General features: G+C 44.5%; 2 protein-coding genes, 3 long non-coding RNA genes and 1 other non-coding gene across 31 annotated transcripts; 3 read left to right on the top strand and 3 right to left on the bottom strand.

The window, feature by feature from the left end:
* Nucleotides 1-15494: 15494 nt before the first annotated feature.
* On the bottom strand, nucleotides 15495-36040 carry Nfu1 (NFU1 iron-sulfur cluster scaffold). Of its 4 annotated transcripts, none has more exons than NM_001106606.2 (8): nucleotides 35967-36027; nucleotides 32743-32843; nucleotides 30104-30239; nucleotides 26718-26784; nucleotides 25061-25175; nucleotides 22576-22636; nucleotides 18022-18196; nucleotides 15495-15887 (listed from the first exon to the last, which is right to left on the bottom strand). In NM_001106606.2, exons 1-8 carry the CDS (start codon nucleotides 36023-36025, stop codon nucleotides 15840-15842), a joined length of 762 nt encoding a protein of 253 aa, NP_001100076.2. In that variant the 5' UTR covers nucleotides 36026-36027; the 3' UTR covers nucleotides 15495-15839. The 4 variants fall into 4 exon arrangements, 3 of the variants coding, with proteins under 3 accessions (NP_001100076.2, XP_087512844.1, XP_087512845.1); XR_015685450.1 differs by having other exon boundaries at nucleotides 15739-15887; nucleotides 18022-18240; nucleotides 35967-36040; XM_087656718.1 differs by having other exon boundaries at nucleotides 15739-15887; nucleotides 35664-36040.
* A 7232-nt stretch (nucleotides 36041-43272) lies between these two features.
* Aak1 (AP2 associated kinase 1) lies at nucleotides 43273-193992 on the bottom strand. Of its 23 annotated transcripts, none has more exons than XM_087658776.1 (22): nucleotides 193815-193992; nucleotides 193059-193444; nucleotides 120878-120996; nucleotides 112091-112199; nucleotides 110712-110854; nucleotides 103244-103365; nucleotides 101524-101605; nucleotides 100734-100866; nucleotides 98102-98205; nucleotides 96922-97001; nucleotides 92572-92726; nucleotides 91292-91599; nucleotides 87835-88080; nucleotides 82834-83066; nucleotides 81636-81793; nucleotides 79904-80008; nucleotides 76709-76804; nucleotides 64066-64167; nucleotides 62880-62981; nucleotides 61500-61610; nucleotides 59684-59794; nucleotides 43273-50320 (listed from the first exon to the last, which is right to left on the bottom strand). In XM_087658776.1, exons 2-22 carry the CDS (start codon nucleotides 193219-193221, stop codon nucleotides 49197-49199), a joined length of 3906 nt encoding a protein of 1301 aa, XP_087514902.1. In that variant the 5' UTR covers nucleotides 193222-193444; nucleotides 193815-193992; the 3' UTR covers nucleotides 43273-49196.
* LOC148006315 (uncharacterized) lies at nucleotides 177505-182944 on the bottom strand. Its single transcript, XR_015686776.1, has 2 exons — nucleotides 179436-182944; nucleotides 177505-177547 (listed from the first exon to the last, which is right to left on the bottom strand). It is a non-coding gene; the product is annotated as an uncharacterized LOC148006315 (long non-coding RNA).
* On the top strand, nucleotides 193840-194863 carry LOC147994945 (uncharacterized). The gene is made up of 2 exons (XR_015686775.1): nucleotides 193840-194530; nucleotides 194651-194863. It is a non-coding gene; the product is annotated as an uncharacterized LOC147994945 (long non-coding RNA).
* Nucleotides 194864-218043: 23180 nt separating this feature from the next.
* On the top strand, nucleotides 218044-230412 carry LOC134486606 (uncharacterized). The gene is made up of 2 exons (XR_015686771.1): nucleotides 218044-218364; nucleotides 230265-230412. It is a non-coding gene; the product is annotated as an uncharacterized LOC134486606 (long non-coding RNA).
* Trnaa-agc (transfer RNA alanine (anticodon AGC)) lies at nucleotides 227884-227965 on the top strand. The gene has a single exon. It is a non-coding gene; the product is annotated as a tRNA-Ala (tRNA).
* Nucleotides 230413-236239: the final 5827 nt, after the last annotated feature.

Below are 236239 nucleotides of genomic sequence, written 5' to 3'. Positions count from 1 at the left end.
AAGGAAAAAGGCCATCTGAGTCTAATTTGAACATCTGAGAACACAGGAAAGGTTTTTTTTCTCCTAACCAGTAACACTGAACACATTTACGAAAGGAGGGTCTCGGGCTGGAGAGATGGCTCAGTGGTTAAGAACACCGACTACCCTTCCAGAGGTCCTGAGTTCAAATCACAGCAACCACATGGTGGCTCACAACCATCTGTAATGGAGTCTGACACCCTCTCCCAGTGTGTCTTAAGACAAAGACAGCGAACAGTGTACTTACATAAAAACAAATCTTTAAAAAAAAAAAAAAAAGAAAGGAGGGTCTCTGTTTTAATTAGGGTTTCTATTGCTCCAACAAAATACCATAACCAAAAAGCAAGCTGCCTACATGTATGTCTATGCTTAGGGATGGCATTGAATCCCCAGAAGCCGGAACTAAGATAGTTGGGAGCCACCAAGCAGGTTCAAGGAATCGAAGCTAGAGTACTTAGCCACTGAGCCTTCAACCCATAACTCTGCTCTTGAGAAATATCTTTTCACCTCCTACTGGGATCACTCACAGGCCCCTAAGCACACAATTCTTTCCCGAACATGAACCAGGTGTCCCCTGGCTCACTGAGCTGTGATGTCTGGCAAGTATGACAGCACTTCGTTGTCCCATGAAATCAGACTCAAGCAGCCCCATCAGCACAAAGTCACATGAAGAAGTAGGCTGTACACTTATGTCGTCCCCAGTAGAACTGCACCACCTTCTCTCACTCAGCCTGAACCTACCATAGGGGAAGTAGACTGAGCAAATGAAGAAGACTGGCTTACACTTGGTTCCTTCTAACAAGCAAACCCCACCCCCAAGAAGATAACCCAGCAAGACAAACCCTTCCTGATGTGCCCCGGAAGAACAGTGGTCAAGAGAAATTCTCCCAGGAAGCAGTACTTGGGGCCTTTCATGGGCTACAGTCAATGGTTTGGCTAGATGTCTGTGGTCATGGAAGAAAAAGGATTGGAAATTTGGGGCAAGGAAATCTGGAGACAAAGAACTTGGACAGACCTTGGAGATGGGCCACAAAATGTAAAGACGTGCCCCATGTGGTGGATCCTGTAGTCTTAGCCTGGGACAACTCTCATAAAGTGAGGGAAGATGACATACTCTGTAGACAGGAGGCAGCCTAGTTCCCAAACACTCCGTCAATGCCAGATGGGCTCATGTGCAAAATGAATGTGGTAGCATGAACAGGAACTACTATGGCCTCAGAAACACAGACCACTGCCCTTTGTGGCTGACCTAGCTGCAGACTCTCTGGGTGTCCTTTAGAGGCACCAGTTCTTGCAGTGGGGTGGTCTGATACTGCTTGTATTCTGATGCTAAATACTGGCTCTCAGGATCTGGTTGCCCCATAAGCAGATCCTCTTGTACACCAAGCTATGCTCTGGAAACCTTGCTCCCTAATTTAACTGGTCAATAAAAGGCTAGAGCCAGTGATGGGGCAGTGGAGGGAGAAAGTCGGAACTTGAGAGTGGCGAGGGGGTTGCAGGTAGAGAGAGGGGAAGAAGAAAGGAGGCAGAGATGGAGGAAGCTGCCAAGAGAGATGGACCGTGAGCCAGGAAAAACAGCAAGAAGGAGCTTCATAGCTAGGGGATAAATTACAATGGCTCCAAGTTTGCCCAATCGAGGCTTATGGGTTGTAAACAAAACACTTTTTGCCGGCTAGGTAGAATTACAAATAAATACTACAGGCACTTTCATCACAGACATCATCGTGTCTTATTACCGGAGTCAATACTCCAGATGAGCATTTGCCTTCCCCAAATACAACATGTGACAATTTACAACCCCAGATTACACACCCAGCAGCACTTTGTTCAGGAAACTCACGTCACAGCTGAAGGGCAACAGTGGGCCTGGCTCGTTGACTTCACTGAGCCATGCTCCCACCTGAAGCAGCTGGCTTGACAGAAGAGTGAAGTCACCTTTGAAGACTTAGTTACAGCACCAGAAGAGAGTTCCTTGCTATGTGAAAGCAAGGGGCCTTGAAAACTGTCTGTCCCTCATATGTGACACCTTCTACCTTAGCCAAGGCTTAAATGTCCAGAAAATGTTCTCCATTTGGAGGTGATTAGTCACTGCTCTCCTTAGTGACTCACAAGAAAAGTTTTGCTTCCTTATGCTTTGTTAGTCTAGAGGTCTTAGAAAGGCAAATCTGTGTCCACAGTACAGCAGTGACTGTACTGACCCAGAGGTGACTGCCACCCTGCTGCTCTGGGCTCCGAATGCCTCTAAAGCAGTAGGCAGGAGAGGCAAAGAAGGGAGTTATGGTGTCAGGTAGAGGGAAAGATCCTACCACGTAGGAGTTGGACTACTGTGGCACAAAACTGAAAAGGAAGGCACCCAGAAGGAGGACATACTCTCATCTCCATGTCCTATGATTGATGTCAACGGGGAGATTACAACAACGCAATCCAGGCAGGACCCACAGTGGGGCATGCCTTCAAGGAAGAAAGTTGGGGTTTCCTCACTAGGTCAGGACCACGCCTAGCTGAGTTCTTTGCTGAAGGCAAAGGACGTATAACCTGTGTAGTGAGATTAAATATCAGCCACAAGCATGTGACCAGTTACAGATAACCTAACTGTCCTGTTTCTTCCTTATGTGTATATTCGTGTGTGCGTAATGCAAGTATATGTGTGTGTGTATGTGTGTGTGTATGTGTGTGTGTGTGTAGATAGGTGTATATATAAATGTGTGTATATGTGTATACACATGTATTTATATGCAGAGAAGTTTTCTTCCCTCATATCTCCTACAGGTATCATAAGGTACATTAGTATAAATTTTTGTTAACTTTACAATATAGCTCTCGAGCTACATATTATTTTTTTGGGGGGGGTTCTTTTTTTCGGAGCTGGGGACCGAACCCAGGGCCTTGTGCTTCCTAGGTAAGCGCTCTACCACTGTCGAGCTACATATTATTAAGGAAGGATTTGGCATCCTCTTCTGGGCCTGGGTTTCACCTGTGCATACCAAGTTAGGTGGAAGTATGACTCTGCTATGACCCTATTTAGAGGTTATGGTTTAGTGAGATTCATAATGGTCCTGAGTGGACAAGGGGTGGACTTGAAATGGTTAATTGTATGCATCAACCTAGCTTGGCCACTGTAAAGAGATATTTAGTCAAATATCCTAGATGATTCTGGAAGGAGGTTTTGGATGATATGAACATTTTGTTCAGTGGACTTAGAGCAGGCAGCTGGGCATAGACTTCATCCGATCAGTTGAAGGTCCCACTAGAACAAAAGACCCATCTTCCTAAGCAAGACCTTGGGAGCAGCAAGGCTTCAGAACCCTGAGCCTCTCAATTGCCCATCCTTCAGATTTTGGATTCACCAGACTCCATAGCTGTATGTGTGTGGACATGATCTTTCTCTGCATAGTTTACATATTTACACATGCACGCTTTGGAAAACCAATAACTTTATTGGTTTCCCCAAAATTAAACTTTTTTTTATTTTTTAAAGATTTATTTATTTATTTATTTATTTATTTATTTATTTATTTATTATATGTAAGTACACTGTAGCTGTCTTCAGACACACCAGATCTCATTATAGATGGTTTTTTGAGCCACCATGTGGTTGCTGGGAATTGAACTCATGACCTCTGGAAGAACAGTCGGAGCTCTTAACCACTGAGCCATTTCTCCAGCCCTTTTTTTACTTTTTTTTTTTTTTTTTTTTTTTTTTTAGTTCTTTTTTTCGGAGCTGGGGACCGAACCCAGGGCCTTACGCTTCCTAGGTAAGCGCTCTACCACTGAGCTAAATCCCCAGCCCCCCTTTTTTTACTTTTTAAATGACAACAGAAACCCATCTAAATTAGAGGAAAGAAGGATTTATTAGCTAACACTAAGTATGAAAGGAAGGGACACAACGTGTTGTATCTATATTGAAACCACAGACATTGCTGTAGGACTCTGTCTCCTCTAATCTTAAGGACAAGGAAATGACTTCAGACAATTCTAGAAGCACATCTGTAGCTGCCACTCCAAGACTGAGGCTCCTCCATCCTCACTTCCTGCCTTCCAGGTGAGGGTTCAAGGCCAGTATGAGACAGGTGAAAATGAGGGTTGGGAAATAGGGATGGATAGTTTAGGTTTCCAAAGGAAAGGGGACAATGTTGCTAAAAAGAATGAGAAAAGCTGGTTGTGGTGGCGCATGCTGGTAGGATTTGCTGAAGGAGGCAGAGGCAGAAGGATTAAGAGTTCGAGCCCAGCCTGGGCTACATATTTTTTTTTAAAGGGCTGGAGAGATGGCTCATGGTTTAAGAGCACCGAGTGCTCTTCCAAAGGTCCTGAGTTCAATTCCAAGAAACCATATGGAGGCTCACAACCATCTGAAATGGGATCTGATTCCCTCTTCTGGAGCGTCTGAAGAGAGCGACAGTGTGGTCATGTATAATCAATAAATAAATAAATAAATCTTTTAGAAAGAAAAGTCAATAAAGAATGAGAAAAAAACAGGGAGAGAGAGCTGAACACCCAGAAGTGTGGGCAATCCTGAGACACAGGGCAGGACAGACTGCCACTTCTGCCCACCTTTGTCCACATCCCTGGCCCAAGAGGAAACTGCATAGTGCCTCTGGACACAGGAATATAGGAGCAGTCAGCTGCAGGAGCCCCCCGGTCCAGGTCTGCACTCAGATCTGAATTGAACCTTTCAAACAGCTCCCTGCACCCAAAATCCCGTGGTGGGGAGAGCTAGACCCTCAGAAGTGCCTACACTTCTGAAAAATCAGAGGAGACTACTCTCTGCCCACATTCCCAACTCAAGAGGAAAACTCCTAGGGCCATTTGTGCCCCCTGAGCACAGGGACCTAGGAGCAGCAGGGGAGGACCCTTCCAGCTGCTACCCTCTCAGAGAGCTGAAAGCCAGCCACCAGGAGCAACTACACGCCTGAGAGTAGAACACTCTGTTCCCATAAGTGACAGAAAGAAAACAGAAAAACAGGTCTACAGGAGTGCTGACACAAGCCCACAGGAGGATCAAACCACCATCAGAAACAGCAAGACAAGCTAACACCAGAGACAACCTGATGATGAGAGGCAAGCACAGGAACCCAAGCAACAGTAACCAAGACTACTTGGCATCATCAGAGCCCAGTTCTCCCACCAAAGCCAACATGGGATATCCAAATACACCGGAAAAGCAAGACTTAGATTTAAAATCACATTTTATCATGATGGTGGAGGACTTTAAGAAGGTCATAAGGGGTTGGAGATTTAGGTCAGTGGTAGAGCGCTTGCCTAGCAAGCGCAAGGCCCTGGGTTCGGTCCCCAGCTCCAAAAAAAAGAAAAGAAAAAAAAAAAAAAAAGAAGGTCATAAATAACTCCCTTAAGGAAATGCAGGACAACACAAGTAAACAAATAGAAGCCCTTAAAGTGGAAACACAAAAATCCCTTAAAGAATTACAGGAAAACACAAACAAACACGAGAAGGAAATGAACAAAACCATCTAGGAGTTAAAAATGGAAATAGAAACAATAAAGAAAGCACAAAGGGAGACAATCCTGGAGATAGAAAACCTAGGGAAGAGATCGGGAGTCATAGATACAAGCATCACCAACAGGATACAAGAGATAGAAGAGAGAATCTCAGGAGCAGAAGATTCCATAGAAATCATCGACACAACTGTCAAAGATAATGTAAAACAGAAAAAGCTCCTAACCAAAACATCCAGGAAATCCAGGACTCAATGAGAAGACCAAACCTAAGGATAATAGGTATAGAAGAGAGTGAAGATTCCCAACGTAAAGGGCCAGTAAATATCTTCAACAAAAACATGGAAGAAAACTCCCCTAACCTAAAGAGAGAGATGCCCATAAACATACAAGAAGCCTACAGAACTCCAAATAGATTGACCAGAAAAGAAACTCCTCCCCTCACATAATAGTCAAAACACCAAATGCACAAAACAAAGAAAGAATATTAAAAGCAGAAAGGGAGGGGTTGGGGGTTTACCTCAGTGGTAGAGCGCTTGCCTAGCAAGCACAAGGCCCTGGGTTCGGTCCCCAGCTCCGGGGGAAAAAAAAAAAAAAGGCAGAAAGGGAAAAAGGTCAAGTAACATATAAAGGCAGACCTATCAGAATCACACCAGACTTCTTACCAGAGACTATGAAAGCCAGAAGATCCTGGACAGATGTCATATAGACCCTAAGAGAACACAAATGCCAGCCCAGGCTACTATATCCAACAAAACTACCAATCAGCATTGAGGAAGAAACCAAGATATCCCATGACAAAATCAAATTTACACAATATCTTTCTATGAACCCAGCCCTACGAAGGTTAATAAATGGAAAAGCCCAACACAAGGAGGGAAACAACATCCTAAAAAAAAGCAAGAAAGTAATATCCTTGCAACAAAACCAAAAGGAGAGAAGCAAACAAACATAATTCCACCTCTAAATACGAAAATAACAGGAACCAACAATCACTATTCCTTAATATCTCTCAACATCAATGGACTCAATTCCCCAATAAAAAGGCACAGATTAACAGACTGGATATATGAAGAGGACACAGCATTTTGCTGCCTACAGAAAACACACCTCAGAGACAGACAGACACTACCTCAGAGTAAAAGACTGGAAAACCACTTTCCAATCAAATAATCCAAAGAAGCAAGCTGGAGTAGCCATTCTAATATCGAATAAAATCGACTTTCCACCAAAGTCATCAAAAAAGATAAGGAAGGACACTTCATATCCATCAAAGAAAAAATTCACCAAGATGAACTCTCAATCCTCAATATCTATGCTCCAAATACAAGAGCACCTACATCCATAAAAGAAAACTTACTAACGCTCAAAACACACATTGCACCTCACACAATAATAGTAGGAGATTTCAACACCCCACTCTCATCAATGGACAGATCATGGAAACAGAAATTAAACAGAGATGTAGACAAACTAAGAGAAGTCATGAACCAAATGAACTTAACAGATATTTATAGAACATTCTATCCTAAAGCAAAAGGATATACATTCTTCTCACCACCTCATGGTACTTTCTCCAAAATTGACCATATAATCGGTCATAAAACAGGCCTCAACAGGTACAGAAAGATAGAAATAATCCCATGTGTCCTATCAGACCACCACGGATTAAGATTGGTCTTCAATAACAACAATAAGGAAAGAAAGCCCAAATATTCATGGAAGTTGAACAATGCTCTACTCAATGATAACTTGGTCAAGGAAGAAATAAAGAAAGAATTTAAAGACTTCTAAGAATTTAATGAAAATGAAGGTACAACATGCTCAAACTTATGGGACACAATGAAAGCTGTGCTAAGAGGAAAACTCATAGCTCTGAGTACCTGCAGAAAGAAACAGGAGAGAGCATATTTCAGCAGCTTGACAGCACACCTAAAAGCTCTAGAACAAAAAGAAGCAAATGCACCCAGGAGGAGTACAAGGCAGGAAATAATCAAACTCAGAGCTGAAATCAACCAAGTAGAAACAAAAAGGACTATACAAAGAATCAACAGAATCAAAAGCTAGTTCTTTGAGAAAGTCAACAATATAGATAAACCCTTAGCCAGACTAACCACCGTGCACAGAGAGTTTGTCCAAATTAACAAAATCAGAAATGAAAAGGGAGACATAACAACAGAGTCTGAGGAAATTAAAAAAAATCATCAGATCCTACTACAAAAGCCTATATTAAACAAAACTGGAAAATCTGGAGGAAATGGACAATTTTCTAGACAAATACCAAGTACCAAAGTTAAATCAGGAACAGATAAGCCATCTAAACAACCCCATAACTCCTAAAGAAATAGAAGCAGTTATTAAAAGTCTCCCAATCAGAAAGAGCCCAGGACCAGATGGGTTTAGTGCAGAATTCTATCAGCCCTTCACAGAAGACCTCATACCAATACTGTCCAAACTATTCCACAAAATAGAAACAGACAGAGTGCTACCGAATTCCTTCTATGAAGCCACAGTTCCTCTTATACCTAAACCACACAAAGACCCAACAAAGAAAGAGAACTTCAGATCAATTTCCTTTATGAATATCGATGCAAAAATACTCAATAAAATTCTTGCAAATCAAATCCAAGAACACATCAAAACAATCATCCATCATGATCAAGTAGGCTTTATCCCAGGTATACAGGGATGGTTCAATAAACGGAAAATCCATCAATGTAATCCACCATATAAACAAACTCAAAGATAAAAAGCACATGATCATTTCATTAGATGCTGAGAAAGCATTTGATAAAATTCATCATCCCTTCATGATAAAAGTCCTGAAAAGAACAGGAATTCAAGGCCCATACCTAAACATAGTAAAAGCCATATACAGCAAACCAGTAACTAACATTAAACTAAATGGAGAGAAACTTGAAGCAATCCCACTAAAATCAGGGACTAGACAAGGCTGCCCACTCTCTCCCTACTTATTCAATATAGTTCTTGATGTTCTAGCCAGAGCAATCAGACAACAAAACGAGGTCAAAGGGATACAAATTGGAAAAGAAGAAGTCAAAATATCACTATTTGCAGATGATATAGTATACTTAAGTGACCCCAAAAGTTCCACCAGAAAACTACTAAGCCTGATAAAAACTTCAGCAAAGTGGCTGGGTATAAAATTAACTCAAACAAATCAGCAGCCTTCCTCTACTCAAAGGATAAACAGGCTGAGAAAGAAATCAGGGAAATGACACCCTTCATAATAGTTCTAAATCATATAAAATAGCTTGGTGTGACTTTAACCAAACAAGTGAAAGATCTGTATGATAAGAACTTCAAGTCTCTGAAGAAAGAAATTGAAGATCTCAGAAGACAGAAAGATCTCCCATGCTCATGGATTGGCAGGATTAAAATAGTAAAAATGGCCATTTTGCCAAAAGCAATCTACAGATTCAATGCAATCCCCATCAAAATTCCTACTCAATTCTTTATAGAGATAGAAAGAGCAATTTGCAAATACATTTGGAATAACAAAAAACCCAGGATAGTGAAAACTATACTCAACAATAAAAGAACTTCTGGGGGAATCACCATCCCTGACTTCAAGCAGTATTACAGAGCAATAGTCATAAAAACTGTATGGTATTGGTACAGAGACAGGCAGATAGACCAGTGGAATAGAATTGAAGACCCAGAAATGAACCCACACACCTATGGTCACTTGATTTTTGACAAAGGAGCCAAAACCATCCAATGGAAAAAAGATAGTATTTTCAACAAATGGTGCTGGTTCAACTGGGGGTCAGCATATAGAAGAATGCAAATCGATCCATTCTTACAGACCTGTACAAAGTTTAAGTCCAAGGGGATCAAGGACCTCCATATCAAACCAGATACACTCAAACAAATAGAAGAAAAAGTGGGGAAGAGTCTCGAACACATGGGCATAGGGAAAATTTCCTGAACAGAACACCAATGGTTTATGCTCTAAGAGTCCATAGACAAATGGGACCTCATAAAACTGCATAGCTTCTGTAAGGCAAAGGACACTGTCATTAGGACAAAATGGCAAACAACAGATTGGGAAAAGACCTTTACCAACCCTAAATCTGATAGAGGGCTAATACCCAAAATATACAAAGAACTCACGAAGTTAGACCCCAGAGAGCCAAATAACCCTCTTAAAAAATGGGGTACAGAGCTAAACAAATTCTCAGCTGAGGAATATCGAATGGCCAAAAAGCACCTAAAAAAATGTTTAAAATCCTTAGTCATCAGGGAAATATGCAAATCAAAACAAACCTGAGATTCCACCTCACACCAGTCAGAATGACAAAGATCAAAAACTCAGGAGACTGCAGATGCTGGCGAGGATGTGGAAAAGAGGAACACTCCTCCATTGTTGGTGTTGGTGGGATTGCAGACTGGAACAACTACTCTGGAAATCAGTCTGGAGGTTCCTCAGAAAATTGAACATTGCACTACCTGAGGACCCAGCTATACCTCTCCTGGGCATATACCCAAGAGATGCTCCAACAAATAACAAAGACACATACTCCACTATGTTCATAGAAGCCTTATTTATAATAGCCAGAAGCTGGAAAGAAGCCAGATGCCCTTCAACAGAGGAATGGATACAGAAAATGTGGTACATCTACACAATGGAATATTACTCAGCTATCAAAAACAATGACTTCATCAAATTCATAGGCAAATGGATGGAAATAGAAAATATCACCCTGAGTGAGGTAACCCAATCACAGAAAAACACACATGGTATGCACTCATTGATAAGTGGATATTAGCCCAAATGCTCGAATTACCCAAGATGCAATGCATGGACCACATGAAACTCAAGAAGGATGACCAAAGTGTGGATGCTTCACTCCTTCTTTAAAAGGGGAACAAATATATCCATAGGAGGGAATAGGGAGACAAAGTTTAGAGCAGAGACTGAAGGAACGGCCATTCAGAGCCTGTCCCATATGTGGCCCATATATATATACAGCCACCAAAACTAGATAAGATGGATGAAACTAAGAAGTGCAGGCTGACAGGAACTGGATATAGATCTCTCCTGAGAGACACAGCCAGAACATGTCAAACACAGAGGCGAATGCTAGCTGCAAACCACTGAACCGAGAACAGGACCCCTGTTGGAGGAATTAGAGAAAGGACTTAAAGAGCTGAAGGGGCTTGAGACCCCATATGAACAACAATGCCAACCAATCAGAGCTTTCAGGGACTAAGCCACTACCCAAAGACTGTACATGGACTGACCCTGGGCTCCAACTGCATATGTAGCAGTGAATAGCCTTGTTGGGGCACCAGTGGAAAGGGAAGCCATTGGTCCTGCCAAGGTTGGAACCCCAGTGTAGGGGATTGTTGGGTCGGGGATAATGGGGGGTGGATAGGAAGGGGAACACCCATATAGAAGGGGAGGGGGAGGAGCTAGGGAGCTGATAGATAGGAAACCAGGAAAGGGAATAACATTTGAAATGTAAATAAGAAATGCCCAATTTAATAAAAACGGAAAAAATAAAATTAAAAAAATTAAACTAAAAAAAAAATGAGAAAAAACAAAGCAAGTCCATAAATGCTGTCAGCTTACCTTAAATGGGCATGGCCTGACTCCTCTTTCTTCTAAGACAATAGATACTCACTCCTAAGTACAAGTAGAATTCACTTCCAGGAGAAGAATCTAAATTCAAAACATGACTGCTCTGGCAAGAGATCAAATCCAAAGCTCTTCTAGGTCTGTGTGACTTAGCTGGAATACAGACATTCCTTTAGTCCCAGGAGTCAGAGGCAAACAGGTCTGAGATCAAGGTCAGCCTGGTATACAGAAGTCAGAGGCAAACAAGTCTGAGTTCAAGGTCAGCCTGGTATACAGAAAGTTCCAGATAAAGAAAGGCTTACATCCAGATGTGGGGGGTGTATGCCTTTAATCCCAGCACTCAGGAGACAGAGGCATGCAGATCTCTGAATGCAAGTCAGTTCTGTTTGGTGAGTTCATTTGTGCCAGTGAGGCAGGCACTGGAGTTGAGCTCATGGAATTTAGAGGCAGTTTTATTGGGACAGTTAAGAGTGAGGCAGGTTGCAGAGGCAGAACAAGCTAGACACAGGTGAAGACAGAACAAATCAGAGAATGAGAAGGAGCCGGAAGATTAGAACATATTGCCAAAATTAGTATGAGGCCATGAAGAGCAATTCAGGAGAGGCAGAGAGAAGCCAGATTGAATCAGTCAGCCCAGAAAACATTCTAGGCCTAGACGAGACTGTACAGAGGCTAGAAGCTTCCAAGACTAGCCCTAAGTTTTCGGATTGAGGCTGTAAGTCTCAGAGACAACAATTACTTTAGGAGAATAAAAGTTACTTTTACAATTTTCATTTTCTCCTCCAGAAAGCAGAGGCTACAAGAGAGCTTTCTAGTTTTGCTGTGAAGGAACTTAAATACTCAGAAAACATGAGAGTAACTGTTAGTGTGTTAGCATTTCTTCTAGGATTTGCCCAACAATTACCTAGCAACAGCCATGTAGGCTAGAAAAGGGGCTGTTTGGCCTCTTCTTCACCCTTTTCTTTCTCTCTTACCCCTTTCCCCTCTCTTTCTCTTCCCCTCCCCCCTTCTCCTGGCCACTTCTTCCTCTCTCTTTCCCTCTCTCCCTCCTTCCCTCTATCCTTCTCTGTCCCTTCTTTCCCTGCCTCTACTCCTTTCTCAATGCCCACTTCCCATGCCTTTTACCTCAGGGCGGAGGGATGCCTCAGCATGGGCCGCTAAGGCACCCCCTCCCACCACACTATACCATGCTCTACGAAACATTACTAGTTGGTCCTACTTTTACTCTGCCATTTCTGTCTTACTGCATGTGTTAGAGCTAGAATGAGGGGGCGGACTATTTGTGGAGCTGCGGAGAGCTGAAAGACCTCCTGAAAGCTTTAAAGAATATAAAAGTTGTCTGTGGATAGCCGGTGAACCTGTGAGCTATCACTGCTCACTTTGATGTAGAGTATAAAGATACAGACTCCCACCGGGCTGCAGAGTAGGAACTTCATATCTCATGGTAAAAAAGGCAGGAAAGATCCTCATCCACCAACTAGTATTAGAGTCTCCTCCCTCCGTGATGAGGGTGCAGGTCCCCTAAAGCAGACCAGGGCGGGAGCTGTGCACATGGCGGTGCAGTTGGGAGTGTGGGGTGTATATTCTAGGCTTTTCCACTTAAAAGCACGGCACCTCCATCATCACACCTATTAAAACAGGGGTGTGGTGTGAATATGCTTGGCCCAGGGAGTGGCACTATTAGGTGGTGTGGCCTTACTGGAGGAAGTGGCTGCATGTTGGCCTCAAAGCCTGGATGCCAGAGTGCCACAGGTCGGCCGCTCAGGAGGACAGGATGCAATCCAAGGATCCTTAACTAGGACTCTGGCCTGGGTGGAACAGCCAAAGTGCTACCGGGAAGCCTGGACAGATCATCTCTCCTGCTACCAACCATCGCAGCGGAGCCGGAGCCGGAGCCGGAGCCACTATGGGAGAGTGTTGGGATGTGGGCTATATTGCACAGCAAATGGCAGCTTTAGCGAAGCAGATGTTTTGGCGGGAGCTGCAGCCCGGCCTGCTGGGTGGAGCCCACCAGTGAATGCTTCAAGTGAGAAAGCCCTTCCTTCCCTAGAGCTTTACAGCTCGTTAAGACAGCCACCCTCGACAAGACTCAGTCTTGCACTTTATGCCATGTGGACACCTTATACACTTGAGGAGTAGGGTGGGATCCAGGGCTCACCCCATGGCTCAGTCTGAGATGCTAGGGACAGTTTATTTGCATGGGGAAGGACTTCCAGTGTTGTTCCTATGTTACTGGTTGTCATGGCCCCCTTAGTGGGTATTGTAGTTATGAGTTCCAAGATAGGTAGAACCTGGCAGGGAGCTGGTTCCAATACCTGCTGTTCTCAATTATGAGAATTCCTGGGGTTTTTGAACCTGCTTCAGTATTCCCAGGTTTTCTGTCTGGTGGCACTGTCTACTTGTCCCATAAGCATGTCACTGTGAATATGTCACAAGCATGTATGTCACTTTGGGACCTTCTTTCTAGCTACATGGGAGCCAGTCTTCTGTTTGACTTTAGAACAAAATGTAGAACTCTCAGCTCCTCCAGCTCGGTGCCTGCCTGGATGCTGCCATGCTTCCTGCCTTGATGGCAGTGGACTGAACCTCTAAACCTGTAAGCCATCCCCGATTACATGTTCTCTGTAAGAGTTGCCTTGGTCATGATGTCTCTTCATAGCAATGGGAACCCTACCTAAGACAAAGGGCAACTGTAACTTTAATTTTTCCAAGCCTATTTTTAATGATGGATCTTAAACACTTTAACCCAGCAGAGGTAGTGGAAAAGAAAGGATACGGGGGAGGTGGACCTGCTTTGAAATTGTTCTTTGGAGCAAATCCCATCTATGTTGTCAAAATAGCAGCAGTCCAGTTCACAGGTCAGCAGAGGCAGCTCGATCCACTCGCAAACACTTCATGAATGTACCATGCTCAACAACAGGGGTAAGGCGAATGAATACTTGTGTGTCATTAGCAAAGAGCCCTTCATCATGAGTCCTTTCACGTGCTTGCTTTAGCAGAACATCCTTTCACCTGTGTCCGCTTTAGAACAACACTTCTTCACGTGTTTGCCCCAGGAGAACACCATCCAACACAACTGACTTTCCAAAAAGCCCTTGCATTTCCACTTCAGGCCATAGTCACCCACCTGATGGGATTTAGATTTATAACTGTAAGGTGCTGTTGCTGTTAACCATCAGTGGCAACGTAATATTTTTCCGTAATTACTGTCATATGACCTTATATATAGACCCTTGGGCCAGCATCTCACGTTAAACAGCTAGTGAAGGGCCTGACCGAGCAGTCTATGGAGCTTTACCCTATACGGTTAGCAAGGGATCTCAGAGCCTATCTTGCTATTAACCAAGATCACAGTTTCAAATACCTACTAAATTGTCCTATCTACTGTTTTTGTTTTGTTTCTGTGCTGGGGAAATCAAACCCAGGGATATATGTGTATATATACATATAGATGTGTGTGTGTGTGGCAAACATCCTAACAGTGCAATACCTCAGTATCTTACGCTTGCTCTCCCCTAGTCCCCCTCTCCGTCTTTCTCCCTTTGATTTTTTTGAGTCATGACCTTGCCTCTCACCTGGCTTTTAGGAGGAATTTTCAATAATATTTATGTAACAATAGCTTATACATTTCTGGGAAATTTTGTTTCCATTTTTTATTTTAGCTAAACACAACTAATAATGAGTTGTCACCATTGTTTTGGTTTCTTTGAGACAGGGTTTATGTAGCCCACCCTAACCTGAGCCCACCCCTGGATGCTGGGACAATAGGCATTCATCACGCCAGGCTCAACAACAAAAACTGTCACCTGATTAAATTATATCTTATAAGTCAATCACTAACAAAACCAATGCTTCAACCCGTTGATTTATTTTCTAGATCCAAATAATCGAAAAATACATGTCAACTTATTTCATTTCAAGGCTGACATTTGGCAGCCTGCCACAAATCACAAACCAATAAAACTGCCGCCCAGGCCCTCGGATCTGTCAGGATGAAGTCATTTGCATCCTCCTAAGAGGCCCTGACCGGGAGGCAGAGCCTGAGGACTGAGCTCTCTTGGTGCAGCCTGCTCTCCTTCCCATGGCGGCGCTCAGGGCACTGCTCTTTCTGCTTCTCACTGCCTCCATGGCTCCCTTGCCCAGCTACTCCTCAGCTACCATTTTAAACCAGAATTATTTAATGCTTTGTTTGTTTTTTGTTTTTAGAGACAAGGTTTCTCTGGGTAGCCATGGCTGTCCTGGAACTCACTCTGTAGAACAGGCTGCTCTTGAACTCACAGAGACCCAGCTACCTTTGCCTCCTATGTGCTGGGATTAAGGTGTGTGCCACCACCACCCAGCTTTTTTTTTTATAAACTAAAAACTGCAGTAAAAAAAAATCATTGTGGATATCTTATTGGAAAAACTAAGTCATTTTAGGATATTTTAAATGCATTTATTCTGTTTATTTCTGTATAAAAAAAGCAAATGGGTTAAATGGGAAATGTATTTTAAAATGCTTCTCCCAGCATGAAAGAAAGTGTGGGGATAAGGCTCAGGGCAGCATAAATGATTAAGACCCAAGAGGGTGGGTGACTCAGGGTGGCACCTCAGGATGGTGTAAATAATTTGCGAGGGGAAGCAAATATAAATATATATATTTATACTTATATATCATCTCATTCTGGAGAAAGGAAACCTTTTATTAATAAACTTACACAGCAGTAATACAGGCTCAGTAAAGATAAGTCCAACGGTTGTGGCCAAAGAAAATGCAGATTATTTAAGGTGAATTTGCTTCTTTTTCATCTGATTCCTCATCATCCATCACCTAAAGCCAGAAAACAAAGAGAATTCGAGAGTTAAGAAAAAGGTTGGAAAGTGTTATTTTCCCAGCATGAACATCACCTCCCTGCCTGACATAATCTATGGTAATGCACAGCATGGAATAACCCAGCAGTAGTCCAGAGCCCAAGGTTCAGTCAGAACTGGGGTCCTAAGATAACAGAGCAAATCAAATGCATAAAAAGGAACTGGGAACCGCTTTCTTGTCTCGGAAAGAGGCCCTTGGCAGCAGCATCTTAGCTGGGCAGGCTAAATCCTGTCAGGATAGGGCATGCCTGTAATCACAGAATCAAGAGTTCAAGGCCACTCAACAAGCCCTAGGGCCAGTCTAGACCGCTTGAGACTCTGCCTCAGAAAACCAACAGACTGAGGGGGGGGGGGGGGGGGGAGGGCCTGTTGGGGATTTAGCTCAGTGGTAGAGCGCTTGCCTAGGAAGCGCAAGGCCCTGGGTTCGGTCCCCAGCTCCGAAAAAAAAAAAAAAACCAACAGACAGGTGGTTCAGGGGAGAGAGGCCCTGCAGCTGGGCCAGAGATCTGAGCCCCATGCTGGACCTTTGCAGATCAGTCTAACTTCAGGGCTCCTCCTGTGCATCATGGTCTGTGTGCACACGTATGTGATATGTAAAATGCAACTAAGCTTTTTTAAAAGTAGGGCATGGAGACACATGCCTTTATTTCTAGCACCCAGGAGGCAGAAGCAGGCAAATCTCTTGTGAGTTCCAGGCCAGAGTGAGTTCCAGGGCTTCATATTAAGAAAGAAAAGAATATTTTTTAAAAGGGACTCCCCTCACCCCCAATCTCCTAAAATAGTAAAAGAAAAAAATACTACAAATTATTTTGATTTTATTCAAATAAAAATATTTTAAACCTAAAGAAGTGTGAAGATTTTCAGGGAAGAAAATACTTAAGGAAAGAAGAAAAGGCTAGTCCTTCTGTGGGCTGATACGATATTGGATAATAAAGGCCAACACCTCTGAAAACAAAGTTATAGAAAGTTCTGTTTCCTTGCCACATCCACTACAATTATGTGGCAACTGGAGCTTGTCACCAGTCAATTCTGCACCCGCCCCGGACATGTGAGTAACAATGTTACTCTTTGTCAACCTTTTGGCCTCAACCAATGCTATATTTTTCAAAAGGCCTTGGGTGAGGGAAAAGGGAAGTAACAAGGTACAGGCATCCCGATGGGAGGGCACAGCTGCAGGCAGAGAAGGCCGGGAGCCTTGGAGGTTGGGGTAGAAAAGTGACTCTAGCCCAGGAAAGAGTGTAAGACCAGCCAGGCAGCAAAGCAAAACTTCACAAAACTTAAAACAAACACCACCAAAAACTGAAATGGACCCTGGGATCTGGATGGGTTCTGATGAGATACTTAGCAGAGTTCTCTCCTAGTTTTTCTTTGAGGTTGACTAAAAACAGTTATTTTACTCTAAGAATAAAATATTTCCAATCTCAATATATCTAATCCAAAGAATTTTGTAAATCAACTCCTACTTAGGCAGAAGCATTCTGAAATTTGGAGTAAGACTCCCAAGAACTTTTTCAATGTCAATGTGCAAACGACGCTTTGAGACCCATCAGAGCTGCTGCTGAAAAAGACAAAGGAGGAGACCCAGCCTCGGGTCTTCCAGGAGGCCCATGCATATACAGTGCTCCCAAGGCTGATATCCTGAGCTCTGTCCCTGGAATCTACATAAAGTGGAAGGAGACAGCCAGTCCCACAAGGTACCTTCTGATCACACACACACACACACACACACACACACACACACACACGCACACATGTACACCCACATACACAAACTCACATGCATGTAATAAAATTTTAATAAAGGCCAAGTGTGGTAGCACGTATCTACAATCTCAGCACTTGGGAGGCAGGAGTTCGAGGTCACCCTGGGCCACATGAACTCTATCTTAACAAATGGTGGTAGAGATGGAGCAGGGAGGGGTAGGAATGGGCAGATCACGTGAGCATATATAGTCGTGGTGCACAGTGCTTTGACTCCCTCTGTGACATCTGCAGTTAGAACTCAATCACCCATGGCGCTTTCCCAAGTAAAGACAGGTTATCTACTTGGTCCCCTTGTACTGTGACACCCAGCCTGTAGCCGTGCTGCCCACCTGCTCCACGCCTTCCACTTCTGGAATATAAAACTGCAGCATGTTCTGAATCCCGCTCTTCAGGGTGATGATAGAGCTGGGGCAGCTGGTGCAGGAGCCCTGGAGCTTCAGCCGCACGATGCCATCTTCAAAGCCTCTGTAGATCACGTCACCCCCATCCTCCTGCACAGTCGGCCTGCGGCCACAGGACATGCAGAACACATTTAAAACAACAGATGCCTTCAAGGAAAAAGATTAAGACAGCTCACTGTTTTGTGCGTGTGTTTCCGTGTGCATGTGTTTCCGTGTGCGTGTGTGTGTATGTGTCCACGTATGTGCGTGTGTGTGCGTGCGTGCGTGTGCGTGTGTGCATGCGTGCGTGTTTCTTCTCCATGTAGGTTCTGAGAATGGAACTCAGGTTAGCAGCAGGACAGCAGCAAGTGGCTTTCCCTACCCAGCATCCTCACTGGCCTGAGGTCTAGTTTTAAACCACTCATGTTTATCAGCTTCTTTTCCTCTCTGGATGACTTATTTGCTGAGTATAAGCTGAGCCATTCGTCTCATAGCTGCACAGTGTGGCACTGCACTAATGTGGCAGAGAGGATCACCTTCCTGATGGAGATGGGTATTTTCCTTGCACACACAGGGCAGCAGTAGAGACCCACTGTGCATCTTTGGGTTTGGGTAGAATTACGACTGGGCATATACTTGAGGTCAGACTTCCTGCAGCAGGAGTGGAGGCTCATGCCTGAAATGCTAACACAGACAGGAGTCCGAGGCTGGACGGGGCTGCCAACTCAGTTCCAAGCCAGCCCAAATTACAGATGAGAACCTGCCTCAACAAAAGTATAACTATTGAGATTTGGTGGACAACGCCAAACGCTTTCCTACGATTACACACCCTGACATGCCCCCAGAAAAAGGTGAGTACACCACTGCTTCCTATTCTCACCACCACTGGTGTCAATCAGAACGGTGAACTGTCTGCTGGCTGTGAGTTTATGGAGGTTTGACTGCATACTCGTGATGAGTCTGACGGCACACTCTGCACTCGTTCATGGCTAGTGGCTTCTGCTTACTGCCTTTGGCCATGTTCTAGCTCCAGCCTCTATTTGATTTTTTTCCTTGTCAATTTGTAGTTCTTATGTATTTCATAAAATCAATATCTTTAAAAAAAAACTTTAAAAAAGATACTTATTTTATGTGGAACTGTGAATACCCGAATATGAGCAAAACTGCAGGAGCCCCTAGAGGTCAGCAGAGGGCACCTCACAGTGTAGCCCTAGATCCCCTGGAACAGGTGGGTGTGAGCTACCACAAGGACACTGGGAACTGAATCTGGATCCTGGAGAAGAGCAGTAAATGCTCTTAAGCACTGAGCTATCTCCTCGGCCCCATTGATTTTTTACATTTGTTTTGTGTATGTGTGTACACTTGCACATGCGTGTACACTTGCACACGTGCACCACACACGGTATGCATGCAATGTGGACGGTGAGGATGACTTGTGGGAGTCGGCTCTCTCCTTCCTCCATGTGGACAGGATAGAACTTGGGTTGTCAACCTTAGCAGGAGGTGTCTTTACCCACTAGGACATCTTGTCATCCCTAAATACTATAAAATCGATTACCCTGCTTCCCACAAGAAAGGCAGAATTTTACTATCATCTAATCTGTCTTTTCCTTGATTCTCCTGACTTTCTTGTGTTCTTGTGAATAAAAACTTGCCTAGCCAGGGTCATACAGATATTAATTTGATGTATTGTATTTATTTGTTTCAGGGGTATGCACATGCTGCTGTGATAGCCATAGGACAACTTTTAGGACTCAGTATTCTCATTCTATCATGTGAGTCTCAGAGATGAAACTGGGTCACCAGACTTGGCAACAAGTGACAACCCAGTGAGCCACCTCCCTGGACCCGTACTATCTCATTGTACGAATCCACCACGATTTCTTTGTTGACCTGGATTAATATTGACACCCCACTCTGCCCCGCCCCCACCTTTGGTATTCTTGACAAACACTTCACCCCTGAAACTACATCCCCAGCCTAACCATAAGCCATTTTGAGGAGCCCTCAGTTCCTCTGAGTCAGGAAACTGTATTCTCAGGCTGGAGATGGGGCTCAGAGAGAGTACATGCCTATGCTCACAGGCCTGGGTTTAATCCCCATCACCAACAGCAAAGCCCAATATTCTCAGTGAATTTAACTCTGAAGCTAGATAAGGGCTGCTGTATAAACAAGCATACAAGCAGCTCTAGTGAGTGACCCGTGTGCACATGAAAATAATGTGCCATTCCTGCCGAGTGCATTACACATGTCAACATTCAGTCAACGGTTAAATCACGTGTTCAAAACTCTATTGTAGCCTGGGGATGGTGATTTCTACCTTTAGTCCAGTCACCAGGGGGCTGGAGAAATGGTTGAGCGGTTAAGAGCACTGGCTGCTCTTCCAGAGGTCCTGAGTTCAATTCCCAGCAACCACATGGTGGCTCACAACCATCTGTAATGGGATCCAATGCCCTCTTCTGGTGTCTGAAGACAGCTACAGTGTGCTCATATATAATAAATAAATAAATCTTTAAAAAAAAAATCCAGTCACCAGAAGACAGAGACAGTTTTCTGTGAATAGAGATCAACTAGGTGTATGTATATACAGCAAGTTTCAGGGCAGCCAGGGCTACATAGTAAAACCTTGTGTAAATAATACAAAATAAAAATAATAAAATTTAGGGGCTGGGGATTTAGCTCAGTGGTTAGAGTGCTTACCTAGGAAGCGCAAGGCCCTGGGTTCGGTCCCCAGCTCCGAAAAAAAAGAACCAAAAAAAAAATAATAATAATAATAAAATTTAAAACTTTCTCCTGGTTTTTTTTTTTTTTTTTTGTTCTTTTTTTCGGAGCTGGGGACCGAACCCAGGGCCTTGCGCTTCCTAGGCAAGTGCTCTACCACTGAGCTAAATCCCCAACCTCTCCTGGTTATTTTTTATGCTTTGTTAGACAGAGGTGTTAGTTTTCTCTCACACCTGTGAGCTATTTGTATCTCTTTTCGTCTGTCAAACATTATTTATTTCGAATCTGTGCTATTATAAGATGGTTGGACTACATTCCTGGTAGCAAATACCCTCACTGTGTGAGCATCCACAGCTGTCGGTCAGCACCCTGTGCTCTGGTGTCTGCGCAGCTTCAGCTCTCAGTACGAGGTCTGAATGCTGTACATTTATTTCTCCAGCTCCTTTTCAGTGTTTCTGTCCTTGTATTTAAGTTGTGCATCCCTGATAAGAAACGTGGAGTTGGGTTCCCATATTCTAGCCATTCTATGCACCATTAAATCACCTGCTAAGTCCTGCACAATGTTTACGCTTCCAATCCGTTTCCCTTTGCACTGAATAAGGACTCTTTGTCTTCTGGCCTTCTACATGGCTGTTTGCTGTGTAACATTTGACTGATCTCCTTCACTGCCAGCCGACCTGTTTTTACCTCTCAAACAAGGCTGACTCAGAACACATCCACTCACACCCCCCTTCCATTTACGACACGTATCTTACTTCTGTGCCTTGAACCTCCCAGGACACTGATGTCTTGTGCTTTTTTCTATCCCCAATTCCTCCTTTCGGTGTGCTTCGATATGGGTTCTTTACTACTGCTCTATATTCTCCTGAGTCCAGTCTTCAGTATGTCACGTCTCACTGAAATTAATCTAATGAGTTGATTGATTACATTTGTGTACCATAAATACTCTTCTTAGATTCCTGTTCTTGCAGGAATTCATCTTTTCATTATTAATCTAATATTTTGTTTTGTTTTTCAAGATAGGTTTTCTCTGTGTAGTCCTGGCTGTCCTGGAACTTGCTCTGTAGACCAGACTGGCCTTGAACTCACTGAGATCCACATGCCTCTGCCTCCCTAGTGCTGGGATTAAAGGTGTGTGCCACCACCTGGCCACTTAGCCAGCCTCTTAATAACAAATATCTAAGGTTTTCTTAAAAATAACTAAAGAAGAATACATTTTCTTTAAAAACTCTAAACTTAAGGGCTGGAGAGATGGCTGAGCAGTTAAGAGCGCTGGCTGCTCTTCCAGAGGTCCTGAGTTCAAATCCCAGCAACCACATGGTAGCTCACAACCATCTGTAATTGGATCCGATGCCCTCTTCTGATATGTCTGAGGACAGCTCAGTGTTCACGTAGGTCTCACTGTGTGTACCCCAAGCTAATCTCGAAACTCACAGAGCTCCTCCTACCTGTTTCCCTAGGAACTGAAGACCAGTGTCACCAAGCCTGGCTTTGTCTATACTCTTTTTGTGGTGCTACTCTCCTAACAAACGCAAAGTGTAGTCCCGTTCCTGAGCACTGTGTGTGAGTGGAAAGGTGTGACTGAATACCGAGGCACGGGCTCTCTTTATGTTTAACTGCAATGATGGCTTATGGTGGTTTACACTGATTATTGATCCGGAGCCCTGCTCCAACCTCCTGATGAAAGCTTGCTGCGTTAATGAGAACCATCTCCACAGCACTAGACTGCAGGGCATGTGGGGGAGGGGATGGTGTGGGGACACCGGGAGTGCTCATACACACCGTATTCTAGTATCTAACAGTTCTTTAATCATTGCCACAACTTCGTCATCTTCCTCAGAACCTAAAAAAAAAGAAAAAAAAAAAAAAAAGAAAACCAAGGATAATAATTTTGAAGTCCTAGAAGCATTAAAAACAGGATTTTCATCTAAAAGCATAGTCAAACATATGGCACTCAAGTAGATACAGAAAGATCACAGTTCAGGGCCAGCCTGGTCTACATAAAGTTCCAGGCTAGGTAGATTGAGCAAGATCTTGTTACAAAATTCAAAACAAGACAAACATAGAAAAATACAACTTTACAGCAATCCTTCAGCCTCTGCCTCCCACGGGTTAAAATGACAGGAAGACACCTCCATGGCGGGGACAGCCTCTCCTATACACTGCATGGAAGGGCTTACAGGTGTGTCCCTTTCGACTGTCGGTTGCTGTGCCTGGGAGAGAGCTAACTGCTGACAGGATGTTTGGTATCGTCCTCTCAGCAGCCTGTTACCAGCTTTCCTTCCTCACCTGCCCAAAAGACCGTTCTCTGAGCTTATCGTGTGAAAACGCAAGCTGCCAGTCATGGAGCCCTCATCTCTGGGGAAGGACGGGAGCTGTCCTGCTCTGGTCAGTTCAGACTGGACTGTGGCTTTTTGAAACATATAGAGTTGGCAGCTGAGCTGGGGCGAGACAGACAGAGCAGGTGAGAGGAGACAGCGCTGAGGGAACAGAGCTGGGAGGTGAAGAGATGGAGCAGCACAGAGGGCTGCAGTGGCAGGAAGCTGGGTAGCTACATTGTAACTCAGAGTCAGCAAAAGGCCCGCAGCCTTACACTACACAAATACACTGTGTCATTCTTATTAAACCTCAAGCTGGTTAACCCCACAAAACCTGCAATATACTACACCCAGTTTTGTGTCCTTGATACTTCCTTTAAAAAATGGGTCTAACAACCATAGAAGAATTAACACTTTGTTTCTCAACACCTTTCTCTAGAAAATGTTAACATCTGTTAAATCTAAGTGGAAGCAACTTTGTGCCTTATGTATGGTGTTTCTGAATTCTCAAAATTTTTCATAATTAAAAATTCTAGTTTTGTGTAATATATTCAATGTTTGCACAAATTTTAAAATTGGAGAAAACAATATATATGAAGTTCTATATGAAATTTTGTCTCAGGTAGAATTGGTTCCAGAGCCAAATACAGTCAATGGTAAAAGTGAACCCACTGCTCTTGGTTGTCCCCAGAACCAGACAGTAAGCTCCTCCTGCTGAAGACAGCACGTGCTCTGGCCACAGGACACAGAACAGAAGGCTGACTGAAGTCCTTGCCTGCTCAGTGTCAGAAGGGCTGTGTAGGCAGCTGGGAGAGAACTGGGTCAACCCTCTTACTCAGCTGTGGCCCCATGTGCCACATGTCTGACCAGGCTGGGAAAACACTGTTCACTGACTGCTGTAAGAGTGGCAAGCTCCATGGGGGTAACCCAGTGCTTTCTGATTGGAACTGAGGCCAGCGCTACTGGAGAGAAGTCATATCTGGTATTGTAACCTGGTCAAAAACTTGTGGCAGGGAGGTCATAGACACTTATGGGAAAGTTACAACTGTTTCCCTAAACAGACAGGATGTGCTCACCATGATGGGTTTCTTTCTAAATGACCGTGTTCGTGCTCACAGATTAGTACTGCTATCTGGTTTGGTCACAGCAGCTCTTCATGCAGTAGGTAGAGGTAACCACAAAGACTCATAACCTGTCAAACGCTGAGATTAAGTGACTTCTGAATGCTCAGCCCTAAGTGGGACATCCTTACCTGCAAGACTCAGAGGCCATCATGGAGTGTTGGGGGAGGGGCAGAAGGAATGTAAGAGCTGGACGAGGGGCCAGAGAGCTGTGGAATACTATCTGGCTGTTTTCCCAGAGGACCTGGGTTTGGTTCCCAGCACCCACATGGTGGCTCACAACCATCTGTAACTCTAGTTTCAGGGGATCTGATGCCCCCTCCTGGCCTCTTAATGCCACCAGACACACGCATGGTGCACACACACAGATACAAGTGAAACACCCTTGAACGTGGAAGGGGGGGTCTCATGAGGCTCCACCCTCCTCAAGGACCTAGACAAAGTTATTGCTGGGGAGGAAGGATATTATCTATGGTGGTGTCTCCATTGGTAAGGCGCCGGGGCTCCAGGAGGTGACCTACCTGTGCTTCTGTAAGCAACACTAATGGGCCTCATTTAAGCCTCTTACGAGATCAAACAGCATGAGAGTGGAGGTGGGAAGAGGAGGGGGATCATCAAGAATGAGTGAGACAAGAAAGCAACAGAGGGTGACTTTGATCAAAATACATTACATACAAGGCCATAAATGATGTATAATTAATATGTAGATAATTCTATTAGAAGCATTTTAAAAGTCTGTATTCTGTCACTTGGAATCCAGGTGAGTAGGACTGAGGTAGGAAGTTCAATAAAGACTGAACAAGCACTGACAGACCAACGCAGCACTACCTGCTTCTCCTGGAGGCGTCTCCTCAGTCACTAGAGGTAAGCCAGATGCAAAGAAGTCCATAATTGTTGCATAAATGTCTGGTTTCAGTAAATTCCAGTCTAATTCTTCATTCTCCTATAATCACATTGAGAAAACATGCTGTATTTCCAGCCGGGTGCAAGACAAACCCAGACTCCCACCTTTTTTCCCTTCTTTTTCATTTTGAGACAGGGGTTCACTGTGCAGCTCTGACTGGCCTGGAACTCACTGTATACACCAGACTGACAATCAACTTGTAGAGAGAGGTCCATGCTCCTGCCTCCTGAGTGCTGGGATTAGAGGTGTGCACCACCACATCGAGGTCACAGTGTTACTGCACGACAGTGAACTATGCAAATACACGCGTGTATGTGAGACTCGTCATATGCGCACATGTCAAGAGAATGACTAAGTACACCTCGCTTCAGAGAGGGCGTGTGCACTGTGACAGAGCACACAGGCAATTTGTTTATGTTTCCTTGATTCCTTTTTTTAATCTATCAACTTACAGAAAGAATTAGTACAAATACCACTTGGGGCAGGCAGGATGGCTCAGTGGGTAAAAGCACTTGCTACCAAGTCTGGCCACCTGAGTTCAATGCCCGGAGCCCACATGGTGGAAGGAGAGAGCTGCCTCTTGTAAGTTGCCCTCTGATCTATAGTACCTGAATACAAACACACACAAAATACATGGAATTAAAACATTTAGATTTTTAAAAATTTTATAAAAAAAAAAAAAAGTAAATTTTACTCCAGTAACCTGGAAGCTGAAGTTCTAGTCCTGCCAAGGTTGTGTCCTGTCATGGGCTGGCCATGTATTCCTGGGCACTGCGTCGAATCTGCTGAGGCCCGAGTGTTTCATCGGAGTGGAGGAGGCTCCTGGACTATAGTTATACTGGAGCATAATAACCGCAGCTAGAAAGGCCTCTGTTAACTTGACAGATGAAGCAGGCATCACCTCAGGGTTTTGTCTTTGTTTTTTGTTCCTTTTTTTTTTTTTTTTTTTAGATCTATTTATTTATTTCATAAGTACACTGTTGCTCTTTTCAGACAAACCAAAAGAGGGCATCGGATCTCCATACAGATGGTTGTGAGCCAACCATGTGGTTGCTGGGAATTGAACTCAGGACCTCTGGAAGAGCAGTCAGTGCTCTTAACCACTGAGCCATCTCTCCAGCCCCTACCTGAGGTTTTTAATGTGCTTATTTATTTTATATGCATGAACGCTTTGTCTGCATGTACGTCTATGTACCATGCATGTGGCTGACATCATAACAGGACATTGGATCCTCTGGATCCGGAGGCATAGATGGTGGTGAGTTGCCACTTGGTGCTACACTGGGTTATCTGCTCTTAACTGCTGAGCTGTTTCTCCAGCCCCTGACCTGAGATTTTTTAATACCACAGGTCATTAAAAAAACCTAGCATGTTAAGAATGAAAATTCTAAGTTGGTTTGGTGATATTTTTGTAATGCCAGCCACAGGGGCCAGGGAAGGAAGGCCACAGGTTTCAGGCCAGCCTGGATTACATGGCAAGACTACGGAAAACCAAGCAACAATAAAGATTCTATATGGGGCACTGAACTCAGAAAAAGCTAATGGCTGGCTAGTCTTGCTTTTACACTCTGAGGATTGTACCTTTGTGACTGTAATGAAATCTGGCCCAAAGAAGACACTTTTCACACCTTCAATCCTGAATAACTGCCTGGGAACACAAAAATAGAAAAAACATCTCATGAGAGAAGAGAAACAGATGCAAAAGGAGAAAAACATTACGGAACTGTCACAAACTGTCCCCAAACTGTCTCTGGTTAAAAAGCTATCAACTCCAGACAGCTGTGTCCCTTCTTACCCTACAGTCACCTGCCTTGCTCCAGGTACTTGCCCAAGAGCAACAGCACAATTGCTCCTCAAAGATTCACGTGAATCCGAAAGGAGGTTTTTTTATTGCTCCTCCACCCCCAACCTGAACATGTCCATCGCCCCAGCAATCAGTAAAGAGGCTGTGGTACACGCAAAAAGTGCAGTACGGTGTCACAAGAAAAAAGACGGCATCACCACAGCACCAGCTACAAAGACAACTGTGAGAGCCTTCCTGAGGTAAGGTATATTCATGTCCATTCACTCAACAGACAGCTGACATCTCTAAGTGCCAGGTCCTGGGAAGGCAGGAGACAGACTGGCCTCTGGTCAGGAGCTTACAGCAAAAACATTCCCTAAAACACCTCAGGGACTACAACAACGAAAGGATCAGTGAACTCCACAAATAAAAAAAACAGGATTTTTTTCCCCTTCCTTTTTGTGGTAGTAAGAAACTGAACTCAGTGCCTAATCAATGGAGCTCTGTCATATAGCTCCCTATATCCCTAGTGAAGTTGTTTCATTTTTGTTTGTGTTTGTGTATGTTAAGGCATGGTCTCTCTAGGTGTAGCTCAGGCTAGCCTCAAACTCCTAGTCCTCCTTTGCCACGTAGGTACTGGGCTTGTGTCACTACACTGGACTACATTAACTCATTTTTGATGTAAACATTTCAACAATACTTAAAAGATTAAAGACAGGTCTCACAGCATAGCCTCTAATCCTATAGAGGCAAAAGGATCAGTAGTTCAAGGCTAGCCTGAGCTATCTGAGAACCCATCTCAAAAGAGCAAAAACACTAAAAACTTACAATCACATTAAGAAGTTTGTTCTGGTGTACGTTTCTCCAGAAACCATCATGGAGGCATTTGCTCTCTTTATTTAGGTGGAGGGTTATACAAATATCATCACATTGTACCACTGTTCTGCAACTTGCATGCCCAAGGCCGTACATTCAACCCCAGTACTGCACACAGAGACACAAACACAGACAGACACAGAGGACACGTGTGATAATAGATAATAGATCTTAGTTTTGTATTTCTGCATTTTACGTGTGCTTTGCTTGCTCATGTGCACGCATGCATGTGTGTGCAACTACACTATTACACATCCCTAGCCAACCTTGTTTGCCTGTGTGGCTGTTTCCTAAAGTTATATTCTTGTTTTTAAAGAAAACTTGTATGGAGCTGTGAAATCAACTACATAATGATAAGGAATTTGTTATGTTTAACAAAATAACACTAAATAACAAGAGAATTGTTAAAAGATGAGGATGGGGGCTGGAGAGATGGCTCAGCGGTTAAGAGCACCCGACTACTCTTCCAGAGGTCCTGAGTTCAATTCCCAGCAACCACATGGTGGCTCACAACCATCTGTAATGAGATCTGATGCCCTCTTCTGGTGTATCTGAAGACAGCTAACATGTACTCATATATAATAAGTAAATAAATCTTAAAAAAAAATGAGAACTGCCTATTACCTAATTATTTTTAAAATGATTATTTTATTTACTTACTGGCTGAGTTTTTTGTTTGGGATTTTTGTTTGTTTTTATTTGTTTTTTGAGGCAGGTTATCTCTTTATAGACCTGGCTGTCCTGGAACTCTCTCATTAGACCAGACTGGCCTTAAATTCAGAGCTCCACCTGCCTCTGCCTCCTGAGTGCTGGGATTAAAATTGTGCTCCACCGTGTCCAGCTTTATGTTATTTTTTTTATTTATGTGTATGCCCGTCTGTGTGTACGCCTGTCGGTGTGTACGCACATCTATGTCTATGCACATGCAGTGTCTGAAGAGGCCAGAAGAGGGCACTGGACACCCTGGGAGCTGGAGTGAGTGATGGAAACCTGAACTAGAATCCTCTGCAAGAGCACAGCCAGTGCTCGTAAGCAACCCTGCTATTACCTAGTACAAGTGCAAAGGGTGGACGTACCCACTGGACACTTGTTTTATGCACATGCACACAGGTGTGAGCACTGAGTCATAGCATACATATTTCTTACTGTTTGTATCAAAAGCATGAAAAATAAACGCTCTACAATGCATTCTGAGAAACGGCGTGTTTAAGTCAGAAACACTGTACACATTTATGAACTAGAAATCTGAGAAACAATCTGTGAGCTTCACTTTCTCCTGCCCTCCATCATGTACGGGAGGTTACCTATGTGCTGGACAAGCAGTATTTCACTGGTGTTAGGGCAGGACCGGCAGCAGAACTCATACTTAGCACCAGGCCCTGCAGTCAGTCACTCTCTGTACACACCAAGGAAATGAAGGTGAAACGAGAGGAAAGGCAGGGCGAGGAGCAGGCGGGGTGGCAAGCAGCAGCTCCCTGGCACCGACTCCAGTGCATCCCTGTGAATGACAGCCTCCAGGCCTTACCACTCTGGCGTATGACTGGCTCTCAGGAACTTAGAAACCGTCCTCATTGACTTTAAAAGGCCACCTCACATCTAACCACTGGAATAATTTATGATTCTGAATGAAAATCACATCTGTAATCCCAACTCCTAGGAAATGGAGGCAAAAGGAGTTCAAGGCCAACTTAATCACAGTTTGTGGCCAGCCTAGAGAAGTGCTGGAGAAAATGTCTCAGTGGATAAAGTACATGGCACACAAGCGTGAGGACCCGTGTTCAGATCCCTAGTAGACTTGTCTAAATAAGACAGAGAGTGATAAAAGATTCTCAAGGTCAGGCCTGGCCTCTGTGTGTGCACACACTCACACGAACTCATACTGCACACTCACACATTCACACAAACTCACACTGTGCACATATACAATCACACTCACACTGTGCACATACACATTCACACAAACTCACACTGTGCATATATTCACACATTCACACAAACTCACGCTGTGCACACATACATACATGTACAATTTTTTACCATTTAGAGTTTTAAAGGTTTGGATCAGAAGTTTATCATAACTGCCCATTTGGTGAAGTTTCTTAAGTTAAAATATAATAATATATATATATAATAAAAATTTAAGTATTCATACTACAGAACTGTCAAATACACTCCTGAGGAGGAAGCTTGTAACTTCAACTCAATTCTTCTGAAATCACACAAATGCACCAGCTCTGCAAGGCTGCATCAGGCACAGAGGGCTGCAGCGCTCTCTGGTGGAAGCCAGCAGACACAGCAGACACAGTACCTGGCCAGAGGGGAACGGAAAGCCGCAGCTGGTGTGGGGAAATCCATGGTCCTCGTCTCAAGAACCGGCTTTCCTGGTATAAACTTTAAGCTGTTGGGATTTGGGGTGTCTTGTGTTTGAATAAACATGAATCGTACTGAAAAAGAGAAAGAGTGTTATGCTAGAAAAAAAAGGTTTAAGTTATGGTCAACGAAGTGCTTTTTTCAAAAAGATTTACTTTTATTTTTTGTTTTATATGTCTGAATGTCTTGCCTACATCCGTGCATGTGTACCATGTGCCAGCGGCATTGAGGAAGCCATCGGAGCCTCTAGAACGCAGTCATGGTGGCTGCAGGCTACCACAAGGATGCTTCGAGTCACGCCTAGCCCTTCTGCAAGAGGAGCAAGCGCTCTCTCTACCGAGAAGCCTCTCTAGTTCCCAGAAGTGCCCGATTTTTAGAGAAACAGAAGTAAGAAACACTGGGAAAAGTGACCTCACAGGCTTTTTCTCCCAGGCTGACCAGACATCCTGAGCGGTTAAACGCTTGCATTCTATTAGGACGCCTGTGCCTCCAACCAAGGCAAGTCTGCTCTACGGAGAACAGAAAAAAAAAAGCTTAAAGGGAAGACTGTCACTACTTTCTATTCAGAACCAGTCATTTTCTGTAGGTTGGTCTGTCTGTCTGTCTGTCTATCTGAGACAAGGTCTCCTATCTAGTCTTGGCTAGCCTGGAACTTACTACGTAGACCAGGCTGGCCTCATACTCATAGGGATCTGCCTACAGAGTGTTGGGATTGACAGTGTGCTACCAAGCATGGCTTTGTATTTTGTTGTCTTAATTTCCTGTAACTAAGATCACTGTGCTCACTGGGCATCTCGCTGAATCTGAAGGACTAAATCTGGCTTTACCCTACTCAATACACTGAGAAATCCAGGTCCACAGAAAAAGGGGTTTAAAGAAGTACCAGAGGGTATAAGTATAAATGTAAAACCAAAGAGGTCAGAACGAAATCTCGTTTGAAAGCTAGAATCCGGCAGACACAGTAGCCCAGGGCCTGCGAGGCTGAGGCTTAGAGGAGGAGCCTGAGTTCATGCCAGGCTCAGCAGTGTGCAGCAGGCTGCAGGCCAGCCTAGGGCAGTTAGCAAGAGCCTCTTAAAAACCCACAAAACAAAACAGAAACCAAACCAAACAGCCCACACCATCTATTACACTGGGGGAGAAAAATTAAGGAAAATACTGGATCACCACATGCTTTTCTCTCTCAACATCAGTAAGCTGCCTCAAAGACTAATCTGAAGAGATATTTCGCCACATCATTCCAACTATATTCTAAATCCAGTTTAATTAGGTATTTTAAAAATACCTAATTAAACGACTCCACACACATACAAGTCACATTGTATGAACTTAACAGGTTATATTTAGGAATTTATACGTGAATACACATACTCGAACTATAACAACTCCTGAAAATGGGGCCATGAATTTGAAGGAGAGTGGGGAGAGGTAAAGGAGGGTTTATAGAGAAGAAAGGGAAAGGAGAAACATTGTTATTAAAGTACAATCTCAAAAGACAAAAATCAATCACCTCCTAGCTCTAACATCCAGCCAGAAAGTGTCCTGCATTAGGGCAGGGTAGGAGAGAGTGAAGTGTTTTCCCTTTGGGAGTGATACAATACTGGTCCCTTAGTAGACAAACACCGGCTCCTGCACAACACAACAAAAACTGAAAGTCACTGTCAAAGACTGAAATCAGTGGGTATCCAACTGGAAAAGACTAGAACACCACAAACTGCAGTTCCACAAAAGTTAACCAGTTAAAGTGGGCTGACCTACTGAGTTCAGTATTTACATCCAAGGCATTTTGTGATTCCAGGAAACATTTCCCACCTCCAGTCTGCAGAAGAGATAAGATTTCTTCCAGATTTAGTCATGCCCCTACCACCCTCTATCTCACCCTACAACATGGCCACAGGAAGGTGCACGAGGCAGCAGGAGGAAAAGGTTAATCCATGACCACATCAAGCCAAGCGCACCCACACCTCTCCAAGCTCCCCCAATGCTGCAATGACCACATTCAAATTACATTCAAAATCAGATGCTAGAAGGTTTGATTAAAGGCAGGAATTCACTGCTGTACAGACAATTCCTATAGAAACAGAGAAAGCAATACTTTAAAAGACACATGATTCTCTCAAACAAAAATCCACTTGTAACTTCTTTCTTATAATATTTCATTTTAGACATTATTTATTGAGCAACTCATGGTCTAGAAAATGTGTTTACAAGACATGGAGATTTCACAAGTCTACAGATAATGTCCTCTGACTAATAATAGTAAAGTATGGTTTTACCACAGGGAGGGGGTGGGGATGGACAGGAAATCACTGGATCCTTTTTCTAAGCTTCTGAATTGAAAATTGACAAATTCTTGGGCTGTTGAGATGACTCAGGGGGTAAGAGTGCTTGCTACCAAGGCAGAGGCCTGAGCTCAATCCCAGAACCCACATGGTAGAAGGAGAGATCCAGCTTAAGCAACCTGTCCTCTGACCTCCACACATGCAGTACAACACACACAGACACACACACACACACACACAGTTTTAAAGGAAAACGTTAACATTTTGTATTTTATGACCATCAGCTCTAGCACTGTACCTGTGTTATACAAGGGCGTGCGCAGAGGGAAGAGTGGTCTCTGTACATATTGGTGCAGAGGCTGTTTCTTAAAGGCGTGTGGAGTCGCCACATGACAGAGCCTACATTTGAAACAAAGAGTGACATAGTAAGGAATCTGATCTGTTTTGTTGTTTTGAAATGAGTCTCACTCTATAACCCAGATGGCCTCATGGACATGTGACACTCTTGCCTCTGCTTCCCTAGTACTGGAATCACAGACATGAGCGCCACACCCAGCAAGCAGTATGATCTTTATCACTAACTTATACTTCTCATATATATATATATGTATATGTATATATATATGCACATATATGTATATATATGTATGTATATATATATACACACACATATATTTAAACATACAAGTAATAAAAATAGAGAGTTAATTTTCCATTTTCTATCTGCAACATCATTTCAGCAAATGATACAACCATAACCAGAGGTAACGGGCCCAGAGGGAGGGGCCGACAGCTAAGTGCACTTGTTCTTGTAGAGGGTCTGGGTTTGGCTCCCAGCACCTTCATGGTAGCTCATAAGGGTCTGCAACTCCAGTTCCAAGGGCATCAGGCATGCTCATGGCACATATACATACATTCAGGCAAAACACTGATATGCATAAAGTAAAAAGGCTGGTGAAACCACATGGGGACCCATTTGGTTGGTAACTGAAAGTACACACTAACATCCAGCCATCGGAATCAGAAATATACCGACAAAGTAACTGAGATCTGCAGCCCAGACCCTGGGCCACACAATGGCTTTGTACTTCCTCTTCCTTCCTTTCTTTTTTTTCCTGGTTTTTCCAGACAGGGTTTCTCTGTGTAGCCTTGGTGTTTCTGGAACTCCCTTGTAGATCAGGCTAGCTTCATAACTCAACGATCTGCCCTGCCTCTGCCTGCCTCTGCCTGCCTAGTGCTGGGACTAAAGACAGGTGCCACTACCACCCAGCTTACTTTTCCTTTTAAAAGTTTAAAAACTAGGTAATAGCATCACGTGCCTGAAAACAGCTAAGGAGATCGATCTCTCTCTCTCTCTCTTTCTCTCTCTCTCTCTCATCTTTCTCTCTCTCTATCATCTCTCTCTCATCTATCTATCTATCTATCTATCTATCTATCTATCTCTATCTATATCACACATATTTGTGTGTGTGTGTGTGTGTGTGTGTGTGTGTGTGTGTGTCTGTGTGTGTCTTCAATGAAAGCTTTCCCTTGTCTGTCTCACATCTGTTACCTGGAGAGCATGAGCCCATGGGTCTCCTGGAGTAAGAGGAGTAAGAGCTGGGAGTGCAGCTCATGGGGCAGTGCTTGTCTAGCATTTGCAAAGCCCTTGGTTTGAGAGTCCCAGATTTGGGAAGAAAAAGTAGACAATGAGCATCCCTGAGCAAAAACCTGAAATGTTCTAAGCTTCAACCCATCTCCTGCCTGACCCCACGTAAGGCTTTCTGCTGAAAGTCCACCAGCAATAGTTTCCATAGTGGATAAGGTACACGTGGGTTCTATCCCAGCAGTATCTCACTGAGTTCAAATGTCCCAACATTTAGAGTCAGACACTCCACTGAATATTTAGGATAAAGGACACTCACTTCATTCCAACATTTCAAAGTCTAAAGTCTAACAGAACACAAGCAAACGCCAAGAGCAGCCAACATTCTATATGCTTGATGGGAGGCATTAAGTCAGCGTCCGACCTTCATTTCACTCTGACAGAAAAGCATGGACTGGCTAATCACAAAGTTTCATCAAATTAAAAAGAAAGGGAGCTCTGAAAATAACTCCTGCTAATAAGCGAAATCAAAGGACATTTCAGTAATGAAAACATTAAAGATCTGACTTGAGGTCCTTTGTTGGTTTTTGTTGTTGTTGTTGTTCTTCTTCTTCTTCTTCTTCCAATTTTGAGACAGTGTCTCACTGTGTAGACCAGGCTAGCCTTGAACACCCACCTGCCTTAAGTGATTACTTAAAATTGTCCTCCAAGACCCTTGAGACCAGAAGGAGTAAACTGTTGGAGTAAAACCATCCCTGAACACAGCTGGGAAGTAAATCATTCCCAGGCACCCACCCAAAATACAAGACTCAGCTACTGTTTAAATTCCATGATATAAAAATGCCTATGACAGAAATGGCTAATTAAATGTCATACCCAGAAGACCCCTTGCCAACCAGAGTTCCCAGCTTGGTGACTGGGGTTTCCCCAGCCTGTTCTGCTAGATGGCCTGCCTGCTTTCATGCTCCACCCGCTGGCTGCTTGCCCTCTCATGCTTGTACTAATTGCTGAACCCTTAATAAATGCACTCATTTGAAACAAAAGGCATGCAGGGCTTTGTAGATCATTCTCCCTAAGGATGTCCCTTAGGGAGTCAGGGACATACCAGGCCACACAGTGAGTGCTCAGAAACTGTAGCTGTTATCGCTATGTAGTAACTAGTAACTACCCATTAACTGAATGGAGTGAATACTCCAGAATTTGGAAACACTCTAATATTCCAGTATTGCTGTTCCTTCACCCCTGGGGAAAAGGCGGGAAGTGTGGATAAATCAGAAGTGTATTCTGGCAGGAAGGTTTGAAGTCTAACCGATCCTGGACAAAGTAACTGAAGGAAAGTCATCGAAAACAGGGGGGAAAGGAGCAACCCACAAAATCCTTCTGTTACTCTGCTATTTTTATAAGACGCATTTAGGAGTTTTAAAACGGGGGACGGGGAGTGGGGTTAGTCTCATAAATAGTCCAGGCTGGCCTTGAACTCCTGGTCTTCCGGCTTTCACCTCTCAAGTACTGGGATGACAGGTGTGGGCTTCCATGCCCGTCTGATGAAATGCTTTTGAAACTTCAGGGTAGCCATCAGCAAGCATTCTGTCATGCCCTTTTCTACTGGAGTCACACGCGGGTCCAACAGATACCTGAGGAAGTGGAACTAGAAGTGCGTCTGGAAGAGGAACAAGACGCACTCGCACAGGCCTGGGCGGTGGATTCCCTCGAATCGCTTCTCTCCAAGCCGTGACCTCCCGGGGAAATGGAACAACCGACACGACCCCGGGGCCGCTCTTCCCTTCCGAGTCACATTCCCTTGGGATTTACAAGGGACGTCCGTGGAAGGTGGCTGGCCTCGGGCTCTGGAGCCAGGACAAGCTCCTTCAGACGCCAGCTCCCGCCCCGTGAGAAGGCGGCGACAAGGATCTGCTGGCTCGGGAGCCGACACCTACCGCCTGCACAGCCGGGCTACACCGACAGCTGCTCCCCACGCCCGCTCGGCCGCCGCCATCACTTCAGTGCCAGTGCGCTTGCGCGGACCCGCCTCCTTCAAGTCTCCAAGTCCTACGCAGACTCAGGCCCCGCAGACAGGGCGGTCCCGGGAAGCCGGTTCCTTACAGGTCGAGGGCGGTGCTGCAGGTGCCCCCCACCGCGCCCCCTTTTACTGAAAGTAGATTTTTTTTTCCTTTTCTCACATAATATATTCAGATTACAGTTTCCCTTCCTTCGACTTCTCCCAGTTTTCCCACACCTCCCCTCCGAATTCACCCCCTTTTCTGTCTCTCATTAGAAAACAAACAGGCTTCTAAGGGAATATATGATAGATATGATATGATATGATATGATATGATATGATATGATATGATATGATATGATATGATATGATATGATAACAAAAACTAATCAGAATAGGCCAAAACAAACATAAGGAAAAGGCACAAGAAATACATAGAAATGCAGAGACACATTTATTCACATACTCAAGAATCCCGTGAAAATTACAAAACTGGAAGCCATGATATATATGCAAGGGACCCACAGGGCGAAAGGGGGGAGGGAGGGATGAAGGGAGGGAAGAGAAAAATTTTAAAACATACCTATAAGCAATATAAAAACAAAACTGTAATATAAACAACAAAAACAGGTAATTAAATAAATACACGAATCAATGTCCTGGCTTAACATTATGAAACAAGGGACCTCAAAAGATGACACTGGGGGTTGGGGATTTATCTCAGTGGTAGAGTGCTTGCCTAGCAAGCGCAAGGCCCTGGGTTCGATCCCCAGCTCCGGAAAAAAAAAAAAAAAAAAAAAAGATGCCACTGAGTTAGTTCTCTGTTGGCCGTTCTACAGCTGGACATGTGTCCTCCCCCTCCCCCCTCCCCCACCCTGTGAGATTCCCTTGCAGAGAACTAGATTGTCATTTGCAAGGAGTTATCTACTAGAGACCGCTTAGAAACAGACATGGCCTGCTTTCTTCTTTCAGCTCTAGGCCCCATCTAACACTGGCCTCCCGTGTTTTCTTGTTGTCCTCCATCTCCTCTGGTTCTTACACTCATCCTGCCTTGCAGGTTCCCTGAGCCTTGAGAGGAAGGAGCGGACGGAGTGATATTATCTAGGGCTGAGTGTTTCGAGGTCTGTCACTCTCTGCATATTGTTTGGCTGTTAGTGGAATGTTTCGAGTCCTTTTCATTGCTACCTTCTTTTAGTTCCATAGTAGTTCTTGGTCTTACCCTAGGTCCCTGGGATCTCTAGTCTTAGAGTCTTAGTTACCTAAGCACAATCAGGTAGTGGCTTGGTCTTCTGGGATAGGCCTTCAGTCGGTCAGATGTCGGTCGGTCACGCCCACAAGTTTTGTGCCACCACTGCACTAGCATAGCTTGCAGGCCGACACCACTATAGGTCAAAGGCTTTGTGACTGGATAGGTATCTTCTTATACGGAAGATGCTACCCTGTAGGGATGAAGGCTCTAGGTAAGCACCAGCTGTGTGGATGTTGTCTTCAGTAGGGCCTTCTCCGCAATCTGTGAAGAACATTCAAGCCTATAGTCTTGGCGACGCCTGGGTTGTTTGTGAGTTCCCACGGGACCCCTTTGGCCAAAAATTTAATCAGATGTAGCCTGTTTTGAGTACTGGATACTTCACTTGGTGAAAAGATATCCAGCCGCGACTCTGTCTTTCCCTTAATTTGGTGATTTCATTTAGATCTATGTATGTATTTTAGGAAGCTTCTACTGTATAAGGTTTCCATACAAGCTCAAATAGCCCTTAATTTTAGCTCTCTCTCTCCCCGTATTCCCTCCCTGGTTCCCCTCTCACCACCCCCTACACACACACACACACACACACACACACACACACACACACACACACACACACACCTTGATTCTCCTGTTCCAGAAATCCACCTGCCTCTGCCTCCCTAGTGCTGGGGCCAATGGAGTGTGTCACCATGCTTTGTAAGAGTATTGATATTTATATTTAGTATTTACAATGTGTCACATGTATTTTACTACTCAAATTATTCTAGCTTTAAGCTGGGAAGTTCTTTCAGGGAAGATTTTGAGTCCCTCTTTGTTACTGTTTGGCACTAGTGGAAGATGCTTCTCTGGCCATCTTGGGTCTACTTCAGGAATCCACGCGTCTCCTGAGACCTGACTCCCTTGAGAATGGTGGCTAGAAACCAAGACCTGGGAGTTGGAGAGTTGGGACAGTGCCTGCCACAAGAAGGACCTGAGATTGGATCCCCAGCGACCTTGTCAAAATTCAGCTCACCTGTAAGCCCAGTGCTGAAGGAAGTAGAGGTAAGAGGAGTTTGCTGAATTAGTGACTTTCAGGTTCAGGGAGAGATTTGGTTTCCAAGTCTCAAAAACTATGGTGACGGGGTTGGGGATTTGGCTCAGTGGTAGAGCGCTTGCCTAGCAACCGCAAGGCCCTGGGTTCGGTCCCCAGCTCCGAAAAAAAGAAAAAAAAAAAAAAAAAAAAAAAAAACTATGGTGACAAATTCTAGAGGAAGGCCCCTGTGATGGCTATTCCCAGTGTCAACTTGACTATATCTGGAATGAACCACCATCCAGAAATGGAGGGTATGACTGTGATCTGGATCGTGAGGCTTAGTGGCCATAAGTATCTTAGGCCCAGGCAAGGTGGCACATGCCTTTAATCCCAGGAAACAGAGGCAAGCAGATCTCTGAGTTCAAGGCCTGCCAGGGACAGAGATCAAAGAAAAGTTTAGGTCCAGGCATTGTGGTGCACACCTTTAGTCTGGACCATACCTTCTGCTGGAAACCTCCATAGGGACAATGGAAAAAGGAAAGGATCTTTCTTCTTCGACTGCTTGCACTTACTTGCCAGCACATTGTTGGAGCCTACTTCCTGAGGAGTCCAGCCTGTACAGAAGACCAAAACCCAGCCTCGTGGGACTGAGCAGTAGGTTCTTGGATTTCCCACTTAGCTGCCCATTGTTGGGTTAGTTGTAACTGCAGACTGTAAGTCATTCCAATGATTTCCTTTAATATATACAGGATTCCATAAGTTCTGTGACTCTAGAGAACCCTGATTAAGACAACACCCTACACTGACCGATACCCTCCAAACGCAAGCACATCTGTGCACATGACACCCAAGAACACACAAGTGAAAGCCAGACCAAGAGCTGCATGCCTGTGCACTCTTTGTCCGCTCCCTCCATCCCATCCTACATGCTCCCTGCAAATGAGAGCGCAGATCCCCAAAGGCCATGTAAATGCCATGGGGTGAGGCAGCCAGCAGTCTGTGGAGACAGAGATCAGCTGGCTCTGATTTAATTGACAGACCTTGCCACAATGAACAAAGCAATGTCGGGGTCGGAAAATCAAAAGCAAGCCCAGCAGGCAGAAGAGTCCAGCAAAGCAGATTTTTATTTGAATTAGGCAGGAAAGACTGACCAGTCAGGAACAACCACACAGACTAGGGAGCTGACTGAGTCTTTGAACGTTCATCTTAGTATTTAAGCAAATGACAAAAATGTTTGGGTACTCAGGCCCCTATTGACCAATCAGGGTCACAGAACTCAGGAGTTGAATTGCAACCCCAAGCCAGAATGTTCACAGTTTGAAAGTTTCAAAACCACAAACATCTGGGCCAAGTTATCTCACCAATTAGGAATTAGGGATAGGGGACTTCCTTAGGAACATGTCTTTGTGGTACACTTATCCTGTTTCCATTGGTTGGGTTATTCAACTGTGGAAGGGTGTCTTGCCTAACATAACTGACAACCAGGAAGTCAGTAACCCACGTACATACATGTTTCTGCCAAGCAGAATGTCAGTTACCCAGGGGGGTCTTGGGAACTTAAATTTTATTTGACCCCTATTCAAAATGGAGGTTTTATTTAAAATGGCTTCAGTTTGGTTCCTTCTTACAGTAGAAGAGCATCCAGGGGTTCTCTATACACAAGTACACACACACACACACACACACACACACACACACACACACACACACACGGGGAGGAAGGGCGAATCCTCATCTTATCTGGTAAGTGCTTTAGCACATGCAGTAACATTCCCCATCCCCAGGGTTTTTTATTTTGCATAATGTGTATAGGTGTTTTCTCTTCATGGGTGCCAGTGTGCCAATGCAAGCAGTGACCAAGGAGGCTGGAGGCTGGTAGGAGACACTGTCCCTGTCTTAGTCAGGATTTCTATTCTTGCACAAACATCATGACCAAGAAGCAAGCTGGGGAGGAAAGGGTTTATTCAGCTTACACTTCCACATTGCTGTTTATCACCAAAGGCAGGCAGGACTGGAACTCAAGCAGGTCAGGAAGCAGGAGCTGATGCAGAAGCCATGGAGGGATGTTACTTACTGGCTTGCTTCCCCTGGCTTGCTCAGCTTGCTCTCTTATAGAACCCAAGCCCCGGGGGCCCCTGATCCACCTCACAGCTGGATCCCATGGAGGCATTTCCACAACTGAAGCTCCTTTCTCTGTGATAACTCCAGCTTGTGCCCAGTTGACACACAAGACCAGCCAGTACAGTCTGCCATGATGGTGGAGTTATGGATGTTTGGGGGCCACCCTGTTGGCGCTGTACACTGAGCCCATGCCCTCTTCGAGAACGGTTAGTGCTCAACTGCCGAGTCATCTCTCTAGCCCCCACAACATGTTCTAAGGATTAGGACACTAACATGTGGGTAACCATGAAGCAACTCCTTTAAGCTAATTTAAATCTTAATCCCTTTCCCATAGAATGTTTGGCTTCCACCATTTTCTTTGAGACATTATTTCCTATATTCTGTAGAGACAACAGTCAACTTTTGATTCACTGCAAATTTTATAAATGATGGGGCAGAACACATTCCTAATCCTAGAACAAAGTAGGTTGAGACAAGAAGATAGCCGGAGTATTTAAGGCCAGGTAGGGGTACAGTGTGAGATCCTGTCTCAAAAAACGTCTTGTTTTAACATTGCCTACTTCCACTGCGTTCTTTTGTACCAGATATCTTTTTTTTCTTTTTGGATTTTTTTAAAAGATTTATTCATTTATTATATATAAGTACACTGTAGCTGTCTTCAGACACACCAGAAGAGGGCATCAGATCTCTTTACAGATGGTTGTGAGCCACCATGTGGTTGTTGGGAATTGAACTCAGGACCTCTGGAAGAGCAGTTGGGGCTCTTAACCGCTGAACCATCTCTCCCGCCCTTCTTTTTGGATTTTTGAGAAAGTTTCTTTGTGGGGCCTGAGCTATCCTGGAACTCTATTTGTAGACCAGGCTGGCTTCAAACTCAGAGATCCATCTGCCTCTGCCTCTTGAGTGCTGGTATTAAGGCATGTGCTACCATGCCTGGCATGTACCACCCCCATACTTAATAAATTCAAATATCCCAAGTCAATATTTATATTTAAATTTTATCAGGCTTTCACTCTTCCATCATTTTCTTATGTATAGTTTTGGCTATTTTGGTACTAACTTATTTCTACTAACATTCACTATAATCCAAATAAAAGCTAATGGCATCTACTTAATTTTTGCTTACTTTGTAAGAAAACTGTGAACCTTTTCCTCAGATAACGTTTTCTCATTTCTCTTGAGTGAAATATGTCCTTAGGATAAAAAAAGCCAGTCTCCAAACAAGATGAGACATGGGGTGTGATACTTAGATTTGGTAGAAGTGTGGGTTCCACCAGCTCTGACTTCTGATGTGGGTCACTAGAGACTGGTGCTCTCTGTACTGAAGACTGTGGGCTGCCTCTGGGCTAAGTTTAATGAAGGTACCTCCAGGAGCCACGTTCTCTCCTTCCACAAGCTACCTGCAAACTTGTTAGTGGGCATTTTTACTAAGTATTCATTGCAGTTTTCCTCTTAACCCTGCTGGCTACCAAACACTTAAGACTGGACTATTACATGTACTTAACAAGCTTTAAGGCAGAACTGAGTGTATTACTCTGTTTTAATACTCTAAGCTAATCTGGCTACCTTCCAGCCAAAATCTCTGTGATACTTTCAATAATGATATGGTTCTCTGGGCTCCAGGTGGTTTCTCATGGTGTCTCTAGGACTCTCTTGCCAGGGCAAACCCCACCCCTTTCTTTCTCCCCTTCCTTCCTCCCCTGGCTTGGAGGAAGTCTAGCCCTATTCTCCCCTATTCGGTCATTGGGTAATCAGCTTCTTTATTGACCAATCAGAGAATAATTGGGAGCAAAATCTTGCAACCAAAAGAGGGAGCACAGAAATCAGCATGTGAAAAATACAAGGATAATCTTTACACAGAGCACAATATTTATGCCCACACAAACTGCAGCCCAGATTCCACAAATCAAATCTAAGGTGAACTCAAGGAAAAACATAAGGAAAGACAAGAATCTAGAGAGACAAATCTCAGCCATCTGGTAGTGTGGTTTTTACTGGCTTTTCCCACTGGGAGTTCTGTTCTTCATAGAAAGTTCAGGAGGAATCTTTCACCCAGAGCATCTGCAGAGTCTCAAGTAAGAAGGTAGTTTTGTCTGGGGCTGCAACCTTGAAACACAGAACACTTAAGAACTTTGCTGTTTTTGTTTTGTTTTGTCTTTTTTTTCACCTCCAAACAAGATTTCTCTATGTATGGCCTTGGCTGTCCTGGAACTCGTTCCGTAGATCAAGCTGGCCTGGAACTCAAGAGATCTGTCTCTGCCTTCCCAAGGGCTGAGATCAAAGGCATACATTCCAGGTAACACTGAAGAACGTTTAAATCACAGAAGTAGCCAGGTGTGGTGGATGACACATGGCTTTAGTCTCAGGCAAAGTAGAGAGATCTCTGTGAGTTTGGAGCCAGCTTCATTTACATAGGGAAACCCTGTCTCCAAAAAATACAATAGTAAAAACAAAACACAGAACCAGGTGGAGGTTTATATTTAGATGGTAAGTAAACTGGGAAAACGTGGGCCACTTTGCTTTCACTCGTGCACATGACACCAGGACTCCTCTGGGCCCCGAGTCTGCCAATACGATCTCTATGAACACAGCACATTGCCAGTTCTCCTGGAATCCTGCTAAGTCAAGCTCAAGAAAGTTCAAATACCACCCTGACTGTCTGCTTCAAATCTGGAACTAGATAGGCAGGTTCTCCCTCATGACAGGGGGTTCGAAATGTCCTAGGTTCTTGTGGGCCGCTCAGTGTCAACACTGGCTTCTGTTCTGGAGGATTAGAATCTGTCCCAGGCTCTGTGCTGGTGACGCGGGTGCCTAGGGACCCTATACTCCCCAGAGGATGCCACTTAAGAAAAAACACACAACTTAGTCTCTTAATTAGGTTCATTTTAATAGAGTATAGGAGTTTACAGCCCAAACGACTATCCATAAAACTATCAGATACATAAGCTAAATCACACCGAGAGAACACAGATCCAACAGCCTGCAATGAGAGGTATTACAGTAACTGCTAGGAATGACCTTCTGGTTTCCCCTCAAGATTGTTTGCATGCTAGGAATTCCTGAGGCCTGCAGACCTCAGAGCACTCCTTCCAGGCTGCTTAGAGCTCCTCACTCAATCAACTCCAAATACTGCCAGCAGAGGGCGCTCATCTTCCCTCCTTGAAATACGAATGGTCCTTGGCCTCTGTTATTTGGTTTCTGTTCCCTAAAAATGACTATCAAATGTTCCATTCAAATGACGTCTTGCAGGCTCTGTGGTGCAGGTCACCACTGTCCTCCCAGTGCCACCCACAAGAAGGTGCTTACTTGGGAAGGAGGCTGAAGCAATGGCTAGTCAGTTCCCTCACCACAGATGCAAACAACTCCATTTCTAACTTTGGAGGTTTTGGCAAAGGGAACCGAGTTGCTTGTGCCAGCTGCCGGTGGTCCCTTCTTAGCCCTCTTTAAATGATTAACTGGAAGGGCTGGAGTTAACGCCACGAAGCTTCGAAGCAGGAGGGATGCAGGTCTGCACACACAGATGCCGAGAACCTCTTCACAAGAATCTTTGGTAGACTTGCAGAACACAGCAGGCTCACCATGTCTGAAGGTCTCGAGGTGAAGGTGCTGGAGACTGGGCCAGGTCCTCACATAGTCGAAGCATGTGGGATCAGCCAACCCTGACCTGTCCTTGACTGATGTTTAAAAATCCATTCTGAAATTCCCTGACAAAAGGAATCTACGCCCTTTGATGCAGATGTGCACGGTTCTGCACAAGGCAGCACAGGCCATGCTCACTGTTCCCAGCAAGTGAGAACTATGGTGCACTTGCTGAAGCCAGAGGCTACTTAAACACACCCGACAAAACCTATGAACTTACAACTTAGAGACTTTGGCCTGAGCCACATGCAGTTAATATTTAGCCTTTGTGCGTGTGCAGGTGTTGAGACAAGGTCTTGTTATGGCCCAGGCAGGCCTTGAATGCAGATCGATCCTCTTGCCCCACTTCAGCACTTAGCTATTTTTGCTATTCTAAGGCACTCATTCTAGAGTCATGTAGGATGGGGGAAGGGCTCCTCTCCATCTCCAGAGGAGGGCTGGGTCCTGCAGACCCTTCTCTGTTCCTCTGTCCTTTATTCCACTTCACCATTAGATTGTCAAGGTTGGCCTGAGTCCTAACCAGACATTTTACAGTAGTAGCAGAGGAACAGCCATGAGTCTGACTGCTGAGCGCCCACTGACGGGTCTGTCAGAACAGGAGAGTGTGGAGGGAACAATTAAGGGAGAGCAGAAACAGGAGAGGGAGCACGGAGATCTCCAGGGACAGAGCAAAAACCACCTACAACTGGACACTACTTTTTAAACATTTTGAAACCTTTTCTTTAATGAAGTTTTTACTAAGTTTTCAAGTGTTCTGGTGGTTAAAACAAATATTGACAAAGGCTATGATTCAAAAACTGAAAACTCAAAATGACACGATTCTGCTTATGCCCAGAGTCTATTGTTTTAGGCAAGCACTGGAGGGCAGGGAACCAGGTGGCCGTGGAAAGTGTCAAGGTGCTCCGGCCTCCTGCCACTGGACTCCTGAAAACACCTTTCATCAAAGTGACTTTGATGCTGATGAAAATGCTGTGACTAGCAGCCATCTTGGAGTCGACCGGATATATTCTGAAGTTTGAATGCAAAGCCACCAAAGAGGGCAACATCTCTACATCTGAGGGCCCCAAGAGGACTCCACTGGGAGCTGCCCACTTCCTGCTGCTGAGGGCACTGCCACTCCTGGTCCCTGGTTTCCCACTTTAAGTTTCCTATTTGAAGCAACGCATGTATATCATACAATCTGATACATGTTTTGATTAATCTCATTTACAGAATAAAAATATGGAATTTCTTATCAGATCACTCTAATACTTCCCGCGCCAGTGAAGACTAGCTGGAAACACTGACAAGCACAGATTCCAACACATAAATACACAACAGGCTGCTAAGGCAGCATTTTCTTGACCATTTCGAAGAACTCAATTGCCAGATGGAACTGAGACATACCATGCATTAGTGAGAACACTGTTAGCGCTCTCGCTCTCGCTCTCTCTCTCTCTCACACACACACACACACACATGCACACACACACACACGCACACACGTTGGGGCATGTGACAGTACATAGGTCTTCAACTCCACAAGTGGGCCAGGACAGAACAGTCTGTGTGAACTGAAATCTGCTTTCAGCACCGACTTCTGTCCACTTTCACTGGTGGGCCACTCACCACCACATGACAGAAGCATCTTGTACTGTTCCCCAGACCAGAGTTAAAGAAACCCAGATCTTGCTAAGCTGCCTGGGCTAGCACTGATTTGAATTCACAAACCTTTTGCCTCCCATGCCACAGAGGTTCATTTCATTATCTCATTTCATTTGCTTTGACTCTAATCATGAATTGGGTGCTAAAAGGCTGTTCTAAGCCTAAGAAATTGGGAAGCGTTTTTCATCACACATAAGTTAACTGTGTTAGCAGTGCTCATTAGTCAGTTAATAGGGCTGAACCTAGGGCCTCGCTTGTGCCTGGCTCCATCTCGAGCTATGCTCCCAGCCCAGCGCAAGAAGTTCATTAGTACATGGTGGGCATGAGGCGATGCCTAAGAGCATTCTGGCTTATCTCCGTCTACTGAGTCAAAAGTCCCAAATCTCTGGTGTTTCCTACGAAATATACAAAATGACAAACACACAGCAGAAACTGAAACACGGAAAGCGCCGTACTTTGTTGACGATGTTTCCTCTTCCTTATTATTACAGTATGGCCACTGGGAACTTGCTACTGATTCACAGTCTTTAGGTATTTATAATTCCCTGTAAAACAACATCTCTGGATTTCCACTCAGGATGGCCTCCCACAAGATCTGTAAATTACAGATTCTTCCCAGTACCTCCTTCAGAACTCATCTGTTGGGTTATCATGTGTCAGATTTCCTTGACGAATCACTATGTAAGAAAAGAAGAGTCTGCATGTGGTCTCGTTCATTCTCTATTCAAAGATGGTAGACAGACTCTCCACTCAGTAGATCGCCAGCAAGAATAAAAAGAGGCCCTACGCCCACACTTCACAAATGATTAAACTATATAAGATAAAGAATCCATGATTTTATTCTAATTTGGACCTCTTGAGTTAAAATGACTGATTAGATGGAGCAATCCAGTAATCAAAGGAAGAACAGTTTGCAGCGCTGTTACCGAGGCGATGTTGACCTTGCATTTGAAGTTTCTCATCAAGAGACGGGTCCTTCTGTGTTGCCTAGGCTGGCCATGAGATCCTGGGCTCAAGCTGTCCTCTGCCCAGCCTCCTAAGCAGCTGGACTACAGGTATGTGCTGCAACCTGGGAGGAGCTGTGACATCAAGTAAGGGCTCTCTGAACATCCCCATCCTTTCTGCATGTACCTTGGAGGACTTCATCTGACAATAAGTGTGAGAGGTTTGGCTGCAAAGTTCCATGTGCATTAGTCAAACCACTTATTTAATAGAAAGACAATTTTATATCCACGATTATACAGGAAATTAAACAATAATATCTGCGAGAAAGCAAATTCCTAGAGAAAATATTTAGCCTTTACCGACGTGAAAGGCAGCTTTCTGGTGGGGTAGAGTCCCCAGACAGCACTGCTACGGGACCCAACACACTGCCTGTTATTTAAACAGGTGGAGAATGCTAAGAAGAAAAAGTAGTGAAAAATAGCCCCTTTCCCTCCCTAAAGACAGGGTTTCACTCACTGGCTGGCCTGGAACTAATGTGGACAGGCTGGCCTCAAACTTGAGATCCACCTGCCCTTTGCCTCACAAATTCTGGGGTTAAAGGTGCCTGGCATCACAAAGAGTAGCCATTCCTATGTTACCATCAGGACTTCTAGATTCCACTGTATTGCTTCTGTGTGCTGACGATACTGTGTGTGCTAAGTCTATCTTCTTCTGCTGAGTTCTGCACCCAAACCCTGACTTTCAAATTTAAAGGCTATCACAACTAATTGACTGCAAGCACAGCCTGGCACTCAGGCTTTAGTCCTGGATGGACTTTCAGTAATTCTTCTTTTCTTTTCTGGGACAGTGTGTCGTGTAGTCTAGCCTGCCCTTGGATTCCTTCCTCCTGTACCACCTGATTGCAGTAGTATGCTACCGTGCCTAGCTTCTAGCAATTTTTACAGCACTAATTTTAGAGTGGTACACAGCTCTCCACACCTCCCCAGGCAGGTGGAGGAAGTGTCTGAGGGCAGCAGTGAGAGTGCACCCGGGTCTGGTGCCGACTCTTTCCTCAGTGGACGCCCCCATGGAGTCAGGGCTTATTTTAAGGCAATAAGAATGAAGGGCATGAAAAACACTAGGCATGAGTCAGAGCCGTCCAGACATAAAAACACACTTCTGAATGCGCAGCCAGCCAGGCACCTGTCTGCTCTACTTTAACGCCCGAAAGGAACAGACCACTTAAGAGATTTGCAAGGACGATGGACCAGCTCTTTCCATTCTCACTTTACTTCCAGGGCAGGCCTGTACCCACAAAGAGGCAGTAGAAATGGGATGGAAAGGGCTGGAGGAAAAAACAGGCAAACAGGTTTGGGCTCCTGATTAAACAATGGTACCCAGGCAGAATTCCCAGGGGCTGGACCTCTGAAGATTCTCTTCCCCTGCTGCCAGAGAAACACAAGGACCGATGCCATTTTTGGCTGGGAGATGAGGGTATTGAGGTTTGGTGACCTGGAATTCAGTACAAAGCCCCGGCTAGTCTCTAACTTGTGGCAATCTTCCTGCCTCAGCTTCCCAAGTGCTAGAATTACAGTCATGAGGTACCTACCATGCCCAGTTTCAGGAAATTGATTTTTCAAAACCAGGTAAACGGAATTTAAAAATTTACTCTGACACCTCAGTTCCAGCAGGATTGCCCCAAACTGTCCGACAGCTTCATTTCTACCATGAGAAGAAAAAAAAAAAAATCTAAAAAAAGCCAAGGATCAAGTCAGGTCAACAGGTAAATGCAAGAAAACGAGTGATTTGATAATGGAGGTAGGCATGGTGGCTTCACTCAAAGGACAAAGGTTTCCTATATGCAGGAGCACACAAGGGTCCGCACTAGTCTAAAAAGTGGACTGTGTGTGTGGGAGGCGGTGTGCTTCCCCCACCTGTGTGCTCCTTTACTCGACAGAGAATCTGACCCACAGTATGCACCCAGACACTTGTGCACAGGGCCAACTTGGCTCCTACAGACTCAGTGGCAGATCCCAGAGTACTCTGAGAACTGCTGGTTCCATAGGAATGACTGATGAGTCGCCAGAAGATTAACGTCTCCAGATGTGCAGGAGGTTTGTATTGCTCTTCTTTCTAGAAAGCTCTCTGTTCCAAGAGTATTGAGTCCTGAAGGGATCAATCTTAATTCTTCAATGCAATTGACTCCGACAGGAGCTGTAGGAATTCAAAGTCATGGTATAACGTAGCCCCTGTTAACTAGGGGGAAAATATTCCTGAATTAAACAGGTTTCTGGGCAGAAAAACCATCAGAGTTCTGAGTGCAGTGGAAGGCCTCTAAGAAGGTGACACAAATGCCTACAAGTCTGGGAATGGATATAAACAAAAGCTGTGAGTGTAACTTAAGGAGCTTCGGCCGGGTCTTACGGCAATTTGGCTGGTTGCCTTGAAGTGACTCTGCTCTGAGGCAGGGGACTGCAAGGTCACAGTGGATGGGATATGCTCCCTGATAGGCCAGCCAGGAGTGATGTGATCGGTGCTGGTGGGGTGGGTGGAGGCAAGCCTCAGGCTATTCTCTGCTCCTAGGGTTTCTGTTTGCTAGCTTTTGAAGGAAAGGGAGCTAAAGCAAAAGGATCAGCAGTGGCCAGCTCTGTAGTCCTGGAGGACAGGGATGTGACAGACACAGAGCCAGCTAGCAACTGCTTATTGCTTTGTGAAACAATCTTGTAGGCAGCAATGGGCTGGGCTTCTGGACTTGGCTCATCTTCTGGGCTATAGTGTCGAGAATATTTGGATAAAGCCTGGGGGCGGAATGGCTTGCCAGCCGCTGGCCCTGAGAAGGCTTCTTTCTGGGGCTGCAGTCCTCTGTTTCTGTCATTAGGATGGCCCCCAGAGTTCATGGGAGACCCTCTGGGAGAGTTGCTGTCAAAATGGTCTGCTACCTGGACAGAGTGGGAGGGGAGACCAGCCTGCAGGGCAAAGCCAGTCACCGGATGCTGTGCCTGTGCAGGGGTGTACATGGCTCTATCACGGCCTGCAAGCAGGAGCCCTTCACTGGGCTGACTGAGGTTGGCCTGCATCAGCAAATCCTGTGAGGAACCCTGCACAGCCAGGAACTCTTCCACACTCTTCTTCTTGGTAAAAGGAGCTCTGGAGAACACATCCACTTCCTCTGCCTGGGAAGGAGCTACACTGCCCTTGGAAACAAAAGGGGCTTTGGAGAAAATGTCCACATCGGCTGCTGGAGCCAGCGAGCTCCTGAAAGGCGCTATGGCAAAGACGTCAGGCTCCCCGGGATCCTCTGAGGCCTGCTGGTTGACTGGCAAGAACCGGCTCTTTTTCCCGCTTTGCCCCCTTTCTTCTGGCTCAACAGACACTGCAGATTGAGAGAACAGGGTGGCTTCTCCCAGCTTCTCCTGGAGAGGCCTGCAGCTCTCATCCTCCTCTTCAGACTCCAGAAGAGGCCGAGACCCACTGCAGTCTAACATGTCCGCCTCCAGGTCAGTCCCTTCCTCCTCGCTGCTGTGGAAGGAGCTGTTGCTGGAAGGACCCTCTCGGGCCAGAGAATCAGACTCTAAGGCGTTCAAAGTCTTTGTGCCAGGAGCTCTGCAGGGATCTGGATAGAGGGGGAGGCCTTTGGTGCCCACGGCTTCTTTAAAGCGCTCTACAGTAATTACAGGACAAGGATTGGGCTCTCTCTGGAGACCTAGAAAAGCAGAAAATTTAGAATTAATTTGGATGCTGGTTCAGAGCTTTTGGGAACATTTAATGTTCAACTGAGCAGACACATCGTGGAACCAAAGGATGGATGTTGACAATGGAAAAACAGAAAAATAAAAAAGTCAAGCAAGGTAAATGCACACAGACTGAAGAGCAAGCAACCACCTCACACTGTGGATCATGATAGACACAATGGGCAGTAAAGGTGAACAAGTTAGGCACACTGACACTCAGGGCAACGAGGCAACACTCCTACTCGCAGGCCAGGCACGGACACCTGCTCTACCTGGCTCAAAGGCAAATGAAAGCAGCCCAGTCATTCTCCACACACACCAGACAGACTTGGGCTATGGAGAACCACTGCCTGGGGAGGAGCTTAACTTGGCATCTGGTATTGGCTCCACATGCAGAGGGACAGACCCTCTGACAAGCAGAGTTCGGCTGTCGGTAAGTGCGCGCTTACTTGATGGCGTACTGTAAATGGCACTCACAGAGCAAGTGATGCCCAATGCAAACACTGAGGGTACTTTCTGAGTCGTGCTAGATGATACCGACTTTGGCTGGAGTTGCCCTATGATTTTTGTTTTCAGAGTCCCCGGTTAGCAATGTTCTCTTTAATGAACCCACCATTGAATTCTTTAAGCAGAACTATGAGCAAACTCCAGATACTAGCGCAAGTGCTTCTGTAGGTAGAGGTGCCTCTGGGTGCACTGACTTTTAAAATCAAATAGACAATTATCAGAATGCAACAGAGCTTACCTTCCAAGAAATATTAGCAGGTTAGAAGTATGTCATTGGGCACATGTTAGCAGGAGGGTAGGAAAAAGGCATATGTAACTAAGCAAGAAGAATCCAGAGAAAGGGTAGTTGGGGTGGGGGGTGAGGACAAAATATATTTCTTTATGGGCTCAAAAGAGAAATACCACCAGACTGTCCCAACCCACTAGGATCTTCTCTACTGGCTATTCCCTCCCTATCTGGGCCCTCTCCCGCCACCCTCCTCCATCCCCAAACAATACCTAGCCAGATAGAAATGTCTCCTATACTCTGCTGGCTGCTAACATTCTTGCTTGAACTAAGCACACAGAGCACGGGGGGGGGGGGGGGACTGAACATTTTATAAAAAAAAAAAACACTATATAAAAGTATTGGTTTTTTCAAATCCTTTAACTTTGTAAAAGCAGTGCTTCATTTTAAGCAGTTGGCAAAAATAAGTTTCAGGTCCCCCCCCCCCATTTTAGTTTCTTTTAAAAAAAATGATTTATTTATTTATTATATATGAGCACACTGTAGCTGTCTTCAGACACCAGAAGAGGGCATCAGATCTCATTACAGATGGTTGTGAGCCACCACGTGGTTGCTGGGAATTGAACTCAGGACCTCTGGAAGAGCAGTCAGTGCTCTTAACCACTGAGCCATCTCTCCAGCCCCCCCATTTTTATTTCAAAACTCAAAATTTAAGTTCAATTCTATATGGTACAGTGTGGCTTTTGGAGTAATATTTGAAAGATGTGGTTTTGAAGAGAATGATCGTTTCCTTGCTCCGTGACTCTGCTGAGTACAGAGAAGTGCTGACACAGAAACCAGTCGGAGGCAGGACTTCCTGTAGCCTCACAGTGTACATGGACACAATTCTAAGTTTTCAGGCAAGAGAACCGAAGTCAGAATTTATCTCAGAGATACCCAGGTGACAAATTGTGAGGGAACTAAAATGACAGGGGGTAGGTGGAACTACTAACTTTCAAAATAAAAATCACCAAGAGGGGTTAGGAGCACTCTCTTACACGTCAGCCTCAGTTGACAAGAAAGGGTGCACTTCCTCTCCTTTCCAAAACTACCTGAACGCTGGTGCCTCTAAGCTGGCTACGCAGCAGAACAAAGTATCCTTTAGCACAGAGAGACAGAAGGTTGGGTCAAGCCAGTGACTGACCCTGGTATTGTATGGACTGATCATCAAATGACAGTTTTTACTGCAGTCAGTGACTTAAGGGAACTGAAATTAGATTCATTCAAACCAAGTTATGAACAGATTGTGAAAGGCAGTTGTCAACCTGGAAACCCAGGGCCTGATGCTGTCAATGAGATTCAGAGGCTTATGGGGCAGCAAGGAAAACTCCCTCATCCATAATGGGATACGCCCATGAAGAACATACCCAGCCCATGCAAACTACTCTGTTCTGAGTCAAGAACCCAGGAGAAAACCCATCTTCTTTGGCTTTTGAAGTGAATAGTAAGATATTTTATATTTAAAATACCAACAGCTTTAAAAGTTCAAAATCAGCGGAGTGTGTAGTGATTCATTCCTTTAATCGCAGCACTTGGAATGTCAAGGCAGATGGATATCTGAGTTCAAGACTAGCCTGATCTACACAGCAAGTTCCAGGCCAGCCCAGGCTACACAGCGAGAACCTGGCATGTCTGTAACTCCAGAGAATTCTGGTGGTGGTAACACGGCAAACAAGAGTTCAGGGGAGAGGCATATAAAATCCTATTGACAGCTAACAGCTTTACTGTTGTTCACGTTTTTAGTGAATGCGCTCTTACAAGTACTTTTAGGGTGAATACCCTTGGCAGTGGAAACGGCCTTGAACCAATGGTGGACTATCTCTCATGGAACCTGCCTTCTAGGGAGGAAGGTTTCACCCAACTTACCCTCATGCCATGGTCAAGTTCTTTTGGTTACCAATGACAGTCACAGCAGATACCTTGCAACCAAAGGACAAAATCAAAACACAACAAAAATTCTCACCTGTTCTCCTAGTCCAGGACCTGGCCTTAAAGGGTATGAGGCCTTTAGTTTATCATAAGGCATTCTCTTATAACTCCCTCAAGCTGGGTCCTTTCTCTTTTTGTTTTAAAAACTTCTAGAAATAATCCCACCCAGTTTCTATACAGTTTGAGGCCATAACATGAGCTCACACATCTTCACCACTGCCTGCACTCTCCCAGGGACCAGTGTGGCACTCCTGGGGATGGCTGACCCCAGGAATGCTATCTGATTGGCAGTAAAGTCATTAGCATGCTCCCTAAAGGAACAAATTCAAAGATAAAAAAATGTATTACTGAGGACACATCCAGGCATGTGCTGAAGTGCTTAAGTAGCTGTCACAGGACAGTTTGCTACCTCCACCCCACAGACTCTAACTCGGGTCGTCAGGCTTGGCACAGGCGCTTTTATCCAATGGGTCATCTGGCTGGCCCCAAAGCTGAGATTTAAATTTTAGGCTGGCTACTCTGTAGGGTGTGTTAGAACTTTACTTGTTGCTATACTCTAACTAACTAAAGTGATGGTGACAGGGAATCTGTCAGGGAACATCAACAACAAAGTCTTGCCAAGGTCTGAGGTAATGGCTTGGGTATCAAGATTAAGAAGCAAAACACCCCAAGGAGATGTATGGGCTCAGCTGAAACTCCGTGTCTTAGAATGCGAGCAGAGCAGCCTGAGATCGCTGTAACCTTTGGGGTCCATCTAACTCCAGCACTTGATACTCCCTTATGCTAGGTAAATGTGAAAAAGTCCACAGCCGGATGCTGGGTGCAATTAAAAGAGAACTATTGCTCCCTGGGCATATCTTGCCATCCTAGTGTTTAACTCATTTGCCTGGGTGTATTAAAGACTAAAGTAGAGGAGAGCAGCTGCTAATTAGTGCCATCTTGTCACCTAAGTATGGGCCTGGCTTACATGTGCTGGTAGGTCTCTCATTCTTGACCATGATGGGCTTCATTCCCTAGGGTGGTCATAACTCACTAAACCTCAGGATGGCTTGCACAGCTGCTCACACTTCTCCTGTCCACTGGTATTTACAGCTGTTAAATAATGTGCTCGAGTCCTTCCGTAGGAGTAGGGCAGCTACCTTAAGCTATTTACACATCTAAACATCATGCACTTGTTTGAACAGATAAAAGCTTTATTCCTCTGTATGTTTACATAAGAAATTTGTTTACAGACTTATTTTATACAATACTTGCGAAGCAGTATTCATTTTTCACATTTTACTGCACAAGATAGCTTCATTACATCACTTTGCTTAGCTTCCCTGGGGAAGACAAGTTAGACTAAGGTAAGAATCCATCCATGTGATAAAGGCATGTACAACAGGGCAGAGGAAAATACCCACAGAGAGTGAATCTGGGACACTGCATCGAAGTGAGAAGCAACGAAGGACTTCCCTCCCACCAACCGTTGTAATCCTTTGAGAACTCTGCATAAGGTAGCATTACCCAGGCAGCCAACAGGCCTCAACCCTCCCCCTTAGAGAAAGGAAACCCAGGGGAAATATATAGGATATCTTGTTAAAGACTTTGAAATGGAGGCCAACTGGGACCCATTCAGTCCACAAAGCCAAGTACATCTAACTTGGGGAACATTATCATCACGGAAAGGAAAGGTCTAATTTTGCACTGGTAAAATGAGTCTCTAGAGAGGGCTATGAATCAGCTAGCAGTATCTGAAGTGTCTCACTCAACAACCCCACTGTAACCCTTACGCCAGCAGCCTCTCATTTGCTGAAGTGTCTGTCATCCCCTAGACTCCAGTCAGTGGCAACAGACTGTGGACCACCTTACAGAGCAGGAAGGTAAAGACCGTCAGAAGCCAGAGAGGCCTTGTCATGGGGACTTTAGCTTGGTCCAAGATGTCCACAGCATTTGGTTGTTCAGCTAAGCATGGACCCCCAGCCCCATCTCCTCACTCCCACAGCACTGCTGAAGACAGAACTAATCACCTGGTGGAAGGCTATGTTGGTTTGAATCAAAACAAACACTTATCAGGAAAAGCATAGGAAATGAGAATTGTAAACCATAAAAAATATTGAATCTTCAATTATCAGTGATCCAAGTTCTAGAATTCTGACCTGATCAGAAAGAGCCAAGTCCAACATGGAATGTGAGTAAATGACAGCCTCCTTTAGGGGTTGTCTTTAAATACCCTAAAGACCAGGGACTGCAAACTGTCCCTTACATAAAGTGAGGGTGTGATCCCTCTTGGCTATGAAGGCTTCTCTAGAAATTGCCCGTGGCTGTCACATGTCTTCAATGGTAACTGCTCTTCATCTCGCCCAGTAGTTCTGCCTTTTGGAATAGCTCAATCTTACTCGAAGGCAGAGGCGTGGGAGAAACACATAAGAAAGAATATGCTGGGAGCGAGGCTACTAGGAAAATGCAACCACGTCCTTGCTATTTTATCTGGTGATGTTATATCTAAAAACGAGAGTTTAAACAACTCAGATGCCACTGGCCTGCCAAGGGTCACCATTCACTTCCCAAGCAAAATCAGATGGTTCTGGAGGGAACATTCAGTTACATGATTTATTTCTGATATGTCTACTTCAGAAATCATTGTAACGATTAAGCTACTTAGAGGTGAACATTTTAAAATATCTCCTCTTGAGGACCATATTTTCAGAAACTTTGGGAATTAGGTTTGGTTTTCTACAGGGAATACCAATTTGTGATATTTTCTGGTACAGTAATTACTTCTATTCATCAGAGAGAAGATCAAATAAAAAATGTGCATATGGTATTTGTCCATATTTTAACAACAAATCCCTGATTATATGATTAAAATAATAGAAACCTCTGGATTCTGTTTTACTGCAACAGGTAAGGTTGTGTGTACCCAATATTACAGTAGGAAAATCTATCTTCAAGCTTTTGATGATGTGGGCTTTTATTCAGGTAACTAGCAAGTAGCAATAAGGTTATAACTGCTCATTCTAAGTCTGAGTAAATGCTGAGGAAAGCTGTAGGAATGGTAGGAGCACAGAAGCTACCTGAAGGACATCTGGATTGTACCATCCTTCATAGTCCTTCTAAACCAGTAGCACAATGTTGCTAGGCTTCTGCTGTCTCACAGAGCACCTATCCAGATTAATTCTGTGTAAACAGCCAACAGCAGCTCTGAGGAGTAAAATGACTGTTCAAGGTCTTAACTGTTAAGGTCTGGATGAGGTCCCAGAAGCCTGAGCTGCCCCAGCCCCTTCTCTTACCATCCTGCCTTTGCCAGCTCTGAGGCATACCAGTGAGACAAAGTAAACGGGCTAGCGAACAGGCGTGCAGCCCTCTTACAGTTCAGGCTTGTTCCACGCATCTCCAGTTACCACACACAATGCTCTTCTCAGGTCACTCCCTCAGCTTAGGCTGATACTGATCTAAGGAAGGCTGCACTGACCAAGTCACTAGAAAGTATTCCTCAACAGAAAAGCAGCTCTGCCCACAGAAGGCTTATTCTTGAAGACCAGCCCAGTCTCTGCTGTCTCACCCAGGCTTCAACCATCTTCCTTGGTAAAAGTCTGTGAGTTTTCATTAGTGTCTCTATTAAGCCTTTTTGAGCCAAATGACTACACAATATATCTCAATATAATTATGCTTGACACACGGAAGAAAGGTTTAGAGACACTTAACCTAATTTCTAGACTGCACTCTTCATAGCTGCAATTAAACTGGGAAAGTAGACATTTCATTATATTGCTAACGTTTGTATGAGAAAAAAAAACAAATATGAAACACAGACCTAAAACATCCTTATTTAAAAATAAACATTTCCTTCATTAGTTTATACATTCTTTCTATGTCCAGGAAAGAGGACACAATCATTTCCTGTCCACCAAGGGGTTAACCAAGTCCTGCTTCCCTCAGCCCTCGTGTGGAGAGCTCCTCCGTGATATCCCCATCCTCGCTGCACACCGCGTCTTGCTTACTTGTGGAAACATCTCTTCTATCAGAGGCCTTTCCTCAGCTCATCTAGGTTCAGCTGGCACAGGAAGTATTTAAAGTCAGAAGGAAGACTGAGTGTCCACTCTTCCTGCTGTCACATTGATGGAGACAACGGTGGCCCTCCAGAGGGCAGTGTTTGCAGGCTCGTGCTGCTGGTGGTTCCCCGCCACTTAAAGTGCAATGTGAGCAAGAAAGAACAGCATCATGTAGAGAACACCATGGGGTTTGGGATTGTACAGCCCTGATGAACTGAGAGTCCCCGTCCAACCCTGGAGGATGGCACTGGAGGAAGGGAGCTCCCTGTGCCTGCTCCTCTTCTAACGGGTGATTTTTACCAAAGTGCTCTCCACACACCTTGATGTAAGTACACAGGGGTGACCAGGAGGCATGTTGTAGAGCAAGTGCAGAGCCTCTATTTAACTCTATAACAACAGTCTAAGGTTAGTGAAGAACTATTCTTTGTTTGGTCTTTGAAATCTAGGAAGCCAAGGAAAGCCAGCCGCACATATTTCATCAGCTTCAGCCTTCGACTTAAACACCAGAGAGAAGGTAAGCAGCCAGCCGAACTGTGCCCGGCACACTTATTTCTGATGATCTGAAAATAAACAACATGCCCGGGTATACAGAGACAGAGGCTGCTGAAAGCTTCCAGCAAGACATAACTCCACCACTCTAGGACTGCTATATGGTTATACACAGGAAAGAGCAAAACCCTGTACAGACATCTGATGTCAGACTTGAAATGCCAAGTGGAAACAGAACTATTCAGCATCTTCATTTATACACAATTTACAATATTTGATTCAAAATAAAAAAATCACAAGAAAAATACATCTGTTTCTGCTACAATTCCTTCCCTTCCCCTCCACCCCCCATGAAAAGTCTTCTAGTAAAAGGTATCATGTTCCCACCACTGTCTTGTTTTGGTCTGATTCTGAGATCCCAGCTTGGGCCAGGTAACATGGAAGGATGGCAATGCTTGGTGTTTATATCACATACACATTTATTCAAGGATCACAAACACTTGCAGTCACACCTCCAGATTTGAGAAACCACGATTCAATGGAAGCCAGATAGCTAGACAAATGCCAAGAAGGCTGCACATGGGGTGTAAGATCCCTTGGCTCAAACAAGGTCAAAGTTGGCTGGCTAGAGCTGAGCTCACTTTCTCTTCACAAACACATCCTACTGGGTCTGCCCTGTTGAAACTGCATGGCCTTCTCCAGACTTCTGCCTGGGGTGAGACCAGCCATAGCTGCCCTGTCCTCATGAGTGCATCAGGATAAAAAGCAGGATGGACACACATTCATCAGCATCTGGGAGACGGGCTACAGGACTGACACGGGGCCATTCCTAGCAAGAATGAGACAAAAAGTGTTCAGCACAGGCTCAGTGACAGCCAAGCTTCTGTGAGTGGATTCCAGCAGAGGTGAAGCTCAGGGCGGTTAGCGCTTGAGTTAAGATAATGCTATTGAAGATGGGGAATGAGAAAACACAGCACACTAACGAGAGGAGCTGGCCAAGGGATGGATCTGGAGGGGCAGAGATTTTTCTTTCCTTATCATTTCTATAGGAGAAGGAAAGGGGTAGGAGAAAGGAGCTTGAGGGCCCCTTATTTGCAGATTTAAAAAAAAAATCATTTTTCTCATAACTCCGTAATGAAAATGTATATTACGGCATGAAGGTTACAGAACTGTGTCTGCTCCTGGCTCACGGCTACAGGTCTATGAGCTGATCCACCAGCAGCAAAGACCTGGCTAGGTTGGGAAGACTGGTCTCAGAGCTCCCACTGCTGTTCCTAGAGTGCCCACCTGGAAGCGGAAAGACAGGATTCAGTACAAAACAGAGGGTTAGGGTTAGATGTGCAGAGCAAGCGAAGGAGAAAAAGGAAAACAAAGAAACTCAGAGAAACAATATCTCATATTTAAAACGTCTTACATGTTGATTTCTAAACCTAGCCACCGCACCACCACCTCCCACCAACATCTTCCTCCATGCCCACCGCAGTAGAGGCAGCATACCACAGAGATGCTGCTGGCTCCAAACGACATGTCTGCCCGTAAGTTCTGGCTGCCATGCTAGCCTCCTGCCAACAGACAGCCATCTCTCACAGGGTAAACACTAGTTTATGTTGGGGAAATCAGCTATCAGGGTATTGTGATATGAACATGCTTTCCAAAGTAAGTAAGTGGTGCGTTTGGTGTTTTGTGCATGCTCTCATGGCTCAACCTAAGGAAGGAAAGACATGTTCCATAATGTCCACAGAGGCAGAAGATACCAAAATGCCACCAATAGCTCTCTGGGCAGAATCTGTGTCTATCACATATTTTCTGATTATGATAAAAATGCTCAACACTTCTGACATAGGCCTCAGGCTTCTACCAACCAGAGAGACTTTCTTTTTGGCTTGACATTTCATAAAAACTAAGCCTTCTCTAAATAAATCCAAGTCAGTGAGGTTTAAGCTACAGAGCAGCATCTCTACCTGCCTCACATGCTGGTCCAGCCTACACTGACTGCCATCATCCAGGGTCTTTCAGCAAATGGTGATGCTCCGGTTCACCATGCAGGCTAGGGCATTGCTTTGCTGAGAATGGACGTCAAGCTCTTCTCTTCTCTCCAGCCTCTTTCTTACCTTGTGTGTTTTTGGTTATCAGTACAGGAATAGGGTCAAACTCATCTTCTGCCACCTTTTCGGAGCCCTCAGCGACACCAAACCCTGAGATGAGATTACTATCTTCTGCAGCTTAATATAGAATACAAGCACACAAGCAAACAACAGAGGAAGAGATTAGCAAATGAGAGAACAGAAGGAGGCACCAAGCCTAAAGCCATGAACAACCACTATTCTTAAAGGTGAAAGCTCTTATTTTTGTGAATTGAAATAAAAGTTGGAAACAGGAAAACACAGGTGTATAAAAGTAAAACTTTAGAATTTACAACGTTAAAATTTCATACATAACTAAGAATTCTCCATTGTGTAGAGATCAAATGGTTGTGATGTGTCTCTGCAATGTTGATATCTTTATTGAGTCAATAGAGGCCTGGCTAACAACACTTGAAACACTCAAAGGAGAAACTGTAGAGGCCGAGGTATGGTTCCGTGGCAGTGTGTGTGCTAGCAAGTGCAAGGTCCTGTGTTAGGTTCCAGGACCCAAAACCAACAATGGAAGAGAAGTAGCCAATCTGTACAAGGCAAGCAAAGGCTCAGAGTCCCTGTTCTGTGAAAAAAAGACTTTTCCATAATTCTGAATGCTGGGTCACAAAAGCACACACATTGAGACCACCAGCACAAGTTTCTTAGACTATCCCCTTCTCCATTTTTGGGTTTGCTTTTTGTTTTGGATTTTGTGTTTTGTTTGTTGTTGTTGTTTGAGACAAGTCTTACTCTGTAGGCCTAGTTGTCTTGAATTTACGGAAATCAGCCTGTCTCTATCTCTTGGCCTGGGATGAAAGGCAGGTGCCACCATGCCCAGCATGTTCTCCACTCTAACTAAAGCCGGCCCCAGCAACGCTGCCCGAGCACCGTGTGGCAGGCAGTGCTTCTCTGTGGTTACACATTGCTACCGCACATCCCTTCCAGCCATCAAAGTCCACACAGGTAACTTCCTGTGCCAACCCTAAAACAAAACCAGCCATCATCCCTGTGACCCATGAGCTCTGTTTTCAGTTAGCTCTGGGCTTTCTTCTTGAATTTCCTTTAGGAGGAGCTTAACTTGTTCATTTTCCAATACTTCTCCAACACAGAAATAAAGCTTGCTATGGGCAAGCAAGCTATAACCACAACAGACCTCAGAACTTAATCCAAGCTAGGCTGCCTGCAAAATCTCAAACCAGATGAAGCCAAAACTAAGAAGTGAAAATGGTGGACCAGAGAGAGAAACCCAGTAATCAATTATGACTCAAAGGTGAAATAATATTAAAATGTTCACAGCTCAATTTTTGAGGAATGATTTTTTTTGAGGATATTGTTTCTTTACACTTAAAAACCTTGAATCAGATTTGATAAAATGATTTTACTTTTTTTCTTTTTGTTTCGTTTTTCAAGGCAGAGTTTTGGAACTAGCGCTATAGTTCAGGCTGGCCTTGAACTCACAGAGATCTGCCTGCTTCTCTGCCTCTACCTTCTAAGTATGGCTATGACTTTACTTTCTAAGGCTAATCAGTTGGCCCACCTATCCACCTATGTGGTTGGTCCTTAAGACACGCGCTCCCAAGGGTAACATGGAATGTATGTATCCCAGTCCTTGTCAGAAAGCCATCCTTGCACCTGTCTGCAGTTGCTAATTAACTACTGTGAGAGGACCGTAAAAGACTACAAACCCATCTTTTCTACAGAAATGGACAGTTTGAACACTTTACTAACAAAGACTTTTGATAAGGGAAGTCCCCAGGAGCTGTTCAACTCTTCTGCTCAGGGATACATGTGGGTCCAAAAAGAAAGACTTTACCTTTATGAGTGGAAGCAGAGAGTGCTATGGGGGCAAACTCGTCCAGAAGGTCAGCAGTAGGGTTAGAAAGCAGAGAACAGTCAAGGAGAGAGTCTTCCCCCGTGAGAGAGTCTGAGTCCAGTTACCAGCATTCCAGGCAACGATGGCATTAAACAGCACACAACAATATTGTGAGGTTAGAGCTTGACTTTCAAATTATTGCATTTACAGGCCATATATACAAGCCAAGATACAGAAAGAAAATCAAAAGAAACATGTTAAGTTCTCTGGACTTTTAAGCACAAAAACATGTATGTATCCTAGATTCCATTTGGCAGTAACACATACGTATAGATTTTTAGCTTAGAAACTGTTCGTTAAACAATAAACGAGTCTGTGATTCAAACACACTTCTCGGTAGACACTGTTTGGAGAAAGGACTTTGAGGCTAGAGTCTCACTTAACTTTTCCACTCAGGAATCACACTGACGTGCTAACACTGGTTCCCCTTTGAAATGCCTCTTGCTACTTTCTTTCAGTAAAGAGTTGGGGAAAACCCAGAGATAAAACATTGGAGTGTTTCCTGGAGAAACATCCAAGTGAGGAACAGGAGAGGCCCAGCTTTGATTACCATCACATAAGGGGCACCAGCAGACAGTCTTATATCAAAGCATGAGGACTCAGACAAGACTGAAAGACTCAAAGCAATACTGGGTCCAAGGATGATTTCAATGTTTCCTGCAAGCTAAAGAAGAGTCACCTCTAGAGGATGAAGCTCTGATGTGGGAAAGAATTGTCAACAGGAAGGGCTGAGCTCCACAGAACCAATGCTGAGGACATGCCGAGGCAGCCATTTGTCTGCGCAGACTCCTGCTAAGAAGGCAGAGGAACCTGCTCCCAGTGGAGACAGTCTTTTTTCCCCTTTCTGGTACTGAGGATTGACTAGACCTAGGACTCTGTGCATGCTCTGCAAGCACTCTGTCACTGAGCTATATCCTCAGCTCTGGGCAAAGGGTAATGAATAGCAAATTCTGTAATCAGGGAGTCATTCTAAAGAAAAATATGGCTCCAGCTCTCTTGCTTTCTTGCTCTTAATCTGTCCTTTCGTCTCCCCCCCCTGCCCCTCCCTCTCCTATCCTCTCAACTCCCTTCCCCATGCCCCGAATAGACTCTATTCCATACAAAAGAAAGAAAGAAAAAAAGAAAAACATGGCTCCAAAAAGTATTCAGTTCATAAGCACAAGGATATACTCTATATCCAGAAGCAAGACTGTAAGAATAATTCATAACATCCACTATAAAACCAACGAGAATGCAAATAAACAGAGGCTCATCTGCCACAGGTGGGAAGCCCTGCTCTGAGGCTCCTGCACTGACCAGCTCTGCAGCTCCCTGACTGACCTGTGCGGTTTGAAGTCACAGATTCCGTGTGAGATGGGAGGCGCTGGGCAACAGGTGGCTCCAGCCCAGGTATGAGACTCTCAACAGCAGCATCAGCTTTTTCTTTTGTACCAGGGCATGAACAGTGGAGAGGAAGGGATGAGAGAAGGAAGAAGTCAGAGGCTGCTCAGGAAAACCTGGGAAGGCTCACTTCCACAAGTCTCGGGCCAGATGCAAAGCACAGCCTGTGCACCTATTCCTGCTGCATTTGGTTTCGATGGCTGAGCATGCGTGCACAAGGTTAACCATCAGGAGTGTACGCTGATCACTGGCCCCTACAAATAACTTTGGGATACAAGCTACTTTCAAGCAACACGTTCTTCCATGTCAGAAAAGACTGGCTTCAAGACAGGCAATAGTGACTCACACCTGTACCAATAACTATGGAGGCTGAGACAGGAGGATTGCCATGAGTTTGAGGCCAGCCTGGCTATATACAGTTGGCTTCAAAAAGCCAACAACAATCAAAACAGCTTCATTCATCATTAGTTTCAGCAATCCCCCCCCCCCCCCACTCCTTGAGCCAAACCTGGAATAAACATCCTCTAATCTAATGCACAGTTCTCAAATTTCCCCCACTTGACCCTATGATGTAGGAGGGAAGGGCTCTGCATATCACAATGCAGAGATGAAGACAACTTTCTGTGAGGTAATGGCATTCCTAAGTGCTAGCACTAAAGTCTAAGGGCTAAGTCCTTCAAGAGTTCAGGTTTAGGTAACTGAGTAAGCAGGCCAGGCAACTGCCCTGTTTATCAGACATCCTGGTATGGGTAGTGTTCCAAGCTTTGGCCTTCTAAAGACGAATCAGCTCAAGTCTATTAAATCGGTGAAGTTCCAAAGACCAGTTAGAAATCAACTGTTTCACAAAGGTTTTCTTCCACAGATTCTTCCTTACTCATGAAATTTACTGGAGAAATCACAGAACATCAGTGATGACCAGAGATACAGGTTGTGTGCATGGAAAACGGGAAAAGTCACTTCTTTTGGAGTAGCAGGAAGGGAGTTAACAGTCTGGACTGCTGTATTCCCACTATGCACAAAGGCTACAGAGGTCTTGGTCACCTCTGCCCTCCACCCCCAATCCCCATGCCAGAGCTTCTCCCAACCCCCATAGCAGGCATGACTGAAGAAATAGACCGTGTTTTACCAATCACAGCATCGGAAGTGCTGCCAAAAGGATCTGTCATAGGCAAGAGGTCAGGGAGCAGAAGAGAAGTGTCAGGAGATTTGAGTCCCTCGATTAGTTTTTCTGGGTTGGGAGAGAGGTAAAGAAAAGGGGAAATGCAATGAGATTATAGAGCAACCGCAACGTTTACTGCTTTCCATGACAACGGCTTAGGGGCCCGCACTTTAAACATTCACCATAAAAACAAAGACCATCAGGATCTTGTTAACAGTATGCTTTTCAAGGGGCAGCAAGCTTGGTTCAGTGGGTAAAGGTGTTTGCCACCATGCATGAAAAACTGAGTTCAATTCCAGGGACCTCACCAGTGCAAGAAGAGAACAAATTCCTATAAGCGATTCTCTGACTTCCACACATGTACTCACACACATACAACACAAAATAAATGTTAACCAATAAATGTAATTTTCAAAATTGTGTATCCTTCAAAAGACTTTCCAAAATGAGAAGGTAAAAAAGTTACTTCCCCAGGTAAACTTGAACTCAAGGTGAGGTCATTGGGTCTGTTTATCCCTTGTTTTCATTTGAGGCATAATTTACATGATAACCATAACCAATTTTAAATGTGTAGAACATGGTGAATGTTGACAAGCTTATACGTTCAAGTAATCACCATTAAAGCGATGATACGGACTGTTTTCAACATTTTCAAACTCCTGTACCCCATACAATAAATGCTTCCTTTTTATCACAGGCACTAGCAATATAGGCCTGGGTTTTATCTATTTAGTTTTGCCTTTTTTAGATTCCCAACACTGATCCCTTTTAAAAAATACATGTAGGCAATAATGACACTGACCTTCTAATGCTCCTGCCTCCACCTCCTTAGTGCTGGGACGACAGGCATTATATGTTGCTGAAGACTGAACCCAGAACCTTGAATGTGCTAAGTAAACATTCTACCAAGCAAGCTAAATTCTAAACTCCAGATTCTCATTTTATTTTTTGTTACTGTATTGTTGTTTTTTTATTTGCTTGTTTGTCTTTGTTTAAAGAAACAGTCTTACCAGGGTTACGTAGTTCTCTGGCAGAACTTTTGGGGTCACTTAAGTATACTATCATATCATCTGCAAATCGTGATATTTTGATTTTTTTTCCCTTCCAGTCTGTACCACTTTGAACTCCTTTCGCTGTCTGATTGCTCTGGCTAGGACTTCAAGAACTATATTGAGTAAGTAGGAAGAGAGTGGGCAGCCTTGTCTAGTCCCTGATTTTAGTGGGATTGCTTCAAGTTTCTCTCCATTTAGTTTAATGTTAGCTACTGGTTTGCTGTATACGGCTTTTACTATGTTTAGGTATGGGCCTTGAATTCCTGTTCTTTCCAGGACTTTTATCATGAAGGGGTGATGAATTTTGTCAAATGCTTTCTCAGCATCTAATGAAATGATCATGTGCTTTTTATCTTTGAGTTTGTTTATATGGTGGATTACATTGATGGACTTTCCATTTATTAAACCATCCCTGCATACCTGGGATGAAGCCTATTTGATTATGATGGATGATCGTTTTGACGTTTTCTTGGATTCAGTTTGCAAGAATTTTTTGAGTATCTTTGCGTCGATATTCATAAGGGAAATTGGTCTAGAGTTCTCTTTCTTTGTTGGGTCTTTGTGTGGTTTTGGTATAAGAGTAATTGTGGCTTCATAGAAGGAATTCAGTAGTGCTCTGTCTGTTTCTATTGTGTGGAATAGTTTGGACAGTATTGGTATGAGGTCTTCTGTGAAGGCTGATAGAATTCTGCACTGAACCGATCTGGTCCTGGGTTCTTTTTGGTTGGGACACTTTTAAAAACTGCTTCTATTTCTTTAGGAGTTATGGGGTTGTTTAGATGGTTTATTTGTTCCTGATTTAACTTTGGTACCTGGTATCTGTCTAGAAAATTGTCCATTTCCTCCAGATTTTCCAGTTTTGTTGAATATAGGCTTTTGTAGTAGGATCTGATGTTTTTTTAATTTCTTCAGAACTACTTAACCTGATAAACAACTTCAGCAAAGTGTCGGGGTATAAAATTAACTCAAACAAATGAGTAACCTCCTCTACTCAAAGGATAAACAGGCTGAGAAGGACATTATGGAAATGACACCCTTCACAATAGTCCCAAATAATATAAAATATCTTGGTGTGACTTTAACCAAGCAAGTGAAAGATCTGTATGACTAGAACTTCAAGTCTCTGAAGAAAGAAATTGATGAAGATTTCAGAAGATGGAAAGATCTTCCATGCTCATGGATTGGCAGGATTAATATAGTAAAGATGGCCATTTTGCCAAAAGCAATCTACAGATTCAATGCAATCCTCATCAAAATTCCTACTCAATTCTTTATAGAGATAGAAAGAGCAATTTGCAAATACATTGGGAATAACCAAAATCCCAGGATAGCAAAAACTATACTCAACAATAAAAGAACTTCTGGGGGAATCAGCATCCCTGACCGCAAGTAGTATTACAGAGCAATAGTCATAAAAACTGTATGGTATTGGTACAGAGACAGGCAGATAGATCAGTGGAACAGAATTTAAGACCCAGAAATGGGGTTGGGGATTTAGCTCAGTGGTAGAGCGCTTGCCTAGGAAGCGCAAGGCCCTGGGTTCGGTCCCCAGCTCCGGAAAAAAAAAAAAAAAAAAAAAAAGACCCAGAAATGAACCCACACACCTATGGTCACTTGATCTTTGACAAAGGAGCTAAAACCATCCAATGGAAAAAAGATAGCATTTTCAGCAAATGGTGCTGGTTCAACTGGAGGTCAGCATGTAGAAGAATGCAGATCAATCAAGTGGATCAAGGACATCCACATCAAACCAGATACATTCAAACTAATAGAAGAAAAAGTGGGGAAGAATCTTGAACACATGGGCACTGGAGAAAATTTCCTGAACAAAACACCAATGGCTTATACTCTGAGATCAAGAATGGACAAATGGGACCTCATAAAACTGCAAAGCTTCTGTAAGGCAAAAGACACTGTCGTTAGGACAAAATGGCAACCAGCAACAGATTGGGAAAAGACCTTTACCAATCCTACATCTGATAGAGGGCTAATATCCAAAATATACAAAGAACTAAAGAAGTTAGACTCCAGAGAGCCAAATATCCTATTAACAAATGGGGTACAGAGCTAAACAAAGAATTCTCAGCTGAGGAATGCCGAATAGCCAAAAAAGCACTTGAAGAAATGTTCAAAATCCTTAGTCATCAGGGAAATGCAACTCAAAACAACCCTGAGATTCCACCTCACACCAGTCAGAATGGCTAAGATCAAAAACTCAGGAGACAGCAGATGCTGGCGAGGATGTGGAGAAAGAGGAACGCTCCTCCATTGTTGGTGGGATTGCAGACTGGTACAACCATTCTGGAAATCAGTCTGGAGGTTCCTCAGAAAATTGGACATTGCACTTCCTGAGGACCCAGCTATACCTCTCCTGGGCATATACCCAAAAGATGTTCCAACATACAACAAAGACACATGCTCCACTATGTTCATAGCAGCCTTATTTATAATAGCCAGAAGCTGGAAAGAAACCAGATGCCTTCAACAGAGGAATGGATTCAAAAGGTGTGGTACATCTACACAATGGAGTACTACTCAGCTATCAAAAACAATGACTTCATGAAATGCATAGGCAAATGGAATGAACTAGAAAATATCATCCTGAGTGAGGTAACTCAATCACAGAAAAACACACATGGTATGCACTCATTGATAAGTGGATATTAGCCCAAAAGCTCAAATTACCCAAGATGCAATCCACAGACCACAGGAAGCTCAAGAAGAAGGATGACCAAAATGTGGATGCTCCCACTCCTTCTTAAAAGGGGAAAAAAATATCCATAGGAGGGGATATGGAAGCAAAGTTTAGAGCAGCGACTGAAGGAATGGCCATTCATAGCCTGCCCCACATGTGGCCCATATATATACAGCCACCGAAACTAGATTAAGATTGATGAAGCTAAAAAGTGCATGCTGAAAGGGACTGGACATAGATCTCTCCTGAGAGACACATCCAGAGCATGTCCAATACAGAGGTCAACACTAGCAGCAAACCACCGAACTGAGAACAGGACTCCCTTGGGGGGAATTAGAGAAAGAACTGAAAGAGCTTGAAGGGGCTTGAGACCCCATAAGAACAACAATGCCAACAATCAGAGCTTCCAGGGACTAAACCGCTACCTAAAGACTATACATGGACTGACCCTGGGCTCCAACTGCATATGTAGCAGAGAATAGCCTTGTTGGGGCACCAGTGGAAGGGGAAGCCCTTGGTCCTGCCAAGATTGGACCCCCAGTGCAGGGAATGTCCGGGGTGGTGGTAAGGAGGATAGATGGGGGGAACACCCATATGGAGGAGGGGGAGGGGGGCTTATGGATAGGAAACCAGGAAAGGGAGTAACATTTGAAATGTAAGAAATATATCTAATAAAAAAAGAAAAAGAAGAAGAAAGAAACAGTCTTTTAGGGCTGGAGAGAGGGCTCAGCAGATAAGAACTCTGGCTGCTCTTCTAGAGGTCCAGAATTCAATTCCCAGCAACCAGATGGTGGCTCATAACCATCTGTAATGGGATCTTGCCCTATTCTGGCATTCAGATACATGCAGATAGAGCACTCATATACATAAAATAAATAAATCATTTTTAAAAAATGGGTTGGAGAGATGACTCAGAGGCTAGGAGCACTAACTCTGTAGCTTTTACCGAGTCCTGTTCAAATCAATAAAAAACCTCTACATTTGATGTCCTGACCTGCAGTTCCTGTGGATTTCAGAAACAGAGATCACCTCATACTGAGATCACTTCTAAATGGGAACCAACACCATAACGGAGTGTGTCCTTCTCCTCACCTCAGCAGCAATGACCACCTCACTGGAACCAGATTGTATCCCAACTACAAGAGACAGTGAGCAGCCAGACTGCAGTCTGGCCAAGCCTTCTAGCGAGGCTCATTTTTACCCCACTCCAGTGTTTCCTGGGTCTGGACCTAAGGCTCATGTCAATGTTGTGAAGTTGGGCTGAGAAACCCAACCTCTACCTTCCCAGCAAGGCCTCAGTTCTATTACTGGAAGATAAACTAAAATTAAAATGTTTGTTTGAGAAAAAGGAATCTGCTTGAAGTCCAGGTACTCCTATTTTTACTGGGTTCACATTAAAGGCCTTTGGAAATAGAAAGAAGCAATAACAGACAGACAGACATTTACTACAGACAGGAATGAACTCCAGACGCTGTGATTGAGGTGCTAACCCTGCTCCCATCAGGCAGAAGAATCCATGTCACAGCAAGATGATGAAAACACGGCAGGAAAAATGTCACAGCAAGATGATGAAAACACGGCAGGAAAATGCTAAACAGTATGTGTGGATGTGCCATAACTCATACCTCTGAGTTATGTGACGATGTATTATATTTCTCATTTGTACCTATTTAAAGAATGAACTGTGAGCTTCTGACAGTAACGGATGTGAAAAAAACAAAACAGAAAACTAGCAAAGATCAAAGGCACCATCATCAGTCTTGTACTATACAAGGTATTTTATTTTAGAAAATGACATTGAAAATATCTTTTATAATACTGGTTAAAAGATATGGTTTTCAGAAAAAAGTGAACACTCTTTTATCCTGAACAGTAGTTTGGTGCTTATTCTCACCACACACACATACCCCCCCAACCAAAGCCTTCCATTTAAAAAAAATGTAATGTGGGTCAGTGAGATGGCTGAGCAGGTAAAGGCACCTGCCTTCATGTGTGAGGACACCAAAGGGTGGAAGGGGAGAGCTCCTTTAAGTTGTCCTCTGTCCTGTACGAATGTATGTACCAGGGGTAATGTGCTCCCACCCCTACCCACACTCCAAAACAGTTTATTTGAAGGTAAAAATGCACGTATGGCTGGGCAGTGGTGGTGCACGCTTTTGATCCCAGCACTCCAGAGGCAGAGGCAGGTGGATCTCTGTGAGTTAAGGCCAGCCTGGTCTATAGAGAGTTCCAGGACAGCCATGAGAAACCAAACCAAAACAAACCTTGCCTTGAAAACCAAACCAAACCAAAGCCCCCCTCCAAAGTGTGTATTTGGGTTTTCTGATGAAACAGAAGGGAAGGATGGGGCAAACTGCTAATTTTAGGAAGGCTTGTTTCTGACCAAACCTGAAAATGCAGGCCATTCACAGCTACTTGGATGTTAGAAATGTGGGAGTCGGGCTGGAGAGATAGCTCAGTGGTTAAGAGCACTGACTGCTCTTCCAGAGGTCCTGAGTTCAAACCCCAGCAACCACATGGTGGCTCACAACCATCTGTAATGAGACTGGATGCCCTCTTCTGGTGTGTCTGAAGATAGTTACAGTGTTCTCATAATAAATAAATGAATAAATAAATAAATAAATCTTTAAAAAAAAGAAAAGAAATGTGGGAGTTGGGCAGAAGAGCAGATGTGAGCCCACAGACCACCTTCTGCCCGAGGTAGTGGTGTGTACAGAGGGCAGCTGCACTCCCGGGACCTTCACTATGAGAAGGTCCTCACTCAGGCAACTGGTGCCCTCACAATACAAGAAGGCAATAAACACATCACAAAGCAATCCGAGTTATATAACTGAAATGGCTCTCTGACATGAAGTTGGATTATTCTATGCTTTCTGATTTTTTTTCTTTTTTAAAAAAAATCAAAAGAAAGCTGATGTGGTAGTACACACCTATGACCCTCACACTTGGGGAAGTAGAGGCTAAGGCATTTTAAGTTTAAGGCCAGTGTGGTTTTAAAGAGCTCCAAGCCAGGCAGAGCTACATGTCAAAGATTTTGACTTTTGCGATATAAACCTGATGATCAGAACATACCTACAAAAGACAATTTGTTATGAGCCTCAATTATAAACAAATGATGTGGCTGCCATGGTGTGATGGTCTGGCTGAGTTGTCCCCATAGTCTCCAGTATTTGCACACTTGGCCCAGTTGGCAGCTGTTTGGGCACGCTTAGGAAAGGTGGCCTTGCTGGAGGTAAAGTCACTGGGGATGGGCTTGGCCATGTTGAGTTCTCCCTCTGTGCTTCCCATCCGTGGTTTCAAATATGAGTCCCCAGCTCTCAGCTTCTGGCCCTAGTTGCCATGGCTGCCTGCTGCCTGCTGCCTGCTGCCTGCTGCCATGCTTCCCCACCTTTACAGAGATCACTCCTATCTGAGCTCTTTCGTCTACATGTTGCTTTGGTCATGATGTTTATCACAGCAACAAGGAAGCAATTAATACAATAGCTTTGTAGCTTTTGAAATGTGTGACTTGTCAAACATGGGGCAAACAAAACTGTAAGACTTATAATGAGAAATGCTGTTTTTAAGTTTTAGTTACTCTGAGTGAAAGAAGCACCAATCATTACACACTACTGTACAAGTAACCCAAAACACCATACTTTATGAACCCTGCAGATAAATGTGATTACCATCGTCAAGTAAGACTAAAAAATAGAGCCAGGCCTGATGATGCATGCCTGTAGGCCCAGGCAGAGGCAGGCGGATCAAAAATTCAAGGCCAGGGGCTGGGGATTTAGCTCAGTGGTAGAGCGCTTGCCTAGGAAGCGCAAGGCCCTGGGTTCGGTCCCCAGCTCCGAAAAAAAGAACCAAAAAAAAAAATTCAAGGCCAGGTTAGGTTAAAGAAAATCTTTGTTTCAAAAAAAAAAAAAAAAAAAAAAAAAAGGTCTAATAGAAAATAGAAAACAAAGCCTGGTCACTCTAAATAGTTCCTCAGAGAGCAGACAGTAAACTGTCGACATCACCTTCAAGTTAGAACCAAAGCAAGAACCATGCCCCAATTCTAATTCTATGTTAGAGAATTACAACTATAGGAAGACATGTTTCTAATAAGACACTTATGATGATCAATATTACAAGGTAGGAGCAGGAGATGAAGACGATGTCAGGCCAAAAGGAGAGAGGACTGTCCACTCTGACATCCAGCTCCTCTTGCTGTCTTTTCAAGAGATGCTGGAAGGCCATACAGCCATGAAGGACTTTCAAAAGCCCTCCAAGTCTATGAAGTAGCACTTGTGGGGCAGTTAACATGTGCTCCTCCTCTAGTCTTGCAGAACTCTGATATCAAGAGCTCAGAGTTGAAGAGGTATTATAAGAATTGTTTTCCCAAACCCTTGTGCACTGCAAGAATGTAGGTAAAAAGAAAGGCATGGTCTCTTTGAAAAACAGTTTCTCCCTAGCCAAAAGAAAAAAGCACATGACAAAGACATTCACACCATGTTCATAGCCCGAGTGTCCATTAAAGGAAAACTGGACAAGTAGCACGTGCTCTTCCACACGGGGAAAGATTAATAAAAATGTTTAATTTATGCACAAAATGAAGCGAAATCTTAATGTATGTATAAAAACAAAAGAAATTCTCACATACACAATACAGCTGAACTGTGATTATGCAAAGTTCAAATATTGTGGGGTTCTCCTTATATGGAGTTCCTGGAGCAGTCAAAAAAAAAAAATCCATAAACAGAAAGAAGTGGTGTGTGCAGGGCTAAAGCACTGCTCACTGGTCACAGGCTCTTAGTCTTCACGTGAAAAAATTGTTAGGGGACAGTCAAGACGTGGAAATGTACCTAATGTCACTAACTGCACACCAAAGGCTGAACATTTTACATCAATTTATATGAAAAACTAGTTAAAAATCTGTCCTCCTATTCTAAGGAAACACCTTTTGTCTACTCTATGGTACTTTAAGTGCTGGGCTCCTCTCCCTGCAGACAGCAGGATGAAGACCAGTGGTGCGGAGCATCCGTGAAGCGCCGTCACACCCACTAGTCACATAACGGTTGGGGACTCACAAGTGACTGACTCCTTAATATTCCAACTTCCCTAAAACTTGTTTTATGATGCTTTGAAGAAAAAGGAAAGTCCTACAGCAAGCAAACCACAATTCTTCAATGCCCTTTCACCCACAATCCGTAACCAGGATATCTATTTCAATGGCTCTCATTTGAGTGAAAGTTAAAGGTTATATAAGAAAGCCAGAGAAAAATATGACGTCACAACTAGGCTTGACCTGTTGGGAACACAGACCTAGAACTCAGATTAGCATAGCATCTCCTATCTTTATGGTGAGCTAAAGTTACACAGCAATTCCAAACACAGTTTCAACAGATGTTCCTTCCTATTTCGGAAGCAAAGTGTTACTGTTTCTGGTTTCCAGAATGAGAACCCTGAGTTCAAGATCAGATCAGTGACTACACAGCCACAGTGATACCCCAGGCTTCCTAAGCTCAAATCTACTTTTACACCTCCCTAACGGGCTTCTCCAGTCAAAGGCTTTACCAATCAAAGCTACAAAACCCTAAAGCAATGCTTATGACTTGGGGATTGGTAAGGAAGAAGGCCTCCCTTGATGACTCCCAGGTAAGAACCTGACTTGCCATCACAACCGCCCACCACTCAGCTCTGTAAGATTGGGAGGATTACAGATCCATGTTGAAGCCTTTCCTCAGAGCCACTGACTGTGGAGGATGAGCACCCTCCTAGCTGGCCTGCCACCTAATGTGGCCTCAGCTGTGGCTGAGTGAACACCTGCAGTTGGTTCAGGTGCCAGACATTGACCGTGAGCGCTTAGTTCACTGTGCGCTTCAGATGCTAACGGAGGGCCTGGAGGAAGAATAAGGTTACTGGAGGCACAAAGGGCAGGAGGAGCTGAGGGTCTGCTAAGCCTCGCCCTTTCTTTCACCAGGGTATGGCAACTTGCTGGCTCCATGAGCTTCGTCATCTTGATTCACTTTCAGCATGGGTGGACAGTCAGATTTGGGTTATTCCATGCCCAGGGCAGGGCAGGCTGAGAACAACAGTCTAGTGTCTAGAAGGTAGGAGAAGGAGTGGAAGCCAATAGCCTCAGGTTTCTTTCATCTATTCATCTGATCTGCCAAATGTTTAGAGTGTCACTCACTGTAAAAGACAGTGACCCTGCCACTGACAATGAAATGCTGAAGCCAACAGACCATGGGCAAAGAAAACCAGACATTCTTACAAGTGTCGTGAGGGTAAAAGCCATGAGGTCCGACTGAGACCACGATGAGCTTCTATGACAACACAGCACATAAGCTCAGGCACAGCAACAGCTGAAGGAGAAGCTCTTCAGGCACTAACAGGACACTGGCATGTGCTACGGCCCTAATGTGGAAGAGTTTAACCTGTGGAAAGACCAGACTTAGAGGGAGAGTGCTGTGAGTGGTGGTAGTGGGGAAGCTCAAGGGTCAGTTGGGCCTTGATCTAGGTGACACGGAAATCCATTTTACATTTTTAGTAGATGAGGTTGGCCAAACAGATTAAAAAAAAAAAAAAAAAAAAAACAAAAAAAAACCTGACATTCTCTATTAAAATGTCTCACACAAATAGATTTTCAACTGAAGCCAAGAGAGATCATAGCTTACTTGGGGTGGCTTACTTGAATGAAAATGGCCCCCACAGGCCACAGAAAGTGGCACCATTAGGAGGTATAGTCTTGTTGGAGTAGGCATGAACTTGTTGGAGGACGTATGTCACTAGGGGTGGGCTTTGAGGTTTCAGAAGCCCAAGCCAAGCCAAGCATAGCTCTCTCTTCCCGCTGCCTGCTGGCATGGATATGGGATCATGGCCACCTCCTCAGCACCACGTCTGCCTGTGTGGCCATGCTTCCTGCTATGACGATGAGAGAATAAACGTCAACCGTAAGCCAGTTCCAATGAACGCTCTCTTCATAACAGTGGTCAGGATGTCTCCTCACAGCAATAACAACCCTGAGAGATTTGGTGTGAGCGTCTATAGCGCTAAACTCTTCCAGGATTCTTCTAGAATGAAAATAAGTATGAAAAATGAGGAAATAGGGATGATCAAAACCTTCAAGAATTTCTTCCCACACGGCCGCTGTGTGTTCCTGGCTCTGCAATCCTAATCTAAAGGGCTCCTGTGGTAGCTGTGGAGGTTAGCCACAGTCAGAACCCTCACTCTCTGCTCTGGCCAAAGAGCAAAATTCTGTAGGCCCTAAGTTTCCAAAGCAACCAGAATGCAAAAGCCCGATGTATACTAGGTGAAGGAAATCTCTATAAACTTCGCCCTTGCCTCATGCCATGCCAACCACAGCCAAAAAGAAAAGCCCACATTTTCCAACCTGCTCAAAATGGATAGATACATCTGGGCATTGCGAGGCACACTGAAAGAGAACAGAAGAGATCTAGCTGATCCCTTTCATTAGCCAACTTTTACAGAATCATTCTCTGTGACTTGTGATACATCTGAGTTGCATCTAGGCCAGCCAAGTACTGCTACTACCCATACCACCTGATGTGGCCAAGCGGAGGCCAACTGAGCACTAAAGAACGAAAGTTGTCTCTGTGCTGTACCCTGGCTGTATCTGTGCAGTAAGGAAATGATGGCAACCGAATGGCTCAATTTCTTCCAATCTCAGTTATTATCATCCATACAGATGTCTAGGAGCATACCCCGCACATGTGAGTGCCCGTGAGGCCAGAAGATGGTATTGGACTCTGGGCAGTTGTAAGCTGCCAGACACGGGCGCTGGGGTCCTCTGGAGCAGCAGCATGTGCATTTAGCCACAAAGCCATCTCTCCAGCCCTTCCCTCCCAATCTTGAAGCGGCCAATCAAAGATCTTTAGCTGCTGATTCTGTCAGCTCGTCAAGGTCTAGACTTGGAAGGCATAAGAACTGGGGGAAGAAGAAGAGAAATATCTGCCAGATGCTTCTAAGGAGTGGGATTTAGTGCCACAAAAGGAGACCACATTATCCACAACCCTGCCCCACAAAAAGATACAGGGAGGGGAACAGGAAGCAGTCTTCAGCATCACTAACCCGAGGGCCTCTCCCAATATCCCAAAAGCCTGAGGCCCACCCAGCCTTACTTTCTAGCTACCTCCTAAGCCTCAGTAGCAGGGTGTACACCAAAGACACAGAGCTCCAGCAGGGCAGACACCCGTCTGAGTCTGGCCCAGAGGGTGCAGATAGAGGCAGAACTTGGAAGCGACCCTAGGCCTCCTGACTCACATTCCCTATCAACTCTCATGATGTATTATTATATTATAAAGTAATGAGGTGCCTACAGCAAATAGGAACCAGATGGGTCACCCACAGTTCTGTCATCACACCTGGCCACTATGTACACCTACTCTCTTTATCACACACTATGGCTTCTGTTACCATATTACAATCATATTGGACTCTCCAATCATTCATAAACATACTGAGGAATGAAAAGTAAAACAGACCTGGTGGCAGATGCCGGTAATTTGGGAGGTAAAGGCAGGAAGATCAATAGTTAACGTCATTCTTGGCTATACAGCAAGAAAGAGGCCAACTTGGTCTCAATGAAACCTTGTCCCCCTCTCCCCACATACTAACAATTTTACTAAGCAGGGTAAAAAATTAGAACACTGGTAAGATTCAGAGCACATGTGGTACAACCTGGAGTGATTTTATTCTTTTTAAAGTTAAGTTTGCCTGTTTTATAAAAAAATTAAAATATACAACAGCATCCAATTGTCAGGAATTGGAATTCAGATCCTTGTCATCAAAAACGTAAAGCAGAGCTCTCCAGAGGCCTTGGAAGCCCTGGGATATAAGAATCAGACTGCTAACCGCAAAATGAGTCCTATGTACCTACCTGGAGCATCAGGTACCTGAAGAGGAATGAAAGGATCAGACACACTTAGAAGTGGGATGCCAGAATCCACAGCCTGTCCCCCCTTTCTCTTCTCAGCTGGAGTCAGTTGGAGAGGGAAGATCAGGAGAGAAAGGAGAGGATACCCAGTAAATACTGCTGAACCTTCCTGTGTGCCCTAGCCCTGCGTGTCTCGCACGCGCTGTCTTACCACCATGATGTCTAACAGAGTGCTGGGCAGTGCTATGAGATAGGTGGGTCCCAGCTCCCAGTCTTACCTGATGCAACTGCTATCCATGCTCTCTACTTGGCAAACTACAGAGATCTAGAAACCAAGTTTCTTAAATGAGTCAGGAGACCCAGGATCGCTTTAGGTTCTGCCTCTAGCTGAACCCGCCCAGCCAGGACTTGAGAGCCCTGGAAATTTCTATTACTATTTTCTTAATTTTTTTCAGCAAAGAAAACAAAGACCCAAACTGAGAGACTAACCAGTGCTCTGTTTGCAAACAAGCATCAGAACCTGGGTCTTTTGGTTTCTACTTTAACATTTTTTTACATTTCAGTTTAGTACTCTGTTTGGTTTTTAATTAAAATTTCATTTTGATTTTTATTTGATTTTTTTTTGAAAGTCAGGTATGGTGATATACATTATACTCTTGCACTCTAGAAGCTAAAGCAGATAGACCAGGAGTTTGAGGCCAGCCTGGTCTATCTCCAAAACTGAACCAAACCAAAAAGCTGAACAGATTGACAGTAGTTGCTGCAGGCAGTTTGAGCCCTGCACCCAGCTTCTAACAAACACACTTTCCATAACAGCAGCACAGCACCGCCCACGACTGGACGTGGTAGCACCACTGGCCCGGCCCTGGACTGAGTGAAAAGGAGACTGAGCTGCACACCAGCGCCCCTGTAGATGCTGCGGCAACTGCGAAGCGAGTGTGCTTCTTCTTAAAGGTTTGGTTACTTTGATTTATTTTGTGCATATGCACATGCATATGGACGTGTGAGGGTCAGGACATTGGCAGGAGATGGTTCTCTGCTTTCATCCTATGGGTTCTAGGGGTCAAATTCAGGTATTACATTTGGTAGCAAGTGCCCTTACCTACTAAGCCATCTTGCTATATAGGCCCTCCCCCTTGCATATTTTTCTTTTATTTATTATGATGTATGTACAGTGGGGTGGGGTATGTGTTTCTCTCTGTGTGTGATGTGTCTATGCAGGCATGTGTGTCAGTGTATGTATATGTGATATGTCTGTGTAGGCATGCATGTATAGTATATGTGCATGATCTGTGGGGGGGGCAGGGAGAGAGAGAGAGAGAGAGAGAGAGAGAGAGAGAGAGAGAGAGAGAGAGAGAGATATGTATGTGCAGACATTTGTGTACAATGTATGTATGTATGGGGTCCTCTCCTTTCATCCCGAGGTTCCAGGGATGGAACTCAGCTTTCCAGGCTTGCGTGCGTGGAAAGTACCTGTAAGTGCTAAGTTCTCTCCCCAGCCACAGGACATACTTTGTGCCCTTACTCTGTCCACCCTGAATCTTGTTTCTTTTGACAGCAGTTGACCTGACCTGGCTCTTCCTTCCCTCCAAGAGCTTGGTCCCTCTGCTTCTTGCCTTCTCCCCTTTTTCAGGATCCTATGTTCCTTTGACAGATTGCATCACTGTCATAATAGCCAGACCTCTGTCCTACCCAGTGCCAGCTCCTTGGAGGCAACAAGGTCTAGTCTGTGACACAGAGTAACATGAAAGGCAATGATGGCATCATTGAGGAACTAGCAACACCCTGTTTCGTGGACCTGGCTGCCTGTGGTTTGAAAACAGCTGGTGCCTACATCTACTGCAAAGACCACCAAAGTGAAGGAATCCAGATTTTAAGCCTGGGTATGTGAGCAGGGGCATATCTGGCCCTTCCTTAGGCCTGCAGGGCCCCATCCTGGTAAGGCTAGATCCACAGGAGGGAGTGGCAACAGAGAAAGTCTGGGGTAGGGAGGCCCTGAAGTGACAGAAAGTACAGGGAGCTGCAGTGAGGGTGAGGGAACCTGGGAGGTACCACCACCCTGTGGGTTCTGGACTCAAACTCACGGTTACACTTGGTGTTAAGGGCCTTTATCTACTGGGCCATCTCACTAGCCCATGCCAAATTTATTAAAGTGGAAACAATAACATCCTCATCATCATCAAAAATAACAACAGGTTATAAAATAAAAAGATAGACGTCACAATCTTAAATGAAAACGTAAAACTGTACAAAATTGTGGTCCCATGTATTTTGGTGAGGAAGAGCTATAAATTTCATTAGGTTCACAAAGATATCTGTGGCCATAAAAATGTTAAGTGCAGATTGCACATTATGGAGGTTTGTATGAGAGTGGTCCGCACAGGCTCATATATATGAATGCCTGGTCCCCAGTTAGTGGAACAGTTTGAGAAGGATTAAGAAGTGTGGCCTTTTTGGAGAGGTGTGTCATCAGCCACTGGTGGACTTTGAAGTTTCAAAAGCCTGTGACAGGCTCAGTGTCTGTCTCTCTCTCCCTCCCTCGGCCTGCTGCCTGCAGATTAGGATGTAAAGCGCTCAGCTACTGCTCCAGCACCATGTCTGCTTCCTGCCATGGTGACCGTAGACCCACCCTCTAAAACTGTAAGCAAGCCTCCAATTAAATGTCTTTACTTTTTTTAATAAGAATTGTCTCTTCACAGCAACCAAGACAGACATCAAGATGGTGGCACTCTGCTATGTGTAGGTGATGAGAGCATGGGTGATTTAAGCTTGTTTCTACACAGATCTATAACTTTTATATAGTAAGTATGGATAATATTTACTAATAATGGGGAAAACAAGTCTCTTATTGCCTTGATTTTTTAAAAAAAAAATGCCCAGTATATATTAGTAGAATATCAAATACAAGACAGTATCTAATTCTTAGAATCTTTGGTCATTCTAAAGGCCCCAGAGCAATGGCAAACCTTGCCAGAGCAGTGATCCATCCTGTACTAGAAAGAACAACTCATGTATGTTCTCCAGAATATTTAAGATGGTCCTTAGATGTTTTCTGACTTGACACCTACTGAATGAATGAAAAGAAAATGAGTTACTACCAGAAACCGGGTTCTTTGTTTGCTAGAGCTAGCTAGCCACGAAGGGAAACCTGAAGGTAACAACAGCAAGCCTCGTGTCTCAGGCATGGGTCACACTCACCGGTTCCAGCAGAAAAGGAGGAAGTGGCAAAGGCATCTCCTTGTGTTGCCTGGAAACCTGGGATCAAACTCTCTGCAGAGCCTCCAAGCTTCTCAGGAAGCTTTCCTAGAGGGACAAAACACCGCTTTGCTCATTTTTGCAGAATCCCGGGGTACAGACACCCCTCATTTGACTCCTTACCACATTTATGGCAACATTTTTACCACTAAAAAGTCTTTGTTGTGTCAATGCACAAAGACTGCTTTCCAAGCTGGACTGGCAGAGAGGGAAGTGGTAAGGTCCTGTGAAGGACAGGTACTTCCCACAGCAGCGCTACTGAACACTGACAGCGGAACAACGGTGATACGGACTAGAAATCACATAGACGCGAAGGTTTAACAGCTCCCTGGACTGGAGAGATGAGATGGTGCATCCTGTTGTGCTTCCAAATTTCAGTTCCCAGCACCTGCATCAGGCAGCTCACAGCTGCGTGTAACTCAAGCTCCAGGGGATCTGCAGTCTCTGCTTTCCACAGTCTGCAACTCATATGCATATAGCCACATATGGATACACACGTACACATAACTTAAAAATAAAATCTCAAGTAAACATACTAATTTCAATACTGCAGGAAAAAACTTCTGTTTACACAACAGAGTAAGAAGTGGCAGAGATAACAATGAAAATGACTTGTTAAAGAAAGTCAAATCCTGTGCCCTGTCTTCTATTTTAAAAAGCTGAACTAGCCAGCCCAGCATGGTCTACAACTTTAATCCCAGCACTTGGAAGGCAGAGAGACAAGTGGATCTCTGTGTATTTAAAGCCAGCCTGGTCTACACAGAAGTTCCAGACCAGCCAGGGCTGCACAGTGAGATTCTGTCTCAGAATGAAATAAAATAAAACACTGCTGTAAGGCAGTGTTCTCAACTTTCCTAATGCTGCCACCCTTTAATACAGCTGAGCATGTTGTGGTGGTGACCCCCAACCAAAAAATTAGCTTCATTGCTATGTCATAACTGTAATTTTTATGCTCTTATGAGCCATAGCATAAATATCTGATATATACAACTCACGTGGAAGGGTTGTTTGAGCCCCACAGGGCTGAGAAGCGCCGCTGTTAGTTAGGTAAAGCAGTTCCTGTATTCACTGGTTCTCACCACTCTTTTGCTTTGTGTTTTGATACATGAAGGCTGCCTTCCATCTGAACAATGGAGAGCTTGCAGGTGTCTGTGTGGTATGTGTACATTCAGCTAGGTCTGCGTGGACATCTGCATGGCTGGCCTTCCAAATTAGGTTATGGATATTTTGGATAGAACTTCATTTTTTCTTGGAAGAATCTCCTTTCTATGTTCAGTCAACAACAACACGGACCTGTGATCAGGACCCACATCCTGTGAGGCACACCCTCCTCAACCATTATTTCTAGAGCAAGCCCTTGAGGATGAGGGAGACATTCACCCTTCTCCAAGCAATCCATTACTTAGCTTAACACAATTATCCCAGTTTATGCTACTAAATCTTTCCAAAGGTTTTCCTTCTATGATTGCACACTCCCCGCTGACTCTCACAGTTGGTCAGCATTTAAGTAAAAAAAAAAAAAAAATAAATAATAATAATAATAATCAGTGCTCTGGCAAAAATGAAAATCAGTCAGTGCTGACCTTTCCAAGCATATCCCTCTACAGCTAAGACACAGACACAGTCAAGTTCATCCTTAGCTGACTTACAGCCACAAAGCACTCAGCTTGCTCACCTTCCCCAAGCTTCGCGAAATCCTTGTTCAGCAGCTCTTCAGCCGTGAGTTTGGAGAAGTTGTCATCATCAAAAGGATTCCATGTGGAGCCTTCGGAAGCATTAGAGACATTCTGCTGGGAAGTCCGTGGAGAGCCTGAAGGAGTGGTGGTTGCAGACCTGGGAAGGTTGGAATGCCAAGGGTTAAGGGAAAGAAAGTTAAACAAAGCAGCAGGGCCCATAAGACTTTCTCTTCATTATGCTATCAGTTCTTTTCTCAGTCAAACCATCATCTTCCAGAGTTTGCCTAAAGGACTTCCCAAAGAAACTGCAAAGTTTAGTCTTTATGAATGCCGTCCCCTTCACTCCAGCTCTCGGGAAATTTTGCAGCTTGCCTGACCTTTGGATCTACAGCACCCTAGGCTGAGGCCTGTGTGTCAAACATAACCAACCTCCCTTTCTTGGCTGTCTCTGATCTTTCAGGACCCAGGTTGCTCTAAGCTATCATTGCACTTTCAGAACACTGTTTAATGGCAGAATCATTCTATCATAATAAATAAACAAACAAACAAACCCCACCACTTTATGTCTTTAGATCACCACCTTTTCTTTCAGGCTCTCTTGACTTAAATATGATCAACTATAAACGGCATGGTTTCAAGGAAGCTAAAATCACACTGACTTCACAATGGTCAATAAGACTGACTGCACGTGAAGCAGAGAACCAGCAATCTATCAGGTTCGTGAATGTTGGCCAAACACACAAATAATTCATGATCGAACAGTGTGATTTATGCTTTTAAGAAGAAAGTCCCTGGACAAAGTACTGCATGAGAGGACAGAGCAACGCCTCATACGGATCTAAGGAGTCAAAGTTTGCTCCCTCTGGGAGAGGGAAGCAGCAGCTCCAAAGGTGACAATGAGCCAAGTCACCTGTGCAGACAATGCCTGCTGAGGTAGCTACCTTCCCAGTGTTGGGTGTCCAAAGCATAACTGTCAGTCAGGCCGAATTCAGACAGACAGAGCCCAGAACAGACGGAAGAACGGGCGCTGAAAGTCTTCTATCTGTACAGGACACACACTGTGGACAAGCTCATGACCTCTTACTAAACACAGGCATGTACCAGCACGTGCATATTATCACAACTGCACAGCTTATGCAAACAATCAGACAGCAGCAGCCCAGAGCAGACCCGCCCACACGGTAAGAAGAAACTTACTTAGATTTACTGAGACTGGCCTCAGCTGCAGCCGCGTGGAGCAGCTGGGTTGACTTGCTGGCAGGAACCCCGAAGACTGCACTGTGGGTTACATCACTGAGAATCCGCCTGTGCCCAGCACGTTGGGTTTTCGGAGATGATGGAGGAGTGAGAGAGCCAACTTTCTGTCCCTGGATGGTTGGAGGTGGAGTGGTCTGAACTTTTGGCTGTTGTCTTGCTGGGGCTTGAATCTGCTAGGGAGGGAGAAATGCAGAGCTTCATTATGGGGGGGAAAAGAGGAGGAGGAAATGGGAAAGAAACACAAATCAACACCCATGTATAATAACACTTCATTTGCTCATATGAGATTTGAATGGCTAAAGTTATCAAAGCCAGAAAGAAGACCAAGGCAACAGCCATCTGAGCTGCAGTGAGACTGATACCACCCAGGCCCTGCCTGGTTCTTATACTCAGTTTCCATTAGCTTCAATATACACATCATTCAGATGTGATGTAGCTGCCAGCCCAAGACCACAGAGGCCATTCCCAAGCCTAAAGACCTAGAACAAGGGGTTGGGGATTTAGCTCAGTGGTAGAGCACTTGCCTAGCAAGCGCAACGCCCTGGGTTCAGTCCCCAGCTCCGAAAAAAAAAAAAAAAAGACCTAGAACAAACAGCCCCTCAGCAGGGATGCTCACAGGACAGGCAGTAGACTGCCTCCCGCTGCAGCTAGAAGGGAAGACATGCCCCAGCAAAAGGCTTGGAGCACAGCAGTCTCTGCCGAGAGTTTGGACTCCTACACTGAATAGAGAGAGAGTCAGACAATCTCAGAGCAACTGAAACATGGCAGCTGAAGTTCTTCAGGTCTTCACTTCACTGGTGGGATGATTCCACAAGAAACTATTTTGTTTCAACCCCCCGGCAAAAGTGCAACACTGGTTTAGTGGAATTTGCCTGCTCAAATCGTCACTGAGAAATGGCACTGAAGATCAGCAGAAAATACAGTGAGATAGAAAAAACCTTGATGATGCCTGAGCGAACTGAAGGACTCTTGAGAAGTGGCCCATAGAACAGTAAACAAGTAGCAATGTAGCTGTGGCCACATAAGTGGTCCTTAGCATAAGCCACCTGAGCCCTTTCCTTAGCTCTGACAATCTGGGAATAAAATGGGCAGACAGTGAGTACCAGGGATTTAACTACCCCTTCCTCCAATCCCTGCACTCATGTGAGAGCTGCCTCTCTACACTGAAGCTCAGTTCCTATGCTATGTCGCTGAAGCAGACAGAGAATTTAAGAAACCAGAACATGGTCTTAAAGAGTCGGGGTGCTTACAGCTGGGGAGACTGAACTCCTGCTGTCCTCAGGAGCTGGGGTGGTTTTTGAAGCACACTATCTACCCATTCTGTGCCAACCACCACCAAGATAAATGACAGCAGACTTATAAGGCTCTACTGTCAACCAAACTTTAGGTCAGGAAGGGTAGCACAGACCGCTGGGGAGCAGAGAGCTCTGTGAAGGTCAGAGCCCTGACACCTTGTATTCTTTTGGAGCCCAGAGCTGCACCAGAAAAGCTATCTGAATGCCAGTATCCACAGGGGTCAGCTGTGGGCTGGTTCGTCTCATCGGAAAGGGTGCATCACAGCTCTGATGGACTCTGAAGAAGTAGCCACAATATTCAGAGAACACTGTCATTTCTCTACCTATCCTTCGTGTGCAGCACACATAACAGAACCTCTAGCAAGAGGAGTCTTCCTCTGACAGATTTGACAGATGAGCAAAGAACAACTGAGCCACGTCTCCAAGACAACAAGAGCTGATCACCTCCAATCTGAAACCCTGAAACCCTTATGCCTCCAAAAATGGACACTTTTGAACACTGACTTGAAACCACATGTGAAAAATTCATGTAGCAGGTTACTGCCAAAAGGCAAGATATAATATTCAATTATTTCACTGCACAAGTACCTATGAAATAAATTAATTCTGTGTGTAGATTTGGATTTCACTCTCAAAATATCTCCTTAGGATACAAGGATGTCAAACTCTAAGGTACTTGTTTTGGTCCTACACATTTTGGCCAAGGAACCCTCAGCCAGTAATAGACAGCGGCTCCATCTACCAGCTGCTCCTGTAGCAACCCCTCAGGGCAGGTTTTATGGACACTGGGAATCAGAGAAAACAAGTGGCAATGGACCCTGCAGAACAAATTCCAGCACTCTCACTCAGGAGAGAGAAGAGGATTTTCAGTCCACTGAGGTTGACAGGCCAACCGAAGTCATGAGACCACTTGGAAATAGAACCTGACATGTCTCCTCCTCCAGCCAGAATTAGAAATGGGCAGAAGAGTCAAGAAATCATGCAGGTGACATACACCTTTAGTCTGTGCTTGGGAGACAGAGACAGGCAGATCTTTGTAAATTCAAAGCCAAACTGGTCTACATATAGAGTTCCAGGCCAGCCTGGGCTACACAGTGAGACCTATTCTCAAAATTAAGAAATTAAATTAAAAATTTTTAAAGGGGCAGTAAATAGGAGTATACCATAGGACAAAGTAGAATGATAGAGTCCATTTGTTAAAAGCTGTTTTTTTTTTTTTTATTTTTTTTAAAGACTTTATTACAGATGGTTGTGAGCCACCATGTGGTTGCTGGGACTTGAACTCAGGACCTCTGGAAGAGCAGTCAGTGATCTTAACCACTGAGCCATCTCTCCAGCCCCCTAAAAGCTGTTTTTAAAAAATTATTTTTGTGTATGCACACACACATGCATGTATTTGTGCATGTATGTGTGCGTGTGTACCTGTATATGAATGCGGGTACCTGAGGAAACCAGAGGCATGAGATCCTTTTGGAGCTGAAGTTTTAGACAGCTTCCCAACACAGGTGGCAGGGAACTGAAGCTGAGGGTTCTGCAGAAGCAGCAAGCTGTGTCAACACTACCTTGTGGGCATGTTTTTGCATGCCTGTACAGGTCACCAAGGGAGGACAGTTTTCCTTGCCAAACCTGCTTCTTTAGACACTGGGAAAATAGAGAAGAACCTCTTAAGAACTGTCTTCCTCGGCTGGAGAGATGGCTCAGTGGTTAAGAGCACTGACTGCTCTTCCAGAGGACCTGAGTTCAATTCCCAGCAACCACATGATGGCTCACAACCATCTGTAATGGGATCTGATGCCCTCTTCTGATGTGTCTAAAGACAGCTACGGTGTACTCAGATAAATAAAATAAATCTGAAAAGAAAAAAGTGTCTTGCATGGTGATGGAGCATCTCACTACCCTAGAAAGCATCTGCTGCCCCCATTCCCAAACACAGATCAGAGTTGATCCTTGCCCCAGCTCGAGTATTCTGTGCATCTTAGGTACTGACTACTTTTAAGTTTAGGTCCCAGGTTCTAATTGCACAATAAGGAGAGTGAACTAAATATTTAAGATTCCCTCTAGATATTTCATATAATAGTTTTCAAAACTTTTTCCATTATCGATTTTAGGTCAAAAGTACAAATAATGGCTGTCTACCATATTCTTATAGAAGACTGAGTTGTTTCAGAAACAAACACATTAAGACACAAAGCACAACACTGAGAAGACACTGAAAGAAGACAATCTACAGCCCGGTTTCCTTCTGAAGGAGCACAGGTTTTCTGGTCCAGGATGGGCAGATTCACTTCTCCGCTAGAAATGAATCCTCAGAGAGATGGTTTCTTATTTCCCTTCATTGGTTTAGTTGTTGGGCCTCCTTGAGAATGAGAATAGCTAGATATACAAACACCATTGTCCAGGCACTCAAACTGCCTTTTGATGAGAACAGAAAAGTTTTTATGACTCTCATTCAGAAAAGTGAGTATAGAAGACAGGGAACTTACTAAAGACCAGGGAGAATGCCTGAGGTTTGCTGAAACTAGAGGAAACAGTTGGAGTAGGGTCTGTTACCACATTCAGTCCGTATCTGAAAATAGACCCAATCTCTAAACTGAAAGATGACTTCAGTCTGAGGATGCTCTAAAGAACAGCCATTATCCCATGGTAAATGGTCCCCCGAAAGCAGGCCTTTGAACATTACTCCATGGCAAACTCAAACCATGTGCCTAGCAAGGTCATTTAGGATGAAGGACAAGCAAAATGGTGTCAGAATTTCAGGGTAAAGGTGAGGCCACCTGTGGTGGTTTCAATGAGCATGGCCTCCATGGGCTCATATATTTGAATGCTTGGTCATTAGGGAGTGGCCTGTTTGAGAGAGATTAGGAAGGATGGCCTTGTTAGAGCAGGTGTGGCCTTGTTGAAGGAAGTGTGTCACTGGGAGCAGGCTTTGAAGTTTCAAAAGCCCAAGCCAGGCCCAGGGTCTCCCTCTTCTTGCTGCCTGTGGATCCAGATGTAAAATTCCCAGTTACCTTTCCAGCACCACATCCGCTTGTGTGCCTCCATGCTCTCTACTATGGTGATAATGGACTAAACCCCTGAACTGTAAGCCAGCCCCAATTAGATGGCTTTCTTTTGTAAGAGTTGATATGCTGTCTCCTCACTGCAATAGAACACTGACTAAGTCACCACCCGAACCTCCAGACACAGGATGGGCACAACGAACCAAACTGGCACTGAAGAAGGAACAGCTCTGCCCTCAAGTTCCTGTCTATTTAGCAGCGACACTGATTAAGACAAGGAACCACGGGGTTGGGGATTTAGCTCAGTGGTAGAGCGCTTGCCTAGGAAGCGCAAGGCCCTGGGTTCGGTCCCCAGCTCCGAAAAAAAAGAACCAAAAAAAAAAAAAAAAAAAAAAAAAAAAAAAAGACAAGGAACCACTTTTTTCCACCCAACTAACTTCTGTGTGAAAAACAAGAGGGTTCCTCCTCATAACTAGTGTAAAAATATTCTTTCAATCTCTGCTCTCTACAGAATACTTTTACACTTGGATCTGCCGAGAAAAAATGAAACCCTCTAACCCCTAGGGAAGGAGAACAAATACCCTAGCTCAGAGCCCCTGTGGCTATCTCTTCCCTTGCCTTCCCAGCATCCCCAGCACCCCTCTTACCGCAGGCTCCTGGGCAGCAGCTGCCTGTGGGGCTGTGGCTGGCTGTGCCTGAGGCTGTGGTACTACCACAGCAGTCTTCTGCTGCAGGGCGGCCTGCTGAGCCATCAGCTGTTGCTGCTGCTGCTGTTGCTGCTGCTGCTGCTGCTGGTAGAAGTTCTGCATCAGCTGTTGCTGAGAGCCTCCCTGGGACACCACAGGGAACTGAGCAGTGACTGATTGCTGGGCTGCTGGATGCACTGCCTGAAACTGCACAGGAGAGTGGCAAGAAATGAGGTGAATACAAGCCTACCACAGAGCCACATTCACAAAAGACTCCTGCCTCAGTAACTACAAAGATGGTGCTGAAGCCAAAGGGAAGGCCCAGCAAAAGCACAGAACCTGGGCCAAGGAGTTCAGGACAGGACTCGAGGCACAGGAATTATCCCAGCAAGATCTGCACTGCAGGCCTTTCCTTCTATACCAGACGGCTTTCGAGGCACAGGCCCAGGGAAGTTACCAGATTTAACTCAAGTGATCCAAGACCAGGGGTAAACAGAAGTAGGTGAGAGGATCTCCCATGCAGAAGAAATCCGTCTTACAAAGGATTCTGAAGCAGCCAAGAATCAGATGCTTCCCAGCATGACTAGAATGCCTCAGAGATGACGCTTAAAAGAGCACTAAAATGTTAACCATGAGTCTCCTATCCAAACCTTTCCAAAGTTACGCCCCAACATATCTACCTTTATGAAATTCCGCCACCTTCAAATACTCTATTACTCTGTGAACCACTTCTTCTTCATGCTTTATGTGGAGTCTCACTACATTGCCAAGGTTTGTTCCAAAAACCTATGGACACAAGCAATTCTGCTGACTTAGCTTCCTAAGTGGCTGGGGCTTAAAAGGCACCCTATATGCATCTTTCTAGCATTTCTTTTATGTCTTTCTAATGCACACTGTTTGGAAGTACATGCTAGGTACACTAAGAAAGCTCAAAACAAGGATATGCTAATAAATAAAGTGAAGATAATGTCTTATAAAATTCCCAAAGCCCACTGAGTTAAGGATGCGCCTGGATACCATGTGTCTACTAGGGTAAAATGAAAAGGTCAGCAAAACCAATATGTACAAGTATATAACTGCCTGCTTACAACATCAGTAGCACAGACCCACCCACAAGAAAAAGGCAATGAGGAGTATATCTTCCCAAGAATAAGAGGACAGAATTTGGTAGATCTAACTTTAAAACTAATTATTTTACACATTTGTAAACAAAACTGATCCGAAATGTAGAAAGCAAAATTAAAATGAAGTCAATAGTCTGTGTATCCAATTGGCAGCTAAACCCCACAGAAAATAATGTGCTTAATAGTCAAAGGTTGCCAGAAATGATGGTGCATGCTTACAGTCCTCAGGCTCAGAAGACTGAGGCAGGATGACCACCAAGAGTTCAAGGTCAGCTGGGGCTGCCTTGTTCCAAAGGCAGCAAGAAGAGAGACACTGAGCTGGGCTTGGGCTTTTGAAATTTCAAAACTAACAACAAAAAGACCTTTAGATGATAGAAACAATAAAATTCAAGAAGTTAAACAAAAATCTTGTAATTATGAGCTTGAATTAAGATACATAAATCTGAACTCATTTATGTTTTCTAATTAAAAAAAAACACATTTTCAAGTATCTACTAAAAAGGCCTAGAAACAATTACCAATAGTGACAATTAGCAAGTAATTATTTCTAGGGCCAACTAAGTTTCTAAATATCACTCCCATTAAAAACAATCTGATCTTTAGAGAAATGGAGGACTCTAAGTTAAGAGCAGAATGATCATGGACAGTCATTGCTCTCAATGGCAGAGAAATCATTAATCGTGAGTTACATCCCAGAGAACCAGAAGCCAATTTGACTAAAATTAGGGAGAATCTGAGTATGTTTAAAAATGGTGACATGTATAAATCCATAAACTTACATAATACAATGCAAAACACTCTTACCTCTGAATGAACACTGGTGAACAAGGAAAAGACCTAACATCTTTCTCACCCTTTTCTGTACAAGCAGGACCTCAGGGTAACTACACTAAGACGACAGAAACAACTCTGCATAGGCTGGTAGGACGGCTCAGTGGGCAAAGGCACCTGCCACCAAGAAGGCTGACAAGGTGAGTTTAGTACCCAGGCCCACTTGAGAGAGTATGATTTTGCTACCCAAGTAGGTTTAAGGACTTGGGGAAATAGCAATAATTGGTAAACTAAAGAGGAAAACTAAAAACCAACAAACAAACAAGCAAAAACCAAATTAAACAGACGATAGCTAAGCACACTGATGGTGAAAGACAGCACTGGCCACCCATCAGAATGAACAGGAAGAGCAGGGAACTCCAGACTGAACTGACGCTGAGCATGTCTCCGGAAAGCCCAGTTTAAGTCTGCTGACAGAGCTCAGCAACGCAGGGCATTTGTGGCCAAGTCTGACAACCTGCGTTCTAGCCCCAGAGCCCACACGGTAGACAAAGAGAACTGACTCCTGAAAGTTGTCCTTTGACCTTTAGATGCACACCATAGTGCATGGGCTCTCTCTCTCTCGCGCGAGCGCGCGCGCGCGCGCGCACACACACACACACACACACACAGTGGAATATACCAAATGACAAAGAGTAACCAAGTCAAGTTCATAATAAGAAGAGTTTCCAAGAACAAGGAATTCACTTTCTTTAAATAAATAAAAATGGCAAAGGAGATAAAAGGAGGTAAAGACTATCGATCTCTCTCCCTGTGGCTAGAGAGTTGGCTCTGTGGATAGGGGTGCTTGCTGGAGTTCAGATCCCAGCACACATGTAACAATCCGGGTGTCCTGCAAATGTCTGTAATTCTAAATTCCATTTAGAGTCGATCCATTGCTCCTCTTGCCTTTTGAGTGTTCACAGGTGTATTTGCCCAAATATATATGTATGTACACACACACACACACACACACACACACACACACACACACACACACACACACTACTTTTAAAAAAGAAATCAATCATTATAAAATATATATGTTCAAAGTTAAATAAATATGTAAAAAATGGAAATTAATATATCCCAACTAAATAGAGTACATGAACCTTGTTTGACTCCTGATCCAACCAAGCAAACTTAAACTCTCCAACAACCGAAACAGCTTGAAACTACTGGATTCTGTGTGTTACCAGGACATCATTGTTATTTCTCCCTGTGTCTATCTCTTTAGAAAGTAGTTCCATCAGTACCAGTGCTGAGTTGGGGTAAATTCCCAAGGCTTGAAGACAACACTGAAAGCTCTGAGAGTTATTAACTACACCTAGATGCTTCAGTTTCTACATCTGTGAGAAGTGACGATGCATTGATCAGTGGCTCTTGGCCATCCCAGCACATCCCAAGGAAGACACCTGCACCTAGCAGGCCTTTCAATACTAATACTCCACTGTACAAAGCAATGGTCATCTAGAGCTCCTCACCTGCTGAGTCTGAGCCTGCTGCTGCTGGGGCTGCTGCTGCTGGTAAAAGGTGCCTGATGGCTGTGGTGGTGCTGTTGGCTGCTGTGGCTGTTGCTGCTGCTGCTGCTGCTTGAGGAGGAGCTGCTGCTGGTGCTGAGGAGTAGCCTGGGCCTGGGTGGGCAGACCCTGGGTCTGGGGAGCAGGCGTCTGCTGTGGGGTGGGTGGAGCTTGTGGCTGCTTGGGTTGAGATGACTGAAGAGGTTGACTGGGCGTGGCTTGGGCTTTAGGCTGGGAAACACTGGCTAGAAGGCTAGGCTGATTGCTGGGTCCTGTAATGAAAAACTCCATGTCAGGGCACAAAACTCTACCAGACAAAAATGGCTTTCTGAAGCCTGGCAGTGGTGGTGCACACCTTTAATCCCAGCACTTGGGAGAGGAAGGTGGAGTTTGAGGACAGACAGGCTACATAGACAACCCTTATGAAAAAAGACTTTGTGATTTGCTACACAAGAAATGGCAGAAGTAGGCAGACTGCCCCAAGCTTTGCCTGTTCCTCACCATTTTGCCATCTGTGATGCTCTACTTGGAACAGCTTTCCACTCTTGCCAAAAGCCAGGTGAACTGCAGACTTCAGTACCTGCCTCTTGCACAGGGTTTCCCTCATCCCCCATCTCACCCAGTCACCCAGCCCTGCAGTCAGCACCTCTAGTTCCCCTCACACAGCCAACATTTGACACTAAACAGTCTGTGTACCAGCCTGTCTACCGCGGCAAAAGCATTCTTTGATATTTTATGAGTAGCTTATACAACTAGCATCTGAATGCCTGGCTCTATATAGATGGCCACTGAATTTATCAGAAATTGTTCCTGGTAAGACATGTGATAGATGTGGTCTGTGACTTGTTATTTTGGATCAATCCCCTTTATAAAACAAAGCTCGCTCCTCTTGTTATAACAGAATGCTAGAACACAAAGGATGATGTGTACTAATAAACACAGCATTAATAAAATAATATTCTTCTGTGGTTACAAAAAATAAGTAAGTCTGGTTTCTTTAAAAGCAAGGAGAAATACGTAAGGTAAATAAGGTGGAGTGGATGGACCAGATGTCCAGTAAGAAAATAAATGCACACAACAGGCTTCAGGGGTCTTGAGACTCATCTGAGTACAGAAAGAAGTTCCTCCTTGTGCAGCCACTGGCCATAGACATTCACAAGCAGCTCAGGGCATGATTCTTTAGGCTGTGCCTTCCGACACTACCACCATCAAGCACTGGAACAAGCTGCAAACTAGTTACTGACCTGTAGCCTGAGGTAGGGGCTGAACAGTGGCCCTCTTACGAGGAGTCAGGGCTGGCTGAATGGGAAGGATTCCGGGGTTTGGCTGAGTCTGCCCAGCTTTAGGCCTCTGGCGGGGTGCAATTGAAGTCTCTGTGGTGGGAATGGGATCTGTCAGTCTAGAAAAGGAAAAACAAAACTGCTGTTAAAATGTGGGAAAACAGAGGGGATATGCAGAACACAAGATGTTTTACCCTTAACACTCCTTCAAAACATTCAGACTGGCTTAATCAACACTTCTTCAAATGCCAATTCACCTACAAAGGCAAACACATCAAAATAACTTATCTGTCATCAGCAACCTTAAAGCCAAGAGAGCACAGAATGATACATTTCAAACCCTGAGAATACATAACCCCCAACCAAAATCACCATATTCAGCACTCTTGAAAAGCGATGGAGATTCAAGGTCATTTATGAGGGAGACGTGCAAGTGTCATGATGCACATGTGGAGGTCAGAGGACAACTTTAGGTGTTGATTCTCATCTTAGTCAACACTGCATGCACCAGGCTAGCCGGTCTGTCAACTCCCTGCAATTCTCCTACGTGTGCCTCTTATCTCCTGGTTGGGGAATGCTAGGATTACAAACACATGCCCTACTGCATGCAGCTTTACCAGTTCTAGCAAGTAATAATTACCCACCAGGTCATCTCCCCAGCCCCAAGTAAGGACATTTTAAGGCAAGCACAAACTACGGGAGCTCATGAACACTAACCCTGAGATTTGCAACAGTGACCTCCCTGTACAAACGTTGTGGGAGTGACTAACCACTCTCTGATTGGATTTTACTCCATGAGATGGAACCCATGCCTGACACTGCTCTGCTCAGAGAACCAAGAACCTAGGAGTGATAGGCCATGGCCTAGCGGAAAGCCAAGTACTATTGTTCTATTAAAGGAACACAGCTATAAATTGACTTCTAGTGACATTTTCTGCTATGTCCATAGACCAGTGTCTCGCTCAGCCAGCATCAGAGAAGCTGCCGCTTGAAGCTGTCAATGGGTACTAATATTGAGACCCACAACTGGACAATGTGTAGAGAGTGAAACTCTGGGACACTCAGCCATAAATGGGATCTCCATCAACCCCTAACCTCAGGGCTAATGGAGGAGAGGAGGTGGAAAGACTCTAAGAGCCAGAAGGGATGGAGACCAAGGACATGTGTCTTCCAGATACGACAGGACTAACAGATCTCCCATCCCTAACTGAGACAACATCTCCAACTAACAACCACCTGCTAAGGAAAAGCAGTTTTCACTGAGCGCATAACCACACCCATGGGTAGGCACCATGTCCAGAAGATGACATCACAAAATGAAGTCAGTGGTGTCTTTCTAGATTCTTTTGGTTTCATATTGCTTTGTTTAGGCATACATTGTTAAATCTTACTGGTTTTTGCTTATATATTAATTATATTTTTATTATCAACTAACTATATATAATTAATTATATATCAATATTTTAATGAATTCAATTTCAATAAAAATATATAATTAATTATATATTATGGTTTCTAATTTGTGTTAGGTTTTTTTTGTGTCTATGTGTATATATGTTTCTTGTGTTTTCTCTTTTTTTAACTTGCCAATTTTTTTTCAACAGAAACAGGCAGACAGAAACACAGAGAGAGAGAGAGAGAGAGAGAGAGAGAGAGAGAGAGAGAGAGAGAGAGAGAGAGAGGAGGGGAGGGGGAGGGAGGGAGAGAGAGAGAGAAGTTGTGGAGTTGAATGGTGGAGAAGATCAAGAAGGAGGTGGGGAGGGCACACTGTAACCAGAATATATTCCATGGATTTTCAATAAAAAGTAATCGAAAACAATAATAATTGCGCCCCCTCCCCAGTCCCGGGTCCCTGAATAACACACTCTGGGATGATAGTAAGTTCACTGGAGAAGTCAGGGGGGAAATGGGAAACCTTTTTTCTTAGTAATGATTCTTTTATACTCAGTAAAAATGTTACTATCTCCAATAAAAAGATTAAAAAGCTGCTTAGTGGTTAAATAAGTTCTAGACAGACCGCCAACGTCTATAAACAGACGATTTCTGTTCATTGTCCACCTGTGAGTGACTGCTGATGAGACAGACTCCTGTATAGCAAATACTTCCTCAAACTGACTCCAGCTGGATATTTTTTCACCAAACACAGGATTTCCAAAATATAATCTGGGTAATGGTTGGGGCAGTGGTTTTTCACTCACAGATAGAACTTAAACTTAGTTGAAACTAGCTGTTATAATGACTCTGTAGGAGCTGGAGAGAAGGCTCAGTAGTTAAGAATGCTTGCTACTTGTCCAAATGACCTTGAGTTCAGTTGCCAGCATCTTCACAGAGTAACTTACAAGAGCCTATAACTCCAGCTCCAGGGGATCTAATAACATCTTCAGACCTCTGTAGGCACCTGCAATCACATGGACATACCACCACATAGACATACGTAAAGAGAAATAAATCTTTATAAAAGGTAAGGGAGCTCTTTTTTTGTTTTTTTGTTTGTTTGTTTGTTTGTTTGTTTGTTTTTTTGGAGCTGGGGACTGAACCCAGGGCCTTGCACTTGCTAGACAAGCGCTCTACTGATGAGCTAAATCCCTAACCCCATAAGGGAGCTCTTTATAGTAAATATCATGCTGATGAGTGAACTGAACAGGACAAATTGAAGAAATAAGCAGATCAGAGCGTATGATAGGAAAGCCACTTCTCAAATACACAAACTTCCATTTTCCACAATAATAAATATTTGGTTGGACACACGGTCATCTGGCACTTTCTAGGAGCCTTAAGAGATAATGTTTTCTTTGACTATTCCTTGATTTCACTGCTTTGACTATAGATGCTGCCATATTAAACCACAAGATCATGATTATGTTGTAAGGAGGGAGAGTGAGAAGCATAAAGAAAACTGGGACCAGGAGCTTCATGAAGCAGAATCATCTGACCAGCTGTGGTGGTCTGAATGAAACGTCCTGGACAGTCTCGTACATTTGAACACTTGGGCCTCAGTTAGTGATGCTATTTGCAGGGTTTTGGAGGTCTGGCCTTGCTAAAGGAAGTATGTCACTGGGGGTAGTCTTGTGGTCTTAAGGCCTTGCCTTCTTTGCAGGTGCTCTCTGCTCAAGCTTGATCCTGCTCTAGCCAACATGCCTGCTACTTGCTGCCGTGTCTCCTCATAATGGACTCTAATCCCTCTGGAACCAAAAGCCCGAATAAAATAGTTCTTTTGTAAGTTGCTTTGGTCATGGTTCAACTGAAGAAAACATGTACTGCTTGTGTAGAGATGGAGAGTTCAGTTCTCAGTGCTCATGCTGAGTGGCTCCCAACTCCAGCGGCAGGGGATCCAATGTCCTCTTCTCTCCTCTAGGGGCACCTACACTCATGAGCTCATAAATCTGCTTGCCCATGCACTTTTACACTTAAATAACTAAATAAGCCTTTTAAAAATACTCAGTTATCTAGCCTTTTGCTTACATAGTTTGCTGCTATCATTCCCTGACCATGAGAGGGTGGTAGGAAAAGAAGAAGCAGAGAACCTCCTAGTCACCCTTAAGAATTTTTCATCTGAAGTTTATGTGAGTATGTCTGGCAGATCCTGAGCTATGACAGGTGTGAAAAACAATAAAAAAAAAAAAAAGTCCAATCCAGAGTGCCCTGAAACCTTTCTTCCTATAGATTGCTCTCAGGTCCAAATCCCAAATGCAAGGTCTCCAGTAGCAAGAGACTCCTCTTCAAGATGACTGTGGGATGAGGATTCTGCCACCCTTCCTGAAATAGTATAGTAGTCTGGGTCATATCTACCCACTTGTCCCCTTCCTCTATGAAGTGTGACTTAGACCTTCCAACTATCCTCCCAGGCTTTCCTGGCCTGTCTCTGTCCCTCTAACCTGGGCATCTTCCTTTATTTGTTTGATCCTTTCTTGGAAGAGCCGAAGTGTCTCCAGTATGATTGGCTAAGACCTAAGGGGATCTCTTGATGGACTGCTTTCCTAATGTGGCTGGAGCCAGGGAAGAAAGGAATGTGGAGGACCAGGGGACCTAGTTACCCACTAGCTTGGAAATAGAGTTAAACAATTCTCTACTCATAAACATTACAGTCTGGCATTGCCTCATCCCAGCAAGCCCCGGTATCCACTGCCATACAATGGACACATCTGTGAGGTTCTTGATTCCTTTCAAATGTAGATTTTATTGTATCTCTCTTGGCATTCCCAAAGAACAGTTTCTGCATAGGGAGAAAGAGCTCGCTTTCCTTTCTACTCACAGCAGGCAATTCTACTGCGGCTGGCACCAAGCACAGTGCAAGCTCTTGAGGGCATTTCTTACCTGGCCTTTGGCTGGGTCTTTTTTACAGCTGCCTCACTGGCTTTCACTGGTTCAGGAAGTTTTGTAGGAATGGGAGAATTCTAAAAAGTTGAAAGAAAAAAAAGCATGTAGATTTCACTGTAAAGGAAAAATAGTCTGAGGCCTATGACAGTAATCTTAGGACTTGAGGGGTTGAGGCAGGAGGATCATGAAGTCATAGTCAGCCCGGGCTATACAGTAGAATCCTATTTTAAAAATAAAAATTAAAACTCCAAACAAAGACTAGCTAGTTTGACCTGTGCCAGTGGAAGTAGCATTTGGGTTTGTCTAACACGACTTCTTGGCTCTCACTCCTCTCTGAAAGAGAAGGGAGGCTGGACAAATGCATGAGATGCATCAAGGAAGCAAAGTGCTCAGGAAGAGAGAGAAACATGGTGAACAGAGCCATGCCTCAGGAAAACAAGGCTCTCACCAGTCTAGGAAACACAGTAGACATGCCCTTGTTGTGAGCTGAGCAAGGTGAGACTTGGCCACTCTGCTCAGAGCTCAATCCCCAGGCACTGACTGGGGCTGCTATTGTTCAGTGTGGCTGTTTCAGCTTCATAATTAAATTCCATAGAAAAGTTGTCTTCTCTTTACAGTAGCTGTTTTACTTTAATGTCCCAAGTGGATAAAGCAAGGGACATTAATATTCATTGAATCCAGAGATTAATAACCATAGTGACCCAAAAATAACAATTTCATGATGTTTATTTCCTTTAAATAGCACCATTTTCATGAACCCATCACAGCTGTGGTTATATGTACAAGACCTGCACGAGATCAAATTAATCAAAATTCCAGGGATCTCCTGAGGCCCCACAGCTCCTGCAGAACTCCAGGTAGTTGACACTTGCTGATGGGGAGTCATTTTCCTCTATAGATGTAAGAATAGTAGGCAGCCAGTGCTGGGGTAAAGACCCCATACCTGTGGGCATATGGGCAGAACTGACTGGATTCAGTAGATTCTTTTTAAAAAAAAGAAAAGGAAATGACATGAACTTGGGAGAACGATAGGTTACAGAGAGTCCTAGGGGAGTTAGAGGGAGGAATGGGGATGGCTATAGCCAAATTGCATTATTACATGTGTGAAATTCTCAAGGAACAAATAAAAACATCCTTAAAAATGACAAGTCAGTTTTAAAAAGCACCATTCACATACCTGTACATTTGGAACTGGGCATTCTTTCTTGAGTAGTTTAAATGAGAAGTAAGAAACCTGGTAAATATCCGGCCTTTTGTCAGGGTCTGGTTCCAACATATACCCTAAAACAAACATACATGTGCTTACGTCATAATATCCTAACAACTGCTGTATCAGCTACGTAACTGAACCCTTCTACTATCAAGTTGGGTTGTGCTTTAAGCTCAGAAAAACCAGATAGTTCAAGTAGTCCCCTTCCTAGCAAGAGAAAGAAGAAATAAACTCCTTGAGTGATAACAAAACTCCTGAGGTCTATACCCTGGGCCTGAACATCAGGGGCTCACCTTCTCAACATAAAAATGAGCAGCTTCACATTCTAAGTCCTAGAAGGTGCCAAGGCCTGGCCTGTGGTTTCCTAACTTATTGCCTCTGTTAAACAAATAACTACTGGCAAATACAACTGAATTTCAAACTTCATGAACTCAGGATTTGGTGGTAGATACTCCCTGGGTCTGCCTCCAGGTCTAGAAAACAAACTCATGAATTTAGTTACTGCTCTTGGAGATACATGCATAAACACATGCAAATGAGTAAAGGCAGTTTACTGCTTAAGTAATGAATGCCCTGGACACTAAGTTCTGAAAAGATCTATGACGCTGAGGCTTTAAATGGCCTTGTTAAAGAGATAGGACAAGGGTTAGTCATGGTAGAGCAAAGAAAGAGGCAGTCCAGATGACTGGACAATGCCAACAAAGGCACACTTAAAATAAAGGCCAGAAAGTAAACGCTGCTACTTGGAAACAAGCCCAGAGGACAGTGCAAGATGGCTGCCCGGGTGGGACAGAAAAAGAATATAAAGGACCCTAAACACCATGCTAAGAATCAGGGCCTAACTGTGGGACCGCTGACAAGCCACTGAAGTCTACTCAATGAGACATGAGAAGGTGACATCATCTAGGAATGATCCACGGGAGGGATGTGCTGGAAGAGTGAAGAGAGAGGCTGGGCAAGGCACTGCGCCATGATCTGCCGGAGTCTGTCCATACTGTGTAAGACCCAGAGCTGATGAAAGCAGTACAGACTCCAAGAGACTCCATGCAGCTGTGTCAGGGCTGCTGCCTGCCTCTCTTTCCTTGCTCTTTCAGACCCTTGCTATCTCAAGGCCTTCATGGCAATACCACTAGGAAAGTGAAAAAGGACAATCTGGGGAAAGGGGTGGGGAGGTGACAAGAGGTGAATTTGAGGCCTACAGGTTTAGGATCTACAAATAGCTTACATGCTAAATGGGGTCTGGAAAAGGTGTCAGTTGGACAATCACTCATCAAGAGCTGGTTGTTTTTTTCCCCCAACATGAATTCATTGAAGCAAATGTTAAAAAGGAAAAATAGCCAGGGAAAAAAAAAGCTATCAGTAACACCACGATCGTTGCTCCTCCATACCTCCTTCCACACTTCCTTCCATACCTGCTGGACTAGCACAGACCACTGCTGTGCCTATGCAAACAGACTGGCATCCCCAAGGCTACAATCCTGTCCTTTAAACACCCGGTCCTCCTGCTCATTGAGAAAAGTATCACAGTGAAAGGACAGCTGTGAAACCCAAAGAATGTTGTCAACTTGATCAAGTCATTCTATTTCCTCTTGTGTGAAACAGGGACAATGACACTTAAAATCTACAAGTTTTGCCAGGCTTGGTAGCACATGCCTTTAATCCTAGTACTCAGGAGGTAAAGACACACAGATCTCTGTGAGTTCAAGGCTAGCCTGATCTATATAGTAAATTCCAGGACAGCTAAAGCTGCAAAGTGAGACCCTGTCTCTGAGTAAGTAAATGAATACCCACCAAACCTACAGATTTTGAGAACCAGGTGAGGTGCAGGTAGGCTCAACGCAGGTCAGGTGTTCTAGCTCCCTTCTTTCTCTCAGGATGCTCCCTGCCCAGGACTCAAAATGGGCAGCTCAGGATTTATGGTCTATAAGAGTTTTTCAAACTTAGCTACGAAATGTCTTGACCAGCATTTTTATGAACAACGTTCTTAAAAGCATCTGTTTCTTTAGCATTTTAGTACATGTTCTGGTACAGAGCTACTGTCCTACCATCTGGGTAATGGATGTTAGTACATATGCTGGCTATGATAACACAAAGAAATGAAAACCTCAAGATTTTAAACAAGACACTCAATTTAGACGCTTGTTGTAAAAATCTAGTGATAATCTAAATGAGAGGAAAAACCTGGCTCCATGGAGTTATATGGTCTTAATTACACATTCATCCAGTTCCAGCACTGCAATCACGCTCGCTTGAGCTGCTTCCAGCTTCTCAGAGATGCACTTCCTATCCCGTGACGTGAGTCAGCTGCACTCAGCTCTCACACCGACTGCAGCACACACAGCAGCATCGTGCTGCTCAGCGCACAGCTACCAGACCCAGAGTGTGGCTGGCTCAGTCCTGAAGTGGAGTTTAGTTTTCTAGCAAAAAGACCAACTTCTCTAGGCGAACACTGCTGGGCTACCACTATGCCCAACAGTATCAGATGACTGCTTTGTCATTGCATTCAGTCTTATTCCTGGAACTTAAACCCTTTATCCTCCAATTCATTCCCAGTGATTAGAAATAAAAAAAATATAAACTTGAAATTTGAAATACTTACTAATAAGGCAGTGCATATCTTGTGAATATCGAGAGTTATCAGGAATTGTGAAGCTTCCATCACAAATTGCCACCTGGCTCTCCCCAAATGGCAAAGTGAAGTAGCATAATTTATACAACAAACAGCCAAGAGCCTAAAAAAGTAAGAGAGCACATTGCAACTAGTGGTTTGTTTTCTATAAAGCCAGTGATCCGCCAAGAGAGACCAGTACTGTCTACATTTACCAGCAGGAAAACCCCACATACTATTGTTACCTATGTGACACTTGAACTCAGAACTCATAGTGACACTCTAGCATCTGAGTCACATTTTTATCTGTCATCAGAAAATGATTTCAACTGGTTTGTTCTTTAAAGGTATAGCCTGCAAACAAAAAGCACTGAAACAACATGAAAAGCATACCGAAGTAGGTGTTTTTTCGTTTGTTTTCCCCCCATATTACAAGAGGCCATGGCTGTCCCCTCATATCAATATCAGCATCAAGGGGATTGGAGAGATAGCTCAGTGGCTGCTCTTTCATAGGACCCAGGTTTGATTTCCAGCACCCACATGGAGGCTCCCAACCATCTGTAACCCCTGTTCCAGGGGATCCAACGTTGTCTTCTGAGGACACTGCATGCATGCACATAGTATGCAGATATACATGCAAGGCAAAGCACACATACACATAAAACAGCAAAAGGATCATCATCAACACTGGGCAATACTGTGCCCTTACTCCTGGCTCCACTCAGGAGTCCAGCCAAGGCCTGCTAACACCTGGGGTGTGGATGGCTTAGTTCACACATACCCAAATATCTGCCTTCGTGGTGATGATTTTGCCACTGTACAAGTTGACCATTTCTGGGGCTCGATAGGAGAGCGTTGTGTATCTACAATCAAGAGATCCATGTTTTATTAAATATATCAGTGCTATAATTAAAAATCAAGGAGGAGCAATTTTTCTTTTGTATTACTAGAATCCAATTCTTGGGCAGCAATCTGCAGAAGAGCAAATTAAATATTAGTACAGCTAAAATGAAACTTCTCCTTGACAATGATATCAAATCCTCTTACAGCAGACTTTCTACTCCTAGGGCACTGGGGTATTCAGACACCATATACTAAATAAAGTCCTAAAAGCACCCCTTTTAGGGGGGGTCCTCAAATGAGGACAGAATTTTCCTCTATAAGCCACTGTAGTCTAATGCTGTATTTCATTGATTCCTTTTTTAAAAAGTAAACCTTTAACCTGAGACTCAGAGATGCAACACAGTAGGGTTTTCTGAGAGTGAGCCCTACCTGGGGCACCAATTTCATGTGTTCTTTTCTGGGAGCGGTGATGTACATACAGCATGTTGACATGTGTGCCTATGTATGTGGAGAACAGAAGCTGATCTCTAGTTCTTCCTCCATGGCTTTCTGCTTTATTTCTTGAGATTTGCGAGTGAGTCTAGCTGTTCAACTTGCTCCCAAGTGATGAGAGTACAGACAGGCCCACCAGGCTTTTGCATGGGTGCTAAGGATCCAAACTCTGGTCCTTACATTTGCATGGCAAGCATTTTATGCACTGTGGCATCATTCCAGCTCCATGATCATGGCTCCTTTGAGGCTAAAACTATAGTATTCTTATCTTTGACTCAAGAAAACTGTGTAAGCACTGTTCCAAGTGAGTATCTTATGTTACTCAACTCTGCTGCTCTTGTATCCAGAAGTGGTCTTGCCTCATACATGGTTACTGAGTGATACACAAAGGGGGCAGAGGCTAGCCAAGTGCAAGTACATGCTGGGCAGCTCAGTTAGTAGAAGCCACGGTGAGTGTACTGTACTTGGGAAAAACCCAATACTGTAGGCATGAGGTTCCTGGAGGAGTCAAAATCTAAAGAGACTTCCTGTCAGTGGCAGCCACTGATACAGTAACTGTTTACCATAAATCCCACAGAGGGTGGTTGAGTTCCTCATGAGAAAGAAGGAGTTAACAATGTAGGGTTTAGTAAAACAGCACACCGTGTCTGATTCATAACGCCGCAGTTGAGACTTCCCTTAGAAATGCCAGGACATGTCAGCGAATGTGTGGCATCACTCAGCCTGGAGCTCTCCTTTTGGTTTTTGAGACAGGGTCTTGCTATGTAGCCCAGACCAGATGTGACCTTATAATCCTCTTGCTTCAGCTCCTGAGTTTCTGGGATTACAGGGATGTAGCGTTCCCTCCCCACTGTCTCCAGCTACCACTGATCCTTTTATGGGTGTGTGGCACAGTACGCTAACATGGTGTGCAGCAAGGTCTTGCTATGATCCTCGTGTGGTTAGAAGAGCTTAGAAAAAGGGTTTTGGACTCTTCTGTGTCAGTCCACCGGCTAGTCTCTCCTCAGCTGTCAGGTAAACCAAAAACCCAACGGTGAACAGTCTGCTCTGGAATAAAGGGTAACTGGCCTGCACCATTTTCTTCCCATTCTGTTTCATCCACAAAGTGACAGAGAATGTGCTTATCTGACAAAGGACAAAACTCCAGGAAAGGAGAGAAGGCTTACTTCTTAATCTCATCTTCTACTGCATTGACTCCCTCGGCCTGTGGATTCTGGAATTTGTTGGTGGCACTTCCAAAGTCACACAAGACATAGTGGCCTCGGTCATGCAAGAGGATATTTTCAACCTGAAAAACATTCCCAAACCACCCAATCCAAGATGCCACTTAGTAATGGGAAAAGCTAGTTTCACAGTCATATAATAAAAGGTTGCATTTTTACAGTCTTACTGGTGTGCACAGAGATGTTATTCTTCGGCATGTAAGTTAACAGCCCCAACTAAAGAAAAAGACACTCGAAGGAACAGGGTAAGACTTGGTCAGAGAGTCAGACAGGGAACTGCACTGTTGGAAAGGCAGGGCCCCATTTTCATGGCTAGCCAGTTACAGCCAGTACATTTTACACCCCTACAGTAACAGTGGCCCATACTTTCAAACCACTGCCTTTCTCAATATTCAATAATCACTTGCTTTTCAATCTTCAGTACAAACGCCAACTTCTTTTGGAATCCTCTCTAGGACCAACTCAGAAAAATACCATTTCCCCATTTCCTTTTGGTGTTTCATTTTCCATGCTATAAATTACTGTACTTATAAGTAGGTATAATAATGTTTTTATTACACTAGGTTAAGACTCTCAGAACTGATGTTTCCCCATCAGTTACTTCCCAAAGTAACAAATGTCAGTGACAAATGAGCAGTTTCTGTTAGAGTCTTATTTGAGGGTTTGATTTTTTTTTTAACTTTGAAACAAAGGCAATCTTCAGGTACTGAGTTAAGTTAAGAGGTTTAACTTAGTGGAGCCTATAAGGACCTACAGAAACTCTTATGACAGTGCTAAGAACTCCAGAACAATGGGCACAGACAGGAGAGGTGGTTTGGCAGTTAAGAGCACTCATTGCTCTTGCAGAGGACCCAGGTTCAATTCCCAGCACCGACATGGTGATTCACAACCATCTATAACTCCAGTTCCAAGGGATCCAATGCCTTTTTTTCCCCTCAGTAGGCACCAAGCATACACACAATGAACAGATATGCAGACAATACACTTAATAAAAAAGTTAAATTCAAATTATTTTCTAAAAAAGAAAAAACACTGAGCCAATATTCTCAAGCTATAGTATTAGCTCTTGTTGGGCAACTGAGTTGATTGGCATGCTGGGAAACAGTTCTGGTTTACATGGCAATTAAAAAAAAAAAAAAGACCCTTGTGAGGCCCTGAAGACTGTAGATTCTATGGTCTTTTTCTTCAAACCTTCTCCACAGACTGACCGCTTTGGAAAAACAAAGGGAAGAAGACCGTAAGCTCCTTAAAGACAACCATCTCTTACTCACAGCTGGAGTCTTCTCCTGCCAACCCTACTAGATTTTTGGTACAGAAACTGTTGAGGAAAAAAAAAAAAAGAACATACTTCATAATCTCTTTTTCATGCACACAGGCACACATTCAAGGACACATGCTCCAGCCAAGACACGAGCCAAGCACCCAAGGCCCTGCTGGTTCTTTAAAAATATCTGACTGAGTAGGAATCCTTTTGTTCCTATTATCTAAATTTTTCTCTTAATTCTTCTAAAGATTGAATTCAGCATATTTTAAGTCTATATTGCCTAACTCTGTTTGAAATATTGATTCTGCAGATTACTGCTTCCTATTGAATTTCATGTCTGATGTTACAGTGATGAGTTTTAAAGTTGTTTGAAGTCATGTCCTTTTGACCTTCACCTGTAGGAGTCTTTGGTGGTGCTGGCTTCTCTCCATCTGCACTCAACATAAAACTGTGGGAGGTGGGAGTGATGGCCGTGGACCTGAGCAGCAGGTTCTTATGGAGAATTCTCCACCACAGAACTATCAATGTCTAGGACAGGTTTGTCTCCTGAGGCAAGGCTAAGGCAAACAAATATTTCTATTATCAACATATTTTTAAAAAGCTCGTCATTTTAATCTATTTGCACAAAGATAATCAGTCAAGCTATACTAAGTATAAACTCACTTTAAGAGTCCTAAATAAGGGCTGGGGATTTAGCTTAATAATAGATCTCTTGCACAAGGCCCTGGGTTTGGTCCTCATCGCTAGAAAAAAAATCCCAACAAAGTAACACTAATATTTTCAGTCTGATCTAGAAGACTCATAAATAACAGATCACATTCAATAAGCAATAGCTACTGCCAGTATTACTTTACTGAGCACAGTACATGGACTATGATTCCCATCTTAGAGAAAGAGAGGCTCAGGTAATTCAGTCAATACTGTAACATGGCCAGCAAGCAATAGAGCTTGGAGTGAACTCAGCAATCTACCCTAAGAAGAGACGCACAACTGCATTGCTGCCACGGCAGGAAGGTCAGAAGCAAATGGCACAAGACCCTGTGCCCACCTCCAGCTCTGAGCTATGGTATGGGCTGTGGGGACATGGGACTGGGCTTTTGGGCAGACTTTCTTAACCCTTTACATTCAGAAGTGCCTCTAAAGAGTTAACAGTAAGTCAGCGGTCGCTCTGGCCAGGTGTGCTTGTTCAGAGCTGCATATGCTTCCTTTGTATTATCTAACCTGTTCTCTTCTCCATTGCCCACTCCATTAGCCAAGTCAGCCATTCTTGAAAGCTTTGCTGTAAAACCTTCTCTGACTACCCAAAAAAGCCATGTGTAATTTACTGTGCACAGGAGGGGTTGGAGAAGTCTTCAGGCCAAGCCCAGCCATGCCCACAGGTTACTTATTCTGCAGTCCACAGCGGCAGAGGTACAGAATGTCCGTGAGAAGCTTCCCTGTGTTGAAAGTTTGGTCCTCAGCGAGTGCATCCAATCACTTCAGGTGCCAGGAACTCATTCACGAGCTTTATTACGTGAGCTTACAAATGAATGGACTTTAGGAGGTGGTCACTAGATATGTGTGTGCCCTCAAAGGTTCTATCTGCCCCCCGCCCCCGTCCCTTCCTGTCTCATTCTGCTTCCTATGCATGCACTTTCCATGACATTCTGCCTTACCTCAGACCCAAAGCAATGGATTAGATGAACCTGGACTGAAAACTCCTAATTACAAACCCAAAATAATTGTTCCTTCCTTTTGTTTCTGTTCAGTACTTTTCACAGCAATGAACTCTGGCTAACACAATGTGGCTTTCTCCAATGGAAGAGCTGAGCAATTCAGTGAAGACTCTGTGCAAACATGCCTAAAGCATCCATAGCTGCCCTTCTGCTGGCAAAGTTCTCCAACGTTCGCTCTGGCTGATGACTCAGAATTTTGCTCTGGATTTGTAGCTAACTACTGACATATTTATGTCTTCCTTTCCTAGTACAGTACAGCCTTTGCGTCGGGGTGGCGTATTAACGTATGATTCCTTCATCAGTGCTGTACTTTCAAGCAGGCATCCTGAAAATCTGTGAACTCATTTACTCAGGATTGGTTACAGATGACTTTTCTCCCTGGCCTCATGTACCTCACAGGACTTATGTGAAATCATGCTTCTCCAGGTTTATGTGGCCTCTCCCTTTGCAGGGGAGACTCTATACTTGTAATATGGATGAACCTCTATCTAGAAGAGAGAAAAGTTCATTCATAACAAACAGCATGGTAATTACTGCATGGGAAACCACTACAAGTGAGGAGGGACTAAGCAGACAGACAGAGCAGAGTGAGGTGAGCACTGTGGCCTGACATGAACTGCAGTCTGTTCCAGCTGCTGTCCATGTGAGGCAGGGTCAGGAACCCTAAGGACACTGCGATTCCCCCACACCTTCTCAGAGTGTCCTGTGAAAACCTCATCATCATCATCACCAATGCACTCAATGATGAATGATGCTGGACTCGGGGTGAAGACTTCAAGGGTATCTCTGATATTTGACCTTACTTAAATCTGCAAGTCTCTTTTTTCTTATCTGGGAAGTGGGGCTGACAACATTCCCATCACTGTTACAATGAAGCATAGAAGGGAATATGTGTCAAAATAAACTGTCAGTTCCCTGACAAATACATTACTGCCATTCATTTATGAAAGAAACTTGGTTGAATTTCTACAATGTGTCAAATATTCGTCTATGTCTAGGGATAAGGCTGTAGAAAAACAAAATCCAATCTCTTAGGGAGCTTAAAGTCCAAGTTGACATAAGAAAATAATTCAAATTGTCTGATATTAAAAATGTTATGGGGCTGGGGATTTAGCTCAGTGGTAGAGCGCTTACCTAGGAAGCGCAAGGCCCTGGGTTCGGTCCCCAGCTCCGAAAAAAAGAACCAAAAAAAATAATAATAATAATAAATAAATAAATAAATAAATAAATAAATAAAAAATGTTATGAGGGTTGGAGAGATGGCTCAGTGGTTAAGAACACTGACTGCTCTTCCACAGATCCTGAGTTCAAATCCCAGCAACCACATGGTGGCTCACAACCATCTGTAATGGGATCTGATGCCCTTTTCTGGTGTGTCTAAAGACAGCTACAGTGTATTTATATATAAGAAATAAATAAATAAATATAGGTAAACTGAAAAGGAAAGGCACTTCAAACAATAGTCATGCAAGGCCTCTCAAATGAGGAGACAGAATGACAGTCAGCAGCTGTGGGACACTCAGGAACAAAGCGTTTTGAGCAGGAAGCAAAAGGGAGGCACTGAGATGGGCATGTGCCTGAAGGTCTGATGCGTCTGATGCATGGGAGTAAGCCAGGGTAACCGGCCAGGGCTGTGCTAAGCTGGAGTGGAACACAAGTATTATAGGACAGTTCTGTCACTGCTGGGGAGATAAGATATTCAGGGCTTTGGAAGAGGTAATAGATTTAAGAGTTAAAACTAGGCACAGGAATAAAGTACTGAGGGCAGGAGTGTTAAATTACGGCCAATACTGGATTCAGTACCGCCTGCCAGACAATTAATACCTCCTGCACTTTTACTTACAGTGGCCCATGTAATCCTTAGTAAGCTTTGCTGTCCCCTTAACAGATGGGAAAAGACAGGCCAGACAAGTACTCACTTTACCTGGAATTGAGCTGGAAGAGCAGAATTTAGCATTAGGCTGCCTGACTTCCTCCCCAACTGTGCTGATGTGTACCATGCAGTTAATGAGTATGGGCAGTTCAGACTGGTAAGAGAGAAAGAAGGGAGCAGAGGACAAAGGGAGACGGAGGAAGAGTACTTAGGAGACATTTAGAATTTGTAAGTTTAGAAGCTTAAGAAAGCAACCATTTGGGGAAAGTCAGCTTTACAGAGGAGGAGAAAGAATAAAAGACAGTAGACAATGGGAGTAGAGCTAAGCAGGGGCAAATGGCAATGGACAGGGGTAACTGGGAGGGAACAGACTGAAAGAGAGAGCAAGGGAGAGAGCTCACTGGGCTCACAACCCTTTGAGCACTGGCAGAGTGAATAGCCACACTGCCTGGGAAAAGTCCTTAGGAACCAAGCCTGTGACTGGCTGCCATTTGGCTTAGTGATTGTTGTGTTGCTGTGACCAAAGCTTCTGACAGAACAAATTTATGAGAGAAAAGATGTATTTTGGTTCACTGTTTCAGGGCATTTTCCTCTGTCCCAGAGGACAAGGCATGGGAGCATGCATTACATCACAGTGAAGCAGAGAAAGGCTGAAACCAGGGACCAGGCTATAACTGATGCTCACTTCTGGGGATCTTCCTACGTCAGCAAGGCCTACCTCCTAAAGGCCCTACCAGCTGAAGGCATTCAGAACAGGAACCTGCTTACAGTTACTCAATACATCAGCTCTCTGAGGGCCAGTGCTGCCGACCTTCTTTCCCAGCCTAACAGCTTAGGAGCCTTATTAAAGTTGTCACTCCCAAATTCTGCACAGAGCCTTTGCTAAGGGGCCTGGAAAGCTACTTCTCACTGGCCTCTCTTCACCTCAACCAACACCAAACAGCTTGGCACTGAGGCATTTCAGACACTGGAATACCCCTGAGAAATGGAGAGGGTCAGGAAAACACCTTCAGACCTGTGTTTTAAAACTTAAGAGCCCTCACCCTGCCACTCCATGGGATCAAAGTCTCTTTTGTGACAAAAAGAGGTGACATCTGTGATTTTTCAACCTTAATACGTTTGTTCATCCTGAACTCTTCCTTCCCCTTTCTTAAGTGCATGGACTACTAGCACAAATCAATAAAAAACAAAAACAAGTTTAAAAGAGAGAAACAGGACAACAACCCGTCTCTATTCTGACTGAAAACTTAAGCAGCTGTGGGGGCAGCGGTCATGCTTTCTCTGGTAAACAGTAAAGCTGGTATAAATGATCTGCCCAGATTTGACCCCTTGTTTCAACAATGACTTGTATCTTTCCTCAAAGAAATAAAAATTAAGACTGAGAGGAAGTAATTGAAGCACTACAAGAACACCGGAATATAATGTTACACAGCACAGTACTTCTGCTGTGACTGTTTCCAGGACATAAAGAGTCTAAGGACGACTAGGAGCACTTTGAATGTCCTGTATGGAACTGGAAAGAGAGGCCATTAGGCAGGGCAGGAGGGGCTTGCTTTCAGTTTTGCCTGTGAATAATCAGATCCCATTCAGGCTAGCCTAGGCTCACACAGCTCCAACATAGACACTACTGCCTATATTTTGGAGAGGACAGAACCACAGCTCAGATCATCTGAGGAACAAGCTAAGGAGCTTGGATAGGAAGGGCTGGAGAGGCTCAGAGGTCCATGGCGGCCAGGGAACTGAAGGCTGAAAGCTGAGGGCAGACAAGTGCTACAAAGTATCCTTTGCACTGCAGCACCAAGCGATTTCTGACAGCTCCGTTGCTGTAACCCACATGATGGTGTAGAGGCAGAGAACCATGGCATCTCAAACAGAAGAGCTGGATCTAAACCCCCACACTGCTGTTGCCTGCTTGTAAGAACTTGGGTGAGACACAACACCTCTCTGCTACTTAGTTCCCTCACCTGTAAAATGTGCCAGAGAGTGTCTAAGACAGTAGGTATAAAGTTCAGGATTTAGCACACATAAATGCTAAGTTCAACCCCAACCAGGTACCAATTCCAGGCTGCAAATGCTGTCATGTGACTTCAATATCAAAGACATGGGGCAAAGTGATGGTAATCAGAACCAATTATTAAAAATAATTAGTGAAGTTTCCAAAATTTGAAAGAAGGGTGGGGACATAATCGAGAAGTATAGTACTTACCTAGCATGTGTAAGGTCTTGTGTGCAATCCTTAGTTTAACAACAATAACTCTGTGTGTCTGTAAGCATCTTTATTTATAAGCTACTTAAATTAACATATTAATTTTCCAGACCACTAAAAATGTAAGAATACAGTAATAAACATATGAGTTCAGGCATTTGAAATTTTAAAATTCTGGAGGCTCGTTGCTATTTATATTGTGCTTTTTCTTTGTATTTTCTCTCGCCAACTTCAACGTGAGCTCAGCATTGGGAACTATGTGGTAAACTTCTTTCTTGCCCTCTCAGCACATACTGCTGGGACATAGGAAACACTCAGTGAGCCCCCACCCCATGAAGTAGCCGGTCGGTTACCTTCAGGTCCCGGTGGATAATGGGAGTTTTGCACTGATGCAGGCGGGCCACAGCCTCACAGGTGTCACAGAAGATCTGCAGCACTTCATTCTCTGTAAAGCCTGTCTGGAGACGCTGGTTCATCAGGTTTACCACCTGGCCTCCTGAGACAGGACAGAGCAAGGGAAAGGACATTAACAGGCAGACCTGTCACTTACAGCTGTCCAGACAGAAGCTGATCACTGGCCAAGCCAGCACCAAACCCTAGGTTTCCAATCTCTGCTTGGGATTTGTTTTCTTACAACCCAAGGCCTCCTCTGACACATCAAAACCAGATTATTCTGGTAAGTACACAAATGTGAGCTGCCCTCATGGGATCCTCTAGTTCAGAAGCAGAAATGACATCACTGTCAGTTACTGCTGCCTGGTAGTCATGTCCCCCACAGAACTAGAGACAAGGCCACAGCCATGTATTTTGGCAAGAATTAGACAGCACAACAGATCCAGGGAGCAGGAAAAAGATGGTACCATTTCCACTTTGAAGTCTTTAACTGTGGGGGAGCTTGGTCTATGAAAGGCTACAGTAACATTTTTCTCTCTGAGAACAAAAGACTGGTGACAAATCTTACAAATCATCCAGACTCAAGTCCTCCTACTGCCTGGCATCTAAAAAGCCCTATGGAAAAAAGGGAATGGTCAAAAGAGGATAAATTGTGAAGTTCAAATTTTGTGGCATTTTACAAAATCACATCAATCATCAACAAAGGCCAAACTACTGATTAACATCACATCTACAGGGCAAGAAACAATTTATGGGCAATAGCTTTAAAAGTGGAACTAAGGGCAATTACAGAGCAGGGCACCAAACAGTAAGGCAATGACCCAAGCTTAGAACATCAGCTGCTTGGGCCAAAAGAGCCAAATCTCTAAGCAATGGGTGCGTGGGAGAGCAACTCCCAACACATTTGTGCTACAGTCCGGACTTCTCAGGATAAATGGATGAAACATCAAGCTTTCATGTATTTAGAGTTGAGAGCAGCAGCCCCTGAATGTAGCTTTACCAGGGTTACAGCCTTGGAGCAAGACGAGGGATTCTTTCACTCCATCACAGGAGGCAGAACCGTGAGTGGAGTGTGAGAAGCAGGGGAGCTGCAGTCTCTGTGAGCTCAGCACTGGGCTTTTACTGTATGCCTTCGCTGTTTGTTAAACACTCAATAAAGAACACACTCCTCATTTTCACATGATCTCATTTATATACACAGCCAAATCTTTCTACATCTTTCCCATCTGTGAAACCAGAGCATTTTCTTTAGAGTGAAATGGACAGTATGTGAAATGGTCCCCATGCCCTCAACCATTAAACTGCCAGAAGCAAGAGCTTCAGGAGGGTCAGTACACACCTCTGCAGAAGTCCATGAGAATGAGAACTTCCCATACGTCGCCACTGCTCACATTGTTGATACTAGAATCAATGTAGCCCACAATGTTCTTGTGCCCTGATAGGTCCCTCTGTGAACAAGAGTGGAGAAGTACATTGTCAGTTACAGACACACTAGGGACAGAATTAGCAGTTGGTTCCAGTAGCATAGACAATTTAAATACAGAGACAACACTAACATAGAAAAGGGAGACTGAGTTTCCGGTGGTCTTTGAGAAACCTAGTTGGATCTCCAACAGCAACTCCACCATCCTACTGAATCCCCAACTCTCCTGAACAAGGAAAGAATGAAGCACATAGAACACCTACTTGGTCACTGCATTAGTGCTCACCAAAACCATCAGCAAGGACCTGTAACACGCAGAAACAGTGCAGAGGAGGGAAACTACAACTGCTTAAACACGTCAATCTTTAATTAAAAAAAAAAAGAAAAGAAAGAAAAGAAATTGATGTTTCTCCTGTTTAGAGGGGCAAAAGTGAATTCAGCTTGAATTCTTACTTTCTTTCTCTTTCTGTGTGTGGGAGGACAGGGGTAGAGAAAAACTTACTAGCTGCAGCAATTAACAGAGTTCTTTCCGAAGCAGTGTCTTCCCTGAACAAACAACTCATGAGAGTTTGGTTGGGCAGCCTGCACAAACTTATAAAGGAAAGCCGGCACATTTCTCAACACACTCCAACTTGGCTTTTAACAATTTCCCTTTAAGAAATATATGGGGGAAAACTGCCACTTCAGCTTTGAAGACACTACAATAGCATCTAGACCAGCATTTCAGTCATAATGAAGCCTTCCCAGCTGGCCGGCGGGGTAGAAGATGCGGCATCAGCTGAAGTGCTTATCAGCTCTCAGGGCTGCTGCACGTGGGATTTAGTCCTTCCACAGGCAGCTCCCGAGCACCGCCCAGGCACGGGGAATCATCTCATACTTTGGTCCACAGAGCAGATGTCTATGGTGAGGATGCTAAACCCAAGGTTAGTAAGAAGGGTTCCCCAAGGTTGGGGAAAGAAAACATGAGGAGGAAGCTGGACATTATGGCTTTTATACAAATACAAGGTAAAATGAGGATTTGTGAATTAACTACAATACACTATCTTACTTTGATTTTAAAGACTTAGGGGAGGGTGCAGAAAATACGTGGTTCTATTAGTTTGTGTTTGATTTAAGCTCTTGACTGGTCCAGTGGACAGTGGGGCAGTCTGGAGAGCTGCCCCACCCAGCTTCTCAGAGTCCATGGGAGAGCTGTTTTTGACTTCCCTAAGCGCACATTCCAATGCTTAAAATGACGAAGTTACCTGGGAAGCAGCCTCGAGTATCAGGGAAAGACTCGAGCCCTCAGCATCAGCAGTGAAGCTCGCTACAGTCTCTCTGCACCATGAACTAGAAAGCACTGCTAACGCAGAACAGCAGACCCCAAGACAGACAGACAGACAATCACGGACACGTGCCCACAGGAAACGGCTAGAGACTGATGTGAGAATAATTTTGGAGAAGAGGTGGGGTGAGAACAGATTAAGTTGAGCAGTCTCTGTGGATTACTCTCTCAGAACCCGAGTGTGTGCATGTGAGTACTCACTGGTGCATGTGAGTACTCTTGCCTGAGGAGCCAGAAGACCACCTCTAACAGACTAGGGTTTCTCAAAGTTGAATGAAGGCTGTTCTAATACCTAGCATACGTTTACTTTACTTTGGAAAGGGGTTTCTGGTGTGGTTTTGTTTTAATTTTCCTCTCACCTCCTTACAACCGTATGCCTCTTTTCTAACTCTTCCACGGCAAACAAACACTACAACTCCAGTTAGGCAGTAAAGGAAACCAGGCGGGCCCTCAGTTCTGGAGGCCTCGCTGAACTTCTGCTATTTAAGAAGTCCAAGATACTTTTCTCTTCTCTACGCCTGCATTTATCCCCTCTTCTACACTGCTTGGCTTTTATTGTCAACTTGACACAAACTAGAGTTACCCAGGAAGAAGCAGCCTCAGTGGAAAAACAGCTTCTATGGGGTTGGACTGTGGGCATGTCTGGTGGCACTTTCTTTTTTTTTTTTTTTTTGGTTCTTTTTTTCGGAGCTGGGGATCGAACCCAGGGCCTTGCGCTTCCTAGGTAAGCGCTCTACCACTGAGCTAAATCCCCAGCCCCCTGGTGGCACTTTCTTGATTGGAGGTGTGGGCAGCTGTGGGCAGCACCATTCCTAGACAGGTGGGCCTGGGACGTATAGAAAGCTAGCTGAATGCAAGCTTAGGAGCAAGCCAGTAAGCAGCAGTCCTCTATGGTCTCTGCTTCAGTTCCCACCTCCAGGTTCCTGCTCTGACTTCTTCTCTATGCACTGTGACCTAAAAGCGTAAGATAAAATAAATCCTTTATTCCCCAAGTTGCTTTTGGTCAGTGTTTTATAGAGTAACAGAAAATCAAACTAGGACATTTTTATTCAGTTAATCTTGTATTTATGGAATAGACCTTTAAAAATGTCGCCTATAGCCCTATTCAGGAGCACTGCACCTCAGACTGTAATAGAGCTACAGATCACTGAGGGATCCCACTGTAAAGCAGACTCTGACCTGTTAGCCTTGGGCAGGACCAGTCTGGTGCCATACTTAAGGTAAGTGACACTTACCTTAGCATGGCCCTATAGCAGCGCTCTAAGTGTGGCTGACCCACAATGCTGGCTGCTCAGTAGGTTGCTGCTGGTCCACATGAAAATAAAGAGCAAGTTCATCAATCAAATCTAAGCCAGTTCCCACCCTAATGAGCTTTTACCCTTCCAAGGGGCAGCTCATCAATTCACCTTCTAGTACAAGACCCCTCAGCAGCAACTGTGCACTTTCATCAACTACTTCTCCCCCACGTACCAAGACCAGTCAACCAGGCAAAAGGTGTCTCTTCAAAAGGTGGTCCTGGGACAGTCTCACTTTCTTTGGCCACTTTGACTGCCCCTTCATTCACAGCTGTGTTGCCTTACTGTGTTTGTGTGCTTCACTTGGTGTTTTGAAGAGGGATGCCCTCAGGAGGTGAATGGAGTGCTGCAGGTCTAGTCTGATTCACGAGCAGTAAGTCAGCCCTGCCAGCCTCTGTGCCACCATTAACGAAGCTGAAAACTTTCTCTTTCTTTTGTCAGCCACACCATGTTACACATACAGTCTCACTGAGTTAACTGACCTGGGAAAACCTAAGGCTTTCTACTCACACTGCTTCTAATCTTTGCCCTCACTGACCCTAACGTTAGAGCCAACCCACTGTTTCAGTTGTGAAGATTGTTCTGTCACCCAAGGCAGCTGTTGTCCTTCCAATGGAGACATGGAAAAGCTGACAAGCATGTCTCGTTACTCTACAGAAGTTATTTGTTAATTATAAAAGAACAGAACGTTAATGGTAAGCCTGAGAACAGCCAACTTAACTTGCTTTTTCTCATGCTTATTTCCCTTGGCAACGGTGTAAAATGGCTTCTTTCATAGCACCACGAAGCCTCAAAGATGAAGAGAGATGAAGTAGACAAACCCGCATGGACCTTCCAGCTACTTTAGCTGACCTGGAGAAACCCTTCCCTCAGAGCTCCTCTACATGAAAGTCAGCATCTTGATGGAGATGGAGAGATGACAAGTCATGTTGATTTTTTTAAAATGTATAAAGTACTAAAGTCAACCTTATATATAATGATAAAGGACTGATTGCTTTCCTATGATGACTGGGAACAAAGCAAGGATAAGTATCTCATTCTTATTCAATGCAGTATATTATAAGTTCCAGACATCACAAGAAGGCTACATAGTGGGGAAAGGCAAGATAGAAAGCCAGCTCTCATTGCAAGTTTGGCAAACTGACAGGATATAGTATAAAAATTAGCTGTATTCCTAAATACTGACACTAAACCCATGGATTTTTTTTTCCAAATCTGAAACTAGTGTTAGGGGCTGTAATTTAGAGGTGTAATGTGGAGGGTGAGGTCTGGGACTAGAGAAGATATGCAAAATCATTTAAAATGACTAAAAAGAAATTAACAAGCTTTTGTACAGAAAAGCACATAATTGGCAGTAAAAGATCTCACAGATGTGAGTGGATGGAGGCGCAGACCACGTTCACTTATAAGAAGAGACCACACAGAAAAGATGTCAGTGCTCCCCAAATAGAAATACAGGTTTTATACTCTTCCTATCAAAATTCCAGATTATTGGGGCTGGGGATTTAGCTCAGTGATAGAGCACTTGCCTAGCAAGCACAAGGCCCTGGGTTCGGTCCTCAGCTCCAGAAAAAAAGAAAAGAAAGGAGAGGAGAGGAGAGGAGGGGAGGGGAAGGGAGGGGAGGGGAGGGGAGGGGAGGGGAGGGGAGGGGAGGGGAGGGGAGGGGAGGGGAGAGGAGAGGAGAGGAGAGGAGAGGAGAGGAGAGGAGAGGAAAAGAAAAGAAAAGAAAAGAAAAGAAAAGTCCAGAATGTATATTGTGTGACTTGAATGTGAGATACCCTCGCAGGCTTACTTTGATGTTTGAATAGTCAATCCCCACCTGGCACTGCTATTTTGTAAGGAGGTAAGTCTCTGCTACAGAAAGCGGGTCACCGGGAATGGGCTCTGAGTTTGTATGAACTAACCCCGCTTCCTGTCTCTTTGCTTCCTGCCTAGAAACAGTGTGACCAGATGCCTTATATTCCTGCCATCATGTCTTCCTTTCCATGACAACAGTAGATCTTCTTAAACCATGAGCCAAAATCCTTAAGTTTCTTTTATTAGGCATTTGTCACACTGGTGAGAAAAGAAACTAATATACTATAGGCTAGAATATTTTAAAGCATTCTGAGGAAAATCTGAGAGAATCTTGTTTGAGAGCATGATATGGTAGCAATACCTATAATACCAGAACTTGGTAGATTAAGGCAGGAGAATTAGGAGTTCAAGGCTACACAGTTAAGGTAACCCAAGGCTACAGCATAAGACTCTGTCAGGGGCAGTGTGTGTATGTATGAGAGTGTGCATGTGCGTGTGCGTGCGTGCGTGTGTGTGTGTGTGTTACTATGTAGCTACAATGAACGAGACTAGAAGAAATAGGTGGAAAGATACACATCCAGGTGATAAAGAGAACAAAGAAAGGCCTAATAATGGATCCCCACAATTGAAGTGTCTGGGGTGGGGGTGGGGGGTTCTGGGAGTCAAACCCAGGGCTTTGTATATGTAGACAAGAATGCTACTACTAAGCTACAATTCAGTTCAGGTGACATTTCACACCCAGGAGAGCAGGGGTCCTCTTCAAAACTGCTGCTAGAACAATTCGCCACTCATAAGCAAAAAGCTGAACTTCAACAACAGTCTCAAGGCTTATGTAAAAGTGAACTAAAAATGGTTCATGGACAAATGCAAAACTAAAATTTTAGAGGAAAAAAAATAGAAGAAACTCTTCAGAATTGAGGGCTAAACAAAAACTCCTTCAATTTGACACCAAAAGCCCAATCCATATGGAGAAGCTGTTGGGTGATCGCCTCCACAGAAGGAAAGGTGAAGGAGAAAATAGGCTAGGGAGACTAACCAAAAGGGAGGCCAAGGTAGAGGAGACTAGGGAACTCCACAATAGGAACAAGCTGTTTCCAGAGAATTCCAGCTAGGAGTTATTACCAGGGTGGGTCCATCCGGTCAGGCTCCCAGGACAAGGCCTCAGACGGTTCCAGCAGAAAACTAGTTATACATTTAAAACATGACTTGCTGAGTGTCTCAGTTAGGGTTTACTGCTGTGAACAGACACCGTGACCATAGCAACTCTTTTAAGGACAGCATTTAATTGGGACTGGCTTACAGTTTCAGTCAGTTCATTATCATCAAGGCAGGAACATGGCAGCATCCAGGCAGGCATGGTATAGTATAGGAAGAGCTGAGAGTTCTACATCTTTATCTGAAAGCTGCTAGAAGACTGGCTTCCTCGCGGCTAGGAGGAGGGCCTTAAAGCCATGCCCACAGTGACACACTTCCTCCAACAAGGCCACGCTTCCAAATAGTGCCACTTCCTGCCCAAGCATATTCAAAGCAGCATACTAAGCGAGGAGAGCCTGGAATTACACTGTGGAAATGGATACAGAACACTGAGAGCAGAGGAGGAACAAAGACAAATCCTAATGAGAATGGCCACATGGGAAAGTGGCAGTGCTGACGGCCCAGCAGATGCACCAGCAGCAGATCCCTCTCACAGCAAAGTGAAAGCCAAACTCAGCAGAGCAAATCTCTGCCAAAACTGACCAGCGCTCCAAAAAACGTGGGGTGCGGGTAAGGCTAATACCTCAGACGTGATGCCTGCAGGGTGAAAGCAGCTACATCCTGATATCCCACGGGAACAGTGCCTCACAGGAAGTAAAAACCAACAACTAAAGTGGTTTGGGAAGTACATTCAAAGAATCAACTACCATGATGACCTCTAGGATCCTGAGGTGGCACAGGAGGATGGTGTGGGCCTGCCTGATGTGTTGTTACCTCATTGACTTAGCTTTGATAAAATAAAATCTAAATAGAAACAAAAACAAACTGTCATGTTAATGCACCACTGGGCCAGAACATGATCCCATGCAACTTGTGCTTCTTGGTTTCTCCACTAGCACAAAGCCATCCCTGGAGAAGGGGAAAGAATGGGACTGCTTTTCTAACCTGGGTAAACTAGGAAGGGCATTCTAGGAAGAGATGGAGTAGCAGCAGAGAGATGCGAAGGTGTGGGGCAGCTAAATAAGCATGGAGCAAGTGTGTGGGAAGGGTTAGAAAGAGAAGGCAGAGGAGTACTGGAAGGAAGAAATGAAGGAGAAGGAAGCAGAGGCCAGAAATATCCAGGAACCTTCCCTGTGCAAACAGAGGACCTTAGGCCCACGGCAGACAGGCCCCTGTGGTCTTGAGCCTTGGGGGTAGCTGGCTGGTTCTGCAGTATTTGGTCATTCCCAAATACGCTTAGTTTTAGGCTCTCACTGCACCTAACTCTTAGTTATGCTTTACAATGGCTTTAAAGTCTGAGCACTATGGAACCACCTCTAGGTGACTCACGTGGATCTGATTCTGCCACCAGCAAACATTCATTTCACCCACTTAATGAACTACTTTCTGCAGGTTAAGCGGTGTGTCAAACTATTCTGTTTCTTGTTTTAAATAACTCACAATGTAAAGGCGGAACTCCTTAAAATGCACCAGGTGAAGCAATATATTGGAATAAACAAAAGCTGTGGAAATACCAAAAATAACAAAGTACATATTTAAGTTTCTATTATGCATTCTGTCAAACAGAGGCAAAAACAACAAACAACAACTAAGGAGCTCTTCAGAAATCTCGCTTTGCCCTGGTTATCACACCACGCATGGTCAATCTTTCTTTTAAATCCAATTACTGTTTTCACAGAAACATACAATTTTATCATAAATACACCAGCATGTACTTCTGAAACAGACTCTTGAATAATGGTAGAAATTTAAATCTGCACAAATTAGTAAGTTTGAAAGGGTCTGTTTTATGTTTAATTACGTGTCTCTGTGCACCTGTGTGCGTGCTCGTGCAGGTGCTGAGAGGCCAGAGGCACTAGGTTGTCTGAGGCTAGAGTACAATGGTAGATGTGATATGGATGCTAGGAATCGAGCTCTGGTCCTCTAGAAGAACAGTACGAGCTCTTAAGTGCTGAGTCATCTCTTGCAGTAGGTTTCTTTGTTTTTAAATTAAGGTATAACTCTCATGCCACAATGAATTATACCTAATCATCAACTTTTATAATGGAACCAGAGTATTATGAAGTAATACTATAAACTATAAAAAGCATAAAGTTGTGTCAGGACATGTTCACAGGATACAGAAGGGTGGGCTCAGGGACTGGCCACCAGACCACGACAAAGGGCTGGCAACTGATGGATGGTGGAAAGAAAGAACAGTTCCCATAGAGTTGAGCTTTCCCTATTAAATGCTTTTCCCAGGTCCCAAACTATTTCTGAGTTAAACTGCTCAGTTCCCTCAGTAAGTTCCTTTTCCCTTCAGTCCCCAGTGAGGGTGATCAAGACAGGTACAGAGTCCTAGGTATTCTGGTTGTTAGTCCCACTTTAGGTAAGCTCTTGCTGACAACTCAAGGAGCATAGCAACAAACAGCTGACTCTGGTAACTTATTACTACATTCACTCATCAGTGCCCCATACTCATCAGAGAAGTTTCTTGAGGTAGATGGTAACTAACACAGAAACTCACAACGGGTCAATGTGCAAAGAATAGGAGGCTGGGGTGCTGAGCCCTAACCGAGATGCCTGTATCACACCTCTCCCCTGGAAGTAAGTTCAGGAATCTATGTGGGAGAGGAGGCAACAAGACTTTAAGAGCCAGACTTCATGGAATAAGTGTTTTCCACAACAGGGCAAATGCACACATGAACTCCTATCAGTTATAAAATAGTCCACAAGACCTTCGAAAGCTCAAACCAGACGAAATCTCAGCATGAAGGAGGGGAGGTAGACATGAAGCCCACCCCTAGCTGAGGGGCTATTGGTATTTGATTACTACTGGAGGAGGAGAAGTCAGTTCTCTTCAATGGTGAGTATATCAACCACTCTTCAGGGCAGGCAGGCTCCACACGTAAGCCAACACAGACTGGATCCAACAGGTTTTAGGAGAGAGAACATATAGCTGGATGAGTAGAGAGATGGGGGAACCTGGGAAGAGTTAGGGTAAGGAGATGAATATGATCAAAACATATTTTAAGAAGTTAATAAAAAATACGATTTAAAAACTGTATAAGGTTTAAAAAGAAGAAGCCACAGTCACAATGTACAGCGCTTACCATGATCTGGATCTCCCTCTTGCACACCTGAAGGTCATGCTCATTGTTGACAAACATGCGTTTCAAGGCACATTTCACCCCATTGCTTGTTCTCACCAGAAAGACGAGAGCGAATCCACCTGTAAGAAGAGCACACAAAGATGAGTCATGGAACTCTGGATACCCCTCGTAGCTCTGAAACTGCCCATCAGCCAGGTTCCAAACCATGCTGGCCTAGATAGCGTTCTTACACTCTTGGAACGTACAGCCAGAGTGAGAGAAGCCCTGAATCTCTACCTCGGAATCAAGGAAGAACCTTCCAAAGAAACTAAAACCTTTTTATTAAATCCAGTACTTCCTGTCTTATCAGAGAAGCTAGACAATTCTCTCAGTGCTTGCTAACACAAACAGTTGTCAGTTTCTTTTAGGACTGACTCTCCCTTTCCCTTCTTCTTCCCCTCCCAGCCACTCCTGCACCATCATTACATGTGCTGTTGAGAAAGAAGACCCAGTGTGAGGGAGCTGCTCTCCAGCAGGACAGCAGGATTCCCTGACCAACACTCTTCTTTCCTTCATCCAAAGACAGTTCACAATTCATTAACAGACACTTATGTAACTGTAACTGGAATTCTCAAATGTGCTACATTAGTTAGTGCAGTCTTGAAGTTCCACATAGTCTCAGAGCTCCGAACGTCTACCTCCCCCCAAGCACTGTCTGAGGGGATTCTTTGATGTGAGGGTCAGATAGGCAAGGGTGGCAACACAATCACAGGTCAAAGCCTTGGAAGAAGCAGCAGTTCTACGGAGCACACAGCCCAGCTGTCTGCCTTGCACAGCTTCATCATTTAACTCAAATGTCCTGCTCATCAATCCTGTGGAACAAAAGCATCACTAATTTATTCTTTGCACAAGGGGGTACAAGTTGGCTAGAAGTGCGCACACTCCCAGTGAGTGTGAGAATTTAAGTTGAGGTTGTGGGTACTGAGTTAGCAGACATCCATAAAGATGACAGAAACCAATACGCAGCCAACACAGAGATCTTAAGGCCTCTGAGAATCAGGACTTGGGATCCACTGGAGCCATTTCGACTGCCCTGTGGCTCAGTGACACTTCAGTGCCTGTCCCCAGCACTTACTAGCCTTACAGTGACTATTCCCTGCAGTCACTAGAGCCTTACTCAAAGTATTGCTCCTTATTTTAATAAGACACATATATCAGTCTGTAAAATGTTAATGCACTCAAGTGAATCTAAGTCTACATTGTGACTTAGGAGAGACTGCTTGTCTCTCTATTGTCTGTCACCACTACTACATTCTTTAGTATTCAGATAAACACTGGACCTTCCTATGGAATCTATAACAGAAACCACTATGTCTCAAATATTTTCATCAAAAAAAAAAAAAAGAAAAAAAACCAACCCAACCCATGGCTTTTATTTTCTTGCAATAGATTAAACTCCTTCATTATCGATTTTAAACATAGAATTTTTGAGTATCTACTTTTTATTTTTGGTTTTTGAGACAAGGTTTCTCTGTGTAGCCCTGGCTGTCCTTGAACTCACAGAGATCCTCATGCCTCTGCCACTGGGATTAAAGGTGCATAAAAGCACACCCAGCTGAGTTCTTACTTTTTAAAAAAGAACATTCAGCATCAAAAATGAAGCCTTCTCTCTCTTCTCCATCCCTATTTCTTTCTAGATTTCATTTGTTTTTTGAGGCAAGGTCTCATGTGGCCTTGGCTGACCTTTAGCTGACTCTCCTGGTAAATGCCAAGGCTATCAAATGTGTACCTCCATATCATTGCCTAAATTCCATGATGCATATCTTTAGAAAATACGATCTTTAAGAGATGCAACAAAAATTAACAGCAAGAAATATGTACCGGTCTTGTCCAGTAGTACGTTTGCATGCTTAGCCCCATTTCCCTTTGCTTCCCCCACCCCCAACAGTATGTCTTACAATGTATTAGAATTGGACAAAGTAGTTGCAAAAATATAAAGCCTTCCATTTACATTCATAATTGTTTTACATACAGTCCAAAACGATAATTATTTTGCCAGATATTTTGAATACTTTATGGTTTCATTCAGCTATAGATTGTCAAGAGTAGCATCATAAAGCATCTGAAAAAAAAAATCTGTTTTGTGGGTAAAGAGGTGGAGAGAGACTTTAAGAGTTTGTATCATTATCCTGGCTACCCCAAAACTGGCCCCCTCTACTTCCCCCATCGTTACAAAAAAAACAAAAACAAAACACACACACACACACACACACACACACACACACACACACACACACACAATATCTCTTTATATAACAAGGCAAGGCCAATGTTTCTGCTGAATTAATGGGCAAATGAGTATTTCCTTCACTGCAAATAAGTAACCCTTCATTTCACTGACAGCCCGAGCTCCACAAAGTCCTTAAAATGACTTACAAAATACACATATTATCTCACAAACTGTTCACCACCTCCAAGAATTTGTATTTTAAAGGCATTTTAACGTGTGACGCTAACATCCCAGAAGGATGGACAAATCGCTTGGGTTTTGAAGCAGGTCATGCTGTTGCAATGAGAGATAAGAGCCACCAGATGGGAGCAGTGCTGCAGCAACATGGCCTCTCCAGCCAGGGCTGAAAACCCAGCAGGCCCGTCCAGATTTGCAATACCTACAATCATGATAAATCTTAAAGCAAAGCAACAGATTATCATAGCCAACACAGTCTGAACTACGCTAGTAAGCATCTACGCCTGTGTGTAAGTGGGAAAAAATTAACCAGAAGATCAAAATCAAAACCTAGTAAGATTTGTCATCCTAAAGGTGACAGCCACTACCAGTGCACTGCGGGGCAAATGGAGTAAACTACTGGGTAAGAAGGAAGGGTGGCAGCACTTCCCCAGCATGACTCCATTCCCTACATGGCTCAGGGGATCAAATCTACGCATGAGGCCTGTGCTGGTCTCATTTCACAAGCAAAAAGGGGCTCCATCTGTGAAGTGAAGCAGATAAGGCAGTAGGGTGACTGTCACACTTGACCTCTTAAGAATGTGGGGATTTAGGCTGGAGAGGTGGCTCAACAACAGTTAAGAGCACTGACTGCTCTTCCAGAGGTCCTGAGTTCAATTCCCAGCAACCACATGGTGGCTCACAACCATCTGTAATGGATCTGATGCCCTCCTCTGGTATGTCTGAAGAGAGCGACAATGTGATCACATAAAATAAATGAATGAATCTTCAAAAAATATTGTATTTTAAAAAAGAATGCGGGGATTTAATTTACAAAAAGAAATATATATATTCTTCTATTTTCCCTCAAAGAGCACTCTGGTCTGCTTTTTATATTAATGTGTATTAACTTATAGAAGAGTGAGTTTCACTATGACACATCCATACATCATATAATATACTTCTTTCATATCCCCCAACATTGTACCTTTCTTGTCCTCAATTTCTTGTTGTTTGTTGAAGCAGGCCACTCACTCTAGTCTAGGCTAACCTAAAACTCCTCTTGTAGCCCAGGCAGACTTAAAATTCATAGTAATCCTCCTGCCTCAGCCTACAGAGTTCTGGAATTATGTGTGTGAAAACCGACGCCCAGCTTTGGGTTTTTTGCTTGTTGTTGGCTTGTTTGTTTCTGAGACAGGGTTTCTATGTGTAGCCCTGGCTATCCTGGATCAGGCTGGCCTTGAACTCACCAAGACCCACTTGCCTCTGTCTCCTGAGTGCTGGGATTAAAGGTATGTGCTGCCACCAGGCCTCAGCTTTGGTTTTTAGTTTTTGATGGGAACAGAAGTTACTATTTGTAACTCAGTGTGAGTTTAGTCCTGTGTCTGTGTGGTTGGTCCTGCACTCACCCACCTGATCACCACATCTTAGAACAATGCTTACCACATAGTGAAAATTCAATAATGAATTTGTTTCCCTCTTAACTTTTACTATAGAGAATAGAAAAGGCAACAAAGTATGGCAGAGATCATGGAAAACAGTACAAATGGCTGTGAGGCTACCGCACACATGCACAGGGCTGTTATTGTGCAGGAATATGGACTTGGCATACATGCAAGTGTATGTGGAAACCAGAGGTCAATCTGAGATGTGGTTCTTCAGGAGCTGCCTACATTGTTTTGTAATACAGGCTCTCTCACTGGGCTGGAGTTTGCCAACTAGGCTAAATCTGGCCCATGGGGCCCCGGAATCCTCCCATCTTTGCTTCCCTAGTTCTGGGATTACAAGCACACCCCACCATGCCTGGATTTTTGTGTAGGAGCTGGAGATTTAACTCAGATCTTCATGTTTACACACAAGCACTTCACCAAGTGAGCTACTCCCATCCCCCAGCTCCAACCAACAATGTCAATTTCTAAGGGTGACAAGATACAGGGTCAGAGGTGGCTCAGCTGGTAAAGGCATCCAAAACTAAGCCTGACCAAATGAGTTCAATCCCTGTCACCTGCAAAGAGGAAGGGACGAGCTGATTTCTAGAGTTGTCTTCTGACAACTCCACATGTCCCTCCCCAAACTGAATGAATGAATGAATGAATGAATGAATGAATGGAGAAAAGAAAATTTAAAAAATCTAAAATGGAAACCCAAATTTTATTTGAAAACTCTAGATTTAAACATAAGCAATAAGTCACATTTTACATTAATGGTGAATAACCCAGCACTACAGAAGCTAAACCCTTTACAGCCTCTGGGCTTCCAATATTTTGCCTCAGATCTAATCTAAGCCCTTCATCTCACTGATGTACAGAGACAGGAAGCAGCACAGTAAATGTTCTCAGCCTTAAAAGAATACTTGTAAGCAAACTCCCATACACGTGCATATATTGGCTAGCAAGTTCTTGCCAGAAAAGACCCAGAATTTCCATGCTCATAGACCCAGAATTTCCACGTGGCTATTTACCCTACATAAAATAGACAAAGAAAGGTCTCTATTCGAGAACACAGAGAAAATTAGCAAGAAATTCCACAAGACCCCACATGTATCTGTGGTTTTCTTTTTAAATCAACTATACACAACACACTGGCCTCACAGTACCATGCACCCTGGGAACCGTCACAACAGGGAATGGCCTCTGCGGTCTTCTTCCCTTTTTCCTCAAACCCTGCAATCTTAGCTCTGGTTTCTCCCTACAGTAGTTTTGTTTGGCCTAAACAGACTCACTCGTTACAGACTCTCACGCCTTGCTTCTTTCCCACAGCATGTTTCTAGATTCCTTTTCTTTGTTACAGGTATCCGTAGTTTAGGGCTTGTTTTGTCAACTGTTCCACTGTACAGATGCCCACAGTTTATCTACCACAGAAGGGCATGTAAATGTCTCTAGCTTTGTTACAAATTAAGCATCTGTACGGAAGGAAGGAAGAAAGGGAGGGAGGGAGGGAGGGAGGGAGGGAGGGAGGGAGGGAGGGAGGGAGGCCTTTTTTATAGACATAGGTGGTCATTCCTGGACCACGTGACAAACTTAACCGCCCTAATGGTACCTCACAGTGATTCTGTCCTCCCCAGCACATGGCTACAGGTCTTTTCATTGTAGTTCATTGTAGTTTTCACTCATTTTCCTGTGTCCTCATCTGACGGTGATTTTGTTTGCATTTTCTAAAGTATCCTACATCACTGAAAGCCCTAGGATGAGTTACTTTCCTAATACTTTCCTGAGAAAGGCTTCAATTAGCACAGATTCAAGGAGTTGCTAAAGAAATTAATGATACAACTAGGACCTCTACTCCTCACATACATAAAGACATCAATGTCTAGCTCTCTGCTGGTAATGAGAACGTGTAATACAGGCCTCAGTATGACACAAGCTAGGTCAGAACTGAGGGCCCTGCTTCTGTGTTTGTAAGGTCAGTGAAGTGCACAGGACATAGATTATAGTCTCCCCGCGTGGCTGGGAAAATTATATATATTTATTATATATATAATTATTTATTATATATATATAATCTTGGAGCAAAACCTTTCCGTGCTCATATCAGCAAAAGATCACAACATCAAAAGAAGCTTCTCAAAGCCAGCAGAGATAACATCTCCCCGCCCTCATCACGAGGGTCAGCCCCATGCGCAGCGCTGCAGTGGAGCAGGCAGTGCCTCTGCTGCGCCTTCATCAGATGCTCCATTGTGGAGGGCGGCAGAGCCGAGGATGTTCTTCGGCAGTGACTGCACTCAGGAAGGAAAGGTGAGTCTGGGAGGGAAGTAGACAGAGCGCCCTCCATGCTGGCTACCTGAGCAGTGCTGGGTGCGACTGGGCAGGCATGAGAAGGGTGAGACGAGAAGCTGGACAGACACCCATCCTGACTTTCAGACATGGTTTTTTGAGTTGCTGCCAAAGAGGTTTTGCTGTTACTTTTAATCAGGGCCAAAATTCTAGGCAATAAATATCTGACATATGGTACCAACTTATTTTTTTGCATGTAAAAGGAAACCTTCTTTTCTAACCCAAGTCCTATCTATACCCTTGAGAATGACATTTACCTGCTTAAGATCAACAAGACAAAGGTCAAGGGAAAAGGAATTCCAAAAGGAGAAATGAACCATTGGGGCCCATTCTTAATGCAAAATAACAGCAAACTCAGACAGCGTTCTCCATGGGATGCAGCTTCTCCTTGAATTACCCAAGAAAGAGAAAATAATCATGAGAGAAAGTCGTTGAGTCAGACAGAAACCCGGCTGAGGTGGAAGTGCATCAGATGAGGGCTTATGAAAGGGGGGCTCTGGACCATGACTTTCTCTGGCCTCCATTTCCTCATCTGCAGACATGGAGATCAAGTTCACAGGTTTTATGCTGAGGTCCTCAAAGCCCTGGATTACAGATGGTTCTACAGGGGACATGGGAAGGCAAGGCTGACTTGATGCACACAGCCTCCTTCTTAGAGTCAAACAAAGCAGCTCCTCTTTCCCTGTGTCTACAAATGACGCTAGGCAAAAATAAATAAAATAATAAAATAAAATAGGGGTATGGGGACAAATGGGCTTAAAGGAGGGAGAGAAAGTCTCCTAAACCCTAATCAAGTGAGGCTCCCGACTGAGACTGAGCTGCACACTGCCGTGTGTCCGTCTTGTCTTCCGAATGTGTAGGAAGGAAGAGACCTGCATTAAAAACCGCCCCTGACTGCCCTTAGCAGCAGAGTCCTCTGGGCAAGCACACTTCATGTTCTGTCCACAGTGTTTCTGAGCCCACACAGGGATGACCAAGAAGCTAACAAACGCCATCCACACTTGACTCATACTGAAGACAACTTTGGCAGAAGTTTCAGAAGGAGTGACAATTTTTAAAGCTTCAGCAGATGGCAAGAACACAGCAGAGCCTGCACAGGAGAAAAGGTCGGTGTGACTCGTGTATCTGCACTGACTGCAGTGGAGACTTGGGCTTGTTTTTCTAAAGTCATTCTCTTGCCTCAGACTGAAATCACCATGTGCTGGGTCCTTCTGGGGAACATACCAAAGCAGCCTCCCGCCCCCAGTAGAAAGAACACCCAGATGGGGATACTTGAGGTATTCAATTCCCTCTTCCCAGCAGGGCTGTGCGCACAGGACCAGAGATGCCAATACTGTCATTCAGAACCCAACCAAGCCACAGCCCAGGTGAACCATGGCATCACTGGCAACTAAATGCCTCTTCCTCTCTAGGCCTGCAGTGACCAGGGAACATCTGTAGTTCAGGAAGCTCCCTTAGGGGTTTAAAAAAAATTCCTCCTCAAACCCCACCTTCACAAAAGGTTCCTGCCTGTTTGGAACAATAAAAATAAATAAATAAATAAATAAATAAATAAATAAATAAATAAATAAATAAATAACAAATAAAGAGTGGAAGAAATCAAGGAATTCTGGGTGAGGATCCAAAGCACACTGGCCTGGCTTGCCAGAAGCTAAGTATAATGGAGAGAGGGCCTTCCTTGTGCCTCCTGGCTACACCTTCACCGCACTGCTGTCATAAGGCAGCTATCTAGAAGATGTAAACACTGGTTGAGTCACATCCTCTGTTCACTGAAATCCACAGCTGCTTCTCCTGGTCAGAAGAACCACACTCTACTCTCCCACTGAAGCTAGGTGATCTGGGGCAGAAACTGAACGCCATGCATCCATTTGAAACTCCTCGCTAGCATCTCAGTCCTCCTAGAACAAACACTGCCTGCTACAGTGGCTGGAAGGCTCAGAGATGTCCTAGCTTCTGCCAGGCACTACAGCCCGCCAGTGCTTAACCCACATAGCCCTCTTCCCGGTCAGATCCTCCCTGCTTCCACAGTACTGTGTATACTTCAGCCTGCCTAAGGTCCTTCTGCACTTGCTTCTCCCTTGGCATGGTTAGTTCCTACTTCTCCTTCAAGTTTCTGGGAATTCTTTCCTTGACTAAGACTTCTCTGGGGGTTGGGGATTTGGCTCAGTGGTAGAGCGCTTACCTAGGAAGCGCAAGGTCCTGGGTTCGGTCCCCAGCCCCGGAAAAAAAAAAAAAACCAACAAAAACAAAAACAAAACACCAACAATAAGACTTCTCTGACTGTCCCTGGTCCCAGTCCCCTGCTGGGTCCAGCATCTTTTCCTTTAGGAGATTAGATGGGTGACTCCTGGTTTGATCCCTTCTTCCTCTGTTCACTATAAACTGCCAAGAGCAGACATGATGACCGATTCACTGTGGCACCCTGTCACCAGTCCTGTGCCTGCCATACAGCAAGTGCTCATGTACTCTGTCATAAAACCTATCTGCCTCGGACTGTAAAAGTTCCCGCATCAAAACAGCAGCAACAAGATCTCTACCCACTTTTCCCAGTTTTCCAGTCTCTCAGAATACAGAAAGGGATAGAAGGGCCAAACTTAAGAATGCTTTTTTTTTTCTTTTTTTGTGGAAGGATGATAAAGTTTCCCATAAAGGGAAACAACTTCTCTGCCTACCCTGGCGCCTAAGGACAACATAGGACAAAGGTGTCAGCACCCTTCTTGCCCAGGCAGTAAGCTGACAGTATAGCTCACAGAAACAGACACACTCATCCTTCCTACAAACAAAACAAACAAAAAAAGAAACAAAAACAAAAACCTTGTACTGGAAATGAAAAACCACTTCAGATAAGAAAAATAAATATTCAGCCCCATGATCAATCCCAAGGTATCCTCAGCTAAAAGAGAAAGGAGTCATTCCATTGGCAATTGCCTAGAAAGCAGCTAGGAGCCATGTCCACCCTTAAAGGCAGATCTCTGGGCTCTGGCTCCACCATGATTCTATGAACATTTTCCTAAGGGCTTTGCAAAAATAAATTCTGTCTGGCATTGTCTCTGTTACAACTGCTCATACTAGAACATATCAGCTTAACTCCCTGCTTAAAGTTCTCTAAGATTTCCACATTTACTGCTGCTCCAGAAAGATCACCTTCCAGTGGATCTGGATCCAGTGGCCAGGTGATGGGATATGCAATGGCATCAAAGGTATGTGATACAGAGCCCTTTACCCAGTACTGCAGCCAACACCAGGTCTCTTTCTGACCCTAAGTCACAGTCAAGCCACATCAAGTGGGTTCACTAAGTTTGACCATTGTATACCCTAACCTTAGAATTGCTTCAGCTCCATCCCTCACACTCCTCTCTTGGCTCCTATTATATCTGTTCCTCCGGAAGAAATTGAGTCTTAAGTTTCTTTTCAAAGATGCATAGTTATCTAGTGCCCTCTCTTAAGAGCATTAATGAAGCCCCTAAGCTACAGTCTAAATTCCTAAACGCAATAGCAGAATCTTTATATTTTTCTCATTTAAAAAAAAAAAATACTCCCATCCCTCGACACCTATGGCAGACAGGTGAGCTGGCCTGGAGGCTGTGAGAGTGGGAAACTGGCCCAGCCCCTTGTCTGCCTTGAGGTGACATGGGAAAGATCCATCCCCATCTCAGCCACCCTCACCAAATACCTGCAGCAGGCTGGAGAACAGGCCCTGAGACACAAAGCGAGAGAGCTGGCCCACCCCTCATCAGGACAGAGGAGGAGTGTTGGCCCCAGTGTCCAGGGCACAGGAGCACTGGTGTGCTGACCAACTCAGATTCCACCCAGACCCAGATTCAGTGCTCTAGTTGGCCCACCCCAACATTCACCCCATCCTTTGAATGGCTGGAGCCCAGGAAGGGGCTGGGCCAGTCCTGTAGATTCAAAGCTGCAGGACCTCCATGACACAGGGCAGTTACAGGATATCTAGGAGTCCTGGTGAGGATCCAGCACTGATAGTGTAGCAGAAGCCAGAGGCCTCGACCCACACCAATGAGACACTGCAACGAACATTTGCAAGTAAAGCTGTTTGAGCAAGAGGACATGCTGTGACACACCAAGACACTATAGCTTCCACAGTGAGATAGTTTTGTTTTATTTCAGTTTGTTTTTTTTTTCTTTTTTGAGGGGAGGGGGTTGCAAGGGCAGAAGGCAGATACGAAGGGATGGGGAGATGAGTGGGATTGGGGTGCATGATGTGAAATTCACGAAGAATCAATAAAAAGTTTTAAAAAACTTACTTCTGTTTACCAGTGCCATGGCATCTGGACAGAGGACAACTTGAGTGAAGTGCTCCTTTCTACTACCTTGGAGGTCCTATGATTGAGCTCAAGTCATCAAACTTGGCAGCAAGCATCTTTACCCTCGGAACCATTGTCATATAAAAATTTTTTCAAGGGCCAGAAAGATGACTCAGCTGTTAAAAGTGCATACTATTCTTGCAGAGGATCAAAGTCTGGTTCCCAGGACCCCTATCAGGAAGCTCCGGACTACCTGTAACTCTAGCTCTGGGTATCCAGTGCCTTTGACCTCCTTGGGAACTTATACACACAGGGCGCACGCGCGCGCGCGCGCGCACACACACACACACACACACACACACACACACACACACACACACAATGGATGGATGATGGATGGATGATGGATGGATGGATGGATGGATGGATGGATGGATGGATGGATGGATGATGGATGGATGGATGGATGGATGGATGATAGACCTTAAAAATAATGGTAAGGGGAAGTTGCAAAGATCATACTGCAAGCATTCACGTACGTACCACATATGGCCTGTAGTCAGCATTCTGTTACACTCTTTGCCATCTACCATCTATCTATGAAAACACAATTCATGCTCCCTTTACTCTGAAGTCAGCAAAGGCCTTAGGAACTTCACTCTACATGTTTCAACATATATACATAGTTTTAACCATCATTTGGAGGCATCAAATTTTTTTCTCTTTTTCTCTTTTGATGCTGGGAATTGAACCAGAATCTCCAGCATGCTAAGAACACATTCTGCCACCGAGCTATGCCTCTGTCCCCTCGGGTGTCGGCCTGGCAGGACTGGGATAAATAGGGAACTTGGAAAGCATATGCCTGGGTATGTGTTTACAAAGAATAGAGATGTGCGGGACAGCAAACTGAGTCGGAAAGGTCAACACTAAACCTGGGGCACTGTCCAACCAGCTTGGGTACTCAGTTCCTCAGACTTTCACTCTCCTCTGCCCCACAGATATGTTTCCTACTGTCGAAGCCCTTGACAACAAATGTCAGGTTTTTCAGCCTTTAGACTTGAACTTGCATGAGTGGCCTGCCTAGAAAACCTTGGACTGGTGACTGCATTGCTGGCTGCTTCCCTCCAACCCCCATTAGTAAGTTCAGGGTTCACAGGTTCTTTGGGGGCAGGCGATAACTAAGGTGTATTTACAGTGACATATAAGAACCTTTGGGATACTATTCAATGGGGTCTGAGAATGCATACACTCAAGTCCCACAGACATATAAGACCTCTCACCACACAGACAGCATGGGCTCACCTCCAGACAAGTCCCACTCGCTCTCACCAGTAGTAACCACTATTCTGATTTTCTAAATCTATCTATAGTTTTACTTACTCTAGAACTTCACATAGAACCAAATGGTGAATCTTATTTCTTTCTTATTTATTATCTATTTATTTATTTTGAGTCAGGGTATCGCTCTAGCCCAGGCTAGTCTCAAACTCTCAATCCTCCTGTCTCAGCCTCCCATGCACTAGGACTTCCAGGATTATAGGCCTGTGGTCTCACACCTGATTTAAGGGCGTTAATGATTTGAGTATTTCTCTCTCTTCATCCAGCCATATCTCCCAATACTCAAACCTTCTCGTCCCCACCCCCTAAGCTTTTGGAATAATAATGATTTTCACAGTAGGTTCCCCCACAGTATTCCTGTTGGCTGGAATATCCAGTTCCAATTTTCTGTAAAAGAAGTTTAAGACAACATTAAACAACCCCTCTTGTATAAGATATGGCCTTTCTCTGCCGGTCTAGGTTTCTTACTGCTGCACATTTGGCTGCTACCTCTGTTTTCAATCAAAAAATGCTGTAATGATCTAGAATTCATTAAGGCCAAAAACAAGAAGGAACCACTCTTTGAGTGCTCTGACAGCATTGTAGACTGTCTGTCAAGTGCAGTACCTGAAAAATAAATCACTAATAAAAAACAGAAGGGAAAGAGAGGCTGGGCCTGGTGGCTCACACCTCTAACAATAGCACTTTGGAGGCAGTGGCAGGCAGATCTCCTGAGTTCAAGGCTAGCCTGGTCTACATGAGTTTCAGGCTAGATAAAACTACATAGTGAAACTGTCTCCAAAGAGGGAAGGGTGGCAAAACTCTATTTCATTTTCTTAGGATCTTTAGGGCCCAGAAGGATCCTATAATAGGTAACTAATAACTGTTCGATAGATTAAAAACAAACCATGTTGTTGCTCCACTTACATATTTCCTCTAGCTCTTTTAACATTTGCAAAATGGCATCCACACAGACACTGAGTCCAAGAGGGGTATTTAGCAGAATCCTGTGTGTATTTTGCATATGCTCTGTTGGATAGCTTGTTCTCTCTGTACCTTGTAGAACTCTAGCACTAAGTCTAAGGGTGGCTCAAACTAGGACTTCTAACAGGATACAGTCCACCCCACACTCACCGTGACTTTCTCCCTCTGCTCAGAGCTGATTCTCGGCAGAGCAACTCTTCTCACTGGCATTGGATTCTTTTAGAGCAAGGATATTTTATTTTAACCCATTGTAGAAAATACCTTGGCCTGGTTTACAAAACTCTACTCCATTCTGAGATAATGTTCAGATATTCTGTGTCAGTTGACTCCACCCCTACCCCCACACCATTCCACTGCTAATTGAGCCAGGAAGGGAGGAGAGCTGTCCCATGCTGTCCCTTGGGAATGTGGGATAGCCCCCAAACTATAGTCTGATTGTGCTGTATAACGTCACAGACAAGGCTGGTGGCTACAGTCAATCACCGGTAGGCTCTCAAGCAGAAAGATTTCTGCAAAAATGAATAAGAAAACAAGATGCTTAGAATAAAATGTAGTCTAGAACTGAGGCTTCAAAGGGAAAAGGCAGACAGAAGAACCACCTAGTAACTTTATAAAATCCACAAAAATCTAGCTGCACTCCCTGCTGTGTTCTAGAAGGTTCCCTATATTTATTCATTACATTACTTTCCCACTAATCTAATTGCAACTAAACTTCTGTTCCTTGAAGCCAATGCACCTAAGAAACGTTGAACCAATGTCTGCAGTTTAAATAATTTTTGCATAACTCCTTTCCCAGAAAACATCCATAACAGAGCACTAGAACAGAATATGGAAAACTGCACTGGATGAGCCAGGCAGTGATGGTTTAATCCCAGCAATCAGGAGGCAGAGGCAGGCAGAGCTCTGTGGGTTCATGGCCCACCTGGTCTACAGAGCGAGTTCCAGGACAGCCAGGGCTACACAGAGAAACCCTGTCTCAAAACACACCACACACATAAACATGGGGGTATGGGGGGAGAGGAGGAAGGAAAGAAAGAAAAAACAGAAGGACGAAACAAAGGAAGACCACACTAGATGAATTAGAATTTTAAGTTGATTCAGATAAAATTAGCTTACAATAACACACCGAGACCTAAAGAAGAAAAATGGCCAAATCTCTTTGGAAGTAAGCAGTCCGTGGGGACTAAACAAGGGTCCAATTGTCTGTGTTGTTGTGGATCAGGGTTAGCAAGTGGGAGACATTCCTTCAAAGTGACAGTAGAGATGTCTATAATGCTTCCAACACAAAACAATGATCACATGCTAGTCACTCCGACCTGCTATTCAGACATGATACAGCGCTACAATTTATAGCTCCATGCATTTATTCTTTTAAATTTTGTTACACTTAATTTTGTATGTATGAAGTTTTACCAACTTTAGTATGATACATGCCACGTGCTATAAAGTATGTGGAGATCAGAAGACAACTTGTGGGTTGATTCTCTCCTTCTACCCTAAGGGTCCCAGGGACCAAATTCAGGTCATCAGTCATTAAACTCCAATGGTCAGGTTTAGCCATAACCACCTTTCCTACTGAGACGTCTTGCTTGTCTGTGTACAGTTATTACATTTTAGTTAAGACAAGTGTGTGTGTTAGGGTTAGCATTCCAGGCAGAGGACAATCCCAGGACAAGTGTGTGTGTGTGTTAGGGTTAGCATTCTAGGCAGAGGACAATCCCAGGACAAGTGTGTGTGTTAGGGTTAGCATTCCAGGCAGAGGACAATCCCAGGTTGTAATCTTTCATATCAGATGTTATAAAGACTCAGCCTTAGAGAGAGGCCTATCATGAGTGGTCTCCAGAAAGGATCAGCAGCACGCCAGCCACAGCTGCTGAGGTACTTCTTGGAAGATGGGCACACAGTCACCACGAGGGCACAGGCCATTTACTGATCTGTATTGTTATCTTAAGTTCTGATAAGTTCAGTTTTGTACACTGGTTTTATTTTCAAAATACTATACATGAATATTTTTCTCTTGTTGTTGCTGTCTAGTTTCATGTTGACACAAAAGCTAGAGTCACCTGAAAAGAGGGAACCTTAATTGAGAAAATGTCTCCATAAGGCATTTTTAAAATTAGTTATTGATGAAGGAGCACCATTGTGGGTGGTGCCATCCCTGGGCAAGTGGTCCTGGATTCTGTAAGAAAGCAGGCTGAGCAAGCCAGTAAGCACTGTTCCTCCATAGCCTCTGTGTCAGCTCCTGCTTTCAGGTTCTTGCCCCATTCTTTGGATGATAAACATGATATGGAAGTGTAAGCCACATAAGCTCTTTCCTCCTCAAATTGATTTTGATCATACTGCTCCACTGCAGCAATAGTGACCTTAATTAACTGAGACAATTACGTCGTGTTGAGTGGCCCCTTCAATTCTATAGGAGACACAAATGGCTCTTCTACTTCTGCCCCTCTGTGAACCTGCTGTCTACACATCAGACAAGTCACCCTGGACACCAGCTTCCATGTAGTCCCTTCACTATGTGCCACAGAATCCCTGAAAGGTTAGGATACTCCTCAAAGGAAAATAGAAACTTTGAAAGAGACTCCAGGGGAAGCAGAAGCTTGGGCAGGAAAAGAAACCATCCTGAGAGGTGATTCTGGCTCCCTGTGGGATCCAGAGTGAAAGTTCCCAGAGTCTCAAAGGCACAGCTCAGATCACTCCTGACTTGACTCCAAACTAACATAAGAAGGCAAGCTTGACTCAGAGAAGACTGACAACAAAGATGACCAACCCAAGAACTGGTTGGTAAGAGGGTGGGTCTTCAAATGACCACAGCCCTGAGGGCCTTAAAACACAGGTAAGAAGGAAGCCAGGAGGTCAGTGTAGAGCAGACAGAAAACCTGAGGAAAAGTATGTGAAGCTAAATGAGGAAAATGCTCACTCACTCGAAAACCAGGACAGGGGCTAGGAGAAACCAAGACACCTCAGGGATTAGAAGTTCATGCCAAACAAGGAAGTCAATCTGAAAATCAGAAGACCCCAGAAGATTTGAAATTTCTTCTAGAACAACCAGCAACACAGTCAAGGTGGTCAAGTTGTGGGAGGGGAGAGGAATGAGAGCTGAGGACTCCACATGCTGTACTGTACCATCAGCCAGCAGTCCTAAGATAAGCAAGCAGGGCCAGTAGGAAAGGAAGCTGACAGGTACTTGGAAAGCAACAGGCAATGTGTATGAAAAGCCTAAGTGCCCCTCTGACCCCAAAATTCCACTTCTAGAATGCCCTCTTAAGAACATAATCTCAACTCCAACACGGCATAAACAGGGTGTGATGGTGTATGCCTGAAATCCCAGCATAAGGAGGTAGAAGATCGGGAGTTCAAGGTCACTCTTGGCTACAGTGAGTTCTAAGCGACCCTGAACTACATGGGTCCGTAGCTGTCAAGTGGGTCTCGTGAGAACTGGGGCCAGAACTCATCACACTGCTGTGCAGTGCTAAGGCCACACACTGTCCCCCACTGGACTATCACATCTTCCAGCCTCCTTATAGAGCATCTGCTCAGGACACATTCAAAAATAGCTGCGATCCAGTAAGTGAGTAAGTGCTCAGCCACAGCCACTTCATGTGTGTTGTCTAACTGAATCCTCATGACAAGCCTGGGAGGGCCAACCACAGGAAAGTCTCTGTCTCAGACCTAGTGAGTACCCAATGCTCTTGGGTTGTACCCAGCAGGCTCCTTCCTAAAGTCAATCCACGAGTCATGCTTCCAAAGTACCTTTCAGCATATCCAATTGACATTCCTACCTAACATACATGAGAGACTAAAGTCACACAAGATGAAACACAGCAGGGCAAGAAATTCACTGACCCTCCAGTTGTCTGACCTCTGACGCTGTATTTAAGAGTGAGCCACTGAGCAGGGCACTGCATGCCCAAAGAACTAGAATCCTAGGTAAGATTTAGTGCCCCACTGTGAGGAGGAAACAAAGCTAATGTTCTGTCTGAGGAATTCATTCTGGATTACCCCCACCACCAAGGACAGGGAGAGCTGAGTGACAATCTGGGGGAGTGTCATAACTGCTTGTATGCTGGCTTTGGGCGCACCATGCTCTATCATCCATTACATTTTCAGACCAAAGTGTTGAAAAGATTTCAGCCTGAGTCACAGGCTGCTTCCTGATTCTAGCCCCTCTTCTCTTGCCCTGTGTCTGGGCTCTAACAACAGAAGTCAAATGCAATCCACACTGTGATGAAAGGAGCTACAGTATTAGCAGGACCTCTCTTTACCCTTCCCATGCTTCTTTCCATGGGAGAAGCCCAACCCAAGAGCAGCACACTCCAATGGGGGTGAAGACGCGACTCTCACTGTCAACTTCTCAACCTCTATCCCTCCTGCTTTCAGCATATGAAGGCACTGCAGCAGACTGAATCCCCATGTGGTATAAGCTGGCTGGGAGGGGCAGTTAGGGAAGAAGAGGAGCTAGAATCCATCCCCTCCTCCCCAGCACACACCCTCCTGGCTTCTCAGCTTTCAAAAAGTAAATAATAGCTGTAAATCAAGAGCTTCAGATAAAGTGAAAAATGAGTGGAGTCAGATAAAACTCAAACCATGCACACACCCAACAGTCACATTAAGAAGAGGGAGGACATAACGGGAGAGGGAAGAAAAACATTTGTCTACGAAACTGTACACAAAAAGATGTCTTTAGATTTTTCTCTTAATGCTGAATATTAAGAGGTATTATCAATAATTAATATTATTAATATTAAGGTAATATTAATGTTGAATGTTAAGAGCCGCCTGAGGTAGGAGGCAACTTTACCACAATCAGTGAGTCGGTCGTAAGGAGAGCAGGGTCCAACGCTAGGCACATGAGCACCTGGCTCAGAAGAGCGTGCATGCGCAGCGAGGTCCTGTTCCCACACGCTATGCTTTCTCCCTAGCTCCCGACCTGTGCTGCACCTGCTACCACTCATACTCAAAATTACATCAGGACCAATGACGTCATTCCTAAAAGTCTCAATTCCGAAAAGGGATTTCACCCCCCAACCTCCACCACCCCAAACTACTAACTGTTCAAATTTTAAAGTCCTGACGACTCTACCCAGCATGCCTACCTTGCCTCTTCTTCCTTAGAAATTCTTGCCCTAGCCCAACATCCCTTCCGTCCCTTTATGGACTTCAGTCCAGGCACTGTTCTCCTCCCCTTCCTCTTGTTCATCAATATTTATACAGGATTCACAGATCTCTGAGCTTAAAAAGAAGAAAAGAACAAGTCTCATTATTCTTCTCTTGATCCAACTCAAAGCCCGTTCCTTTCCTTTGCTCACAAGCAGACCTTTTTATTTATTTACCATGTATATAGTGCTCTGCCTGCACTGCAGAAGAGGGCATCAGAACCCATTACAGATGGTTGTGAGCTGCCATGTGGTTGCTGGGAATTGAACTCGGGGCCTCTGGAAGAGAAATCAGTGCTCTTAACCACTGAGCCATCTCTCCAACCACAAGCAGACCTTTTTAATTGCCTGTTTTCTTGTGCCCCACTCTCTTCTTTCTCCACCTCCCCCCCGCCCCCAGTGATTTAGGAACCTCTTACAAGGGACATTTTCTCCCTGATACCCTCTCTGGTGGCAGCTGTATGGTTTTTCACTAGTGTCCTTCTTCAGGCATCTCCTTTGGGCTTTCGAATGGAAGGCACTGAGTGTTCTGCTTTCCTCCTGCGTCTCTACCCACTTCTTCTCTACAGAACCGTATCCTCCTGCTCCCCGAGAGCTAGTGTGTCCTCAGGACTCAGTTCAGACTCATCTCATATTACTGTACAATACAACTCCTTGGGCAACCCCTCAAGTAAATAGGCAAACTTTCGTGGCATGGTTAATACTGACAACCAAACGCCCACATCTGTATATTTGACTTTCTCTTGATCTGGTGGAATTTCCACTTGTAATATTCATAGGGACTCCAAAGTCTGCCTTAAATATCCCCTTTGTATTTACTGCACACACACGCACACACCAGCCTCTCTCACTGTTGCTGTGAATGTGACCACCATCTACCCCTGCTACCTTCAGCAATTCCACTCCCTAATATCCAAACAACTGCCAAAGCATGACTCTCATATCAGCTTATTCTGTCTCTACTTACTTCAATGCTGTGCTCCAGAATGACCTTCTTTTTCTTCTAGAACGTTGCAATTTCTTAGAGCACTCTCAGAACAGAAAAAAGACAGATGTAACTGCCCAACCGTCCAGTCACATGTGACTAAAACCATTAGGGACAGCTAATCACAGCCACTCTGAATCTCTGTCCCTGGAACATGGAATGGGGTGGCCTAAATCTTTACTGGCAGCAGAACCCAGCGGCAAGGAAGAAGAGGAGCTTCACAGCAACCATGCTGACTACATGGGCAAGAAAGGAAACAAAAAACAAAACAACAACAACAAAAAACAAAAAACAAAAAAAAAAGAAAGAAAGAAAAAAGAAAAGAAAGAAAACTGTGCAGGAATACACAAGGCAGTGAGGTCTGGGACCAGAACTCCTGACGGCTGGCTCTGCTTCCTAACGACGGAACCGCTGCTTCTCACTGTCCTTTCCTTCTCCCACCTCCCACCAACTTTTTTTAAGATTTATTTATTATATATAAGTACACTGTAGCTGTCCCCAGACACACCAGAAGAGGGCATCAGATCTCATTACAGATGGTTGTGAGCCACCATGTGGTTGCTGGGAATTGAACTCAGGACCTCTGGAAAAGCAGTCAGTGCTCTTAACAGCTGGGCCATCTCTCCAGCCCCATCCCACCAACTTTTAAGTCTCATTAAGGAGGATAACTTTCCCGGGACTATCAAGAGCCTTGATTAATACATTTGTTTTAGAGGGTTTGTTTGTTCTTTGGAGTTGTTTGAATTTGTCCTTTAGACAGGGTGGCTTAGATAGGCCACACTGGTCTGAAACTCAAGAAAAACCCTCTTGGCTCAGCCTCCTGAATGCAGAAATGACAAGCATGTGCCACCACAGCTGAGTTAGGGCATGAGGATCTGCCCAGTGGCTCAGCCTCCACATCAGCTGGCTGATTAAAGTGGAAGATTAAAGCAGGCAAACTTTACCAAACGTCTGGGGCATTAATGCACTGCATTTTTTAAAGTGTTTTTTCCTATGCTTAATCAATGGGAACAATGGGTTATTTCTAGTCCAAGGATAGGAATTTATATATTTTAAAGTAATCTTGAAGCTTTTAAAAGATGCTAAGTTTAGAAGCAAATAATATATTTTAACCTCAAATTCACATCAATTTTAGCCTAAAATTTGTATTATGGTTAATTTTCAGCTCATTTGTATTTTAATGTGGTTTTTTTAAAGCCCAATTAAAATATTTCCTTACAATTTAGTACCTCTCACTTGGTATAGGTGTCTCAGACCATTTTGAACAAATTTTGAGTCAGATCATTTTAACATGTTTTAAACATGTTTAAAGAATTCTTTTCACTATTCTTTCTAATTATTTACATCCTAGATGTTACTCCTTCCAGGTACCCCCTAACTGAGTTCTTCCCCCATTCCCCTTCCCTATTTTCATTATTCTTAATGCAGGAAATAAAATTAATCCTTATTATAATATCAATGTTGTATAGTAAGTAATTTTGGTTTTGTTTTGTTTTTCTTAAGCAAAACAACAACAACAAAACCCTAGTTTTTTCAAAAGCTTCTAGGTTCACAAGCCACTTACTAATTATCCAATATACAGAGTATACATTGCAGGGCTGATGAATGTCTTCATAAGCAGCTAGATGCTGATCCTGAAAGGGGCTCTGGGGATGCATGCTTTTATTTAAAGGCCCCCTAGACACAAAGATCATCACTAGTTAAGAGACGAATGCTCAGGGGTGGGAACAGTTGATATTTCTTGGGAATAGAAAGTAAAATCTTGAGGATACTGAGGACACTTAGCATCACAGTATCTCTTGGTTTTAAGACCCTGAAAGCCATACGGACCATGTGTATGAACAGATAAATGCACCAGAGCAGGGAGATGGTGAGGAAGTCTAGGGTAGCTCTTTTTGCCTGTAGAAGGGAGCTAATGACTTTGCAAATTCCTATTCTCCTGAAAAATGCTTGCCACTGAAGAAAAAAAAAAAAACCACAATCCACATTTTAAGTGGCTATTCAATATTCTACAAAGCAGAGAACTCTCTGCCAGATGCCTGCTTAATCTAGTTTGAATGTCAGGGAGGTAAAAGAAATTGGTTACCCTAGAGTTATTTCCATCGGCCCCACTATAGTGGTCAAAGAAATGAGAAGAAGCAGACCGGTTGTAGAAATGAAGTTTTACGTCCTAAAGTCTTTGCAAACATGCATAAAATAACACTGCCTTCTAATGTCTAATGCTGCTAGGGCTGGAAGAGCTGCACTGCCCCATGCAACACTGTTACCCAGATGTCCTGGCAACCCTTCAAACACATTGATTTCCCTGTGAGATACACTAAGGGGCAACAGAGAAAACAAAAAGCTGGAAGTCAGGAATCCTAGTTCTGGGCCTACTTCATAAAAGGCAAGCTAGCCCTGGGCAAGTCACGAGGCTTTTCCTGAAACCTAGTTTGTTTATCAGTGGAATAATAATGCAGAGCTGGTGGAGAGGGGAAACCCTGACTTTGGACATCAGCCATAACTTGGTGACTCTTCTGGGATGTGAAATATATAGCCCCCACCTCCTGAACCCTACATGGGATAAATGACTAACCAGAGGCACTGCTGTCTGTGGAGGAGGCAGCAGAAGAAAGTGGATTACAACAGCAAGGACTCTGAGCTCCAGGGGAGGAAACTAAGGGCATCCCTTCCAGCAGGTGTTCCTCTGCCCTCCAATCACTGATTTTCTCAACATCAGCCACTTTCAAAACCTAAAGGTAAAGAAATTTTGTAGTGTAAGTCTTCCTGTGGCGCTCAGGAAACTGGAGGGCTCCCGTTTAAGTCACTCCATGTGGTGGTTTGAAGAAATATAGCCCCATAGATTCATGTGTTTAAATGCTTGGCTCATAGGAGTGGCACTAGGAGGTGTGGCCTTATTGGAGTTGGTGTGGCCTTGCTGGAGGAAGTGTGTTACTGTGGGGGCAGGCTTTAAGGTGTCCTGTGCTCAAGTTACACTCAGTGTGGCACACGGTCTCCTTCTGCTGCCTCATATCAAGATATAGAGCTCTCAGCTCCTTCTCCAGCACCATGTCTGCCTGGATGCTGCCCTGCTTCCTGCCATGATGATATGGACTGAACCTCTGAAACTGTAAGCCAGCCCCAATTAAATGTCTTCCTTTATAAGGGTTGCTCTGGTCCCGGTGTCTCTTCACAGCAAAAAAACCCTAAGTCATGCCCTGTGTTCACCAGACAAGCACTACAGCAGTGGTCAGTGTGCCTGTGACTGACAAGGCAAAATCTCCCTTATAACCTGAGGGCCAAACCAAATAGAAGCTTCAGACAGTGTCCCTTCACCTTCCTGACATCCTGTTATTTTGTTTTTGATCCTTGGTCCTATGGGATTCCAAGCATGGCAGTTTTAATTTTAAGTTAACTTCAGTTTGTCTTTTTTTTTTTTTTTTAAGATTGCAGGTTTTTTTGTTTTCTTTTTCAAAATACCAGTTTTTCTTTTTGAACCATAGTGCAAAGCACATTTTTAAAAGGGGCTCCCAGGGCTGGAGCAACGGCTCATTCAGTGAAGCGACTGCCGCACGAGAGTGAGCTCCTGGCTTGAAATCCCAGGACCTGTGTTTTTAAAGGTCTAGGTGCAGTGGCACAGGACTCCTGCACTGCAGAGGTGGAAACTGGCAGGTCCCTTGAGCTTACCAGCCAGTTGGCTGAGATGAACTGACGATGATGACACAAAGAAAGATCAAAGACACCAACACTGACCTGTTGCCTCAAGATGTACATGCCCCCGCCAAAAAAAAACCATCCATGTATACAGAAAAAGTGGGTCTTTTTCCTTCCTCCCTCAATCTTTCTCTCCAAGTCAATCTGGCGCCCTCTCTCAATCTTCCTTCTACCTCAGCCTTACATGTGTCACACCTGGCTTTGCTATCTCTTGAATGAAAAAAACAAACAAACCTCTCAGCTGGTTCTCAAGGTAGACGTGGAGTCTCCTCTTCCCTTGCCCCCAGCTCTACACCAGAGTATACTTCACCACTTCATTGACCTTCTACCATTGATAACCAAGCCAATGAGAAACATCTGCTCGGGAACCCCCAAAGGCTGCTTCATTTTCTTCCCCCCACAACTAACAACTTACTTCAAGAAAAGCACTAATGTTCTTAGTGTCATTTCACACACACACACACACACACACACAAACACACACGGGGAGGGTGGATCTACTAACAGTCTAACCTCCTCCTTAAAGAAAAAACACCAGCACAATTAGGGGCTCCTACCCAGGCAGGCGTGACTCCTAAGCAGATGGTAGGCCTCGTAATTAGGTCATTACATAATACCTCGTCTTTAACCAGCTTCTCTGTGCTTCATTCCGAGACTCTGGGCTGATGAGCTTTATACTATGGTTACTTTAATTATAATTTGTTCTCAAGAACACAGTAATACCATGTTTTGATAAAAAGGAAAAAATTCAGGTTGGAGTGCAGAAGGTTGCTTTACCATTCATTTAAAGAAATTCAGACTTGTACCGATAACTAACTACCCCTGGTATCTTGGTTTCCCAATCTGTCACTGAGAATGAGGTTAGTACCTTGCTATACTTATTCTAATGCTACCTTTAAAACAATCTCTTACGGGCTGGAGAGATGGCTCAGTGGTTAAGAGCACTGACTGCTCTTCCTGAGTTCAATTCCCAGCAACTACATGGTGGCTCACAACCATCTGTAAAGAGATCTGATGCCCTCTTCTGGTGTGTCTGAAGACAGCTACAGTGTACTTATATATAATAAATAAATAAATCTTTTAAAAAACAAAAAACAATCTCTTACTTGACACTCGAGGTCCCACTACAGGATTCAGGTGTCAGCGTTCCCATGAGCTGACATCCTTGGTTCTACGGTACATGCCGGTATCACAGGAGGCACTTAGCACCTCACCGCTGAACTAAGGCTTTCATAAGATGCACCCTTATGCACACAGGCAATGGCTTCTCACAGGAAGACCTCACATCAGCACCAAATCAGGGTCAGTCTTTGATTTCCCTCAAATCTCCCACTACAGGTACTCAGAGACCTCATTTAGCGGCAAAGAAGTTGAAAGCTTTCCACATAGCTCCTGACGCAGGCACCTCCGCCTGCTCATCCTTCTTACCCTGGAGCTACCTACCCACAAGCCATCCCTCCCCAAGGTCACGGCTGCCATCTCACACTTTTAGGACCCTGAGTATCATTTCTGATTTCTCATTTCCTTGTCACAATCAACACGATTACTGTTTTGTAGATACAAAAACTGAAGCCTCTGTTAATGCTGCTAGAAAAGGTGTGTAAACATTCAAACTTCAATTCAGGATTAAAATGAGTCTATCAAAAGGAAAGCTGGTGCTAAGCCATACAGTTATGAAGTCTCTACCTCCAGGCCATTCCTTGTTCCCTAATACCCTTAGCATTGATGCTTTGGTTCCCTTCTGTTTCCCAACTCCTGACACTGGTTTGGAACAGTAGCTACATGAGATCCAGTTCCAACAGCCCAGCCTAGGAAGGGCCAGTACCTGTGCCTGCCCTCACTCCACTTCTCACACTGCAAAACCCACTAACTCCTATCCCAGATCCTACAACTCTCCTGCATTATGACTAATGTCAAGTCTTGAGCCCTAAATTCCACCAAAATGACCAGAAAAATTTAAGTGCCACTTACCCAATAAGTGTACTTCAACAGAGGAAATGGTTTACATATTACGTGACTTGTGGAATAAGGAAAGAAGTCATGACCTTTCCTTCAGAAGGTAGGGTTTGATTTCTAGTAACACTGGAAAAGATACTTCACTTCTTTCTCTGAGCTTCAGTTATTGTCTGTATTTGGACACTCTAGTAACCCATGTAAAAGCACTGAGGTAAATGCTAGCACAGTGCTGAATGGACAACACCACCTCTCCCTATGACCTGCTCTGCCTGATTGGTGGGGGGCTGCTGCCCTGCCAACATCATCGCCTTAGAAGTCTGGGAAAATCAATGGCACAGATTTTAGGAACGAACACTGGTGACATGGGTTGGAGAACTGGGCTCATTAGAGCACACCAAGTGGGACTCCAGTGCAGTACTGTTTCTCCAACCTTTTGTTTATTCATTTACCTGATCATTCCTTACTCATGGAGTTTCTTACTCCTAACAGAACATTTGTATCACCCTGGCAGTTTAAACAGAGCTGTACCAGTCCATGAGGAGCCCATTCAGAGTCTTCGGCTGGAGGGTTTGGACTGCAAATCTTCATGGGTGATACTCACAGGCAGCAGGCATTGCAAACAAAACCACTACGCTTTCCACTGAAGGGATGCACATTAAGAAATGATGCTGTGCTGCAAATCTCCCTTCTCTGTGCCCTGGCTTCTGCAATCTTTGTGCTCTAACACCAACCTCACCTCTCAGGAGCAAGGCTCTAGAGGCAGAGAAGGGTTCTAATTCCAGTACAAATACTTGGTAGTAACATGACTTGGATTAGGTTACAAAATGAGCAGCCATCACCTAATGTACAGGGACCTCAAGATTACATAAGAAAGTGTCACAAAGCACCTAAGACATGTGCACCACATAAGCACCCAGCAAATGCTCAGCCCAGTTCCTATCAGTCCTTCCTTCTTAAGTGACAGCCATTTGGTATGCATCTGACATCTCCAGTACCTCAGAGACCTGTTACAGGAACTTTTGCTAACACATGATCCACTCTGCTTGAAGCTCTGCTCATGGGCATCCGTTCTTCTCCCTTACAGTAAGAAGGACGACCAGCCACGTCTTCTTAATCAATGACTCTAAGTTACAAGGTAAAGAGACGATCGATGGCTTCAGGTAACACGACCATCCTCTGAATGATCCTAGCAGGCAGCAAGTCTGGGGGGGTGGGTGGGGGTGGGAGGATTTTGTTACTTCACAGTTACTTTGTGCTTGCTCTCACAACCATGTTTTCCCCACTCAGTTTTTATGATGGTTCTCTTAGACGATCTGGCTGGGCTTCCCATTATTTACTGCTATCAGGTAGCACATCTGATCTGTAGATAAAAGTTTAGGGTTGTCAGGACCATCCCACTGCAGTGTACAAGAGAACATCTCAGAGGTCAACCTGGATTCTCCAATGAAAAACCTGCTGCCAAAAGGATTGCGTCTGCTTTCCAAAGCCCTCTGCTGAGCTTATATGAGCTTTTTAGGAATGTGGATTCAATCTTTGAGGCATATACACTAAGGCCAATCTGTTTCCACAGCCTCACTGCAAAGCCTATTGTAAATGGGGTAAATGTCAGTAGAGATAAGAAACATGAGTTTTCATCATTGAATTGGTTGATCAGAATAGTAGTTGATGTGTGTGTTTGATTAGGCAGGATCAGTCTTCACTCGGACAGCACATTACTACCAACAGAGAAGCATCCAAGCTGGGAAACAAAGCCAGTAGTCTAGATAAACAGCACAGACTGACGGACAAGATGAGCAGGTTGGGATCTGAAAACAGTCAAACACTGGCATGGAAAGTCAATACCTGGCTGGATGTAGTGACAAAGGCCTAATCCCAGCACTCTGGAGACAGACACAGGAGGACAGCAAGTTTCAGGCCAGCCTGGAATTCATAGTGAGACTCAATCTCAAATAAGCAATAATTCACAACATTAGCAAAATTACGGTTATGAAATAGCAACAAAATTTATTTTATAGTTGGGTGACCACACATGTGAAACTGTATCAAAGGGTCACAGCATTAGAAAGGTTGAGAACCAGTGGTCTAAGAAGACCTCTGCATTGTAAGCACGGGCAGAGATGTGCGTGGTTCCCAGTTTGTTTCAGATAGCTTCCATTTTATCTCTATAGAAGAAAGCCAAGCAAATTGTTAAAAGAAAACATGATTCAATTGGTTCTTATGAAATAATCTACAGATGCCATCTCTGTCAGGCCAGGAAGGCAGCTTAAAAGAACTCTGTATACCACTGTCCCAGGTGGAAGAACCACAGACAGAAGACTCGGTGCGGGCTCACTGGAAGCTCTGGGATCTGTCCGTGAGCACACCATGTCTGCAGTCCCTACGCTGGAAGAAATGCACTGCTTCCTAGTCATTTCAGCACATGCTGCAAAGATCCCGAGAGGCAGATTGGGACCCACTCCTGAAACACCCAGTTAAAGCTGCTATCATCACACAGCTCTACTGGAGAGAACAGGACACTGAGGACTGTGGGCGGCAAAGATGCTTTAGAAGGGGAGAGTGAAGGCAGCTAGGTGGTAATGCAGAGGAGACCAACATGTGTATGCCTAGTCCAGGCTGTCATCCTGCAGTGCCTGTCCTTCCTGGAGGGCAGGGTGACTCAGCATAAACCACCCCCATTAGCCTGAGCCCAACGTCTCAGCAGACAAGCTTAGATGTCTCAATACTGTAGTAGAGGGTAATGAAGAGCCATGGGTAGGTTTACACAATCTCGTTAGCACTCCACTCCCTAATGGGTGCTATGCTGGCTTAACCACCTATTGACTGAAGGCATCTCACCTTCTGCAAAGCTCTATTTTCACAGTTGTGGAAAAGCACTCATTAAATCCATCCTAATAATTTAGAGCTAGGAGTGAGACCAAGTGAGCACACAGGACACTGTAGTGCACACCTGAATCTCCGTTCAGTGGGCTGAGGCATGAAGTCAGTCTGGGGCCAGCCTGGACTACACAAGGAGACGGGTCTCAAACCAAACCAAACCAAACCAAACATAAAAGGGATTTTCATTTAGCAAGCAAATGTGATGTTTGCCCAAATACTTGCCCCTATTTCCCTTATAAACAACTTTGTTAGGAAATGAAAACACAATGTGTAAAATGCTCTTGATGAATGGCACTGGGGATTTTACAGGTAACTATTTTTGGAACAGATTTCAGATGGATTCTGAAGGAGCACTAGGACTTTAAATGGAAAGAATATGTCTATATCTTACAGAGCATTAAAAGTGTAGTTAGGATTTTCAGAGTCACAGACTTAATATAGGATCACTACATTCATTCTAGGAGAGCTGGGGTTAATAAACAGATAATAAAACTGCAAAAGTCCAATGAAGATGCCCAGTTCGGCACCTACACTACAACTCAATTCTCACAAATAGTTAGATACTGGTCAAAACCGGTGTGGTTAGCTAATCATCCGCACCACTTCGATCCACCCCAAAAACTGACCGGGTGCCCAAGGTATAGCAGAAGTGTTCCCATAACACACTGTGACCACATTATAGGAAAAGAGACCATGTCATGGAGCTGTCTCTGCAAATGACGTACAAATTCTAGAGCCAGGAGGTCTAAAGGTGGTTTACAATCTTAAATGACATGTACCCATGTCATTTATATGAGAAAACACACACACACACACACACACACACACAGCATTCCCTTTCGCCCTTCCCCCAAAAGAAACTATTATATCAGAAGAAAAACCATCCAACAACATAAGGCCAATATGTGTATGTATGTATGTATGTATGTATGTATATATGTATGTGGTATGTAAGTACACTGTGGCTTTCTTTACCAGAAGAGGGCATCAGATCTCATTATAGATGGTTCTAAGCCACCATGTGGTTGCTGGGATTTGAACTCGGGACCTCTGGAAGAGCAATCAGTGCTCTTAACCACTCAGCCATCTCTCCAGCCTTCTTACTAATATTCTATATAGAATAAAGAATATAGAACACCTGAACCAATACTATCAATTAATGCAACTTGACTGACATTTATAGAATACCCCATGAAAAGTAAAATATGCATTCGTCTTAAATGTCCACTGAAGACAGACATATGTGGCAGTGTGCAATCTTTACTATTCGATGGCTATTTTATATATGGCAGTGGAGATCATGAAAACTATACAGACCCTTATTTTCACTCATCAGCTTTTGCTAGTGTTTGCGTTCCCTAAGACAATTTTTCATCCAGTGTGGTCCAGAGAAGCCAAAACCTTAGATGCTCCCATAACAATTCTCGGTAAGTTGGAAGGACTTAAATCCTGCAAAGCAGGTTCTATGATTATAATAATCACACAGAGAATTAACTTGGTAACAACAACCAAAACAACCCCTCTGGGGATATGCTCAAATATTTGCAAACTAAATAAAATCACTCTCTGTAGCCTATGAGTCAAAGATGGAGTCACAAGGGGATTAGAGGCAGATGCAGCGGCTGGTACCTGGAGTCCTGACTACTGGGGAGGGAAACATGGATGACGTGTGAGCCCAAGACTTCCAGGGAACCAGGGCAGCACAGTGAGACATTAGGAAAGGTAGAGGCTAGAAAGTACCTTCAATAGAACAAGAATGAGAATCTGGTGCCATGAGCACTTAAATGAGGTGCTCAAAGTGCAGCTTGACGCCTTCCATGAGAGCCTGCAGAAGTACACACATATTGGTCCAACAACTCTTCTGAGTCCCCTTATCCTCGCAAGAGTGGAAGTACGTACACACAGATATTTTGTAGTGTTAATATTCAAAGCTATAAACCCTAATAGCCCACAGTAAGAATTTTGCTATGATACAATTTTTCCATGCCGCCCTAAAAATGAACATTTATACCCAACAATAGGAGGAAATGTTTATTATATATAACTGAATTAAAAAAAAAGCAGGCTTCACAGTGTGAATATAGTTAATATGACACACCTTAAAATGGTTGAAGTACATTCTTTTTTTTTTTTTTTTTTTTTGGTTCTTTTTTTTGGAGCTGGGGACCGAACCCAGGGCCTTGCGCTTCCTAAGCAAGCGCTCTACCACTGAGCTAAATCCCCAACCCCACATTCTTTTTTTTTTTAAAGATTTATTTTATTTATTATATATAAGTACACTGTAGCTGTCTTCAGACACACCAGAAGAGGGCATCAGATCCCATTACAGATGGTTGTGAGTCACCATGTGGTTGCTGGGATTTGAACTCAGGACCTCTGGAAGAGCAGTCGGAGCTCTTAACCACTGAGCCATCTCTCCAGCCCCTGAAGTACATTCTTATGAAATATTTTAATCAATGTTTTATTCATTATTAGTGATAGAATCTAGGGTCTCTGTATATGCTAGGCAATTTTTATACCATTAAGCTACATCCAAGTAGATGTTTTTAAAACAAGTTTCAAATTCACACACACACACACACACACACACACACACACACACACACACACCTACCCTACCTATGGCAGGTTTTTAAGTATACATATTATGGAGGACCTAAACCCTGTCACCAGAAAAGCCTAGCTCTGGGACACATACTGTGCTGGGGGAATGGAGACAAGAGGATCCATAGGGCTCATTGGACAACCAACCAGGTTTACAGCAAGCTCTAGGCCAGCTCTGTCTGAAAAAGAAAAAAGATAAAAGAAAAGATGTATATGGTGGAGAGGTGCCTCAGCCATTAAAAGCACTTGCTGTGCTTGCAGAGCACATGGGTTTGGTTCCCAGCCCCCACACTGGGTGACTTAGAACTGCCTGTTACTCCAGTTCCAGATGATCCAAAGCCTTCTGTTATCTGCGGGGGCCTGCACACACAAATGGTGCATATATATGCAGGAAAAATACCCATAAAATATTTTGTAAAAAGGTCATTTAACAAAAAGACATCCACATCATTCTGGTACCACCTTGGAAGCAAAGACAAGGGCCAAAGGTTAAAGAAAGACCAGAGCTGAGAGGCTCAAGATCCAGTGGGTTCTTGTGATCAGACTAACCTCACTGCAATCAATTTGTCCCTGAGTGACTGAATCAAGGGGTTTAAATATCCAGGTTAGAGCCAATAAGTACTGTCAACATTGTAGCTAAAATTAATGTCTACAAAGAAAAACCAAGAATCATATAAAGCAGTTAAGTTTTAAAACGTGGCTGACAAGCTTACTGAGCTGAATGCCTCGCTTTCACCTGGCTTTACTTGGCTCCAAGGGTACAAGGTAATATAAATAAAACCCCAGTCCCTTGCCTTAAAAGACTTGACACATGCTAGCATTAGTGGGTGAACATTTGATAAGCAATACAATATTTATACAGTCTCAAAATATCACCCAGCAAAATACTAACTACAAAGTAGAAAAACAACAACAAAAGCCAGTAGCTGTACAGTGGAGAAGCGACACCTCTAAGCCTAATACTTTGTCTCCAATTAAGGGATAAACACTGTGTACCTCTTGACTCTGTACTGAAGAGACAGTGCTATGATGTGCCCACCAACAAATATGCATCCTGAATCTGACCAAAGATAAAAACAGGCTCACCTAAATAACGGGACATCCTACAAAAAAGAACTAGCCTGCACTTTATAAAACCATCAAGGTCACGAAGACAAACCAAGAGTAAGAAGCTATTCTGGATTAAAGGAGATTAAGAGACAAGACAACTAACCATTTGATCCTGATCAGATCGCTGACTAAAGGGAGTCTTTTTTCACTTACTATTCTAGGTATTAATGAGACAACCAGAATGTTGGAATAACTAAACTGTATGTGAAATTAATTTCCCTATTTTAACAACTGGACTTGGTGTATGTTTGGGGAAATACTGATGTATTTTGTGATAAAGGGACTTTTACTTTCAAACAGGTTAGTGATAGATAGATAGATAGATAGATAGATAGATAGATAGATAGATAGATGGATGATGGATGGATGGATGATGGATGGATGGATAGATAGATAGATGATAGATGGTAGATGATAGATAGATAGATAGATAGATAGATAGATAGATAGATAGATAGATAGATAGATAGATGGATGGATGGATGGATGGATGGATGGATGGATGGATGGATGGATGGATGGAGGAAGGAAGCAACTACAGACTAATGGTAAATACTCGCCCTTTGGCACTTATGATTAAAATATATGGGAATCTGATTTTTTAGTATTTTAACTTAACATGTCATACTATATTGATCATTTTGAATAAGATTTTTGCATTTTTTGAACTACTATAAAGTTATTTCAAAATAAAGGTTAATTTAAAATGAAAGGACAAGACAAATGAAAAGTGTTCTGGTACACTCTTGGCCCCAGACTCAGTCCTAAGCCCACTTCCTTTCCAACGAGGCACACTGACACAAGGAGCACCTGTGGGGCTGAGCAGACCTGGGCTCACTACTGTGTCCTGCACAAAATAAGCTCAAAAAAGGTGACATTCAAAGAAAAACATGGAAGATATCCCTATCGCGTGTGTGTGTGTGTGTGTGTGTGTGTGTGTGTGTGTACGTACACACATGCCACAGTATACATGTGGCAGTCAGAAGACAGTCTGAAGGAATTGTGACCTGCACCATCAGGTCATGTAGTTCACAAATGGAACCTGGTGGTATATTAAAAGGCTAAATTTTCGTAGAAAAGTCAAGTTGGTTCAGGAAGGCAAAGGTAGATGATGGATAGAAGACTATAAAAACTCATTGAAGTAGCTCTCTAGTTATGGAAGTCAAAAAAGACAAACTCAATGAAAATGTGTTTCCAGTATTTCCAGTCTTGTCTTGATTTTTAAATCTTTATTTTTTTAAATGAGTATATTAGCATTTCTGAGTACCGATGTTATTATATAGAATGTTTCAAATAATGCAAAATTGAGTAGAACAGAGAATTTCCTGGACAGTTTAAAACAATGTGGAACCTTCCCGATGCCTTCTGAGGAAGTACAGTGATCTACTCAGCAGCAGATCCATGCTTAGCCATTAACAAGATCCTTGGTTCAAATCCCAGCATCTGGCATGGTGGTGTGCACCTTTATTCCCAGCACTTGTGAGGCCCTCAGAAGCAGGTGGGTTCTCTGTGAGTTCAAGGCCAGCCTGGCCTACATAGCTCCAGGATAGCCAGAGCTATGCAGAGACTCTGTCTCAAAAACAAACAAATAAAAACAAAAAACAGCCTCAAACTCTTAAATTTAAAATATAGTTTGAGAGTAAGCCATAAGCAAGAGACAAGAGTGAGAATGAAGTCCATGCTGAGAGTAGAGGTGGCTGTCTCCATGAGCTACTGTCAGAGCAGGAAACCTCATAAAGCATCCCACCGAGAAGTAGAGTGCACACAGGCTTCCTTTCTTCTACCTTTTGCCTAGAAAGCCACCAACCCCAAAGGTGTTGTGTGTAAGTATCTTTTTGTCACATATAAGTTCCACCTAAAGATACTACTATTTTCTGCTATCCAGGGCTTGTATAAAAAATGAGAGAATTAATAAAAGATTATATAGTGAATATTTAATCGTAAAATTTCAAAGATCCTCATCTTTGAATGATTGAGCTGGAGAGATGGCTCAACAGTTAAGAACATGTACTTCTCTTGCAAAGTGCCTGAGTTCAATTTCCAGAACCCACATCAGGTAGTTCACGAGTGTCTGTAATGCCAGCTCGAGGAGCTGATGGGTCTGGCCTCCAAGGACACTTGCACTCATGTGAACATACCCACACAGACACACAAACACAAAATTAGAAAAAAAAATCATTTTTAAGATGAAATAATTCTTTTTTATTGACTTTGATGAAAGAACTGTCATTAGACTTCTTTCCAGTGGAAAAAAGCATGACAAGCGGCCTCCAGCTGCTCTGCTCACCGCCTGGGTGCCCCCTTGTCTAAGCGGTGGGGTGGAGGGGTGTATTCCCCCCTCTGTGATCAGCTTATGCCACAGCCACTTTGTCTCACACATCATTTTGTACCAAAGAAAGCATTCTTCAAAACCTCCCTAGACTACTCTGCACTCTTGTGAGTCTGAATAGTACCAGTTCCATGAGCACGTTCTAGCCACTCCTTTTCAAAGCATGGCATCAAGGGGGAATCTTGAAGGACTGTTCAGCACTTTGGGTTATTAAATGAGGATATAGGCTAATGTACAGCCTTTCCTCCACATCAAAGAAAGCCAGGGCCTGCCCCATACAGTGTCCTTGTCAGCTCTGAGTGCAGTGTGCAGCTGCAGGCCTTGGGAAGACCATAGACTTTTTTTTTTTTAATGGAAAAACTAGTGGACTAGAGAGATAGTGTAGAAGAATCCAGACTAAAACTATCATCGACTTCCCTGAACTCCATACATTATTTAGTGTGGTATTTAAATTAGTAGTGCTTTCCACAACTCAGGTAACAGACATGCAGATCAGAGATGGAGCTGGGAGCCTTGGTCAGGGAGGCTGTTTTCCCCCTGTAGTCAGAGAAGGCATTTGCCAAAACCAAAGGACAGGCAGAAACAGAACCCTATGAGAGTATAGCCACTCCTTCAGAAACTGGGGAAGCAAGCGAGTGATCTCATCCTTTCAGAGAACATCAGAGCTCAAGGTTACAGTAACCTGACTCCCTGGTTACTCTGACCAATCTCATAAAAACACAAGCTGTTTTGTTCCACTTTTCAATATCAGCCACTGACTGCATCAGAGTGAAATATTAAAAATTAATACGCTGGCAAAGCAGCATTCAACACAAGGCAGCTGTACATATGAGGTCTGTAGATTATGCTGAGGACAGTCTCCGAATAAACGCATGTTTTCTGTTCCTCACTGGTCCCTCTAGCTCCAGTAGTAGACAGCCAAGCTTCACTCACCTCACTGCTTCCTCCACAGGTCTTCTCTCCACTGGCCCCTCCCCTCCTTCAGGGCACACTACCTCTAGAAACAGTGACCAATTCACTCTCTTCTTTCCACACAACAGTTCTTATTAACAAACTTAATTCACTAGAAAGTTCCAACCATCATCCTTAATCTTGAAATAAATAACAAGAGCACATGAGCTGATGCAGGAGGCTGAAATAGACTTGAACTGAGGGCCAGGTGTGGTGGCCACACCTTTAATCCCAGCACTCAGGGGCAGATCTCCGTGTGTTCAAGGCCAGCCAGGACTGCAAAGTAAAACACTGTCTCAAAAATAAAGGGGGCGAGGGGTGCGGTTGTGGTAGCCACATCTTTAATCCCAGTACTTGGGAGGCAGAGGCAGGCAGATATTTGCAAGTTCAAGGCTAGCATGGTCAGCAAAGAGTTCCAAGACAGCCAGGACTACATAGAGAGGCCCTGTCTCAAACAAACAAACAAACAAACAAAAAACAAAAACAAAAACAAAAACCACTGTGGAGAGAGTGGGGAACACTTAGCAGCGGCAGCTGGGGTTCTCTTCGCTCCCAAGCTCCATACTCCAACTACACACCAGCCTCTCCACTTCAGGACCTTTGTAATAAACTGTTCTGGTCCAAACATTTTCCTTTCTTTACCCTCAATTTCCTTTAGAGAGACATCATGCCTTCAGTCAAGCTAATAATTTGAGCCATTTTCCAGTCTTTTAAAAATGCAAACACAGCATTCACACCTTGCAGCAATGCTGCTGCAAAACAGCACTGTCCATCCTCGTTCCATCAATCTCGGTCCCAGCTCTCACTTCTCACCTGGGCTCTCCCAGCTCAGCATCCAGATGTAGATGCCCACTGTTCCCACAGTCAGCCTAGTCAGGGTGTCACTAGAAGTCTGCTCTATCCCAACCTTTAGGAAACCTTTCCCTTGCTCTCAAACCACTTACTACCTATTTTACTAATCACAAAATGACAATTACTTAAAACTTATCAGTCTCCTCTGTTTCACAGTAAATTCCTCAAGGGCAGGAACGATGCTTGTATAACTTCCAAATATGCTTAAATGCACATATTTGGGGCTGGGGAGCTGGCTCAAAGGGTAAAGTGCTTTCTTCGAAAGCATGAAGACAGGAGTTTCAACCCCCAGTCCCAGTGTAAAAGCTGGGTGTGACAGCACTTGGGTTTCCCTTCTCTCTAATCTCTCTCTTACAGCCCTTCTCTGCAGCACTCAAACCACAGGACTGTCATATGCCACTTCTTCCCCACCGACCCATGCCGTGACTAAACAAAAATTTATACTTCTGTCTTTACAAGTCCCAGAGGCTTGGTTTAGCTGCTTGTCATGAATCCCTCCCATGTGCTATGTCACAAACTACACAGAACACTAGAGATGCAAAGATATGGCCTAGAACCTCAGGGCCTGGTCCAATGAAGACATGCAGGGAAATGTCTTGAATAAACTGAGTGACTGAATCAGCTGTTAGAATAACCTGTTAGGTCACTGAATCTAACGGTCCTGCATGACCAGGATCCCCGACATTGCTGAGCAACATGAGGGGCCACCACCACCTGGCCCTCATTAAATGCTTGCTCAGAATCCTCGTTAGTATTTGGCAATTGAACACAAACCTAAACATATCAAGGAAAGAGGGTCTCAATTGAAACCTCTGTCACACTGACCTGTGGGCATGTCTGTGGGGCATTTTCTTCAGTTAATGACTGATGTGGGAGGGCAAGGCCACCACTGTGCAGTGACACCCTGGGCAGGTGGTACTGGGTAAGAACACGAGCTTAGCAGGCATGGGGACTGACTGTGTCAATAAGCAGCTTTCCTCTGTGCTCCCCGTGACTCCAGCTCTGTTCCTGCCCTGACTTCCCTCAATGATCAGCTGTAACCAAAATGTGTAAGCTAAATAAACCCTTCATTCCCCCCAGTTGCTTTTTCAAACAATCAGTATCTTATCACAGCAACAGAAACCAAAACTAAGACACCCAGTCACTGCTGCAGATCATGTCATTGTCTGAACACCAAGGATATAATAGTAAGCAAAATTGACAAAAGTCTCTGTCCTCCTGGATCTTGCCTGCTAACAGGGTCTGGCTATAAGATCCATACATACTTTTCCGTATAGGCTGAATTGTGGTAAGGTTCATACAGAAAAACAAATACAGAAAAGTGGCCACACTATGTACAGAGGGCAAAAGGGAACAGCTTTGAGACAATGATTACCAAAGGGCTCCCTGAAAAGGTGATATGTGACCAGAAGTTAGAGGACGTCTGTCCTAGGCAGGGGCAGAGAAGGCAGAGCACACCTGCCTATCAAGGACTACGGAAAGACTGACACAGGTGGACACTTGAAAACAGCCTCAGAGAGACACAAGGCTGTGTTGTGGGCAGGGAGCATGCAGGGCTTTCTCTGGCACAGGAAGAAATCTGCCTTTGTTATTGATAACATCTTAATTTCCTATGATTATCTGATGACTGTCTTTAACTCTAAAAATCACCCAAATGGATAAAATAATTTATCAAACACAGATAATGACTACTGTAAGCCACTAGGACACAACCCCTAATGAACATGGGGTATAGCAAAGCCTTCTAGATTACACTTAACACTAGACCAACTCATTTACTCACTTTTAATAGTGATACATTTTAGGAATGGAGGGTGGGACACTCTATGCCAGCAGTCAGGAGACAAAAGCAGGAAGCTCACTGGAGTCAAGCCTAATCTAAGCTCCAGACCAGCCAGGGCCACACAGTGAGAATCTGCCCACAGATTATGCAGGCCAATGACTGAACATCACACATCACCCATGACCGCTCTGCTTGCTATGAACAATCAGTCGCATGCTTTACACAGAAAGTGGGACTCATACTCTTATCAGGAGTGAATTGAGAGCTATCTTACAGGATATCTGGGTAAGATGGCAACAGGATACTGACTTCTGCCCATAGTTATTTTAGAGCCTTTTTTTTTTTTTGAGCTAATGTCTCATGTGTTCCATGCCGACTTGAACTCTGGATCCTCCTGCCTCCCAACTGCTGGGATTATAGACATATACTACCCCGGCTACAGTTTCTTTTAAACAAAGGGAACACGAAATAGAGCAAACCGGAATTTAACTAAAAACCAAAAACGATGCAGTCGGGGTTGGGGATTTAGCTCAGTGGTAGAGCGCTTGCCTAGCAAGCGCAAGGTCCTGGGTTCGGTCCCCAGCTCCGAAAAAAAGAAAAAAGAAAAAGAAAAAAAAAGAAAAAAAAAAGATGCAGTCCACTTGCCTATAACGTTGAGGAATGTCTTGCATATGGTTAAAGTGAAACAGGACTAAGGAGCCCCAGCAGCTGAGATTCGATGAACTCTGGCACTATATGCAGGTAGCCCAGCAGAATGTAAAAGATGGTTAGGACAGCAGACACCAAGCTGTTCCAATAGAACCACAGTCCACACCACAGGACTTCTCTCAGAACTGAGAGAATATTATCCCACCCAATGACCTGCCCAGAGCAGCTGACAGAACTGTTCTTGAAGGGCTGAGTCCTGGCATAGGTAGTTTGTTCAATGTAAACCTATTAAGCTAAAATCTCCTCTTGTTCCTTATTCCCCTTATGGGTCAGAATTTTCTATGTAAAGCCCAGTTTAGTAGCTTCGTGTCTGCATTCTCACCAACTGGATGCTGAGGAAAGAGAACTGCCATGTGTCTGAGGTCAGCCTGGGCTACACGGTGAGTTCCACACCATCTAGTTTACTGAATGAGATCTTGTCTTAAAATAAACAACAAACAACAACCCCAGTAATTCTAAACTAGGAAAGGCTAAGTCTGAAATTAAAACCCTGAATGATGACTTAAACAGCAAAGACAGCAAACTGAGGACTATAACCAAAGTGGTGGCTCAGCTTAATTCCTCCAGAACTAGAGCAGCATCAGAAAATAAGCATGAAATGGAGATTGATTTTCATAGGTGTGGTGGTGTGAATGAGAATGGCCCACATAGGCTTATGTATTTGAATACTTGGTCCCCAGTTGGAGGAACTGTTTTGGAAGAATTAGGAGTAGTGGCCTTGTTGGAGGAGTTGTGTCACTGGGGCTGGACTTTGAGGTTTCCAAAGCCCATGCCAGGCCCAGTCTTACTCTCTGTCTCCGAATTTTCACATAAGACACAAGGTCTCAGCTACTGCTCCAGTCCCGTGCCTGCCAGCTGTCACACTGTCACCATGATAGTCATTGACTCACCATCTAAAACCATAAACAAGCCCTCAATTAAATGCTTTAATAAGTTGCTTTAGTCATGATGCCATCTCAGAGCAACAGAACAGTAAGACAGAACTGTAGGGTAAAGAGAACAAAATTAAGAGCTTAGGCTCAACAACAAAAACCTGTTTGTTATTATATAAATATAAAGTTTTCTTCAAGGAAAAGGAACTAGAAACAGTTAGGCAATTTATCCATGGACACAACAGTGTAATACTGAAGCCAATTTTCAGCAAGAATATTCTGCAACCAGGCCTTAATTTGCCTATGATTACAGATATGAAGAAGTTGACAAAAACATGAAAAAGATAACGAGATAAATAAGAAGAAGCACCAGGCTGGAGATAGCTAGCAGTTAAGAGTACTGAATGATCTTGCACAGGGCCCAGATTCAATTCCCAGCACCCACATGGCAGCTCACAACCATCTGTAACTCCTATTCCTAGGGAATCTGATGCCCTCCTCTGGCCTCTATGAGCATATGGTATGCATACACCGTGCATGGAAAATAAAAATTTAAAAAAAAGATTTCTTTCTTTCCATTTTTTTCTATTTGGGGAACACCGCTGTTATTACAAGAAGTAAATAAAATATAAAAATTACCTATTAGAATAAATAGCTAACAAATTCATCGATAATGCAAGATACAAAATCAACACACAAAAATCAAGCCACTTCAGCTGTGGAGGTGCACACCCATAAGGCAAGAGATCTCAAGACTGAGAGCACTCTGGGATATATGGCCAATTCAAGGCCAGCCTGAGTTACATAGAGAGACCCCGTCTAAAAAGGAAGAACTAAAATAAGATAAAACAGCAAGCAGTGGCAGGAATGCAGGTAACTGGAGCGCCTGTGCACTGCTGACGGGGACAAAAATGATGCAGCTGCTATGGGACACGGTTTGCCAATTCCTCAAAATACTGAGGACAGAATTAACATATGAGCCAGCAATTTTCCGTCTGGTTATATAACCAAAGGAACTGGAAGGATTTAGGCAAAGCATTTACACAACCATTTTCACACTAGCCAAAAGGTAAAAGAAATCTAAGCACCTCTCAGCAGCTGACTAGATAAGAAAATATGTACCTACAGAATGTTATTCAGCATTAAGAGGGAGGAAATGTAAACAGTCACTTCAACAGGAACAAACCTTGAAAACATTATGCTAAATGAACTAAATCTACCACAAAGGGTTAAACACTTTATGATTCCACTTACATGAGATAATCAATTCATAAAGACAAGCAGAATGGTAGCTGGCAGAGATGGGGAGAAAGACAAGCCTTCCGAGCTCCAGCTCCAGATAATGGAAACAGTCTAGAAACCAGTAGTGCTTAATGGGGATCAAACTGAGGTCCTGAGACTTGACAGCAAGCACCTTCACCTGCTTGAGCCATTGTGCCACATTATTTGTTTAAAAAGTTTGTCGTGCCAGGCGGTGGTAGCACATGCCTAATCCCAGCACCAGAGAGGCAGAGGCAGATAGATCTCTGGATTCTGAGTTTGAGGACAGCCTGGTCTACAGAATTCCAGAACAGCTAAGGCTACACAGAGAAGTCCTGTCTTAGAAAAAAAAATACATAAAAAAAGGTTGTCACTTAGGATGAACAACCCATCACCTAACTGAGAGACACAGTGTGGTCTCAGTGAGTTGCTAACCTCTCAGAAGTCAGGCATCAAGAGCTGCTTTCACAGGTATATTGGGATAAGGATGACGTCAGTCAAGGCCCTCAGCATGAAAGCCCCAACAGTCAGCTCTTGCTATGATAGTGACCATGGAGCAACAGTGGAGTCCACACATTTTAGCAGCAATGAAACATGCAATGAATCCAACATGTTTCTGGTGTCACTCCTCCATGTTGTATCATGTGCTTGATACTGCAAACATTACTACCATATAATGCCAACACAAACCAACTGAAACATCTTTTCTGCTCTTATGGAAACAAAATGGTTTAATTATAGAAAATAAAGACTTTCAATATTGTCCCATTGTCATTCCTCAAAATGTATCAAATTAGTATAGCTGTGGTGTGTGTTATGTTAAAATGTCTGATTTTAAAAATTGTTCTTTGAAGGGTTTAGAGAGATGGCGGTCAAGAGAACTTGCTGTTCTTGCAAAGGATTTGGGTTTAGTTCCCATCACCCACACCAGGTAGCTCTCAATGGCTCATAACTCAGTTCCAGGGGATCCTACACCCTCTTCTGGCCTCTGAAACACACTCTGGCCTCCACAGGCAATGTACATACCTAGTGAACATACAGACAAGCAGACAGTCATCAGTACAAACAAATTAAAAAATAATTATTTTTTTCAAAAATTCTTTTGAGTTGCTGACTTGAGTCTTATTTTTAAAAACCGTTAAATGAATTTTGGTTTACAACTATGGCAAAATTGACAGCAATTCTGACACAGCCCTAAATACTGACATGTGTAATTCCCACTCCAGAGGGGCCCAGCGCCCTCTTCGGTCTCCACAGACATCCATACACATGTGGCACACAGAAAAAGAAGAATACAAAATCCTATGTATATGCATTTCTGCCATTTTGTAGTATGTGCTTGGTTATGCACTGACGATTGTAAATCAAAGCACCAATCATCTGTTTAAAATTCTGAAGATGCTCTACACCCTGCAGTATCAAATACTCAGCCAAGACAGAATTCTTACGGAAAATAAACAAGATCATATATCTCACTGCTACATAAATCCATTTTCATCTTAAATATAAACCAAAAAATGTTTTAATATAAATTTCTCGAGGATTTATTATCAGCAAATGTTTCATTTGAATGCTGATTTCACATAAAAATGTTTTAGGTAACGGGGCTGGAGAGATGGCTCGGCAGTTAACAGCACTGACTGTTCTTTCAGAGGGACCCAGGTTTGATTCCCAGGATCCACATGATGGTTTACAAACATCTGTAACTTCATCTCCTGGTGCTCTGACCCCCGCTTCTAGTCTCCAAGGATATACATAGTACACAGAAAAATGAGGAGGCAAAACATTCATATACATAAAATAAAAAATTAAGAAAGAAATTTCCTTGGGTGAAAAAGTCAGGAAGTCCTGTGCTAAGATCACTGTGTCCAGAGAGAGCACAGAAGGCCCAGGCCTTTCTCTCCTTGCCCATGTACCTTTCTTTGGATGATCATTTGTATCTTTTATTGAAAACCAGGAAGTTCAAATAAAGTGTTTTGCTGAATGTTAGAAGCTACTCTACCAAACTGCTAGACATGAAGAATGACTTATGGAAACACATAACTTACAGTCAGGTAGCAAAAGAAGTAATAAAAGCCAGGGACTTGCAAATGGTATAGAGTAGGTGGAGTCTCCTGGGTCTGACGCTCACTACAGACACAGTCTAGATGAAATTGAACTGAATATCCAACTGGCAACCAGAGTTGGAGAACTGGGTGCTGGCAAGAAAAAAAACGCCCTATACAAGTAGTGAGAGAAATGCTGTGAGGGCTATCATTGGTGGAATTAGATCAGATTGGGAAACAACAAAGAATTTACTTAACAATTATAAGAGTAATTATAATCCTTGTATCATTTACTGTTCTTAATGAATGGGGAAGAGAAAAACACCAGAAGAAAGCAATGTAATGGAAAGAACATGGATTCCACATTTACAAGCAAGGAGAGAAACAGGGGAGCAAAGGATTTGTTCACAAGAGGAAGTCAGAAGTGGAGTGACAGGGCACAGGTCACATAAGTAATGTGGGGTCTGGAAAAGTTCCACTGTGGTGGGCCCCTACAATCCTTTCTGGGAAGCTGGCACTGCAGGCTGAGAGCCTCCAGGAGGGTGTCAGAATAACACAGCAGGCCCAGATGAGCAGGGCTCACTCAGAGCACTGTCTACAGCATGTCACCTTCTTCATCACTACAACGAGACATGCCCAATGTCCGAACCCAAGCTACTTACAAATGGGAACTATTAGAACAAGTATCTTTGAAAATGTAGTTAAGGGTTGGGGATTTAGCTCAGTGGTAGAGCACTTGCCTAGCAAGCACAAGGCCCTGGGTTCGGTCCCCAGCTCCGAAAAAAAGAAAAGAAAAAAAAAAAAAGAAAGTGTAGTTAAGGATCGCTGGTTAGTTCTATGTCAAACTGACACAAGCTGGAGTCATCTGGAGAAAGAGACCTCAATTGAGAAATACCTCGAGGGTTGAGGATTTAGCTCAGTGGTAGAGCGCTTACCTAGCAAGCGCAAGGCCCTGGGTTCGGTCCTCAGCTCCGGAAAAAAAAAAGACAAAAAAAAAAAAAAAAAAGAGAGAGAAATACTTCGATAAGACTAGCATTCGAGGTAAATCTGTGGAGCATTTTCTTGATTAATGATTGATGTGGGAGGGCCCAGCCCACTGTGGGTGGTGCCATCCCTGGGCTGGTGGTCATGATGAGATCATGTGAGCAGACTTTACATCTAATAAATATCCTGAAAAGGGATGCCCAGAAAAAGATACAAAGAAGAAAGAAAAAAAAAAAAACTTAGAAGCAGAGACTAGAGTGACATAATCCCAACCCAAAGAACTCATGAGTCAATTCAGAAGAGGGAAAGGCAAGGACCAATCCTCTATAGCCTTTGAGAGCACAGCCCTGTCAGCATTTTGACTTTAGACTTCTAGCTTCCAGAGCTATGAAAAACCAAAACTTCTGCTGTAACTGTAGCTCTAATAAATGAATAGGACCCCAACCACAAAGGAAGCATTCCTTTCTCATATGCCATCAAAAGTCTTCTTAACTGCTGAGTGTGGTAACATATACATCTTTAATCCCAACACAGGTTGATCTCTTTGAGTTCTAGGCCAGCCTGGTCTACACATAGTGAGTTCCAGGTCAGCAAGGACTACATAGTAAGACCCTATCATAAAGAAGCAAACAAATACAAAACCTAACTCCTGGGAAATCTTCTCTTCTAAAGAATCTTGTCTTCCAAAGAAATTTCATGTTCGCTGGTTTGGTACTTTCTGTGTAGACAACTGACCTCAGCATAGCTTACCTCTCAAGGACCCAGAGAAGACCACAAAAACCAAATACCTCAGCTATTCTGGGTACCAGCACCTCATCACACACAAGCTCAGTTTCACAGGAGACACTGAAGAGAGGAGGCAGTGTGTGTAACTGTGCTTCTATTATCTCATCTACATGGGTAAAGATAAAGGCATAGATAATGAAAAGTCTTTAAAAACAAAATCAACCAGGGAGCTCCCATGGGACCTGAAACAGGGATTCTCAGGGGAGCACATACCAGGCAGGAAAAAAAGCAACCACACTGCCCTACTTTTCCCTCTTGGGTTGGCCTGTCTCTGTCTCTATCTCAGAGTCTCAGTGTCTTTCTCTCTCTCTCTCTCTCTCTCTCTCTCTCTCTCTCTCTCTCTTCTTCCCCTTCCTCTTTCACCCTCCCATTTCTTTCAAACTCTGAGTTTATTGTTCTTATATGAAAATAACTATATAACGCATAAAGAAAGTAAATGCCACCAAACTGAGGACCCTCATCCAGCAATTGGCCATACATCCTACAGACACTTTACCTCTAACTCTCAGGGGTCTCACACCCCCTTCTGGGCTACATAACACTTAATTCAAAAACTAAAATTAAATGGGTAAATAGAAATCCTGCTTCATATCTAGTAGCATGATATTAAAAACAACCATGCTTCTGGAACTGGGTCGTGGTAGCAGCTACGAACTGCTGATGTGCTGAATGTCACTGACTGCCAGCTTGAGATGGATCGCTAATGGGGGTTTTGCCTTGATTTTCTTTTCTTTCCAGGGGTGGAAAGGTTAAGATAGGATTTTGCTATGTAGCCACACTGGCCCTTAAACTCAAGGTCTCATGTCTCCACCCTGAATGTTAGAGCTAAGGTTACATGAGTCATGCATGGTCCAGCTTTGCGTCTCTCTCTCTCCCTCTCCCTCTCCCTCTCTCTTCTCTCTCTCCTTTTTTAACTTATTTTGAGACAGGATCTCAAACAGCTCAGCTGCCCCTAACAATGATCGCCCGCCTCCATCTTCACAAACACTGGGATCACGGGTACACCATGGCAGCCATGCCCAGCTTCAGTTTTTAAGAGTCATAAACTCAACTTTGCCATTACCCATGAAATTTAAAGTATGCTTTGCATATGGAAGCAGTTCACAGCAACTTAAGTAATCACCAGGGAGGGCTGGTAGGGCCCAGGGCCAAGTATAGCTGCCTTCGAGCTACAGACTTCCCCATGGGGGCTGACCTTGGCACCACAGGATGTTTAGAAGTACTTCTGGCCCCTGCCCATTTCATAATATTAGCAACCCACACTCTACCACCTCACACACCACCCCCAGTTTATGACAACAAAAAACATTTCTATGTATTGTCAAATGTCTGTGGGGTCAGAGCAGCCCCCTTATTAAGACCCTCTCTCTGTTCTAAATGGAAGAAGGGTTTCTAGTAATTACTAAGAATTTCTCTTTTTCAACCCCTTGTCAATCTTCCAGCATGATGTACTGCTTCCTGTTAACCCTATGGGCCACAAATGACCCAACTGTTTGAACCTCTGGCACCTGGTTACAAATGTCCTTTCTTTTAATCCCAAGCTCCCCCAAACCACCCACAAGTCCCTGAACATTGTGCTTCCTGTTTCCTGTTCCTGGCAGTCATAGATGGCCCAAAACCCTCACTCTGCCCCCAGCATGGCGGCACCACAGCTCCACAGATATCTTACAAGATAGAAAGCACATCTTTAAGGTACAGGTCAGGGAAAGAAAATCTACCCATTCCACAAATAAATCAATGCTTCTCTGTGGTTAGGCCTTCATTCTTCAACTCAATACAAACTCCAGACCATCATCCCAAACAAGTTAGAGAGCTGAAATGAGATGCTGAAAGTCTCTGGGAGATGAAGCTAAAACTTTAAGTTCATTACTTCTAGCTTTAGGGAACACAATCAACTTAGGCCTGCTGTCTTCACCATGAGCCTTTTAGAAAGTACCAAACCCTTAAGAGGAGAAATGCATTCTACCCCATCTGAACCCAGCTTTGTAACCTTTAACATAGTTTCCTCCATTATATGATTTTGGCTGTTTGAGTTCTGATTTACTGCATTAATCCAGTGTTTACTTCGGGCACCTACTTAGTGAAAGCATGGATAAAAGGTAAGTACAGCTTAGAAGGCAAACAGATTAAGTAAATTGGTAAAATAAACACTAACAGGGTGTGAGAGAGGAAAATATCTGACACAACTATCATAGGCAAAAGAAGTCAACAGGCAGCCCTACAGCACCCTGGGCCTGTGCATGTGCAGTCAAGGACAGAGAAATACAGCTGGCCCTCCACATCCGAGCATTCTACACTCCCAAGATTCAGGCAGCATGGGTAGAGAATACTGGGAAACAAAAGTGTCTGTACTGAACATGTGCAGGCTCTGTTCTATCACAGAAGAGTGGATGGACAGACAGGACAGGCAGAATGGTACACACCTATCCAGCACTTGCGAGAGTGAAGCAAGAACATTTTGAATGAATTCAAGGCAAATCTGACCTACATAGCAGGACTTGCCTCAAAAAAATGACGTGTAGGAGAGGATGTGCTGTTATATGTAAACGCTGGAGAGGATGTGCTGTTATATGTAAGTAAATGACGTGTAGGAGAGGATGTGCTGCTATATGTAAACGCTGAGCCATCTTTTCAGACTCATGCACCAGTGGATTTGTGTCCACAGGGGTCCCACCCAAAATATCAAGGGGTGATGATAACAGGAGAATTAGAAGAGGCAGCCTTTGATGGAGACTTCTATGCCAACTATTTTAGTTCATGAACTGGAAAGACCATGCAGGATAACATTTTTGCTGCAATGTTAAACCTTCCCCTTTATCTAGAGACCACAGCGCAGAGATTCAGGGACATAGTGCTCTATTAGTCCAAACCTTCTGAGGTAAAAGGCTCCTTTAAGAGCTAGCTGATAACTAGTTCAGTGAGACAAGACATCTAAGAGCTACTACTGACCTGACCAGTAGGCCTGGAAAGTTAAAGGTGAGCAGAAACTTCTAACAATAAAATGCGTGTGTACACACGCACACACACACGCACACGCACGCACACACAGAGTAGCAAATTAAAAAACCAGTGCTAAAAGTGCTTTGACAGAAACTATGCAATCTCTTCAGGGTGTGGGTGGGATGGTGTGCCCATGCATTCGATTGTGAATTTCTCTTTGAACCTGGAACTCATCACCTTGGCTAGCCTGGCTGGCCAACAAGCCCATGAGTCCTCCCTCTCTCTACCTCCTTCCTCTGAGTGCTGGGAATTCAGGCCGTTCTCCCGGCTCTTAACATGTCTTGAGTGCCCAAATCCAGGTCCGTATGCTTGTGTGGCAAACACTTTACCTACTCAGTTATCTCTCCTGCCCCCAAAATCTTTTCAAACCCAAACCCAACAAAAAAAATAAACAAGCAAGCGAGCCAGCATGGTGACACACATCTTCACTCCTAATCCTGAAGAGACAGAAGTAGGCAAGATCTCTTTCCATTGGAAACCAGCCTGACCTATGTAGCCTGTTGCAGGCTAGCCAGAGCTCAGAGAAGAGGAAATATAATGTGCATCCAAAATACCCAGCAGGGCACGAGTAGAGAACGCCTTTAATCCTAGCACTTAGGAGGCAGAGCCAGGCAGATCTCTGTGAGTTCAAAGCCAGCCTGGTGTACAGAGTGAGTTCCAAGACAGCCAGGGCTATACAGAGAAACCCTGACTCCATAAACAAAACAATAACAAGAAAAGCCTGATAGTTAACATAAATTATATAAGTATAAAATAAATAAAATTAACTGCTTCTAATAAATGTGAAGTTGTCAAATGAATACTAAAAGCAAGTGAGGTCTGTAATAAGCCAAAAAATAAATCATCTGTATCTTCAGGTCTGCTCATGCCCCAGTCCACAGGGTCTATATAGGAAACACTCTTAGACACCCCTCAGCATTTCAGAGAAGGGGTCACCTCACAGCCCTCAACACCCCAGGACAGGAGTCACCTCTCACACCCTCAACAACTCAGGGCAGGAGTTCACCTCACACCCTCAACAACCCAGGACAGAAGTCACCTCACGCCCTCAACAACCCAAGACAGGAAGTCACCTCTGACAAGCTTTAGCACCTTAGAACAGGAAGTTAACTGATGTCACACATCAAGACAGGAGTGAATTTTCCATGCTCTCCTTGTTAATTCAGTCATTCCCCCACCCCCGCCCCCCACCTCACATAGAAATTCCTGCTCCTCAGAATTCCTGGCGCCCGGTTTCTCTGCCCTCTACTCTCTTACTTATCTCCCAACAGTCACTGATACCTTTGGCAACCTCACTGCCACCTCACCACAATGGAGCACCGTTCTGAGTGGATTCAACAGTGATCGTTGGTCCTTCCCATAACATACATCATGCCACACCCTAAGCCTTGTCGGTGCAAATCCTACCAAGCCTAAACCTTTCATTCGCCCATATTTTCACCTCAGCCCGATTCACACCCACTCAGTTCTCTACACACTGACCCTTCTACTTTGTCCCAGTCGCTCAACCAACCAACCCACTCCTTGGATTACAAGTAGAAGGACCCAAACCAGGTCTGTAATTGAACTTGTATTTGAAAGAACAGATTTAAAATTTTCAAAGGTAACCAAGCAGGACAGCTCAAAGGGCAAAGACACCTGCAGCCAAGCCTAACAACTCTGTTCAATCCCAGCACCCAAGGAGATAGTTAACTGGCTCCTGACAGCTGACCTCTGAACCCACATGTACACTGTGACATGTACACCCAAACACACGCATAGTAAAAAATAAAAAGGTTACCAGAAAGCTAGACTTGGGGGTTTGGATAAGAATGCACCCCATAGACTCATAGATTTGAATGTTTGGTCACTAGGAAGTAGTATTGTTAGGAGATATGGCCTTGGTGGAGGAAGAATGTTACTTCATGGGCTTTGGGGTTTCAAATGCTCAAGATAGGCCCAATGTCTCTTCTGCTGCCCAAGGATCCGGCTGTAGAACTCTCAGCTCCTTCTCCAGCACCATGTCTATCTGTGTGCCACAATGCTTCCTTCCCACTATGCTGACAATGGACTAAACCTCTGAACTGTAAGCCAGCTCTAATTAAATATTTTCCTTTATAAGAGCTATCATGTTCATGATGTCTCTTCACAGAGCTAGAACTTTGACTAAGACAATGCCTATAATCTCAGCATAACAGCATTTGAGGCAGAAGGATTTTTTTCTTTCTTTCTGTTTTTGTTGCTGTTGTTGTGGTTGTGGTTGTTTTGTTTTGTTTTGTTTTTGAGATCAGTATGTTTCAAAAAAGAAAAGAAGGGGACTGGAGAGTTAGAAAAGAGTTTGTAAGAAGATCTGGGTTTGATCCTCAAAGCCTTTTACAAGTCAGGCACAGTGGCGTACTTGTAATCCCAGCAGTACAGGTGGAAACAGGCAGATTCCTGAGTCTTGTGGGCTAGCCTAGCCTCATCAGAAAGCTCCGAGACCAAAGTAGAGCCTCTTTTCAAAACACAAAATAAAAGGCTGGGCAGGGTGGCATGTGCCTTTAATCCTAGCACTCAGGGCAAAAAGGCAGGGAGACCTCTGTTCATTTGAGGCCAGCTTGGTCTACACAGCAAACTCTAGGCCAGCCAGGGTGACACATTGAGACCCTGTCTCCAAAAAAAAAAAAAAAAAAGAAAAAGAAAGAAAAGGAAGGAAGGAAGGAAGGAAAAGGAAAAACTGTGACTCGCAGAGGTTTCCAGAGCACAGAGGTGGAGCCCTGCTTGCTTTTCTGAATTACTCCTTTGCTTTCTTCCCTTCACTTTCCAGACATGCTTTCGTCAGCACTTTGGGCTATCCCTGTGTTTGTGACCACCTTACCCTTCTCTGAAACTTCTCTCCCACCATGGAGCTGCTTGTCGGCCACGTGTCGGACCTCCAAGCCAGCTTAGATGATGTTGGTCTTCCCCCTTTCTGCTCCATTCTCTTCCTCTGAGCTGAGAGTTTACAATTTGCCTACAGTGTGGTTTTAAACTCTTAATAAAACTATCCTGTGCTTCAAAAAAGAGCAAGGGGATGAGGGGATGGCTTCCAAGGACCACCAGGCAATGCTGAGTGAATGGCTTCTATGTGTACCCTGAGCATGCACACATACATGTGTGCCCACAAGAACACATATGCAAAGGAAGGGGGAAGGAGAACAGGGGGAGGGGGGAGAGGGAAGGAAGGAAGGAAAGAGAAAGGAGGGAGAGAGGAAAAGCCAGACCTTGCCTGTTATCCCAGAGGCTGGGGGCGGGGGCAGAAACAGAAAGATCAGAAATGTAAAGCCAAGCTTGGCTCCATAGTCCAAAAGCAGCCAGAGGGAGTAATGAAAAATAAAAATGATCATCTCTTCCCTTTGTCCACAGAAACCTTACTCCAACAGAAACTGCCCTCATCTTCATTTGCATGTACCAACTCCTTTTCCCTCTCTCCTGGCACCCTCCCACTGACCCACAAAACATCAGGACCAAGAAGCAAGTTGTGGAGGAAAGGGTTCATTCAGCTTACACTGCTGTTCATCACTAAAGGAAGTCAGGACAGAAACTTACACAGGGAAGGAACTCGGAGGCAGGAGCTGATGCAGAAACCATGGAGGGGTGCTGCTTACCGGCTTGCTTCCCCTGGCTTGCTCAGCTTGCCTTCTTATAGAACCCTGGACTACCAGCCCAGGAATGGCACCACCCACAATGGGCCCTCCTACCCTTGATCATTAATTGAGAAAATGCCTTACAGCTGGGTCTCATGGAGGCATCTCCTCAAAGGAGGCTCTTTTCTCTGTGATAACTCCAGCTTCTGTCAAGTTGACACACAAAACCAGCCAGTACGTAAGTTCAAGTATCTCCCAATCTAAGCTTATGAAATCTCCTCTTCCCTACCCAAACTTCTAGAAGAAACAGTCTGGACAGAGTGCTCCTGCTCGAGGCCCACACTATTAATGGCTATGTTTGCATCATTCAGAAACAAATTTGGAAAGGCCGACTCCATGGTTGCTCGATCCTGAGGACTCATCCTGTGTGTAGTCCAACCACTTAGCATCTAGGGTCACATGTCTGTAACAACTTCCAGCTGCTGATTCCCCCCACTGCTCTAACTCGGTCCTTCTGGGGAATCTCCTGCCAAACTTGTTTACTTATTTGGTTTTTCCAGACAGGGTTTCTCTGTCTCCCTGGCTATCCTGACACTTGTTCTGTAGATCAGACTGACCTCAAACGCAGAGATCCACCTGCCTCTGCCTTCCAGTGCTGGTGTAAGTCACCACAACTGGCTTCCTGCTAAACTTAAAATTCTATTCAACTTAGACTTCATGCTTAGCTCACTGCTTTTCTGAATCTTAACTAATTTATGTTTTCAAACTATATCTCATGGAAGCTTCAAAGAAATCAATCCATGACTTTTAACTTCCCTAAATTTTCTTTACTAACACTGATTTATTCAAAGCCTAAGTTCACTTCAATAAAGTAAAAAAGTTATCAGGCTTGATGGTGCATATCTTTAAACCAGCATCTGGGAGGCAGAAATGGGTTGATTTCTAAATTTGAAAGTGAATTTCAGGCCACTCAGGGCTGCAGAGTGAAACCCTGCACCCAAGAGAAAAGGGAAAAAAAGAGTGTGTGTGTACCCTTCACCCTCTCACTGCAGGGCATTCTCTAGGGGATTAAAAACAACAACAAAGTATGTCCTATGCCCGCTGTGTTGTGCTGAAGATGAAGCACAGTGCTGAGAACGTAGCATTCTGCCATGCTGGAACGCTCTGAATTCAGGTCTGCAGTAGAGTGGGCCATAAGAGAAAAGACAACTGTAACAAGTATCAATTGTAATGGGGGGGGACCACAGCAAAAGTTCAACTCTGTCAACGTGAGAAACAATAAAGTAGAGGTAAGTAAAGCTGACTGTGCTGGCTTCAACCCCAGCACTCAGGAGAGCTGTGAGTTCAAGACTGTTGTGGACAATGTATTGAGACCATGTGCTAAAAACAACAACAAAAATCAGAAACACCATTGAAAATAGCAGCAAAAAGCCCTGTGACTGTAGACTTCGGGGCTCTGGGTGGCATGTATCGGGGAATAAGTGAGCAGACAACCCCAGATATACTGCCACCTGACCATGACTGCAAAGCCTTGTTCTTTCCCTCTCCTACATGGCAGCTCGTGTCATCTAAATTAACTAGTGACTGGCATGGCTCCCCTTCCACACCATCCTCACTCTCTAAATCCAGTCAAGTCGCGATATGACTCAGAACACTAATGGACATACCTCTCTGTTCCTGTTACCACTCAGCCACTCAGCCACTCAGCCACTCAGCCACTCAGCCCACAGCGACAGCCTTCTAAATGCTCTTCCGCCAGGCGGCTCCTCAGGTTCCCAACTCTTCCAAGGACACTGCTGCTCAACCACACAACTCCATCAGAAAAACTCGGAATGGCTTCTAGTGTTCTCAGATAGCCTCTCTGTAAACTAGGCCCTGCCTTTCCTGAGGCCTTTCAGTTATCCACAAAAACACACCATTAGCAAATGTAAATAAATAGAAAAAACAACAACAACCTGCCAGGCACACCACCTAGGATCAGTCCCTTTTTGTTTCTTTTGGGGTTTTTTTTGTTTTTTGGTTTTTTGGTTTTTGTTTTTGAGATAGGGTTTCTCTGTATACCCCTGGCTGCCCAGAAACTAACAGGCTGGCCTTGAACTCACAGAGATTCACCTGCCTCTGCTTTCTGAGTGGTTACATAGCCAAGGCTGGTACTATCACTACCACCCAACAGCAAGGACTAACACTTTAAACATGGAAACAATTTCTATCAATCGGTAGGAAATGAGCATCCTAACAAGAATGTGAACAAAGGAAAATAAAAACTTCAATACAAGAAACAAATGAAAAGAAAACAAGCATGGAGGGGAAAGATAGGAAATCTATCCATCTCCTAAACAGGACAGACAAGACAGCTTAGCCTTCCTGGAGAAAGGCTTGTAGTTTGGATTGAAAACCAAAACATGCCCATCTTTGGAACCAGCATTTAACATTCAGAAAGTTAGTCTAAGGAAGTAAGAACACAAATGTCCAAAGCCTTCAAACAAACAAACAAACAAACAAACAAACCTCCTAGCCCAGTCATCCAGACCCCTGCTTCCAAGACCAGAGTTCAATCCCAATGACCCACAGAAAGGTAGCAGAGGATCGAGTTCTCTTTTGCACTCTGCATGTACTGTACTACATACACACAAGTACACGTGCGCAAACAATAAATGAATGATAAAACTGAAAAGAACTCCTGCCAGGGGTGGAGGCACATACCTATATAATTAATTTCAGTGCTCTGGAAACTAGGACAAAACAGTGAGTGTAAGACCTGCTTGTGGTTACACACCCAAGACACTATCTTAAGAAATAATAATAAAAAAATTAAAGTAAGTCCTATAGCTGTTTTACAGTAACTATAAAGTACTCTAAAACTCTAAGAATAGGGGATCAGTTAAGTAAATTGCAATACAGTAAACAAAGGGCTCAGATGACGCTGCTGACCTGGGACATAGTGAATAGGAATCTGAAGGCACGTGATTAACTGTTCTTCTCTTTGCCTAGTTATATATTTACTCTCACTCATTCAGTTATTATTAAGGATTAATAATAATTACGACACCAGAAGAAACTTTTTCTTTCGACAGAATTTCTCAGTGTGGCCGTGGCTGTCCTGGGACTTGCTCTGCCACCCAAGTGGGGAACTAACAGCATGCACCACCACCTCCCAGCTTACTAGAGAAGCTTAAGATTTCTTGCTTGTTTTCTTCTGTATCAATGAAAGCTTCTGTTTGTTTTGAGACAAAGCCTCTATGTGACTTGAGTTAGCCTCAAACTCACGATCCTTCTGCCTTGGCCAGCCAAGGTGTGTACCACTGGGCTCAGCTCAATCAAAGACCCCATCTGAAATTCATTCACTTTGTTGTTTCAAGTCTTCCAACCCAAAACACCAAACACCAGTTGAATCTCCCTGATGAAACAAGCAAGCACAGAACACTAGGTGAAGGCTGCTACTAAACAGACTGAACGGAGTAGTGGCTGGGGATAGTGCTTGATGGTAGACTTCACATTTAAGTGTACAAGCCTTGGTTCAAGTCCCACTGCTCAAGTAAGGGAAAAGGAGGAGAGAAATAACTGAAACAACACTGTAACAGTGCCTAGACACTGCCTTACATCAAATGTATGACGTAAGGGCAGGCAGCAAGAGGAAGGGAAGGGTAGAAAGGCAAAGGAAACTAGAATCAGCAGGGTGAGGCTGCAGGCACTGACACTCAGCGTCCCACACCCGTGCACTTTCTGTGCTCACAAGCCAGACGCTTAAACCATCCATCCTAGTCTCTTTTCTAGCACACAATTCTAACAAGCTTAGTCATCCAGCCTAAGTCCATAGCAGACTAGAAGCAGTGAGGCTGAGGAGTACTGCTAATTCAGAAAGGCACACAGACAACATCAGGAAGTAACATGCCTCTGTGGCACATACTCTAAAGACAGGAATACAGCATACTTCACAAAAAGCCTATCCACGTACTAAAATGCCAGAAGGTGATAAACACCAAAGGAGCAGGAAAACTTGACCCTAATGAAGAGAGTGTGGACACACATGGACACACACACATAATTAAAAAGTAACAGTCTCAAAGGAACAAAACCAGAAAATACCACTAGCTTCCTGACCAAGGGCAAAGCGTCCTACATCAAGCAAAACTCCAAGACAGAGCAGTAGCATTCTAGTAACACTGCACTTAAAAACAACTGTCCATCAGACAGTAACTCCGCCCTCAGGGAAGCAGCACTACATGCACGCGAATGTGGAGTCAGGGTAGCATGGGCATGGCTGTTGCGGACAGGCTCGGGTAAAAAGCACTTTCCACCTACAAAATGTATCTTTTTTTTTTTTTTTTTTTTTTGTGGTTCTTTTTTTCGGAGCTGGGGACCGAACCCAGGGCCTTGCGCTTCCTAGGCAAGCGCTCTACCACTGAGCTAAATCCCCAGCCCCTACAAAATGTATCTTTAAAGATGAAAAATAAAAGGGGACTGGAGGGATGGCTCAGTGGTTAAGAGCACTGACTGCTCTTCCAGAGGTCCTGAGTTCAATTCCCACAACCACATGGTGGCTCACAACCATCTGTAATGGGATCTGATGCCCTCTGCTGGTGTGTCAGAAGGCAGAAATACTGTACTCATGCATAAAATAAATAAATCTTTTTTAAAAAAAAGAAAACAGCTCAATCAAAATGTTAGCACATGTTAACTCCACACAGATTACAAAGGAGCCCTAGAGAGGTTATAAATACATGCATGTCACCTTGTTTATAAAGCTGAATGTTTCCTTTTCCTTCTTCCCTGTCTTCCTTCCTTTTCTGTTTCCTCCCTTCATTTCTTCCTTTCTGGTTAATATGTTCAAATTCCTTCCTATCCCAAAAGCAATCTATTGTTATTAATACTGTTACCCAGTGTCAGTAATAAATCCCACTGTGACCCGGCATCTGCTATCCTCCCATTTGATCATTATGTCCTTATCACCTGGACTCTCCCCACACGTCCCCTTCAGCAGCTGTGACGAACACTCCATGTCCACATCCTATGAATACAAGCCATCCTGCTGCTCCAGATCTCACCCAGCCTTTCTCTTTCACTTGTACTTGGCATTCACTTTTATTACCTCACCCTCTTGACTCCTCTCTCTGCTCACTCTGCTGCTTCCTTCACATGGTTTCCCACTCACCGCTCTTTCTCACTGAGCTTGCAGATGTACCAGGCAGGCACTACAACAGGCATCAGAGACACAGCAATAAACAAACCAGATTCCTGCTTTAGGCAGCTATAATTCTAGCAGGAGGAGATAAATAAAAAGCAAAACCATTAGCTGATATAGAGGCAAAAATAAACCTTAGCTGCTGGTGTGTGGTTCAGGGAGGTCATTCTGAGGTGAGACAGAAGTGACAGGAACCTGCCGGGGGAAGAAAAGGAGAAAGTGTCCCAGGAAAAACGCCCAGTCAGGCCTGTGACTGAAGAGGAAACTATATAATATGCTCCAAAAAGGAAACAGAAAAAAAAGAGCTGGACCAGATGCTGCAAACCTAGCACTCAGGATGCAGAGGCAGGAAGATCTCTGTGAGTTTGAGGCTAGCCTGGTCTACAGAGAGGTTCTGGGCTAGCCAGTACTACACAATTGATACCTTGTCTTTTTTTTTTTTTTTCTTTTTTTTCAGAGCTGGGGACTGAACCCAGGGCCTTGTGCTTGCTAGGCAAGCACTCTACCACTGAGCTAAATCCCCAACCCCGATACCTTGTCTTAAACAAACAAACAAACAAACAAACAAACAAACATCAAAAAAGGAGAGCCAAGGATGAATCAGTATGACTAAGAAGCAGACTAATCTGGTTAATCTGGATGTGGTGCTGTAGACAGACATACAATCCTAGTACTTCACTGATGTAAAAGCACTGAGAGTTTGGAGCTAGCCTGGGCTAGAAAAACTCAGAGGGATGGACAGACAACAAGGGAGCTAGAGCAGGGGCCTATAAGCCAGAGAGGAATGGAGGTTGAGTACTAGTGGTACTCGTCTTCTTCCATCTGTCCTACTGAACCTAGAGTCTGTCTCAGCCTGCACTCATCCTGCAGGCAGCCTCCCTGTAAGGCTCCATCCACCTTCCACCCATCCTATCCTGTGATTGTTTGACCACAGCACCCAAGTCCTTCTCTAACAGGCCACCCCTCTGGCAGCATCCCGAACTACATCCACACTGGAGTTCTGTTGGCTTTACTGGTAGAAGGTCCCAAACGAACCAGGTATAGTGGTTCGCATTTGTAATCCCAGAATTTAGGAAACTGAGGCAGGTGTCTCCAAGCAAAGTAAAACAAAACAAGGCATGTCGCTGCCTTTCTTTTGGACACTAGTTTTACTTTTTTTTTTTTTTTTTTTTGGTTCTTTTTTTCGGAGCTGGGGACCGAACCCAGGGCCTTGCGCTTCCTAGGCAAGCGCTCTACCACTGAGCTAAATCCCCAACCCCCTAGTTTTACTTTTAAGAAGTAGTTTTGTTATTTGTACAATAACAATAAGAACAAACCCCACTGTGACTGAGCACCTACCATCTTCCTATGGGGATCACAAGAAGATTATACATATGGGGAGGCAGGGTCTGTGCAGGTCAGGGCTAGGCACTGAACCCTGTCCTCTGCAACAACAATTGTCCTTAACCATCTCTCCAGCCCATTTTTACTTTTTTTTAAAAGATTTATTTATTTCACATATGTGAGTACACTGTAGCTGTCTTCAGACACACCAGAAGAGGGCATCAGATCCCATTACAGATGGTTGTGAGCCACCATGTAATTGCTGGGAATTGAACTCAGGACCTCTGGAAAAGCAGTCAGTGCTCTTAACCCCTGAGCCATCTCTCCAGCCCCTCACCCCCATTTTTACTTTTATTAATACCATTATCCACCCGGCCACATAAGCCAGAAACCCAAGCTCTAGCTCTTCTTTCTCTTCCCTCTCACATCACCTAATGATTAACACTAATTTTTCTAAGTTTCTGGGAAGGATCCAGAAAAAAGTGAGATAAATAAATACGAGAAATCTTTCATTCCACTAAGAATACTTTCCAGCATCCATAGCCCAAACACAAGGCAGGCCACAGCTAATAATTCAATTCAGGAATGTTGCTTTAATCGTAGCTTACATAGATAGGTCTGTCCCTTCAATCCAGTCAGCCCCACCTAAATCACCTCAAACGAAATCTTAGAACTTTAAAATAACTGAATTACAAGCCTTCAGGATCATCCACAAAATCAGATGGGAGGAGAATGTACCCTAAACTACTTGAATGAGCCAACCACCCAGTTCCCGGCCGAGTTCGTACAGTTGTCTGTTCATAGTTTATGAACCAACCCTAAGACTTGAACGTAGACTCTGAAAGCATCTCATCATGTCAGAAATCACCCTGTAATTTCTAAGGAAGAACACAGCCAGTCACTTAAATAATGCATTTACAAATGCTCTGAGCTATGCTTTCAAAGCTTCAAAGCAGAAACACTTCATCCACCTCTTGAGAAAAATCTGTTACCAAAAAAGGGGAAAAATATGTTTTACAAGTGAATTGCCACAACTGGTCAGAGAGCCCCATAGAGATGAGGCTCACCAGGCAAGCCACTGGCCCAGGTCCGCTGTTGACCTCTCTTTCCAACCCCACAGAAACAAAGAGCAATGTGTGCCCATGCTCTGGGGGCTGCAATCGCTGAGTTCAGATGCCACCTCTCTAATGTCATGCTAATACTCAGCTGTAGTACCTTCCATCTCCACAACTAATCCCCACTCTGAGGTTCCCCTCCCTCCCCAATTACACCTACACATTTCTAATGGCTACTTCCTGCCCCCACGACCACTACCACAAATGCAGACTTGAGCACACAGCTTATAATTTACTGCAGGCCAATACTCAACAGGAAATGAATAGAAACATATCCTTGGGGGCTGGGGATTTAGCTCAGTGGTAGAGCGCTTACCTAGGAAGCGCAAGGCCCTGGGTTCAGTCCCCAGCTCCGAAAAAAAAAAAAGAACCAAAAAAAAAAAAAAAAAAAAAAGAAACATATCCTTTTCTTAAAGGTGCTTTCAGCAATGTTTGAGTTTTGATGCCTGGCCTAGTCTTCAACTTTGTAATGAAGCTCCAGAACTTTAGAGTCCTTTGTAAGTTAAGAAACTTCCATCTCTGCCCTTGAGATGAACCCATCCATGAAGGATTTCTATGACTCTCTGGAAGATGTTCCATTTTGCTTGCATTTGTTATTCCTCAACATTACTAAAACCACATTCGCCCTGTTCTAATCACTGGAATAAGATGGGTAAAGCTCCCTAGCATAGATCTGCTGTTATTGGAACAGGGTTACAGGAGAGGCTATATTTTCAAACCTAGTCCTGCCTGGCTGCCCCCAGGTTAGATCTATCCTAATTTTCATTCAGCTAATTTCTTTCTCTAGTGCCAAATGTTACATGGTTAAATCAGGAAAGCCTTGATTTGGATACAAATTAACTTACAGCCAACACTCTGACCCTAAAGAAGTGATTATCTAATACTTTAAAGTGGATACAAATTAAATAGATAAAACAGAAAACAGAAACCCTCAAAGATTATGGGCCCCACAAGTCACTACTGCCAGCCAGAATGACAGATAACCATGATTTCAATGGTTGAATGGGGAAGAGAAAGGTATCTCAATACAAGGGACACTGAGGTACAGGCACTGGCAAGAGCTCAATCCTGGGGCAAGGTGGTCATCTCAGCTACTAAGCAAGCTGAAGGAGGCAGAGCCCAAGATCAAGACCTACCTGGATTATCCAGTGAGCTCAAAGCCACCCTAGGCAACTTAGTGAGACAAGATCTCAAAAAGAAGCCTGAAGGGCTGCAGACACATTAGTTAGCAACCATAAGGACCTGAGTTTGATCCACAGAACCCACATTTTAAAAAGCAGGGCATGGTGAAAAAGGTTTATAATCCCAGTGGAGTGGAGACAAGCAGATCCCAGGGCTTGCTGGCCAGCCAGCCTAGCCTACTTGGTAAGCTCCAGACCAATTACAGACTCCAACTCTAAACAAACAGGTGGTGTCGGAAGGATGACACCCGAGGTTGAACTAGTAATTCCACACATGTCCATACACCAACACATCTGCACATGTGCACATGCACACACATATAGCATGTGACCCATGTTTGTAATCCAGGCACTTGGAATGTGGAGGCAGGAGGATCAAATCCCCATCACCTCAGCTGCATAATAAACTTGTCGAAAAGAAAATGAAACTAAGTTGGGCTGGGACTCTAGTTCAGTTGGTAGAGGACTTCCTAGGATATACACTATAATCCCCAGGACTATAGAAACCGCCCATGATGGCACATACCTGTAACACAAAGGCAGAACTGCGTTCATCCGCAACCACACATGGGCTTAGAAGGAAGCCTAAAGTACCTAAGATGCTGACTCAAAAGAAAAGGTTGAGGCTGGAGAGATGGCCCAGCGTCAGAGCATTCCTACACTCAAGACGGGTTCAGTTCCCAGCCGACCATGGCAGCTTATATAACTCCAATCCCAAGGGATCCAGTGCCCTGTCTGGCCTCTGTGGGCATTGGGCTGCACACAGCATACTTAAATACAGGCAGATACACTCATACACACAAAATAGATAAATATCTTTTTAAAGGAGTTGGGATGTTGCCTACATGAAGGGAAGCATGCTGCCATGCTGGCAACCTTGACACAGATAGCTCCGAGAAGAGAGGTCAGATCATCAAGCCTCTCCCTTTCTCACACAGAGGCTTATGGATGTGTATCAAACTCCAGCTCTTCCAGGTTATGTAAATACACAGCAAAACAAGTATTCCCTCATGAAAACAAACTCTATTCAACCAAATATTAAGAATTACCTATTCAGAGACTAGCTAACCAAGAACATGCCAGGCCTATGCTAAGTATTCTAGATAAATTCTTTCAGCTAATCTTACAAAAACCATCCAGGTTTTGAGTTTTAAGAGAAAAGTAGATCTTAGGAGTCAGCCAACATCACAGGGATGACCTAGGATTCAAACAAAGAGCTGCCTACCTCTGTGTCCATGTTTGTGACCTCAGTCTCCATTGTGCTAGACAAAGGTGGAGAGGAAAACACAGAGGCACTCCCTCTCTTGCAGCAGAGCGGGGGAGACAGAGTATTGGAAATCAAGCTTTCCCAATCACTGCTGAGCAACTTACACTCTGGCCAAGCCACAGTCAAATGGCCTAACGGAATCATCTCTTCCAGGAGAGCCCCCACCAACCCGTCCCTACTCCACCCCACATCAGAGTTTCCAGAATGTCAAAGAGAAGGGGACAAAGGCCTGAGGAATGGGGTTGGGTTACACCTGGGGAAAACTAAACAAGTTTAAAAACTTGTGATAGAAGCAAGATTTCCAGCCCTGGCCAGATTAGCCAAACAGAAAAGGATGAGTCAGCAAGAGTCAGAGACCAGCCACCTTCCCTACACAGCCAAGACCCAGTCCTATCCCTTCCCTGTCCACATAGGAACAAGTCACCAGCTACACCTCCTAGTCACAGGAGCTCCTTCACACCATCAGTCCCAGGGACAGCTCTGAAGTACCTCGCGCGCGGGCATCAAGCAACTGGCACAGCCGCTGACCGCTCTCGCCGATATCTGAGATCCCTGGAATTCCTGTGGATGATCTGGCGTCAGTGTTGTGCTTGGCCCTCTCAGCAGCACAGGGACACCAGCAGTGATAACCTCCCACTTTCCAGAAGCCATAGTCACCCTCCAGGTGGCACTGCCACCCACTGTCTGCCTGCCAATGTTAATTCAACCTGAGGAGGAAGACGGCAGCTGAAGCTGATTCAGCCATATCTGACCTCACACGAAATCCCAAGGTTTTGAAAACAAAGTTTTAAATTACATTTTTTTTTTCTGTGTGTGTGGGCAGGTTAACCACCTTGCTGTATGTAGAGGGCAGAGGACAACTTGTATGAGTTGGTCCTTTCCTTCCACCATGTGCGTCTGGAGCTTGAACTCAGGTAGTCAGGGTTAACAGAGAACATCTTTATCTGCTGAACCACAATGCTGGCCCAAAACTCCCAAGTTTTTATTATTTCAACTTTGTTTTAGCTCTGAGACTTGCCCTTTGGCAGAGTGGAGACCTAATTCAAAAGGACTCCTATCTGTCACATTAGGACAGGTATGTGTATTTCTGTCATTTAGTAGAATAGAGCAGCATGATAGAGTGTTGCCTACAACTCATAAAACCCTGGTTCACTCTCCACTAGAAAAGCCCAAAATACACCCTCAATGAAGGATTATCCAGCCCCAAAAATCTCACTACTACCCAGGCAGCACAACAAGACATGGTGACCAGGGTGGTACCAGGAGAGCTAGTGTGGCTCAGAAGTACCTAATGCACGCGACTTCGGGAGAGGAATTTTAAAATTTTTACTTTGTTAGAATGAATAAACCAGCAACTTTTCCTATTCTTTTTAAACCCCTCAGTTCTCTGCATAAACTAAGCTCTTATAGGAATAAGTAGGTAACTTCAAGATAGTAAGACCACCAGTCCTGGAAGGTCCTTGATGAAGTCAATGGTAACAGTCTCCTAATACTCACTAAACAGATTTAGAACTTAAAAGTTTCTCTCCAATTCTTTCCATCTCAGTGCTGTGGTTTCAAAGTGTTCCTTCAAAGTCTGTATGCTGGGTTCCAGTCACCAGGACGGGGGTATAGAGAAGTGAGGCCTTCAGGAGATGATTCTCAAGGGAAAGGCCCTCCGAAATGAGATGAGTGTCCTTAGAAAGGGATGCCAGAAAGCTGTCCTGCCCATTCCTCCCTATGAGGAAACATGGCAAAGCAGGCAGTCCACAGCCCAGAAGAGAGCTCTGGCCACAACTCCACCATGATGGCACTCTGACTGCACATCTCTAACCTCCAGCACTGAGAAATAAAAAACTGTCTTGCTTACAAGCTACCCAGTTTATGGAATTTTGTTACAACAACCCAAAGAGACTTAGACAATGAGTAACCCTAAAATACTAAACAAGTATCCCTGGCTTAAAAAGCTCACAAAGAGGGCTGGAGAGATGGCTCAGTGGTTAAGAGCACTGACTACTCTCCCAAAGGTCCTGAGTTCAATTCCCAGCAACCACATGGTGGCTCACAACCATCTGTAATGGGATCCAATGCCCTCTTCTGAAGACAGCCACAGTGTACTCACATACATTAAACAAATAAATAAATAAATAAATAAATAAATAAATAAATCTATCTTTAAAAAAACGTCTACTGTAGGGTATACAGAACCTCTTACCCCATTCCCATTACTGACAGAAAAAAAGTGAGAATTACTATTATGAAAAAAAGATGCTAGGCCCAGGTTCAGTGGCCACACCTTTAATCTCAGCACTCAAGAGGTAGAGGCAGGCAGATCTCTGAGTTCCAGGCCAACCTGGGAGATGTTGTTTTAAAAAATAAAAACACGGGCTGGAGAGATGGCTCAGTGGTTAAGAGCACCGACTGTTCTTCCCAAGGTCCTGAGTTCAAATCCCAGCAACCACATGGTGGCTCACAACCATCTGTAATGAGATCTGATGCCCTCTTCTGGTGTGTCTGAAGACAACTACAATGAACTCATATATAATAAATAAATGAAATAAAAAAAAATAAAAACACAGAAAAGGTTGGGGATTTAGCTTAGTGGTAGAGTACTGGTTAGTTCTCAGCTCTGGGGGATGGGGGGTGGGGTGGCAGTGGGGGAGTGGGAGAGACAGAAAGAGGCATTAATACAAGAAAGGATTTTCTGGAAGGATCCTGCAATGACAGCTAGTAGACCGGGGTCAAGCTCTTTTAGCTTTGGGAGTTACTTAACCATTGTAGTTACTGTGTTCTCAGCTGCACAGTAGTAACTGTCCTCCTTACCTCTGAGGTGTGTTGTGAGAACAAGTGAGAGAGTGTAGTACTCTATTACTATAAGAGCCTTCGTCTTACTGAGCACCTCAGCTACACCTGCCATGCCTGAGGGAGAAGCCATCTTCATGACGGTTCACATGATTAATGCGCAAGAAACAAGGGGTCACTAAACCACTGCAGAGCCGGAGGCTGAGGCATCCTCTCTAGATTCTGGAAGACTTGAAGGGAAGAGGTCAGTGTTATTGGAATTCATCCTTTGAGGAACCCTGCTTAGGGAACACCTTTACTTCAGCGTGTTTGATGCGCTCTCGTCTTCTCTCTGCAAGGGGACAGAAGTACTTTCCATCTCCTGAGGAACAAAAACGACTGAGGACCACCATTCTGGACCAGTGCTCTTCAAATAGTATGTCTGAGACAACGCACTGAGGTACAGATAGGAAAGTACACCTTTATTCATATTCATTCTTATCACAGAAAATAAGATTGTCAAGAAAAAGGCAACCCAAAAACTATAGAAAATATTTGCAAATCTACTCGAAAAGATTAATATCCAGAATGCACAGACTTCTTAAGAAAATAAGTAAACTAAGCACCTGATCAAAAAATGGCCAAAGGCCTTAAACAAACATTTCTTCAAAAAGACACACAGATAGATAATGAGCACATGAAAATGTTCAACATCACTAGTCATCTGGGAATTGCAAATCAAAACTACAATGAGACAATATTTAACACCCATTAAGCCAGTTACCGTTGCAAACAAAAAATAAAGCCAGGCCCAGTGGCACAGACCTGCACTCCCAGCTCTCAGAGACAAGGGAGAGTTCAAGGTCACCTTGGGCTACTCTGTCTCTAACTTAACAATAATACTGGACATGATGGTGCATGCCTTTAATCCAGCTCTGGGAGGCAGAAAGGGGCAGATCACTTTGAATCCACCTGTGAGTTTGAGACCAGCCTGGTCTATATAGTGAGTTCCAGGACAAGAGCCTTAGGTGAGACCCTATCTCAAAAACTAAGATAAGTAAATAAATGAAACAGAAATAATAATAATTAGCGGGGTTGGGGATTTAGCTCAGTGGTAGAGCGCTTGCCTAGGAAGCGCAAGGCCCTGTGTTCGGTCCCCAGCTCCAAAAAAAAAAAAGAACAAAAAAAAAAATAATAATAATTAGCTAGGTGGGATGACAAATGCCTGTAAGCCAAGCATGAGGAATTGAGGAAATAGAATCCGGAGTTAAAGGTTATTCTCAGCTACATTCCAAGTCAGACTGGGCTACATTAGACTTTGATTAAAACAATAAAAACAAAAACTGGGGCTGAAGAGATGGCTTAGCAGATGCTTGCTATGGCAGAGGACTGGAATTCAGTTCCCAGGACTCATAGCAAATGGCTCACAACTGCCTATAACTATAGCTCTACCAGCACTATATACACATGACACACATTCACACACACACATACACATGACACACATTCACACACACACACGTACATACAAATAAAACAAAATCTTTAAGATAAAACTATCAAAGGAGTAACTAAGATTCTTGGGCACCGTAAATAGCACACAAGGCTTCAGGGTCTCTACAGAACACAACATGATAATCTCTCAAAGAACTGATAAGAGAATTACTGGAGCCCCAAAAGGATGACTCAGCACACAAAAATGCTTGTTGCCAAACCTGACAACCTGAGTTCAGTCCTTAGATGCCATGTGGTAAAAAAAAGAAAAACAACCTCTATAAGTTGGCCTCTGACTTCTGAATATGCACTGAGATGGATGTAACACACACACACACACACACACACACACACACACACACACGCTAATTTTTTTAAAGTTTTTTTTAAAAAACTCACAACAACGCAATTCTGTGTATATTTTAAAATAATTCAATGCAGTGCCTCAAAGAAAAATTTCCACATCCACGTCACTACAGCCAAAGGTGGGATCAGTTCACTAGGCCATCAACAAGTGCACAAGCAAGTAAAATGTGAATGTATGCACAGCAGAGTAGCCTTGAGCCTTAAAAAAAACATAAACAACAACATGGATGAACCTTGATGACATTATGCTGAGTGAATAAAGCGAGTTACAAAAGGCAAATCATCTACGCTTCCACCAGAAGTACAAACAAGTATTTGTCAAAGCAAGAGATAGAAAGGAGAGAAAGGGAGGTAAGCCAGGTGCACAACTTCGTCCTCACACGACAAAAGCCATGAGGAGGAAGACAGTGTGGTGCTGTAATCTATGGAGGCAGGGACACCAACCACCTGCACTCCCAGTCAGGAGGGCAGTCTGCTGGGAACATGTCATCATTATTACTTCATTTGGCTTTCTGAGACTGGGTCTCTTATGTAGCTCTCACCGCCTAGAACTTGTTATGAAGACCAGGCTGCATAAAATTCACAGAGATCTGCTTGTCTTTGCCCCCCAGTGCTGGAATTGAAACACACATGACAACATCCTACTGGGTGTGATTTTACAACAATCCAACAGGGAAGAAAAGCAAACAAAAAGCCCCCGACAGGGTAGTACAACTCCCTGAGAAAGTGATCAGGATGATCAGGAGTTCTGGGTCAGCCTGTGCTACTTCACAAGTTCACAGTCAGCCCTGACTACAAAAGACTGTCTAAAAAAAATTAAAAACTGAAACAAACAGAAAAACTAAGACTTTTATCTTTATTACTATGTAAAGCCTAAAGCCAGTACTCCCACTCACTCCCGTGTCTCACACTGTAGGGCTAGTGAGCACTGGGAGCAATGTGTTTCATGGGGCAGGGGTCAGTGGATTTATGAGTCACCATGTTTTAAATGAATTAGCCCTCATAAACAAAGAGGTGTAACCCTTGGAATAAGGCGCACCGGGCCCACCACTCCCCTCAACTGTCCTCTCCATCCTGTAAGCTACAAAATGGAAGACAGCCATGGCTTACAGAACAGCTCACCAAAACCTTGCTACGGTTTAGAAATGGACTGCACACACTGTGCCGATGATGAACCTCACCTCCAGTAAGTCCATACTTTCAGACAACACGGGAGGACAGCAGGGCACGAGCATGACTTCCGAGTCACACAGATGAGGGTAGGCATACCTCAGTGTTGAGCACTGTTCTCACAGCAGACCTTTAGAGACCACTGCCCTAAACCTACACCAACCAACAGTACGTGCTGTGATAAGAAACCATCGTCCCGTCTGTAAGCACTAGTCACAGGCGGCTTTTTCAGCAACTGGCACTTAGCTAGCGTGTCTGAAGTGTTAAGTTGTTATTTCGTTTAATTTTGGATAAATTAAACTGGAGCCACCTCCAGTTGAGGCTACTTTGGCGGACAGCTCATCCATAGGCCACAATTAGATTACAACCTCAGTCTCAAAATGTACATCTTGTCTTTGGTCATGTTATTCCCCTCTGCCTTGAACGTTTTCCGGATCTTGTCTATCTGGTAATAACTTGTTTTTCAAGACATATGTTAAATGTCACTGTTTAGCTCTTTCCCTGGCTACTCACCCCTCACAAGATAACTGCTCTCGCCCTTTTACGAGCTCCATTTCAGTATGTACAGCAATTTCTCCCATGTCTCAAGATGATGACTGAGTTCCTGAAGGCAGACACCTGTGCCCAGCATCTGCTCGGCAATACTCACGGGGTAAGCATCTCCTGGTCACACCATAATCAGTCCACACAGAGCTCAGCTCAGAGAGTAGACTGCACCAGCGCTCGCTACTTCCCTGGCCACACCGCCCCTTAAGCAGGCTCAGAGACATCTGTTCTATGGGAGCACTGAGGTAGACGGTGGTCCTGGTCCCAAGTGTCCACTTTCAAATGCCACAAGTTAAAATACATTCTCGTTGTTTCACTGATTACGAAGCCACCTACCGTCTTCACTACTGAGGTACAGTAGGTGCCTCCCCATGTGTTCTCCCACTTGAAACCCATGTGTTCTCGCCTCATCTCTCATTAAATGAGCTTGACCTTGTCAGAAAGACCAGAGGAGAGGTTCTGACCATAGCAACTGCATATCTTGGACTTCATTTCTGAATTCTGGATTTGGCTATATTTAGAAAAGCTATAAGCGTCATCCTGCCCAAAACCAGGAAGACACCATTCACAAACCACCCCCTGAAAATCTGCATTGCCTGTAAAATCCAAGACTTCCCAGCAGGCAAAGTCATCTGAACAAGAGGGATCAAAGTGGCATCTGTGTCAAGAGAGGGACTCAGGAGCGTCTAACTCGTCTCTCTGCCTGGTGCTCCAGGGTCTCCAGGAACTATTCCTGCCCTTCCTCATCTGCTCCCGTCAAACTGCTACCTGGCCTGTGCATTCTTCTCTTAACGCTGGTAACCTTGCCCCCACAACCCCACCTGCCTGCTTCTGCTCAACTTCTCGCTTCTTATGACACTTCTGACACTCCTTTTACCCACTTCACTGTGCCTCAGCACATGGCTAGGGCACAGTGAGGGAGCAAGTAAATGCTTGTAGCCTCCTGTGGTCACTGAGGTGAGCAGCAAACATCCAAATATATGGGGGCAGACATACAAGAATCGCATTCTACCCTACCTCAGGGGCAGACATACAAGAATCGCATTCTACCCTACCTCAAATATATACACCTTTGGCTTCCTTTCCTTGAGGCTGGAAGGAAACTCGTACCAAAACAGACATCACACTGGTCGGTATTCCTGAGCCTCATCTTCCGTTTCACCACTCCATATTTTTGCACATGCCATCCCCTCTGCTTGGGAGGCCTCTGGTAACACTTGCTGAGTAACTGCCATCTATTCAAACCGCCCCTTTCTCCCTATCCCCTCTGAACTGCAGGACAACTTATTCTAGGGTTACTTGTTATTTATTGGTCTCAGTCCATGACCCATGCAGCTTTTTTTCTGGAACTTAATGCAGTGCCTGCCACAGAAAAGCACAAATAAATGGTTCACCAGATGAATGCACACAGGTACTACACCAAGACATTTCAACCGTGTGCTATGTGCGAGCCGGGGAGGAGAGGCTACACACATTTGGAAGCCTTTCTACCTTGCTCAGCAGATAGGAGGAATTAGGGAAGCTTCTGACGGTCTTGGTTCTCACCAGTCCCAGAATTGGATTCTTTCTGTGCAGGCGAGTGCCTTCTGTGGAGCCTGCTAGTCCACCTTTTGCAGAACTGATACAGCCCCGGAATGCCACCTCGGGCACAGCAAGTATTCAACATTTACTTACTGTTTAAAGTTTAGATGTAAGGCTTTATAGAGCCACGGAGTGTGACAGAATTACTGTGTCTAAAGCAATGCTCTAATTTCCCCAATGAGCTCACTCTAGAAGCTTAAGCCAAATCTTCCCTTGATATCACATGCCTATTAAGTCAGACATGGTATCTTCACTAAGAAAGCACTCAGCCTCAAGATGCCTATATCCCTCTAACTCATGACTGAGGCTGACCTTCCTCCAGACAGCCACAGTCCTCCAGGACTAATAGAGAGCCAGTCTAGCAAGGCTGCTGCTGCCCCTGGAGATGGCGGCCCAGCATACCCCTCTTCTCCAGCACCTGAGCCCTGGAGTTCTGGCAGTCTCTTACTATGAAGCACAGACCACTACCCACATTGGGGAAAAGGAAATTGTGAACAGGATGTGGTGATAATCAGGTCTGTGTTTGAAAACTCCCACTGTCACCACCCTATTGCCTGGCCACAGCCTGAGGCACTTGGTATAAAACTCTATCACAGCAGCTCCAGCTGGAACTGGTGGACAGGTCAGAATCTAAGGACTCAGAGAAGAGAAGCTAGTGAAGAGGTGCTGCTACCAAACAGACTGCAGAGAGCATCTGAGTCAGCCAAACACCAACAGGGAGATTGCTTTAGACTGTCCCAGTCAAACCAGCCTTCACCTGCTCCCCACTCACCTTTAACTCTACATAGAGTTACTGGGTAAATAAAAGCTACCATTTAACGAATTTACCACTTGGAAAGTGATAAATTCCTTAAATACACTGTCATACTAAATCCTCAACACCATCCCACGGGGCAGTGGAACCGGACCTTAGCTTACGTCAGATTCTTCCCAGAACTTGTTAAACTTCCATACCTACAACCTAGAGTAAGGTGTGAGAGAGCTCCTGCATTTCTAACAAGCTCTCCTGTGGAATATCTTGACCTAAGTTGTGTAACTGTTAAAGAAAAGAAAGGAAAAGAAAAAAAGAGAGAGAAAAGAGAAGAAAAAAAGTGAGAAAAAGTAAAAGAGAGAAAAAAGAAAAATCAAACAAACAATCCAGAGGGAGAGCAAAATGTTTCACCAAGAAAATATACTTGTCACAAAAGTCTGACAGTCTGAGTTCTATTCCCCCAAACCCACGGAAAGGTAAAAGGAAGAATCTAATACCACAATGCTGTCCTCTGACTCCCACACACACCGTGGCACATGCACACACAAGCATGTGTACGCAACAGACGTGCACAGTAACAGTAGTAATAATATTAATAATAAATATTTTAAAACAGATCTAGGAAATGGTGAGCTGGCTGAGAGAAAACACACACACACACACACACACACACACACACACACACACACACACACACAGAGATGATGTAAAAATGTTTAAAAACAAAAACAAATCCAAAAACTGAACCTAAATCTGTCTGACTATATGATCTGTGGCTATAAGCCCACTACTATATATGCAAATGTATTTATTTTCTTCCTACATTGACTGGCAGCTCTCTAAAGGTAGACATCAGGGCTAGAGACATAGCTGAGGGGTAGAGCCACCTGGCTAACATGCACAAGACAAGCATGATCCACGGCACCTCAATGAAATTCACTGGCTAATTAAAAGAAAGACAGGCATCATACTTCTCAGTCCTTTCAAAACTTAGTAGTGTCTTTGAACTCAGTGGTGCCACATAAATACTGACTCCTACATATCCACATACTTCAAAGGCCACAACTGAAGCTCAATCATGGCCAAAACATTTGCCAGACCAAATTTTAAATGCTACACTTAACGCACAGCCTCAGTCCATGCTGTCACCACACTGGCTTATTCCATAAAACACGTCTCAGCTCCCTAACACTGAGGGGTCCTAAGGACAAGATTTGCAGCTACCGAACCCTAGTTTACTCTCACGGTGACATCGAGCCTATCACTAACTGTCCATTTCCTATCTCTTCAAACAGCTCTGAAATGCTAACATCTAGTTAAACATCATGTCCCCAGAGCCCAGCACAGAACTCACCACATCATAAGCCTCTGTGACTGTTGGCTGAATGAATAAATGAATGAACAGTTCCAAGCCCTAGATTCTACTTCTTAAAATATCAGAACGCACAATGTGCAGCTCTCAGGATGAATCCCAAGGAAGCCTAGAAAACAAAGGCCGATTTTGTGTTTTTTCTTTCCCGTCACTCTTCCAAGACTCAGAGAATAGGCAAAGCTTAGGGTAACATGTGACAAAACAACATCCTAGCTGAAAAAAAAAAATATATTCCTAGGCTCTGATCCTCCTGATATATCTATCTCTCTCTCTCTCTCTCTCTCTCTCTCTCTCTCTCTCTCTCTCTCTCTCCACCCACTGCAGTCAAGGACTTTGGCTACAGGGTAAGAGTCGGCTCAGATTCCAAGGTACAGATCTGGCACAGACAGAGCAGCATCTCCCACCCTGCACCAGAGTCCTCAAGGAAAGAGTCAGGAAGGACTGTGACTCAGGCCCAGATAAGTCCAGTTGGAGCAATTCTAAGAATAAGAAGGGGGGGAGCAGTAATTTCACAAGGAAATTATCAGATATCTCTTCAAAATTGTGCTTCTGAAGTACAAGCTTCAGTGTACTCTCAGAAACTGGGCCTAGCGGAATCCCATACTTACACAAACTAAGTCAAACACAGCTTCCGCCTCTTCCCACCCACCCGTCCACCACCCTACAACACTCACCATGACAGGCATTTCCGAGGCCCAGGTAGGTAGGGATCCTTGCTTCAACCTCAGCTTGCAGAAGCCTCCTTTTCAAGGGGCCTCGTAGTGCTCATTCTCTAGCTAAGAAACTATCCCCTCCCACCATGTTGCCTTCACTGAGGCCTCCCCCATACCCAACCTCTGGCAGTCTGTAAGGCAACCTACAGCAGGCTGGCCCTATCCAATTAGTTTAAATCGCTTCATGCCAAGGAAATTGCTGCTTTTATTAAAAATAAAAGCACACTGAGCAGGCAATGAGCTGTGAAAAGTATCAGTCTGGCATAATTATGAAGGTCGAGGTTAAGGTTACCAAAGGAACACTCAAAAGATTTCTCTAAAGCCTGGGGCATAAAAATATGTATCTGCATGAGTACAGACAGACAAATGAACACACACCAGGAGAAACCACACAACATCCTCTCCAACTGAGAGAAAACTAAACCAGAGCCAATCTTAAGTAATTCTTAATAGAAGCTAAAAAGGAGGAAAGAGGCCTAGGAGTTCAAAACAATCTCATTGGCTTCTTATGATTTTACCTTAGCTACATCCTGGGGACCTCACTGCAGTTGGGTAAAGAAACAAACCTAATCAAAACAGCAAAAAATGCATTCCCGTTCCCAGAAAAATCCTCTTTGGATACTTAGAGAAATGGGAAAGTTGGGTGGGAGAAGCCCCTCTCTCCTTTAAGATCACTCCCCATCCCCACCCTTCAGCCTCCGCATCAGAATTTAAAGTTTCAAGGAAATGGCCAGACCACCATCCTGCATTTCATGCCATTTACTCTTCACACATACGTTTTTCCATAGGATTAGAATAATTCAAAGGTGGAGATTTCTCCAGGCGCCTCCTCCCCCCCAAATAAAAAGCCACTGAGGTAAACTATTTGGGCAATACTGCCCCCCAAGCACTGTCAATTCCTAGTCTGAGTTTTAATTCTCTCAAGGACAATGACTCGCAAGGAAAGTGCAAGGAGGGAAGGGAGGGTCAGTTGGTCAAAACCCATTCATACAACTAGAAACCAGAGTCTTGCCACATCAGCACACGAATTTAATTCACCGCGCACTAGCTTCCCAACATACCTTCTGCCAAGACCTCGTCCACGGTGACTTGCTGCCTCCCGATGCCGAAGACCCTCCCGATGTAGCCACTGCCCAGGCCTGAGCTGCTGCCCCCTCCTCCGCTGGAGCCCGAACCCAGGCCAGAGCTCCCCTGCTCCCGCCTGGAGTCGAAAAACTTCTTCATCTTTCCAATATGAAACGCCAAGGCAGAATGCCGATGGTTTCTAGGTTCGTATTTGTAGTAAAGAAACGAGATCTAAGGATTTCTTCTCCGGTTTCAGCCCTGAGCAGAGAGCTACGGGAATCCGGCCGTGGGGTGGGGGCTGAGGGACGGCGCCTGCAGGAATATACTGTCAATCGTGCGGCGGGTCCCCTCCTCCTCGGGGAGCGATCGTTTAAGTTTAAACCTGCGATGACAGAGGCAGAGAGAGGATGAATCAGTAACACACTCCAGAGCCCAACTGCCGGGTCCTAGGGGAAGCAAAGGCCGTCATCTAGAGGAAACGCTGCGTGCATTTTCTTCAGGAAAGCCCTGGAAACGCACCGGCCCCCTGCCCGGACCCCCACCCCGGGCCCCGGACACCCACTAGCGGCCGCTCGGCGGCGAGCCCAGCTACCAGCCCCGCGACATGGCCACGGCCGCCGGCCTGCGACGCGAAGGAGGCGGCGCTGCCGCAGAGCCGGGGCCGCTTCGGCGCCCGCCCGCCAGCTGATCCCCGAGCGCCGCGCTGAGGCCGCCCCTCCCCGCGCGCGCGCCCGTCGGCTCCGACCACCCACCCGGAAGTGACCCGCCACCGGAAGTGCTTCTTAGGGCTGCGCAGCCCCTGCTCAGGGCCGTCTCGAGTGCACCAGCCGTAACTACAGAGTAAAAGAAATCGATGGCAAGAAGGGGACCAGAGAAGGGGGAACTCGGGACAGAGACACTTGAAGAGAACGTTGCCGTAGTCCGGCCGCTGAGCACCCTGGGAAGGGTAGTTCGGTGTAATCTGGCATCTGGACTACAATTCCCAAGATGCCCCGGGAGCGAGAGCACTTTCGGACGCCGTCTCCGGGACCTGGAGGTGATAATGAGGTGGTGCAGAAGTGAAGCTTCGGGTATTTAAACACATCCGGTAAGTCACCAGAGACTACTTTTCCAGCTGCTCGTCCCACTCACTGGAGCCATTTTATCTATGGCCTGGCCTCATGGACCGAGGCACTCTGGGAATTGTGGTTTCACATGAGTCCGGACTGACACCTGAAGGACGCGGCTTAACTGCCTCGCCCCAGTTGGGATTGGGAGTTCCCCGACGTCACGGGAGCTGAGGTACTGAAGGCTTGGGGGCTGGGGAGAAGTGGGTATGATGCCAGCAGGGAGCCAAGCGGAATCTCAGTGCTGAAGGAAACAAAGCAGGTGTCTTCCGGCCACCGACCACGATAAAAACTCCAGAGAAGCCCGAGAATCGAAGAAGGAACTGCGGGACACCCAGTACACGGAGCATCTAAGGACCAGGGTACAGTCCATCCTTGGGCTCCACCCCAATCCATGGCTTTCCACCGACCCAGACTTGCCTGGTCCTCACCAGACAAATTCAGGCGGGAACTTTAGACACACCTACTGCTTTCTCTTCCAGAATCTTAAAACTAGAAGATGCTGGGTTTAAGCATCGCTTGGGTGAGGATAGAGTACAAGGCTGTGTGCTTGGCACCTGTCAAATACTGAAGCTTTGGAAAGGAATTGAGATCTCTGCTCCTAGATTGCCTCACAGAGGATATTGATGCGGTGCCAAATCCTTGCCTTCCCTGCGCCCTCCCCCCAAGAAATACATGTTTTTTCTCTTCTTTGACATAGGTTATTTTTCTCCTCCGCCAGCTTTCCACACTTCTTGATTATGCAAACGCCCTCTTACAGTTCATCCCAGAATTTCTACTTCAAGCACTTGAGGAAGATCTAGAAGGGTGGCCCCCAGCAAGTAAAAAGATGGCTCTTGACTAATCTGAATGTTGAGCTGGGCTGAGCTGGCGGTGGCTGCTGCGGTTTCTTGTTTCATGTGGTGCCATAGTCATCTAACTCCCCAGAGAGAGATAGCATCTTTCCTTCCAGAGAAGCCAGCCTTGCCACCTCGGTTCACACAATCCTGTAGCCACCTTGAGGGTGAGACTCAGCACCTGCTGAGCATCCCTTTAACTCAACCCACGGGATGTGCTCTCCTCACCTTCCTTAAAAGGCTTGATTTCTGTCTAAAGAAGCTTGATGTGTATCTTAAAATAGATGGGAAGTCTTATTGGGCTGATAGACCCTCATCTTTCTCAGCACCTGTTCATTTTGAGGGACTTTTAAAGAATGTATTAGTTTCTCTATCCATCCAGCCCTGTTGCCTTATCAGGTTTTACTTTTCTCCACTTTTCTGGTACAGACCAGGTTTGCCCAAATCTCAAACCACACTTCAGACAAAGTTTTCCAGCGGGAGCAGCTTGCTCCCATTGAATAATATGTATTTACTAGGTAATCAACCTGAATGAAAAGCCACTGTTTAACAGAAGGGGACTGTAGCAATCATTCCTATGTATTGATGAGTGAGTGAGTGAGTGAGTGAGTGAGTGAGTGAGTGAGTCAGAGAGACAGAGAGACAGAGAGGCTTTGTCATACTTTGTAAATTGGCTGGCCTGGAACTCAACTTCATAGACCAAGCTGGCCTCAAACTCACAGAGAACTGCCTGCCTCTGCCTCCCAAGTGCTGGAACACATTTTTTTTTTAAAGTATAGCTTGATTACAGTCTGAGCGAAAATAATTAAGTGACTAATAGGAGACTAAATCTATTTTCCATCCTTTCAGAGACTAATGTTTATTATAATAGCAATTATAGCTCAGGTTTTCTAGTTTTATATAGATTATATTATTTAATCCTCACATCAACCTATGAAGTACAGTACTATTTTTAAGATCATTTTAAAGGTGAAGAACTGAAGCACAAGGTGGATAATAAGCCCAGAATCGCACTGGCACCAGCTAGCAACACCAGGATTCAAGCTCAAACAGTTTGGCTTCTGAGCTCAAACTTAAAACTGTTTACTTAGGAGGAAGAAACTGACAAAAAGCCTTGAGCATGAGTAGGAATCTATGTGGCTCTCCTCAGCTTTAACCATAGAACACTTAGATCTTGATACCCATTAACCACAAAACCAGAGCTCACTAGTTCTCGAGGACAAAATAACCTCAAATGAGCCATTCTAAATCTGCAAACTTAACACGCTTTCTACAATGCGTCGCACCACACCTTGGGCCCCTGACTAGCATTTCATCACTGCATCACTCAGAGTCAAGGAACTGTCTTCTGCTTACCTCCTTAGACATCCAACACAATCTTTTATGTAGAGTGGGTTCTTAATCCCAACGTATCTGAATTACACAATTGCCTTTAGCTACCAGAAAAGAGCAATCTGAGGTGGGAAGATGGATCAGGTGAGCTTGAAATGGCTCTGGGAGGCACTGGTTATGTCCTGCTTAAAGGAAACTGACATTTGCTCTGCAACCATGTGTCGGTTTCTGTCTAAACACTTAGCACAGTATCTTGTTCAGTCCTCACAATTGGTGTTGTCTGGAGAATTGATACTATTGGCTGAATCAAAGTAGATTCTGTTACACTGGTATCTTCCATTCTGTATGAATACCGGAGACCGTGTATTTGTCTTCTGAAGTTTGAAGGGAATTATTTGCCCTGTGTTGTTGCAAAATCAGGCATTGTGAACTCTGTTATGGAAATGAAATGATGAGCTTTGTCATAGTTAGGTTTCCATTTCGAGGATAAAACACAGTGACCAAAAGCAACTTGGGGAGGAAAGGGTTTCTTTCAGCTCACAACTCTCAGGTCACACTGCATCACAGACAGTAGTTAGGACAGGAACTTGGGGACAGGCGATGAAGCAGAGGATATGGAGGAACACTGCCTACTACTGTCTTGTTCCTTCACCAGTAGTTTCTCGGGACTCTCTTCAGGAACTCTAACCTTAAGTAGACTCAGACCTCAGCTTCTCTCCATGGCCCCTTCAATCCTGGGGCTTCAGATGCCTCTGAGGTGCAGCTTCAACAGTGGCCTCTCCCAGCCTCTTTCCAGGGACTTCAGCCCTCCCACACAGTTCCAAGCCTGAGTGCTCTCCAGAACCCTTCATGCCTTCCAAAACAATACCACCTGGGAATCGTGGACTACCGAGCTCTACCAGATGAGATGCAGCCTTGGGCTGCTCTGTGTGCTGAGCCTGAGGAAACACCTCCCAGAAGAGTTTGCCTCCATGATGCTTGTCTCTTCTTACTCACAGCTGATTTTGCAGCCCCAGCTGACCAGTATAGATTGTCCAGCAAAGCAAAGGTTTTTAGCAGTTCTTAATTCAAAATGCCAAATGGCCCTGATAGAGTCTTTAAGGGACTCTCGAGCTTCCCTCTGAAACGTCACAAGCCAGGCCTCCACCGTCTGCACTGCTCTTAGGTTTCTCTTTTTTTTTTTTTTAAAGATGTATTTATTATATCTGAGTACACTGTAGCTGTTTTCAGAAGGGGGCATCAGATCTCATTACAGATGGTTGTGAGCCACCATGTGGTTGCTGGGAATTGAACTCAGGACCCCTGGAAGAGCAGTCAGTGCTCTTAACCACTGAGCCATCTCTCCAGCCCAGGTTTCTCTTTTGAGTTCCCACAATAGCTCATTAAGCTCTGAACACTCAATGGCTTTCCTGGCCCAAAGTTCCAAAGTCTTTCCTCAACCCTCCCTGAAACGTGGTCATGTTTGTTACAGCAACGTCCCCCATTATCCTGGTACCAATTTCTATATTAGTTATTTTTCAGACACTCTGATAAGCAACATGACCAAAAGCAGCTTAGGGAAGAAAGGGTTTATTTTTATCTCCAGCTTATAGTCCATCATCCAGGGAGATGAGGATGGGAACCTGGAGGCAGGAACTGATGCAGAAGCCATGAAAAGGTGCTTCTTACTAGCTTGCTCAGCCTGCTTTCGGAGAGCATCCAAAACCACCTGCCCAGGGGCGGCATCACCTACAGTAAGCTGAACTAAGGTAAGGCCACATCAATCAAGAAAATGTACCACAAGCTAAATGGGTGGGGACATTTTCTCAGTTGAGAGTCCATTTTCTGATATGCCTCTGGCTTGTGTCAGTTTGACATAAAAACTAAGCATCACACACGAGAAGAAGACGTGAAAGGAAAAACAACTTTAGAAAAAATAAAAGGACCTCAAAGGCCCCAGCCGAGTGACACATTGTGTTGAGTTTGTACCTCCTGACCTTGACAACAATCCTGACTTCATTTTATCCATGTGGAAAAAAGAGGCTGCATGGGGCTAAGATATCAACGGTTGCTACACACAAAGCCACAAAGAGCAGAGCCAGAGTCAGAACCAGACTGACCTCAAAACCCACATCAGGTTCTGTGCTATTTCTGTGTTCCATTCTGTGTTGTCATCTCGCAGCCGGGTGGAACTTGTTAGAAATGCAAACTGTTGGGCTCCGCCCAGACCTGCAAAATCTGTAGGCTAGATAGAGACAATGTCTTCAGACACCTAGAAAATGCCAGCCGGTGTTCTGGTACAGCTACTGCTTAGCTGAAAGAACTGGTGAAAACCAGACCTGACTTAAAACAAAAAAAAAACTTAAATTGGTTTTGTTTCATCCTCTGGTTAGAAAAAAGAACAACAGATTTACTGAAAAAAAAAAAGTATTGAAAAGAAGGATTTCTAATTTGATTTCCTTTTATCATGTTCTATATAATACAGCTGTGTGTATATGTGTATGTGTGGTATACGTAGGGTCTTTTTTAATGTTAATGTGTTAGCAGGTACCCACACACATATTTGATTCCAAAATTGGTGTGAATGTTGTCCTCTATCTCTTTCCACCGTATCCACTGAGGCAGATGGCTCACTGAACCCAGAGCTCGCCATGTTAGCTGATCTGGCTAGGCAGCCACTTGGAGGATTCCCTATGTCAGCCTTTTGCTTCTGATTACAGGTGGACCACGGCACCCACACAGCTTCTACATGGGTCCTGGGGATCCAAACTGCTGTCCTAGAACTTGTAGGGAAAGCACTTTACCCACGAAGCCATCTCCCAAGACCACATAAACTCATTTTAAACCATGTTGGATTGTGTTGTGTGTAATCAACTATTTCTTATTTATGTATTTTGTACATTTTTGAGTTTTCCATGTCATTCGCTATTCTCTAAAAACTACTTTAGTGGCTGCTTAGCCACCCCCTCACTATGCAATATTTTTGTTTTATTTTAAAATGTTGCTGTTACACACACACACACACACACACACAAACACACACACACAACTAGAATGAACATCCTTTTGTTTGCTGCTTTGATTTTTTTCTAAGGCAGCTGTTTGGTAAATAAAATATCTCTAAAGGTATGATTGTTTACAACTAGAGAACCAAAACACCCAGAACAGTTCCTGGGTTTACACTCAGTTCACTGACTTGGCTCACAAAAATTTATTAAGTGCCTTACATATCATAATGGACAATATATATTTCCTGCCAAACAGATGTTCCCAGAAGAAAAGCCACACCTATTTCAAAGATTTTCCAGGGCTGATTGACTGATTAGTGCTTCCTGATTGGTCAGAGTTGGAATGTTGCATATCCAGAGCCAGATTATTATGGGCTGCCTTTAGCCCCCTCAGTGACCATTCACTGCCCACCTTCTTATCTGACCTAAAGAACTTGAAAGAAAACTATTGGGATGTTTGTTTCGCTCAGCAAACCCAAGGCTTTGTTTGTTCAGCCAGCAACTCCAAGGCTAAAAATGTCATCAGATAGCATTCGAAGCCTGCTGCAGATTTTGCAGCCCCTCCCAGCCATGCTTCGACCAGCCTACCTGATGTTCCCAGGATGTAGTTGAAAAGCACCTTGCTGGGGCTGGGGATTTAGCTCAGTGGTAGAGCGCTTGCCTAGGAAGCGCAAGGCCCTGGGTTCGGTCCCCAGCTCCGAAAAAAAGAACCAAAAAAAAAAAAAAGAAAGAAAAGAAAAGAAAAGCACCTTGCTCTGTGACTATCAGCTCTGTTACATCAACACTTTGGACAAACTGAGCCGGATGATGGTGCTGGTAGTGGCAGTGGGGCACATCTTTAGTCCCAATACTTGGGAGGCAGAGGCCAGTGAATGCCTGAGGTTGAGACCAGTTTGGTCTACAGAGTGAGTTCCAGGACAGTCAGGACTACACAGAGAAACCCTGTCTAGGAAAAAAAATTTTTTTCATAAAACTGATACATACTAAAGCATGGTTTGTAGACAGCCTAAATCTCTCTTCCCCCTCATATGTAACTCTAGAATAAGCCACTTCAGATTCCTGAAGTGAGAGCTGTGTTTTGCATTGTGCTGAACCTAAGTTCTTCCCACTTCAGAAGGTCAAAATGGTCCTCCCTCAGGTCAGTGATAGAACACTTTCATGACTCTGAGGTTGAGTTTTGGTTGTTTTGAGACAAAACACAAAATACACAAAATAGCCTCAAACCCACTCCATACCTAAAGCTGGCCTTGAACTCTTGACTCTCCTGCCTCCACCTCCAAGTACTAGCATTATTTTTGTGTTAATTTATTTATTTCTCCATTGTTTTATGAAGCAGCTATTAAAAGTAGAACCTATGACCTGAGCTAAGCATTGTGTTGCAACACTGCAGTCTCAGCACTTAGGAAGCTGAGGCAGGAGGTCTGGGAGTTTAAGGTCAGCCTCAGCAATACAGGGTATGTCTCACACACACACACACACACACACACACACACACACACACACACGTGCCCTCAGCCAAAGGCTTCAAGTATGCTGCTTGGCCTATGCTTCCTAAACAGCTAACAGTCTACTCTGTCTTGAGTCTGCTGGCTCCAGAGCTTCCTGAGCCTGGCAGGTAACATGAGCTTCTCTGCTTCTCCAGGAGGGAGTGTCCTGTTGGTAGGAGGTAGTTACATAACAACTCTTCTTTTTTATTGCAGACACATAGACACATGGGCATGCACATGATTAAAAATTCAAATAAATCTTGATCTGGAGAGATGACTTAGAGGTTACGATATATCTCCAGGGGCCTGTCATAGTGGTGCACACCTTTGATCCCAGTGGTTGGGAGGAAGAAGCAGGTGACTCTCTTGAGTTTGAGGCCAGCCTGGTCTCCATTGATTATGAGTTCCAGTCCAGCCAGGGCTACCTAGTGAGACCCAAAAGCAAAACAAAACAACAAAATAAATGTCTTCAGTAAATCTCATCCAAAACAGTAACCTGCTTCTTTGCATCTGTGCCCTCAAGCTTTGGCAGCTGAAGCACCTTTTCAAAAAGAGACTTTTACTGTTTGCTTTGTATAATACTTTTTCGAGATTTATTTCTGTGTGTATGAATGTTTTGCCTGCGTGAAGGTGTGTGTGCCATGTGTGTGCAGTGTCTGTGGAGGCCAGAAGAGGGCATCAGAACCTTGGAATTGAAGTTGCAGACAGCTATGAACCACCTGTGGGTGCTGGGACCCACCCTCCTTAGGTGCTCTGCGTGAGCAGCTAGTGCACTTAACCAATGACGTTATTCTAGCCCATTGTTGAATTTTTGTTGTAATGGTGACCTGCACGTCATTAGATGACCAGTGTTGCTATGAGTCTTCATGTTATTCTGAGTTAAATAATGGATTTTTAATTTTGTTTTTGATTCTTTGTGAATTTCCCATCATGCACCCCAATCCCACTCATCCCCAGGTCCCTTTCTTAGAATCTGCCCTCTACCCTTGCAACCTCCTCTTTCCCCACCCCCAAAGGAAAACAGACAAACAAGCAAGCAAGCATCTCTTTGTGAAAGCTGCAGTGTGTCACGGTATGACACATGGTGTATCCTTTGTCCACACATCTTTACTTGTAGATAGATGTTCGTGACAGTCAGGCACTGGTCTTGTTCGAGGTCTCTGACTTCTGCTATGCTATCAATACCAGAGACTCACGGGACTCCTCTTGGTTATCCAGTTGTTACCCTGTGTTATAGAGATCCTGCAGCCGTGGATTTGCAGTACTGGCCCCATCACACAATCCAGCAGTTCATAGATGAGGTAGATGTTAGGGTGGGCCAAACTGTATCTGGGCCTAGTTGATAGCTGAGTTGGTCAGCCTGCCAGCTCTTCTGCACCCAAGCCACTAGGACAAGTTCTCCAGCACTGGCCCAGATAGCTTGCCCCATGCTGCAGCTGGTAAAGGGGCAGGGCCAGCTGGTCCACTCCTATGCCCTGAAGGGTATGCTGCAGTAGGCAAGAGGAGAGAAGGGCATCTTTCCTGTGCCCACTTCAGGGCAGACAAGGGACAAGGCCAGCTCTCCCTGGCTCAAGCAAATAAGATATTTTTAAACAAATGTGTTGGGGGATGCTAAGAGATGTCTAATCAGTCTTAAATGGGGACTCACCCTTTTATGATGAAATTGTTTTGTTGCCTGAAGGGCACAGTAGCTAAGGCCTGTAATCTCAGAACTGTTGAAGCAGAAAGATCAGAAGTTCAAGGCCAGCTTCAGCTACATTACAAGTTGGAGATGAATTGTATGAGACCTTATTTTAAAAAAGAAAAAAGAAAGAAAAGGGAAAGGGAAGGGAAGGAACTGGAAGGGAAAACAGGAAGGAAACAAACTCTTGTATTGATTGTTTTGGCTAGGCACCATTGAACTAAAGGCATTAAGTGATACCCAACACAAAGTGTAGATTGATGTTCCTGAAGCAGTGGGCTGCGGGCAATGGTGGGCAGTGATGAACAGTTCCTGTTCCTCAGAGTCATGTATACTTGAGATCTTCTTCCTGTTACTCCACACCTTGTGATTCCTTGTGGCCCCAGGATACAGTTTGCTCTTGGACTGTGGTCTTTATCTAGGTCACTCTGGGAGGCTTTATACCAGCCATATAAAGACCTAACCCAGTCTGGCCTTAGTCCTGCAAAGGGACACAAAGCACCTGGGTGAATGTTGGCTCGGAGCTGGTCACTCCTCACAGCATGCAAAAACATACACACAAAGCACATGTAGGAATCTTTTTTCTTTAGATGTGTGTCTTGTCTGCATGTGAGTATGTGTGTACCTCATGTGTATCTCCTACCCTCAGAGCTCAGAAGGAGGGACTGGGTACCCAGACACTGGAGTTACAGAAGGTTGAGCACCACCATGTGAACCCGGGCCCTCCTCATGAGTAGTGATTGCTCTTAACCTCTAAGCCATCTCTCTAGGGAGAAATAATGTTTTTTTTAAGGTAACAAGGAGAACTGTTCATTATTATGCCGTGACAGCAAACATTAACTGTACACACAGGCACATTGAAACCTACCCTGTCCTCATCCTGACAGGAGCGGTAGAACCCTATGCACACATCCACCTAGAGCCTTCCTGCCTCTCTTTTTCTGATTGCTGAATCCCAAGCCTCACTTCTTAAGAGAGCCCAGCAATTTCTCCTAACCCATCCCACCTCTGTTTCTGAAGCTATTTCCGGAAAGTGACTGGCAATTGTCTTCTATACCTTGCTTTCTTGCCCGAGCTGAGCTGTCTACCAGTGGCCACCTCCCCACTACAGGATATTTTAAAGAACCAGATAAAAGTCTCATAGCTGTGACTTCATAGTTGTCTTAAAATATGATGCATTCAGGGGCTGGAGAGATGGCTTGGAGGTTAAGAGAGCATAATACTGCTCTTGCAGAGGACCTGAATTTGGTTCCTTGTCAGCCGCCTGCAACTCGAGTTTTAAGGAATATGACACCCTCTCCTGGCCTCTGTGAGCACCAGGCACCCATGTGGTATACATACACACATGTAGGCAGAAAAGTATACACGTGAAATAAAAATAAGTGTATCTTTAAAAAATTAAAATAAGTCTTTAAAAAGGAAGTAATGCATGCTTATAACTGTTGAGTTGCAGACCACAGCCCCCCTCTCAGGTCTTTACAAATCTCCGTGTTTAAGGACTTTCTCCACTTTCCTTCCCAGAACCGTCCTTTCTGCTGGTAGAACTGCAGATCAAAAAGACAGACATTAGACCATGGTAGAAATGTAGTCTTTCCCTGGTGTCTCTGCTAAAATCAACTGTGAAATATCACACATTGTATGTGAATTATTACAGTGTCTGTCAGACATTACTATGTCACTAATTTCAAAATCCCATAATCTTGTCATTTCAGAATCTCTCATGCATTTTGAAGTTTCCTCCAAGGGTCTAGATAATTGCACAAAATAGTATTTCTTTTAGCTTAAAATATTACCGTTATAAGACTTACATCATTGTTTCAGATTCATACAGCAAGGGTTAAATAAAATATTTATGAGCCTGGCATGACCACTTGGGACTGGAATCCAGCACTCTGAGAGACAGAAGAATCCGTAGCTCAAGGCTATCCTCAGTTACACAGTGAGTTTGAGGCCAGCCTGGGCTGTCTTAAGAAACAGAACAAAACCAAGCAAATAGAAACTATCTGTAGCAGGATACATTACCACCATCCATTTTTTTTTTTTTTTGGTTCTTTTTTTTCGGAGCTGGGGACCGAACCCAGGGCCTTGTGCTTCCTAGGTAAGCGCTCTACCACTGAGCTAAATCCCCAGCCCCCCCACCATCCATTTTAAAACCCCAGTGGATTAAGGCGCTTTCTGGCAAGCCTGAGATGACCCAAGCTTTATCCCCAGGACCTACATGGGGGAGGAAGGAACCAAATCTCACAAGTTGTCCTCTAACCTGTCCTCACAACACAAAACAAGTACATGTTAAAACATTATTTAAAATTAAAATGTCACGTCCTCCTCTAATAGAAATGTCATATTGGAGCATGTATTTCACTCCCTCCAAGACTGTAATACAATTTTATGTTACAAAATTCTCTCATTGCCTGCATCAACATAATTCTCTGTAATAAAATAAGGATGTGCATATAATTAGAAGTTATAATTTCCTGTGAGTTTAGGTTTCTAAGAATTTTTTTTAAATCTCCCTCACTGACTTACAACACTGGTCAGAATGACATACTGAGACACACTCAGAAAATGAACAAAATGTACCAGAAATGTATTTTTGTTAAGATTAACTTGCTAACCATTGTAGTGTACGTGTTCACACGTGAGCACAGGTGCCTCTGGAGGCTATAGAGGCATAAAATCTCCTAGGACTGGAGTTACATGTGGGTGTGAATTGCCATCCAGGCCTGAGCCCTCATCTCTCTAGCCCTTCTTTCTTTCCTTACTTTAAATTTATTTTCTTTTATCTATTTATTTTTTTGCCTGCATATAAATGTGTACTACGTGTGTGTCTCATGCCAAGAAGACCAGAAGAGGCATGGGAGTTACAGATGGTTGTGAACCACCACGAGGATGCTGCAAATCTAGCCCAGGTCCTCTACAAGAGCAGCAGATGCGGGGTTGGAGATTTAGCTCAGTGGTAGAGCGCTTGCCTAGCAAGCACAAGGCCCTGGGTTGGATCCCCAGCTCCGGAAAAAAAAAAAGAAAGAGCAGCAGATGCTTTGGGCCTCTGAGCCATCTCTAGAGTACCCTCTCCCCTTTTTATTTGTAGATATGTGGTGCCCGTGTGTGTGTGTGTGTGTGTGTGTGTGTGTGTGTGTGTGTGTCAGAGATCAACCTCTGGCTGTTACTCAAGTCCTATATCTTGACCTCCTGTGCATCAATTTCACCGTTCTGTGCCTCCCCCCATCCCCCACAGATGTGAGCACTGGGAGGTTTGTTCAGTGTGTAAATGCAGAGGACTTGAAGACCTTCCCATAACTTACTGTTTGCATTCCTAATGTTAGTTCTGTGAATTCCAGGGCCACCTGGGCTACATAATGAGGCCTTGTTCTCTAAAAGGGTTCTAGTCTCAAAATCACTTTACCTGTATTGATTTCTGTGTCTGTGTGCATGTGCACACGTGCCACAGCACATGTGTGGAGATAAGAGGCCTCCTACAGGAAGCAGTTCTCTCTTTCTACCATATGGGTTCCAGGGATTAAACTCAAATCATCAGGTTTAATAACAAGCGTCACTTATCCTGCAACAGGTCCTCATCTTTGTACAGCAAGCACCTCATTGATCTGTCTTCATTGGCCCCTTAGCCCCTGATAAATTATTTTAATAATTTATCAGCATGCACCTAATTGTTCCTTTTTAAGTTCTTTCAAAAAGAAAGCAATGGACACTCACCAGGCTGAACCACCTTAGTTTCTAGGAAACATATTAAAAGATGTTTTCAAGATTTAGTAAATGACTGCTCTTCTTGCCCCTAGAGGAACTTCATTAGTCCAATGTTCTGAGAAGGGATAGAGAAAATAGAAAAAAAATTCAAAGTGCCCTTTACCAATGCAGTATTTCTTAGTAAAATACTCCTTTTACTGTTAGGGTTAGGAATACAGAAATTTGATTTGTAGACCAGTCTGGCCAGGAACTCAGAGACCCTCCTGCCTCTGCCTCCTCAGAGCTGGGATTAAAGGTCTGTAACACCACACCTGGCTTCATTGTAGTTTATAGTCAAGTCTGTCATTTAACCTAGTTAATAAAAGTCCTCTTTCAAGCCTCCAAGAAAATCAGACTTTGTGGGGGGAAAGAAAATTAATTTTCAATACAAATATTTGTTCACATAAGACTCAAAAAATGACAAACCACAGTGAAGTAACAGACTTCATGTACAGTATATGTGTGCCTGTGTGCTACACAAATGTGGAATTAGGGGGGTGCATGTGTGCTACATGCATGTGGGATTATGTGTGTGGTGTGTGATAGGGAAGTACCTGGCATGAGGTGTGTTTGTGAGGGGATGGGCAGGTATGCGCACCCATGCATGTATGTAGAGACCCAAGCAAGAGCTTGGACAGCTTCTACCCTCAGCATCGTTACCTCCAGACAGGGCCTTTGAGAGAACTGAAAGAAACATTTGGTGTTTGGGCTGGACTGGGGCAGCTATGCCCAGATTTTCACTTGAACACAGGGATTCAGACTCAGGTCCTTATGCTTACGCAGAGGTACCCTTACCCACCGGACCATCTCCTAGACCTCTGGCAGCACTTTAAAGACGAGCTCTCCAGGCACAGTGGTGCAGGCCTGTGATCCCAGCAGCACTCAGGAGGTGAGTCTGGAGGACCTCAAGTTGTAGGCCAACTTGGTTTTCATAGTCTAGTCTCAAAAAAGGAGATGACAATTAAAATAAAGACAGGATTAAAATATTAATAATTTCCCTTTCACATGTGTTTTTAGTGTGTATGTGTGTGTATGTGTGTGTGTGTGTGTGTGTGTGTGTGCATATGTGTGTATGTGGTATGCAAGTGTGGGTGAGTAGAGTGTACATGTGGAAGCCAAAGGGCCCCTGGGCCTTGGCAGGGAAGTACTTCCAGGAAAGTTCTGCCTGAAGACCCAGAGTCAGAGACATGAAGGTAGGCCCTGGATGTCCTGTCCATTTGTTGTTTTGTCCAGTACAGTCCCCAAGGAACCAGTGGGCACTGGAATGGAAGCTTCCCACCATGTGTTCCCACCCTGGGTTCCGAGGTGAACGCTGTGTCTGACACAGAGCAGCTAAGATGTGTCCTGTTGAGTTGAAACTACACGGTGAGCACTTGAGTGGGCTGCTGGGAGGACGGGGAACAGCTGTGGAGGAGATGGCCTAGGTCAGTGGGTGCAGAGGCCTCTACCTCTACCCACACCCTGGTTCCTGGGTCCTGGAAGCATGGTACCACTGCTAGAGGCCAGGCTCTAGTGTTCAGAAGTCTGCTGTGTCCAGCCTTAATTCCAGGGTAGAAACTCCTCTAAGGCATCCCGTTGTCTACTCTACCTTTTCAAACTGAATGCCAGCCCATCTCTGCTGCTTACCCATATGAAACTGCTTAGAAAGTTGTGTGAGCAGCTGGCAAAGCGCCATCCCAGAACTTCTATTTTTACCTTCTGAGTATAATCAGTGGGAACACACTGTGACCAAACGGCCAATTATGAGTTGATAAGGGCCAGCAACCAGCATTTGCTTTTGTTGTTGAGCAAACTGACAAGGGCACAAGCACAGAAGGGCGGGGAGCATGGCCATATCATGGCCAGACATTTGGGACAGTGCTTTCTGATTTGTTTCCAGAAAGGTTTAAAAATACTTTTTCAAGATCCAAAATCTTAGAACTGGTAGAGACAGGAACATCAGGAGACCAAGTCCATCCTTTAATACACAGTGAGTTCAAGGCCAGCCTGGGCTACATAATATCCTGGGGCGAGAGAGGTTTCAAATTAGTTGGGTTGAAGAAAAAAATTTTTATAGCATCTGGTTTTCTAAGAGTATTGAAAGAGTAAACTAAAGTATGTTCTCGTTCCTTCTTCCTGTAAATGATTAACATATAAGTTTAATTTCCATTTTCTCACAAAAAATAATCTGAGCCAAGCATGGTGGCTGAATGCAGATCTCTGTGAGTTTGAGGCCAGCCTGGTCTACATAAAGAGACCCTGTCTTAAAACAAACAAATCTGCTCTTGAATACAGTGTAGTTAGCCAGGCACAGTGGTGCAGTCCTGCAGTACCAGCAATTGTGAGATGGAGGCAGGAGGATTGCTGAGGTAGAGGCAGGAGAATCAGGAGTTCAAGGTCTGCTTGGCTATATAATAAGTTCTACACAGGTCTGAACCTCATGAAACTATCTCAAAAGATGAAAACATAGTCTGGAGAGCTGGTTCAGTGGCTAAGTGGCTAAGGGCACTTGTCTCCTCTAGTAGAGTAGCTGGGTGGAGTTCCCAGCACACACAGCAAGCAGCTCACAATTGCCTATAACTCCAGCTCAAAGGATGCAACACCCTCTTCTGGCCTCCAAAAGCACCTAAATAGACAGACAGACAGACAGACACACACACACACACACACACACACAGAGAGAGAGAGAGAGAGAGACAGACAGACAGACAGACAGACAGAGACAGAGAGAGAGACAGAGAGAAAGAGAGACAGAGAGATCTGTAACAAAACAAGACAAAAGGAATATATACACATCTACATCTGGGTTAACCATCCACACATTTATTAAGAAATATATCTGGGGATGGAGAGGTAGCTGAGCAGTTAATAGTAGTGGCTGCTCTTCCAGAGGACCAGGATTTGAGTCTCAGCACCCACAGAGTGGCTTACAACCCTCTGTAGCTCCAGTTCCAGGGTATCTGGTGCCCTCCTCTGCCCTCTGAGGGCACCTGGCACACATGTAACACACAGTCACACATGCAGGCAAAACAGCCCATTATAAAATAAAAAGTAGATAAGGAATCTTTAAAAGAAATAAATTTTTTGAGCAACATGGACTGCTGAACTCTCGAGTGTTCCAGATGAGAATTTGTAGGTTCCACAGAGAGCCTCCCTCTGGCCAGCTTTCGGGGTGATGTCATCCCAGTGTCTTCCGGCATCTGGGACTCTGTCCAGTCGTGGAACCCAGGAGCTTCCCGTTTTTGTTCTGAGTGATGTTTACTGGAAGGCAAGGCTGCTAGTGGATCTCAGCTAGCTTTGTAGACAGGGAAAATGGCTGTGGGACTGGCCGAAAGCTCGACTTTCCTCTGTCATTATCTTGTTTTGATAGGTTGGCTTTGTTTAGTTTTGAAATTACTTCTTGTGAGAAACCTAGGAAGAATTCTGTAACCCTTCCTCCTCCATCTCCTCTCCTTACTGAGACCTCCCTCCCCAGTTCAGCCACCCCAGCTCACCTGAGATCTGCACACTCACGCATCTGCTTTAGAGAGTGGATGGAGACAGCCAAAACCCACAGGCAGGATGGCTGGGTCTGTACTGCTCAGTTCTCTGGGGACGGGAAGGAACTTACAGTATCTGGGTAACAAAAGTACATCCATCCAAGACTCCACAGATGTGGAAGAGCAGAGCGGGGAACATGGGTTCCTATCTTCAAGTGGAAGGCTGCAACTTGTTCACACCATAAGCACTTTCCTTGGAAACTCTACATAAAGGCAACTCAAGAGAGCCCCAGGTTACCAGGGTGCCGGATGCCAAGAGGTGACCACATAAAGACGTTGCCTGCACTTTAGAGATCACCAAGTGAAATGAAAAGGAAAAGCTTCCAAATGCATGGACTCCTTCCAACCCCAACTCCTACCCCTCGATTAATTGTGAGATCTCGTAAGTATGTACAGTTTTTCTTTAAAAGTTTCAACATAAAAAAAGAAAGAAAACTAGTTCGAAATTTGAGTCCGACACCGGCCTGGTCTACAGAGGGAGTTCCAGGACAGCCAAGAGAATATACAATGAAACCCTGTCTCAAACAAAACAAAACAAGAAGCTAATTAAAACTTTAATCATCAATAGAAACTTCATGCTGAATGTCAGGAGATGAAGTGCTTGTAACAAGGGTATTCAGGCAGGATATGTGTAACACCTGGAAGGTCCACATACACATATTAGTTTGTCTTCTTAGTGCTGTGATAAAATATCTGACAAAAGCAACTTAAAGAAGGGGCTATTGTGACCTACAGTTGAAAGTCCAGTCATTGTCTGTATATATGTGGTGTGTGTGTGTGTGTGTGTGTGTGTGTGTGTGTGTGTGTGTGTGTGTGTGTGTGTGTAGCAGCACAGCACAAGGCAGCTGGTTCATGGTGCATCCGCAATCAGGAAGCAGAGAGAGATGAACGCTGGTACTCACTCTCTTCTTTCTGTTCAGCCCTGGACCCCACCCCACAGGATGGTGTCACATGTCACATGAGGGACATGCTCTCCCTCCTAGCTAAGCTGTTCTGTAAATATCCTCAGAGACACAGGGGCGTGCCTCCATTGTGAAATATCAATGTAATTGCATTGGGAATCTCTCATTAAACGCCTGCTGTTGGATTGCCACACCTGTCTTGGAGGGAGTCCACGTAGGACACAGTTGCCACTGAAGGCTAAAACTCTGGAGCTACAAGGCTGTGCTGTGGGTGACCTCGATGGGTGGCCTCTGATGCCCCATTCTAGTTTGAGAAATCATCTCTGGCAAAGGAGAATCACAGAATCTGCGGGCGTCAATGGCAGACACACAGAAGCTCTTCATTCTCCTTGTTTCTGGTTTTCAGGGTAAGACACTTCTCCTCCCTGAATGAGGAGGGATAGAAAAACAACATATACTGGGCAGGGAAAATGGAAGCCTAGAAGGGAGAGACCAGACTGCTCCGGGCAAGTTTAAGACCACCTGCTTAGAGAAATAGTGTTTTAGGGGTGAAGAACACATAGTTTAGGGCTCATCAAACAGTTGTCATTGACGTGTGGGGAATTATGGAGAAAAGGATGAATACAAGAAAAATGGGGACATTATTATGGTTTTCAGAAGAAAAAATGGCAAAGGCAGAAAACTTAGGATTGAGTCTCAGTGCTCTGAAGCAAAACTAGATTTTATTACTTGACAAAGTAATACAACCCAGGTGAAGTCCCTAAGAAAGCAAGAGCTCATGTTTCTCCTCTCTTCCTTGACTAGGTCACCAACACAGGAGCTTGGGAACATGCAGACCACAGTGCCATTAGTCAAGCATTTCATGAGGTTTCTATGATATTCCATAAGGCAAGATGGAGAAACTGAACTAGAGTGCGGTGCTGTGGATGAGGCAGCAATCAGCTGAATTAGGAACAGGAACTGTCAGGATGTCTACAGCACTGAAGCCCAGGACTCCAGCCTGCACCAGGCTCTCACCAATGCTTGGAAAGTCTATGTACTCAAGGTATGCTCATCGGGTTTGTAACAAGGCTACCAGAAGTTGGAGGCAAGATAAACACCAGAAGACTATAAAAGTCAGTTGGGGGCCCTCAGCAGTGAAAGCACAGGTTCTTACACAGGACCTGGGTTTGGTTCCAAGCATATCATGGCTCACAACCATCCAGAACTCTACATGGACATCCCAAATGCAAGTGGTGCATGTACATCCACTCATGCAAACACTCATACATGTCAAATAAAAATGTTTAATTTTTAACATGAATAGTGGGTTAATTTCAAAAGGATGAAATTTAAAAGGGATGGTTAAGAGGCCTAAAATGCACAAACCTGAATGGGTAAAATGCCAACATTTGGCTGGGGTCTGGATGTCCCCAAGCTCACACTATCAAATACAGCAAAACCCCTAAGACTTAGGCTGTTTGCAGTGCCAAGGTAGTGTTTGACAATGGTGGAGGTGGGGCTCCGTTATACCTTGTTAATTTCTGTGGTATAAATATTCCCACCAAAGCCAAGGCTACCCACTGGATGTCACTGAATGAAGCGTTTGAAAGAGGTGAGTAGAAAGGATTCTGTGATATCTCCTGCATACAAATATGGTGATGTAAATAACCACGAAAGAAAAGACAAAGAATATATATTAAGGGCTGGAGAGATGGCTCAGCGGTTAAGAGCACTGACTGCTCTTCCAGAGGTCCTGAGTTCAAATCCCAGCAACCACATGGTGGCTCACAACCATCTGTAATGGGATCCGATGCCCTCTTCTGGTGTGTCTGAAGAAAGCTACAGTGTACTCGTCATATATAAAATGAATAAATAAAATCTTTAAAAAAAAGAATATATATTAAAATTATTAGGAAGTTTAACAAAAATAAAAAAATTTAAAAAAAATTATTAGGAAGGAATGAGTTTTAAGTTTCACTTTCTTTTAAATGGTATCTAATTGTGGGGGGAAGTGCGCTGCTTTTTAATTTTTATTACTCTGTGTGTGTGTGTGTGTGTGTGTGTGTGTGTGTGTGTGTGTGTGTGTGTGTGAATGCCACAGCATGCTCTTATGTGGGTTCCAGGAATCAAACACAGTTTCCCAGGCTTAAAAGCCAGCGCCTTTATCCTCCGAGCAAGGTGACAGCTCAAAACCTAGGGTTTCGGTATTTTGTTTGTTTGTTTTTATTTTCTGACAGGGTTTCTTTGTGTAGCCCTGCTGTCTTGGAACTCACTCTGTAGACGGGCTAGCCTTGAACTCACAGAGATCTGTCTGCCTCTGCTTCCTGAGTGCTGGGATTAAAGGCCTGTGCCACCACCACCACCACCACACAGCTGGATTTTGTTTTTTTAAATTTGTGTGTGTGGGGTTGGGGATTTAGCTCAGCGGTAGAGCACTTGCCTAGCAAGCGCAAGGCCCTGGGTTCGATCCCCAGCTCTGAAAAGAAAAAAAAAAAAGAAAAAAAATTGTGTGTGTGTGTGTGTGTGTGTGTGTGTGTGTGTGTGTGTGTGAGAGAGAGAGAGAGAGAGAGAGAGAGAGAGACAGAGAGAGACAGAGACAGAGACAGACAGAGAGAGGGGGTGAGGGAGAGGGTGAGTGCAGTGCCAGAAGAGGGCATTACCCCTCAGGACTGGAGTTACAGGTGGTTGGGAATAATGGGAGTGGGAACTTGTCATCTCTCCCTCTCCCAGGTTTTGTAATTTAACTGTGCATACATATATGTATATGCTGGAGATCCAACCCAGGGCCTTGCGCAAACTAGACAAGCATGTTCATGTTCCTCTTTTTTTTTTTTTTTTTTTTTTTGGTTCCTTTTTTTCGGAGCTGGGGACCGAACCCAGGGCCTTGCGCTTCCTAGGCAAGCGCTCTACCACTGAGCTAAATCCCCAACCCCTGCATGTTCCTCTTTGAACTGCACTCCCATTCCATACTCTGGGACTTCTTCAAAATTTACTCATTGGCTCTTGCAAGCTTATGTGAACAGGTTCCTACCACAGTATCAAGTGGTAATAGGTACAAGGAAGGTCTCGCTGTTCTCTGCGGCAGGGCAGTCAAGCCACACCCACATTGAATCACTTTGTTCCAAACACGTGACTCACAGTAAGACTGTTCTGAGATTGGATTGGACCGCCAGGAGGATGGAGCCTCAAAGTCAGGAGCCTAAGGAGCCAGGGACAGAAACGGGCTTTGTGGCTAGAGCTGAGCCCTGTATGTCTGCACCAAAAATGTACAGCTGAACACTGGCTCTCAAACGTGGCCAGGCGGGAAAGGAATCAGGGAAACTGATTTCTGTCCTGAGAGAAAGAAACTTCTTACAGGACAAAGTGGCTGGAGGATCAGCCTGGACTGCATCCTGCTTTATGAGTTTACGACCAGCTTGGGCTTTAGGGTGAGACCCTGCCTCAAAAGAAAAGAGTGGAAAAGGGGGAAGGGAAAGAAAGAGAAACGGAATGGAAAGCAGAGAGCAAGGAAGGGGAGGAGCTGAGACAGAAGAAATGGACTGAAACCAAATCCTGCCAGTGAGGTCAGGTGTGGCAGGCAACCCCAGAAACCCTCCTCCAGGTCAGCTTCTCCGGCTGCACCTGTTGCTCTCTAGGTGTAAGCAGAGCACCCTCCCAGGCCGGACGACTGTGTAGCTGGACCTGTAAGTTCAGGATTCCCGAAGCAGAGGCAAGAGAACCACTGCAAGTTCAAGGTCAGCTAGGGCTTTATAAGCAGACCCTATCTCAATCCTCCCTCCCAAAAAGGTAAAAAAGAACAGCAATGTGAGCATGTCGCCAGCTGTCTAGAAGCCTCTGCTTTTCTCCCGATTGTTTCTGTGACCTCCATTCACACACTCAGCCCTTCCCCGCTTCCTGCGTCCTGTTGGGATGAATCTCTGCCATGGCATAATTTCTTTTCTTTTCGTTTTCTTTTTGAGATTTACTTATTTTTATTTTCTGTGTGTGGATGTTTTCTTTGTATGTAATGCCAAATGCACCCCTGGTCAGATGAGGGCGTCAGATCCCCTGGAACTAGAGTTACAGACAGCTGCGATCCAACACATGGATGTTGAGAATGGAACCCAGGGCCTCTGCAAGATCGTCCAGTGCTCTTGACTGCTGAGTCATCTCTCCAGCCCCTAATTTATTATTTTATTTTTAAATAAATATAAAAAATTTGCAAATAAAAAAAATCACACCGAAATTAAGCTGACCGAAACTCTACACAACTCAGTCAATTTCCACACATTTAGAATAGCCTTCTGAAGCTTCATATTGGATTTTAAACTTTCATCACAATAAAATACATTTTTTTTCTTCTCTCTTTTTTTTTTTTTCGGGGCTGGGGACCGAACCCAGGACCTTGCGCTTCCTAGGTAAGCGCTCTACCACTGAGCCAAATCCCCAACCCCAATAAAATACATTTTAATGCATTATCCAAAGATTGGATAAATTACAAAGGGAGAGAGAGCAGTCTGAAGTCCAGAGGTCTGCAGCAGCGAGGTCCAGAGGTCTGCAGCGGCAAGGTCCTCTTCCTGCATTACAGTCACAGAATGAGGGCCCATCACCTCCCACCCCTGACTGGGATGTTTTCAATACAGACTTAGGTTTTAGGTAATGAGAGGGTTTCACGGAAGCCGTGCTACCTCCAAACTCCCTTGTTTCCCCTGGGAAACTTTATTTGTGATGGTTCTGCTCCTGTGTCCATGAGTCTCCCCACGCTGGGTTTCCTTTCACTGAAGCATCTCAATGCACTGACTCCCTCTGGTGTTTCCTGCCCTAACGCTCACATTTGGAGAGCAGAGCTTCCCAGGTGGTGGCCTGCACCCTTCTCCTGGAGACTTGAAACGCTGCGTGACCCCAGCACTATCAGCATTCCGCATCTTACTAATTGATTAGCGGTTTCAAATGGCCGTCTTGTGACCCATGTTCCTTCACTTATGCAGAATACCTCTAGATGGCGCCAGGGAGCGCACCTGTCTCGTCCTCTCCTCTAGGTCTCTAGCTGTGTTGTTAGTGTTTGTTTATTTGTTTGTTGAGACAGGGTCTCACTATGTAGCTGACTGTACTGAAACTCTTAGACCAGGCTGGCTTTGAACTCACAGAAATCCTCATGGCCTTTCAAGTGCTGGCATAAAAGGTGTACACCATTTTTAAAGACAGGGTGTTGCTATGTAGCTCTTGCTGGTCTGAAATTTGCTGTGTAGACTAGGTAGGTCTCCAGCTCACAGTAATCCCCCTGCCTCTGTCCTTCCCATTCTGGGATCACAAATGTATGCCACCAAACTGGGTTCCTCCCCCTCTCCTTGTTCTTGTTCCTCCCACTCCACTGCATCTTCTTGGACAACACACTATGGTTCAAGTAACATCATCAAACAGAGGGATGGAGTATTCCCAAATGACAGGTGCTCCCAACAGACATGGTGCTCCTGACCTCCTCCACCTAATCTCACACTAATCTCTTATCGTAAGTCCATATTTCCAAAAACACCAATGTAATTCTTTTTTTTTTTTTTCTTTTCTTTTTTTCGGAGCTGGGGACCGAACCCAGGGCCTTGCGCTTCCTAGGCAAGCGCTCTTCCACTGAGCTAAATCCCCAACCCGTAATTCTTATTTTACAGTAAACAGGCAATTGCCTTAGAAAAACCGTTCAAAGGATGGAGGATAGCTTGGTGCTTGCCTGGTGTGCCTGAGGCCTTGGGTTCCACATGTAGCACAGAGAAAGGGAGGAGGTGGGGCAGAATAAGTGCTCTAACACTACCAATAATGATGTAATTACTAAAATCCAGTTATGGATGCGTGGTTCTTTTTGGTTTTAGGCTATGTTATAATAGTGAGATTAAATTAACATCATTTAAGTAGTTCCTCCCTGTGTGGGTTATCCCCTTAGACTCCAAATATGTCTCTGGACTTGTGTTTCATTTTAATTTTGTGTTTAGAGATTGTTTTTTGCTTTAAAAAAAACTTTAGTTTTATAATTACATAAAATATTTACAAGATCGGAAGTTAACTTAGCTGGGAATGATGGTGAATGTCTCTAACCCCAGGACTAGGATCTTCTGCAGGAAGATCATGAATTCTGAAGCCAGGCTGGACCACACACTGAGACCTTACATGGGGTGGGGGGGGTGGGGGGACAGAATTCCGAAGTTAAATCTCCAGCACCAAACAGCTTCAGATGATGAGGCTTCTGACTGCTTAAGTGGATGCTTTTTGTTTGTTTGTTTGTTTGTTTGTTTTGAGCTGGGGACAGAACCCAGGGCTTTGCGCTTCCTAGGAAAGCGCTCTACCACTGAGCTAAATCCCCAGCCCCGAGTGGATGCTTTTTGAGATAGAAACCTCATGTATCCTAGGCTGACCTTGAACTCACAGATGGATGCCTTTGAACCCCAATCTGCCTGCCTCCACCCCTTGAGTGCTCAGGTTACAGGCATACGTTACCTCATTACATGGTGCTGGCGATCAAACCCAGGGCTTGAGCATGCTGGGTAAATAACTCTACCAACTGGTGTGTGTGTGTGTGTGTGTGTGTGTGTGTGTGTGTGTGTGTGTGTGTGTGTGTGTGATGTAGGATGGGGTAGAAGGGAGAGTGCTCACTTTAATTCAGAACACACTGGGTGGCTGTTGTGGGGTGCTCTCCTCCCGGCATGAAAGCCACCATCTACACCAGGGCAGCAGTGATCACTTGTAAGCAGCCCTTGGATTTAGGCCTGCTGTCTGTCAACAGCCCCTCATAGAAAGAGGGACATCTTTGATCCCTACCTGAGATTACAGTTACTCCTCCCCAAACCTCCCAGACAAACCACAAGTAATGGTGCCTTAATTGCATATGGCCTTGTGGCCTCAGAGGCATAGCAAAGTGTGGAAGGCTAATGAAGAGGGCACTTAGCTATACAGCCTCAGGGAAGTTGTTGTCCAGGCTGGGGTGAGGTTTGGGGTTTGTTTGTTTTGATTTTGTTTTTTGGGTTGTTTTGTTTGTTTGGTGCAGCTGCTCTGGGCTCACCCAGGCTCCTGTAAGTAACCTCTCACTCATGCTCAGGAAGTACACCGAATATATCCACTGGTTCTCCTGGCTGAACCTTGGCGGGAATCAGCTTTGTTCTGTGGTTGGTGACCTATTTTGGAGCAGGTGCTTATGTCTGCTGCCCCTCCCCCACCCAGAAAAGCTCACAGTTTTTGAGCTCTGCAAAAACAAAGCTTGGCAATTGCCTCATGCTAAGCCGACTCTTCTCTAAACCATCGGCATCCTCACTCGAGGTAGCTAAATTTCTGGGAACAGCACGTACCCTGCAGTGTTCCCGGTTCCCCTGGACCATGGGCACACCCCTCCTTCCGAGCCTTTGTGCTTTTGTAATGCTCCAGAGAAGCTCAGGAAAACAGTGGGCAACGTTCTTGGAAGGGCGCCCTTCTATGTGTCCTGAGGGCTTCGGAAGGGAGCACTGTAAGGAGGAGGCAGCTGGACACAGGAGGCTCTCGAGGAGGCTGAGGAGGCTTCCATCCACCACCCACGAGTGAGAAGGGGGGCATATGTTTGGAGCAAGCAGTAACATGCATCCCAGGTGGAAAGAGAGGCTCTGTAAGGCCATGCACCGTGGTTCAGCCCTTAGTGACTCCAGCACCCTGCCTGTATCTTCCCTGTGCCGCCTACATCCTGGCCACAATCCCTGGTGACAGAAGAGGAAGGAAATGAAGCCAGCACAAACAGCTGAGTAAGTGGTTGCATCAGCATCTGGGAGACCAGCCCTGGAGGGTGGGTCCTGACACAACTGGGCTTGGGTTCAATGAAGGGCAGCAGTGGGATCAAACAGTTCAGTGAGACTCTTAGAGATTTCTTCCTTCTTTTTTCCTTCCCCTCCTTCCTCTTTCCCTCCCTCTCCTTTCCTTCCTCTCTCTTTTTCCTTTATCCTCCCTCCCTTCCCCGTTTCCTTTTTTTCTTTTTCCCTCTTGTTTTTGGCTTCAAAACTCACAGCAATCCTCCTGCCTCTGCTTCCATGGTGCCGAGAGTACAGGTATAACACTGTACCTGGCATGATCCCTTTAAAATGAAGAATTTCAGGATGGTGGTGAGCTCACTTACCTAGCATTCACGAGGCCCTAAATCCCTAAATTTCCTTCCTTCCTTCCTTTATCTATTATTTATTTATTTATATTTCATGTGCATCAGTGCTTTGCCTGCATGTGTGTCTGTGTGAGGGTGTTGGACCCCCTGAAACTGTAGTTACAGACAGTTACAAGCTGCAATGTGGGTGCTGGGAATTGAACTCGGGTTCTCCTATAGAAGAACACTTTTTACCACCAAGCCATCTCTCTAACCCTTAGATTCTTTCTTTGTGTTAGGGCCTCACTCTGACTCTGGCTAAAACTCACTTAAACTAAGCTATCCTTGAACTCACAAAGATCCTTCTGCTTCTGCCTCCCAAGTATCACACCACTTTGACAAAAGCCCCAGAGTCTAGGAGTGGTGGCATAAACCTGAATCCTAAACCTTAGTACATAGAGGTCAGAGGGTGGAAGTACAATTAAAAGGTCTGGAGAGATGGCTCAGCAGTTAGGAATACTCGTGGCTCTTTCAGAGGACCTACATTGGATTCCAGCACCCTTGTGGTGTTCACAACTGTCTGTAACTTGAGTTCCAGAGGGTCTGATACCCTCTTTTTGTTTCCTTGGGCTCCAGGCACACAGCTGGTATATATACATACATACATACATACACACACACACACACACACATACATACATACATACACACACACACACACAGGCAAAACATTCATATACATAAATAATTTTTTAAAGCTATAACCAATTCATGACCAGCCTGGGCTACATCAGATCCTGTTTGAAAAGAAAAAAAAAAACAAAAAAAAAAATTAAGAATTTCCTAATTGCAACAGTTGTGCATTAAACCGGGCAGCAGCCTCCTGAGGCTGAGCTGTGATGTTTCCATTGACACCCCTGGTTCATGTGGCTTGCAGTCCCACTTCCCAGACACCCACTTCTCCTGGGAAACTCTCTACCCTTGCAGTGATCTGATGTTTGTGTCTCAGGTGGAAAGCTAATCCCCAATGGCAAGTGTGAAGTTGGGGGGCTCCAGGCAGTGATTAGGAGCCAGAGTGAAGGGGTGAGTAATAGCAGATCAGTGTGCCCTTGTAAGAAAGGGAGGAGAGGGTGCTGGAGAGATGGCTCAGTGGTTAGGAGCACTGACTGCTCTTCCAGAGGTCCTGAGTTCAAATTCAGGCAACCACATGGTGCCTCACAACCATCTGTAATGAGATCTAGTGCCCTCTTCTGGTGTGTCTGAAGACAGCTACAATGTACTTATATATAATAAATAAATAAATCTTTAAAAAAAAAAAAAGGCAGGAGGAGCACTGGTGCTCCAGCTGGTACTCCAAGGTACTCTAGGAAGCAGAGTGAATCCTCAGTGCTCACCACACCCACAGTGTGTCCATGCCTTGATCTTGGGCCAGGACTGTGAACAGTAAACATCTGAGTTTACAAATAGCCCTGTCTGTGATCTCTCTGCCATGACTGCTAAACAGACTAAGTCCCCAGCCAGTCTTTGTAAGCTTGACTTTGTTCTGCAATGGTTATAAACACACACCAAATTTCAGGGGACATATGTAGTGCAAACACTCAAGCACACCCCGGCTCTTACCATCCTCGAGTTTTGAGCCACCTGCCTCCCTGTCACACAGCGAAAACTGACAGGATGGTGGCTGCGCGGCCAGAGGGCGGTACTGCTGAGTGTCCCAGCGTTAAATACCGCCATTCATTTGATGCTGAGACAGCAGTCCGCAGCTGAGCTGATTTCTCTCAGAACTGAAAAACAAACTCAGGTGGAAAATCTGGGCAAGCAATGTGATTTGCTATTTTGGGAGATGAGAGAGAAAAAGGAAGTCATTGAAATGGTGTAATGAGAGTGTGGAACGGGGATCGTGAGTGTGGAGGTCCGATGACTCTTATGCTCTTCCGGGATGGTGGGGAGGACTAGAAGGAAACTACAGAGGGAACAGCAGACCACCCTGGGAGGGCTGATGTCCCGCCCCCACGCCCAGGGAGGGATTAAACAACCTGAGCTAGCTCCGGGGCAGGGAAGGGTGTGAACTGGGAGTGGAGAGGAGGGTTCTTCACAAGCCAGGCAGCCCCAGCTGTGGGAATGACAGGCTTCTCACCCCACTCCCTTTGCTGTATGAGGCTGGTCATCTCCACTGCTGGTGTCCTCCCACACGGTTCCTGAGCTGTCTTTCTCTTGTGATTGTTATGTAACAACCCCCCCCCCCCCACACACACACACACTGCAGTGCTGGGGTGTAGCCCAGGTCTGATCACTGAGCTGAACCACTAGCCCTTTTGCATCCTGTGTTCACTATGCTGGTGTAATACTTGTTTTGTGTTTAACTTTCTGCTTTGTATATAGGTTTTTTTACTCGTTTGTTTGTTGGTCGGTTGGTTTTTTGAGACAGGCTTTCTCTGTGTGGTCCTGGCTGTCCTGGAACTCAGAGATTCAGCTGCCTCTGCTTCCCGAGTTCTGGGATTAAAGGGGTAAGCCACCGCTGCCTGGTGGCTTTTTTACTTTTATTGTTGAAAATCAACAATATGAATATATATAAGCAAAAATGCATGAGAAGTAGAGAGGCTGCCCAGGGGTTCCTCACCAAGCTTCCTTCCCACCCTGAAATATTTGAGGAAGGCCACGGGCCTCCTCAGTTTATCTGTTTTCAGTATGTGTCTCTTTATTGTTTATGTTTTAGAGTGTCTAGGCTGGACCAGGACTCACTATGTGACCCAGACTGGCCCTGAACTCAATGGCACTTCTGCCTCAGCCTCCTGTTTGAACTTTTCTTTTTAGAAAGATTTATTTATTTATTATGAGTACACTGTAGCTGTCTTCAGACACACCAGAAGAGGGCATCAGATCTCATTATAGATGGTTGTGAGCCACCATGTGGTTGCTGGGATTTGAACTCAGGACCTCTGGAAGAGCAGTCAGTGCTCTTAACCGCTGAGCCATCTCTCCAGCCCCACGTTTTTATTATTGGTACCAGTGTGAGTTTGTGTGAGGGTCCAGAAGACAGCTTTATAGTCAGTTCTCCCCCTTCATCTTTATGTGGGTTTCTGGGATTGGACTCAGACCTCCAGACTTGTGCTGCAAGCAACTTTATCTTCTAACATCTTACACACCCCCTGATTTTTCATTTTAAATCTAGACTCCACGTGAGAGAAAATGTACCACATGTAGTTTGCTTAGTGTGGTTGTCTCGGTTTTGTGCGTTTTCCTGCAGATCCTACAGATGGCGCAATCTCAATCCTTACAGCTGACTACTACCCACTCTTGTGTTTATGACACATTTTTCTCTGTCCATCATCATCCATTGATGGACCCCTGACTGGTTCCACATCTTGGCATTGTGAATAGTGAATCAATAGTCATGGGTCGGGAGCTATGTGTGCTGTGCTTATGTGGACTCCTTCAGGTGTGGACCCAGGGGTGGTAGAGCAGGAATTTGAATATTAGACTTTTACAAAGTTATCTATTAGAGCCTAAATAATAACCCAGATGTTTCCCGTGTTCACTGTCCATTCATCAACTCACAGTGTAGTATGTTTGCCTTAAGTAACAACGGGCAGCTCCAAGGACACCTCTCACAGTGGCCAATGACCACCCACCCAGTGCTATAGGAATCCTCTTTGTGTGAGCTACTATCTTTGTGGACTTAAATCCCTCTCTCTCACCTAGCCCAGTGGTAACTGTGCTCTCTCATTAGTCATCGGGGATCCTCAAGAATTACTTTAGAATAAGAAACAAAAACATAAATGCTTTTATAGGATAAAGCTATATGCGTCTAAAATGTACCTACACACTTAACTTACTCAAAATCTGCTGTTTGATCAGACTCTGTTCTTGCACCTCTTGCTGTCCCCTTTCTTCTTGGCCTTGGCTCTCCCTTCACCCTGAGCCCATGTTCTCTGTCACATACTATCCACAGAGGCACACAGACTCTCCTCCCAGGTAGGAGCCTGGTTAAGATGATCTTCTCAGGTCACTGAGCTTAGAACCAGGGCTCCAGCATACGTGAGTGCATACCTGTGAAGCAGCTCCCCAGAAAGGGACACTGCAACCTTGGGACTAGCACTTCAGAGTTTTGTGAACCTGCCCCAGTTTAAGGCAGTGCTGGAACCATGGCTCAAAGCTTTGGAGGTGGTCTGTTATGTAATTAACCAACTTTACTGTGAAACAGCATTAAAAACCATGGCAACATCCAGGCAAGCTTGTAATATAGTGCTGAACTCTGCCCGCCTTTCTGTCTGTCTGTCAGCCAGTCTGTCTGTCTTCCTACCTCCCTTTCTCCCTACCCCCTCTCTCTTCTCTCTCTCTCCCTCACCCCCCACCCCCACTCTCTTAAAAGCAGGTTCCTGCCAGACTTGGTGCACATGGCTTTAATCCCAGCACTCGATGCAGAGGCAGGTGAATTTCTGAGTTTAAGGCAAGCCTGGTTTGCATACAGAGTGAGTTCTAGGACATCCAGGGCTACACAGAGAAACCCTCTTAGAAAAAAAAGGAAGAAGGAAGGAAGGAAGGAAGTGGGGGAGAAGGAGAGAATGGGAAAGGAGGGGAAAGGAAAGAAAAACAGGTTTTCTGAGGTCCCAGGCTGTTCCAAACTTGCTGGGAATATGACCTTGATCTTCTGATCGCCCTGCCTCTCATTCACTAGTGTTAGGATTGTAAGCATTTCATCTCCTGTTTCTGAGAGGCTGGGGGTTGAACTCAGGACCTCCTGCTTGCTACACAAATGCTTTACCAGTTGAGCTACATCCCCAGCCCTTTTTGTTTTCTTTTTCTTTTTCTTTTTTTAAATATCTATTTTATTTACATGAATACACTGTAGCAGTCCTCCACACACCAGAAGAGGGCATCAGATCTCATTACAGATGGTTGTGAGCCACCATGTGGTTGCTGGGAATTGAACTCAGTACCTCTGGAAGAGCACCCAGAGTTCGTAATCCCTGAGCCATCTCTCCAGCCCAGTGTTTTGTTTTCTTTTTTTTTCTTCCCCTCCCTCCCACCCCCCACCTCCTCACCTCCCACCCCCTCACCTCCCTGCCCCACCCAACCCCCGGAGCTGGGGACCGAACCCAGGGCCTTGCGCTTGCTAGGCAAGCGCTCTACCACTGAGCTAAATCCCCAACCCTGTGTTTTGTTTTCTTGAGACTGGGTCTCACTATGCAACTCTGGCTGCTGTGGAGACCCACCTGCCTCTGTCTCCCCTATGTTGGGATTGTAGGCACCATTCACTTCTTTGTGACATTTTCCCCCTAAAACACACTTCTTAAACACCTTGGAAAACATATATAATTTAAGCTCCAGCTGTAACCTCAGCCGGCAGATGGCGTTGCTGTGGTATTTGGAACGAGTCCCCAAGCTTATTGTCACAGTCTCTTGGTATCATATTACTTTTTATTTTCTGCTTGACATTTTATCAAGGGCAGTTTTTATACTGACTTTACATTTTAATATCATTAGATAACTATAAAGTATCTCATCAAGTCATAAAACAGATGAGTACCGTTATAAAGATTTAAATTTTAAATACATGGAAATGTGTGTAGGTTTGCATATGTATGCGTGTGGTCCCCACAACGTCCAGAGGAGGATGTGGTGATCCCCTGGAGCTGGAGTTGCAGATGGCTGTGACCCACCCAATGTGGGTGCTTGGTACTGGAATCAGGGCCTCTACAAGAGCAGTAAGGACTCTGCTGAGACGTCTCTCATAAACCATTAAGTTTTCTTTTAGTGGGCTGTAACTTGTTTAGAGTGTTATTATTATAAATAGTAACTATGTGGAAATCCAAATACGTATATGAAGATTATACACAGGACTCTCGCCAGCCAATCATAAGAGAAACAACACACTTTTTAAAATGGTCAAAACAAGATGTCAGGTGTAATGGTACAAACTCCCAGCACTAGGGAACCTGAGGCAGGAGGGTCAAGAGTTCAAGGCCAACCCGCACTACATAGATTCTATTTCAACACCCCTTCAGCATCCCAACCCCTACAAACCTGCAAAGGTGAGAGGGTAGTTTGCCAAAGAAAATAGACTTAAGTTGAATAAATATACAAAAATAAACCCCAGGAGTCACTCACCAGGAACAGCAACAAGATAACGCTGCATAATCACTAGATTAGCTAAGTTTTCATTTGTCTGTCTGTCTGTCTGTCTGTCTGTTGAGACAGGGTCTCACTATGTAGACCAGGCCAGCCTGAAACTCAGAGACCCACCTCCTTCAGCTTCCCAAGAGCTGAGGTTAAGCGTGCCACGCCCAGGTTAGAATGGCTTTTATTTACTTAATGTGTTGGGATGGGGCAGCGCGTGTCTTTTTTACGTATGTACCCAGGGCAGAAGCCAAACTCAGGCATTGTTACTGAGATTTTTTATTCAGTCTGTTGCTGGGACCTGGAGCTCATCAATTAAGCTAAGATGCCTGGCCAGAGCCATTCCAGGTATCCTCCTGCCTCCTCTTCCCTAACCTGGGATTATGAGACACTGGGCTTTTTATGTAGGTTCGGTGTGAATGCAGATCTTCATGCTTGCGTGGCAAACACTTTTCGAACTGAACCATTGCCTCCTATTTTCTCATTTTCTCCTATTTGCTCATTCTAAATTTTTGATTCCAGGTCTTGCCGCATAACTCAGGCTTGCCTCAAACATACAATGTAGCCGATGACCTCAAATTCTTGATCATCTGCTCCAGATCCTGAGTTCTGGGATTAAAGGCCTCTTTTGCCATGCCCAGGTCGACTTTTTCTAAATCAAAAACACATTATTGGTGGGAATGACCCTGACATAGCTCAGGGGTAAAATAGCTTGCTAATGTCTTTTTATCAAGTTAAACTTCCCTATTGTGCCACACCAGGAAAGCAACAGTGTGTCTGTACAAAGACCTGATTACAAGTAGTCATAGCAGCCTAGCATTAACTCATAGTAACCCAAACTGAGAGAAACCTAAATGCTTACCAATGGGTAAACGGACAAACAAGTGAGCTGTGTCTGTAAGACAGAGGGCTTGCTCAGCCACACAGATGACTGAGCTCCAGACACAAAGAGACACATCTCAAAGGCTACTGGACCCAAAGAACACTTACTATGTGATTCCACCTGTGTGCTATTTTATAAAAGCTTGGAGAAAGTGGATGACTGATTCCCAAGTATCAGAGAGGAGGCAAGAACTTGACTAGAAAGGATAAGAGGAAACTTCAGATGGAACCAGTGTTGTGGGAGGCAGGGTGAGAGGCTTGTCCCGAAGGCCCGGAATTCGTTCTCCTGCACCAAATAAAACCTGGTATGCTGTCACATGCCTGTAATCTCAGACGGAAGCCTGAAGGACAGCTCCCTGGGGAAGGATGCTTAGGACCAAGGCTGGTGACCTAAATTCAATCCTGGACCCCACGTGGTGGAAGAAGAGAACTGCAAGTTGTCCTCTGACCTCTACTGGTGTGTGCACATGTAAGATAAATAAAGTGTAATAAAACCTTAGGGGTAGGAGGGTTAGAAATGCACAGTTATCCTCGGGCTACACAGTCTGCGCTAAACAAGACCCTGTCTCAAAAGAGGTGATGTTTTACATCTTGTACACATTTATTGAAATGAAACCTGAGCATTTAAAATAAGCCCTTTTAGAGTATACATTAGACCTTGATGATTCTAATCTTTTTTAAAAAAATTTTTTTGAGGCTCTCCCCTGAAGGAAAACTTGAGAACAGATTGGAAAATTCGGGAGGAGACGCAGGACTTGAAGGGTGTGGGAGATGGTGTCAGGAGCTCTTCTGTCTGGTCTGGGAAGTGTTAGGAGGTTGAATTAATTAGCCAGGCAAGGAGAGAGAAAAGAGACAGAAATGGGGATACTGAAGGCAGAAGGATGGGAAGGCGAGAGATGGGAATTGTGACAGGTTCCATCTATTTTTCTCTTTATTTCCTTGTCAGGCCAATCTCTTGTTTGTGTCTTTGTTTATATCCGGGGCGCAAGGGTGGGGAAGCTCGAATACTATGTGTATGGGTTAATCTCAATTGCCAACTTGGTGAGAACAAAAATCACCTGGGGGCTGCGCCTCTGGGTGTATCTTGGGGAGCGTTATCCTGTTTAGGTGCACTGAGAGAAAACCTGGCCACTGTAGAAGTTGCCATTCCCTAGGTTGGGATCCCGGACCGGAAGGAGGGAGCTGGGCACAGGCAGTCATCACTTTCTGCCTCCTAGCCCCCATGGGTGTGCGAACACCACACAACTCGGGCTCCTGCCACTTGACTTCCCGAGTGGCGGACTGTGGCTGTTAGCTGAAACACATCCTTTCTCCCTTGTTTTGACAGGTGCTTATCACAGCAATGGGAAAATAAGAGACTGTGTATGGATATTCAATGCTTCCAAATACCCTACCGAGCACTCGCACAGAGAGCGTGGCGGGAAGACGGAGGGGGAGAGGGAGAGGGAGAGGGAGAAAGAAATAAAAATTAGGACCCTTGAGAGAGTTGCGGACAAGCTTACCCAGGTGCACACCACCATTCAACTGGCCGGCTCCACCCACCATGGAACCCGGAGAGCCTGGCGGCTTGGACTCTAGCTGTCCGGCTTTGAAGGCTTGCTCTCAGCTTCCACGCTCTGTTGCCGCCTACATTCCTTTCTGAACTCTCCTGTATAAGTATTATTGTCAGATTCAAAAGAAAAGGGAACGGATGTAGAGAGGCTCCGTCTGGCCATTTCCGCATATTTATAAGTAGAACTTCACCCTGCTTTCCAGTGGGGAACACTTTCAGTGCCACACAGCTAGGTCCCATCGTCTCTCATCCCTGTCACTCATTCTCCCCTGGGAAGAAGTCATTCCTGTAAGGCCAAAGGTTGCTCATGCTCAATGATGAGTGGTCGCTCTAAGGCAGGGAAAGGACCCTGAGCCATGAGTCCTCCTCCGCGGTGTAAACACTGCACCAGAATGGATTTCAGGCTCCTGACGCAGTGGAGCAGTTTGTAAAATTCCTGAAAATGCAGCCCTTTCTTTTCACCATCTGTTCTGTGCAGGCAGAACACCCACAGAACACAGCTATAGGGGTCAGCTCCCCACTGTTCCCAAACCCAGATTCCTGTCCTTATGATAAGGGAACATTATATTGGTTACCCTTTTTTATTCATGGCTGTGACCAAATGCCTGACAAGAAGCAACTTAAGAATTATTAATTTTCGGGGGTTGGGGATTTAGCTCAGTGGTAGAGTGTTTGCCTAGCAAGCAAAAGGCCCTGGGTTCAGTCCCCAGCTCCGAAAAAAAAGAAAAGGAAAAAAAAGAATTATTAATTTTCGAGGCTGGAGAGATGGCTCAGTGGTTAAGAGCATTGACTGCTCTTCCAGAGGTCCTGAGTTCAAATCCCAGCAACCACATGGTGGCTCATAACCATCTGTAATGAGATCTGATGCCCTCTTCTGGTGTGTCTGAAGACAGCTACAGTGTACTTCTATATAATAAATATAATAAATAAATCTTTTTTAAAAAGAATTATTAATTTTCTCTTCCTTCTCTTCTTCCCCTCCTCTTTCTTTGACAAGATCTCATGTAACACAAGCTGGCCTTGAACTCTCTAACCCTGAGTTCCTGATTTTCCTGCCTCTACCTCCGAGGTCTGGGGTTATAGACCATTGAACCAGATTTATAGGGAGTTTCCCTTGGCTTACAGTTTAAAGGTTGTATAGTCTACCATGTCAGGAAGGTGTGGCAGCAGGGATATAGGCCATTGGTCATGTTGCCTCTGAAAGCAGAAGGTGGACAGGAAGTGGACCTGGGTTATCCACTCCATCCAGCCAGGCTCTACCTCCTAAGGTTCCACAGCCTTCCAAAGCAGCACCAGCTGGGACCAATTGTTCAAAACCAGGAGCCTTTGTATGTCTTCATGGTGGTGGTAGTGGGGGTCACTTCACCTTCAAACCATCACAAACACAAAGACCTGGGTGTCTACTTTGCATAGGACCAACAGAAGGGAGTTCTGATGCAGGGACAACCTCACATCCTATGTCTTCCAGCAGGGAACGGGGTGGGTAAAGATGGTCTGCACCCCTGTCCCACAGCAGTGCCCAGTGGGTAGCGAGGGTCTGCCCAGGGTTTTCAGGACAGCAGATCCTGGGTACAGGTGACGTGCCTGGCACTCTCCTTTAGGGGCTCCTTTCTTCTAGTTTGGCTGCCTCTTGGGGCCTGGCTCTTTCTGGTCCCATGGTGGGCTATGCCCGGGGCTGGGGTTGGTGTGGACACACAAATGGTGGGCATGCAGTAGAGAACTGAGCTTCTCTGGAAGGGCTTGTCCTGTTGTTAGAAAGTGGAAGGGTAATGTGAGTACCTGGGACCCACATAGAACTTCAGGTCCAAATATAACCACAGTGGAGGACAGCCTAAGATAGACCATGGGCCTCTGAGCAAGAGCGTGACTGAGACTCCAGCCTCCTACAGCACCATGGCATGTATGATGTGAAGTCCATTTCACGACGCCACTCTATGGTTCTGTTTTTTACTTCGTTTTTGCTAATGACTTCCCTGGAGACATAACTACATTTTTCTTAGGAGAATGAGAGAATAATTTGAGCTATTGAAGCCACCTGTAGTGGGACCCTCGATGCTCCTGTGTGACCCCTTGAGCCATAAGCTGCATCTGACCCCAGCACTTTGCTTCCTGTGACCCAGGCAGAGCCAGGAATGCAGCTGGACCCCCTGAACTTGTTCTGCCTGTTGGCAGGGAGTTCAGGGAGATTGCTGAATCTGGGGCTCTTCGTTTGTGGCATGTGTCTGTGAGGGAACCATGGTCCAGCCTGAGCCCAGTCGATGGCCAGACAGCTGGCCAGAGGGGCTTGAGACACCTGGTGAGATGGTGAGCCTGCCCTGGTCTAGGTTCAGAACTGCAGCAGTTTGTCCTTGATCTACTAGGGCTTCTCTACAGCACCCCCTGCTGCACGCTATTTATTTATAGTTTTTTATTATAGCTATTATTTTCTACGTTTTTTGAGGTTTTTTTTTTTTTTTCGGAGCTGGGGACCGAACCCAGGGCCTTGCGCTTCCTAGGTAAGCGCTCTACCACTGAGCTAAATCCCCAGCCCCTTAAATGTTTATTTTTATGTGCATTGATATTTTGCCTGCATGTATGTCTGTGTGAGGGTGCCAGATGCTCTGCAAATGAAGTTACAGACAGTTGTGAGCTGCCATGTTGGTGCTCAGAACTGAGCTTGGGTCCTCAGGAAGAGCAGCCATGTAACCACTGAGCCATTTATCTCGCCAGCCTCTAATTTTACTAATTTTGTGTCACGGCGCCTCCTGTTGAGGATAACGCAGTGACTAAGTAACGAATATCAACAGATTCTGGACAGCCTGAGGGAAGAGGAGTAAGACTTGCATGCTGATAAGCGCCATCACCTGGGAAGTGGAGACAGGAGGATCAGAAATTCAAGGTCCATGGGGTGGCCTTGGGACGGCAAAGTGTAACAGTCTCTGCAGGACCCAATCGAGACCTCTTACAGAATGTTGCCGTTGCCGCTGCTGCTGCCACTGCTGCCAGCACCATCATTTGACATCTTTCGTATGTTCCAGATACCCTCCACCCAGACTCGGTTTTAAGTGGAAATCGCCGCAGAGTAGGATACGGAGCCAGCAGCGCAGCCTACACTTTAATGTGATTGTGACCTACAAGCAAGAGACATTTCTAATAAAGTTTGTCATTCTGTCCTTGAGAAAAAAAGCAAGATCATCCTTGGCTACAAAGAGAATTCAAAACCCTATGCTACATGAGGTCCTATCTCAGAAGAAGAAAAGAGAGTGGGGGGGGGGGTTGGGAGGAAAGGAGGAGGAAGAGGAGAAGAAGAAAGAAAAGGGTTAAAATGGATACAAGGGGCTGTTGTAGTCCCAACTAAATTCTCAAATTGAACCCTGTGGCAGCTCGATCCTTGCTACCTGCCCCAATGTTGTGAGTTCCCAGATGAAACACACACACACACAGAAAGAGAGAGAGAGAGAGAGAGAGAGAGAGAGAGAGAGAGAGAGAGCCTTTATATTTTGATCTGCCTAAAACAGCCCAATGGGCCACTTCCTAACCTCCACGTGGCTAATCCATCTCCCTCCCATATTCCTAAGTTACTACTTAGTATATTCTATATTCTATATTCTATATTCTATATTCTATATTCTATATTCTATATTCTATATTCTATATTCTATATTCTATATTCTATACTCCATCTTTGCTGCCCTGGGCTCAGTCGGGCAACCTCTGGGGCCTCTCTCCCTGGCTCCTATATGGCAGCTATGTTCTGTGTCCTGCACCTTCTCAAGCATGGAGTCTCCTTTCCTTCCACTCCTCCTGGAATGGTGGACCTCCCTCCTCTCCCTCTCAGTCCCTCACCCAGGAATCCTAAATGTCCCTCCTCTGTCTGCCTTGACCATCCATTGGCTGTTGACAACTTTATTTACCAATCAGAACAACGGCAGGGTCCCTCATTGTCTTATGTGTGGATTCCTGGTCCACACAATTTTGGGAACCCAAATTAACATAATATAAGCAGCCACAAGGAAAGCCATAAAGACCACAGAACTAATTGTCTCTGTCATCCTCAAAACATGCCTATCAGCCCATTTCAATGGCCAGGAGCCCATCCATGATATGTTTGAGCTGTGCTGTTTTAACTGAGTGTAAAGAAGTGTTCATGATAAGTGTTATGGTTGTCTTCACAGTCCTCAAAGATGGTCCCAAGGAAAGATCAGAGCCCACGGAGACTTCAGCCTTTCCCATGGACATCCAGTCTCTAGAAATCCAATAAATCTACATCCCTCTGACTCCCCACACTTTCTCCCCAATGCCTAGAGGAATGGGCATGGAATTCAGGATTGAAGGCAGCTGTTGGTGGCATCAGCTACTTTCCCTGATCACATCCTCACCCCGCCCCCCATTTTTCCAAGACCAGCTCTCTGAAAAGTAGATTCTCCTTTCCCAAGAAAGAGGAGCTAATACCTGGCTAACAACCCTAGCCACTAGCCACAGGTCAAGCACTGGGCTTATAGCTCCCACCAAGCTAACTGGCTTTCCTCCTAAACTGTGAACAGAAATGGACAAATATGCCCCAACATGACCAAACTCATAAGCTGGGAACTTGCTGGGGCCAGTCTGCCTTTGGAAAAAAATCACTCAAGGGGTCATGCCCACTGTGGTGATGGCCATGTGTGAGTCCCAGCACTCAGTAAGCAGAGCAGGCAGAACTCTGAAAGTTTGAGGGCAGCCTGGTAGCAAGTTCCAATTCAGTCAGAGTTCCATGGTGACACTGTGTCAGAAAAGAACCCAAAAGCAAAACAAGAAGCCACACTGTGAGGTGACTCTCTCCTCTCTCTGTCTCTGTGTATGTGGGGGCAGGGGAGGAGAGGAGAGGAGAGGAGGGAGAGAGAGAGAGAGAGAGAGAGAGAGAGAGAGAGAGAGAGAGAGAGAGAATGTATATGCTGAGCAGCATAATTCGAGGGCCTACATCTAGCCATTCCTGAGGTTGACCCCATCTACTTTTTTCTTATGATAATATCAATCAATACATCCCTTCCTTTTTAATTAATTAATTAATTTTACTGTTGCTGTTATCTCCAAATGTTTGGTTTTTTCTTTTCAAGATAAGATCCCAGTGCCCAGACTGACCTCAAGCTATGGCCAAGGTTGGTTTTAAATCCCTGCTCTCCCTGGTTCAAATTCCTGAGTGCTGAGGCTCCATGCTGGTGCGCTCCATCGTACACCCTTCTTTGTGTGTTTGGTGCATGTGTGCATGTGCATGTGCATGTGTGAAATTGGAGGTCAGAGGTTGATGCTGGGTGCCTTTGTCAATCAGTCTCTATTATAATGTTTAATTTTTAAATCACATTGATTGATTGATTTGAAAGACCCCCAGAGTGGGGAGACCCTCAGTCAAGTCTTGGGATGATGCGACCCCCCAAGAACTCATGAGAGACCTTCCTTGCTGTAATCACACGAGGTTTATTGATAGGAACCAGTGCGCTGGGGTCGAGACTCGTATCCCATGTAGGGGTAGAGGAGTTCGACCCCGAGTAGCTGGGAGAAGGGGTATTTAAAGGGAGAAACCACAACCTAAGGGGGTAGGGATGCCATCATTGGAATATGTCGAGAATACCAGTGAAAAATCACAAGGGGAAACTCCCTGTTTCTCAAGATTGTTCTCTAACTTTATGGTCAGCTAGTTCCTTGAGAGAGTTGTTGAACCGGCTGGTGTAATCATCAGTTCTATGGTCAGTCAAGTTCCTGGAGCAGAGTCACTGAACTGGCTGACCTACATTTTTGGCTCTACTCTGTTTGCTAGGGGGTCTGAATTTTTCCTGGTCCTTCAGATTGATTGATTGATTGATTGATTGATTGATTGATTGAGACTGTGCCTATACACATGAATGCCACCATGGTTCACATGGAGGTGAGAGGACAATGTGCAGGAGTGGGTTCTCTCCTTGTACCTTGCTGGCCCTGGCAAGTGCCCTTACCCACTGAGCCATCTTGATGGCTCTCTTTGATTAATGAAACATTCTGGAACTGAATGATTCTCCTAGACCAACTAGACCCACTGGGTCCTCAAGGGTCCTCCTGTCTCAACTCCCCAGGCCTAAGGTTTCAGTCTCATACTGCCACACCTGGCTTTTTCTTGTAAGCTCTCTGTCTCAGACTCAATGGCTTTGTACCTGCAGAACAAGCACTTAACCAACTGAGCCACTTCCCAGCCCTTATGTCTGTCTGTCTGTCTGTCTCTCTCTCTGTCTCTCTCTCTCTCTGTCTCTCTCTCTCTCTTCTGTGTGTGTGTGTGTGTGTGTGTGTGTGTGTTTTCACTCCTGAAGCCTAGGAGTCCTGAGAAACATACACTGATAAGCAGTGCTCATGTATGAAATGATGGGGTTTCCAAAGCAACTGGCAGAGAAGAGAGTCAGCCAATGAGGAGCTGCTGAAGGTTCGGATACCTGGAGCCTGACTGCCCAGAGGGTGGGAGAGAGGAAGGACCACAACAAGGGAGGGACAACTGGGAGCCTCCAGTTCAAGCACTGACTTGACCTGATCAAATTCCCAATTCTGTTTTTGTTTTTTGTTTTTTGTTTTTTTTTTAAGATTTATTTATTTATTTTGTATATGAGTACACTGTAGCTGTCTTCAGACACACCAGAAGAGGGCATCAGATCCCATTACAGATGATTGTGAGCCACCATGTGGTTGCTGGGATTTGAACTCAGGACCTCTGGAAGAGCAGTCAGTGCTCTTAACCTCTGAGCCATCTCCCCAGCCCTCTGTTTTTGTTTTTAATTGAGATGTGTGTGGTGACTGTGTGTGGTGACTGGTAAGGCAGATCATTTTGCCCTGGCTGGCTGGGAACTAACTGTATAAACCAGGCTGCCCTCAAGTTTGTAGCAATTCACCTGCTTCTGCCTCCCAGGAAGTGGGATTACAAGGATGCACCACCGGGCTGGAGAGATGGCTCAGCGGTTAAGAGCACTGACTGCTCTTCCAGAGGTCCTGAATTCAAATCCCAGCAACCACATGGTGGCTCACAACCATCTGTAAAGAGATCCGATGCCCTCTTCTGGTGTGTCTGAAGACAGCTACAGTGTACTTCTATATAATAAATGAATAAAAAAAAAAACAAAAAAAACAAGGATGCACCACCATGCCCAGGTCAGACCATGGATTTGACAGTGACCTTGAAGTTTTGGCCAGTCTAGAAAGGTCAGCTAGTGCCTTTGGGACTTTCCTCTCATAAGTTTCTGTTTGGTTTTGGCTCTTTCTTTCCTTCTCTTCTCTTCTCTTCTCTTCTCTTCTCTTCTCTTCTCTTCTCTTCTCTTCTCTTTCAGTACCAGGATTTTAATTTAGGGCTCCAGGAATGCTAGGCAAACAAAGCAGTCTACCACTAAGCTACATCCCCATCCTGCTTCTTGCTCCCTGTAATTCCTCAGCTTCCAGCCCCTATCGCTCTTCCCTCCAGCCAGCTCATCTCAAATAAAGCCTTCACTGTGTCCTGGTGCATATCCTGGTAGCCTGGCTTCCTACTAAGTGACAAGCATCTAAGAAATGTGTACATAGCACTGGATCTCATCTCTCTCAGTGGGAGTGAGGGAGCTAACTGGAGTCTTCTCAGCGAGAAAACTGGAAATAAATGGAGTAGTTTTCATCATGGAAAATCTGACCCGGGCCATGCTCACCCAAGTCTCACAGAGCACACCTGGGCACCAGCTGTGTGCTCCGTGTCTCACAGCAGGTACTTGGCTTGAAAGTTCCCTCCTTTATGTGGCCCTAGGGGTTCTCTCATAATGGGATTCCAATGTGGGAAGACAGGGCTCATCACATCCCCCAAATGTCACTCATGCTGTGAGTGACACAGAAGGAACTGCTTGCTCTCCACAGGAGGGAAGCAGGATGTCCCACCCTTATCTGCTGCTGAGGTCCTCCCAGCAGGTCTGATGTCCCAAAGAAGGTTGCTATTGGAAGAGAAGACATAAGGCATCACCCAGTCTTCCACCCTTCTCTTCCTAACAGTCTAGAAGTCCCTTAGAAACTTAAAGAGGCTTTAACTCACCTGCTGGGAAAACCCTCCGTTTCATTCTATTGGAGCTACTCCGGAAATGCTCACTTCCCTCCCTGTGTTCCTCCCTTCCCCTTTCCTCTTCTGTGTGTGTGTGTGTGTGTGTGTGTGTGTGTGTGTGTGTGTGTGTGTGTGTGTGTGTGTCTGTGTCTGTGTCTGTGTCTGTGTCTGTGTCTCTGTGATGGATAGAGCCCTGAGGATGGAAGACAGAACTCTTCCACAGAGTTATGCCTCCAAGTCTACATTTTCTAATCATTGACCATTTTCTACTCTTACCAATTGACAACAATTGTGCTCATGAGTGGGGTCCCCACTGCAGTGTGGACAAATACTGCTATAGTTGAGCAGATCCACAGATCACCAGTGCTGCCATTGCACCATGGGGAATGGAGCCTCTTCTCAGAACCACCAAGCATGCTGGGACTTTCCTGGGAACAGAGTTCCGATTCCAATAAGAACATTTACACAAGTGAGGACTTGCTCTTCGGAGAATGGGGGGTGGGGTGGGGTGGGACGGGATGGGGAAGCAATACTAATTACCTTGAAATCTCTGCTTCCCACCAGAACTGGCCATCTTCCTGGGAATGCAGTGGTTCTGGCCACCATTTCTGATCACCTGGCTTCCTCCACTGATTCTAGCACTGCCAGGTGACCACGGTCGTACAGCTCTTCCACCTGTTGGCCATGAGTTCAGCACTTCTCGGGATCTTTCTCGAGCTGAGGCATTGGTAGTGATGATAGGGTTGGAGCAGGAGCCAGAGTGAGGATCTGTCCTAGCCCCAGAGCTGCTCATCTGACAATCTGACAATGAGGAGGGTTCTGAGCAGGATGATGACTTGGTTAGGTTCACGTAGTTTTGTTCTTGTTTTGAAACAGGGTTTTAAGTATCCTGGGGTAGCTTCAACTCTTTTTTTTTTTTTTTTTTTTTTTTTGGTTCTTTTTTTCGGAGCTGGGGACCGAACCCAGGGC

This window comes from Rattus norvegicus, chromosome 4 (genome assembly GCF_021556685.1).
Source record: "Rattus norvegicus strain SHRSP/BbbUtx chromosome 4, alternate assembly SHRSP_T2T, whole genome shotgun sequence".
NCBI classification, from domain to species: Eukaryota; Metazoa; Chordata; class Mammalia; order Rodentia; family Muridae; genus Rattus; species Rattus norvegicus.
This window is presented reverse-complemented; position numbering and strand designations above follow the sequence as displayed.

Coding starts and splice junctions, on each gene's coding strand:
- Nfu1 (NM_001106606.2), bottom strand. CDS start 36,025: ATGGCGGCGGCCGAGCGGGCGTGGGGAGCAGCTGTCGGTGTAGCCCGG. Junction 30,240..32,742: donor CACGCCCTTGTATAACACAG/GTACAGTGCTAG, acceptor TCTCTTTTTCAG/TACGATTCATGTTTATTCAA. Junction 26,785..30,103: donor TTCCGTTCCCCTCTGGCCAG/GTACTGTGTCTG, acceptor TTGTGTTCCCAG/GCAGTTATTCAGGATTGAAG.
- Aak1 (XM_087658776.1), bottom strand. CDS start 193,221: ATGAAGAAGTTTTTCGACTCCAGGCGGGAGCAGGGGAGCTCTGGCCTG. Junction 101,606..103,243: donor GTAGAAGATGAGATTAAGAA/GTAAGCCTTCTC, acceptor TCTTGATTGTAG/ATACACAACGCTCTCCTATC. Junction 76,805..79,903: donor CTCCTTTTCTGCTGGAACCG/GTGAGTGTGACC, acceptor AACTGACTCCAG/CTGAGAAGAGAAAGGGGGGA.